At 41.9% G+C, this 288,358-nt stretch overlaps 1 protein-coding gene and 2 long non-coding RNA genes across 3 annotated transcripts; 2 read left to right on the top strand and 1 right to left on the bottom strand.

Moving 5' to 3' along the window:
- Positions 1–62,866: 62,866 nt before the first annotated feature.
- On the top strand, positions 62,867–212,271 carry LOC142829741 (uncharacterized). The gene is made up of 3 exons (XR_012904482.1): positions 62,867–63,037; positions 207,800–207,872; positions 212,115–212,271. It is a non-coding gene; the product is annotated as an uncharacterized LOC142829741 (long non-coding RNA).
- A 19,732-nt stretch (positions 212,272–232,003) lies between these two features.
- Positions 232,004–248,866, top strand: LOC102452840 (uncharacterized). Its single transcript, XM_075932079.1, has 3 exons — positions 232,004–232,453; positions 239,896–240,030; positions 246,375–248,866. The coding sequence occupies exons 1-3, from the start codon at positions 232,185–232,187 to the stop codon at positions 246,376–246,378; spliced, it is 408 nt and encodes a 135-aa protein (XP_075788194.1). The 5' UTR covers positions 232,004–232,184; the 3' UTR covers positions 246,379–248,866.
- A 9,701-nt stretch (positions 248,867–258,567) lies between these two features.
- On the bottom strand, positions 258,568–286,639 carry LOC142829896 (uncharacterized). The gene is made up of 4 exons (XR_012904801.1): positions 286,531–286,639; positions 286,088–286,217; positions 271,645–271,678; positions 258,568–259,804 (listed from the first exon to the last, which is right to left on the bottom strand). It is a non-coding gene; the product is annotated as an uncharacterized LOC142829896 (long non-coding RNA).
- Between the last annotated feature and the right edge of the window lie 1,719 nt (positions 286,640–288,358).

Raw genomic sequence — 288,358 nt, 5'->3', positions numbered from 1 at the left:
CAGCTGGAGCCACCTGTCCAAGGGTGGCACGGCACGTGCCCGCACATTCACAGGTGGCTGCGGGAGCTGTGGGAGGCATGGCCCACATGCACGGTCCCTGGTCTCCCTCCCCGCCTCCCCCTCCCCCCAGGTAGGGGACAGTGCTGGCACTTACCTGGTATTGCCTCCCCGGATGACCCTGTCGACTCTGGTGCCGGGACACCTGGTGGTGACCCCTCTGCTGTGCCCGGATCAGGGTCCTTAGCTCCCGGCTCGCTGCCCCCTGGGCTGGCGTGGCCTGTCCCACCCTCCAGAATTCAGTCGAGGGCGGGGAAGTAGGGGAAGGTGTTAGGAGTGCAGCATTAACGCCTTCGATTAACACATTAAAAAATGTAACACATTAATCCTGGACTAAGTTAATTGCAGGCATTAACGCATGTCAATTGACAGCCCTAGTTTAAAGAGATTCAGATATTGGGAACTGCATGCTGCTTATTGAGAACTTTTTTGGGAAGAAAGACCCAGAATGCAGATAAGTTTGTGGAGCTGCAGACAGGGAAGGAAGCATTGGGGAGGTACATTTAGTGGCTGCAGCCAAGCTAACTTGCCTGCGCCCAGAGGTCCCACAGGAGGTGAGGGACTGAAGCACCTGCATCACCACCAAATGCAGGAATCCCTGCCAGAGTCCCAGCACTGCAAGTTGGGAAAAGAGGCTGTGGATAGAGCAGCAGCAGGAAACCCAGATGCAGCCTAAAATGCCAGAGCTTTCCACCTGGAGTAGGGGGTCTGGGAACACACATTGGTGCATGATATCTCTTCCATTCCTGCTACTTCCTTACTGTCCTCTCCCAGTTTATAGGGAGGAGTACTGGGCAGCTTCGAGTGTCCTCACTCCCTGCCTGTCTTCCCCTGCTTCTTAAGGAAGGCATGTCCCAGTATTTTCTCCACTAGCCCTAAAAACCTGCCTTCGTCATTAGCCCTAAAAACCTGCCTTGCGCTCACTGGCAACTGTTGGATGATGACAACTTTTTTGTTGGCTGTGTATGTAGAATCTGTTGTGGCATTAGAATTCTGGGCATAAGTACCTAAGTAACATTTGCAAATTAGATTTAAGCTCCTAAATCATGTAGGAAAATGTTACCATTAAGGACCAGCAGCTAAGTTTCTGAGTAATGCATAACTGTCTTAAGTCCGCTATTTCCATGAACAGCAATGGGAGTTGTTGAAATTTCTTTTCAACTCTTTGGAAGTGTAGATCTTTGTCACAGGTTAGTTTGCCTGGAGCACTCCCTTTCAGAGTCAATCCAGATAGTATTTCTTAGTGCCAATAGCCTTTCTGGGGTAAAATTATCACAATAGAAAGCCTGCCTCCCAGACTCAATGGTCCCCAAATTATAACCTGGAAAAAACATCAAATACAGACTTGTCATCCTTTGCCAAGGCTTAGCTCACCAGTGCAGCCCCACTGTTTCTCACTGCTACCAGGTCCCCAGGGCAGACATCTCCTGCCCCTCCACTAGGACAGCCAAGGCGTGGCCTTCTAACTGGAGTATAATCCAGCTTTTCCCTCCACAGCCTCTCTGCTGGCAGCATCCTAGCCACAAGAGCATCCCTCACTTACCCTAGTCCTTTGTGGTTCCAGCCCTGTCAGTGGGTAATTTCCTCTGTTCTGCCTTCAGCCCCCTGCATCTCTTAGCTATGTTCTCAGGTTTAAAGTCAGCAGACAATGGCCGGGTTGATTTAGTTGGGATTGGTCCTGCCTGGAGCAGGGGGCTGGACTTGATGACCTTCTGAGGTCTCTTCCAGCTCTATGGTTCTATGATTCTATGATTCCCTACTGCTGCTGGTGCTTCTGCTCCTTGTTTCAGCCCTCTCTAGCCCTAGCTCTCTAACTTGGATATACCAGCTTGCAAATACCTCTTGCTGCTCCCTTTGCCTTCAGACTTCCCCCAGAACCTCCTTCTCACCTGCTTCCTTCTGGGACCTCCTCCAGTCTCCCTACCTCTGGCAGCTGTCACATGACCTGCATGGACCAGTCTGCTCTGACTCGGTGAGAGTCTTTTTCCTAGCTTTCTTCGGGGACTTCTTTGGTCTCTACCTGATCATGAGCCTTTAAAACCCCAGGTGCTTTCCTGTCTTCTTAACTGACCAAATTGAGGGCATCTGTCCTGGCACAGAGGAGTTGGCTATACTTCATTTACAAGGGCCAGCCATTTTGTGACAGTGTCAATCTGGATTTTCATACTTAAAATGCAATTCTAAAGCCCTGTCTTGCTGTCCCTTTCAGGGACTACAGCACAGAAAGGTGAGTATAGTAGGGGGTATGTGCAGCTGTGTGTCCGAGTGCAAAAGTTACTTTGCCTCCTTGCGCATCACTGGTATTCCAGACTGATCCCAGAGTTGCAGTATGCTGTAGAAGTTTCAGGAAAGCAAAAGAAGTAGATGAGTTACTATCATCCTACAAAGTACCTTTTGTGAAGTACTGTTGTGGAGGTTACATATGAAGGATGGCATCTGTTCAATCCGAGTGCCTCCTCTTGAACACAAATGATATTAGTGACCTTAAGTGCCATCCCCATGGAGCTGATTTGTTCCTCATCCTTAGAATTGTCTTCTTGTGAATATTACATTCTCTTGTGCTTTAGATTTTCAGTGGAATGCCCTGCATAGTGCCTAGTGGGTTGTACTATATTAAGTATCAAACTATATGTAAATATCATACTATGTGATCAACATTTTCAGTGACAGATCAGTATTTCTGGAATAAAACTCCAAAGCACTCCTCTCTCGGTTGCCATGCACTTTAATTCCAACAAAATGTACTGTTTGAGTTAAGTATTGTGAAATACTGGACTGGACTTGATAACCTTGCGAGGTCTCTTCCAGCTCTATGGTTCTATGATTCTATGAATGCTCTCTCATGGGGGAAAATCCTGCTTTCTGATCTAGTCTGCATGGCTCGACATGGCACAAGAATAGTGTCCTCCTCTGCCAGCCTCTGTTTAGCATGGAAGATGCTCCATGGCTGCTTGCATTGCAGGGCGGCAGTTGTCTTTCAGGCCCAGTCCCACTACACCCTCGCGTGATAGTGAAAGGGATGGAGACTCTATATGATGCAATGATGTGCACCCCATCTTCCACTCTCCAATGAATGGGATGAAAAAAGTCATGCAGCAATCAGTTACAAGGTACACAGCCTCCTTGTTGACTGTCCATAAGTCCTGCAGTCCCAGTATTGCTGAAGGGTTTCTCTGAAACAATAGAGCTGGAGAAAGGATTTGACAGGGCAATTTTTTTTTCTCACACAGCAGGTATTTCCCACAGAGGCTCAAAGCACCAAAATCTGACTTGCAGCCTATTGAGCCTCATGGAAAGCTTGGGATAATCTGTTCCATATGCTTGTAATGGGGCTAGGCCCTAAGGTCAAATGGGCCATAGAGAACTCCTTCAGGCAGCTAGAGTGGCTATGAGGAAACCAGCCTATCAGGGGCCACGAGGGACTATATAAGAAGCTACAGGATTAGAGGCAGTTTAGTTGCAGCTCAGACCTGGAAGGGAGAATGTCAGGGGAGGCAGAATCTGGATCAGCTCAGAGTGGAGAGCTGTTGAAAAACGGATGAACTGCAATAGAGCCCTAAGGTAAGGGTGAGGACTTGTCTCTAGGAGAGGAAGACCTGGAGGCACCACTCTCATTCAGAGTGACGCAACAAACTGAGGGAATGGCATTGAACTGAGACACATTCTACAAGGGGCACCAGGATGGGTCCCTTTTAAAGCATATACCAGAGAACTGAGTAGCTTCAAGGCTTTTAAGACTGAAGTAGTGCAGGAACCTAAACTTGGCCATATGGGGCTGCTTGAGTGAGGTGAGTGTCAACCCTGTTCCAATGCTATATTAGAGGTTTTTCAGATGACTAATTTAATGGGCAAAAGGCCTATGAAATCCTGGACAAAAGTGCCATTATGAGAAAATGGTTAACATATTTGGAGCTAAGGATAATTCTGTGATTGAGTTTAACAATAATCTAACCCTATCCAACTCTGAACATTCTTCTGAGAACAAATCAAATTCTTGAAGAATGGGTTGTGAGTATTATATCTGCAGGCTGCATATAATTCACAGGAGGTGATGGGGTGAGGGAATCTATAATTTGCAGTTTTACATGCCATGTGCTAGCATCTACAGTTAAAATAGTCTTTTTTAGACCAAGCCACATGAAACACCAAACAGACCCTGAGGGAGACAAATATTATACATAGCCCAAATCTGTCACAAAAATTAAGCAGAGGAAAGCTTTGCCTGAGCTCATACACTATATATTTTGCTGGATCTAGATGGCAAGATGACAAGCCCAATCACTTTCACTGATGAAGTGTCTCTCAAGACAGATGATAAACACATCAATTTCAGTACAACCTGAAATAATAAAGGAAATATGCTGAAACATCATTTAAAGCATGCAATTAGCCGGTATAGGGTAGTGATATGTCTAAATTTCTAAAATATGGTATAATTCCAACAAAGATGATAGACTTGTGCAGAACTTACTACTGTAGTGAGGTTTTTTTGGCTGCTGTTATCAGAATAGATAACTGTAAAATGAAAAATTGTAATATGCAATCTTAATGGGGACCATGAAAACAAAGGCAACTCTGCAATGAACAATACATAGATGACATGAGTTCATAAATGATTTTCTGTGGGTTTCTTTCTTTAGATAAGATGTCATCCTTCTTAATATTTATGACTTGAAGATTTATCTGACATTGTTTGGGTCCTTAAACGAAATATTTTTTTCTTCATTAAATCATTGTGCTGGGGTGGAACTGGGAATGAGGGTTCAGTATGCAGGCTGCTCTAGGGAGAGCGAACAAACTCAGCTCTATGTCACCGCAGCAGCTAGGGGCCAGGTGAGAAGCACCTGTCCATGGCTGCTGCAGTGGACACAGTTGGGGGACAGACACACAGAGGAAAAAACAGAAAAACTCTCTCAAATATATAGTAGATAGCTGTCCCTTTCTCCACTCCTGCTCCTTGCTGCCCCAATGGGGTTTTAACTGTCACAGTCCCCATCTCTGGGCCCTGGCTGCCTCCCTCTTGTCATTCTACACTATAACTGTTTCTTATAAAATGGAAAGGGAAGAGTCTGCTAACAGGGACAATCACATTCCAGGTACATCCCATTGTCTTGGCACAGCCAAACCCCTCCCTTGCTTTTAAATTATAAGAGGAAGCTACAAACCAAATTTGGCAGTCCTAGCTCTTACAGTTTAGGAAGAGTTCTTGAACAGACTCTCAGATAGATGGACAGACTTTCTCAATTATATAGTGGATTGTGAAGAAATGCATCTTCTGGAATATCACATTTATTTTAGGCTCTCTTATTTCAGAACAAATGTATTTCCATGAGATATTAACAGATTTATTAAAATTAGCACAGAATAATAATTTTATACTCTGGTTCTCTTTTTCCTCCTCTAAATCAAGTAGAAACTTCTTGCTGACACTCGTTTAGGGGATTTCACATCAGATTTCTGCTGGTGATGAGACAAATACCTGATATTTGTGTGTATCCTTGACATTCCATGTGACAAATACTATGCGTGAATCTCTGTCTAGTCCATCCTGCCTCAGAATAGTTACTTTCAAAAAAGTGTCACAGACACTTAAAGCATTAATTTCTTACTTTGAAATGCTGTCATCAAGACAAAAAATTGTAAACCGATTCAGTGGCTCAAGGAATTACTATAATCAGCACAACAGTTGCCCACTGATCTTACAGGTAGCACATCCAATCTATATAAATGCATATCACAAAGAGAGGGCAATTATGAAAATAGGAGGGACCAAAACATGACAGAAGGGGAGATATAGCTGACATATAACAAGGAAAATAGCAGCAGCTCAAGCTACTACATAATAGTTACTGCAAATCATGTAGCCCAACAACAGAAATCAGAGAGAATGAAGGAAGGCTTCACTTCAGCCTTCTGAGGGAACCATTGAGAGCGCTTCGATTTCAATGACAAGAATGCTTAGCTGTACTGAGAATTCACACAGTTTTATGGAAAATGGAACACAATAGAAAGGGACTTATGTGAAAAAAGTAATAGTGTGCCATGGCACTAAAATGACATGACTATTTCAATTACATCTAATATAGCCAATCGGGTTCTGTAACCTTTCATCATACAAGTTGAACTTACTCATGCCTCTAGTCCCATTCATGTCAGTGGGACTTCTTGGATGAGAAATGGTTGCAGGATCAGGACCAAGAAATGAAATAAATCGATGGCCTGCCTATATTGCAGTTGGACATATGATTGGATATGTTTTGACATGTATTAGCTAGTGTGGGTAAGCATCAATAGCAGTGAAGCCATGATAGCACAGACCTCAGCGTAGACAAGTAATTGAAGAAACTACACAAGACCTAGGTGAGCCTATACAGATGTAATGATTTGACAGATGTTGATACTCCCAGTAGCTGGATCAAAGCTATCTCAGATCCATCCATGCATGTTGCAATCACATGACTGATTGTAGTGTAGCCATATCAATAGTTATGACATTTTACAGTAGCTGAATTTAATAAATATGAAAAGGAAGGGCTTGGCATTGCCTATAAATAGGTGCAAAAGGGGCTGAGCTTCTTACATGCACCTTTCTCCCCAATCTGCAGCTCCAAAATCTATCAAATTCTGGACTTATGTACAGAGACTGTATACTGTATTGTTATTTACTATTCCCTACTGTGTACTGACTTTGTGACATATAAAATCTCCTTAGTTCATTTGTCCTTTAAATTATTTGACTGGGTTTTATAAACCAATATAAATCATGGCTTTCCATTGTGTTTAGATATAGATACATAGATAGGGTTTTTAATACATAATGTGATGTTTTTACACACACACACACACACACACACACACACTTACTTATTGGCTACGTCTAGACTGGCATGATTTTCCGCAAATGCTTTTAACAGAAAAGTTTTCTGTTAAAAGCATTTGCGGAAAAGAGCATCTAGATTGGCACGGACGCTTTTCCGCAAAAGCACTTTTTGCGGAAAAGCGTCCGTGCCAATCTAGATGCGCAAAAAAGCCCTAATCGCCATTTTAGCCATCGGGGCTTTTTTGCGCAAAACAGTACTGTGCTGTCTACACTGGCCCTCTTGCGCAAATGATTTGCGCAAGAGGGCTTTTGCCCGAACGGGAGCAGCATAGTATTTCCGCAAGAAGCACTGATTTCTTACAGTAGGAAGTCAGTGTTCTTGCGGAAATTCAAGCGGCCAGTGTAGACAGCTGGCAAGTTTTTCTGCAAAAGCAGCTGATTTTGCGGAAAAGCTTGCCAGTCTAGACACAGCCATCTAGTATTGCCCAGGCCTTTCAGGGTAGGGGGCTGGGAATATGAGGAGTACAACAGTCGGAGCAGAGCCTTGCCCTATGTGGAGGGAAAGGGCAGGAGGCTGGAACATGGGGGGGGGGGGGAGAAAATAAGGGTTGGGGGGTGAGGCGGTGCTCAGGGTGAGGGGGGGTGTCCCATCTGGCAGAGCTTTTTCTCCCTCCACTCCTCTGTTGGCAGGGTCTTTTCTTCCTTCCACCTCCCACCAGTCACCAGGGGCCTTCTGTCATCCCTAGCCCTTCTGGCTGCCAGGGGCCTTCTGTCTCCCCTCCTTCCCCACTAGCACCTTAGCGTTGCAATCAAGGGCCAGGGTGAGGTGTTTGGGGCAGAATGCTACCTACCCAACCTGGTGGCGAGCAAGACAGCAGAGCCCCAGCCCTGCTGGCCACTATCTTTGTGGTGTGACTATCCCCAGTAGCCACTCTCAGCATTGTGTTCCTCTTCTCTGTCCCTCTTTTTCTATGTCATTCTCAGGTCATTTTGGATCAACTAAAATTTTTATTTTTTTTTAGTGGATAAACTACTTATCCAAAAAAAAAAATCACTGAGTTGTACCCGGGGAAAAAACCTACATAATGTATCAAGCGTTGACAAACTAAATCTGGAAGAATTGCATGATAAGAAATAGCAAAACATAATTAAGCATTAGAAGTATTTTAGAAAACAGGAGGAATATGTATATCAGAAGAAGTAACTGATACAATATACCTTTAGAATCTCCAGTTCTTTTTTTTTTTTTTTTTTTTTTCTGCAGCCTAGACTTTTTCTATTGTTGCCCTCAGGATAATATCCATGCATTGTGTTCATAGCTACCACTGGAGACTCATTTATGAGTGTCAGTGGAATGATTTACAACCTAGTTTATATGATTTGCACCTTTTTATTACAAATAAATGATTGTAATCTTCCTCCTGCTCTTAAAGCTTGTTTTTTGTTGTTGTTGTTGCTGTTACACCCAATAAAAGTCTTATCAACAACACTTTCCCAAAACTAAAGTCCAAAAGGCTATAGAGAGACTACTGAAGTGAATTGTTGTGAAGTGCCTCTGTTTTCTTTTAATTTTAATGTTGAATTATAACAACTGTTTGTGTTTTTTCTAAGGTCTTCTGTGTCAGTTACTTATATAACATTCCTCTTGCTCTTTTTTGTTCTTGTTAATTTTTACAAAATGTTCTATTGACTAGACTTTAAAAGCTTGCATTTAAGTGCCTAAATAAATGGTCAGTTTTCCAAAAATAGTCAGCATCTTGCCACTCCCACTGAAACCAATGCCAGCTGCTGCATGTTCCTGAACTTTTGAAAATCTGGATAACTCATTTAGGTGCCTAATTGAGAGAGGTGATCTTCAGGGCTGGCCTTACCATGAGGTGAACTGAGGCAGCAGCCTCAGGTGCCAGCATGGGGAGGGAGGGTGCGCCACTAGGACACAAAATGTAGAAAATTGTGTCTGCTGTTGGTGCATATGTATTCTCTCTGCTCTAGATGCACAGAGATGGAGTGCCCTGAGAGAAGTAGAACAGGAAGAAGGCAGAATTGAGACCTTCCAAAGTTTTGGCCGAAGCAAGGGGAATGGGGGAGTCATTTGAGCTCCCCGCCTTCAGTGCCAAAATGTTGTGAGCTGGCCCTGGTGCTCTTTTTGGGGTGAATGTTTTCAATTTTCTCAATGTTTGATCCTGGCCCAAGCAAGGGGAATGGGGGAGTCATTTGAGCTCCCCGCCTTCGGTGCCAAAATGTTGTGAGCTGGCCCTGGTGCTCTTTTTGGGGTGAATGTTTTCAATTTTCTCAGTGTTTGATCCTATCAGTTTTTGTCTTTCCTCACAATGTCTCATCTAATCCTGTGTGATAGAATTCCCTGGTATTTTCAAGGAAGGAAAAGTATGCATGGATCCAACTTTCACTTTTTTATGACGGTTTAGCGTTCTGACTGTTTGGTATAAAAGCCACTCAGAACATACTTTCAGTATAGAATCTAGATAATTGCAACTAGCAAAATCCAGAGCTTGTGTTACATACAGAACAGGGATTTTATTATGTATACTGCCAGGGATCAGATCGCTTCCAAACATTATAATCTTCACCTATTGAAAATGTAAAGAAATGTCATGTCTATATAATAGCTATATTTTCTATCAAACATTTATAGTATACTCTAAATGAATATGTGGAATAAAAGCACTTTGTCAAACAATACATCTATTCACCATGGAGGAAAAATGGGCTTACAGAAGATCACAAAACATATGATTTTGTTTAGAATCCAATATCATTAAAACAAACTTAAATAGATTTTTAAAAATCACTTCTATTCTCAGTTATTCCGGATTTGCACGAGAGTAATTCTTGTGAATCACTGGGGGTATGTCTACACTACAGCGCTAATTCAAACTAACTTATTTCGAATTAGTTAATTCAAAATAAGCTAATTCGAAATAATGCATCTAGACCCAAAAACTAATTCGAATTAGCATTTTGCTTATTTGAAATAGCGTGTTCACGCTGATTAGATGCTGGGTCGCATTTAAGGGCAGCTGAAACCAGTTCCAGCAGGGCATCAGGTCAGTAGTTGCTTTGTGTGGCTGCTGTCTGAGGCTATCTGAGGCTTGTCCTTAAAGGGACCCCCCCTGAACAGCTGGTTCTCAGCTTTTTCGCTTGCTTGCCTACCTCGCTGAGGGACAGCAAAGCATTTTCCTCTGTCTGCCTGTCTCGATGGTTCTCATTGGGGACACCGCCGCAGTTGGCACCATGGAGCCAGAGCTCACTCTGAGTGTTCTGGTCCAGTTTTTGGACTTGCTGCTGCAAGCCTGCCAGCAATGGCTGGAGGCTGCCTGGCACCATCTGGTGCACATCAGCCCCCTGCCCTACCCCCTGGCCTCCCTGGGGGCCGTGGAGGAGCCGCAGCAGCACCCGGATGCCAGCGTGCCCCGCCGCATCTGGCATCTGGACACCAGCAGCGACTGGTGGGACCGTATCGTCCTGGAGCGCTGGGGAGACCAACAGTGGACCCAGAATTTCAGGACGAAGGAGGACACCTTCCTGGAGCTCTGCGAGTGGCTCACCCCTGCTCTGCAGAGGGGACACTCAAATGAGGCCCGCCATCCCGCTCCGGAAGCATGTGGCCTTTGCCCTGTGGAAGCTCTCCATGCCGGACAGCTACCAATCTGTCGGGAACCAGTTCGGTGTGGGGAAATCCACTGTCGGAGCAGTGCTCGTGCAGGTACGGCACTCACCAGCCACTGGGCCAGGGGATAAGGGGGCTGCAAGGAGGGGATGGGCTGCCCCAGGGAAAATGGGGGCGGGGGGAGGGAGAAGGCAAAAGTGCCCCACATGGGAGGGTTTGGTTTGTCCTTGCCGTACTACATGCCACCCACGGCAGCCAGGATCGGGGGGTTGCTTCCAGGAGTGGGGCGTGGGGCAGTGCCAGGGAACGAACACTCCCAATCACCCGGGCACCCCACGGATTCACGGTTTGGTGTCTCTCTGCAGGTGGTCAAGGTCATCAATAGGGTGCTGCTCTGTAGGGTGGTCTGCCCTACCGACCCAGAGGCAGTCATCCAGGGGTTCAGCGCCCTCAGCTTCCCCAACTGCAGGGAGGAGGGGGCCATCAACGGGACACACATCCCCATCCATGCCCTGGAATGCCAGGCCTCCCTCTACATTAACTGCAAGGGTTACTTCTCTGTGCTCCTGCAGGCCGTGTCTGACCACTGGGGCCAGTTCACGGACATTAATGTGGGCTAGTCCAGCAAGGCACACGACACCAGGGTGTTCCGGAATTCCTCCGTGTGCCAGAGGCTACACTCTGGGACCTTCTTCCCCAACCACCACAACAGGGTCGGGGACATGGACATGCCCGTCTGCCTGGTGGGGGGCATGGCCTACCCTCTACAGCTCTGGCTAACGAAGCCCTACACGGGACACCTCAACCCCTCCCAGCAGGCCTTCAATGCCAGGCTCACCAGGGCTCGTTTCAGGGTCGAGGGGGCCTTTGGATGCCTAAAAGCCCAATTCTGATGCCTCCTCACCCACCTCGACCTCACAGAGCACAATATCAGAGGCAGCAATGTGGGTGGCAGGCAGGAGCTGTCTGAGGGGATCCAGTTTATAAACCAGCTCTCTGCACAGACAGGCTCTGCCTACCACCCTCATCTGTACCACCCTCTTGGACCCCGCCCCCTCCAATGGACAGGGACTGCTGCCATGGAGCAGCCTCTATCTATGATGGGCTCATGCTTGCTGCCCTCTTGGATGCCCCCATGGACAAGAACTGCTGCCATGGATCAGCCTCTCTGTGGCAGGCCCATGCTTGCTGCAGACAGAGGCTGTTTCATGGGATGCTGCAGCAGCCTCTGTCTGCATGGAACTCAGGCCCCCTGGACCGGGGCTGTTGCTGCTGAGCAACCTCTGTCTGTGGTGAGTCTTGGTCACTGCAGACAAAGGCTGCTTTGTGGCAGCCTCTCCTGTGATCCCCCTTCCCCACCCCATATTGTTGCCTCTGAGGGGGCAGGTAGCACAAGAGGGTGCAGGTAGCAAAGCGGAGCCAATGCTGGGGGAAACCAGCTTTTAAAACAGCTCCCCCAGCACTGGCTCCTGCCTGCTCACCCCTTGCTGCCTCTTACAGAGGCAGCAGGGGGGAAGAGGCAAGCAAGTCCATGGAGCTGGCACACATGGGGATCTGGCTTGAAAGCCAGCCTCACCTGCCCCTCCTCACCATCCATGCTGCTGCTTCTCTGTCAGAGGCAGCAGCGCAGGCATAGAGGGGGCAGGTGGATACAGTGCTTATGGGAGCCAGTTACTCATGGGCATCACCTCCCACTCCCCACCCCTTGCTGTCTCTGTATCAGATTAACTGATAATCTCAGGCTTATTGGTTAATAATGTAGTTGTTGGTGTTAACAGCCACTGAAAGCTAGGATGTTTCAAAGGGTGTTGACCTAGTTCTGTATAGTATTCAGAAATGCAGACAGGTGTCATGGGGTTCACTACATAGAGCTAAGACAGCTCTTTGCAGCCCCTTTTTGCACTAGCTCAGAACCAGACTTCTGCTCCCTCCTTCAGTTTCTCACCACATACTCCCTCAGGTTACTCCGTTGTCATCAGTCAGGGTACTACTCCCTCTTCATAGGTTGACCATCTGGCCAGATCCATCCCCCAATAGTTTTCCTCTTCCAGAGCATCAAAGTGAACTGGGCAATCTGTCTCATGCAGTCTCCAATTGTACAGACCAATCTGTGCTACTTGTCCTGTAGTTCCTAGAGGAACCCAAGCATGTCCACTACTTTGGGCTCCAGCCCTGGGAAAACTACAGCCATTGACCCAGCTTTTCTGTTTCTCTGAGTTGCTTCCTACTTCACCTCTATCAGGCTCCCTCTCCATCCTTCTCTAGGCATGCACCTCCCTCAAGATCAGGATCCTACAGCTTATACTTTCCACGTGGTGTTCTTCTTTCCCTCTCTAAGATCAGAGAATGACTGCAGGCCTTCACTTTACAGCCTACTCTTATGCTCTATTTCCTTATTTTATACTCCTTTCCCCAGATGGGCTTCATCATCAAGTCAACATTTATCAGTCCAGACTCTCCTATATGTGTGGCTTGCAACTGGTATAAGTTCTCTTTATTCAGGCCTGGTCTGGGATAGGTACACCATCAGAGCAGATATTTGTTTTTTTCCATTTTAAATTCAAATAGCTATGCCCAATTTCAACTGATATCAGTGTACATTGTCCTCCAGCAGCTGAGAACTGAATTTGTCCCTTTAATTTTTCCATTCTGTAAATAAAATAGTGTAAGTTCTGCCTGACAGAGCATGCTGCACAGCCTGAATAGTTTTTGCTTGAGGTGCTTAATCAAGCAAAACATTCAGAATAAACTTAGAAAAGGTGGTGTCCGCATATCTCATTTGAATATAATCATACTTGGAGTCAGAACATTCTGAATGATTGTGTTGTAAATATCAAACTCAAGAATATATCATTTTAATAGGAAGTATATCATTCTGTTTTAGTCCAGGGCACTTTTGTAAATGAGATGCTTGCCTAAATGAGTTTATCCCCCCTGGTAAAATGAAAATAAATAAATAAACCATATGTGTAATGGAAATTGCCTATCTCCTAAAACTGGAAGGGACCTTGAAAGGTCATTGAGTCCAGTCCCCTGCCTTCACAGCAGGACCAAGTGCCATCCCTGATGAATTTTTGCCCCAAATCCCTAAATGGCCTCCAAGGATTGAACTCACAACCCTGGGTTTAGCAGGCCAATGCTCAATCAGCTCAAAGTGCTGAATTAATCAGCTCAATCAGCTCAACTTCAGCAGGTGTCAAGCGAGGAGGGAAGTGCTAAAATGCTTGAATGTGGCTCAGTTGGGGAGCTGGTTAGAGCAGGAGGGAGATGGAAGATTTTCTGACTCCAAATGGAGTCACTCTGGAAACTGAAGAAGAGTCTACTAGAAAGGATATAAATAGGGGTAGGGATGGGGTGAACTAAGGAGCAGTAGAAGGAGAATCAGAGGGTGATATGGAGGGGGACAGGTGGGAAGCAAAGCTGAGGAAGAAAATCAAAATATTGCCATTGTAAAATGTCAAAGAAATAAGAGTAGGTCATGTTAAGCCTGTGAAAGTAGCTGACCGGATTAAACAGGATTTTGTAAGATGGGGATTTTTTAGTTGAATGTACAAATAAAAAGTAAGCTGATTTAAAAAAAACTAAAATACTAGGGAAATATTTGAAACAAAAGGAGTCAGCTATGGAGTGCCATTGGTCAGTTCTAATCACGAGATAAAGATTTAGGCTATGTCGACACTACCACTTACGTGTGTTTAATTTGTCACTCAGAAATGTGACTAGGCCACCTCCCTGATTGATAAGTATCAGAGGGGTAGCCGTGTTAGTCTGAATCTGCAAAAGCGACGAGGAGTCCTGTGGCACCTTATAGACTAACTGAAGTGCAGGAGCATAAGCTTTCGTGGGCAAAGACCCACTTCGTCAGATGCATGTCATCTGACGAAGTGGGTCTTTGCCCACGAAAGCTTATGCTCCTACACTTCAGTTAGTCTATAAGGTGCCACAGGACTCCTCGTCGCTTTTCCCTGATTGATATAAATTATACCGACCTAAGCACCTTTGTGCACAGTGCTCTGTGGGAAAGGTTCTCTTGAAAGCATAGCTACTGTAGCTCACTAGCAGATTAATGAAATCCAGAAAGCTCTTGCCTGTTATCTTAAAGCAGCTACACCAGTGGTGGGCAACCTGCAAGCCAAATGTGGTCCACAAGGGCTTCACCTGCAACCCACAGATCCCCTGTCTGCCCTACTTCCCCATGTGGCTCTCACATATTGGGGCACTGGAGCTGTGCACTTCCTAGTCCTCTCCCTCCTGCTTCCTACCAGAACTTTTGGAGCATACAAAATGCCTGATTCATACCTTGTCCCCACTCCTCTCCCTTCCTCCCAGACCTGAAATGCAATGGCTTAGCTGTTTGTGGCTGCTCAAACTCTGGGAAGGAGGAGGAGGAACAGGAATGGAGTGTGAATCAGTGAATGCACTCTCCAAAAGTGCTGTAACGAGGGAGAGGAGTGTGAAGTGAGAGCTTTGGTGCCCCAGGGCATGAGAGGCCTGGAGGTGAGGATGGTGAAAAGGAGCCCACTTAGGGTGGCCAGGTGTCCAGTACTGACCGGAACAGTCTGGTATTTTCGGCTCCTGTCCGGTTAAAAAAAATTCAGAAAATAACGGACACTTAAAATGTCTGGTATTTTCTGATTTTTTTTTCTTTTTTCCCCCAGCAAGGGGATGAAAATACCAGACTGTCCAAGTCAATACTGGAGACCTGGCAACCCTACACACAGTCAGCAATCGGACCCAGCCCCACCTCTTACCAGGTTCTGCAGGGGAGCTGTCTGGCCCAGAGAAGGGAGGGAGGCAAGATGGCCATCGGCTGCTGGCAGCCTGTTAGGAGAGGCAGAGCCCATAAAAACGGCCGTACTGGGTCAGACCAAAGGTCCATCTAGCCCCGTAACCTGTCTGCTGACAGTGGCCAGCACCAGGTGCTCCAGAGAGGGTGGACCGAAGACAAGGATCAAGCGATTTCTCTCCTGCCATCCTTCTCCAGCCTCTGACAAACAGAGGCCAGGGACACCATTTCTATCCCCTGGCTAATAGCCTTTTATGGACCTAACCTCCATGAAATTATCTAGCTTCTCTTTAAACTCTGTTATAGTCCTAGCCTTCACAACCTCCTCTGGCAAGGAGTTCCACAGGTTGACTACACGCTGTGTAAAGAACTTTCTTTTATTAGTTTTAAACCTGGTACCCATTAATTTCATTTGATGTCCACTAGTTCTTCTATTACAGGAACTAATAAATAACTTTTCTTTATTCACCCTCTCCACACCACTCATGATTTTATATACCTCTATCATGTCCCCCCTTAGTCTCCTCTTTTCTAAACTGAAAACACCAGTCCCAGTCCCAGTCGTTTTAATCGCTCTTCATATGGGACCCATTCCAAACCCCTAATCACTTTAGTTGCCCTTTTCTGAACCCTTTCCAAGGCCAAAATATCTTTTTTGAGGTGAGGAGACCACATCTGTACACAGTATTCAAGATGTGGGCGTACCATAGTTTTATACAGGGGCAGTAAGATATTCTGGGTCTTATTTTCTATCCCTTTCTTAATAATTCCTAGCATCCTATTTGCCTTTTTGACTACCACTGCACACTGTGTGGAAGTTTTCAGAGAACTATCCACGATAACGCCAAGATCTCTTTCCTGATTTGTCGTAGCCAAATTAGCCCCCATCATACTGTACATATAGTTGGGGTTATTCTTCCCGATGTGCATTACTTTACACTTATCCACATTAAATTTCATTTGCCATTTTGTTGCCCAATCAGTCAGTTTGGTGAGATCTTCTTGGAGTCCCTCACAGTCTGCTTCTGTCTTGACTATCCTAAACCGTTTGGTAGCATCCGCAAACTTTACCACATCACTACTTACCCCTTTCTCCAGATCATTTATGAATAAGTTGAACAGGGTTGGTCCCAGGACTGACCCTTAGGGGACACCACTAGTTACCCCTCTCCATTCTGAAAATTTACCATTTATTCCTACCCTTTGTTTTCTGTCCTTTAACCAGTTCTCAATCCATAAAAGGACATTCCCTCTTATCCCATGGCAATGTAATTTACACAAGAGCCTTTGGTGAGGGACCTCATCAAAGGCTTTCTGAAAATCGAAGTATACTGTATCTACTGGATCCCCCTTGTCCGCATGTTTGTTAACCCCTTCAAAGAACTCTAATAGATTAGTAAGACATGATTTCCTTTTACAGAAACCATGTTGACTTTTGTCCAACAAATTATGTTCTTCTATGTGCCTCACAATTTTATTCTTTACTATTGTTTCGACTAATTTGCCCACTACTGAAGTTAGACTTACCGGTCTGTAATTGTCAGGATCACCTCTAGAGCCCTTTTTAAATATTGGTGTCACGTTAGCTACCTTCCAGTCATTAGGTACGGAAGCCGATTTAAAGGATAGGTTACAAACCACAGATAATAGTTCAGCAATTTCCTATTTTAGTTCTTTTAGAACCCTTGGATGAATGCCATCCGGTCCCGGAGATTTGTTAACATTAAGTTTTTCTATTTGTTCCAAAACCTCCTCTAATGACACTTCAATCCCGGACAGTTCCTCAGATTCATCACCCACAAAGGACATTGCAGATTTGGGAATCTCCCTAACATCCTCAGCTGTGAAGACTGAAGCAAAGAAATCATTTAGTTTCTCCACAATAGCTTTATTGTCCTTGATTGCTCCTTTTATTATCTTGATCGTCTACGAGACACACACGTTTTTAGCAGGCCTCCTGCTTCTAATATACTTAAACAATTTGTTATTTCTTTGAGAGTTTTTGGCTAGCTGTTCAAGATCTTTTTTTGCTTTTCTTATTACATTTTTACACTTGATTTGACGGTGTTTATGTTCCTTTCTATTTATCTCACTAGGATTGGACTTCCACTTCTTAAGATGCTTTTTTGTCCCCCACTGCTTCTTTTAAATGGTGGTTAAGCCACAGTGACTCTTTTTAAGGTCTCTTGCTATGTTTTTTTTAAATTTGGGGTATACATTTAAGTTGGGCCTCTATTATGGTGTCTTTAAAAAGTTTCCATGCAGCTTTCAGGGATTTGGCTCTAGTCACTGTGCCTTTTAATTTCTGTTTAACCTCCTCATTTTTGTGTAATTCCCCTTTTTGACATTAAATGCCAGAGTGCTGGACTGCTGAGCAGTTCTTCCCACCACAGGATTGTTGAATGTTATTATATTAGGGTCACTATTCCCAAGCTGTCCTGTAACGGTTATATCCTGGACCTGATCCTGCACTCCACTCAAAACTAAATCTAGAATTGCCTCTCCCCTTGTGGGTTCCTGCACCAGCTGCTCCAAGAATCAGTCTTTTAAGCCATTTCTTTTTTTCTCAACAACTTTGGTCCTCCCCCCCCCCTTTTTTTTTTTTCAACAATTTTTCCCCCATTTTTTTTTGAGGGGTGGAAAGTGGGGTGTTTGGTATTTTTGGTTAAACCATCTGGCAACCCTAGGCCCACTGAGGTGAAGGAGGGCCACTCTTGCAGCCCACACTCTATACTTGGTTACCCATCACTGGGCAACCCTAATAAGCTTAATGTGGTGCAGCTGAACCACTGCAACTAGGCCACCTCTAGCATAGCCATAGCCTTGTACATTTAAAAGAATAGCTGATTACATGCCTGTCATGTCAGCTGAACTAGCAGCAATGAGAGCATTGAACAGGAATGTATGCTCAGCAGCAATCTTTTTTTATATTATTCAGTCTTGGCCATTATGACTATTTTAAAAGGGCATTTCAATACATAGAAGTTATTTAATCCATGACATTATATTTCTAATAACAGCGATACATATAACAGCATCAGTACATGTAATGCAGGTTGGATCCCAGCACATATTGAGGATAATAGGCAACAAATGGTGGCCAAAGCAGCTGAAAACGCTGTAAGAAACAGAAAGATTGACATGGAAATGGCTGTACATAAACAGGAATTCAAAGGCACAGTATAGAAACATTTAAGAGGCATGGCAAATAAAATTGATTGCGGGGGCAGGGCATAGCTCAGGACTTGGATCAGAGTAATGAAGTATTTTAGGTTAGAGTATCAAATGGTCATTAGTCCAAAGATAGATTATGTATACTTTGCAAGGTGAAAAAAGAGCATGGGGTATGTAAAGGCTTTAATAAAGAAAGGAAAAAAGCTTTCTGAGGATTTCTAATGTCTTCAGGTAACATTGTGGAAATAGGTATTTTTAAAAAGGCATCATTACATTACCTGAAAGATACAAGAAATGGACCCTGTAGTCCAGTACCAGTCACACCCGTGCCACATAGTTTAACTGTCCATTCCCACGCCAATGCACATAGAATCCTACTTGATATTCCCCTAGGGTACGTCTACACTACAGCATTATTTCGTAATAGCTTATTTTGAAATAACGCGTCTACACATAAAATGCAATTTGAAACAGCGTTTTTCTATTTCAAAATAGTGCATCCACGTTGAGTGGACTCTCAATTGAAATGAAGGCTGGTTGGAACCAGCTCAGATGGGTCTTCAGTTCAGGAATGACTTTGTGCGGCTGCTGCCTGAGGCTACCTGAGGCTTATGCTTAAAGGGACCCTCTCTTTCCCCCCGGACAGCCAGTTCTCAGCTTTCCCTACTTGCTTGTCTACCTCAATGAGGGACAGCAAAGCATTTTGTCTCTGCATGCTCTGGTTGCCCTCACTCGGGACACCACAGCACTCTGTAACATGAAGCCGGAGCTACCCCTGGGCACTCTGGTGCTTCTCTTGGACACGTTGCTGTGAGCCTGGCTGCACTTTCTGCAGGCTGCCATCCAGGAGGTCCATCGGGGGATGTCAGTATCCAGGATGCCCTGCGGGAGAGCTTCCACCCTAAGGAGCACTAAGAGCCTCCCTGATCTGCCCCACTGGGGGATTGTGCCTCATTACTCCCTCACGTCTTTCCACTCACCCCTCCTTAACAGCCCTTCCTGATGTCGAATAAAATACATGTATTTTCTCATGAATACAAACTCTCTTTATTTAACAAAACTGAGGGGGGAATGAGACTGGGGAAAGGAGGCTGGAGGAGGGTGAGAGAGGGGAGGGGGAAACTTGGGAGGAGGGAGCTGGAAGGGGGAAGCAAGGGGAAGAAGGGGGAGGGGAAGCTCAGAGCTCAGGGTTGGAGGTCTCGCCAGACAAACTTGATTGTCATGCAAACATGCTCCTGGGTCCTCATGTGGCATTTGGTGGCCAGGCTGGCAGCTATCCTGCCATAGACAGCCACGTTCCTCCATCTAGTGCGGAGATCATGGATGTTGGGGGCATCCTCGCCAAACCTGTATAAGGTCCATGATCTCCGCCCTGGACCAGGAAGGTGACCAGGCAGGCTCCTGGCAGCTAGCAGACTGGCCCTGGGGAGCAGTGGAGGGCTGGCTGCCAGTGGCTTGCTGGCTCATATTTTGGGGCCACTGGGTCGGGGCAGTGGCTGCTTGCTCTGGGCTGGCAGGCTTGGAGCTGGCCCAGGCACTGTGTCCAGAGTCAACCCCTTTAAGGGCTTCAGGGCTGAGAGAGAGTAGAGGAAGTTTTCCTGGTTGTGCTCAGAGTGGCCACCAGGACACACTGGGAAGGCTGGAGACCCCTTATTTCGAAATAAGTATCTAGACAGCGGTTATTTCTAATTAGCCATTTGGAATTTGGCATTATTCCTCATAAAATGAGGTTTACCAAATTTGAAATAAGTGCTCCGCTAGTTTGAATTTATTTCGAAATAGCGGTTTGCCTGTCTAGACGCTATTAAAGTTAATTCAAAATAACGGCTGTTATTTCGAATTAACTTTGATGTGTAGACATACCCCAATTTACTCAACCATTTTGTTAATGCTGGAAGCTTGTGTCCAGCTGATTATCAACTATAGCCCACATGACAATTTTTCAGAGTTATTTTTACCAGAATAAATGTCCTCATCATATACATATGGACTGCATTCTTTGTTTTTACCTGCGTGATCTTATAAGTAGTCTTATTGAAACACATCAAGTTAACTTTGCAAACTGTATCCAAGCTAACTGTATCCAAGCTATCTAAATTGCTTTGTAGGCAGTGACCTAGAAAAATAGGTCTCCTCAAAACACAGTAATAAATCAAATCCAAAGAAACTTCGCAGAAGCTTAGACTTTGTATCCAAATGGAATAGTCAATAGAAATGACAAGGGAAATTAATGACATCTTCATTTACAGAAACGTTAAGGAAGCAGAATTATCACAGTACTTAACTCATTTAATGTTCTCTAACTTAGTGGGTTGCTGAGTCTCTTCTAACAAGAATGCATAATATTATTATTAAGATAAAGCATATCAAAATGAAACAAAATAAACCTGGTATAATTATGTCTATAATGCTGAGCTTAGTTCCTAATAATTTGATGATATAATAGTGTCTGTAGCAGTGATGAAGGTTTGGAGTAAAATTATAGCCTCAGTAAGTCAATGTAAGTGACTTGAATGGGATCAGGATTTCTCCACTGGAGTCTGGGTTAGGCATAGATACTTACCTAAATTTCTTAATTCTCCAAAATTGTGCTACATATGTCACAAAAAATCACTTCCATTTCCAATAATAGTGCTTCCAGTTGGGCTAGACATGCTATCTGCTTCCTAATTCCAAACAAAATATTTTAAAGATGAAACATAGCCTTCTTAAAACATCAAAAAAGGTTCACTGTCTGCTCTGGATTCACATTGGTGTAATTTCAAGCATTCGGTGGCTTTCAGTTTGAGTTGTTTCCAGACTGGAAAAAAAGGCCCAAGTTGTTTTCCCTGATTAGATCAGCCCATTTGTAATTCATGTACATGGTCGTAAAGATATTTCTGGTGAAGTGCAATAACACATTAGAAACCCCAGGGCAGGCTGAAATACAAGAAAACATTCTTTAAATCTGTCCAATTTCTGATTTTTTTTTCTACCAGTGCTGTTAAATAGTTGGTTAAGCTATTGATGGCACCCACATCACCATCTGGGCCCCTCAACACCAGGCATCTGTATACATCAACCAGAAGGGGTACTTTTCGATATTCCTTCTGGCTGTCATGGACCATCCTGGCCGGTTGATTGGGTTGGGGAAGGCACACAAAGCTGGAGTTGCAGAAGACACAGGCATCTTCCAGAAGCTTCACAACAACACTTTTTCCCCCGACCGCACCATCAGGGTCGGGGATGTGGACATGCTGATGTGCATTGTAGGGGATGCGGCCTACCCTCTGTTGCCCTGGCTAATGAAGCCCTACACCAGACACTTTGATCACACCAAGAAACACTTCAATGCCAGGCTAAGCTGAGCACCGGCTGGATATCAGGGAGCAGCACATCTCCCAAGTGGTGGCTGCGTGCTGTATCCTTTACAATGTATGTGCAAGGAAGGGAAAGATATCCATACCAGGGTGGGAGGCGGAGGCTGACTGGATCAGCAGAGCCTTCATGAAGCTGTGCACAGCTAGAATCCAGCAGGCCCATCGAGGGCTGTATGTTTCTGGGAGGCCCTAAGGAAGAGTTTCTCACAAGGACTCCAGTGACACTCTCCCTTGGGCCTCCCCAGTAGGGTCAGTGCATTGGCCCTCTGTGTGCCTTTTCTTCCATATCTCTTCCTTTTCCCTCTCCCCTATGGAGACAAACTACACTTTTTTTTGTTTTGGAAAAATTAAACAATTTTTTTTTAATTTGGGGTAGAAGTAAATGGAGAGGTAGTGGGGAAAGAACCAGAGAGAGGAGGGGGTGGAAGGAGAGGCTTGGGGCTGAGGCTGGGAGTATCGCCTGGCTCTGGTGGTCCCACCGTCTCAGATGCGGGAACCTTGGTGGCCATGGGAGGGGGCACATTGGGGAAGAAGCAAGAGGAGCAGGATCAGGCACAATGCCAGTGATGAGTGCTTGTACAGCTGCACAGATGGTGAAACTCTGCTCCAGCATCTTCCGCCAGGTCTCTCACCACAGCTGGATGTCCTTCTCTAGTCCAGGGTGGACTGGATGTGCTCCTGCTGGAATTCCTTCTGGGTTCTCTTGCAACGGTGGGTCACTGGGGGTTGGGAGGCTGCCACAGATGGTGTCAACCACCCTCCCCCACTCGCAGCTGATCTGGATGTGGAGAACAGAGAGTCTGTCAATCATCCCTGGAGACATTGTGCCTGAAACCTTGCCCTCCTCTGTGAGCTGAGACCTATAGCTCTCAGCTCAGATGAAGGTGATGTGCTTGGAGCAAGGCCTTTCCTTCAGAAACATAAATATCCCGGGGGGAGCCCCCACTACTCCCATGTCCTAGGAACAAGCAAGCAAGCATGGGAAGACTAGAAGCCTGCAGGTGGGAGGGGGTCCATGTGGAGGCTGAGCTTTCCTTGGTGCCATGCACACACCAGATCCAGCAGTGGCAGGGTCCCACCAGGAGAGGACCTGTATCCCTGCCCACTGGAGGAGAAGGGGGCAATGTGTTGGGGGGAGCTGAATGAATGGAGATGCCTATCTCCTAGAACTGGAAGGGACCTTGAAAGGTCATCGAGTTGTGTGTGAGTGGCAAATCCTCGGGCACCTCATCACACTGTCCCCACAAGCAGGTGCTGCCCCAAGCGTGCATGCATGACCATGTGCCATGTGTGGCACTCCTATGATGCCAGACTAGAGAGGTTCATCTTGTAGTCTGTTACCCATGCAAAGAAAAAGGGATATTTATATTGCAGAGTAAGGATGCTAAAGTGTGTGTGTGTGTGCGTGTGGGGGAGGGTGGTGTTAATTCAAAGAAGAGTAAATAACATAAAGTTAAAATGTAGATAGAAATTATTTCATGTGATACTTATGGAAAATTATTTGGGGGGGGGAGAAAGTTATTTTCATTTTAAATAAAAAGAAATTATTTTGTAAGGAGATGTATTCTACAAATTGGCCTGGCAAACAGTTTATGAAAGTTAATTTGCAATGAGAGGTTTTTGAGGAATAGTTATTATAAAAAGCAGATTATATAATTGGAGAAAATACAATAGAAGTCAGGCAAAATAAGAGAGGCACGAAAGGTCTCATTTGCTCTAAAAGGTTAGAGAACATAGGCTTGTGTTTTTAGCAGTAAAAAAAGGAACAAAAAGACAAAGGGAATCTTATAAAATTTTAAAGAGAACAGAGCTGAGAGATGCATTAAGAGTATTTGATTTTCTATTGACAATAGAAACCAAAGAGAAACATTTTTAAACCCCTGGAAAAACAGAATTAAATATTAATAGACTATTGTGTACATACATATGCTTCAAAGGAAAATGTCCATTTTATTTCCATTTGGCAAACATTATTATCTGCCTTTCTTAATTTTAATGAAGCTTTGAACTGGTCCCTCTATCTGTTTAGTTCCATATTTTCCATCAATACCATCAATGAGTACAGTGCAGCACCAAGAGCAGAATTTTGTTACGAACTTCACTTAGCGAATTATGAGTAAAAAGTATCTGAATCTGTTTCTGATGGATGTGATGCTGTTAGTATATTGTCATTAACTGCGGATTTCTGATTATGCTCAGCATTATGTGGGAAAACATCATAAAGTTCTCTTTAGATCAGAACAAAGGTCTAAGAGAAAATTCAGTTTCTTAAGTTTATCTAAAAACATCTTATCAGTAACTTTAGATACTATTATCTTCTTTGGAGTTAATTTAGTAAATAAATGAAGCATTCTGAGAGAGAAATTTTAAAATGACTCATTAACTGTTATATTTTTGTTTACCATGATGAAACACCCATGTTTGTCATAGGATATGAGAGACAATGGTAGGTTTAGTAATATTTTTTCATTGGACCAACTTCTGTTGGTACAAATTTTTGAAACTACACAGAGCTTTTCCCTTTCAGATGCAGGGAAAGAAATCATAGTGTCAGAACGGAATCTCTAAGGGTATGTCTACACTGCATTCCTCTTTCAAGAGAGGAATGCAAATGTATCTGAGTGAATTTGCAAATGAAGCACGGATTTGAATTTCCTGCATTTCATTTGCATAATTGCATCTGGGCGCTATTTCGAAATACCGTATTTCAAAAAAAGAAATGCTGTCTAGATGCAGTTATTTTGAAAGAAAACCCTTCTTTCAAAATTACCCTTACTCCTTATAAAATGAGGTTTAAGAGTAATTTCAAAAGAAGAGTTTTCTTTCAAAATAACCACGTCTAGACAGCGTTTCTTTTTTCAAAATAGGGTATTTTGAAATAGCGCCTGGATGCGATTATGCAAATGAAGCATAAAAAGGAATGCAGTGTAGACATACCCTATCCATTATGGTTAATAATCTGTCCTTGTATTTAGCTCAGTCACTCTGGTTTCTTTCTCTAGACCTGAAGAATTCTGTGTAGTTTGAAAGCTGGTTCCTTTTACCAGCAGAAGTTGGTCCAATAAAAGATATTATGTTCCTATTTTGTCTCTTTGACTAGTTACAAACATCCACTGACAATGAACACAACAATGTAAAGGAATATATAACATGAAAATCAGTTATTCCACTCAGCGTCTCTTTCACTGGCAGAGATCAATTGTTGGTATTGACTCAACAATAAAAAAAAATTTAGGTTAAACTGCAGTACTATCATATTCATAATCTGAGTTGAATGACATTTAAGTCCTGATTCACTAAAACAACTGGCTACTATGCGGAAGAATGTTCACGAAATGATTGCATGGTATAAACTAATCTGAACTATAACTGTTGACATTTTTACCTAAAACTTACAACATTCAGCCAACTCTTATCTCTGTCCCATTGATACTATTGGTACTACAGGTACAAGCTTTTAGGATTAGATGTATTTTTTTAAAAACTGTATGACTTTTATAATTTGATTGACTAGGGTCAAATTTCCATGGGGAGTAAAGCTGGTGTAAGCTTAGAAATGTATTAGATAACTCATGTATTTTTCTACCCACTTATACCTTGTAATAATTAATCCTTCAGTTGTGTGCTAGAGCCAAATCACTTAGCTTATAAATAAAATTATTTTGTTAATATTAATCAACACTACATGTATAACTGTCCATATACATTTCTATAATCAGTACATTTGCTTGTTTCACTTTTTTTTTCACTTGTCAAGCATGAAAGACATGATTCTATGGAGTATTATCTTCATTTGCAAGAAGTCCCACTGAAACCAGTGGACTTACAAAAGATAGAGTAGGTTACTACTCTACAGCTATGTCTACACTACAGAGGGTTGGTTTTTTTTGTTTTTTATTTTTTGTTTTGTTTTTAAAAACAGCCATTTTTCTGAAAAAAAAAACTCCACTTACATACACACTGAAATCATGTTCTTTCAAAAAATCTCGAAAGAACAAACAGGTTTTTCCTAACATTGGTAAACCTCTTTCTATGAGGAAGAAGCCTTTTTCCAAAAGAGCTCTTTCAGAAAAAGGTGTGTGTGGACAGGGAAGAAGGCGTTCTTTTGAAACAAGAGGAAAAAGCACCGGTGCCATGGTGATCGCTCTATCCATAATAATCAAAATAGTGTCCATTCAATATGGACACTATCTTTTGAAAAAACAGATTGCTTTTTTGATGTGCTTTGGCAGTGTGGACACTCTCTTTCAGAAGGGTTTTTTTTTTTTTTTTGGAAGATCTTTTCTGGACAAGCTTCTTCTGAAAGAAGCCTTCAGTCTAAACATAGCCTACATGAGAAAAGGCAACTGAATCAAACCCCCCAAAAAAGATTTATTCCACAGTTTTAAAAGAATAGATAATTTGTTACCTGAGAAACCATTACTATCATTGTGTCCTCTCCAAAGGATCTTTTCGTAAACTATAAATGCTTGAAATTGGGTCTTACAATAAAAATCCTGACACATCCTTAAATATAGTGTTGCTACTTTGATACTATAATGTATGCAAAGAACTACCAAGGGCAATAAAAGGAGACACTAGTATAAATTGTTTCAAAACAGACGACAGACAGTTATTTGGAGAAAAGAAATATTTTAGGGGTAGAGCAGCTACAAAAGCAGGAACATGCAGTAAATGTCAAGTTACTAAGCTTTCATGAGATTTACTGAAAAAGCTCAAGGTAGCTTAATTTTTTTTATTTCGAGGAAAATGAAGTTATTACAAGCTATCATACCAAATCTCATGAAATGCGATGATCAAGAGGTAATAAATCAGTATTTTTTGTGTGTGAAGCTATTGACATGGGACTCTTTTTTTTCCCTTAGGGCTAAAGTGTATAGTTTATATAGAAACTATCCTCATTTTAATAAATATAACTCCCAAATATTGTCACTCTGCCCAATCTACAATACCAGATTTTTTTAAGTGTGAGTTTTGACTTGACATGCAGAAAATGTGTAGGCATTTACGCAACTTCACTAGGTTGTTCTAATTTTTAATCTGTAAATGTCTAAAATAACTTGTTCTTGTATGTGAAAATCATCCTCTATTTCTTGAAAAAAAAATCTCATAAGTGAGTTACTTTATCTATATTAACTCATTTTGGTAGATGGGAGGAGCTCCTTTTTAATGGAGGCTGGTGACCTCTATTATTGGTAGAGAAAAACAAACATCAAAAGATGCATTCAGACTATCATTGGTATAGTATTATTAAAGATCTTAACTTATTTATTTTTCCTAACTAAGTAGGAGGCTGACACTTTTGTGTCTGTTGTATTTTTTGTCCAATGTGACATAACCAATGACTTTTTAAAATCAAATTATTTTGGGAGGTAACATTGACAATACGATGCCACCACCAATTTTTAGCGAATCTGTTACATTTTCAAAAAATAAGGTGGGTAATATTGAAAATTTGCTTCCTCTGTCATTATCCAATAAAAGACATTAAATCATCTACCTAACCTCTCTGATATCCTGTGACCAGCATGGCTATAATGCTCCAGATACTGAAACTCAATTTTTTTAAGGCCAATTTTACAAGCCCCAAATGTGCAGTCCACAGGCTGAGTACAACATGATAATCATTGTTTATACCATCATTAGATAAATCTAGATCATCACCAGTGACCTTTAACCCTCAATCATGTGCTATATTGCACATCTATCAATATGTGCCAGAGTGCTGTTCAAGAAGAATGAACACTGGAAAATAAAGATTAACAGGAGTTTGGAAAGCAAAGCAGTTTCATTGGGAGTATGAGTGTTTAAATAATGCAGGATTAAGTCTTAGTTTTATAGATAGCTAATACCTGACAAAGGCAGTCTCCCAACTCTGATAACACAATATACAAAACACAATTAAAGCCCAAATCCTGTTGACTCGAGCTGCTCCAAAAAATTGATAAATGGAAAGAAAATATTTAGCAGATGTTCATGAAATTTAATTCCATTTTCAGACCATCTTAATAGCCACATAATTTTCGGAATCCTCCTACATGCTATTTTGTCAATTACAATATAGTAGCAAGAACTCAAAAATGCCTGGGAAGTAGTTCACAAAGAAACCCAATAATAAAAAAACCTAATAATGTTGCAGAGAGAATGGTAATATCAGAATGAACGTAGTGTTTTCCTGTTTAGTTTAATAAGCTCATGTCCTGTAAGAATGTCCTGATGCTAGGAAGTAGCTTTTCTGACATTTAGGAAATCTTCATTTTAACAAATTTGATAATTGGCTTAACAGTATTCAACCAGCTGAAGATTCTAGATTACTCTTGAAATGAGTTTCACCTATTTCTGTAACAATTGTCTTTGAAAACTAAGAGCAGGATGGTGTATGATCCTGCCCCCCTTTTTTCAGCCTGTCTAGAACCATATTTCTGGTACAGAGTTTATGAGAAATCAAGATTTTCCCTAGAATGTAAATAACTTTTATTATCTTTACTCTGTGCTGAATTAAAATGTCAAGGAAGTAAAAATTATCTTATGCATCAGTTCCCACATTCACTTTTCAAACATTGTTCCAGACACACCTAATTCGATGAAGTCCTACTAAATGAAAGCTTATTTCAGATTTTTAGTCTCAGCCATCTTCCACTGCAGCAATTCACTGTCCTTATAGTACTTTGTAGTATTTGTAGTATTTTGGTAAATCTGTTTGATCCTGATGTAAACATGAAAGATGGATAGGGCCCCTGGCCTGGGCTAATAACTGCACATTGTGGCATCCCAGGCAACCTCATGACATTGGCAGTTTAAAAAATGTATTGAAGGGCATATCCTACCCTGAGAACTCTCACTGATCTAACTGGAATTTGCATATGGTTGGAAGACTGTAATATGCATCAAATACAAAAATTACTTTCTCTGGAGCCATTTTGCTAGGTGTGTGTGAAGCATGTGCAAAAGGCCATGGTACACAGATGACTTGTGAGTGAAACACAATGCTTTTATTTTAAATATATTTGAAAATTGATATTTATGGGTTCTGTATACTGTCTAGCTTATTTTAAAACATGGTTGTTTTTTCACGGTCTGTTCCACTTCCAGCTCTGATGCTCACCAGTCCTAAAGTACTTTCATACTGTAATGCAATTATAAACAAGGCTTCAATGAAAGTTAGTGTACAGACAGAAAACACTTTGCAAGCAGACATGAAAATGTATTAAACAATAATAGCCAGAATGAAAACTGGAAAAAAGCCATCAGCTATTTTCCCATTAACATCTATTATTGGTAGCACTTTACAGCATATGGGAGAAAAAAGCTGTTTGATATTTCCAACAGCAAAAATGAGACTATTGTGTTATCACTAAGATGGGGTGGAGGCAAACTTGTGTCATGTACTTCTGTGCAAAACTTTAAAATCCTTAGAAGAGAACTGAGTTTGCTTCATTAAATGACCATGTATTAACATACTAGTTGATATTTTCATATAACGGCACCAGTGGTATAAGGATTTATACTGTGTATATAAGCATATCTGCAGTGGGATATCATAGGTATACTGCAGGCAGGGTGAAATGAATCAGTTGGTGTGGCTATACAACTCTGAATAGCTAGCTATGCTCTTAGTCTGTATATGATGATACTGTAGGTAATTCAGAAAGATGTGGATGACTACATTGTGAACAGGGAGCCATCCATTAAATTGGCATACAGCTGTGCAAAATGTTCACCTTGAACCACAAAAACCCACACAACCTTAGTGACCCTCATTCGGGTTTTTTTGTTTGTTTTGCTTTTTGTTTGCTTTTTGGCTAGCAAATGAGTAGCTGTTTATCAGAAGATTTGTATATAATATTGAGCAGGTTTTTTTCCCCCCCAGTTTTAATACCATGACTATTTTCTATACATTTTAGCAATGGCATCTTCACATTCATGTACAAAAATACAATTGTGATCATGTAAGCAAGCAACTGTATCTTCTTTATGCACAGAGAAGAAAATTAAGACATATCTAATAACACAACTGCATAGATATTCATACTCTACTAAAAATAGTGATGGATTCACCTCACAGGTTAAGAAGTGGCAATCCTAATCCTCAAATAGTTAAGGTATTTATTAAAAATGTATCTGAAAATATTAGAAAATTTAATTCTTCTTTTTCCCCCTTCCATCCCTCCCTTGTGCTCCATCTTTGTCCTTTCCACCTTAGAAACCAAACAGATCCTCCCCTTCCTCCCAGCTCCCTCTCCTGACTCAAGTATTGTCAATTGACAAATGACTCCTCACACATCTCCAAAGCCCAATCTTTTCTACTTCCCTTCATGCAGATGCAACATACTCTTTGTAAACCCCAGTAGCAACCCTTCTTTCATTTGCTTTTGCTGTTACTTTGTTAAATCAGTTCCTGGTCTCACTGTGGGTTGTCCTAGAAGAACCCTGGAATGCATCATGCAGGTTCACTGTAAGAGGGCAGAAAAAACTTCAAAACAAATTTGAGGATTTGAGAAAGGAGTGCAGTTTGTCAGTTTCTGACATCAAAATGTTTCCCAGGAGGATGGTCAGAAATGAATTTGTGCACATGATATTTTAGTCTAGCCACCTGTTAAAAATTAACTTTAGACATGGTTATATCTTTGTATTATGGAATACAAAGCTTTGTATTATGGAAAGCTTAGTGCATATTGAAACATAATTAATCTGGAAGGCCATTTTATCATCCTATGATAATCGTAGTCCAAGATAATTGGCAAACCTCTTTGTCAACTGTCCTTAAAAAGACTAATTTGTCATTAGTCAAATTTTTGTTGCACAATACACAATACATCTGACCTTATTGATATTCCTATTAACATTCTGACATTTAGACTGATAAATACTGTTCATGTCTCTACTCACAAATTCAAAACATCTTTCAATGGAGGAGTTAATCCTACATGTTATGGATTTCCACCTATGTTTTGACTGTTTTAGAAGATGCAGTTTGCCTGCTAATCTCTTTCCTTTTGACAGACTTCCTGTAATATTTGTCTATTTTACATTTGGTTCAGAAAGAAATCAGCACACCGAAGAGACTTGAAATGTATAAATTATTGTCATCTTTAAAGTATTTTTGTCTTGCTATCTTCTTCCCTCCACTCTCAATCTTACGTCCGTCATCTAATTTTTAGTTTACCTCATATTTCCTCTATCATTGAAGTGACAGATATTGATGATTCAGAAACGTCTGGTTGTAGTATTAAATGGCTACTGTCAGTGATAGGGTTCCTTTAATAACAGCTAGAGCTCATGCTTGCCTAACAATGCTTTCAATTATTTTTCAGAGTTTTTTTTTATCTTTGTAAATCTTTTCTGAAGATTTAAATTTTGGAATGTCCTTTTTGTTTGTTTGCTTACTGCTTCATATACTTGGCTCAACTCTTTAATTCATTTTGTGCTTTATGAACAGGGTTAGCAATCAACAAAGTAAAGTATTCTCAATGATAAGCAAAACTGTATCTCAGGGAATAACAATTCAAAAGAAAGCACCATTTCTTACACAAATTTGTAGTATTCATATTGAACTTTTGTTATGGACAGATTCTTAAACCTCTTCAGGAATCTTTAAATTTTAAACAATGACTGAGCTGTGCCAAAAAAACATGACTTTTTGTGTGTTTCAAACATACGACAGAACTGCTGATAGATCATAAGAATGAAAAATTATCAAATTCATTGTGGGTATGTCTCGACTACAGGCTTTTGTCGACAGAAGTTTTGTTGACGGATACTGTTGACAAAGCTTCTGTCAACAAAGAGCATCTAGACTACATCCAGTTCTGTCAACAAAGCAAGCCACTTTGTCACCGTCACAGTGTAGATGCAAAGGACAATGTAGATGCAATAAAGCCTTCTGTCAACAGAACTCTGTCAGCAAAAGGCATTATTCCTCGTAGAATGAGATTTACAGCCGTCGACAAAACTGCTGAGTTCTGTCGACGTTATGTCGACAAAACTCAGCAGCAGTGTAGACACAGGTATAGTTTTGTCAACAAAAGACAACTTTTATCGACAAAACCCTGTAGTCTAGACACACCCTGTATGACATTCTGGGCCCGCTGAAGTCAATGAGAGTTTTACTACTAAGTTTAATAAAGCCAGGTTTTCCTTCATTATGATCAAAATTCATGTTTGAATTTACAGATTAAATTCACTACTGATATAATCAGACAACATTTCTTTGATTCAAGATCATTAGATCTATTCTCTAAAACCTATGGTGTCTAACCACTTCTGAAGCACTAGCTGCTATAATAGTTACTGCTATAGCGAACTAGCCACACTCAACCAGTCAATTAGCCACATTGTTCAAGCAAAATAGCCTCATGTGGTAAGTGGCTTGCATGTTGGACAACATGGCTCTAACACTTGCCAGTTTTCTTAAACAATTGTTACTCTCTTTTGTCTTGAGTAGTTAGCCAATATTTGAGGCTGTTTCTGTTCAGAGAAGAAATCAAGCAGGAAGCAGTATCTTTGCTCATTCAGAAAGCTTGTCTTTCCCACAAGTACTCTGTCCAAAAAGATTTCTATCTTGACATACTCTTACAGACACCCTACATTTGATTCTCTTGCTGTCTCTTGGTTTTCTGCTTCCTTTCTGGATATTCCTGGCAGCTGCAACAAATCAAATTCCAGACCCTACATTTGGATCAAGCTAACTTTTGGGATGTGATTTTGTTTCAGATATTATCCAATAGAGGTTCATTTAACTGTATCTCATTTAGCCTGCATGAAAGGTTGCTTCCCAATCAATCAATTTCAATGAGGTCTGTGACAACCCAAAGACCAAAGAGTTGATGGGGGAGGGGCAGACACCCACTTTCAGCATAATACTATGGGGGGAGGAGGGAAGAGAGCCAAGGAGTACTGAAATAGACTCAGTCAGCCATAGAAATCCAAGACATACTTCCCAAAAGATTTAACCTAGAATACAAACTATTCAAACAGTAGAAAAAAGACAAGTTTATCATTCATTTTTGGATATCGTCACTTGTATTCTATTCTTGAAATCAAACTATGATATTTCAATATATCAGCTATAAATTATACCTTTTAATTGTATTGTATTGAATTTTTATAATAAAATAGCATTTCCTACTGAGATTACTCTTACAGCCTTAACTCTATGGATTCAAAAAGACCATCTCTGTCCTTGTTTCTGATGAATCAAAGAAGACACTAAGGGTATGTCTACATTGCAACACTATTTCGAAATAACTAGCGCTATTCCGAAATAACTTAGTTCGTGTCTACACAGCAAGTAGTTATTTCAAAATAGTATCAAAATACTAGCAAGCTGGAGGACTTCTCACTCAGACTCCTGTAACCCTCATTGTACAAGGAATAAGGGAAGTTGGAGGAAAACTGCTGTATTTCTAAATAAGTGCTGTGTATATGCTCCCTTTTTCGAAATAAGCTATTTCAATATAAGATAGGCAATTGATATAGATTAATTTTCCTACCTGATTTTGATTTAAGCCCTGCTGTATAGATGTACCCTAACATTTAAGTCAACTTGAGAGATAATAAAGATCATGACTTTGGAAGAAACCAATCACACTAAAATCACTGACCTATAGATTTGCTTGAGTCCACTAACTTTGATATCCTACTAGTTCCTCTGTCTATTAATTTCTGGCTTCAGTGACATATGCATCATATAGAGTTAGAGAAGAAATTATCTCTAACTCCATTTATCTTAGTCTCAGAGGGATAGCCATGTTAGTCTGTGACTGAAAAAAAACTTAAAAAACAACAAATGGTCCTTAGCACCTTAGAAGCTGACAAAAAATGTAGATGGTATCATGAGCTTTCATGGGCACAGCCCATTTCTTCAGATGAATGGAGCAGGCTTTTATAATAATCCTTATATAAGTCCAGCAGTGAACAGGCTACCACAGCCACAGTAGCAGCAGTAAGCAGAAGCCCCAGGCCCATTTGAATTGCCAGGTCCCAGGGCAATTGCCCCCTTTATCTCCTGCCCCTGTCAGCAGGCCTGCAGCCCTGGTAAAATGGCATTAATAGAAGAGTCAGAAGTCAAAATGTTCACATTGTACTTTAACTAATTTTGCAGCCAGTATGTAATTTGTGATCACACTGATACAGATTTATGACTACTTATTTTGTGTTTCCTGACATGCACTTTGAATTAACAGATTAATTCAGTTTATAAATTAATGTCCATGATACACTCAGAAAAGAAAGCGGCGAGGAGTCCTGTGGCACCTTATAGATCTGGCACTGGACAGTCCCTACGTAAAAGAATCACTGGACATAAATCTGATATTAGGAATGGCAACATACAAAAACCTGTAGGGGAACACTTCAATCTTCCTGGACACACAATTGCAGATCTAAAGGTAGCCATCCTGCAGCAAAAAAACTTCAGGACCAGACTTCAAAGAGAAACTGCTGAGCTACAGTTCATCTTCAAGTTTGACACAATCAACTCTGGATTAAACAAAGACTGTGAATGGCTTGCTAACTACAAAAGCAGCTTCTGCTCTCTTGGAATTCACACCTCCAGATCAGCTGCTAGAAGTGGGCCTCATCCTCCTTGATTGGATCCACCTCGTCATCTCCAGCCTGATCCTGGCCTGCATATTTATACCTGCCTCAGGAAATTTCCACTACATGCATCTGACGAAGTGGGTCTTTGCCCATGAAAGCTTATGCTCCTACACTTCAGTTAGTCTATAAGGTGCCACAGGACTCCTCGCCACTTTTGCAGATTCAGACTAACAGAGCTACCCCTCTGATACTCAGAAAAGAAAGTTGTCCTAAATCTCTTTTTTTAATATTAAACATGTGATTTACTTGTCCTCTATGTATTTCTTAGACCTTCTGGGTGAGCTTATTTTGCCAGAGGACAAGGGGAAAATGGTTCATTTGGTTCAATTAAACTTCATGGTGTATATGTATAGTATGAGGTAAGATTGCCTACATGTATAAAACACATTTCACTAGCTAGTATTTTCCACAACTAAAAAAAAAAAATCAATACATAGCCATCTGGAGGTCTGAGTCTTACTTTTTTCTCTTCCTGGAATTCCTGTCTGAGCAAGCAGAATGCAATACATGGGCCTCACAATCTGTTCCAGAGAGAAATCTTCCACTAATTTGGGAGAGGGCTGGAACAAATCTTACTGAAGGCAGTAACCAAAGCACTATATGAAAGTAAAAGAAAAAAATTATTACAACATGAGGACAAAGACAAACCTGTCTTATGTCAAATGAGTATTTATCCTTTGGAAATTGAGCCAATTTCATTACTTGTGCAAATGGCCACAAACTTCTTTGATATCCTTGGAGTTCTACCTACTTATGCTATTGATGAATTTGCCTTAGAGTATATATTCATTTTTTAAAGTATTCATTCTGCTGTCACATCAGAAAATGCTAGTGCTTTCTTATGGTTAAAGCTTTTAGAACACATTAACCTAGATTATTATTGTTACAAAATAAATCTGGATTTCTCTACATCAAAACCTTCTAGCAATCTCTAGTTTTCCTTTTGACCTCATAAAAAGAACTAGAACTGGCAGAAATCTAACTATGCTTTATGGATTAATGTAAGGCTCCATATCTAAAACAAGTCTCATTCATTCTTTTGCAAAATTCCTTTCTACTAGATGAAGCTAAAAATTGGGGGAAAGATCACCAGAAAAAGAAACGTAATTAAAGTTTACTTAAAATATCTATTGCTAATATTCTGCAAATACTATTTCATTCCTCTAATTCATTTAACATTTTATGTGTGTGTATTTGCATGTGTGTGTGACATAATAGAGACATCACTGAACTTGGTGAAATATAGAAAGTAACTCATGGCTGCCCCAGCAGTCTCTCTCTAGTCTGCTTAATACTTCCGTTACCTGCAGAACTGAACCCATAATGCACTGAATAGGGTTTAAATACAGAATGATCTATATCACTTAGTAACATAGAAAATAATCTCATAAACAGAAATGTTTAGAGTGAACTCATATTAGATGGACACTTTCAGTAGACTATTTTAGCAACACAAGAAAGGGGAGTTTGTTGCATAAATACATATAGGGCGCGTCTAGACTGGTAAGATTTTGTGCAAAAGCATTTGCTTTTGCACAAAAACTTGCCAACTGTCTACACTGGCCTCTTGAATTTGTGCAAGAGCACTGATGTTCTAATATAAGAATTCAGTGCTTTTGGCACAAATACTTTGACGATCCCACTCAGGGATAAGCCCTCTTGTGCAAGAATACCTGCGAAAGAGGGCCAGTGTAGACAGGCACCTTAATTTTTTGTGCAAGAAAGCCTGATGGCTAAAATGGCCATCGGAGCTTTCTTGCGCAAAAGCGCGTCTATACTGGGCACGGATGCTTTTGCTCAAAGCACTTTTTGCGCAAAAGCATCCGTGCCAATCTAGACACTCTTTTGCGGAAATACTTTTAACGGAAACATTTTTCCGTTAAAAGTATTTCCGCAAAATCATGCCAGTCTAGACACAGCCATAATGTTCTAAAGTCAAACAAGATATTGCATTGTATTACAAAATACTATAGAAAATGCAATAATTAGGAGGAAGTTACTGTTTCATACAGCACACATAGGAGGTGCTAAGCTATAAATTATTTCCGAACAGTGTGCACTATAAAGCCCTGCTTTCTCATGCGTATAATTGTTGTGCAAGTACAAGCAAAATCCCTTTGGTTTGTTCTAGTTCACTGAGAGTGGGAAAAAATACCTTTCCCTCCCTCAGTAAATTTAATTTTGTATAGAAAAATTAGGTAGACTGTAGGGGGGAAAGTTGGCTGAGACGTGACATGTTCAAAATTAGCATTGAGTAGTCCGCACATTTGAAAACAACAAGGTTTTAAAATGATAATTTCTTGCAAGCATTGGTTTGAGTATGTAAAATAGGATAATTCTGTTCCTAGCACAAGTCCCTGTTTATCAATTATGCTTCATAGGAAACACAGTCCAGTCTTCAAGAGGCCTGTCATGGGGGCGCACGCCCCCAGTAGCCTCAGTGCCCCCTGACTGTCTTCACATAGCCCATCTCAGGGCGAGTTACAGTCTGTATTGGTTGCTCATCATCGGCTTTAAGCAGTTTATACTGGCCCTTTAAACAGGCCGAGTCTACAACAGATTCTCGTCGTAGCTGGGCACCCCCCAGTAGGGGGATCCGGGCCCACCCTACTCCACCGGGTCCCGGCCCAGGGCCCTGCGAGCAACCAGGTATAGGGTCACTCCCTCGGTGGGGGCTAGCTAGCCAAACCCACCAAGTCTCTCGGGCCAAGAGGGACGCCTCCCGCTCCTGCCCTGGGCCACTTCCTACCTGGCCTTGCCCAGCTGGCTGCGATCTCCAGGCCGACGTCCCCTCGGCGGGTAGTCTCCAGGTGACACCCACTCGCCTCCGCTTTCCTCCAGGCCTCTCCTGGAGTCCCCGGCAACTGCTGAGGGAGAGCTTCCCTCTCCAGTTCCTTTCCTGTAGCTGTAGCTGTAGCTGTAGCTGTATCCCTCTCAGGAGCTCTTGCTGCCTCTGCAGTCAGCCCTGCCTCCCCTCCAGCAACCAGGCCTCTCCTTTTATAGCTGGCAGCTGGGCTCATTAGCCTAACCATCTCAGCTGGTCTTCCAGCTTCCCTCAGGCTCGGGCCTGAGCCTTGGGCTTAAAGGCCCAGTGCAGGGCAGGCGCCCTGTCACAAGGCCATATACAAAATTGTCTGCTGACACAATTCCACTGACTTTTGAGAAGTTACATCAGTGGAAAGTTTAATCTTACCTCTTGATGGAAACAATTTGCCAGTCATTGGCCTATTTGAACCTCATTGTTTGAGGAAAGAAAGGAAGGTGTAATAAACAACTTACATTTTCTGGAGCACTCAGATTTCATTTACTTCAATTAGTGTTTTGAGGTCTGCATGTGTCTCTGAAACTGTACCAGTTGTTGCTCAAGAATTTCGTCCTGATAATGGATGAAGATCAGGAGTGAAACATTAGCATTATTAAAGTCAATTGGGAATGTTATCATTGACTTCAATGAGGCGAGGCTAGACTAGGACTTCATTCCAAGTGTTGTGTTTTTGCTGTTTTTTGATAATTGTCACCTGCCTTCAGTACCATTGATTATGAGGTTTTGCTGCCATATTTTTGTTGATGGAGTAGCTCTTCATAGGCTCCACTCCTTTATTTCCATTATTTCTGAAAGGCCTATAATACAGAGTTTGGTAACCATACATCTAGCTCAGTGATTCCCTTGTGTGCAATTCCATAGGATTCCATCTTGTTGCCCTCTTTACTGGATGTGCATCATGCTCGCAAGATCTTTTGAAGGATAAGGAATCAGGCCTAGTTAATGGTGCTTGCAGTAGAAGGCTGACAATTCTGTTTCTCTACTCCTTTTTTTTCTTTGTCCACTCTTGACACTTTGTGAAAGAAGGGACAATCTCTCAATCTTGAAAAACTGACACTGATGCATTGACCATTTTCCCTGTCCCCTTATTATTCACTCTTAAATCCACATTGGATTAAATCTCTTGGTTAGTTGTGCCTTATGTTGTAGAAATTATTACAGCTATTTCAAAATATGACTGTTGTGTATGATGGAAATAGGATAAATAGAAATGAGTGGAACAAAAAACCTGTTGGCCCATCAGAAAAAACAGAAGTGCTTTCTTCTCTTCATTTATACTTTTGAGACTATAAACATATATGCCACAAGCAAGATAGAGACGTTATCAGGGGTCAGGGCTATATGGAGCTCACTTTCAGGAAAGCAAAATATGTTTGTTTATAGTGAGATTTTTTATCTCAGTTGTAGCCAAAAGTTGAGGATATAGTCTGAGATATCTCATAAGAGATGCATCGGTGGGATTCAAGGACTTTTACAATCTCTTCCACAGTCTGGAACCTGAGGTAAGCATGTAAGAGGGTCAGTACAGACTGATGGAAGCAGTGATGGCACTCTTCCTGTAGCTGTTTCCTATAAAGTGACTATGATGCTGTTGGATCATCTGAAAGAAGGAAGCTGGCTACTATAGTGACTAAAAATACTTAAGATGCTGGAAGAATTCTGACTTGTTGGTACATCATAGATTATCTAATTGTGAGTTAACATTCAATAATCACATACTGTAGCTCAGCTGAAATAATTGTGCAGTTTTCTAAATTGCCTTTCTCCTTTCTTCCCCTCAACAATATTTACTTCTGACAATAGACGTTTCTTTTATTAGAAATAAGATAATGCCAGGGGGTAAGATACTATGTGATACATATTAAACCCCTCTTAGCACCCTAAGGATCAGACACACTTCATTACATTTTAGGCTTAATAAATTACCTCGGGGTATAACTATATCATTTTCCCATTGTGTGCTGTGTTCCATGGCTTAATTATTTGTTTTTGAAAGAGACTAACACATCATATTAAAAATCAAAGGGTGACTAGTCAGCATCACTTTCCTACTTTGCATTTAACTCCATCGATACTAGAAGCTCCTGAAGTATTACCGCAAGAAAAGTTTTTGCCTTCTGGTCTTCCTAAATTCATTTGTTAGTACAGTGTACATTGTCCAGCAGCATTTTTGGTTATCTGTTTACATGTCTTTTAGTCATGCAGCTCATTGAGCTATTTTTGTCTGTGAATACCAGCCCTGCGTTCTATTTTTGATTTTTTGATTTCTTCAAATGTATCACAGTTATTAGTCAGATCTTTAGAGAAATAATTATCAGACCTGGGGCTGTTCATGAATTATTTCTTGTGCATTGGAAATTCCCTTAGAAGCACCCCTATTTGACTTCTCTTTCCTTTTAGCAGTAATTGTTGTGGCAAGCTGTGGCTATGGTTGGAGGTGATTGGTTAGATGGGGAGTTGATCACCTGCTGCATGGCTAGGGATGTTAGATGGCAAATAGGTCCCTTTCATTTTTAAGAAGGTCAGGTTCCTCCACAGAAGGGACTTGTGTATATTTGGAAGCAGTTGACTGGAGGAGCAATCTTACCCCAGCCAAAGAGGGCAACTGAATGGGGGTTCCTAGCAGGTGGCATGCTATGATAAAGGAGGAGTCGGTGTTGCCTGGTTGATACTGAAAATCAGGAGATGGGAGCTTAACATCAGAATCCCTTCCAGTTTTGGCTCTTGAAAGTCTAAGCTGGGCAGGTAGACCTTGACAAAGTGAGAAGAGGGTTCCAGCTACTGTGAAACTCTCCCACTGCAACAACTTCAGCTTCTATACCACCTCCTCCTGGGCTGAGGAAAGCCATAAAAGGGAGGTGGAGGGATGCAGAGGTTGTGATCAAGCCCACTGATGTGGGGAGGAAACGGGAGGGATGACAAAGATGGCAGTTGCCCTGAGGCCCAGTGATGCAAAAAGACTTGGGGTTTCAGAGCCCCAAGTCCATTAAATTGTCATTAGAGCACTGTGCTCCAGGTAGCTCTGAAAGTTGCTTGGGTGGGCACAGCGCAGCACGTTTTCAGTGGATTCTGAGGGCTCCTACTCCAACCCTGCCCCTTCCACCTGAGTCCCTGCTCCTTCAAGGAATGTGGGGCTGCCCCTGCATCTTGGCCAGGGGCCCAGTTAGGTGCATTGGCCCCCCTGGTTGTGAGGAAGACATAATGATCCCTTCATGACCTCTGGGGGAAGCAGGAAGTAGCTACTATGGTCATTAGAGTAGCAGGTGAACCCTTTGCATGACAGTCACCTTATCACTCATCCCTAGATAGTATGAAAATTGTATCAAGCCAAGCTGGCATTAGCATTTCTGAAAAAACAATTATTTTACAACTCTGTCCCCAAATATAACTGGTTCCTCTCCTCATTCATCACGCTAATAGCCGCAGGCCTGGCCTAAAGGCACAGGGGAGGATTAGTAAGATGATTCTTTGAGATACATCTGTTGATTTGACTTAACACATACTTATGCAAAATAAGTCACTTATCAATAGGTTCTGGCACCATACACCCCTTGCTTTAATGGAGAAGATCAGCTACCTGCCCTTTTAACTCAAACGATTGATTTGTATTTGATTTAGAGCAATTGTAGTATTTTAAGGCTATTCTTATTTAGCTAAGCCTCACAGTTTCATTTTTCTGATTTCATGCAATCAATAAACATGATGTCTTTTTTGTATGAAAAACTGCCTGTACTCCTAAAAGTTTATTTATTAGGATAATGGAAACAAGATAAAAAACAAATGAGATGCTGCAAGTGCACTCAACATTTTCTCCTGAATACCTAAAAACAACGAAAATGAAGTAAACATTTAATCTTTTCTTCCTACTTCTCCAATATGCATGTTCATTGCTCTTAATTTACAATAATGAGTCCAATGCTCCTAGCTTAGAAACCATGTTGTCCATAGTAGATTCTAAGTCTTATATGAAGAGAGATGATTAGAATGTATACATTGAAAAAAAGTTCTTTCATTTTGTTGTCTGGTGTTTGTTTGCTTTTTGGTTTTTTTAAGTTGGGAAAACTAATTCCATTTAACTTTGTCTGACTGTTTCTATCTTTGGGTCTGGTCCCAAATGCTATTGCTTTGCTTATGTGATCTTTTGTCAGGACACATCACTTAGCTTCACTGTCTTTTTTTACCAGATCTGTAAAGTGTTTGAGGCACATTGTGAGGCTTAACCCCATGATAACTATTGTAGCCCCAGGCTGAATGGACTGCAAAGAATTTTGTACATTAGAGGAAGAGTCTTGCTTGCACTGGAGGAAGTTAAATGGTAGTACCGGAGTGAATTTGTTCATCTAAAGAATCTTGAATAAATGAAAGCAAAATTTTAATCAGTTATATAAATATATATAAATAGAACTGCCATTCTAAAGGATTCCATGAGTTACCCACAAGTACTCTTTCTTCTAAGGTCATGTTTACACTTATAACCAGGCCACAGCATCAAATGGGAAGGAGGACTTCTGGCCCTCAAGCAGGACAGAGCAGCCAACAGCCTTGGGGTTCTGGCCCTCAGACAAGGTGGATCAGCTAATAGACCATTCAGCCAAAGGTCAGGAGGATGCCATTCCAGAGGGAAGGTTGGCAACAGGGGATAGAAGGACCTGAGCCCATCCTCCTCCATCAAGTCCCAACACTCGGGGAGGGATCCACCATTGGGTTAGTAGGAAGCCCACTGAAACACACCGACTTGAGCACTGACAGCAAAACTGGACTAAACTCGTTATTCTCTGGTCTACTTTAGAATTTCTGTCCAGTAGGTAATTCTGACATTTCAACCTTTTTTTTGTCCCAAACAAACAAACAAACCCACCTTTGTTTCAGTAAAGACATCCTAAGAATGCTCTCTTCCAAGAACCCAATAGTCTTGTCTAAGACGTATGTTAGTGTTCACATAGGAAAAAGGAATATCATACAGCAAAAGCATATATTGGACCTTCTCCAGAAACTTAATAAATGAAAGAGGAGATAATATATCAATACAAAGGGTTGACAGTTGTTAATGTAACTGCATTTTTCAGGCAACCCAGTGACTGATCCATACATTAATGATAGTATATTTCTGCAATATGTAATTACAGCTAAAAATAAATCTTTTCTTAAATGTGGATACATTTTATGGAGGGAAAGAGCTTTCCTGCATACTGATGACTTCTCTACACCAGTGGAAATAACATATAATCATTTTCTCCCTCACCCTCTTTGTTTCCTACCTTTTTCTTTCAGAGGCAACATTGCATTTATAGCTAGCTAGATTAAAACCACATCTTCACACTCTGATGGTATCATTTAGACACAGTTAGTTTTAGACACCTGTATCATTTAGACACCTGTATCATTTAGACACCTGTGCTTTTTCCAGTAGGGGTTTCTTGCACAAGAAACCTCTGTTGTCTGTCCACACATGCCTTTTTGCACAAGAGCTTTTGCGCAAAAAAGCTTATTCCTTGTAGAAAGAGGAATAACTCTTGCACAAAAAGCCCTGTCTTCCGACAATCTGTTGTACTTTTTCTAGCACAAAAACATGCTTGTAGTGGGGATGCACTGTGAGATTTTGCGCAAAAACTCTTCAGTGTAGATGTAGCCTTAGAGCACAGCATGGTAGTGTAGACTAAAACTCACACCTCTGTAATCCAAATCATAGGGCTATGTAGACAAGCTCTGTGATTCAGCTGGACTCTCTCCTCTTAAAGTCTGGTAAGGCATTGTGTAGATCTATTTCTTCTCTATTTCTTCTCCACCTTTTAAAAAATAATTAAATATAATGCTCATGAATGTTGCTTTATGGACAGTGGTAGGCACTGATGTCCCCTTTTTATCATTAACAACAGTGCCTGATTAGTAACCTACCTGTACTTGTAAGAATTTGTGTCCAGATCCTCACCCACCATCCTTTTTGCCTCTGGCATAGTTTGGGAAAGGGATTGATAGAATCCCACCATGGCAGTCCTTGAATCTTTAGACTGCTAAACCCCAATCTAATCTTAAAGAGCACCTTGGGACTGCTCTATCCAGGAAGAACCCCTACAAGCCAGTCTAGCTGTTAGACCTCTCCAGAGTACAACATTTCTCCAATTACACCCCCTTTTCACAGCCATGTCCTTTGTTTTGGGGGCAAAGGGAGGCATAGAATTTTGTATGTTAGCTCTGGGCACTTATACTTCCATGTTCCAGGAGAATCCCTGTGTAGCTGGTTCGATAAGCTTTAAGGTCATAGTGGAAAAAAATAGCCTTATCTTTACAGGCAGGATATGCAAGTAGAATATGCCTCAACTCAACAAATATTGGTGACTATACTGAAGAATAAATAAAGCGTAACAGAGAGTTTTATTGAACAAAGGAACCATTCTTGTGTAAAGGTGAGTGGGCTTCATTTTCCATTGTCCTCTTCCTTTGAAGAGAAGCATATTAGCATGTATCTTGTACATTGCTCTGTTCATTTTAAATAGGTGGCATGGGCAGCTGGTAATGCACAGAAAGCTGGGTTTATGAGTTACTTGAGAAAGTACATACCCATGAACAAGGGTAGTCAAACAGGGAACAAATTAGTATATGAAGTGGATGGAACCACCTAAATTCATGATGTGTTTATTATTCAGTTGTTCCTTTTTCTCCCTGACCTCTATTCATATCTCTTTTTCTCCTTCCTAATTTTTGTATTAGTCATGAAAATATTAGAGGATATTCTGTGTAGTTTCCACAAGAGTATATGAATCAAGCTGAGGGTACTAGAAGTATTCTAAAATAGTTATCCCACATCTACACAAGCTGCCCATTATTTTGGAATATTTTTCAAAATATTGGGCACGCTATTTCTCCATTCTGGTAAACCTCGTTGCATGATGGTAAAGGGAGGGCTCAAAATAGCATGTTATTTCAAAATCTGACACTGTGTAGATGCACCAAATTTCAAAATAAGCTATTTTGAGTTTAAGGTGCTATGTAGATGCACCCTTAGAGATCATCTAATAGAACATGTTTCAGATCATGGTTGGGTATTCTTCAAAAGGCAGAAAGTATAGGCCACAATACAGCAAAGTACTGAAGTGTGTGCCTAATACTATGCACATGAGTAAAATTTCTTGCAGAATTAGAGTTAAAATGCTGATGATTCTTCTCTTATATACTTTAGGGAGACATCCAAGAGTACTGATCAGAGATGACATACAGGGAGTGTAGCACTGGCTCTTAAAAAAGTTGTGATCTTTAGTCCTTTCAACCCCATAATGTTTAAATTAGGAAGAATATGGAAATATGTCCATATGTTTAATGTTCAAGCAGTTATTAAGAATAAAATGTATCTTTTAAAAATAGCTATTAAAATACCATTAATGATACCTCTGTAAAACAATCTCTATTTACAAGGTCTCTCTTACTTATTTCCCTGTTTGCTACAATACTCTAGATAAGGGAAAAGAAGACATATTTGACCTCTCTGATTCTTTTCAACTGCGAAGTTAAATTCAAAACATTTAGGAGTGTGAATTTTCTTCTTTTTACATTCAATGTGAATTTAAGCAGCTGCTAGTGCTAGTAAATGCAATATTTAACATTATACTCCATGATAGAGTATAAACAAGGAGTTATGATCAGGCAGCTAATTTGCAGCTGAAAATCCTGGAGTTTTGTACACATGTATAACTACAGGCAACAATAAATATGTCTGGCAGGCATATATCGATTCTGCCAATCCAGATTTTTTCGGTTGTGATTTTATCCATCATCTTTGGAAGAGATCTTGGTATAAAAATATTAACTTTTCAGAACACTTGTGAAAGTCAAAGGTATCTACAGTTAAAAACTGTGTAAAGACTTGTGAATTAAATTAACTACCTTTTATATTAAGATCAAACTGGAAAAGTACTATTAGTACATTTTGCTTAACTCATTTAAACATATATTATGGAAGCAATTGCTTAAATAGTTAGCTTTAATTTGAAGAAATATAAAATGATTCTTAAGACAGCTATTGCACAAGTGAATAGAACAAGTTAATATCACAATTCTTAGATGCAAAAGAGAGACAAGTCATGTGACAACTGGGCAAATTAGGGTAATTTTCCCATGGGAACAAGATGGACACCACAATATAGGTGAAAGGAGACTAACTAAAGTGAATGCTGCCATGAGGAAATTGGGAAGAGAACAGAAGACAGGGTTGGTGTGGATGATCTCCAAGCTCACTTAAGAGTCAAATGTAAGGGTTGGGACACAGAGAAGTGAAAAAAGCTAACTGACCAATTGGTGTTTGGGAAGGGAACTTTTGGAGTTACAGAGCCTGCGAATGGCAGCACAACGAACTGTTTGAAATAGATTGCGCTACACATTCTTTCTGCAGATGTAAGCAAAATCAGGAGAATGGTTTCCAGAGTTGTCAAGACTGATGGATGCAATCCACAGAATTAAGATTAGGATGAAAAAGGAAAGCAGTGGAACTGAACAACGGTATTTGCAAAACTTGTGTGATACTATTTGTAGTATAAAACAATGATAAGCTAAGAACTATACGTGAAAACTTGAGTAATTATTAGGTCATCTGATAGATACCTGGATGAATATATTTAAAGTTTAAAAAGGAAAAGTGCTCTTTGGTGGTCTTCTTTCAGATAGTTTTGGAGAGAATTTTTTCATTTAAAAAACATATCTAGTCCTCCAGCTATCTGTAGAAGACAGCCATAAACTATAAATGGTGTGTTCTTTTTTCTTTTTTTGAAGTGGAGAAATTGCTTTCTTCCATTAGTTCTCAAGTCACCTAGACCTGAGGATCACTCTTAAGATATCTGACAGATAAGAGTTTGAGTGGGAATGCATAAAAATCTTACTACTGCATAGTAATTGAAGACAAGCTTTCTGGGGCTGGAAAGAAGGTTTTTCTTTAACATTCTAATCTTTTTCCAAACACATTGGCTGTGATCTAGGAGTTCTGCGGGGAGCAGGAACAAAAAAAATCTTTCCTCAAAGGCTATAAAGAAACACAGAACCTGTTAACAACAGTTACTGTCTCCTGTTTGATGGAATGAAACATTCTCATCTAGAAAAAGAGATTAAATATTTTAATCAGTACTAAGGCTGAGTGAATAATAAAATTTTTGGTTAAGGGGAAAGGAGGGTCTGAAGCAAAGTGATTTGAACGGCCTTTTTTGCCCCACAAAGGCATTCATTGAATCAAACATCTTAAAAATATTGTCAAGTTGGCGTTTTTTGAGTTTTCGTTTAGAATCAACCATTTTGAGCATTTTTCACTTTTTAGCCAATGCTAAATTGAAATGCTATTTATAAATCAAATGTCTTGAAATGAAAAAGTTGAAATAACAAATAATTTTTTTAGAAAAAACACATTTTGTTAAAAATAGCCTATGACACATAACATGACTTTTCGTTTAGTAAAAAATGTCACCCACTAATAAAGAACAGTTTTCCTTATTTATATAAATATATAAAAAATAGAATGTCATATTATGACACGTCCATAGTAATAATGCAAATTATATCCTGCTTACCACTGATGATATGAAATACAAAATTTGTAGGAAATCTTAAAATTTATTTGGGGTTTTTTTGGGGAGGGAGGTTGGTTCACATTCAGGCAGAATAAGATTGTTGGAATACTAAAATTTCCCATGAACTGTAAATTCTAATGTCTAATCTGCAACCCTATCCTTGAGTCTCATGGAAGAATGAAAGCAGCTCTTTGATGCTTAGGCACATGTGCTACATGCAGAAGCTCCCTGAATTTTATGTCTCCTATGCCTGTCCTGATGAATCTGGAAGGAAACTGGGGGTGACAGCAAGGGTTTTCCTCTTTAATATCATTTTATTTTTTTGTCAACGTGTCCAGCCAATATTGTAGGACCGCCTACTCTCTCTACAAGGCCCCCTCCTAAATTCAGCTTTTCCTTTTAACTCACCAACCCAATGAGTTGTTAGGCCCTGCTTTGAGCTATATTTTGTCCCAATCTTATGCCTTAGGTGACCATTTTCAGGCTTGGAAACTAGCATAAGACATTATGAAGAATTCATAGATTGGTAACTATTTACTCACATTTGTTGAACTTTTACCAATCTATCTAGATATTTCAGTATCCCCTATAAAGCATCTCATGCATATTAATACATTTATTCTTACAACTAAGATGAAGTGGTATATTATTAATAATAATTTTAAATCTACATACATTCACTACTAATGAGACTGATGGTATGTGACAGCATAAAGAAATAATTGATGAATTGCTGATCTGAAAAGTACTATTTGATCTAGTCCACTATTTGTGGTTTCCATATATCTTCTTCTCAAACCCATATTCTTTCTGAATGTTTCACCTTAAACACATAAACACAGAGGCTACGTCTACACTGGCCCCTTTTCCGGAAGGGGCATGTAAATTTCACTAGTCGTCGTAGGGAAATCCGCGGGGGATTTAAATATCCCCCGCGGCATTTAAATAAAAATGTCCGCCGCTTTTTTCCGGCTTTTAAAAAAGCCGGAAAAGAGCGTCTACACTGGCCCCGATCCTCCGGAAAAAATGCCCTTACTTTGAAGTAAGAATAAGAGCCTCCGGAAAAGGGCACTTTTTCCGGAGGATCGGGGCCAGTGTAGACGCTCTTTTCCGGCTTTTTTAAAAGCCGGAAAAAAGCGGCGGACATTTTTATTTAAATGCCGCGGGGGATATTTAAATCCCCCGCGGATTTCCCTACGACGACTAGTGAAATTTACATGCCCCTTCCGGAAAAGGGGCCAGTGTAGACGTAGCCAGACAGAGCACACTCACTCACACACATGCACTCAGCATGCACATACAATGAACATACAATATACACACAGAAAACATACAACTGGAGAATTATTATTTTCTCTGGAAAGAAATGGCAGGCTAACTGAATAAAAAATAATCTAACAGCTTTACCTGTACACATATTTCACAACAATCTGTAGGCTGTACTCCTAGAACCTGGATAACTTCCATGCTTCTGCATTTCAGTATTTTAAAATTCCAGAAGTTGTTGCATAATTCATATGTTAGAAAAGGAACTGCAGAGCCAATTTACAAGAGGGATAGAAGATTTTTTTTTTATGAAAATTGGTGCAATTTGATGTACAGATGAGGAGGCAAACAATTTTGCTTTTTAATAATGCCACTGGCTGTAAAGCAGGTGAAAAGATTCTGCACATTCCAGAAATTTGCATTTCTGTCCACTAAGTCCTTCATATACTTTAGACCTGATTGACTTTATTTTAATGTACTTTTCTGTTTATGATCTGTAGCATTGATATAATCACCTGTTCCTTTTCTGATAGTTTTGTGATGCTTTGTACTTCATGTTCTATTACCTGCTTCTCTTTTATTAAAATTTGCACTTGCTTTTACATTTTCTGGTAAGGAAAAGCAGCTCTTGCCTCTTTGCAACTGCATATAACTGAACAAGATATTCCTTATTGAATTTTCAGGCTTTTTTTATCTTATCCCATTGCAACAGCCTTTACTCAAAGAAGAGGGATTACTTATTTTCCTACCTGACTCAGTTCCTCCTCCCACAGTTACCAGCCTGTTGACTTTGGATTCACACTCTGGATCCCATGTGTTTCTAAGCTAACTGGATTTTAGCAGAGTCTAGTTACTGGTTTCTAGTACTGGATCTGAGAGGGTATGTCTACACTACAAAGTTAATTCGAACTAACAGATATTAGTTCGAATTAACTTTGATAGGTGCTACACATACAAACCACTAATTCGAATTTAATTCGAAGTAGCGGAGCGCTTAATTCGAACTAGGTAAACCTCATTCTACGAGGACTAACGCCTAGTTCGAATTAAGTAGTTCGAATTAAGGGCCTTGTAGCCACTTAATTCGAACTAGTGGGAGGCTAGCCCTCCCCAGATTTCCCTGGTGGCTACTCTGGGCACCACCAGGGAAACTCGTATGCCCCCTCCCGGCCCCGGAGCCCTTAAAGGGGCACAGACTGGCTACGGTACCCGTGCCAGGTGCAAGCCTGCCAGCACCCAGCCAGCAGACCCTGCACCTGGCACGGCACGAACCAGCCACCCACTGCCACCCAGCCATCCGCCTCTTCCCGGGATCAGGCTGGCGGCTCCCAGGAGCCTGCCCGGGGCCGCAAGAGGCAGGTGCCCGCCTGGTCTAGTGCCGAGATCATGGACCTCATCCACGACCTCCGCACTAGACACAGGAAAGTGGCCGTCTAGGGCAGAATAGCTGCCAACCTGGCCACCCAGGAGCAGGTTTGCATGAAAATCAATGTGGTCCAGTGAGACACCCGACCCTGAGCCCTGAGCTTAGAACGGCCGTACTGGGTCAGACCAAAGGTCCATCTAGCCCAGTAGCCTGTCTGTCCTTCTATTATGGGGACTAATGAAGAACTTTTCTTTATGCACCCTCTCCACACCACTCATGATTTTATATACCTCTATCATATCCCCCCTCAGTCTCCTCTTTTCTAAGCTGAAAAGTCCCAGTCTCTTTAGCCTCTCTTCATATGGGACCTGTTCCAAACCCCTGATCATTTTAGTTGCCCTTTTCTGAACCTTTTCAAGGCCAAAACATCTTTTCTGGGGTGTGGAGATCACATCTGTACACAGTACTGAAGATATGGCGTACCATAGTTTGATACTTCCCCTCCTCCTTCTTCCCCTGACTTCCCCCTTCCAGCTCCCTCCTCCCAGGTTTCCTCCTCCCCTCTCCCACTCTCTCTTTTCCCCTCTCCCATGTACTTTTCCCAGTCTCCCCGAGTTTTGTTCAATAAAGAGAGTTTCTATTTTTGAACACATGTGTCCTTTATTTTGTACATCAGGAAGGGGGGCTCGGGAGGGGTAAGTGGAAGGAGGTAAGGGAGGAATGGGGTACAAGCCCCCGATGGGGAGGACTGGGGTGGCTCTGCGGGCTCCTCGGGGTGGAAGCTCTCCTGAAGCCTCCCGATTGACACCCCCCCCCCCCAGATGGCAGCCTTCGGCATGTGTAGCCGGGCTGATGGCCGAGTGCTGTGATGTGCCAAGTGTGGGCATTCAGGGCACTCCAAGCCAGGACTGCTTTGCTGTCCCTCATCGAGTTAGACAAGCAAGTGGGGCACCCCTGAGAACTGTCTGTCCGGGGTGGGGGTCGGGTCCCTTTAAGCACAGCCCTCGGCTAGCCTGAGACAGCAGCTCCACGCTCTAAGTCCTAATCTGATGCCCTGCCAGCACTGCTTTTGGCCATCCTTAACCTTGGTTCAGGGTCCACTCAATGTGGACATGCTAGTTCGAATTAGCAAAATGCTAATTCGAACTAGTTTTTAGGTCTAAATGCACTAGTTCGAATTAGCTTATTTCGAATTAACTAATTTGAATTAAGTTAGTTCGAATTAGTGCTGTAGTGTAGACATACCCAGAGGCATGCTTGAGGCTCAGAACTCCTCTACTGTGAGCCCCTTCTTAGACTGTGACATCTCACAATGCAACTGCCCTAGACTTGAAATCTTCTGAGCCATCTGAGTTGCCAGATCCCCATCTCTGGTGCAGACAAGCTGGGCTTCTAGTTAAACCCATTCATGAACAAAATGGGAGGAAATCAAGGAACAAAGGCTCACTCATGGAATTTAAATATAGAACCTTTACTGTTAAATGTATCAGAGTCACAGATGTTTGAGAAGTATCAAAAATGCTCAGACTTCCTCTGTCCTGAACTCAGCCCTTGGTGGGGCTGGGTTAGCATTTGAGACACAATCTAATCTGTTGGTTCTATACTTTGATTCTTGTGTCTTCTCAATGACAGTCTTTCAGCAAGGTCTCAAACCCCTTTTCTGAGGTAGGCTCCTATCTGGAATGCATAGCCCACCCTCAGTCAAATACAGACCTGTATTCAGCATATAATACAAAATTGAGTCCCTAATATCAAATGGAGTTCTCAATTTGATACACACCATCCCGCAGCATCTCATCCTCCTCACATTACAGATAGATGGTTGATTACCTATTGAATAACTGGGACATCCACATTCAGTCCATCTTTTGGAGTTTATCTTCAAGCTTAATAAACATTCTGAAACATTTCTGAATTATTTTAAAAAGACACAAAAGCCTAGTTTACTTGGTACAATCCCAGGTTTGTCATAGTTTTCACTAGAGTTAGGCATTCAATAATTTGTTTGCATATTTTAGGGTACATTGAGACTGCACAGTGTCGCACTACATGCCAAAGTTCAAGTTACATGCCCAAGATTAACTTTATTCTATTGTCTGTTTGAGTAACTAATATCTCAGGGTATGTCTACACTACCCTCCTAGTTCGAACTAGGAGGGTAATGTATGCATACCGCACTTGCTAATGAAGCCCGGGATTTGAATTTCCCGGGCTTCATTAGCATAAGCGGGGAGCCGCCATTTTTAAATCCCCGCTGCTTCGAACCCCGTGTAGCGCGGCTACACGGGGCTCGAACTAGGTAGTTCGGAATAGGACCCTATTCCGAACTACCTAGTTCGAGCCCCGTGTAGCCGCGCTACACGGGGTTCGAAGCAGCGGGGATTTAAAAATGGCGGCTCCCCGCTTATGCTAATGAAGCCCGGGAAATTCAAATCCCGGGCTTCATTAGCAAGTGCGGTATGCATACATTACCCCGCTAGTTCGAACTAGCGGGGTAGTGTAGACATACCCAAAGAGATTTTGAGCAGGGTTAGTTATACACTTTGTCGACATTGCATGACTATTTCAAAATATGCTATTCCTGAATACTTTTTGGCTGTGTCTAGACTGGCAAGTTTTTCCGCAAAAGCAAACGCTTTTGCGGAAAAACTTGCCAGCTGTCTACACTGTCCGCTTGAATTTCCACAAGAATACTGACGATCTCATGTAAGAAATCAGTGCTTCTTGCGGAAATACTATGCTGCTCCCATTCAGGCAAAAGTCCTTTTGCGCAAAAGCTTTTGCGCAAAAAAGCCTCGATCATGAAAATGGCAATTATTATTTCAAAATAACACGTCTACACACAAAAGCTTGAAGTAGGTGAGAGCAATAGGCCAGAGGGGCTAAAAGTAGAATTGAAATAGGATGGGGGTATGGAAGTAGAGGAACAGGTCAAGTATTTCTTGGGTGGGTAAACTTGCTTGGGGGAGGAAACTGGGATACTTACTAGTCTCCCTACCCCTACCTCTACTGGACTCAGCAAATGTCAAAGCAGCCTATTTTGGCCATGAGACATCCGTTCCTGCATCTCAGCTGGATACATTACATTCAGTCTTGTCTGAGGAAATGCATAATTGTGTCTGCATTCCTGAATGCCTCTGGGTGGTTGACACATGATGCTGGGCAGGTCTGGACAGCATTATATTCAAGAGATGAAGAACAGCATTTCAATCTTACCTACAATTTCTTTGACTTTTGTCTTAGTGGCCAGATTGTTCCAGTAGCAGCGGGGTGGACTGCTTAGTCTCTGCCCATTCCCACCCACAGAAATAAAGTGAGAGCAACCCTGGTGCTGTTGTCTATACTGGGAACTGCAATGCTGCTCTGCTTTTTTCCAAGCTATCCAAAGGGATGGAAGGAGACTCACAGAATATATTCCTGTAGGCATTTTATGCTACAACCTATATCTTTTGATTCATCCTATGTTCTGCATGAAATGATACCATAACTTTTAATATAGCAATTTCCCTCCAGTCTGTGCAGGCAGTTACAGAGAGAAGCAGAACACTTATCTAAATTCCTTGGGACACATCTTCTTAATCAAATGAGAGGCATGATTGTCAGAAATACACCAGGTGAAGCAGAAGCCACTGATTACTGGGTTTGCATCTGAGCTATGAAATGGGCTTTTATAAGTGAGAAGGTTTAGATGTAATTTAATTCTATTTGGACTACTAAAAGATTAAAATAGATGTTCTATCTGAATATTAAAATCATGGAATAGATAATACAATTCAAACTTTAAAATGTATCTATTCACAATTTCTTTCTAAGTTTGCAACATTATACTTGTTTAAATGGCTTAAAGTCATTATTCATATAAGTCCACTGCAGTCAAAAAACTTAGGTCTAGGATGGATTTTTCCAGTATTTGTACTTACTAGATGTTGTAATCTAGAGTTTCAGAAGCAAATTCTTTGTGGATTTTATCCACCTACAGTGGATGCACATGAAAAGCTGTTCTGATTTTAGAGATACTGGATTACTAGTTCCTGTGATATTCCTTATACTTAAAATGAAGCCTGCATCTAGAACCTGAAATGCCTGTAAAATCATAATGAAATCCTTGTAAGTGGAACCACTGTATGGTTGGTGCAGAGGGCCATCTACCTTAACTTGACCTAACTGGCATGTAGGCCATGTGTTGGTCACCAGCTGTCAGCTGACAGTCAGGGCAGTGTATTGTGTGTGTGTTTCCGAGAAAAGGTTTAACGTCCGTGTTTTTACTGCTAGGACTGGGGTCCCATCGCAGAGGGTGGCCAGCAGGCCAACAGATGCCCCTTTATATAGGAAGAGCTTATTACACCTTAGATTTTAGCTGCTAGAACACAGGGTTCCTTCGCAGCGGGTAGCCTGGGAAAGGCTGAAAGGTGCCCCAACGGATCTGTCACCTGGGAGTGACACAGATCCAAACGCCCAAGCTCTTCCTATGCCTGTCCCTTTATGACTGGCTGAAGTTCTTTTAAATTGTGCTTGGTTCTGTTACAGCAACTGAAGGAGTCAGGTTAAAACTTAAACAGTTACAGGTTTATTAAAAAGACTTATAAAAGCATATGGTTACAATGGCTATTGCTCTCTTTCTTAACTGCTAGCAAATACAGATTTTAAAAATGGTTACAAAGAAAATAAATATAGAAAATAGAAATAATGGTACCAAGTGACAGCTTAATCTTTAAAGAGCTCTAAGTCTATGTGTACACTTAAGACAAAGGACCACATCCAGGTACAATTTTTACCCCTTTCTGTGCCTCTCGACTCCAGCGTGTCAGGCCAGGGCCAGTCTCTCAATTCCTAGGAAAGACGAATACGAGGTAGGCGTCCCCTCTGGAACCTCGGGAGATCAAACACCTAACCCGACCAGCAGATAGATGGTAGATTGACACTCAGAGTAAATCTGCTGCTGGACCCATCTTTATACCCCTGGGGACCCGTATCTTCTTTCTTATCTTAAGATACCGAATTGTACTGGTTCGTTTTGTGGCACCAGTTCTTACAAGCAAGTTTCAAGTTAATTTACACTTGCAAGAGAGATAACTAAATTGTGAGTACTAGACATTTTTTTTTTTACTGGGCAAGAGATTCCTCCCCCCGTGGACGACTGTGTGTTCGTATCAATATGGGTTAAGTCAAGGACACTCCTTGGCAGCCTCTTTGTCAGCAATTGGCATATCTCTGTTTACAGCCATTCACGGTCACACAGCCTGGGCCTTCTGCTCTGTGTGCCCTGTATGCTCTAGGCAAGCAAAAATGGATGTTACAGGGGGGTTCCTGTCTGGCTACACCAGCACAGGAATGAATGTTGCTTAGCTTCTCTCACTTATTCTCCTTCATACTTATCGTAGATAGAAGTTAAGATTTCAAGCTGCAATGAAAGTAAAGGAATTTGCCATTCAAGGTAGGAGATTAATCTTTAAAAAAAAAGGAAATAATCCTCTCTCTAGTCTGTAAAGTAACATGACAAGGGAATAAAAATGAGATTCTGTTCAGAATATCACATAATGCACTGTTAAATAGCAAGCATAAAAAGTAAGACACTAATAATTCAAATGACAAAATTCTATCATCATCTCATTGTGGCCCTAAATCACAATTCCTCCTAGGTTTTCTTTTTTGGTTCTGAGGAGGTCAGTAATTTGCTTATGACCTACAACAACATTCCCTATCGCCAGCTCAGATGCTTTGCTGATGAAACCAAAGCTCTGCCAAACTGCTTAAGGAGAGAATAGGTAGGCATGCAGGACCATTTACTGCTGCCTTCCAGTACATGGACCTGAATACCTGTACAGTGTATTCTTGGTCTGTGAGATATATAGAACCATGGAATTGAATCAGTGATACTAAAGGAATCTCTGAGCAATGTTTAGTACAGGTTGAGCCTCTCTAGTCCAGCACCCTCAGGATCTGACTGGTGCCAAACCAGAGAATTTGCTGAACCACGGGAGGTCAATATTGTCTATAGCATTACCAACACTTCCATTGCTTATTGGGCTCTTGGAAGATATTTAGGAGGTAGATTAGAGCTAAATAACAGCACAGAACACTGAGAGCCAGGACTAGTGGCTGTTCACTTCCATCAAAGTCAATGTTACACCAGATGTGGATCTGATCCTTTTTGCCCAGTTATGTTTTCCATTTGTTGCTTTGTTTCATGTAGGCAAGAAATATTACTATTACTTTCCCTTTTAATGCAGCTTTTACAGCATCCTATGAGAGAAGGAGATTCAAATCAAGAAAGTAATTATAAGAAAGACAGTCTTTAATAGTGAAACTAATAGCAATTCATTTCCCTTTAGGTGAAAACATAAATTAAAAGGAATTTGTTTGAATTTCTAAATGGCTTGGTCCTGTTTATGTGGCTTTAGTGTTTGCTTTTCATAAATGTTTGAGCCATTGAGATTCACTGGCACAAATGTTCACATAAAGCATATTAAAGCTCTGTATGTATGTAAATATCCATAGAAATAAACATTTGAAATTTTACAAAAACAAATGCTTGTGTAAACATCAGATCAAGAGTCAACAGTACTGTACAACATACCTGAACAGATAAAACAGGCAGCTCAAATTTCTTACATTTGTAATTAGAAAAAATGTGAAGAAGTATATTGACTACATTCAAATAGACTCATAGACTTTAAGGTTAGAAGGGACCATTATGATCATCCAGTCTGACCCCCTGCACAGTACAGGCCACAGAATCTCACCCACCCCTCCTAGAATAATCCTCTCACCTATATCTCAGATATTGAAGCCTTCAAATACTTTGAAGACCCCAAGATGCATAGAATCCTCCAGCTGTGATCTGTACCCCATGCTACAGAGGAAGGCGAAAAACCTCCTGGGCCTCTGCCAATCTACCCTGGAGGAAAATTCCTTCCCGACCCCAAATATGGCGATCAGCTAAACCCTGAGCATGTGGGCAAGACTCATCAGCCAGACACCCAGAAAGTTCTCTATAGTAACTCCTATCATCCCTCCATTGACCTATTTCCCACTAATAATGAATGGTCAATTAGTTACCAAATAATGAATATATAGAAAGGAATAGCAATGTGGTTGCAACAGCAAGTGGTCTGGTAGCACTTTATAGACGAACAAAACATGTAGATGGTATCATGAGCTTTCGTGGGCACAGCCCACTTCTTCAGTGGACCGGAGTTTAGCTGACCGGAGGTTAGTTGCAGCTAGACTGTGACAAGAAACAGTACATTTTATTCCTAGATGTGAACCCTGCACATTTGCTCTGTTTTTAAGCTAAGTGGAGCTGATAAATTTAATTGCTTGTAAAATTCATGCAAATATCTGTGACATTAAACTAATAACAATAGTAAAAATGGTAATGATTATTTGCATTGTTCTAGTGTTAAGAACTCCAAGTCAGGATTTAGGCCTAATTTTGCTAGGCATTGTAATTTCACATAGGGGAACATCCCTTCCTTGATAAGCCTATAGTCCAGTTAAATCTCATAATGGAGGCTGAACTACCACCTTACTCTTCAGAATAATCATTCCAGATAAGAGCTGAGGCATATCAGTGTGGCAGAGTGAGAAGCAATAGGAAAGGTAGGATTGTTCAGTATTTAGGGTACTAGTCTGGGACTTGGGAAAATATGTGTTTCATTCCCTGCTCCACCACAAACCTCTTGTGTGCCATTGGGCAAGTCACTTAGCACCTTTAATCTCAGTTCCCCAACTATAAAGGATAATAACATTTCCCAGCTTCGCAAGGGTGTTGTAAGGATAAAAAAACATTAAAGATTGTGTCGCATTTAGATAACGTGGGGGCAAGTACATAGGAGAATTTAAGATAAAGCAGGGGTGCTTGTTGTTTACTGCCACAACTGTACTACTTTTGTCTTCAGCATTTGTGAGAAATTAATGTGTTTTTAAAATAACAATAGAAAAAGTTGGTGCGGGGGTTGTGTTTTACAGTGAATTTTCTAAGTGACTGTGGAGCACAAGCCCCATTGAAAGTCGATAGGATTTGCATCCCGCAGTCACTTAGATGTCTTTGAAAAACACACCCTGGGTTAAAAGCATCCAATATCAAATTGATCCAAGTTGAAGCCTTCCCCCTTAAGTTTTTGTTCTCACATATATCCCTTATACCTGGAGACTCTATGGTAACAGGGGAGTGTGGTTTAAATGTGCAGCTTTGGTCTTGCAAAAATTGATCTCCATCAAACACTGACACCTGGCTCAGGAGTATGGCTGACCTATCAGCTCCCAAAGGACCAACATACCATAGAAAGGCAGTGTCCAAAAAGTTGGGGTTTCTGGTATGTGTTCAATTGTCCTGCATTATTAATACATAGGGCATGATTCTCTCCCGCTTTCCACCTTGTGTAGTCACTGAGCTTGTAAAAAGGGAGTGTAAAGCACTGTCATATAAGAATGGTAGTGTTTTACATTCTCTTCCTACAGGTATAAATGACTACAACAGGTGCCAGATGGAGAATGTCCTAGGATTAAATATTCTGTAAAATATCTGCATATTTTACTATTACTAGGGGAGAGTGTTACAGTAGGCACAGACAATAGCTACTTCAGTCAGGCAATTTTCATTTTTTTCTTAATAGCTAGAGTAGCTAAAATGTAAATTCACTTGTCCTAGTTGCAAATAGACAAGCGAGAAACATTTTAGTGCTTGATATGACAGTTAAACCCTGTCAGTTAAGCTATCATTTTAAACATTTAAAAAAAATGTAATGTGCTCTGTTAGAAACAGGGTATCATGATGCACTGAAGTGGAAAACATTCAGGTTGTATCTTGACAACATGTTATTAAGATTATGTTCTCTGTGGTCTAAATGTTCAAAAGTGCACATCCAAGTCATATATAAATCTCTAGTGAGAGTATGCACCCTTGAAAATATGGACCTATACATGCCTTTGAAGGATTGATGATTTGCAGCAAGCTATCTAGATAGCTAGTAAAGATTCACTTCTTAATTTAAATAGTCTGGAATTGGTCTCTTGGGGATTAGGCTCCTAAAATAGAAATATACGATGATTTTTGTCTTGAGGAAAAAATACTATCAATGCCTCAATGAAGAATTTAAACTAGCTAAGAAATATTATAAAATCAAGTTTGATAATTGATATGAAATTATTGGACAAATCAGGATTATCAAAAAAACATAATTCAATATTTATAAGAAGAAGTTGATGAGGCATTTTATGGAAAGGAGGTGAATAAGCACCATCAGTTTTCAAGAGATGCAGAAATTCAGCAATACTAACATTTCCAAACAAAATTAAATGATTGTATGAAATCTGTCAAACTGCTATATAAAAATAGAACCATTCATAAATACTCATGCACGTTTGATTAAATTTTTGGAGTAAATTTTCACGTTAGCCAAAATGTTTGTCTTTTGACAAATTTTAAACCAGAAAACTTTTTGATGGTGGGCTATAGTAGAAAGGTCCTCCTTTTCTATTGTGGGTTTGTGATAGAATGAAAATTGAACAACTTAATTTATATTAAAAAACGTAAAAGTGCCATGGAAAAGCTTCATATGTAAACAAACACTTTCAAAACTTTTCCTAATTAAAATACTAACTAGTAATAGGTAACTAGCCCTAATTAAAAGGTTGGTAAATATATTTGGTTACTGTCAATTAAAATCACTTCTGGGATAAAAAGGCATGTTGTATTGCTCTTGTTCCGTTTTTGTAAGGAGATGAGATGAATAGTATTCTTCCTCAGTGGTGTGAAAGTGTACATAAGGAAGATATGATAGCTGAATTGTCATTAACAAATTGCAGTGGCTTGTTTCTGGCTCTCCATAATTCTGTTCCATCTTCTACATTCTTCTAGGGTACATCTACACAGCAAAATCATTTATAAATAACTAGCATTATTTCAAAATAACTTAGTCCGCATCTACACAGCAGGCAGTTATTTCGAAATAATGTTGAAATTCTATCAAACTGGAGGACTTCTTACTCTGACTCCTGTAGCCCTCATTGTACGAGGAGTAAGGGTAGTGAGAGGAAGAGTGCTCTATTTCAAAATAAGTGATGTGTAGACACTCCCAATTTCAAAATAAGCTATTTCGAAACAAGCTACACAATTGACGTAGCTCAATTTGTGTAGCTTATTTCAAGTTAAGCCCTGCTGTGTAGATGCACCCCTACAGAACTTCCTTTCAAGTTATTGGAAGAGTAGGATTTACCATGCATACTGTATCTAGTAAATTTTAGCATGATAGAGCCTGTTTCTGTTTTTAAGAGTGATCTGTTGACTGTTTTGGGAGCCCTGTTTGGGTATGTCTACACTACAGCATTATTTTGAAATATCTTATTTATTTCAAAATAGCTAATTTCGAAATAACGCATCTAGATACAAAATGCATTTCAAAATACTTTTTTGCTATTTCAAAATAGCACATTCACACTGATAGGATGCTGAATCGCATTTAAAGCCAGTCAAAACCAGTTCTGGCAGAGCATCAGGTCAGGAGTTAGCCTCAGGGAGCAGCCACATAAGGTATCTGAAACCTGTGCTTAAAGGGAACCCCCCCCCCCCCCGCCTCCCCTGGACAGCCAGTTCTAAAGTTTCCCTGCTTGCTTGCTTACCTTGCTGAGGGACAGCAAGGAATTTTTTTCTCTGCGTGCTCTGATTGCCCTCACTCAGGACACCACAACACTCTGCAACATGGGCACTCTGGTGCTTCTCCTGGACGTGTTGCTGTGAGCCTGGCAACACATTCTGCAGGTAGTAACAGTCTCCTTGGTGTGCCCCACTGGGGGCTTGAGCCTCATTCCTCGCTCACATCCTTCTACTTACCCTTCCTTACCCCCCTTCCTGCTGTACAGTAAAAGACCCATGTGTTCATTACAACCAAGCCTCATTATTGAACAAAACTGGAGTGAGGGGGGAATGAAACTGTGGTGAGACTGAGGAAAGAAGGTGGGAGAGGCGAAGAGGGAGGGTGGAAGAGGGAAGGGGGAAACTTGGGAGGAGGGAGTTGGCAGTGGGAGGCAAGGGGAGAAAGGGGGAGGAGAAGCTCAGGGCTCAGGTTTGTGGGTGTGAGGAGGGTGGGGAGGAAGAAGCAGGAGGAGGAGAAGGAGTGGGAGGAGGAGTGATAGCTGGGGAGGTAGCAGGGGCTGGAGCAGCAGGAGGCAGCAATCTCTGCCCCAGGGTCGATGACCACCTTGGGGACATGGACCGTCCTGCCCCCCAGAATGTGGTCCATGGCATCAAAATAGGGGCAGGGGTCTGGGTCTGCCCCTGGTTGGGAGCTTCCCCCTGTGGTCCTAGCATACACCTGCCGCAGCTCCTTTATTTTCATGTGAACTTGCTCCTGGGTTCGCATGTGGCCTTTGAAGGCCAGACTGGCAGCCATCCGCATGTAGATGGTTGCATTCCTCTGTTTAGTGCAGAGATCATGGATGTTGGAGGCATCCCCCCAAACCTGAATTAGGTCCCCGATCTCAGCACAGGACCAGGCAGGCGCCCGCCTTTTCCGGTCTCTGACAGGCTCCTGGGAGCTGGCATATAGGGGGGTAATTTGTTTTTGGATACTTCTTGGTAAGACAGAATGATGTTAACATACATCTGCATGATTTGTTCAGATCAAATTGATATTTAAAGAAACTGGCTAAAGATTCTGGCTTGCTGCCTGGAGGTTTCCTCTCCCTTCTAAATATTCTAGAAAGATTGAGCAAATTTCTAAAAAACCCACCAATTCTCTTTTTGACACGTCTCTTATGTATATGTTTGGAGTGAAAACTTTTCCATGACAAGAAAATTCCATATTTTATTATACAGCAATTCCCTGGGAGAAGAGTTATATTTCCAATATGCAACACAATGTTTAACTGCTGTTGACTTTGACCCGTAGTCTATGTTGGGAGATCCATACTTAGGATCAAACTGTAATCCATATGTTAAAAAAATATTTCCTTATGTTTTTTTTAATTAAAACTATAATTCACATAGTAGAAAATAAGATGTGAAAGTAGTTTAAATAGGCTTTGCAATACAGGCAGCCCCCGGGTTACATACAAGATAGGGACTATAGGTTTGTTCTTAAGTTGAATTTGTACGTAAGTCGGAACTGGCTCCAGATTCAGCCGCTGCTGCTGAAACTGACCAGGGGCTGACTACAGGAAGCCCGAGGCAGAGTTGCTCTGTCCCCAGCTTCCTGGAATCAGCCACTGATCAGTTTCAACAGCAGCTGAATCTGGAGCCTGGGACAGAACAGCTGGGGCGCTGCCAGGTAGGTCCCCCCAGGACCAACCCGGCAGCACCCCAGCTGCTCTACCCCAGGCATCCACAACAAAATCCTGGTCTTCTGGGGGGGCACACTAGCTGTGCTCCTCCCCCCCCCCCCCAGCAGACTAGGGAGACCCGGAGCAAAGCCTCAGAGGTACGGGACCCCGCCGCCTCCAAGGCTTTGCTCGGGGTGTCCCTGGTCTGCTGGGGACCTCCCCCCCAGCAGACCAGGGACACCCGGAGCAGCTTTTCTCACCCCGGAGGACGTGGTGGTGGGACCACTGCGCGTCTGGGTGGTCCCGCCGCCCGTGAGTTCCGGGGCGAGAAAAGCCCCGTTCGTAAGTGCAGATCCGACATAAGTCGGATCCGCGTAACTCGGGGACTGCCTGTACTCTTGCAGCCTAACAGGACCTACCAGTTAGCATAAGTTTTGAATAGTTAAGTGTTTGACCTACGGTGGACTTATCAATATGTATCCTGGGACTGACAGGTAAACAAGAAAATAACAGACTGAATTTAAAATAGCAGATTTTTAGGGCTTTTGGAGAACTCTAACCTTGAAGCAACCACATTTACATATCAAAACCACTGTGAAAGATATCAGTGTAAATAGCTTATACTGGCTGGTGAAACACTAAATATAATTCTCCAGAATAACAAGCATGGTCAGAAGGCCAAGATTTAATCAAATATTGTGCCAGATGTGGGGATGTCAGGAAAAAAGTGTTATGAATGATTGTCAGACCTACTGTTACTTGGAACATCAGGATGACAGGCTGAAGAACCCTTATCATTCCCATATATGGAGCTTCTCCACTTCCTGTGCTTTCCCTCTTTTCCTCTGATGAGCTCCATAAAGTTGTGAGTGTGCTCAATGCTGGTGTGACGGGACGCGCCGCTCCCATGCTCCTGATGGCGGCGCGCCCCGCACTAAGCCCGCGGTCGCCCTGACCCTCCTGGCACCACCCGGAGAGCGGGGCTGAACTGCAGGGCCTGCTCCGCCGCCGTGGCCCAGCTGACGGGCGGCATGGCGAGGGCGGGGCCAACGGCGGAGCAAGGACGTACGGCAGGGGAGGAGCCTACGGACGCGGCGCCTGACGTCATCAGGGCCGGACGTCGGCGCGGTTTTTAAAAACAGGCCCGGGGGGAGCAAAAGGGGGAAGGAAGGAAGGAGGAACGGAGAGAGAACAGAGCGGGAGAAGGCGAGACGGAGGGAAAGCACGAAGGAGGACGAGGAGAGGCACACAACACGGAAGGGGGGAAGCAGGGTAGCACAAGTTGGTGAGAAGACTCACCGGGGGGACCCGAGTCAACGGGGAGCAGGACAGGGCTCCCACATTACAGCTGGTAATCATTTTGCAATACTTATCTTACTTTTCTATAGTTTCTATTTGTATTTATTTGGGTGGTAAATGAAGTCTTATGTCTCTGTGACTCACCAATGTCATTTCCTGTAGCCAATCTCAAGTAGCCATCTAAGTAAAAGAACCTTTTAGGGATTTGTGCCTTTTTGCTTCTGAAAGTATTCAATGGATACACTTCTAAGAATAAAAAAAATAATTTGTCATTGTGTTTAAAATTCACATGCTTTATAGAAGCATTAATAAGCTGGTCAGGGGATTTTTTTTAAACCATAAAATGGTACATTCAAATGAAAAGGGCAGCATCTACTTTGTTTCTTTCATATGATTAAACACAAATATTTTCTAAAATTGCCAAGAATCTTTTTTTTTGGGGGGGGGGGGAGGGGGGGACTTGGAGTTTCAGTCTAATAAAAGGAATTAGTTTTACCAAAAATCCCTATACCAACAGTCCAAGGTGTTTTTAATATTATCTCGCATAATGGATCTAAACTGCTATTGTATATTTCTACTTGTAAACCATCTGCAAAAATAAAACTAAATATTGTATTGTTTCTCCTGATAATGTGTGAGAAGCAGCTGGAGAACAGTGTGTGAATTACATTTTAAAGTGAGCTAAGTAGTGATTATGCAATTTATTCACTAAGCTTGGGAAATTAACAAGAAAGTCCCTGAAGTATTCATTAATAGAAGCCATATTTTAACACACATATTAATATTCATGTTAACTGTGATGTATCTTAAATACCAAAAAGAGACTGGATTGTCAGTGATAAGCAGACACCATGTACTGATTTTGTTGAGGTATAATAAATGTATTTCTGCTTGCTCAGAGAACAGCTCCCTTCGTTGGGGTGTGGGGGCGGTTTCACTCATGCATTGCTGCATGTTTCTACTTTCTCAGAAAAGCTCTCTGCATGCTTCTAAATGTTTATAGGATTGGAACTATAGTTTGGGAAGGAACAAGCTGGACTGGACTTATAAAGACAGGAAATAGGCAGTTGAAGGCACTGCTGAGGAAGTTTACAGTAACTCCCTGAGAAGGGAGGAAATTTTGGAGTTTGCAGATACAGGTAGCCCCCAGTTTTTCCCTCAGGATGGAGGAGTTATTATAGGAGGCAGGCAAACCTAGAGAAAAGAGTGTACCAGATGGTGAGAGGGTTCAGGGAAAGTCAAAGTTCAGGAGGGAAAGACCTTCACTATTGGTTAAATTAGGATTGTTGAGCTGGAACTTAAAGTTGAGAATGGTCCCAAATTCCCTTGCCAGCTACTGAGGAAGTGTCACTCTGAGTCAGTGAATGGGAAGACTGCCCAGGATGGTTGGAGAAGTCCTTTCATACCCCAGAAGAAAATAAGTTTACACTACCTCACCAGAAGGCTGAATGACAAAAAGCTGGCTACAGCTTGTGGAATGAGAGAGGTGGACTACTGTGGAAAGGGATGTCAATGAGGAGCCACACCCCCTTGAATGGCTAGGAACAGGTGCTATTCTCACACTCCATCACAGTAAAGACTACTGAAAACCCCTGAGACCAGGAATAGGACTAGTGAGTCTGGATTCAGACTAAAGGTGCAACATGAGGTTAAAGGACCACTAGTTGTTGGACTAGTGACTTATGCAGGAATGGGTGGGCCTGTGTGTCAAGTTGCAGACAATCTGAGGACCAGAATATATATCAACAGGGAGCATTAACAGAGGAGAAATTCTGCAGCTGATGCTAGTAGCTAGATGAGGTGTAAAGTGGCAGGTTTAAAGTACACCTGTACAGTTCTAATAACACACATATATATTCCTGAATAAATTTAGTTATTGGATAAATTTGTCCTGAGGACAGTAAAAATGCTGTATTCAATTTGCTAGCAAGATCAGAGTGGCTCTGTAGGAATGGTTCTTTGTTAATGTGAAAATTAGTAAGGAAGGACATGTTAAGAATGGTGGAGAAGAAACTACTCTGTTTTAAAGGATTTTGTTCTGAAATGGGGGGGGAGGGAATATTAAGAACAATTTGGCCAGGAGACTCTTTTGGTGTAGATTAAAATGTTTTGTTTTGTTCTAACAACTAATTTTTACTTTTTTAGTTTGCATTATAATATTACATATAATAAAAACATTGAAACAAAAAACAAAACATTTTTTAAAAATGGGAAGTTTTGACAGAACTTTTTTGCCTATTTTCTTCCAAAACATAGTTCCAGCATTGCTGACATGATATTGATGAAATTGCATGTTCCACTGGAGTTATTCTGACCAGCTCTGTGCCATGGTATTTGCTGTAGGAAATCCAAAGCTACTCTGAATATGATTAACTATTCTCCTCTTTTGTGAAGGAATTCCTGTCGGTTTTGAATGTATTTTAAGGCTTTACAAAAAAATTGGATTCACAAAACTCCATGGCTATGTCTTCACTGCTCATTGTTGCGCAATAAGATATGCAAATGAGGCACAGGGATGAATGTAGCTGTGCCTCATTTGCATACTTAATGAGCCGCCATTAATGGGCCTACTTGTATGAATGGAGTTTAGTGTGCCAGTTTGTGGGGTTGAGGACCCTAGATATAGTCCCAGCTGTTGCCTACCTTGATGTGTGAGGAAGACAGAAAAGTGAGTCCTTGTATTATATTAAAGAGATTTCCTTAACATAAAGGCTATATCTACACTGCCTCTTTTGCGGAAGAGGCAATGCAAATGAAGTGCTCCTTAGCAACTTCTCACACTTCATTTGCATATTGTCTTCTGACGCTTTTTGTGCAAGAGGTTTTTGCACAAAAACAAGCAGTGTAGACAGGTCTGCTTTGTACCAAAAAAAAACCCTTTTTTTGCAAGATCCCATGCAATGCTGAATGATACTGGCTTGGTGGCAGCATAGGGGATCCTCTGCAGCCCTTTCTTCACAGGAGTGAGGGAGTGGACACAACAGAGCTGCGGAGTGCTGCTTGTGCAGCCACTAGGCCAGTGACACCTGATCCATGCAGGCAAAAGGTGTGCAGGGGATAGGGAGGAGAAGGAGGCTGCAGTTGTGAGCAAGTGGAGAGGAGCCCCTTGGCCAAGACTGCAAGGATGGGAATGAGCCCCTGTTCCTGGGCAGGAACCATTCAGCAGTGGGGTATGTTTCCCCTGTGGCCCAGAACTCCTTGTCCTCCTTGTGGTCTGCTCTGCCAGAAATGCAGCCTCTCACACACTCATTTGCAGAGATTAGGAATCAGTGTTCCTGCAGACATTCAAGAAGTTTTCTGCAACTCTGTCACTTCTCCATACTTGTTCACCAGCCAGGAACATGGGAGCTGTCCCTGGGCAGGGACCACTCAGCATTACCCCGTGGCCAGGCTTATCTGCTTCAGTCTGCTCCACTGGGCTAGGCTGACCACCAAAACACTGTTTGCAACCCCACTCTCATTACTGCACTAAGTCCATTCCCCATTTCTTCTTGATTTCCAGCAACTCTTAAAAAAAATCTTATAACTTGAAGAAAATCAAATTATGTTTTATTACACAGCAAACAAAATGGCTAGAGGGTAAAAACGCTACTGTCTTTCAGTAATAGAAACCCTGAGGCTATATCTACACTCGCGGCTTTTTGCGCAAGAACATCTTGCGAAAGGGTTCTTGTGTAAGAAGTCTTGCACAAGAAAATGTCCACACTGCCATGTGCACGCTGTGCTTTTGCACAAGAGCTCCCATGGCAGTGTGGATGCTCTCTTGTGCAAGAAAGCTCCGATGGCCATTTTAGCCATAGGGCTTTCTTGCGCAAGAAATCCCTGCTGAGTGTCCACACTGCCCTCCTGTTCAAGAGTTCCTGTGCAAGAGGGCTTACACCTGTTAAAAAAGAGCATAGCTCTTGCACAGGAAGCCCTCTTTTACCACGCCATACTGTAAATTTCCTTGTGCAAGAGCGGGCGGGCAGTATAGACACTTTGCGGATTCTTGCGCAAGAATGGCCATTCTTGCGCAAGAGGCCGCGAGTGTAGACATAGCCTAAGTGTTTGTTTAACAACAGAAATTAACATATTTTTGAAAGAATTTGAATTTGTTTTTAAGCTGACAGTTCCTTTACAATACCAGCAAAGTTCCCAGCATGCTTTTATCTGACCTGCTATTTAAAACCTTGCCATCCTTTTTTTGCCAAGCCACTTTACAATCCCTGATGTAAATGCATTGTTTCTGGTTTGGTTTGTAAGGTTTTTTTTTTTTCAAATTGAATATATACTCTCCACAATAACAGTTCCTTAAAGGCTTTGTGCTTTTTATTTTCATTCAATTTTGTTATCTGGATGCATATACAGTACACCAGATTTTTATATTTTTTAGAGGAAAGTTTTTTTGTGTCTCAATGCTACCGTGACTCAGTGGCTGAAAGGATTTTGATGCCACAACTCAAAGTAAAATTAATTCTTGTTTCAGAGACTAAACACAAAAAATGCATATTTAGAAAACATGTCTTGAAAAGCTATAAGACCTTTCATAAGCTTCTGTGGGAACCAATTTTTCAACCTTTAACTAGCTATAATGACCAGCAACTGCTATAATACTCTTGGAGACATTTACAATTAGGTTGGGATATTTAGTTCTTCTGGACTTGCAGCTTTTAAGGCTAATTACATTCTTAACTTACAACTCAAAGAGTGGCTAATTATGTTTGCCTGGATAGTTTTAAAATAAAAACCTTCAAGAAAACACACTTCCAATTTTAGAGTATTTATATGAAATGCCAGGAAAAACGATAAGTAGCAGGCAGTTGCATGACAATGTGCATAATACATGATAACAGGAACTCTGTCAGAATATGTCTCATTCTTTTCTTGGTGGTGGTTTCACAACATAAGCAAAATATGATACATTTATTTGGGATATGTATCATAATAAAAAAAATGCTTTACAAACTAAAATTGGATTGAAGATGCCCTGAATATTTTGTTTTGATTTACTGAAAAAGGATCTTCTAAGGTTAACTAGCTGTTCACACAAGGATAAAACTCTGATTGCTCATAATTTCAAAATACAAATAAAGGTTTAATTTGATCAGATTTGACTGTGCAATTAAACTGAGATAATAAGGAAATTAATAGAGAGCACTTTAGGAACTTAGAAGCCAGTGTTAACACTTAATTATATTTGTAGTTAAAAGTTTATTTAAATAAATATGAAAAGCAAGACCTACCCTTGGTTTTCATTTGCCATTATCCAATCACTGTGTAAATGTACACGCTTTCACTTTTGGGGAATGTACCTATCTATGAAAGTTCAGCCTAACATAGAAACAGCCCCTGGTCTTCATTTAAAGGGTGGAAGGGAGGAGAGGAAGAGATCAATCCTGACTTTGGAGCTGGGATGGCAGACACAAGTCAAATCAAAATAACATCAAGTTGTATTTGGGTTGGTTAGGGAGGAAGTGAGGTAACTTCTGAAGATTTCAGTGTAACTGGAACACCTGTCTCAGTTAATATTTTATTAGAACAACTTTTTTTATTTCATGCACCTTGAATTTCTAAATTATTTAGTAAACACTGTTACCCTTCAAATCAGCTTTCAAAAAGAGGGTTCGATCATCATGTAGTATATTGCCACTCATAGTTACTCTGCCCTATGAAATCCAAAGCTCTTTTCAGACTTTATCTATTGACTGTCATGAGTAAAGGGGAGAAACCATATTTTTAGGCAATTGTCTGTAGATGTGATGTTCTTGAAGTTATTTTTAAAAACCTCTATCTGCACTATGTATTCAATAGTGCTATAATAATAAAGGGCAGAACAGATGTAGTCTATAAGATAAAGTCAGCATTAAAGAATAAAGCCTCCTCTGAGTAAACTGAGAACATAATCTGTTTTATGAAGTGAAAGGTATGGGGAATTGAATGGTTTCTGACATTAGTAATGGGATACAAAGGCTTTCACTTTAGACTTAGTGGCTCTAACCTGTCTGAAGCTGATAGTGATCAGTGAGTAAAACATGAAACCATCTGAGTATTGTTCAGTGGTCAGCCTGAAATGACTTGATAGTATCAGTACAGTTACTACTGTAGTGGAGTGTAAATTGGCAACCTACTAGTAACAATGGCCATGAACTGAATAAGGATCGAGGTCTCCTCACATTGAGGGAAATAAAGTAAGAACACATAAAAATTCTACCTTCCTGCATTTCTAAACCACAGCTAGAAGAAAAATCAACATATCAGCAGTTACATTAGGAATAATCCAGAAGCGATAAAGGTAGTAACATTACCACTCATAAAGTAAGACCCATTGTCTTAACGTATTAAATACCTGCTAGTATATTTCCCCTCCATTCAGAATAATTTCTATTGAAAAGCCAATGAGATCTCAAGTGTAACTTTAACTGGAGGACAGAATAGATCATCTCAATTCACAAGACTTCTGAAAGGATTCAACTGGTGCTTAAAATACTTTGTTTCTCATTAGGTTTGGGCTTTCCCTTCATGTTAGAATTGGCCATTATCTTCTTGTTCAGTTTGATGCTCAACTGCATTTTTTTTCCCTCCTTGGACTTTAGGCTCATCCATCCTTTTTTCTCATTGACTCTGGATTGAACCTTTTCTTTTTCTTGGGCTTTATTTTTCTCTTTTGACTTGCTTTCTACAGTTCCATCCCGTCACCTCCCACAGTAACTGATTGAATTTTTTTTCCCAAAGTGACCATTCAGAAGTGTGGCACAAAAGATGGCCTATCACAAAAGCCATGGGCTGATTTACAGCCTTGAATTTGGACCATGTGAAGCCTGGCTCTGAGGAAAAGAAGCCCATTCCTCCTAACTTAATTAGTCACAGTCTGCAAGCCAGTCAGTGAGCCAACTCTTTTTAGACTCCAAGTGGAAGCAGAACTTTGCTACCAGACTACAATTTGCTAATGAGCTGGCTTTGCTTTCATCTGCCAGAAGTTCTATTTTTCCAAGGCTTTCAGATCTCTTAACTTTGTGGAAGATTCAGCAGGAAATTTATGCTTATAATACTCAGTGATCTACTCCACTCTAAAAAATTGTCTCCTGCCCATGTACCTGATATGTTTTAGGAACAAGCAGTACAGATTTAAAGAGACAGACCATTTATAAAACTTGGTGAAATGTCAGTGGCATTCCAAACATCTTCAATTAGTTGCCTTCTGTGAAAAGAGATGAGTAGCTTGGACTGAGACAATACAGAAGAAAATGGGATTTAGTGCTTAATCAGTTAGATGGTTGGGATTTATTGAGGACTAGCTACTAAACTAGGCCTTAGGAGGTCCAGTATTTGAAAAAAAACCCCACTTATGTACATGGATTCAATCAATAATTTGCTTGCACATCACTGTACCTGTTCCTGTGATTATACAGCAACAAGGAATGAAGTCATTCAGAATAAGTTATCATAAGAAAACTCACATATCCTTTCTGGCAGTGGTAATCCAGAAAAAGAGTTAAGAAGCAAATAACTAATATAATTAAAAACAAGGTAACTGAGCCTTAGGGCGTGCCCCAAAAAGGAGTTTCTGTTGCTGGCCCCAAAAATCTAAAAGCCAGCAACAGGAAGATCAAGTGCCACAAAGAAGTAAAAGATCAATGTGTCTCACCTTAAGAAGTCCAGACTAGCTGGGACTTTGATGCTGAGACCTGTACCCAGCAGCAAACAACAAACTGTAGAAACCTCAGAAGAGATGTTTCATGCTAATAACAACTGGCCCTTCTTAAGAGGTGACCAGTTATATTTTGAGCCTATTAGATATACCATTAAAGACTTCTCCCTATAATTTCAAAGCATTGCTCTGTGTTCTCCATTGAATTTAATAGATCAATGTAATGTATTCCACTCATTTGCTAGAGCACATCCTCCCTGTTGCTCTGAAGATTAGCTCCTGACAGGGCCATCACACTTTCTGTTGCTTGTTCATATATTCTGCCCATTCTCTGGAACTTGAGGTGCTCCCTCTTCTCGGTGACTTGAGGTGCTCCCTCTGGCCAACTCACTATAATCTTCCTCTTCTGGGGTATTGAAGTCTCTCCATACATGCTGTTTTTCCATTCACTTCCCAGATTGAGTCAGGTTCCCCAGTGATTGCTATGGGAACCTGGGCCCACCTTCTACTCGAGGTTGTAGAGTTGGAATCTATAATCATCAGCAAATATCTGCACTACCCCCCCCCCCCCCACACACACACCCTTACCTGTGTTTCCCTGAGCTTTTTTCCTACTCATCCTTTCTCAAGTTTTATTGCCTCCACCCTTCTAATTAAACCTTTCCTTCAGGGCCTAGATCCCATAGGGTTTCTACTCTTCCCCTGGGCTTGCTTGCTTTCCATCTATGCATGTGTATATAGATACCATACAGTGTCCCTCCTTGTAGCCCTTCCTTGATTTACATTAGCCCCATCTGCTCGGCCTGGAGTTCCTTAAGCCACCTGATTAATTGGCTCTCTCAGCCTCTCTAAGGGTGTGTCTAGACTACTGTGTTTTTTCAAAAAAAGTGGCCTTTTTTTTCGAAAAAAAACTTCACCTGCATCTAGACTGCTGTCGCCTTCTTTCAAAATTAAATTGAAAGAACATGGTGGTTTTTTTGAAATCGGTAAACCTACTTTTACCAGAAAGAATGCCTTTTTTCGAAAAAGCTCTTTCAAAAAAAGGCATTCTTGACCTCAAACAGGGCTTTTCCGAAAGACAGAGTCTGGATTGCCTGGATGCTCTCTTTTGAAAAAGCGGCTCATTTTATCGAAACCCTTGTGGCAGTCTAGATGATCTCTTTCGAAAGAGGCTTGTAGTCCAGACGTACCCTAAGTGTTCTTGGGCTAGTTTGGGGGGTGAGCACCCCATCACTGCCTACATAGGTAATATTTCAAGCATCCACTTGAAAATTGAAGAGTGAGGCTTTTTCATTTGTTTTTCTCTAATCAGTCTATTCAGAACTGTTTTCAGAAAGCTTATTATCCAAGGCAAGAATAAGCTTTTAAAAAAGAAGTTTCAGTAACAAAAAAGAGCCAAATAGTGTCTTTTGTCATTGTGACAGAGCATCTGGGGAATCTGCCCAGAATTCATATTTCTTGGCAAAAGAAATAATTGCTTGGAGGAGTTGAACAAAAGGCCTGACAGAATCTTGGAACAATGAGCCAAGATGGTTTTGGCAAGGCAGTATTTGAGCCAGGTTGTTTAGACTTTGAAAGGTCGCTATTAATCATTGTTCAGTAGATGTTCCTATTGTTCCAGCAGTATTGCTCTTACTTATTTAAAGCACAGGATTGGGAGTCAAGTGATCAGAGACCTGATTTTTCACTTTCAGCTAGGTACATACAGATGAACAGACAGTTTGATAAATTAACATCTGCCCATGCATTCAAACGATTATGACACCTGACTAAACAAGTGATGGGTTTTCTCAGGAAAATTCTATAAACTGCTTATGCAAAGGTTAGTGCATCAAAGTTTGTGCAGTAGGCATATGTGCTCACAGAGTAGCAGAAACAGAAGTATGTGAACCTGTGGATTATCACCAGTCCCAGGGAGTTCAACAAAAGATTATTAAAGTCATTCGGCTTTCTGGCTGAATGCCAAATTCCATAGCTTCAAATCTCATCCAAGCTATTTGTCCCAAATCGTGACAAAAAGTAAAAATCTCAAGTTTTTCTTGAACTGAAAATCCAAACTGTCAGGTAAAACATTTTTATTTCCATTTGAACATTTTTAATTTTACTCTTTAGTAACAGTTAATTACAATTTCTGAAGTAAAACTAATTTTGACTTGAAAAAATGGAACTTTTTCATTTTCTAAATCAGGGGGCTTCAATAATTTTGAAACGTTTTGATTTTTTTAAACGGGAAATTTGTCAATCAACCCTTTCCCATGAACAGTTTCAGTTTTGTCTAATTTGAATTTTCTGATTTGAAAAAAAGATTAGAATAGTGTTAGATTTACTTTCACTTTTTTCGTAATGTAAAAATTTACCACTTTGTCTTTCGGATACAGTGCCTCTTTTCATATGAGATCTTGTTTAGTATATACTTTATAGTGAAGTGGAGTTTTTACAGTACAAATAATATCTAGTGAGTCCTATTCAGTGGCTAAAACCTAAATATGTTCTGTTAGCTCATTACTCAGTGTTACAATCAGAAGAATATGACAAGTGAAAGTCAAAATATAGGGTTCAACAAAACTTCCTGCTGGGACTTACTTTAAGATTGTCATGTAGCTGAGTGATTGTAACATTTCTTCAAGCATAATCAAAACCATTAACATTATCTTTAAAAGTGGGTCACCACTTAACTTTAACAGTGGGTTTTGATTACAGATGAGAAAACATGATTGCTTCCATCAACTGTCACTAAATTATCCAATACAGTAATCTCCATTATTAACATAAAAAGACACAAAAAGAATTAGCCTTCAAAGGGGTGCATAAAGACACATTTCAGGGTCTTGATTCAACCTATCTCCCATAATGCCTTTCTCTCAAGAATAATACCTATTAATTTTTCCTGGATCCCCTTTGCATTATGAAGAATTAGCACATTTAACAGGTGGCCCTCCTCCATTGCCCTCTTCCCTCCAGACCTCCACTGGAACAAATCTTACACTTCAAGGACCTTTTGCATATGATCATATATCAGAAGAGCAGGTTGGGGAATTTTTCCATTGCATGATTTTTTTTCAGAAAATGCCAGTTCACTTAAACCAAAACCTCTTGTGTAAATATCACTTTTGATACAGTTTTGTCAGCAAGTTTTCACAGGCTTAGAAAGGAATATCAAATCAGGCAGAGCAGATACTTGGACCTGTTTCTCCCACAAGTTGGTGAGTTTCCCAGCCATTGTGTATTGGGAGTAGTGACTCTCATGGTCTTACTTTATAAAAAACAATTTTTATTCAGCTGTGGCATGAAAGCAAATATGGAATCCCAAAATATTTTTATCTTGTGAAATTCTTGTTTTCTTTACATAGAAAGGCAGAGACAAGATAAAATAATGTATAGAACATAGTTCTCCAAAAGTTGTCTAAAAACATTATATCGATTTGTTGAATTCATTCACCCCTACTAGTACTTTCTTTCTGAACTTTGAAAGTTATGGAAAACTATAGATTAAAATTACCACTACTAATTTATTCTTCTGTTTTATGATCTGTTCTATGAAAATAACATCAGAAGCTATTTGCCCAGGCACTCATTAATGGATCTCAAAGTCACTGTATTATTTCAAACCATTTTCAAAAGACAACTGAACAGGGACTTAATTTCATTTACAAGTTTTATACCTACAACAGATGTTTCAACAAAGATGTTGGCTGCATGGCCACTACTTTCCACATCCTAATGACACAAAAAAAATCAAACAAAGGGTACTTAGAGTGGGTACTAAGCGTTATTATCAGCTTCATTTAACGTGGACACTCTAACTGACAATTTCTCCTCCTGCCGCCTCCCCCCCGTCCCATTTGTGCTATTTATTTCAAAACTGAACCCCTTAAATCCCATTAATCTGAAGTGGCTTGTGCCCATGAAAGTTCATGATACCATCTAAATTGTTTTTTAGTCTCTAAGGTGCTGCAACACTACTCCTTGTTTTTTAAGTTTTATCAAAATTATAAAGTAAGTGTGGCAACCCATTTCCATTTTTGTCCTGCTTAGGCAACTCAAATAACTTTAATAACATTTATATTTAATAAACATTAGACATCTAGTAGCAAAATAGAAACCTTCATTTTAAATTAACTTCATATTCTTCTGCTAATAAAATTTAATTAGTCTAAAACATTATTAGCCCTTAAAGTACATTGCAAATTAAAATTTCATCAAGATCCTGCTTACATGCTGGAAGCTGCTAGAAATAAAAATTTTAGTAATTAAATTAAATGTTAGATCCATATGTCAAATATTGATATTAATGTTTCAGTAGCTGCACATTTGCCTAAGGTTATTTTTCTACATATAACTTCTCTGAAAGCTCATAATGTGTCCAGAACACAAATTGAAAAGTGACTTTGTAAACATTGCACCTTTTCCTGAGAAGTACTGCCAGTGTATCTTTGTGTGTGTGTGTGTGTGTGTGTATACTTTTTACAGGGACTAAAGCTGAGGTTTAAACAAAAGAAAGGTGAACAGGTATCTAATGCTAGTGAATCGTGTCTTTATTTAGGTAGCCATATGTGTCCTGATTTTTCAAGATTACTGAACACCCATTGAACTGGACCAAATAAGTTTTACTGTACTACTGCTTACTTTGTTAGAACTTCAGAGCCTCCCCAAGGCACAAGATGAATCCTTTTTCTTTAGTATCAACAGATTTGTTTGTCATATTCCATTTTACTCAGTCATTTACAATTGTGCAAGGTCAGAGAGAGCAATAGGGTTGCACAGGTGTCAATGAGAACATAGTGTGAAGATACTTGGATTGCATCCAAGTGTGCATGCCACTGAGGGCATCATTTGGGCTACATAACTTTTATGACTGGTGGCAATGTTTACCACAAATATCCCAGATTGACCCCAATATTCTAGGCTGAGTTTCCATGACAGGCAATTAAAAATAAAGTACATGTTTTTTAAGCATCTTTATGAGCAAATCACTGAGAAATAAACATGACAACACAAAGCTGATTTATAGTTATTCTTTTAGAATCAAATCACTTTTTTGAGTAAGCATGACTTACTCACCTGGGACCAATTGCATTCCACATTATTCATATCACACTTCAGGAAGAATTTCAAAATACATTCTCTAAGATAGTATGTCAGCATGACAATTTGGGGAATCTGTTTAATAATTCTGTTTGATGTGGGGGCTCTTCGTGTGTATCTGCATCAGACTGCAGACAACTCCATTTTGAATGTAAAGCTTCATTTGCTTTCACTGTTGTTCCTTTACATCCATATAGGACAGAAATTTCAAGTGATAGTGGCTCAGGACTAATCATAGAAAGTGGTTAAAATGTGAAGTTCTTCTATTTAAGTATAAGCACCCTAGACAAAAGGTTGGCTCCTACCCAGGAAAACTGTATAATGGGGAAAGATAATTTGTAAATGAAGTCAGCTGGTATGGATCTGTTCTCACCTGTTGAGGCTGATTAGGAGGCAACAGACAGAGAAGAATGGAAGGTCATAAAAAGTTAGAAGCTGCTCTACTCTGGGTCTTTGACCGGTTTCACTAGCTTATAAAGAGGAGAGTTGCTTCAGGACTTTGACACCATGAGAAACCATACTTATCTGAAATAAACAGACTCCCAAAGAAAGGGTAAGTTAGAGCAAGAGATACTGCTTTCATGGGCTTTGCTTTCTAAATGAATAGTATACTCTTTTACTTTGTATCTTAATCAAAGAGTAATTGAGTTAGAAATCCCTGGCTTGGCCTGTGTCTATTTGTGTCCTCTACTCTGAATCCCTGGAGAGAGCATCGATAAATCAGAAGGCTCCCCTATTTGTTAAGATTCTGTGGATCATGTAGAGCTGTTGTGGAGTCCTGGGGTACATGACACAAGTTTCAGGGCCTACACAAGGTGTGGCCAACCTGTGGCTCTAGAGCCACATGTGGCTCTTCTGAAGTTAATATGTGGCTCCTTGCTCAGGCACGGACTCCGGGGCTGTAGCTACATGTGCCAAATTTCCAGTGGTTAACTCCTGGCTCCACTTCCTCCTCCAAGTGCATTGTGCCCTTGCTCCTTCCCTCCCCCTACAGAGTCTCCTGAGTGCCATGAAATAGCTGACTGCAGTGAGCAAGAGGAGTGGGAAAGGAAGAGGAGGCACTGATAGGTGGGGCTGCTGGTGGGCAAAAGATGCTGGAGATGGGAGAGGAGGCACCTGATGAGTGCTGACAAATTACTGTAGCTCTTTGGCAATGGACCTTGGTAAACTGTGGCTCCTTCTCAGGCTCAGGTTGGCCACACCTGGCCTACACTGTTTGACTATTTGGTAAACACTGCTAAGCAAGGTGCCAGAGTTGAAGTATACATGGACAAGGACATTGCCTAACTTCTATTCAGCCCGCAGCAAGTTCAGGGCATGAGGAGTTTGGTGTTTCAGATTGCTGTGGGGACGTGTGTCCAGTAGGGGAATGCAAACATATCTGTGATAGTGAGGTTTGCTTAAACTCTACCAGAGATGATTTGGAGCTTTGTTTCAGTACCTCACCTATGATTGCGACACCTTCTTTCTCTCAGATACTCTCCTACTTCCAAACTTGTTGTTTTGAGTGCGCTGGGTAGTCAAGCACTTACTCCTCTTAGTAACTTCTCCTACTATTAAGGCCTCTTGGCCATCGATTTACATAAGGGATTTCTGGGGGATTAGAATAATCTGTTCCTTCCCTAAGCACGGTGCAAGAACAGAAAAACATTCCTGCATCCCCTGTCAACAACTATTCTCATAAAATGACTGCAACCTGTCAGAAGCCAACCAAAAAAAAAAAGTCTTGTAGTAAAAGCAATGGATCAGAATTAGGGAAAACAAACATAAATTCAATTCTGAGCTCTAATATGGACTTGTTTTGTGACCTTGGGCAATTTACTTAATCTACTTGCACTGGAGTTCCTCACCTAAAACAAGATATCATGGGGATGCTGTGAGGATAAAGTTTATTGATGTTCATTATTAATGTGGGGGTTTTAGATAGTACATACATAGTATTTAAAGAACAGATTAGCATAAAGCCTGATTTCACTGCTTTGTGGCTTTGTCTCCTACCTCACAGACCCCTCTAAAAAGAGGTTATCATGTGGTCTATGTGCACATGTAACAACCATTTGGGAAAAATGCTTTAGCATAATCTGTGCCATAGATATCAAATGCTGGATAAATTTTGCATCTGGGAAACTGATACCTGCTTCTTGGCTATCATTCGGAATATACGTATTTTACTGGCAAAAGTGCCAAATTTGCTGGCCAAAAAGTAACTGGTAGCACCAAATATAGAAGGAAAATAGAGAATATAAATAGCTGAAAGCAAAGATATGTGATGGTTGGTATGTTGGTGTGGTCATGATATGGCTAGGGGTGAAAATCTGGCCAAGGCTTGTATCTAAGCCCTGATCTACACTAGAATTTTATTTCAAAATAACCCTCCCAAGGTCAAATTTGTAGTGCAGAGCGTCTACACTACTAAGCCAATTATTTTGAAATTTATACTCCTGCTTTTTATCAGGAATAACACTACATAAGAACAGACGTACTGGGTCAGACCAAAGGTCCTTCTATCCCAGTATCCTCTCTACCGACAGTGACCAGCACCAGGTGCCCCAGAGAGGGTGGACCGAAGACAATGATCAAGCGATTTGTCTCCTGCCATCTCTCTCCAGCCTCTGAAAAACAGAGGCCAAGGACACCATTTTATCCCCTGGCTAATAGCCTTTTATGGACCTAACCTCCATGAAATTATCTAGCTTCACTTTAAACTCTATTATAGTCCTAGCCTTCACAGCCTCCTCTGGCAAGGAGTTCCACAGGTTGACTACACGTTGTGTGAAGAAGAACTTTCTTTTATTAGTTTTAAACCTGCTACCCATTAATGTCATTTGGTGTCCTCTAGTTCTTCTATTTAGGGAACTAATAAATAACTTTTCTTTATCGGCCGTCTCCACACCACTCGTGATTTTATATACATCTATCATATCCCCCCTGTCTCCTCTTTTCTAAACTGAAAAGTCCCAGTCGCTTTAACCTCTCCTCATATGGGACCTGTTCCAAACCCCTAATCATTTTAGTTGCCCTTTTCTGAACCCTTTCCAAGGCCAAAATATCTTTTTTGAGGTGAGGAGACCACATCTGTACACAGTTTTCAAGATGTGGGTGTACCATAGTTTTATACAGGGGCAGTAAGATACTCTGTCTTATTTTCTATCCCTTTCCTAATAATTCCTAGCAATCTATTTGCCTTTTTGACCGCCGCTGCACACTGTGTGGAAGTTTTCAGAGAACTGTCCACGATAACTCCAGGATCCCTTTCCTGATTTGTCGTAGCCAAATTAGCCCCCATCATACTGTACGTATAGTTGGGGTTATTTTTCCCAATGTGCATTACTTGACACTTATCCACATTAAATTTCATTTGCCATTTTGCTGCCCGATCACTGAGTTTGGTGAGATCTTCTTGGAGTCCCTCACAGTCTGCTTCTGTCTTGACTATCCTAAACAGTTTGGTAGCATCTGCAAACTTTACTACCTCACTGCTTACCCCTTTCTCCAGATCATTTATGAATAAGTTGAAAAGGATTGGTCCCAGGACTGACCCTTGGGGTACACCACTAGTTACCCCTCTCCAATCTGAAAAGTTACCATTTATTCCTACCCTTTGCTTCCTGTCTTTTAACCAGTTCGTAATCCAAGAAAGGACCTTCCCTCTTATCCCATGGCCATGTAATGTACACAAGAGCCTTTGGTGAGGGACCTTGTCAAAGGCTTTCTGAAAATCCAAGTATACTATATCTACTGGATCCCCCTTATCTGCATGCTTGTTACCCTTAGAGTTCTTTGAAGGGGTTATGTCTACACTACCCCGCTAGTTCGAACTAGCGGGGTAATGTATGCATACCGAACTTGCTAATGAAGCCCGGGATTTGAATTTCCCGGGCTTCATTAGCATAAAGCCGGCGCCGCCATTTTTAAAAGCCGGCTAGTGGAACGAGGTGTACAGATAGTTCGGAATGGCTACGTAGCTTTTAAAAATGGTGGCGCCGGCTTTATGCTAATGAAGCCCGGGAAATTCAAATCCCGGGCTTCATTAGCAAGTTCGGTATGCCTACATTACCCTGCTAGTTCGAACTACTGGGGTAGTGTAGACATACCCTAATAGATTAGTAAGACAGGATTTCCCTTTACAGAAACCATGTTGACTTTTGTCAACAGTTATTTCAAAATAACAGTCATGTGGATGTGCCGGTTCCTATATTTCAAAATAACTACTCCCCAGAGTAATTCAAAATAATTATTCCCCAGAGGGGTAGCTGTGTTAGTCTGTAATTGGAAAAAACTTAAAAAAAAAAAAATGAATGGTCCCACAACACCTCACAGACTAACAAAAAATGTAGATAATATCATGAGCTTTCAAGAAATAGGTTGTGCCCACGAGCCATTCATTATTTTTTAATTTTTTTTTAAATTACTCCCCAGTGGTTCCTGGGTTCTAAGTCCGAGGTAGTGTGTCTACATTAACGCGGCCTATTGCTGACTAATTTTGAGTCTTCCCCATAGTGTACATACACTAGTTAGATTTTGTTAAATCGGGAATTAAGTTGAATTTACTACTATAGACATGGTAGAGTACAAGGAGTTGGCTTCAAACTTCCTTTGATTGCCCAGTCATAGGCTCCTCAAGAGGATGGAGTGATCAACAATGTAATCAAGATTACCTGGAAAATATGTTTTAAATTAAAGCAGGCTAAGTTTATGGTGTTCAGCACTGTCTGGCTTCTCCCATGATACTGTACCCTTTCCACAGCATATTTCTACTACCAAGGCTTATAAATGATGCATTAGAAAGGATCCTTACATCTTTTTTTTTCTCAATGCCTACACCAGAAGAATTTTATCCTGGATGGTTATAGGATTTTCAGGAAACTTTATGCTACCTAGACCTATTTAATTGGTATGAAGGGGTTGGGGGAGATGTATGGTTTTCACTTTAGGGGTAGATCTCTTTCTTCCAAATGAGAAACTATGAAAAGATCCAAACCATATTAAAGTTTATTATTAAACCCTAATAGTCTAATAATAACTATCCCCACAAATCTTATGTGTAGTAAAAAAGATCATTACTGAAGGATTCTGTATTTCCAGCATTTAATATCAGTTGTATTGGAGGAGCATGTTTTGACTGTTTGATATCTGACAACGTTAGGGTAATCGAGATGTAGAGGTATTCAAAAATTATATAAAAGACATGTCAAAAGAAAGGACCTTTCCATTCTTTATCTTTGAATATGATAAATGAAATGTCACCAGATAAACTTAATCCACCTCATGGACTAGGGGAAGATAAACAGTAAAAAGTAGCACTGAAAATAATTGACTGTATTTGATAGTGTCCCATAAGCATGCTGTTTAGAATTCAAGATAAGAGATTAGCCAAATACAAACTGATTAGGGGCTCTGCTCATAATTTGTTTGCCTGAAACATACTTTTATGTGGGTAAGATAATGTTCAAAGGTGCTGATTTTAAATTGTTTGCTTTCATTTCATTAACAGCAGCTGAAAATTACTATATAACTGTCATCATTACAGTTGCAAACAATTACTAATGTTGACCTGACCTTTTAGTGTAAGATCAGTCGGATTTATGCTATTATCTTATTGGAACAAAGTAGTCTGAAATAGATATACTTTTAATTTCCCATTTCAGATCATAATTATGCATGGGGAAATATTTACAATTGGCACAAGGAACCAGATATTGGGGGATTCAGAAGTTCTTTGTCTAGCACATCAAGTAATTTGGGTCACAATTCAGGACATCCTCCATGAAAATGCTTTAAATTCAGCCTAGAATTAAGTATGTTGTTTAGTAGAGGTCTTTCCCTGAATTAAGGCCATTTTGTGTGATGCAGGAAAAAAAAGTTTATTCTCTGAACCTTTATTAGCCCATATATAATATTTTCATAGATATAAGAAAAATTAAAACACATTGCAAAACAAAGCCTTAGCATTTCATTTCAAATTTTCAAAAATGTTCTAATGTTGGTGTCATAACCAGGAGGGCTGGCCAGCAGCCTGGTGACTAAAGGGTTAACTATGTCTCCTGTCCCTAGCCAGGTGACAATGCAGGTAGGGATTTCAAACTGGGACAAAGGAATTCTTAACTTTTTCCCTGCTTTGTCTGAGTTAGAGTGGTTTCTTCCAAGTAACAGGTAGATGGGAGGCCCATCTCTCTCCAAGGACGGACTCAAGTTGTAAGTAGGGAAAAGTTTAGCTAGTCCGTCAGGTTTTGTTTTCTGGTTTGGGACTCTGGAATTGAAGTCTGTGCTGTAAAAAGTGTTTTTCCTCTCTTTTGTAATGAAGCTTTCTAGCCCAGGGAATTTTCTCTGTATATATTAATTAGTGGCTCTTACCATCTAGCCACCTCAACTATACTTGCAACGATAGTTTTGTTTTGATAAAGTTTTTATTTCTCTTATTAACCGGTATTGGTTCATTTTTGTGTCCTGGGAGGTCTGTCTGACTAGGAGTCAGTTACCATAGACGACACCTTATTTTCTCTTTTCTTTTTCAAGCTCTTGGGGAAAAGAGCTTGGGATGCCCCTGGGGTTGGTTTCAAGTGTCCACCCCGTTTGTGAGTTCAAAAGCACTCAATGGTGGCAGTGGATATTCCCCAAAGTTCGGGCATTAGGATTTTTGGGGGAAGTTTTTGTACCAAAGCCTGTTGACAAGGTTTTTGGGTGCTCTTGCGGGCCCCCACTTTTGCATTTGTCATGACACATTGGGGAACAGCCTTGACAGTTGGAGAAAAGAACTTTGACATTTTTTACTTGAAAATATGACTGGCAACTCTTATAATAAAGTGATTATTAAATTGCTTTGGGAGCGTTTCATTTTTTATTGCACCAAAATCCCTCAAATATGTAATTTTCCTCAGTTTTATTCTATTTCATGTGGGTTTTTATCTATGCCTTTTGCTATGCTGTCTGAATACATAGAAAGATGAGTTTCCTGTCATTCCAGTGTTTCTTGCTAATACTGAGATTGATTTTTGTCTTCTCAGTAATCAAACTCTGAATTATTTGCCGTGTATTAAGTATAATTAAAGTTCATATAAAGCCTTTACACAAATGTAGTTAGAATTTAGTTGATACTTTATTGATAATGCACAAATTAGATGAGATTTCAGCTCTCATTCCCATGTTCCCACAAGCATAATGGCTTTATAAGGTTAGCAGGAGGGAAAATAGATTTTGCCAGCAACATAGGAACATAGCATTTGGAATACACCAACATCAAACTATATTCCCTAAACATCCTAAGAACTTGTAGTTCTTAGCAAATTCATTGAGTAAGAAGGTACCATTTTTACATATAGTGATTTATTTTAAAATATTATGGTGTCTAGAATTATCAGTTTTTTCCCCACTGACTTTATGATATCATAATTATCTATTTGTTTTGCAGCATTGCCTATTATGTTACTCTTTGTCTAAATACGAAGTAAGATCCAGTCCATTCCTTGAATAGTTCATACTACAAAAATAAAAAAATAAATCACAAACCCACAAAGGGATTGTTTGCCTACAGAAACTTAATGGAACGGGTTGAACCTCTCTGGTCTGGCACCCCCAGAATTTCTCCACTCCCAAACTAGGCAATTTGCTGGACCAGGGGAGGTCAGTGCTTGCTCCTATACTCCCAGACATCCCCCAGGGGCTCCGGGGCTCTTGGCACTGGGGCTCCTGATCCAGCATTCAGTGCACCAGCCTTCTACCCCAGAGCTCTGCCGCTCCAGCACCGGGGCCACGCACACTCAGTTCTTTCACAATCCAGCAACACTCCTGATCACATTTCACTGGCTTTACCCTTTGATTTCTCAATCCTTGGAGCACCCGCTGAGTCGCTGACGATGCCAGACAAGGTGTGTTGTCTTACAAGAAAAGTCTGGATTAGAGTTTCAACGGGTGTATGTAGAATGGCAAGATTTTGCGCAAAAGCAGCCGCTTTTGTGCAAAAACTTGCCAGCTGTCTATACTTGCCGCTTGAATTTGCACAAGAGCACTGACATTCTAATGTAAGAATTCAGTGCTTCTTGCACAAATACTTTGACGCTCCTGCTCAGGGATAAGCCCTCTTGCGCAAGAATACTTGCACAAGAGGGCCAGTGTAGACAGGCACCTTAATTTTTTGTGCAAGAAAGCCCGATGGCTAAAATGGCCATTGGAGCTTTCTTGCGCAAAAGCGCGTCTATACTGGGTACAGATGCTTTTGTGCAAAAGCACTTTTTGTGCAAAAGCATCCATGCCAATCTAGACGCTCTTTTGCGGAAATACTTTTAATGGAAAAAACTTTTCCGTTAAAAGTATTTCTGCAAAATCATGCCAATCTAGACACAGCCAACCTGTATAACCATACCTGGGTAATTATTCTTATCTTGTAATAAGAATCTCTACCTAGTCTAATACCAACTTAGTTATAGCAGTAAGTTTCCATTTTGACAAGTCCTGAAGTTGAGGGAGAGGGTTATAGTAAATAAACGGAATATTCAGGAGGATGACATGTACACATTGTTAATTCCATGTGTTTTTTCTGTATATTGGCATGTTACATTAATTGCTTTTGCCTATTCCACTGTTCTTCCAACTACAGTATTGCCTAAATTCTAATATTGGAAGCAAAGATAAGTATGTGCAAACAGCTAACATTTTGCTTTTAATAACTTTTCAGTGTAACCACTTTGTACCATAACATTTTATGATTCATTAAAGAAAAGTGTAACATAGATTTTAGAACAATTTATTCTAAATCTGTGATCAACTCTTGTCATAAAAAGGGCTATACATTTTTCTGATGTGACAGCTGTAACAAACAGATTTTATAGTTGATTACAAAATTAATTGACTGAAATAAATAATTAAATGTTACCATAGATCTTGATTTTGCATTCCATGCTTTCAGCCAGTGTTCAGGTATTCAAGGAATAAGTATCTGCCCCTTAACATTTACCAAATTACTCATCTAGAGGGGAAAAAGCAGAAAAGTTTCTATGATCAAAAGATACATGCCCTGTTTTATTAAATAATCTTGAGATTTAGTGCCTAAAACAAGGTAAAAATGCACAAAGCTTTTGAAGAATACATTTAACAAGTATCTATCCAAGAGCTACTGAAAACCAGTGAAGATATTATTAAATGTAGGCTTACTCAAGTCAAATTCTTTCTTTTCATATCTGATACATAATCTAGCAAAAACATGCTGATATTTAACAAGGACCTTTCCAATGTTTGGAAAATACAAAGTAGAATGAGTTAATTCTATCTGGAAAATGGCAATCCACAAACTTAATTCTGACTTAAAGTGGTATCAGGATGCATAAACAGAAACACTGCTGAAAACCACTGTAGTCAAGGAAACCAAACTTTAATAATAGTCTTTTGTTATTACAGCCCCTCAAAATAATATTAAAAACAGTAATTTGGAGAGGTAGTTGCACCTCTATAATTCAGATGCAGACTAACTTACTGTTTAACTGATTATTCTTCTAAATATGTCAAACTTCACAGTATTGTTCTGAAAACCACCCTGCCACAAGCTAGCGCAAGACATCGTAATGGTCAACATTTCAAGTTGTTTGAGTGTGGTTAGACTATTCTAAAATTAAATCACATGGACACACAACGTTTGTTTCACATAGTTGGGATTCAAACTTTAGTGCTTATCCTTCAAAAGCTTACATCATACTCTTGGGCTGTGTCCAGACTACATGCCTCTGTCGTCAGAGGCATGTAGATTAAACACATAGGCAAAATCAAATGAAGCCGCGATTTAAATGGTCGCGGCTTCATTTAAATTTACATGGCTGCCGGGCTGAGCCAACAAACAGCTAACCAGCTGTTTGTCCGCTCAGCGCGCTAGTCTGGACGCTCCCCTGCCAACATCAAAGCCCTTTGTCGGCAGCCCCGTTATTCCTCGTGGAATGAGGTTTACTGGGGCTGCCAACAAAGGGCTTTGATGTCGGCAGGGGAGCGTCCAGGCTAGCGCACTGAGCGGACAAACAGCTGGTCAGCTGTTTGTCGGCTCAGCCCGGCAGCCAAGTAAATTTAAATGAAGCCGCGACCATTTAAATCGCGGCTTCATTTGACTTTGCCAAAACAACAAATCTACATGGCTCCGTCGACGGAGCCATGTAGTTTAGACATACCCTTGGGGTTGTTCCAGCAGTGTCAGTACACATAGCCCCATTGAGGGATATGGTAAAAGTTGGATCTTCTGTGTCACTTGAGCCAAGTTGAGCTAGAAAATAATTTGTGAATGTAGAGCAAAAATACAATTTAGTGTTATACCATTTTTTAAACATGGCCTATGAATTCAAATGCTTTCTATCTGATATGAGAAGAAAACACTCATATTTCCACTGTAGAGGGCTTTTTAAGAGCCTGGCTTCTAAAAGGGAGGAATGCTTGCTCACTAGTGGGAAGAGCTTCAAGCAAATCTGAAGAATACATACACTCTTCTTAAATTGCAGATTGCCATTAACTTTGACAGGATGTAAATTGGTAATAAAATACAATTTGGAAAAATAACATGAAATGTAGTGTAGCTCAATGTGACTTCACAGCTCTCATATCAAAAGAATAAAAATGTTTTTCTTTCATATGTCTGAGAACTAGTAGACGCTCAAGTTCATTATTATGAATTTTACCTATATGGAGCTAATTCAATATATTTGAATTGTTCAACCTACCCTGGCAATTATTGATTGGTTATAATTTATAGTCACTCAGAACCAAAAGGACCCCTCTTGATTCATCATCTGAGTAGTTTTACTCAGATGGTGCCACAAGGAAAGAAAAACAATGTTTGCTTGAATTATTACTGTTGGGTTTCCCCTAATGTTTAAAATTAAATGTCTTATTTCTGATTAAATTGAACATTTCATTATATTTGTAGCAGAGATCAGCAAATACCAGCTCATGGGTCAGATCCAGTACAGCAGGGTTAGCTCCTGGCGGGTTCCCACCACTGTATTTACCAGGAGAACCAATCGAGATAGTGTTGAAGTTTGAATTAAATATAGGTTTCCTGCCTGCTTTCTTTGTGTGGGAGTGCTAAACCAGGAGCTGAGACACAGAATGATTTTAAACCCAGGCAGGACTGCCATGTCTCCAAGGAATTCAGGGCATGGGAGAGGTCTGAACAAAGAGAAAATTAGAAGTAAAAAAAGGGAAAAGTGAATCTAGTTGTGTTCAGGATAAGTTTCTTTTTTTTGTGGTTTGGTTTGAATTGCTCTGTGTAAATCTATGCTTCCCCTCTCCATTTACTATCATCTAAGCATTGTGCCGAGACTTTGCTGTGTTTTAATTTGTTTTCCTTAGTTGCTCTGTAACATCTAGCAACCAAGTATGCTTTCTCAAGTTTATCTTTTGTTTGGTAATAAAAATCACTTTTTTTTAAGGTGATTTGATTCTTATGTCCTGGAAGAGTTAGGGTTAGGGTCAGGGTCCTGGAAGGTCTAAGTGTATCTGCATGCCTTTGACCGTGGGGTCAGCTACCAGAGACTGTAGCGTCTTTTTATTTTTTCAAGCTCATTTGGGACAAAAGAGTTTGGGGTACCCCATGGAGTGATTTCAAGTGTTCACCTCCAGTTTTTAGAGATCAAAAAACACTTGATGGTGGCAGCGATTCCCCCAAAATCTGTGTTAACTTCCTCCCAGAATCATTTTGGTAATCTGTGCTTGTAGAAGCAAGGTTTTGAAGCACTCTTTTGAACCCTCACCGCCTTCACTTGGCATGCCAGAGTGGGGAACAGCCCTGACACTTGTGCTCCGTCTACACTGTTTGTTTTTTGCAGACAGGAAATGCAAATGAAGCGCTCATTTGCAAATCTTGCACTCTCATTTGCACATTCTCTTCCGATCCTTTTTGCAGAAGAGGTTTTTGTGGAAAAAAAACCTGAAGTGTAGATGGGATCATTTTTTGGGAAAAAAACCTTTTGCACAAGATCCTTTATTCCTCAAAAAATGAGGTTTACAGGATCTTGTGCAAAAGGCGTTTTTTCCAAAAAAAAAATGGCTCCGTCTACACTTTTTTTTCAGAAAAATCTCTTCTGCAAAAAGGATCAAAAGAGAATATGCAAATGAGAGCATGAGTTTTCATTTTCATTTCCTCTTCCACAAAAAACAAACAGTGTAAATGGAGCCTTGGTTTCTAAAGTTGTTAGGCAAGAATAACAGAATCATAAAATACTGGAACTGGAAGGGACCTTGAGAGATCATCAAGTCCAGTCCCCTGTCCACATCACAGGATCAAGCACCATCTAGATCATCCCTGATAGATGTCTCTCCAACCTGCTCTTAAATATCTCTAGTGATGGAGATTCCACAACCTCCCTAGGCAATTTATTCCAGTGCTTGACTACCCTGACAGTTAGGAAGTTTTCCCTAATGTCCAACCTAAACCTCCCTTGCTGCAGTTTAAGCCCATTGCTTCTTGTCCTATCATCAGAGGCCAAGGATAACAATTTTTCTCCCTCCTCCTTGTAACACCCTTATAGATACTTGAAAACTAGAATGTCCCCTGTCAGAAGTGTTCTGAAGATGAATGTCCGAGGGATCTCCTCTGATATCTGAGAGCAAAGGATGTGAACTTCTGGCAAGGTTAATGGTTTACTGAAAAGACTCTTGGTTTTGTGGAAATTAGTTTGTGGTCTGTGTGGGAAAGGAGGCTGTGTAATTTGGATGGCCTTCACTTCAATAGAAAGAAAACCAAGATCTTCTATATAGGCTACCTAGGTTATGTCTACACTGGCAGATGTAAAGCACTGGTAGTTAAAGCTCTGTTCACTGAGCACTGCAGGGAAACCTCTGTTTTGTGTCCATACTGCTCCTTGTGTTGGTAGAGCATGTCAGCATTAACAGCTATTGCAAAGCCATGGAGAGCTCTACATTGTGGTCACCACCCCACTGTGCAATTGGCCGTGGGTACTTTGGGAAGGGTTTGCAATGCTGCATGGGGCAGTCTGTAACATTATGTAGATTTTCCAACCCCATTGCTCCATGGTTATCCTGCTGTATTGACTGCTGCTTTTCAACAGAAGTCTGGGAAAGGGGGGAAAGTGTAACAGGGTGTGTGCATATGTGGGTGAGAGGACAGTGTGTTTTGGGGGATGTCAGCATGTTGTCTTGTAATTCAGGGTATGTCTACACTAGCCCCCGAGTTCGAACGAGGGAGGCTAATGTACACATTCGAAGTTGCAAATGAAGCCAGGGATTTAAATATCCCGGGCTTCATTTGCATCTTCCCGGGCGCCGCCATTTTTAAATGTCCCTTAGTCCGAACTCCGTGCCTGCGGCTACACACGGCACGGAGTAGGTAGTTCAAATTAGGATCTCTAATTCGAACTATCGGTACACCTCATTCCATGAGGAGTGACGGTAGTTCAAATTAGAGATCCTAATTCAAACTACCTACTCTGTGCCATGTGTAGCCACGGGCACAGAATTCGGACTAAGCGACATTTAAAAATGGCGGCGCCCAGCAAGATGCAAATGAGGCCTGGGATATTTAAATCGCGGGCTTCATTTGCAACTTCGAATGCGTACATTAGCCTCCCTCGTTCGAACTCGGGGGCTAGTGTAGACATACCCTCAGATAATGGCAGGAAGCAACCCCTCCTGAGGCACAGAGAGGGGAAACCCTGATACCTCTGTGCTTCCTACCCCATCTCTCTCTCCAGATCTCTTCATGGCTCTTTCTTCTCTCACAGCTGCCTCTGGGTTCAACAGCACAAGCATTCCATCTGAATGATTTGCTCTATGTCCGGGAGCAAATCAGTACAGTGTGCAGGCATCCAAAACAGAATTTTTAAAGGTGTTATGCTCATGCCTGCAGGGCAGATAGCTGAGTCCCAAACCAAGAGCAGAGAGGACTTGAGGGATTTTGGGCAATTTCTGGAGGCCAGTCAGAGCACAACATGCAATTTAAGTGTTCATACTGGTCCCCAAGCACTGTATCCAGAGCACAGCAAGTTCTATGCTTCTTCTGAAGGTGGTTTATCTAAAGCACAGCAACTTCAGTCAGTGCACACTAAGGGTGTGTCTAAACTACATGCCTCCGTCGACAGAGGCATGTAGATTAGCCAGATCGGCAGAGGGAAATGAAGCCGCGATTATTTTAATCGCGGCTTCATTTAAATTTAAATGGCTGCCCCGCTCTGCCGATCAGCTGTTTGCCGGCAGATCGGGGCAGTCTGGACGCGACGCGCCGACAAAGAAGCCTTTCTTGATCGGCACAGGTATGCCTCGTGAAACCAGGTTTACCTGTGCCGATCAAGAAAGGCTTCTTTGTTGGCACATCGCATCCAGACTGCCCCGATCTGCCGACAAACAGCTGATCGGCAGAGCGGGGCAGCCATTTAAATTTAAATGAAGCCGCGATTATTTTAATCGCGGCTTCATTTCCCTCTGCCGATCTGGCTAATCTACATGCCTCCGTCGACGGAGGCATGTAGTTTAGACGTACCTTAAGTGTCTTGCCCATGTGGACACCTCTGGAGTTACAACACTAGAAGCTGACTTCCTGCATCATAACTTACCAGTGAAGACCTAGCCTTAAAGTTGTCAGGAGGGCATTAAAGCAATAACAAAATGAGTAGATGAATATAGGGAAGATATGAGCATTTTGCATAAAATCAACGTTGAGAATAAAATTAACTAAGGATCCAAAGGACATTACAAAAATTTCTTCAATTATCTGTACACCAATGGTAGCAACCTGGGTAACAAACAAGATAAATTGTTCATTCGTGCACATAAATCCAGTCTAGTTGTTATTACCTCAACCTGGTGAAATGATTAACATGTCTGGAATGTTAAAATAAATGGTTATAACCTAAGTAGGATTGAGAGGAGACGAAAGGGGAGGGTGAGTGACATTTTATGTCAGAATAGCTATTGCCAAGTCACTGATAATGCAGAAATTAATGTTCTGACAAATAAAGCAAAAAATGAAGTATTAGTACTAGGGAGAACATGTTGAACACCTCTTCTTGTGTCTCCAACATGTGGGGCAGAAAAGGTGTCAGACCATTGGGGGTTTCAACTGAGTGACGTATAAGGGGAATCTCACTCTGCCAGTTCTAATACATCCTTGGAATTTCTAAATATTATAAATGACAATTTCATGATTTACAAAGTTTTTCAGCCAAGATGAGGAAAGTCTATTAGACATTATCTTAATTAAGAGAGATTTAATTTTTATAATCCTGACTTCTGATTTATATTTAGCATTTTCTCTTTCTTAATTGGGATAGTAATTAATATAAATCAGAAGCAGAAGAAGAAATAAATAAGGAAGGCAAAAGGGACACAAGAAGATGACTATGGACAGAGTTAAGGATAAGAGGGTTTTTTAAAAACATATTAGGACCAAAAAAATCCTGACAATTATTTTGATCCATTACTAAATGGAATTGGTAAAATTATCAATAATTAATACAGAATAGGCAGAGTTCAATAAATATCTCTATTCTATACTTGGGGATAAGAGGATGATATAGTCTCATCAGATGGTGATAAAGTTCTCCATTCCACTAGTGTCTCTGAAAGATGCTACTAAACAAAAGCTATTAGTAGATCAACATTTTAAAAGCACATGTCCAAATAATTTTCATTTAAGACTTCTTTTAAAAGAGCTGTCTAAGTAGCTCATTGGACTATTAAGGTTAATTTTAAGAAGTTTTAAAACACTGGGGAAGTTTCAGAAGATTGAAAGAAAGCTAATGTTGTGCCAGTTTTTTAAAAGGGTAAACAGGATGACCTGGGTAATTAAAAACATTCAACCTGATATCAATCCTGGTCAAGATAATGGAACAGCTAATCTGAAATTTGATTAATGAAGAATTAGAGGGTAATGTAATTAATGCAAATTAACACAAGTTTATGTGATATAGATCCTGACTAACTTCATATATTTGTGATATTACTGGTGATAGTGTTGATATAATAATACATTTAGACATCTGTAAGGCATTTGACTTGGTGTCAACCTTTTTGATTGGGTGAAAAAAACTAGAAAGACATCAAATTACCCTGATATAAAATTTAATCCATCACTTTAAATGGATTAAAACCTGGCTAATGTGAATGTCTCAAGTAATTACGTATGGGGAATTGTCAGCAAGCAGCTTTTTTTTTTTTTTTTTTTCCTGAAAGATCTGCTGTAGAAATTACTCAGTTTGTTATACAGGAGATCTGTCTAGATTATCACAGTGGTTCCTTCTGGCCATGGAATCTAAGAATTTCAATATTTATTTGATGAATTTCAACTGTTCATAAATTGTCCATGAGCAGCTTTCTGATCTTTTTAACACATTTATTTTAATTATTCAGCTTATTTCTACATTGAGCATAATAGGTCCTGCATATATTAAGACCAGAAAAGTAATCAGAGCATCTGCAATACAAACACCTTACATGAGAAGATTTCTAATGTGTACAAGAAAACAATGTTTCAGCTGCAATGCATATTGTAACTATATATTATAACATTACTTAATGTCAAACAGGCACAATGCCCCATGACTACCAAGACTCTACTGAAATGTATAGTATATTACGCACCAAAGATAGCAGTTCTGACATTCTTTTCACAGAACACAGAGGGAGGTCGATAAACGTGCTGCAAACAAGCAGTGTTTCATTCCTTAATTAGGAGTATGCTTTTAAATGGATGTTAAATTAGAGTTGTTCAAACTGTGCCTACCGAATAGACAACAAATTGAAGCTACTACAACATGCCAAGATGTAAGTTGTAATGTGTCTATCTAAAGATAGTCCTTGTTCTGGGCTATTGCTGTGGCCATCATTCAGTTTAGCTACTAATATTTCTAATGCACAAGTTTTGGCTACTAAAATGACTGCTTCCTCTTGTGCTATTCTCAGAATTAGACTTATACAATATCAGCATTTTTCAAAACCATAATGGAAGGACATAAATATCAGACCATGAAAACCAATAAAATTGGGTTGAGGTTTTTCCAAGTGTTTTGAACTTTTTGATAAAAGCGCTAGATACTTTGTTTTTATGCCTTTTGGATATAAAATCTTTTAAACAGAAATTTACTCTGAACAAAGTAAGAGCTTGGGTTTGTTTTAAATCAGATTAATACGGATGATATCTCTTGTTATGAGGAAATTTAAAGATCTTGTTCTGAAACTCCTACAGGCATTTTAAGGGTGGGTTTCTTAATAATGGTCTTTGAACTTCCTTTTCTCTGCATGCCTTTTGTCTATCTGGATTTCTCTTAGGGCTTGTCTCCACTTACCTGGAAATGAATGCTGTGGAAATCGATCTCCTAGGGTTCAATTCAGAAGGTCTAGTAAGGACGCACTAAAGCAACTGCTTATGCTACACTCTTTGACTCCAGCACTCCATTGGGTCATGAAGAGTAAAGGAAGTTGATGGGAAAGTTTCTCCCATCGATTTCCCACAGTGGGAACACTGCGTAAACTTGTTGTTCACATATTCACGTAGGTAGCGTTGTGTGTCTTAGGTTGACTTTCTCCCAATTAGTGTAGAACTGGCCTCATTCAAACTTTCTTTATCTAAAGACTTGTCTACATGAAGTTTTTCTAGTTACACCAATGTAGTTTTAAATACCTGACAGACCTTCTACCCATCCTCTTTTTCTAGTTCTATGCCTTTCCATTTCTTATACAAGTTAATTTCCCTTTCCCTCTTTTCCATGCCAGCTTTTTCCATGTCCTTCAGTCCCACTTTCAATCCAGACATTCTTTCTATTATCACCATAGTGGACTGATAATTTAGGGGAACATGTGGTCCTAAAGAGCCAAAGGCGTTAGTCAACATGTCCCAGTCCTTGTCCAACATAATACCCTATTAAAGGGGCTTGAAAAACAGAGTCCTCCATCTGCTTAGTAGCATGGCAAACACCCCATTCAAAATCCTTTTAAATCATTTATTACAGAAAAGAAGTAAAAACATATAAGGCATTTGAAATGTAAGGTATTAACTAAGGTTTTTGTGTTAACAACATTGCTTGTTTTCATCATATGATAGGGCTATGAGGGACCAAACTAATGTAGCCCCATCAAGATGCAAGATTTGTTATCTAAATCAATGGTCTCTCTCATTTTTTCCCAGCTATGTGAGGAATGAATTTTTGTGAAACAACATCTACTTAATGTGTAGACGTGAGCCATGAGAAGAAACAACAAATCTAGCTAGAATGTATATTTTAAACAAGTTGACTAGGGATAATTATTGCAGGCATTTTAGAATTCACTATTCAAAAAGGAAGTTAGTTAAGATGGGCTGGAACAGTTCTTGCTTTTGTTATTTAAAATCTGGTCTTGTTTCTTAGAAGACAAAACAAGACACACACCCAAAAGGAGGGAGAAGAACAGCAAAGAAAAGAAAATGCGGCATCTATTTCTAATGTTGACTCTCACTTGCATCCTCACTGCTGGAGGAACAAAGGCATAGCATATGTTATTAGTCACTCCGAGACTTGGCCAAGTTACGCTAGCATTGAGCTGGTTAGGGCATTGAGTTTAACTGCCTCTTCCAGGCATGACAAAACTCCCAAGAGGAATTTCTGTTCTGCAGGCTATAACCACTGTGTGCTACAGGGAACAGCTCTTTGCACTTTTGGAAGCTTTTATTTGTAATTCTAAAGATTGGAATGGCAGAACTGTGTGGGAATTTGCAGTGACAGTTTTCTTGCAATGACTAAAAAAGGGGAGGGGGTTAGTCACCCAAGTGCAGACTGTTACATCGCAAGTAGTTTGGACTGTATTATACATAGGCAAACCTTAGTTTCAAAAAAGAAAAAAGGCACCCATTCTAAAACAAGCTCTCAGTGAAGATGTTCACATAATCAAGAGTAGTAGAACACAAGTGTCCACCTCTTTGGAGTCTGGAACGATGGGATGGGAGCTAAGCTCCCTCAGTTACTTTACCACACAGATGCTCAGACTGTCTCAGAAGAAGATTCTTGGTTGTTTGAGCTTGGAGAGGAAGTGAGAGGTTGTTTTTTTTCATACAACCCCACTCACCCTTCCCACTAGCCAAAAAGTTTGCAAATACTAACTGGCTTACTTTGCGAGATTACCTGGCAGACATTTTTTGCATGCATAAATGTATTGACTACCCTATTTCAAGTACAAAATACTTCTGTCTTTCCTTTTGTCTTTTGATCTAAAGTAGGATCAAGAAACTTTCTTTGTGCTATGTTTACATGGACAGTGATTTAAGCATTTTGTTTACTGGATGACTTTTTGGATGAAAATGCCTTGCTTAAACATGACCCACAACCCATTGCCATCAACCAGTTGATAACTGCACTTTTGGGATTACTTCTCTGAAAAGGATATGAAAACAGAAGTGTGGATTAGAATGCAGAAGTAGCTGCAAGAGGTGTTATGTCACTTAGGGTACGTCTAAACTACATGCCTCTGTCGACGGAGGCATATAGATTTGTGTACAGGCAGTCCCCGGGTTACGTACAAGATAGGGACTGTAGGTTTGTTCTTAAGTTGAATCTGTATGTAAGTCGGAACTGGCGTCCAGATTCAGCCGCTGCTGAAACTGATCAGTTCCAACAGCGGCTGAATCTGGACGCCAGTTCTGACTTACATACAGATTCAACTTAAGAACCCCAGGCGTCCCCAAGTCAGCTGCTGCTGAAACTGATCAGCGGCTGATTCCAGGAAGCCCGGGGCAGGGGCTTCCTGTAGTCAGCGACTGGTCAGTTTCAGCAGCGGCTGACTTGGGGACGCCTGGGGCAGAGCAGCTGGGGTGCTGCTGGGTTGGTCCAATAGCGCCGCCACTCCTCGGCGCTACTGGACCAACCCAGCAGCACCCAAGCTGCTCTGCCCCAGGCGTCCTGATTCAGCCGCTGCTGAAACTGACCAGCAGTGGCTGAATCAGGACGCCTGGGGCAGAGCAGCTGGGGTGCTGCCCGGTTGGTCCCGTAGCGCCCAGAGCGGCGCTATGGGACCAACTGGCAGCGCCCCAGCTGCTGTACCACAGGTGTCCGGAGCAAAGACATGGAGCACGGGGGCAGTGGGACAGCCCAGACGTGCCGTGGCTGTCCTGCTGCCCTTGGGCTCCGTGGCTTTACTCTGCTTTGCTCCCCGTCCCTCTGGTCTGCAGACCAGGGGGACAGGGAGCAAAGCGGCGGAACACGCGGGCAGCGGACAGCCCAGACACGTCTGGGCTGTCCGCTGGCCGCGCGCTCCGCGGCTTGGCTCTGCTTTGCTCTGCTTTGCCCCCCCCCCCCCGGTCTGGAGACCAGGGGGACGGGGGGGGGCAAAGCAGAGTCAAGCTGCGGAGCGCGCGGCCAGCTGACAGCCCAGAAGCGTCTGGGCTGTCAGCTGGCCGCGTGCTCCGTGGCTTGGCTCTGCTTTGCCCCCCCCGTCCCCCTGGTCTGCAGACCAGGGGGGCGGGGGGGGGCAAAGCAGAGCCAAGCCGCGGAGCGCGTGGGCAGCGGACAGCCCTGTCCGCTGCCCGCGTGTTCCGCCGCTTTGCTTCCTCTCCCTGGTCTGCTGGAGACCAGGGAGAGGAAGGGCCCCGTTCGTAACTGCGGATCCGACATAAGTCGGATCCGCGTAACTCGGGGACTGCCTGTGTTCGAAAAAGGGAAATGAAGCCGCGATTAAAATAATCGCCACTTCATTTAAATTTACATGGCTGCCGCGCTGAGCTGACAAACAGCTGATCAGCTGTTTGTCGGCTCAGCGCTCTAGTCTGGACGCTCCCCTGCCGACATCAAAGCCCTTTGTTGGCAGCCCCGGTAAACCTCATTCCACGAGGAATAACGGGGCTGCCGACAAAGGGCTTTGATGTCGGCAGGGGAGCGTCCAGACTAGCGCGCTGAGCCGACAAACAGCTGATCAGCTGTTTGTCAGCTCAGCGCGGCAGCCATGTAAATTTAAATGAAGTGGCGATTATTTAAATCGCTGCTTCATTTCCCTTTGCCTATCTGTCTAATCTACATGCCTCCGTCAACGGAGGCATGTAGTCTAGACACAGCCTTACTGTGGAAGAAACATAAATGGATTTTTCTTGTGATGAGACATTGATGCTGAGATTTTTCTCATCTTCTTGCTAACTACTGGATTTTTGTGTGAGAAGAATATCCAGTGCTGTCATCTGAAGCTTTGAAAACTCTTATCCACCTAACTGTGTCAAACTAATTTCATCCATTTACCTGTGTGAAGCTAGCTTTACAGCACTGACTTTACTGAAAAAGAAACTAGTATCATCTCACTGGTGAACATGACTTCCATCTTTATCTCAGCCACACGGAGCCCCACTTCAAGGATTTGGGTGCAGATTGTACATATAGATAAAATACTGCACACATCCAATGAATATGCTTTTAAATGTTTGAGAGGTTTTGTTCCCAGTTCCAGAAAATTACCTTCCTCTGACAACTGTGAACATTTCCAAAATAATAAATACATACGAGAACTTGCTCTGTTGCTCTCTAGCCAGAACAGCTGGAGCTCCTTCTATTATCCTTGACTTTAAATCTATCCTGCTTTTTATTTAGATGCACATTTGTATTTATACTGGCCTTCTTTTTATATCAGCTTTAAACCAGTATCACCTTTCCCTATGATTGCTCTCTGCGTGCAGATCCTACCACTCCTCCTTGATTTACATGTTTAGGGAACCTTCCAGAGAAGCCACATTCTTAGCAGTGTTTGCCAATTATATCAGACTGAAATAAAAAGAAAAGAAAAGCTGGAAAAAACAAATTACAAAACCAAATATCAACATTAATTTAAGCTGATGGCTGAAGGGTAATTTACCTGTGCTGGATTCTAATTTGCAAATGAGTAACACATCAGTCCAGTTGATGAGCTAGGAGTGTTGTGAAATCCTGTTTAAAGCATTTCTCTTGAGAAAACAGGCTTTTCCTTTGTTCATTAAATACATTCTCCTTCTTTTTGGCCACGGGAGAAAATCTTTCTTTTTGCTCATTAATAAAGCCCACCTCCTGAATCTATGCAATTTCTGTTTTTTTTTTACCTTTGATGTTCTTGTGGCTTTCCCCATACACATTATTATGAATTCACTTTGTTTTGCAAGTAGGAATGAATCAAACTGATTAAAGACCCAAATCATGAATGTGTTTTTATGTAGGAGACTGTAATGGAAGAAGACTGATTTCATTATCAGCAAAACATTATCTAATTACAATAATCATAAATACCATGAATTAATTGCTTAATGCATTTTCTATACTAATTTTTTTAAAAAAAACCTTATCCCTCTACAGATAAAATAATTTAAACATGCCTGACAGTTATTTTTCATAATTTTGGAGGCTTTGTTGCTATTTTCATTAGTTTCTGGAAAAGCTCCTATTAACTTTAATGGTACAGAATCAAGATATTTAGGGTGTTCATTTGAATAACATCCTATTGCAGCCACTACAAAAGATGGACATGCAAATTAAATTTGCCCATGGCTTCCTTTTACCTCCTGGTGCTCTTAAACTCCTATCACGCCATCATCATAGCTGGCATAAGGCATGTGCAGTCAGTTCTCTAGCACATGACCCCACACTTTATTATTGGCTCTGCCTGCCCGAACAGCACGTTGTACCTGAAGCACATCCCAAAGCTGTGGTCTTCACATGGTGGCAGTAACCCTCCCTCCCAACGGGACCCACAGCCTGTCGGAGAAGAGGATGAAGCTGCTGCATGTGGCGGTGATGAGGGTGTCCCAGATGGTCCAGACCGCTGTGCTGCTGTCCCAGGAGCTCTTTGCACCATTGCAGGAGCAGCTGCCTCAACTCTGCATGGGCAAAGCTTTAACTCTGGGAGCCCAATATGTGGCTGCCAGTGGTCTAGGCCACAGTGCCTCATTCGAACCTGCGAATAATCACATTGGCCCTGGCCATCATCTCTTTTAAACAAAGCTTAAATATCCACACAACCAGTTTGTAGGAGAAAGTTTTGATTTTAGTTGAAGGATATTGCATACCATCTTATACATTCTCTCATTCTAATTTATTTGAATCTGAGGCTATGTCTACACTACGCGGCTTTATAGGAAATGTCAGTCCCTGTAATACACGAGGTATTACCTGTAATACACAGGTACCAACCCATTCGAGCCCCCCACCGGCTGTTTGATACGCAGTTTGGTACGCAGTTGAAGGCTATTATCGGCCGGGGTGGCCCTGAAGGTGGGATGGCAAGTTAGCAAGCAGCCCACATCGCTCAACCCCAAAGGAATGGTGTAGGTCCTACAATCATGGCCGTGTCCTATGACACAGACCCAGTCAAAAGTGTTAGGGGCCCCTTCGCGCTGTCGAGTACAGAGGAGGTGGTATTGCAAATGATTAAACTGATCCTCCTCAGAACCTGGGGTCTCAGTTTTAGCCCAGGGGCAACTATCAGAGTTGTCATGGTCTCCGGGGTTCCGGCATCCTGTTCATGACGCCATGTCAGTCCCTGTAATACACGAGGTTCGAAGGGATGCCGGAAAGGATGAGACCGCAACTGGGGGTTTCAAAAAGCACAAACTGATTTTATTTTGATGGCGCCAGACAATCATCAGAACAAAAATTAAACAGATTGCCAGACAACACAAAACAATTCCCTGAGGCTTTTCTAAATCACAATAATTCCTAATAACTGCCTAGGGGTTAGGAACAGTTGAATTAACACTGGTATTATCCATAGGGCTGATTATTTACACAACTTTATACAAGGAAACAGTAAAAAACCTAAACCACAACTATTTATAAACTAACTTAGTAACTTTTTAGCCACTGTCACTTGGCAAGCAATAAGGACAACTAAAAAATCAATTAGGATAGGGATGATGGCGGCGGGGTGGTGGGGGGGGTTATACCAGTTCTGGAGACAGCAGGAACACAAGTACCGGTCACACGCTCATAAACTGTCTCCACTCGGGTCGACCAACTCGGAGTACGCTCAGTAAGACTCAAGAGCGGGGGGTGCAAGGCGTCTGGGTGATCAGGCCAGGCGTTCACTCAATGCGAATCCCCAGTGAGAGAGGGGCTGCCTGCCTGTTTTATTGCCTGTGAACTTATCACCCCATAGGTTGGTTTTTGCTGCAGTGGGTGGAGTAGCAGGCCTGAGCACCAGTCAGCCCACTGGCTGATCTGTTACTGCAATGGGTGGAGCGAGCAGGGGAAGATTATTAATTTACATGCCCTTATATGGAAAACACTCCACCTCACAGACAGAGCCCCCTATACCAGCCTCAGAGGTATTACAGGCTATGGTTCCCTGCGACGGGCAGCCATTTCTGATGTTCTGTCTCGGACAGGAAAAAGGTATGCAAATTGCGCTCCACAATTTGCATACCTTATTCCCATAGTTTTTTCAGAAGAGGTTTTTCTGAAGTTTGGCCTGTCTATACTGAGCCAAATTTTGGGGGGAAAAAACCCTCTTTCGAAAGAGCCCTTCTTCCTTGTGGGAGGAGGAAGACCAGGCTTCTGAAAGTGTCTGCTCTTCACCCAAAAAAGTGGAAAAGCAGACACATTCCCTGTACATGGTGAACTTTTTCCAGGATACCAGTATCCCCAAAAACCCCTGTAGTCTAGACATAGCCTGAGAGTTGAGGTCTAAATCTCATTTTAACAACAAGATTACTTTTAGGAAATGATGTACAGGCAGTCCCTGAGTTACGCGGATCCGCACTTACGAATGGGGCTTTCTCGCCTCCCCGGCTTTACTCCTCCGCCTCCCCGGCTTTGCTCCCGATGCCCCTGGTCTGCTGGAGACAGTCCCCAGCAGACCAGGGGCACCGGGAGCAAAGCCACAGCAGCGGCGGGGTGCCACGCCTCTGAGGCTTTGCCAGAGCAAAGCCTCAGAGGCGCGGAACCCCGCTGCCGCTGCGGCTTTGCTCCCCGTTTCCCTGGTCTGCTGGGGGGGGGGCGTAGCTAGTGCGCCCCCCCCCCCAGCAGACTAGGCTTTTGTTGTGGACCCTGGGGCAGAGCAGCTGGGGCGCTGCCGGTTGGTCCCGCAGCGCCGCTCTGGGCACTACTGGACCAACCCGGCAGCACCCCAGCTACTCTGCCCCAGGCATCCTGATTCAGCCGCTGCTGGTCAGTTTCTGCAGTGGCTTAATCAGGACGCCTGGGGCAGAGCAGCTGGGGTGCTGCTGGGTTGGTCCAGTAGCGCCGAGGAGTGGCGCTACTGGAGCAACCCAGCTGCTCTGCCCCAGGCGTCCCCAAGTCAGCCGCTGCTGAAACTGACCAGCGCTGACTACAGTAAGCCTGAGGCAGAGTTGCTCTTCCCTGGGCTTCCTGGAATCAGCCGCTGATCAGTTTCAGCAGCAGCTGACTTGGGGACGCTTGGGGTTCTTAAGTTGAATCTGTATGTAAGTCAGAACTGGCGGTCAGTTTCAGCAGCGGCTGAATCTGGATGCCAGTTCCGACTTACATACAGATTCAACTTAAGAACAAACCTACAGTCCCTATCTTGTACATAACCCGGGGACTGCCTGTATTTAATTTTTTCTTTGCTGTGGTGATGTCTCTAAACATGCTTAAATACCCTCATGGTTCTGAATGAGCCTGAATAATCTCTGATATAATTCTTTTTTCCATTTCTAACTGCTTCATTCTGGAAATCTCTTCATGGGCTTTCTCATGAGCAGTTTTCTGATTGTCACATATTAATTTCAGTGCAAGACATGAGTGCAGAGGGATTCTCATGAGAAGGCTAACTGTGTATCCAACAACAAAAATAGAAAAAGTGAAGTCTTCACAGCTACCAAAAAATTACATATCACTTTTCTTTTCAACCAAATATTTTCTTTAATTCTTTCTTTGGCAATAAAATTATTTTGCAAAACAGATCACATTCCCATGTTCCATATTTTTGACACACATAGATCCCAAAATTTATGTGTCTAAATAAATATTTTTTGAAAAGCCTAACAGAAGAATCTGACTCAGAAGCAGGCCCAGTTCCAGTTTTGTGCATTCCTGAGATTGTGTCTTTGTTTGTACTAAATTTTATCTGCAATTATGCACTGCTGAAAATCTGGAGTACCTGCAGTGAAGCCATTGGATATATTTACATTGGAGTGACAGAAGGTACATATGACTCCTAACTATTATAGTAGCTTCTCTGGACAATATTTCTAACACAAAAATAGGTCTATTCCTAGAAAAATGAATGCATAATTGCTCATGGAAAAAGTCATGTTCTTTTATAGTAATTGTATATTGAAATTATGTATTTTGTCACGAGTAATCACTGTAATTAGATGTGCAATTAAACATACACTTATACAAACACAATTACACATGTAATGTATTTAGGACCTCATCTAAAGCACACTGAGCTGAAGGAAAAACTCCCACGGACACTAATGGGCTTTGAATAAGGCCTTTCGTCAATCATTTCTAACTGCTGAGAAAGAAGTGACTAACTCAGCAATTATTTTTATTGTAATAGTTTTGAAGCTTCAAAGTGAGCATTTAAAGTAATGGAGCCTTTATCGAGAGAGTTTCTCTATATACATTTTCGGATGTTTCATAGAAGAAACAAATGGAAATAACTAAGATCTTGGCAGAAGACATTTCAGTGTAGGCAAAATCATCATATACAGTAGTTTCCTTCAAAGAACACTTTAAAAAGTACAATTATTTCTGTGTAATCAAACATGACAGCATCAAAGTACTGTTATAACCTTAAATATGTGCAATGAAAATACCTTTCTGAACTAAGACAGGAAATCTTAAGGGAGTTAGCAATTCACAAAGTAGGCAAAGTAGATGAAGACAAATTTTGAAGTATGAAATAGCAATAAACATGTGGGAGGAGGAGTACAAGAAAATAGTAAAATCGGAATGATTCTTACAGTATTGTTACAAAAAGAGAATTAGTGCTATGTGGCTTAAAGAGTTCTCCAAAAGCCAAATGGGAAAACCACTAAATTAAAACCAGTGAATTAAAACAATTCATGATTTGTCCTATCAGTTCAGACTCCTGCTCATTGGTATCCCTTGGCATTTCTTGACTCATTCTAGCTATGAAATTGGTATGTTAATAGAGAAGTCTGGCTATATTGCGGCCTTAGCCACAATAATATCCTGAATGAGTTGGCATTCTCTAGTCTCTGAAATTTACTACAAGGTGAGAGGTGCTCAAAAATCATGTCTGAGATTTTATTTCTGACTTTCATGGAAGAAGACAGCTGGTTAATCTGGTCCACATCAGTACTGGACATATAGAAATATCTCATCTGAAAGTAAGCCTACAATAAATGAAAGAATTCTATATTTGCTTCTTAACTGCTTTCTTCTGTTAAAACTGATTCTGGACATATTCCAAAGATAATTGGCATAATTTTTAACTATGGCTGGTTGAAACATATGGCATTTTTGCAAAAATCATGCTACTTTTTTTTACCAGCTCTTATGTAGCTATTACTATAGCATTCAAACACTTTACATAAATATTTGGGAAATGGAAAATATCCATATCTGCGCACACAAACATGCAAACAAGAGTATTCACTGTTGTTTGTTATGCTAAATAGCAAATAATATTACTTGTTTGTTAATCTTCCACTTAAAATACCAGTCATCCAATCAGAAAGCAGAAGCAGAGCCATGTGACTTAGGTGATTAATCACCAACCCAAATTGAATACATGGGGAGAGATAATGGAAATATTTTGCATTCATAAATTGTGATGGATGTGATTAATGACTACAATAAGAAGTGATCTATAAACAGGAAAAAATTTTACATTTGTCAGATCATTTTCTTCAAAATGAATAATTTAACCAGCTTTGTGATATTATGTTCTAATGAGAAAAGAGGGGAGGATTTCTTTTGTCTTGACTGATGATGGAAAGCATATGAGGATTCAGAACTAGGACACAATTCGTATCTAGAATGTAGATTAGAGGAAGTAGTCCCTAAAGCGCGCACACAAATGAGGTAGGGTATGATTGTTGATTTTTTGGCTTCTTTCTTGTCATCTTTTGGCATAATGCCTCACACAATGATATTCTCTGTCTTGGTTTGACCCTAAAATCAACTGTGATAGAAAATGCTCCATGTAGCATGGAAGTTTGTCAGGCAAGTTTTTAAAAAATGGGACTAACTGTAAATTCTCAACAAAATGAGTGAGTATTCACATTAGAATTTTATGACTATTTAACAATTTTCAATTAGCCAACTTTGGAAATCTACAAACTTCCTGATTCAGTCTCAGTATATTGGATTATAGAACTTTGGGTCCAGTGTTTTCAGTTCATATTTAGTAGAATAAGGTATGACTATATTTGAAATACTACAGCAATATAGCTGCTCCACTGTAACTTTTCAGTGCAGACCCTATCTTTGTCAATGGGAAAAGTTCTCTTATTAGTGTAGTTACTCCTCCTTCCCAAAAGGCAGTAGCTAGGTTGATTGAAGAATTCTTTCACTGACTTTCTGCTATTTACATAGATATTTAAGTTTTCTTAATAATGCCACTCTAGGTATGTATTTTTCATATCTGAGACAAACCTATGGTGACCTAATTTTCTAGCATGGATCCAGGGCTTAGTTAATTTTAAGGTTCCTTTAAGAATCTCTTTTTAGGTCCTTCACAGGAAATGACCATTGTTATATCATCCATACCCAAATGAATTATAGTTTGACTGCCAAGTTTCGTTTATTTAGTGTTGTCATTGTAAAGCGAGTGTCTACACAGCAAAGAAAAACATGCTGCAGGCCCAGGCCATCCGGCTCATGCAGGAGGGCTATTTCATTGTTCTGTGGACTTCTTGGCTTCTGCTGGGTTGCTGCAGTATCCAGCCAGAGGCACCAAGTCAATCAGCAATGAAACAATCCCGTGAGCTCAAATTGGCTGCCATGAACCAACTGTGTGTGTTTCTTTACTTTGTAGTCATATCCTATGTAGCCAAAATAGAAATACCAATGCGATTGAACTTCTTGAGAGAGACAAGGTAGGTGACACAATATCTTTTATTGGATCAGCTTCTGTTGATGAGGACCCTAGATTTTGAAAGATTGTGGGGAATATGAATCTTCATAGTAGCAGAGATACATCTAGGCTACATCTAGACTGGCCCCTTCTCCAGAAGAAGCATGCAAAGCAGGCAAGTCAGAATAGGGAAATCCGCGGGGGATTTAAATATCCCCCGCGGGATTTAAATAAACATGGCCGCTGCTTTTTTCCGGCTTGGGAAAAAGCCGGAAAAGAGCATTTAGACTGACACGATCCTCCGGAATAAAGCCCTTTTCCAGAGGATCTCTTATTCCTTCCTTGCAAGTAGGAATAAGAGATCCTCCGGAAAAGGGCTTTATTCCGGAGGATCTCGCCAGTCTAGACGCTCTTTTCCGGCTTTTTCCCAAGCCGGAAAAAAGCAGTGGCCATGTTTATTTAAATCCCCCGTGGATTTCCCTATTCTGACTTGCCTGCTTTGCATGCCTCTTCCGGAGAAGAGGCCAGTCTAGACATAGCCCTAAGGTTTTTCTTTTGTTATAGCAGGGGCTGGTACTGCTTTGAGTTGGTATGTCCTAGTCTGTGGGGAACTTGCTTCTGATGATGAGCTTGGTGAGACTGAAGGGTTGTTGGAAGGCCAGAAGAGGAAGTTATGGGAAGGTTTCTTTCAGGACATTGTTCCCATCAAGTATATGGTTTTCAAATATTTGATACCATGTGTGCTTTTCAGCTTGGGGATGGAAAGAGACAAGTAGGGAAGAGGTTTTTCAACCTGTTTTGAATCAGGTTCTCTCTGGGTATTTTTGTAGCCCAGTCCATGATGCCTTTTTTGGTGAAGGTAATCGTAAGTGTGTGTTAATGTGTGTATCCTAGATTATCTTCTTAGAGCATATTCTGTGGTATTTGAGTTCCTCTGTCTGCGAACATAAATATGGTAGCCAATTAATATAGTTGTCTGTATTGCTTCACTGTTTAAATTGATAATGGTGTCAAAGTTAATGTTGATGTGGGACTGTTGGAGATATGGATGAGTAGTAGTTGTTGAAGTTGTAATGGAAATCTCAGATGAAATCTGTCATTTGCCCAATGAATGAAAATATCATTCATGTATATCAGGGATCTATTGGTTTAATGGCAGATTTTTTCAATGCATTCTTTTTCAGAGTGACCCACAAAGAGATTGGCATAATTGGGTGCCATCCTGGTACCCATGGCTAGTTGCATGGCTTGGACAAAATGTGTGTGGTTGAAAATAGTCATTGTGGGTGAGGATGAAATGGATGAGTTTGGGAATGAGACTGACATGGTAACTGACTGTTATCCATTCTTCTGGATATTTGAGTCTGGCAGCATCTTCATTAATAGGGATTTTGGTGTATAGGAAGGTAACATCCATGATGTCAAGGATCGTTTTCTATGGGCGACTGTTAATATTGGAATTTCTGGAGGAAGCTAGTTGTATTCTGAAGTAAACTGGACCTTTCAGTAGTTTAAAGATGGTTTCTAATGTTCCTCAGATTACTTCAGTAAGAGTGTAATACAGAGAAAAGATGGATCTACATGGGATCCTTTATGTATATTGGGAAGTATGTAGCTGGTCCCTGGGGTAAGTTCATGGAGTTAAAATGTTGTGGAGTTTCACTTGGAGTTGTTTGGGAAATGATTTGATTATATCCCAAAATTACTGTGTAGTGTGGGGTCTCCTGTAAGCTATTTATGGTAGGCGATTTTAAAGAATTGTTGGTTTGCCTTGTTGACATAGGTGAGGACTAAGGTCATGCCCGTTTTGTTTTCTGATCTGGTCATTAGCTGGTGGTTGGATTTCAGGGGCAGTATGTATATCCTCTAGGCAGTGGAGAGAGTGTGGTGGAATTGATGCTTGTTAAGGATATCACTATCCAATTTTCCATAATGGAATTTATGTAGTGTCATTACATGCATCGGGGGTGTCAAGTCATGATTTCTGTTTCTTCTGACTGGTGGTAGTGACATGTGGATAGTATCAGCTTTGTTATGAAAGAATTATTTGAGGCAGAGTCAATGTAAGAATTCTTCTAGTTCTCTGCATGTTAATATGGCATCTGGTTCCGCGATGGTGCATAAGTGTAGTCCCTGGGAAAGTCAGACAGTGATGTCATAGGTCTATGTAGTTGGTCATGCTCTCATGGTTTCTTCTAGAAGATGATGTTCTGAAGCATTGTCGTAGTTGGATGCACTTTTTTATTTTGATGTTGAAACAATGTCATTGGTGTTTGATAACTGTTTAGGATTTCTTTAATTATCTCCAGGTAAGTATCCTGATTTTTCTTACCAGTGTGTGTGGTAGCATGCGACAATTACTTTAAGTGATCCTTTCTGGAGTATGAGGCAGTAGAAATGGTTCTATTTTTTTCTGTCTCTTTTTTTCAGAGCTTTTCAGAATATTTAAAGTTGTATGCAGTAATCAGAGGGTTAGAATTATTGTTGGTGAGTCTATTAAGGGTAATATTTTTGTTCTTGAATTAGGGCAGGAAGTAAATGTCCCTTTAAGTTTGACCTCATTCTACATATTGTGGCAATGCAAAATTTGCATCTTCCATTGTTTGCTGTGTTGCACACATGCTGGTCCCAAGATATGTGCAAAACAAAATGGGTGAGATAATATTTATTATTAGATCAACTTCTGTTGGAGACAAGCTTTCAAGCTTCTTCTTACAAAAGACATTTTGCTAACAAAATCACAATATGTGGAATGGTCTCTTGGAGCTTACTAAAAACCTTACACTTCTATCTGAAATTAGATTGTTCTTCTCAAGGTGTTTCATGGGGTTAATGTGCTCATTTTTACAGTATAATGTTGAAGTCCTTTTGCTTGCATTTAACTACCTGCAAGTTTTGATGTACATACTTTTACAGCCTGGTTATTGTAAGTTAATACAAGCTGAGTTTTCTGCTACTAGTATGCTGGACCTTATCTTTAGCTTACACTTAATTGATAGGTTTAAATATTCACATTTTTACCAATAATTAGACTACCTGCCTATTTCTAAATCTTTTTCCTCTCTCTTCTCTTGTTAATTTTTTCACTGTTCCCAGCCATACTATGCATTCATAGATATGTTGGGAATATTTTGGGGGATAACTAGATTTGCTTCCAGAACCAAAATCTGAAAAAATGTTTGAGGTTACCAGGGTAAGGGACTTCTGTATTGATAGATGGTAACTGTATGATGTTGAAAATCAGAGACACTATCCATGAAAAAAAGAATTAATTATGCTGATTACAGAAACTGCTTCTTGCTGAAGGAAAAAGGTTTTAAAATAATGAGGCCAGTTTTATGAACACCAAAGCTACTTTTCTAACAACAATTACTGTTTAGGCCTCTAGTGTGTCAGTGCTTTCAGGGCTTCCTGTTTTTTTTCCTGTACATAACTTATAATATTCTTTGATTCTAAGCTTCATTGAATGATCAGCTTTTAGACAGTTTCTTTAGCAATTACTGAAAAAGCAGAGATGTTTCTTGGCCAAGAATGTTCAGTATCTCTTATAAAAAAAAATTAAAAAAAAGATCAATAGTGATCAAATGTCTAACATGAACTGAAGCTAAAGTAGGGAAAGAAATTAAAAATTATTTAGGCAAATTAGATGTTTTCAAGTCACCAGGATCTGCTTAATTAGATCCTAGAATACTCAAGTCACTGACTGAGGAAATATCTGAGGGTATGTCTACACTACAGCGCTAATTGGCACTAACTTAATTCGAATTAGTTAATTCGAACTAAGCTAATTTGAACTAGTGCATCTAGACTAAAAAAATAGTTTAAATTAGCATTTTGCTAATTTGAACTAGCATGTCCACATTGAGTAGACCCTGAACTGAGATTAAGGATGGCCGGAAGCAGTGCCGGCAGGGCATCAGATTAGGATTTAGAGCATGGAGCTACTGCCTCAGGCTAGCCGAGGGCTGTGCTTAAAGTGACCCGACCCCCACCCCGGACAGACAGTTCTCAGGGGTTCCCCGCTTGCAAAGCAGTCCTGGCTTGGAGTGCCCTGAGTGCTCACACTGGGCACATCACAGCACTCGGCCATCAGCCCGGCTGCACTTGCCGCAGGCTGCCATCCGGGGTGGGGGGTCAATCAAGGGGCTTCAGAAGAGCTTCCACCCCGAGAAGCCCACAGAGCCACCCCAGTCCTCCCCATCGGGGGCTCGTACCCCATTCCTCCCTCAACTCCTTCCACTTACCCCTCCCTAGCCCCCCTTTCTGATGTACAAAATAAAGGACACGTGTGTTCTAAAATAGAAACGCTCTTTATTGAACAAAACTCGGGGAGACTGGGAAAAGGAGGTGGGAGAAGGGAGGGCAACTAAGATGATCAGGGGTTTGGAACAGGTCCCATATGAAGAGAGGCTAAAGAGACTGGGACTTTTCAGCTTAGAAAAGAGGAGACTGAGGGGGGATATGATAGAGGTCTATAAAAGCATGAGTGGTGTGGAGAGGGTGCATAAAGAAAAGTTCTTCATTAGTTCCCATAATAGAAGGACTAGAGGACACCAAATTAAATGAATGGGTAGCAGGCTTCAAACTATTTGCTTTGTGAAAAAGAACTTTCTGTTATTAGTCAACCTTTGGGACTCCTTACTGCAGGAGGCTGTGAATGCTAGAACTATAACAGAATTTAAAGAGAAGTTAGATAAAGTCATGGGGTATGTCTACACTACCCCGCTAGTTCGAACTAGCGGGGTAATGTATGCATACCGCACTTGCTAATGAAGCCTGGGATTTGAATTTCCCGGGCTTCATTAGCATAAGCGGGGAGCCGCCATTTTTAAATCCCCGCTGCTTTGAACCCCGTGCAGCGCGGCTACACAGGGCTCGAACTAGGTAGTTCGGACTAGGTTCCTATTCCGAACTACCGTTACTCCTCATGAAACGAGGTGTACCGGTAGTTCGGATTAGGCACCCTAGTCCGAACTACCTAGTTCGAGCCCCGTGTAGCCGCGCTGCACGGGGTTCGAAGCAGCGGGGATTTAAAAATGGCGGCTCCCCGCTTATGCTAATGAAGCCCGGGAAATTCAAATCCTGGGCTTCATTAGCAAGTGCGGTATGCATACATTACCCCGCTAGTTCAAACTAGCGGGGTAGTGTAGACATACCCATGGAGGTTGGGTCCATGGAGTGCTATTAGCCAAGGGGTAGAAATGGTGTCCCAGCCTCTGTTTGTGGAACGCTGGAGATGGATGGCACGAGACAAATGGCTTGGTCATTGTCTTTGGTCCATCCCCTCCAGGGTACCTAGTGTTGGCCGCTGTTGACAGACAGGCTACTGGGCTAGATGGACCTTTGGTCTGACCCAGTACGGCCATTCTAAGCTCAGGGCTCAGGATCGGGGGTCTCAGTGGACCCCCTTTATTCTCTTGCACACCTGCTCCTGGGTGGCCAGGCTGGCAACTCTCCTGCCCTAGACAGCCACTTTCCTGTGCCTAGTGCGGAGGTCGTGGGTGAGGTCCACGATCTCCGCACTAGACCAGGCGGGCGCCCGCCTCTTGCGGACCTGGGCAGGCTCCTGGGAGCTGCCAGCCTGGTCCTGGGAAGAGGCGGAGGGCTGGGTGGCAGCGGGTGGCTGGCTCGAGCCATGCCAGGTGCAGGGTCTGCTGGCTGGGTGCTGGCAGGCTTGCACCTGGCACGGGCACCGTAGCCAGCCCGTGCCCCTTTAAGGGGTCTGGGGCCAGGAGGGGGGCAGACGAGTTTCCCTGGTGGTGCCCAGAGTGGCCACCAGGGAAAGCTGGGGAGGGTTAGCCTCCCACTAGTTCAAATTAAGTGGCTACACAGCCCTTAATTCGAACTAGCTAATTCGAACTAGGCATTAGTCCTCGTAAAATGAGGTTTACCTAGTTTGAATTAAGTGCTCCGCTAGTTCGAATTAAGTTCGAACTAGCGCCTATCAAAGTTAATTCGAACTAACATCTGTTAGTTCGAATTAACTTTGTAGTGTACACCTACCCTGAGCTATTAGCAATCCTCTTTGAAAACTCAGGGAACATGGGAGAGGTTCTAAAGGACTGAAAGAGAGAAAACAGTGTCAATCTATAAAAAGGAAAATAAGGGCAACTTGAGGAATTACAGACCAGTTGTCTTAACTGCAGTACCTAGATAGATAATGGAGCAAATCAAGCAATTTGCAAACACCTCCACCATAATAAGGTGATGTAAAATTCGTCATGGATTTGATTTGCTTTTCACATGTCACACCAACTGTGATGGGTGCAGCAGCGGTTAAGCTGTCTCTCTTGGCTGAGTAAACTATGCCATCTTGGCTCTGCTGAGCATGCTTCAGGAGAAGGATATAAAGACTGCAGAGCAGGTCAGTCTGGGCTGACTTAACTCAAGGACAGAAGTGCAGTTCTGACTCCTGGAGAATAAATGCCTGTACTTCAGGACACAGGCCAGCCAGATGGAGAGGACAGGCCTAGGTCTCCCTATCCTGGCCACTGCCCCCATCATGGCGGTGGCCCAGCTTACTTATGCTATTAATTCTGACTGCTAGACTGCTCTCAGAGCAAGGGTTCTATTGCTGACTCTAGCTGCTAGACACCACTACCCAGAGAGTAAGGGCCCTATTACTCATCTTTACTACTAGGCTGTACCACCCTGGTTGCTAGAGCTGTATTACTGACTCTGGCTGAAGGGCTGCACTGCCCTAATAGCCAGGACTGGACTATTGAATCTGGCCACAAGGCCACACTACCCTAAGCAAAAAGGATGGCCATAGGGCAACACATCCCTGAAACTAGGGCCAGTCCTACAGACTCAACTGTGGGATTGTAACACACTGCTCCCCTGTCCCCAAAGAGTGACAAGGTGTATTATCCCAGTGACACCAACCTAACAGGTTTCTTCAACAGGGTAACAAGTCTTGTGGATAGGAGTAAGTAGCAGATGTAATATCTTGACTTTGCTAAGGCTTTTGATTAAAAAAAACAAGTCTAGATGAGCATTTTTCAAACTTGGGTCATAGGGCTGCCAGGGTAAGCCACTGGCAGTCCCTTGCTGCTTTGCTTGCTTAATGTGTCCATAGCCACAGAGCTCACAGTTCCCCTTACCTAGAAATGGTGAACTGCAGCCAATGGGAGCTTAGTATAATACTGTTGTAAAAAAGTGACCATCATTCTGGGATATATCAGCAGGGCAAGACACAAAGTAATTCCCCTATTGCTTTATGCTGATAAGTCCTCAGCTGGAGTACTGTGTCTATTTCTGGGTGCCACATTTCAGGGAAGGTGTGGACAATTAGGAGAATACCCAGGGAAGAGTAATATAAATGAATAAAGATGTAAACATGACCTGTGAGGAAAGATTTTTTTTAAAGGTTTGTTGTAATCTGGAGCAGAGAAAAATGAGGGGGACACAAAAGGTTGTTGTAAGGAGGAGATTGCCTCTTTTCCTATTCTCAGAGGTTAAGGAAAACAATTTTTCAATCCGCTTAAATTGAAACGAGGAAAATTTTAAGAGAACTTCCTGTCAGGGCAGTTAAATATTGGAACATATTGCTAGGGAGGTTGTGGCATCTTGGTCACTGGAGGTTTTTAAGAACAGGTTAGACTAATACTTTTCAGGATTTGTCTGGTTATTTTCTGTTTTGATTGCAAGAGGACTGGAGAAGTGATCTATTGAGATCCCTACCAATCCTGTACTTCTGTGATTTGATTAATATATTATCAAATATAAACCTTGAAATATGATACATGTGATTGAATTAATTGTTTCAAAAAATTAATGTAAGTTGTGTATATACAATTAAAGCTGATTAAAATCAGTGGAATCTGTTCTAAGAGTGTTATGATTCGGTCCCATATGTTTAGCAGCTGACACACATTTAATATAAGGATATGTCTACACTACAGAGTTAATTCGAAGTAACAGACATTATTTTGAATTAACTTTAATAACTGTCTACACATACAAACCACTATTTCAAATTTAATTTGAAATAGTGGAGCCCTTATTTCAGATTTGGTAAACCTCATTCTACAAGGAATAACGCCAAATTCAAAGTAGCTAATTCGAAATAAGTGCTGTGTAGACACTTACTTCAAATTAGCTGGCCTCCAGCCCTTCCCAGGGAGCCGTAGTGGCCACTCTGGGCACAACTAGGAGAACTCATCTGCGCGCCCCCCAACCCTGGAGCCCTTAAAGGGGCAGACTCTGGCCACAGTGCAGAGCCAGTGCCAGTTGCCAGCCTGCCAGCACACAGCCAGCAGACCATGCACCTAGCACAAAATGAGACAGCCACCTGCTGCCACCCAGCCCTCTACCTCTTCCCAGGACCAGGCTGACAGCTCCCAGGAGCCTGCCAGGGGCCAAAAAAGGCAGGCACCTTCCTGGTCAAGTGCGGAGATCGTGGGCCTCATTGAGATTTGGGACACTAGGCACAGGAATGTGGCTGTCTACAGCTGCATGGCTGCCCAAGAGCAGGTGCACTGCAAAATTAAAGAGCTGCAGCAGGCCTACGCCAGGGCCTCCCAAACAGGGGCTGACCCGGAGGCCTGCCCTTTGAGGCCCTGGACTGCATCCTGGGGGGTCAGATGGCTCGTGCCCCCCGGTCGTCATTGACCCCAGGGCAGAAGGCCCTGCCCCTGACGTAGGGGAAGAGGAGGAAGAGGACAACGGCAGCCAGGAGCCTGCAGAGAGCCTGCCCTGCACCCAGGACCCCCAAGCCATCCCAGAGAGCCAGTCAGCAGCCTCATCTGAGGCCAGGGAGGCTTCCACATGTGAGTGACATCACGGTCCCCTTATGCAGGGTTGGGGGGAGGGAGAGCCCAGGGACCTTACCCCAGGGAGAGACACTGCCCTCCCTCCAGATGTGCCCTGCCTCTGTGTAGAGGGGACATCTCCCCTCCCCCCACCACACTGTAGGCAGCAAAGGGGCTGGGGTGCAGTCCTGGGCCAGCTCACATTCCCAGGGATAGCAGGAAGTGATGGTGTGGATACCTGCCATCCTCGCCTTGCAGAGCGGGCTGGGTTTCACCCACTATGTTCCCAAGGAGAACTGACCGATTCTCTTGTTTCACCACAGCTGCAGCTCCTGCAAGTGCAGGATGCAACACCCCGCCTGGACCCTCCACCCGAACCCAGACTAGCAGACGCACCCGCAACCTGGAGGACTTCCAGAGGCAGCAGCTGCAGTTGCAGGGATGGCAGGTCCACTGCCAGGAGCAGTGGGTGCAAGAGGACCTTCAGCTGTAGCGGGAGAGCTTGAGGGAGCTCCAGGAGCAGGGCCGTGACCTCCGCGAGCACCTGCAGGCCCTGGCAGACCGATTACTACCTCCTGCTGCTCCAGCCCGAGACCATCCCACCTATCACTCCTCTTCTCACCCCTCCTCCCCCTCCCACTTCTTCCACACACCCTGTCCCTCCTGCCCCAGCCTCCACACCCACTCCTCCCCGACGCCCCCGCACCAGCAGTGCTGTGAGATGGGAGAGCCAGCAAGACCCTCAACCCTGAGCTTCCCCTCCCCCTTCCTCCCCTTTCCTCCCCCTTCCAGCTGCCTCTTCCCAGGTTTTCCCCCCTCACCTTTCCCACTCACTGCCCTCTTCCCCCCCCCCCCCCCCCCAGTTATGTGAAATAAAGACACTTTTTGTGGCCACACAGGTGTTTTTATTGTAGATCAGGAAAGGGGGTTAGGGAGGGGAAAGGGGAAGGAGGTGGGGGAGGAATGTAAGGCCCCAAGCCCCAGTGGGGCATGCCGGGGGACTTCCCGGATGCGGACAGCCCCCGGAAGGGCCTCCCGGCTGGCAGCTATGCAGGGCTGTGCATACTGGCCAGTCAGGCAGGCATCCTCTGCCATCCAGGCTGGCAGGAAAGCTTCCCCCTTCCTCTCGCACAAATTGTGGAGCGCACAGCACGCTGCCACCAAGAGCAGAATATTGTGCTGGGAGAGGTTGAGGCGGGTGAGGAGGCATCTAAACCATGCTTTCAGTCAGCAGAAGGCCCCTCAACCATGATGCAGGCCCTGCTGAGACTGGCATTGAAGGCCTGCCAGGAGAGGCTGAGGTGTCCCATGTAGGGCTTCATGAGCCAGGGCTGTAGGGGATAGGCCACATCCCCCACCAGGCTCACTGGCATGTCCACGTCCCTGACCCTGATGTGGCGGTTGGGGAAGAAAGTCCCGGCATGCAGCCTCTGGCACACGGAGGAGTTGCAATACACCGGCACGTCCTGCATCTTGCCAGACCAGCCAACACTGATGTCCATGAACTGGCCCCGGTGGTCAGACACAGCTTGCAGGATCATGGAGAAGTACCCCTTGCCGTTAATGTAGAGGGAGGCCTGATGGTCCGGGGCATGGATGGGGATGTGAATCCCATCAATTGCCTCCCCCACAGTTGGGGAAGCTGAGGGCCCCAAAGCCCTGGATTACCGTGTCCAGGTAGGTGAGGTGGACTACTCTGTGGAGCAGCACCCTGTTTGTGTCCCTCATCACGTGCAGAGAGACACAAAACCGAGGGTCACTGGGGCGCCTGGATGGCTGGGAGTGTTCTTTCTCCACCACGGCCCCGTGCCACACTCCCAGGAGCAACCCCCACTGCAATCTTGGCCACCGCGTGCAGTCTGTAGCACGTCCAGGATGGACCGACCCCTCCTGGGGAGGGCACTTACACCACTTCCCCCCTTTTTCCCTGGGGCAGCCCACGTCCTCCTTGCAACCCCCCGTCCTGGCCCAGTGGCCAGAGAGTGCCATACCTGCATGAGCACTGCTCCGATGGTGGATCTCCCCACACCAAACTGGTTCCAGGCGGATTGGTAACTATCCGATGTGGAGAGCTTCCAGAGGGTGATGGCCAACCGCTTGTGGAGGGGAATGGCGGGCCTCATGCATGTGTCCCGTCACTGCAGAGCACGGGCGAGCCACTTGCAGAGCTCCAGGAAGGTGTCCTCCTTCATCCTGAAGTTCTGGGTCCACTGTTGGTCTCCCCAGTGCTCCAGAACGATGTGGTCCCACCAGTCGCTGCTGGTGTCCAGATGCGGCGGGGCATGCTGGCGTCTGGGCGCCGCTCCTCCAGGGTCCCTGGGGGGGTGTAAGGGGAGTGCCAGGGGGCTGGGCTGCAGCAGAAGGTGCCAGGCAGCCTCCAGCAATTGCTGCCAGGCTTCCAGCAAGTTGTTCAACATGAGCACCAGAGCACCCAGGGGCAGCTCTGGCTCCATGGTGCCGAGTGCTGGGGTGTCCCAAAGGAGAGTGACTGAAACAGACGAAAAGGAAAATTCTTTGCTGTCCCTCGGCGAGGTAGACAAGCAAGCGGGAAAGCTGGGAACCGGCTGTCTAGGGGGGGTCCCTTTAAGCATGAGCCTCAGACAGCAGCCACACAAAATAACTACTGACCTGATGCCCTGCTGGAACCAGTTTCAACTGCCCTTAAATGAGATCCAATGTCCAATCAGTGTGGACATGCTATTTCGAAACAGCAAAACGCTATTTCGAATTAGTTTTTGGGTCTAGATGTGTTATTTCAAATTAGCTTATTTCGAATTAACTAATTCAAAATAAGTTAATTCTAAATAGCGCTGTAGTGTAGACATAACCTAACTGTTGCAACTAAAGAGATTATTACTAACCACAAACTCTTGAAACTGTTTTCTTAGACAATGAAATAATATTCTAGTTTATAGCCTAACCTGTAAGTAATCACACTTCAAGCAAACATAAAATTGGAATTTATACTGGGAGAAATTCCCAACCCTTAACTGCATCTGCAAAAGGTTCTGAGTACAGCAGAAGCTGTGCAGTTCTGTATCCAAGCTTACAGAAAAGGAGAATCCTGATCAGAGAATCTGAATACCATGGCTAGCCTGAAGGAAGGTAGGGGCAGGGCCAGAAAATCTATATTAAATGGAGCTACCAGCCATATTCTGTTCCCACTACACTTCTCTGCAGAACAGAAGCTGAGGCATATACATACCTCCTGTCCTCAGGCTACAATAGCAACCATGAAGTGGTTCAACTTTCCTCAACAGAGTTCCTTTTTCTTGCCAACCTCTTTAGAACACAATCTGGTTCCTCTAATGGGATGAAATTCACTCATGCACAGAGGCCAAGCACAAGACTCATGCACAACTATGGTGCATAACTTGTAGATCCAATTGAGGGGGTAGGTATTGTGCAAGCTCTCTGCTAGAGCTGGGTGAAAATTTTCACTGAAAAATGCTGACTCAGATCATATTAAACATTTCATAAATATTTCATAAATGTGTATCAATTTCACCAAATTATTCCAATGTTAAACTCAAAATTATTTTGTTTTGAAATTTCCAGATGTTCATATCTTTTATTCAATATGACTTTTCATTTCACAATATACTTCCATTTTATTTTTAAGAGAACTCAAATTTTAAAATTTTTATTTTGGTTTTTATTTTGGTTTGAATTAAATTTATAATTTGACCCAAATTTTTTTTATAATTTAGTGGCCATTAAGCTGAAAAATCAAAGGTTCTCTAAATATGGGTGAAAATCATCCATTTATATTAACATTAGAATTAGGCCTCTCTAGTTTATTTATTTATTTTTATATATATATATATGCATGCTGTTGTTTCGCCATAAAATCCTGGCATCTCTGCCAAATCCCAGCAAACCTCCCTTTGCCTTAATGGGACTAAAATTTAACCCTCAATTTATACTTAGTCTTCATTATTTAAGAGACATTTTGCAAGATTGAAACACAGCTAACAGATCTCTCTCGTGTTCATTTTTCAACATTCTAATTAAACTTGCCCTTTGTATTCAAATTTGTATCTCTCCCTCACCATCCTGAGCCCTGGTAATCTCACAGGAACTACAGATGGTTCAGAATATTCATTCATATTTTATTTTCATTCCATTAATTAGGCTTTTCTCACCTCTGTGCCAGGAAATATATTTATATGCTGCAAAGTTCAGCATAGAACAGATATATTATTATGTTTAAAAAATATAGAAAGTTTTCTTCTGACTTTCAAGGTTTGGTGACTCAAGTTAGAATTTCATGAAAAGACGCATCTCAAAATATTTTTTTTCTAGTGATTTTTCAAGGAGCTGTAAGTTCTCTTGTCACATCCTCTTGATTTGCCTTCCAGTCACTTCTCCTTGTTTTTAATTAAGAAGATATTTAAATGCATGTCCCCTTACTGTGCCACTTAGTGACATATTATTCTAAGAAAATGTATTTAACTTAATCTATTACCTTAATTCGGTAGATCTGCATAAATTCAGCACATAAATATACATTTAAAGTGCATTATTGTAGTTGAATTTAATATATTCAATTAGCACATTAATTAAGTTTTCATGGTGAATATTTTAAGGTTAAATCATTTATCTATTGCTAAAAGTTGCAAATTGATTTCACTAATAAAGACAATTAAACCTACTTAATGGGAGCTGATATTAAAAGCAAATTATTTAAATTCAATAATAGACAATATCACATGGTCTGTTTATGATACTGAACAATAAGTGTAATAGTATTTAGTTAGGGTATAATACGTTCTATTTATTAGATAAACTGATGTGAATAAAACAACAGAGGAAAATGATTTGGCTAGATACTAAGGGGGCACTGTGCTCAACTGTCATTAAAACATCCATGAAACTTGTGCACAGTATCTGGGCATCATCTCAGGTTTTTTTTCCCCCCCTTGTCACTGAGTATAGTTCACCCTTCTGTTTTTTGAGAGATTTTGTAGGACTTAAATGTCACTTAGACTTTCTGCTGGCTCTTCACAGAAAGGTGAATGTATTTTGTAGAGCCAGCTGAAGCATTTCAACTAAAAATATTAACATTAGAAAAGACTTTTTCAACAAAACTTTTGCAAAGAAAATTGCTTAATTTATTCATTGTCAATTATCAGAAGAAATTATGGGCAAGTAGAGGATATAATCATAGTGCTAGAAGAGCCCTCAGGAAGCCATCAAGTCCAGCCCCCTGCTCAAAGTAAGACCAATCCCAACTAAATCAACCCAGCCAGGAGTTTGTCAAGCCAAGACTTAAAAATCTTTAAGGATGGAGATTCCACCACCTCCATAGGTAACCCATTCCAGTACTTCACCACCCTCCTAGTGAAACTTGAGACCATTGCTCCTTGTTCTGCCATCCGTCACTATGAGAACAGCTTCTCTCCATCCTCTTTGGAACCTCCCTTCAGGAAGTTGAAAGTTGCTATCAAATCCCCCCTCACTCTTCTCTTCTGCAGACTAAATAAGCCCAAATCCCTCAGTTTCTCCTCATAAGTCATGTGCTATAGCCCCTTAATCATTTTGGTTGCCCTCTGGTGGACCCTCTTCAATGCATCCACATCCTTTCTATAGTGGGGGGCCCAGAACAGGACCCAGTACTCCAGATGTGGCCTTACCAGATCTGAATAAAGGGGAATAATCACTTCTCTAGATCGGCTGGCAATGCTCCTCCTAATTCTACCTAATATTCCATTCGCCTTCTATAATATATTTTTTTAAAGAATTAAGCAGTCCATTTCAACCACTTGTTAATAAAAATGCTGGTGGATTTTTTCAGGAATGTGTACTTTTATATTACAACTACTGATTTGGGAAGAAAAATTACATTGTTGGCACCAAATGCCATCCCTAAGCTCATTCTAACTTTGCAATAAAAGAAGGTGGAGCATGCACAGATGTTGGACAGAGCTCCTTGTATTTTGTAGCTGAAATATTGCAAAGTCAGAGCTTGGCTACTGTATTTGCAGTATAAGGGAAGCTCTAGATATTGTATATAATAACCCACAAGCTCTTTGTAAAATCCCCCTTCATAATACCTCTAACTGCCAGATGCTTAGTTTTCTGCATAGTATGAGGATCAAATTTGCTACAAAAAAAAATTAAAAAATCTTTAAGCTAGGAACCACACTTAATCCTGGATGACTAACAGAAAACTGGAGCACACAGGCAATTTTGAAAATGTTGACACCATATCTTTGTATGGCTGGAAACAAAAATATTAAATACAGTAGACTTCCGATAATCCAGCACCTTTGGGACCTAGGTGGTGGCGGATTATTGGATATGCCAGACTATCAGGAGGTATTATAAAATGGTTTATAAATATACACACACACACACACACACACACAGAGAGAGTATATACTGTATATAAAGTGTTTTTAACAATTTTTATTGTAGCACAGGCACTGTCCAGTGTCACACACTGCCAGTGGCAGACTGACTCGGTCCCCTCTGGTTTCACTCGGTTCAGATGCTGCTGCTGCTGCCTTGTGACTCATTTTTTTGCCGAAGCTCACTCACTAGGCTCTTGCCATTTTGCTGCCGGTCTACCAGGAGTGCCGTACAATTGGATGCCGGACTATTGGAGTTTTACTGTGTATTGCTTACTGTACTGCATAAGAACATAAGAACGGCCATACTGGGTCACACCAAAAGTCCATCTAGCCCAGTAGCCTGTCTGCTGACAGTGGCCAGTGCCAGGTGCCCCAGAGAGGGTGGACCGAAGACAAGGATCAAGCGATTTGTCTCCTGCCACCCCTCTCTTGCCTCTGACAAACAGAGGCCAGCGACACCAATTCTATCCCCTGGCTAATAGCCTTTTTTGGACCTAACCTCCAGGAAATTATCTAGCTTCTCTTTAAACTCTATTATAGTCCTAGCCTTCACAGCCTCTTCTGGCGAGGAGTTCCACAGGTTGACTACACAACCTGTGTGTAGAAGAACTTTCTTTTATTAGTTTTAAACCAGCTACCCATTAATTTCATTTGGTGTCCTCTAGTTCTTCTATTTAGGGAACTAATAACCTTTTTTTTATCCGCCCTCTCAACACCACTCATGATTTTATAGACCTCTATCATATCTCCCCTCAGTCTCCTCCTTTCTAAACTGAAAAGTCCTAGTCGCTTTAACCTCTCTTCATATGGGACCCGTTCCAAACCCCTAATCATTTTAGTTGCCCTTTTCTGAACCCTTTCCAAGGCCAAAATATCTTTTTTGAGGTGAGGAGACCACATCTGTACACAGCATTCAAGATGTGGGCGTACCATAGTTTTACACAGGGGCGGTAAGATATTCTGTCTTATTTTCTATCCCTTTCTTAATAATTCCTATAATTTCTTAATAATGCTTAATAATTTCTATCCCTTTCTTAATTCCTTAAATAACTGCATGTTTTCTCTGAAGAGGAAAGGCAGTCTTATTGAGGCAAAGATCCTGAGGTAAGAAGGAAAATGTCTGGTAGCATTTGTGACCTGTATTGAGCATGATTTTATGTACTGTAGAAATACAAATCTTTATTCCATAGAGATTTTTGTCATAACTTATTTTTATCTCTAAATGTGTTCACAGTCCAGGTGCTTGTTCTTTTTTTCTCATTGTCAATGCTACAAATTTTAGTAATGAGTATTATATTATTTCAATGTACTCTAATGCTTAGTTGTGTACCTCTTATCCGAGAGTATGTCTACACTACAGACTTTTTTCAGAAAAACGGTGGGGGGGGGGGAGGGAGGAAGAGAGAGAGGGAGAGGGGGGGAGAGACAGACAGACGGCTCAGGAGAGAAGACCGACATGGAGGAGAGACCTGAAAATCCGGTCTTATGACAGGCTAATTGGCTAGTTACATAAGAACGGCCATACTGGGCTAGACCAAAGGTTCATCCAGCCCAGTATCCTGTCTGCCTACAGTAGCCAATGCCAGGTGTCCCATAGGGAGTGAACTGAACAGATAATGATCAAGCAATCTCTCTCCTGCCATCCATCTCCACCCTCTGACAAACAAAAGCTAGGGACACCATTCATTACCCATACTGGCTAATAGCCATTAATGGTCTTAACCTCCATGAATTTATCAAGTTCTCTTTGAAACCCTGTTATAGTCCTAGCTTTCACAATTTCCTCAAGCAAGGAGTTCCACAGATTGACTATGTGCTGTGTGAAGAACTTCCTTTTATTTGTTTTAAATCTGCTGGCCACTAATTTCATTTGGTGGCCCCTAGTTCTTCTATTATGGGAACAAGTAAATAACTTTTCCTTATTCACTTTCTCCACATCAGTCATGATTTTATATATCTCTATCCTATTCTCCCTTAGTCTCCTCTTTTCCAAGCTGAAAAGTCCCATTCTCTTTCATCTCTCCTCATATGGGATCCATTCCAAACCCCTAATCATTTTAGTTGCCCTTCTCTGAATCTTTTCTAATGCCAGTATATCTTTTTTGAGATGAGCAGGCCACATCTGTACACAGTATTCAGGATGTGGGTGTACCATGGATTTATATAAGGGCAATAAGATGTTCTCCATCTTATTCTCTATCCCTTTTTTAATGATTCCTAGCTTCCTGTTTGTTTTTTTGACTGCCGCTGCATGCTGCATGCATGTCTTCAGAAAACTATCCACGATGACTCCAAGATCTCTTTCCTGATTTGTTGTAGATAAATTAGCCCCCATCATATTGTATGTATAGTTGGAGTTATTTTTTCCAATGTCGATTACTTTACATTTATCCATATTACATTTCATTTGCCATTTTGTTGCCCAATCACTTAGTTTTGTGAGATCTTTTTGAAGTCTGCTTTGGTCTTAACTACCTTGAGCAGTTTAGTATTGTCTGCAAACTTTGCCATCTCACTGTTAACCCCTTTCTCCAGATTATTAGTTGAATAGGATTGGTCCTAGGACTGACTCTTGGGGAACACTGGTAGTTACGCTTCATTCTGAAAATTTACCATTTATTCCTATCCTTTGTTTCCTGTCTTTTAACCAGTTCTCAGTCCATGAAAGGATCTTCTCTCTTATCCCATGTAAGAGCCTTTGGTGAGGGACCTTGTCAAAGGCTTTCTGGAAATCTAAGTACGCTATATCTACTGGATCCCCCTTGTCCACATGTTTGTTGACCCTTTCAAAGAACTCTAATAGATGAGTAAGACATGATTTCCCTTTACAGAAACCATGTTGACTTTTGCCCAACAAATTATGTTCTTCTGTGTGTCTGACAATTTTATTCTTTACTATTGTTTCAACTAATTTGCCTGGTACTGATATTTGATTTACCAGTCAGTAATTGTTGGGATTGCCTCTATCTTCGGGTATGTCTACACTACAACGTTAATTCGAACGAACTTAGTTCGAATTAGTTAATTCGAACTAAGATAATTCGAACTAACGGATCCAGACTAAAAAACTAGTTTGAATTAGCATTTTGCTAATTTGAACTAGCATATCCACATTAAGTGGACCCTGAACCAGGCTTAAGGATGGCCGGAAGCAGTGCCGGCAGGGCATCAGAGGAGGACTTAGAGCGTGGAGATGCTGTCTCAGGCTAGCCGAGGGCTGTGCTTAAAGGGTCCCAAACCCCACCCCGGACAGACAGTTCTCAGGGGTGCTCCGCTTGCAAAGCAGTCCTGGCTTGGATTGCCCGAAGTACCCACACTGGGCACATCACAGCACTCGGCCATCAGCCTGGCTGCACTTGCCGCAGGATGCCATCTGGGGAGAGGGGGCAATTGGCGGGCTGCAGGAGAGCTTCCATCCCCAGAAGCCCACAGAGCCAGCCCAGTCCTCCCCATCGGGGGCGTGTACCCCATTCCTCCCTCACCTCCTTCCACTTACCCTTCCCTAGCCCCTCTTCTTGATGTACAAGATAAAGTAAAATTGTGTTAAAAAATGGAATCTGTCTTTATTGAACAAAACTGGGGGAGACTGGGAAAAGGAGGTGGGAGAGGGGAAGAGAGAGGGTGGGAGAGGGCAGGGCAACTACAATATCAGGGGTTGGGAACAGGTCCCATATGAAGAGAGGCTAAAGAGACTGGGACTTTTCAGCTTAGAAAAGAGGAGATGGAGGGGGGATATGATAGAGGTCTATAAAAGCATGAGTGGTGTGGAGAGGGTGCATACAGAGAAGTTCTTCATTAGTTCCCATAATAGAAGGACTAGAGGACACCAAATGAAATGAATAGGTAGCAGGCTTCAAACTAGTAACAGAAAGTTGTTCTTCACAAAGCAAAGAGTCAACCTGTGGAACTCCTTGCTGCAGAAAGTTGTGAAGGCTAGAACTAGAACAGAGTTTAAAGAGAAGTTAGATAAAGTCATGGAGGTTGGGTCCATGGAGTGGTATTAGTCAGGGGATAGAAATGGTGTTCCTGGCCTCTGTTCGTGGAAGGCTGGAGATGGATGGCACGAGACAAATGGCTTGGTCATTGTCTTCAGTCCATCCCCTCCAGGGTACCTAGTGTTGGCTGCTGTCGGCAGACAGGCTACTGGGCTAGATGGACCTTTGGTCTGACCCAGTATGGCCATTCTTATGTTCTAAGCTCAGGGGTCGGGGTCTCACTCAACCACCTTGATTTTCATGCAAACGTGCTCCTGGGTGGCCAGGCTGGCAGCTCTCCTGCCCTAGACGGCCACTTTCCTGTGCCTAGTGCGGAGGTTGTGGACGTTGGAGGCTTCCCCCAAACCTCAATGAGGTCCATGATGTCCGCACTAGGCCAGGCGGGCACCCGCCTCTTTCAGCCCCGGGCAGGCTCCTGGGAGCCACCAGCCTGGTCCTGGGAAGAGGCCAGGTTCAGGGTCTGCTGGCTGGGTGCTGACAGGCTTGCACCTGGCATGGGCACCATAGCCAGACTATGCCCCTTTAAGGGCTCCGGGGCCGGGAGGGGGGCAGAAGAGTTTCCCTGGTGGTGCCCAGAGTGGCCACCAGGGCAAGCTGGGGAGGGCTAGCCTCCCACTAGTTCGAATTAAGTGGCTACACAGCCCTTAATTCGAACTAGGCGTTAGTCCTCGTAGAATGAGGTTTACCAGGTGGTTGGTATTATATCCCTACTGCTATATTCTTCTTCTTAGAGCATGGTTCATTTAAGATTTTTACTTCATTTGATTATATATTTTCTTTCACAAAGTAATACTCCCAACCAGCATGACCTGTTCTTTCCTTCTGATACATTTTGTACCCTGGTATGACTGTGTCCCATTGATAGTCCTCATTCTGTCAAGTTTCTGTGATGCCTATTATATCAGTATCCTCCTTAAACATAAGGCACTCTAGTTCACCCATTTTATTTTTTAAATTTCTAGCATTCTTGTATAAGCACTCTAAAAATTTGTCACTGTTTAACTGTCTGACATTTCCTGATATTTGAACTGCACGCTTTTTCATTTGACTGTTTCTCATCTGATCTTACCTATATTTTATCATCTTCCATCCTCTCCTCCTTATTAGGACATAGAGAATCTCTATTAATAGACTTTCCCCTGAGAGATGTCTGTCCGATCCATGTACTCCTCCGCACTAATAAGCTTTCCCCCAGACCTTAGTTTAAAAATCTTTTTAATCTACAACCATTTTAATGTTAAATGCCAGCAATCTGGTTCCATTTTGGTTTAGATGGAGCCCATCCTTCCTTTATAGATTTCCCCCTATCCCAAAAGTTTTCCCAGTTCCTAATAAATCTAAACCCCTTCTCCCTATATCATCCACACATTGAGACCCTGGTAGTTCTGCCTGCCTACCTAGCCCAGCACGTGGAACTGGAAGCATTTCAGAGAATGCTACCATAGAGGTCCTGGATTTCAATCTGTTTCCTAGTAGCCTAACTTTGGCCTCCAAGGCCTCTCTCCTATTATTCCCTATATCATTGGTACTTATGTATACCATGAGATGATGACTTTCATTTTCTGTCCCAATAGGACCTAATAAATTGTATTTTGTGTCAAGTCATGGAAACGAAGCTGAAGTTAAAAAACAGGAGATGATAGTTTTGTGCACATCTTTGGACCAGAATTATACCAGCTCAGGATTTAGCCCAATTTTTTATAAAAAAAAAAATGTGGAGATGAGTGCTTTATATTTTAAAATAATGTGAAAGATTATTAGAAACAAGTTTGAGTTGTAAATGTTTCATGCTATACAATTTTCACTGAGCTTATATTACAAGGGCTTTATGAACAAAAAATGTAGACCTTGAGAACTTAAAGGACTACCAGTTACACAGCTTGAGGTATCTACCAGCCTGAAGAAGAGATCTGTGTAAGTGGTAAAGCTTGTCTTTTGCTCCAGTAAAAGACATTACCTCACCAATCTTGTCTCTGTCTTCCAACCTTATATTTATATGGTAAACTTTAGCCCCATCACAAAGGACTTTTTCAGTATTTTTAATACATTAAGGATAAAAGATTTTCTTTAGCTTCTACCAATATTTTCTATTAAAAATTATTGTTCTCAAATAGCTGGAGGAAATTGTTTATTATATCTGAGTTCCCTATATTCCTTTCATAGTATCTAGAGACCCACTGAGCACTACATCATTTTCAATCTTTGTTTTTATCAATAAGAACTTACTCTTAATATTTCAGTTCTATAGAGTAATAGCTAATATTTAGTGACTTTATGCACCAGCATGTTCCACCTTTTGGGTATTGAAATACATTTTCCCTTCCCATGTTAGCATGTGAAAATTTTGTGTGCACATCCTGTCTTTGTTACTAATTTGTGTAAACAGCTGAGGGAGCAAATCTGTCCATATCAAAAGTAGCAGAATGTGAAGTATTAGCATGAGCAGATGATGATGAACCAATTGCTTCATTGCTACCATAGAGAGGAAAGTACATGAAGTGCAGTAGAGTACCACTTAACCCCAGGTTTATTCCAGAGTCTATGCCGTTAATGGAGTCTGACTAAATTGATGGTACAGAGGTTAAGTTCTTGTTTGTGGATGAAAGGAGAAACAAAACTCGAAAAGTGAGCAGCACTGGACAAAGAAATATCCTGGTCAAGACAGGTTGCTGACATGTTATTTCAGTGTGTCCCATAGGCAATTTCTCCTAGGCTCCTATGGAGTCAAAAGCTACTCTCTGGGGGTATGTCTACACTAGAAAGTTAGTTCGAACTAACGGACGTTAGTTCGAACTAACTTTCCTATGCGCTACACTAGCGCTCCGTTAGTTCGAACTTAATTCGAACTAACGGAGCGCTTAGTTCGAACTAGGTAAACCTCATTTTACGAGGACTAACGCCTAGTTCGAACTAGCTAGTTCGAACTAAGGGCTGTGTAGCCCTTTAGTTCGAACTAGTGGGAGGCTAAGGCTTCCCAGGTTTCCCTGGTGGCCACTCTGGCCAACACCAGGGAAACTCTATTGCCCCCCTCCCGGCCCCGGAGCCCTTAAAGGGCCACGGGATGGCTACTCACTTTGTGCCAGTTGCAAGGCTGCCAGCACCCGTGCCTGCACAGCCTGCACCTGCCACAGGATGAGCCAGCCATCCGAGGGCTCCCAGCCCTCCACTGCTCCCCACGACCAGCCTGGCGGCTCCCGGGAGCCTGCCCGGGGGCGCAAAAGGCGGGCGCCCGCCTGGTCAAGTGCGGAGATCGTGGACCTCATCGAGGTTTGGGGGGAAGCCTCAAATGTCCACGATCTCCGCACTAGCCACCGGAACGCGGCCGTCTACGGACGCATGGCTGCCAGCCTGGCCGCCAGGGGCCACCAGCGCAGCCGGGAGCAGGTGCGCTGCAAGATTAAAGACTTGCGGCAGTCCTACTCCCGGGCCTGCCTGCCAGAGGCTGACCCGGAGGCCTGCCCCCACTTCCATGCCCTGGACCGCATCCTGGGGCCTCATGCCGTCCCTGCCCCCCGGGACGTGATTGACCCCGGGGCAGAGGGACCGCTCCTGGACACCGAGGAGGAGGAAGAGGGCTCTGAGAGCCAGGAGCCTGCCGCCAGCCTTCCCAGGACCCGGGACCCCCGAGGCACCCCACAGAGCCGCTCGCCTGCATCATCAGAGGCCGGGGAGGCGTCCACCTGTGAGTACCCTCGTGTTCCCCTTATGTGTACGGGGGGCTGGGGCGAGAGGGAGCCCCGGGACCGTGCGCCTGGGCCTTGCCCACTACGGAGCAGCAGCTGGGGATCCTGCAGGGGCCCTGGCCTTGCAGAGGGGAGCTGGGTTTCACACACCTGGGCCCCTGGGGTAATTGACCGCTGGTCTTCTTGCACCACAGCTGCAGCACCGGGGACTGCAGGGCGCACCACACCGCCTGCAGCAGCCGCCCGTGCCCGGGCAAGCAGGACAGCCAGGAACCAGGAGGACTACCAGAGGCGGCATCTCCGGTTCCTGGACCGACAGCTCCGTCTCCAGGACCACTGGGTCCAGGAGGACCTCAGGCTGCGCCAGAGGAGTCTGGAGGCCCTGGAGGAGCAGGGCCGTGCCCTGCGAGGCCACCTCCAGAGCCTGCTAGACCGCTTTCCATTTCCTCCTCCCCCTGCTCCCCCTCTTGCTCCCCCTCTTGCTCCCCCTGCTCCCCCTCTTGATCCCCCTCTTGCTCCCCCTGCTCCCCCTGCTCCTCCTGTTCCTCCTGCTTCCGCTCCTGCTTCCTCCACACCCCCTGTCCTCTCTGCCCCCCCCTCCACAACCATTCCCCACCGACGCCCCCGGACCCGCAGTGTGGCGAGACGGGAGAGGCACCCAGACTCCCACCCCTGAGCTTTCCTTTCCCTTCCTCCCTTCCCTCCCCTCCCCTTCCAGCTCCCTCGTCCCAGGTTTCCCCCTCCCTTCTCCCACCTTCATTCCTCCCTCCCCCACCCCAGTTCTCTGAAATAAACAGACGTTTTTGTTTGAAAAACAGGTGTCTTTATTGTACAGTAGAGGGGAAGGGGGGGGGGGGGTAGGGTGGAAGAAGGCCCCGGTGGGGCATGCAGGGAGAGGTCAGTCCTCCTCCTCCTCCACCTGGAAGCTCTCCCGCAGGGCTTCCCGGATCCGGATGGCCCCCCGCTGGGCTTCCCGGACGGCGGTGGTGCGGGGCTGACCGTAGTGTCCAGCCATGCGGTCAGCCTCAGCCATCCAGGCTGGCAAGAAAGCCTCCCCCTTCCGCTCACACAAATTGTGGAGCACACAACATGCCGCCACCACGGGAGGGATGTTGTGCTCGGCCAGGTCCAGACGGGTGAGGAGGCATCGAAAGCGGGCTTTCAGTCGCCCGAAGGCCCCCTCCACCACGATGCGGGCCCTGCTCAGCCTGTTATTGAAGGCCTGGCGGGAGGGATTGAGGTGCCCCGTGTAGGGCTTCATGAGCCAGGGCTGCAGTGGGTAGGCGGCATCCCCCACCAGGCAGACGGGCATGTCCACGTCCCCGACCCTGATGTGGCGGTCGGGGAAGAAGGTCCCGTCCTGCAGCCGCTGGCACACGGAGGAGTTCCGGTACACCCGGGCGTCGTGTGCTTTGCCGGACCAGCCCACATTTATGTCCGTGAACTGTCCCCGGTGGTCACACACGGCCTGCAGGATGACGGAGAAGTACCCCTTGCGGTTCACGTACCGGGACGCCTGGTGTTCCGGGGCACGGATGGGGATGTGCGTCCCGTCGATGGCCCCCCCGCAGTTGGGGAAGCCGAGGGCGCCGAATCCCCGGATGACGGCATCCGGGTCGGCGAGGCGGACCACCCTGCGGAGCAGCACCCGGTTGATGGCCTTGACCACCTGCGGAGAGAGACACAGCAAAGCGTCAATCAGTGGGGCGCCCGGGTGGCTGGGAGCATTCGTGCCCTGGCAGTGCCCCGCGCCCCACTCCCGGAAGCAACCCCCCTGGCGGCGTGTAGTACGGCCGGGACAGCCCGACCCCTCCGGTGCGGGGCGCCTTCGCCTCCTCCCGCCCCCCCCTTTGTCCCTGGGGCGGCCCATCCCCTCCTCGCAGCCCCCCTCCCCCCCGGCTCGGTGGCCGACGAGCGCCGTACCTGCATGAGCACTGCTCCGACAGTGGATCTCCCCACGCCGAACTGGTTCCCGACGGATCGGTAGCTGTCCGGCGTGGAGAGCTTCCAGAGGGCGATGGCCACCCGCTTCTGGAGGGGGATGGCGGGCCTCATGCGAGTGTCCCTTCTTTGCAGGGCAGGGGCGAGCCACTCGCAGAGCTCCAGGAAGGTGTCCCTCCTCATCCTAAAGTTCTGGGTCCACTGTCGGTCGTCCCAGCGCTCCAGGACGATGCGGTCCCACCAGTCGCTGCTGGTGTCCAGACGCCAGATGCGGCGGGGCACGCCGGTGCCGGGGCGCCGCCGCGGCTCCTCCATGGCCCCCAGGGCGGCCAGGCGGAGAGGCAGGGGGCTGACGTTCCCCAGGTGGTGCCAGGCAGCCTCGAGCCATTGCTGGCAGGCTTGCAGTAGCAAGTCCAGAACGTGCACCAGAAGGTGCAGGGCGAGCCGTGGCTCCATGTTGCCACCTGCGGCAGTCCCCCCCGAAGGGAAGCACCGACACAGACGGGCACAGAGACCGACGCTTTGCTGTCCCTCGGCGAGGTTGGCAAGCAAGCAGGAAAAGCTGAGAACCGGCTGTCCAGGGGGGGTCCCTTTAAGCACGAGCCTCAGATAGCCTCAGACAGCAGCCACACAAAGCAACTGCTGACCTGATGCCCTGCCAGAACCGGTTTCAGCTGCCCTTAAATGCCCCCCTGCGTCCAATCAGTGTGGACGCGCTAGTTCGAACTAGCAAAACGCTAGTTCGAACTAGTTTTTAGTTCTAGATGCGCTAGTTCGAACTAGCTTAGTTCGAATTAACTAATTCGAACTAAGTTAGTTCGAACTAGCGCTGTAGTGTAGACGTACCCTGGGGGTACATCTACACTACAACGTTAATTCGAACTAACTTAGTTCGAATTAGTTAATTCGGACTAAGATAATTCGAACTAACGGATCCAGACTAAAAAACTAGCTCAAATTAGCGTTTTACTAATTCGAACTAGCATGTCCATATTAAGTGGACCCTGAACCAGGCTTAAGGATGGCCGGAAGCAGTGCCGGCAGGGCATCAGAGGAGGACTTAGAGCGTGGAGATGCTGTCTCAGGCTAGCCGAGGGCTGTGCTTAAAGGGTCCCAAACCCCACCCCGGACAGACAGTTCTCAGGGGTGCCCTGCTTGCAAAGCAGTCCTGGCTTGGAGTGCCCGAAGTACCCACACTGGGCACATCACAGCACTCGGCCATCAGCCCGGCTGCACTTGCCACAGGCTGCCATCTGGGGAGAGGGGGCAATTGGGGGGCTGCAGGAGAGCTTCCACCCCCAGAAGCCCACAGAGCCAGCCCAGTCCTCCCCATCGGGGGCTCGTGTCCCATTCCTCCCTCACCTCCTTCCACTTACCCTTCCCTAGCCCCTCTTCTTGATGTACAAAATAAAGGACAATTATGTTCAAAAATGGAATCTGTCTTTATTGAACAAAACTGGGGGAGACTGGGAAAAGGAGGTGGGAGAGGGGAAGAGAGAGGCTGGGAGAGGGGAGGGCAACTAAAATGATCAGGGGTTGGGAACAGGTCCCATATGAAGAGAGGCTAAAGAGACTGGGACTTTTCAGCTTAGAAAAGAGGAGACGGAGGGGGGACAGGATAGAGGTCTCTAAAAGCAGGAGTTGGGTGGAGAGGGTGCATACAGAGAAGTTCTTCATTAGTTCCCATAAAGAAGGGCTAGAGGACACCAAAGGAAAGGAATGGGTAGCAGGCTTCAAACTAGTAACAGAAAGTTGTTCTTCATAAAGCAAAGAGTCAACATGTGGAACTCCTTGCTGCAGGAGGCTGTGAAGGCTAGAACTAGAACAGAGTTTAAAGGGAAGTGAGATCAAGTCATGGAGGTTGTGTCCATGGAGTGCTATTAGCCAGGGGGTAGGAGTGGTGTCCCTGCCCAAGGTTTGTGGAAGGCTGGAGATGAATGGCACGAGACAAATGGCTTGGTCACTGTCTTCGGTCCATCCCCTCCAGGGTCCCTAGGGTTGGGCACTGTCAACAGACAGGCTACTGGGCTAGATGGACCTTTGGTCTAACTCAGTACGGCCACTCAGGGCTCAGGGTCGGGGGTCTCAGAGGACCCCCTTGATTTTCATGCACACCTGCTCCTGGGTGGCCAGGCTGGTAGCTCTCCTGCCCAAGCCAGCCACTTTCCTGTGCCTAGTGCGGAGATCGTGGACGAGGTCCACGATGTCCGCACTAGCCCAGGCGGGTGCCCGCCTCTTGCGGTCCCGGGCTAGCTTCCGGGAGCCGCCAGCCTTGTCCCAGGAAGAGGGGAAGGGCTGGGGGGCATCAGGTGGGTGGCTCGATCCGTGCCAGGTGCAGGGTCTGCTGGCTGGGTGCTGGCAGGCTTGCACCTGGCACGGGCACCGTAGCCAGCCCGTGCCCCTTTAAGGGGTCCGGGTCCGGGAGGGGGGCATAGAGTTTCCCTGGTGTTGGCCAGAGTGGCCACCAGGGAAACCTGGGGAGGGCTAGCCTCCCACTAGTTCGAATTAAGGGTCTACACAGCCCTTAATTCGAACTAGTAAGTTCGAACTAGGCTTAATCCTCATGGAATGAGGATTACCTAGTTCGAATTAAGCGCTCCATTAGTTCGAATTAAATTCGAACTAACGGAGCGCTAGTGTAGCGCCTATGAAAGTTAGTTCGAACTAACGTCTGTTAGTTCGAACTAACTTTGTAGTGTAGACATACCCTGGCAGAGTCCCAAATGAGAATAGCAGTGGTATAATCCCTGCCTTCCTGAGTGGAATCCTCACTCTTGGGCATAAAACATAGGCTGTCTCAAAGTTTAGTTTGCCCCACCGGGGCAAGCTGGTTCATCATGTGGTGGCTAAACCAACACTGACTTACCTTTTATTTACTATGGAAAATGTTTTCCTTGCGATTATACACCTACTGCCTGATCTTGCTGCTGTTAGGAAGGAAGAAATGCTGTTGAAGTCACTGGGAGTTTTGACTGGATAAAAAATAATGAAAGGGACCTGTTATCAGGGATAGTCAGAAATAACACAGTGAAAAATATGATCCAAACATCCTGGGAGTTTGAATTACAATTGTTTTAGCAAGTATGAGTCTGAAGCAGCTTTTAATAGTGTATGAAGGCACTGGTGCTGTGTTTTTGAGCCTCAGAACACATCCTAATACAATTATCTATTTGATTATCTAAAGTACATGCATATGCTAAAAAGTTATAAGTATGACTTATGGGCAGAGGATAATGTTTCAGTGATATATTTAAGGGAAGTTTTTATATATAAATATAATCATTAAATGAACAAATGGACTACCAGTGTGATAGAGTATTTTTGAAATATTCTTATAGAAAGCCAGATGATTTAGTATCAGGAGTTCCACTGAAGAGACTCTGGAGGCTGAGAGAACTATTACTGATACATTTTTGAAACTACTAACAGTGATCTAAAATAGCTTTTCTGTACCTAATAGTGTTGCATTTGTAAGGTCCATTAGATCACAACCTGTCAGGACTAGAAACGTATAATGTCTGCCTCTTAACTGGAAAGAGGGGATTTGAATTTGTCCATTGACACACAATATAAATAATCAAATATGAAAATTGAATGTTGGATCTCAACCTCGCCGCTGATCCACTGCTGAATATTGCCTGTTACTGACCTCAAAGTAGTGTTTGAGGTTTTGGGAGGGATGGGTAGCCACATTTGCTAAGGAAAAATTAAACTTTTTTGTGCAGTTAGCTTTTTCAATATCTCAATTACATATGGGCTACGTCTACACTGGCATGATTTTCTGAAAATGCTTTTAACGGAAAAGTTTTCTGTTAAAAGCATTTTCGGAAAAGTGCATCTAGATTGGCAGGATGCTTTTCCGCAAAATCACTTTTTGCAGAAAAGTGTCCGTGGCCAATCTAGACACGGTTTTCCGCAAAAAAGCCCCGATCGCCATTTTCGCGATCGGGGCTTTTTTGTGAAAAACACTACTGTGCTGTCTACACTGGCCCTTTTGCGCAAAAGTCTTTTGGAAAAAGACTTTTGCCCGAATGGGAGCAGCATAGTATTTCCGGAAAAGCACTGACGATCTTACATGAGATCATCAGTGCTTTTCAGGAAATTCAAGCAGCCAGTGTAGACAGCTGGCAAGTTTTTCCGGAAAAGCTGCTGATTTTCAGGAAAAACTTGCCAGTCTAGACACAGCCATGTTGTATAAATACAGATTATATAATGTTGCAATGTGATATAGGAGATATATTTGAGTGTCTCATATCACACTGTCATTTATCTCATCTTTCTGTTGATCCTATTGGGGTTTGGGAGGTGGGCAGGCATTAGCCCGCCCACTTCTAAAGAACCCTCCCCCATCATCCTTCTGTTGGTACCGGGCCTGTGTTTTGCTTGTTTTGATTTGTTTTTTAATTAATGTTCCTACATTTGTATTCATGGTTTAGAGGAGCGGTCTTTAAATATTTGTGCAGTACAGGCAGTCCCCGAGTTACGCGTATCCAACTTACGTCGGATCCGCAGTTACGAATGGGGTTTTTCTCGCCCCGGAGGACAGGAGTGGCGAGACACCCAGATGCGCCGCGGTCCCGCCACCCGCGTCCTCTGGGGTGAGAAAAGCTGCTCTGCGTCTCCCTGGCCTGCTGGGGGGGAGGCCCCATGCTAGAAATAGGTTTAAAGGGAGGTAAAGGGATTTTAAACCAAGTTTGTGCCTCCTGAAGTAGAAACTTTACTGTAAGCCTCCCCCCAGCAGGCCAGGGAGATGGGGAGCAAAGCCTCGGAGGACACTGGCAGTGGGACAGCCGCAGCGCGTCTGGGCTGTCCCACTGCCCGCGTCTTCCGCGGCTTTGCTCCACGTCTCCCTGGTCTGCTGGGGGGAGGGTCCCCCCAGCAGACCAGGGAGACATGGAGTAAAGCCGCGGAGGATGCAGGCGGGACCACGGCATGTCTCGGCGGTCCCGCCACCCACATCTCCCTGGTCTGCTGGGGGGGCACAGCTAGTGTGCCCCCCCCCCAGCAGACCAGGCTTTTCTCACCAACGATGCCTGGGGTAGAGCAGCTGGGGCGCTGCCGGGTTGGTCCCGCAGCACCGCTCCTCGGCGCTACCGGACCAACCCGGCAGCTCCCCAGCTGCTCTGTCCCAGGTGTCCCCAAGTCAGCTGCTGCTGAAACTGACCAGCGGCTGACTACAGGAAGCCCGAGGCAGAGTTGCTCTGCCCTGGCTTCCTGGAATCAGCCATTGATCAGTTTCAGCAGCGACTGACTTGGGGACACCTGGAGTAGAGCAGCTGGGGTGCTGCCAGGTTGGTCCCCACAGCACTGAGGTGCAGCACTGTGGGGACCTACCCAGCAGCGCCCCAGCTGCTCTGTCCCAGGCGTCCAAATTCAGCCGCTGTTGAAACTGATCAACTGTTGAAACTCTGCCTCGGGCTTCCTGTAGTCAGCCGCTGGTCAGTTTCAGCAGGGGCTGAATCTGGACGCCAGTTCCGACTTACATACAATTCAACTTAAGAACAAACCTACAGTCCCTATTTTGTACGTAACCCGGGGATTGCCTGTATTTCTTGCTCAAATTATTTTTAAAATATCTGCATAATTTATGTGGAGTTTTTATTTTTATTTTTGATTGTTATGCCAAAAATAACAGTAATAGGTGTGCGGAGAATTGTGGAATAGGGAAGCTGGCCACATTTTATTTTTTTAACATTTTGGATAATATCAATATATATTTTTAAGCATTTTACATATGTATGTTCTATATTTGAGAGAGTTGGTCTGTGCAGGGGTCTGTATGTCTTTCTGCTCAAGAACTTTACCTAAATGGTAAGCAGTGGGATCACCAAATTCGGTGTACAGTTTCCTCTTATCATAACTTAAACCTAGCTGCAGGTTTGGTTGTCCCAGGAAAATGGGATGTGCCTGGAATGGGACTGCTTCTCATAAAACCATACAGAAAAGAGACAGAATCACCAGGCAAATAAAAGCGGCTGGCTGCAGGTGTGCCCCCTCATACGAGACTGCTCAAGTCCTGAGCCTCCCATCCTTCAGGTGCTTTTTAAGGAGTGTGTGGCAAGGGCTGAATCTCATCCACTCCCAATTCATATGGGAACATTGCTGCTGCTCATCTGGCTGGGGAGTGCAGGAGGCAGAACCTGGACCTTCTCCATCCAGGGAACCACGCACCCCTCCCCCAGCTGTGCCTACTGGAATAGTTCTCTTCCCTGAGGCAGCCTGAATACCAAACAACTCATCTCCACAGAACAATGACTCAAACATGTACATTTTCGTTTTATTTTCCAAAAAATAAAAATTGAGTTCAGGAGCTAAGCAATGCCAGGTAAATTAATTTTTTTTAATATATATATAAAATCTCTTAAAACTCTGATGTTCTCAAGCAGCTTTTTTCTTTGTGAATTTCAGTTACCATTAATAGAAATATTTTTTCATCCATTTGTGTCTGTACTAAGAAACTGAAGCTTGTCAACATTTATTGATGAAAATCTAACCCATCCAAGCCTAAGTATAGGCTGATAGGTCATGTCTAAGAACTGGCAAAAGCTACCTTTTTGTATTTACTTAATATCACCTCTTTGGAGTTAATGGGATTCCTTATGGAGTAAAACCTTCACTCACACTGAGTAGTACATGGCAGACAAACATGTATTTGAATCTTCTTGTGTACCCATACCTTTTTTCCTCAAACTCTTCTGATTTTGTTCTGTTTTTGCAGGATATCCACCAAAAAACCTCACTAATATATGCAACAAATAGCAGATATCCAAATATCCTCAAACTACTAACTATAATTACTAGCACACATGTCTGCTCAGGAATCACAGCTGTGGACCTTCTAGAGTTAAGCTGAGCTGGCTTAGAAGTCTTTATCACAAGAAAAAAAATGAATGTGGTGCTGTTGCTTCCCCCTCCTCAGCCCTGAAAACCAAATAGCACAATACTTACTCACCCACAGAGCCAGCCTTACCCATATGCAGAATACACATTTGTGCAGGGCAACTGAAAATTTGGGGCACCACTAAGTCCTAATGTCCACCCACCTGCCTCTAACTATCCCTGTTATATGCCTTTGCTTCCTCTAGTTAACTTAAGTGACATAGCCTACCAGATCTACTAGCAGAACTTTGGACCTGTGAAAAAGCCAGTCAAGTGGTAATGAATAGTGATAGAAATGTAGCCGTGTTAGTCTGGTGTAGCTGAAGCAAAATACAGAACTATGTAGCACTTTAAAGACTAACAAGATGGTTTATTATCATCTAATAAACCATCTTGTTAAAGTGCTACATAGTCCTGTATTTTGCTTCAAGTGGTAATGAAGGCATTTAATAGGCATTTGCCAACCCTAGGTCTACACAGTCAGTTTTTCAAAGTATTGTGCTAGTGTACAGGATCTTAGTTTTCCATTTGTTTTACAAATATTTCATTAGTGTGTTGCTGAAGATTATAAAATCATATCTCTAAAAAATTGTCTTCCCCTGCCCCAGGTACCATTGGGCATAGAGGCACAGGTTTAATAGTACTGTGTAGGGCCTCATACATTCTAAAATGGCCCTGCTCACCCACAGGGGTGGATGAGAGTTTTGCAGGGCCCAGGGTGAGGGGCCTATTGAAGTGCAGAGCCCAGTGCAGCACAATTTCACGCATGCGCCACAGCCACAGCTGGCAGGTAGTAGCGCATGCACGGGGCCTATTGAAGCATGGGGCCTGGGCAACTGCCCTGCTTGTCCTGCCCTATATCCGCCGCTGCTCACCCAGATTGCAAGCTTCTGGTTCATATCCATTCTGGCTGATTTAAGTACTCATTGGACTAGAGACTATAACCTGGGTTTTCTGACTGAGTGCCCTAACTACTGGCCTATAAAGTTATTCTTACTATCTCTGGTTTAAAGACTAGCAAAAGTGCTTAGGATACTTTTCTGAGTAATGGGAAATCTGGGTTCAAGTTACTACTTGAAACTGAACAGAGTAGGAAATTGAACCTATACCTTCCACATATCTCAGCTGAGAGCTCCAACCAACTGGAAATTGGTAGGTCTACCATACCCTGCAAGCAAGCCAGTAGAGCATCGCACCGGCATTTAGGTGCTAAACTGCTCTATGGCTTCAGGGGATTTAGGCAGCTTTTTGCCCACCCATGGTAAAAAATATCAGAACCTGGTGATTTTATCAGTAGAATTTAGATGCCACCAGGAGTTCATCCAGCCTGTGGTTGCCCTGCTGCTCCCCCGCCTTCAGGCCAATCTAGACCTGGGGATACGGGAGCACACAGTCTCCTCCCACTGTCAGGGGCAAGTGGTGTTCAAAACAGCTGGCAGTTTTCTCTAGGTACCACATGCCCCTGACAGGGTGGGTGTGGGTGTCAAAGACTTCATGCGCTCCCTCACCCCCAGGCCAATCAGGGTCTGTGGGCAGGAGAACAAGCAAAGGCCCCTAGCCCTGCCTCTTCTGCCTGAAGCCCCATCCTTTCCATGGCAATCTGCAACTTCCAAAATTCATGAAGTGGCTCTCTTCAAAATTACTGCCCACCCGATATAGTGGCATTATATTTTCTGTTTTATTATCTATCCCTTTTCCTAATGGTTCCTAACATTGTATTTTGGGGTTGTTTTTGTTTTGTTTTCACTGCCAGTGCACATTGAGTAGGTATTTTCAGTAAACTATACACTATGGCTGTGTCTACACTGGGCCACTTATTCCGGAAAATCAGCCGCTTTTCTGGAATAAGCTGCGAGCTGTCTACACTGGCCCTTGAATTTCTGGAACAGCAACGATGCTCTACTGTACAAAATCAGCCGCTATTCCGGAAAAACTATTCTGCTCCCGCTCGGGCATAAGTCCTTATTCCGGAACACTGTTCCGGAAAAGGGCCAGTGTAGACAGCCCAGTAGTCTTTTCCGGAAAAAAGGCCCGATTGCGAAAATGGCGATCGGGGCTCTTTTCCGGAAAAGCGCGTCTACATTGGCCACAGACGCTTTTCCGGAAAAAGGGCTTTTCCAGAAAAGCAGCCTGCCAATGTAGATGCTTCTTTTCCGGAAAAACTGAAAACGGAATAGCATTCCGTTTTAAGCAGTTCCGGAAATTCATGCCAGTGTAGACACAGCCTATGACTCCAAGATGTTTCTTGAGTGGTAACAGCTAATTTAGACTCCACAATTTCACACATCTTTGGGATTATGTATCAGAGGAGTAGCCGTGTTAATCTGAATCTGCAAAAGCGACAAGGAGTCCTGTTGCACCTTATAGACTAACAGATTTATTGGAGCATAAGCTTTCGTGGTTAAAGAGCCACTGCGTCAGATGCTCACGAAAGCTTATGCTCCAATACTTGTTAGTCTATAAAGTGCCTCAGTACTCCTTGTTGCTTTGGGATTATGTTTTCCAATACGCATTTCTCCATATTTATCAACACTGAATTTTGGTGCCATTTTGTTGTGCGGTCAATTAGTCTGTTACAGAAAAAAACAGCAAGCAAATGGTCTGGTAGTACTTTATAGACTAACAAAACATGTAAATGGTATCATGAGCTTTCGTGGGCACAGCCCACTTCTTCAGATGACCAGAGTTATGATTAGAGGATAAAGAAACTCAAAATAAATAGGAAAAGGGAAGGGGGGGAGAAAGATGTTCCATTGCCCACCCCCTTACCTATATGGGGGGGTGGGCGACATGTATGCATAAAGTATCAGGAGAAAGGGTGCTAAACCTGAGTAGATAAAGATCAAAGTCAGTGGATGGCTAAGGCAGGAAGGATACCATTCAGAAAGTAGTTAGCATCTTCACTGATAAAGGTTCCACCACCCTATATCTTGATTAAGTCTATAATTAATTGAATTGAATTTGCATATGTATTGTAATTCCAAGCTTTCCCTATGGATTTGGTTTGAGGAACTGGCCTGTGACAAGACCTCAACCTTCAGATCTGTGAGAATATGGTTAGGTAAACAGAAATGTCATGCCACTGGCTTCTGAGTATTTTCTTTACATATATCCAATTTGTGTCCATTGATTCTTTCACATAGAGAATGTCCAGTTTGACCAATATATATGAGAGAGGGGCGCTGTTGGCATTTGATGGCGTAAATCAAATTACTAGATGAGCAATCAAATGACCCTTTGATTTTTCTGGCTAGTGTAGTTTGCTCCAGTGATGAATTCGTCAATGTAGATATGTGGGCAGACTTGGCATCTTTTGGTTCCTGAAGGCTTATGATGTGGTTGTGTGGCATGGTTACCAGAAAGAATATGTTTCGGGTTAGGGGGTTGTCTGTAAGCAAGAATAGGTTTTTCTCCCAAGGCGTCAGAGTAAGGGTTTTGTGAGATCCTTCTAGTTCTTTGTAGTCAACTTTGGACTTAAGTATCCTGAGTAATTTTGTATCCTCTGCAAATTTTGCCACCTCGCTGTTTACCCTTTTTTCCAGATCACTTATGAATATGTTGAACAGCACTGCTTCCAATACAGATTTCTGGGGAACGCCATTATTTACCTTTCTACATTCTGAAAACTGACTGTTCATTCCTGCCCTTTGTTTTCTGTCTTTTATTCAGTTATTGTTCAATGTCATGGACCTCTTATTCTATGAGTTTACTTTAAGAGACTTTGGTAAGGGACCTTATCAAAGGGTTTCTGAAAGTCCAAAGAGACTACATTCACTTCATCAGTGTTGTCCACCTGTTTGCTAACCCTTTCAAAGAATACCAATAGAACCACAGGGTATGGCTTCTCTTTGCAAAAGTTCTGTTGACTCTTCCCATTTGTGTTCATCCATCTGTCTGATAATTGTTTGCTATATTAATTTGCCTGGTACTGAAATTTAGGTTTATTGATCTGTAACTGCCAGGATTGCCTCTGGAGCCTTTTTTAAAAAATAGTGTCAGTTATTTTCCAGTCATCTGGTACAGAAGCTGATTTAAATTATAGGTTACAAACTACACTTAGTAGTTGTGTAATTTCATAACTGAGTTCCTTCAGCACTCTTGGGTGAATACTTGGGTGAATTTATTCCAAACCCTCCTCTACAGACACTTTTTATTCTGGGACAGTCCTTCAGGTTTGTCGTGGAAAAAAATATTCTCCTTCATATCCTCTGCAGTGAAGACTGATGCAAAGAATTAATTTAGCTATATCTACAATTGCTACATCTTCCATAAATGCTCGTTTAGCACTTTGGCTCCATTTATTGTTTGGCAGACTTCCTGCTTCTGATGTATTTAAATATTTTCTTCTTGTTTGAGTCTTCAGCTAGTTGTTCTTCAAATTCTTTTTTGACCTGCCTAATTACATTTTTTCACGTGACTTGACAGCATTTATGCTCCCATTTCCCTCAGTGGGATTAACTTCCAATTTTTAGAATATGCTTTGTTGTCTCTAATGGTTTCTTTTGTTTTTGTTTTGTTTTGTATGAGAGTATACATTTCATTTGAGTCTCTATTATGATGTTTTTTAAAAGTTTCCATGCAGCTTGCAGGCATTTCACTTTTTGTGACTCTAATAAGAACATGGCAGGTGCATAAATCTCTGTGGATCTAATTTTTTGTTTCTTTTAACTTTGTATTTTTTTCATTTTACCATCTTAATTTTGAACTTTATATTTAAATTATTTAATTGGGAATTCTTAAACAAAATGTCTGAAGATGAAAGTCCTCAAGGAGTGTGAAACATGACATCATAAGTGCATTTTTAAACCATTCCAAGAAATTTCTAAGAAGCATTGTGGTCCAGTGGATAGCATATTAACTGGGACTAAAGAGACCTGTGATTATATCTTAATTCCAGTGAAATCAATAGAAGCTTTGTAGACATACCCCAAGAATTTCCATGCCACCAAACTTCCAGATTAGAAAGTGCGTAAACCTGAAAGTAAAACTGCAGGCAAATAATTTCACCAGATAGACATCTAGTCTCAATTTAACATTCATAATTGGTTTCACATTCTTTTTGAAAAACATGTTGTACCTAAGAATGATGTTATGAACTTGATGCAGGAATTAGTGAGATTCTATGACCTGTTATACAGGCAGTCGGACAAAGTGATCACAATGCTCTCATCTCACCTTAAAATTTATGAAACACCAATGGCTGCCAAGCAGAGTATGGTGTTTGACAGAGATAATAGCCTTCCTCCCCAAAGGTGTCATAGGTGTGAAATTAGTTTAAAGAGCTTGATATATGACAAGGCATATTTGCATGTACAGTTACGACTGCAGTGCAATCTTGCATAAAGAGAGGTGCCTTGTGAGGTTTTTGTTTTTTCTAAGTTACTGCACAACTAAGACAGCATATTAGTATCTCAGGTCTTATTAGCCACATCCTCTTAAAAAGGCAAAGTTGTTCATCTGGATACCCTCCTTCCATATGGTTTCACAGTGCATGCTTATTGTATTACATTATTTTGTAAATAAAGCCCTTCAGTTTAAATGCAAAATAATATGACATTTAAAAAGACAGGAATCTGAAATATAATATTGTAATATTTGTGTATACTCTTGCCATTAGCTTTTCTGCCTTCCAATAGCTTCCAAACAATAGAGCTTAGTTTGGATGATGGATTATAGGAAGCCTGTTCATTCATCTAAAGAATGGCATATTAAATTGTACTGGGCCACATTCTGCTCTTACTAACATAAGTGTCACTTCAAATATAGTAAATGGAGTGGCACTGCTGTAAACAAAATGTGGCGCTCATTTGATATTGTGCTTAGTTTTCTAAAAATAACGTATGCATCCTCATACAGGCAAAACTCCCATTAGTCACTGGAAGTTTTATCTGCAGAGGGACTGCAGGAATGAGGTTTATATGACTAGAACTGCTGACATTAACCCTCCTGAAGTAATATTGTGCTCAAGATATCTTTTGCCAAAAAAGTTACTGGTATTTTTCTGATAGGAAAAGTCTCATTCCTGTCTGACATTCGTTAAAGTGACTTTGTGTTATATCTGTATCTAAAATGTGCTACTAAATGAAGTCTAGAAAGGAACAACCGTATTCCTGTATCTTCATTTGTTTTGAAAGGATAGTTGACTCCTTTTTTGCAGCTTCTTTTTCATATCTGAATCCCTAGAGTTATTTTAAAAGGTAAGAGGAATAACTTGTCCTGTCATTTATAAGCCTTTATAAAATATGATTTTTAGTCAAAGCTTTTTTTTAGATCTGATGTTTCCTGGGTGGAATGGAAATTGATCATGCAATTTTTTAATTAAAACTGCATTTGACAATATTTGTAATTCCACCAAATCTCTACCTGTGTTTGAGTGGTGCTGAGTATGTGTATATATCTGCACTTGATTTGAAATCTCCTGGACATCTTATTAAATAAATGAATACATATAATATATGTACAGATTCCAATGTTTAAATGTGTGAGGAGAAGCTGTTTTCAAAAGTTAATGCAAAGTGTTGAACCATACATTAACAGACTACTATAGACACTAATTATGCAATAATAATAAGCATTATTAACAAGGTTTTTCTTTTGTTTGTTTGAATTGAAATTAAGAAACAGTGCGAGCACTGATATATCAGAATAAACATTGCAAACTCCATCAAAACTGTATTCATCTGTCTGTGGTTGCCCTTTGACACACCTAGAAGAAGATTCCAACATGTAGGGGGAGCTCTATAGGGAAATTAAATACATGCCCAGTGTATTGTTCTTTCTGAGTGTGCTCCACAGCTGATATACTTTATCACCTTCGGAAGATGGGCACCTCCCACCAAGCAGCCACCTCCACGTGAACCAAACATAGTGGAAATGGTGTAGCAGAGATGGCAGAAACCCTTTGGAACAAGCAGATTAGAAGTGAGACAGAGAAGTATGTTACGATCTGGCCCATAATATCTAACTGTAATGCTATATCTTTCATCAGCATTGTGAAAATAATCCTAGCTGATTTAGCTGGGATTGTGGTATCATGTAACGAATTTGTATCCATACTTCACATTGCTTATACTGCAGATGAGGGGAAATGGCTTTGCTTTTTTAGACATTCATTGAGTAATGAAAATATTTAACCTGTTTCCAATAAACAAAGCACAAGCTGTTTTCTATTGTTTGTTTTTATTTCCATTATGATTCTTCTCCCAAATTTTGCATAAACGAATCATTCTTGCAAAGTGAAACTTAAAGGAACAGAATTTTATTAATGGGAAGAAATGGCTTCAAGTTTTTTTTATTATATCAGATACTGAAAGCTAGAGCCACGTGCTAATGGCTTGTTTATGAGAGTTGCAGATTTTCAATATCTCTCCAGAACTGGAAAAATTGCAGGTCTTCTAAATAGTGTTGCATGCTTCTAAATAGTGTTGCATGCAGGTCTTCTAAATAGTGTCCTCTTTTGTAGTGTGTATTACATACAAGGACAGCCTGCTAATATCTAAATGTACATGGGATCTCAGTAGGTGATCACCTGGTACAAAGCAGAACTTTTTTTTTTCTCATTGAGGAGCCTACTCATGAAACAAGCTAAGAGTATGCAAGAGATCCATAATGAGAAAGTAAGATCCTTTGTTGGGGCTCTGATTAGTCTGGTTTTAAATTAGACTAAGCCACAGCTAGTGTGCTCTGGTGAACGTGCTGAGGGTCAACACCAAAAAAAGAAGTTAGTGACCAGAGCTGTAACTAAGCATTTCAATGTCTTGGGAGTGCTGTCATATTTGTATGCCCCTAAAGATGACAGGGGGAGCACTGAGGGTCACATACTCCTCGTCTCCATTTCTGCCTCCCATTTAGCATAGACAAGAGGCTACACGCCTTAAAGGGAGGCACCCCCACACTTTGAAAACTGTCACCTCCTGCCAGGAGATCAAAATCTGATGGGAGCCACCAGGTCTATCCAGGTCCCTGGCTCTCCATCCTGTGGGACCAGAGCATTGGTTGACTATATGGCACTCCTCCCTGCCCTTCTCTCTGAGCTGGCTGACTCTGCAGAATTGGGCATTCCCTCAACAGGGTAGGCAACACAGTTCTAAGTGATGCCCCAACACACTCTTGTCTCCACCCCAAAGGAGCCTGGCACTGGTCAGTGGCACCCCCAGGTGCAGGCATGCTACCTGAGGTGCTCCCTGAAGTACTCATCCCCCTTAATACCTGTCTCTCAGCAGCTCGGTGCCACCCAAGGACCTACCAATGAAACCCCCAGATGTAACTGTGTGTTCCTTGGCTCCAAGGACATGCTGACCCTGCCCTCAAGTGCCAGCTCTGCAGCTCCCTTTGGCTGTGCCCCTCCTACACCCAAAATCCTCCTGAAGCCTGCATCCCCTCCTACATTCCATCTCCCTGCCCCAACCCAGAATCCCCTCCTGCACCTCAAATCCCTCATCCCATCCCCACCCCAGAGCCTGCACTCCCAACCAGAACTCCCTTCCACACACAACTCTCTGCCCTAACCTGGAGACTGCCTTACCCCAGTGCTTACACCCCAGCACACAGATGATATCCCCTCCCACATCTCACCCTCCCCCCCCAGTTCAGCCCAGTGAAAATGAGTGAGGGAGGAGAATGGAGTGAGCTGGGTGGGACCTCAGGGAAGGGGTGGCACAAGATGAAGCCTTAGGGAAGGGCAAAAGAGTTCAGCTGGGCTTCATCCTGCGCTGCCCCATTTTTGTACCCCTGCCGGTTCTGCACGCTGGGTAGCTGCCTCTCACCTCACCCTCTTTACACCCCTGTTAGTGACTAAAGTCAAGCACCGAAACAGGAGCTTTTAACCTACAGTACCAAATATAGCAGCAATCCCAAATTAAAAAAGGAGTAGCAAATATGGAGCTCGACCAGGAACAGCTAACAGGAGAGTTTGGAGAGGGAGTTCTCCAGGTAAAAGAGGACTAAAAACGGGACCCTTTTGGTAAGTGGCTGTCTGGAGTGTGTGTTTGTGTGTGAGGAGTTATTTGCAGTGTGCTGAGCTTGTGTTTGTCCGGATTGTATGTTTGTTTGGTTTGTCTGTTTGAAGGAGCTTCTAAAAGGTTTGAAATCTAGAAGCCTCTGTTAATTGGCTGAGCCTCAGTCAGGGGGAGGGGCTACCAGAGCTATATAAGCCTGTGACTCAGCGACCAGGAACAGCTAACAGGAGAGTTTGGAGAGGGAGTTCTCCAGGTAAAAGAGGACTAAAAACGGGACCCTTGTGGTAAGTGGCTGTCTGGAGTGTGTGTTTGTGTGTGGGGAGTTATTTGCAGTGTGCTGAGCTTGTGTTTGTCTGGATTGTTTGTTTGTTTGGTTGGTTTGTCTGTTTGAAGGAGCTTCTAAAAGGTTTGAAATCTAGAAGCCTCTGTTAATTGGCTGAGACTCAGTCAGGGGGAGGGGCTACCAGAGCTATATAAGCCTGTGACTCAGCGACCAGGGAGAGCGTGACCAGGAACAGCTAACAGGAGAGTTTGGAGAGGGAGTTTAGAGGGCACTTGTGACCTTCTTTAAAACATAACTCTTAGAATAATCTATATTCCAGAGGTTTAAACAGAATCCCTGTTTACACTTTAACTTATTCATTAAAAAAATGGAGACAGAAGCCCAGCAGCAGAGTGGGGGCTATCCTGTTTATTGCATTGAGTGTAACATGTATGATTACCTGCCCTGTGGGCGGGTGGCGTATGTGTGCACCCGTTGCAAGGAGCTCCTGATCCTCAGAGACCGAGTTCGGGCTTTGTAGGACAGGGTGGCTGAACTGGAGGAGCTAAGGGAGGTAGAGAGATATGTTGATGAGACTTTCCGGGACACTGTAGTACTGTCGCACCGCCAGTCTGAGAGCCCCAGTGCTCTTAAGGAGGATGAAAGTCTCAAGGGAACAGAGCATTCAATGGGAGCAGCGGGAAACCATCCCGTAGTTGGGACCCTCCTCCCAGAGGATGTTGCGGTATTCTCTCGCACTGACGATACCTCTGAAAGGGAGGGAATACCAGTTAGGAAGAGGCAGGTGTTAGTAGTGGGTGATTCGATCGTTAGAAACATAGATAGCTGGGTTTGTGATGACCGGGAGAACCGTATGGTCACTTGCCTGCCTGGTGCGAAGGTTGCGGATCGCTCGAGGCATCTAGATAGACTTATGTGGAGTGCTGGGGAGGAGCCGGTGGTCGTGGTACATGTAGGTACCAATGACATAGGGAAGGGTAGGAGAGACGTCCTGGAGGCCAAATTTAGGCTGATAGGAAAGAGACTGAAATCCAGGACCTCTATGGTGACATTCTCGGAAATGCTTCCAGTTCCACGCACAAGGCCAGGTAGGCAGGCAGAGCTTCAGAGTCTCAATGCGTGGATGAGACGATGGTGTAGGGAAGAGGGGTTTGGCTTTATTAGGAAATGGGGACACTTTTGGGAGAGGGGGAGCCTATACAGGAAGGATGGGCTCCACCTAAACCAGGGTGGAACGAGACTGCTGGCACTAAACATTAATAAGGCCGTAGAGCAGTTTTTAAACTAAGAGATGGGGGAAAGCCGATTGGTGCGGAGATGCACGTAAATCGGAGGGAGACTTCTCTTAGAGGACAATCCATTGATAGAGAATCTCTAAGCTGTAGTCAGAAAGAGAGGAGGGGAGAGGGCAAACCATGGGCCCGAGCAGACAAACAACCGCATACAAAGGAATCCAATGCATCAGGGAAGGGCAGACAAATAACCAGTGGCAAATCTTTAAAGTACTTGTACACAAATGCTAGGAGTCTGACTAATAAGATGGGTGAACTAGAGTACCTCGTATTAAAGGAGGAGATTGACATAATAGGCATCACTGAAACCTGGTGGAATGAGGAAAATCTGTGGGACACAATCATACCGGGATATAAAATATATAGAAAGGATAGAGCCGGCCGGGTGGGTGGCGGAGTGGCACTGTATGTGAAAGATAATGTAGAATCAAATGAAATAAAAATATTAAGTGAATCAACATGTTCCATAGAATCGCTATGGATAGTAATTCCATGCTCCAATAATAAGAAATTAGCAGTAGGGATATATTACCGACCACCTGACCAGGACAGCGATACTGACACTGAAATGCTGAGGGAGATTAGAGAGGCTACCAAAATAAAGAACTCTATAATAATGGGGGATTTTAATTACCCCCATATTGACTGGATACATGTCACCTCAGGAAGAGAAGCGGAGATAAAATTTCTCAATGGCTTAAATGACTGCTTCTTGGAGCAGCTAGTGCAGGAACCCCCAAGGGGAGAGGCAATTCTCGATTTAGTCCTGAGTGGAGTGCAGGATAAGGTCCAGGATATAACTGTTACAGGACCGCTTGTGAATAGTGACCATAATATAATAACATTCAACATTCCTGTGGTGGGAAGAACACCTCAGCAGTCCAGCACCCGGGCATTTAATTTCAAAAAGGGGAATTACACAAAAATGAGGAGGTTAGTTAAACATAAATTAAAAGGCACAGTGACGAGAGCAAAGTTCCTGAAAGCTGCATGGAAACTTTTTAAAGACACCATAATAGAGGCCCAACTCAAATATATACCCCAAATTAAAAAACATAGCAAGAGACCTAAAAAAGAGTCACCGTGGCTTAACCACCATGTAAAAGAAGCAGTGAGGGACAAAAAGGTATCTTTTAAGAAGTGGAAGTCCAATCCTAGTGAGATAAATAGAAAGGAACATAACCACTGTCAAATCAAGTGTAAAAAATGTAATAAGAAAAGCAAAAAGATTTTGAGGAACAGCTAGTCAAAAACTCAAAAAGAAATAACAAAATGTTTTTTAAGTACATTAGAAGCAGGAAACCTGCTAAAAAACCTGTGGGTCCCCTAGATGATCAAGCTATAAAAGGAGCAATCAAGGACGATAAAGCCATTGCGGAGAAACTAAATGATTTCTTTGCTTCAGTCTTCACGACTGAGGACGTTGGGGAGATTCCTCAATCTGCACCGTCCTTTGTGGGTGATGAATCGGAGGAACTGTCCCGGATTGAGGTGTCATTAGAGGAGGTTTTGGAACAAATAGAAGAACTTAATGTTAACAAATCTCCGGGACCGGATGGTATTCATCCAAGGGTTCTAAAAGAACTCAAATGGGAAATTGCTGAACTATTATCTGTGGTTTGTAACCTATCCTTTAAATCGGCTTCCGTACCTAATGACTGGAAGGTAGCCAACATGACAGCAAAATATAAAAAGGGCTCTAGAGGCGATCCTGGCAATTACAGACCAGTAAGTCTAACTTCAGTAGTGGGCAAATTAGTCGAAACAATAGTAAAGAATAAAATTGTGAGGCACATAGAAGAACATAATTTGTTGGACAAAAGTCAACCTGGTTTCTGTAAAGGGAAATCCTGTTTTACTAATCTATTAGGGTATGTATACACTACCCCGCTAGTTCGAACTAGCGGGGTAATGTATGCATACCGCACTTGCTAATGAAGCCCGGGATTTGAATTTCCCGGGCTTCATTAGCATAAGCGGGGAGCCGCCATTTTTAAATCCCCGCTGCTTCGAACCCCGTGCAGCGCAGCTACACAGGGCTCGAACTAGGTAGTTCGGACTAGGTTCCTAATCCGAACTACCGTTACTCCTCGTGAAATGAGGTGTACCGGTAGTTCGGAATAGGCACCCTAGTCCGAACTACCTAGTTCGAGCCCCGTGTAGCCGCGCTGCACGGGGCTCGAAGCAGCGGGGATTTAAAAATGGCGGCTCCCCGCTTATGCTAATGAAGCCCGGGAAATTCAAATCCCGGGCTTCATTATCAAGTGCGGTATGCATACATTACCCCGCTAGTTCGAACTAGCGGGGTAGTGTAGACATACCCTTAGAGTTCTTTGAAGGGATTAACAAACATGCAGACAAGGGGGATCCAGTAGACATAGTATACTTGGATTTTCAGAAAGCCTTTGACAAGGTCTCTCACCAAAGGCTCTTGTGTAAATTACATGGCCATGGGATAAGAGGGAAGGTCCTTTCTTGGATTGCGAACTGGTTAAAAGACAGGAAACAACGGGTAGGATTAAATGGTAAATTTTCAGAATGGAGAGGGATAACGAGTGGTGTACCTCAAGGGTCAGTCCTGGGACCAATTCTTTTCAACTTATTCATAAATGATCTGGAGAAAGGGGTAAGCAGTGAGGTGGTAAAGTTTGCAGAGGATACAAAACTGTTTAGGATAGTCAAGACAGAAGCAGACTGTGAGGGACTCCAAGAAGATCTCACCAAACTGAGTGACTGGGTAACAAAATGGCAAATGAAATTTAATGTGGATAAATGTAAAGTAATGCACATCGGGAAAAATAACCCCAACTATACGTACAGTATGATGGGGGCTAATTTGGCTACGACAAATCAGGAAAGAGATCTTGGAGTTATCGTGGATAGTTCTCTGAAAACTTCCACACAGTGTGCAGCGGTAGTCAAAAAGGCAAATAGGATGCTGGGAATTATTAAGAAAGGGATAGAAAATAAGACCCAGAATATCTTACTGCCCCTGTATAAAACTATGGTACGCCCACATCTTGAATACTGTGTACAGATGTGGTCTCCTCACCTCAAAAAAGATATTTTGGCCTTGGAAAGGGTTCAGAAAAGAGCAACTAAAATGATGAGGGGTTTGGAACGGGTCCCATAGGAAGAGAGGTTAAAGCGACTGGGACTTTTCAGTTTAGAAAAGAGAAGACTGAGGGGGGATATGATAGAGGGATATAAAATCATGAGGGACTGGAGAGGGAGGATAAAGAAAAGTTATTTATTAGTTCCCATAATAGAAGAACTAGAGGACACCAAATGAAATTAATGGGGAGCAAGTTTAAAACTAATAAAAGAAAGTTCTTCTTCACACAGCGTGTAGTCAACCTGTGGAACTCCTTGCCAGAGGAGGCTGTGAAGGCTAGGACTATAATAAAGTTTAAAGAGAAGCTGGATAAATTCATGGAGGTTAGGTCCATAAAAGGCTATTAGCCAGGGGATAAAATGGTGTCCTTGGCCTCTGTTTGTCAGAGGCTGGAGAGGGATGGCAGGAGACAAATCGCTTGATCATTGTCTTCGGTCCACCCTCTCTGGGGCACCTGGTGCTGGCCACTGTCGGTAGACAGGATACTGGGCTAGATGGACCTTTGGTCTGACCCAGTACGGCCGTTCTTATGTTCTTATGTGCATTTCTGAAAGTCCACTCTGAATCTCATTTTCTGTTCTACAGTGAATTAACTTTTCACAGTCAATTAGAAATTCCTCTCTTTGGTCAATATCTAATTTTCTCTGTTATATTATCGAAAGCATTATTTGTTTTTCATTATGTTGACTGGTATGTGTTTCTAGTAGAGCTGTATTTATTCAAGCTGACGTGGCTTTTATTAAGAATGAGATTACATCAAGCACATGTAATTCTATTTATCTGAGGGGAAGAAAGGCTCAGTGTGAGAGCTATGTCTACACTACGGGGCTTTATTGGAAAAAGTTATGCAAATTGTGCTCTGCAATTTGCATAGCTTTTTCCAACAGTTTTTTTAGGAGAGGCTTTCCTGAAATTTGGCCCATCTACACTGGGCCAAATTTCAGGAGAAAACCTGTTTTGGAAGATGGAGGAAGACAGGGCTTCCGAAAGAGCGCATCTGCTCTTCCATTTAAAAAAGAAAGCAGAAGAGCAGACTTATATCTCGGAAAAACCCTGTAGTCTAGACATAGCCTGGGTGAAATTCTGTGCTGCAGCTGTATGTGGTTCAGCACAGAACTCACAGTCCAGCAGAAGCAGAGGATATGGTGACTTTAAGACATCTTTGCTCTCTCCTGATCCTAGGTTGCTTGAAGGGCGCAGAAGGTCCTGTATAACTTAAGACAGGTTCTCAGACCTGTCTTTTAGGGTGCAGCACAGTAGAAGAACCTCTCCAACATCATGTATTGTAGTCTGGCCTGCCACAGCTTGAAAGTTAATCTTTAAAACACAGTATTATTGCTATCTTCTAGAGTGGAGAACTTCCCCCTGGCTGGAACTGGGGCTTAGAAACACATTATCAATTCACACAGAAAGGCATTTAAACTTACCCAGCTTGAGTCTGTGCATGTCAGGAAATAAGCAGTCTGATCTTTTGACACAGGCTAGGTCTACACTGCAAAGATAAATTGGAAAAAGAAACACAATTTGCAGTATGTACATTGCATATCTTCTCCCGCTTTCCTGTCAAGAGGCTTTTCCAAAATCTGGTGCATCTACACAGTGCCAAATTTCAGAAAAAAAGTGTTCCCTTATTTCTTGTAAAATGAGGCTTACAGAGATGGAAAAAGAGCTCATCTGTTCTATCAAATTGCTTTTCCGGGTACCTGCTCCCTCTGGAGGGTGGGAGAAAGACCCCAAGTCTTTATATACAGTCATGTGTCGGCCCTTTAAGGCAGGCCCCTCTGGCCCACTGGCCGGAGTCTTCAGGCAAAGCTGGTGACTGTCCCTTTAACACAGACCCAACTGGCCCGAGTCTCTATAGTCACTTCTCGGCCCTTTAAGGCAGGGCTGAAGGGCCTGTGATAGCAAGTCGCTGGGGGGGTGGGGTATGGCACCCCTGGTGTGGCCCACCCTACTCCACCAGGTCCTGACCCAGGGCCCTGTGAGTGGCAGGACAGCCCTTCACTCCCTCGGTGGAGAATCCATCCGAAATGCACTGAGGTTCCTGGGGTGGGAGAGGCTGCTCCTTCACCCTCCCTAGGCCATTTCCTACCTGGTCCAATGGGATATCTTCCCACATTCTCGCAAGGTCCTCTAATTCCCCAGGGGCTGTTCCTTCCACGTAGGCAGCAGTAGAGATCTCTCAACTCACACGAGTGGCTCTGCTGTCTCCCCTCTGGTTGGCTGGCTGGTGCTGGTCAGGAGCTCCCCTCTGAGGTCCCTCTCCTCCAGCAGTCAGCCCAGACTCCCATAGGCTTTTATAGATGGGCTACAAGCTGAGCATGCCCAGCAGGGTCATGGAGGCAGGGCTCCTTTAGACAAGGTAACCTGGCTAAACCCTGTAAATTCAGTGAGGGCCTGGCTCGCCCCGTCACACTCTGGAAAAGCACTACAGTCTAGACTTAGCCTCAGTGGTCAGAGAAGGGGTGGTTAGAATCATAGTCTAGGCCAGGGTTTAGGAACCATAATCAGAAACCAGAGATCAGGAAAAGCCAGCTTCAGTGCAGCACCAACAAAGCAATCTCTTCTTCTTTAAACAGCCTGATTGGCCAGTCGCGGGGACTGTTGTCATCTCCCAATCAATATCTTCCTGGGCTGTACCTCCAAGAAGGTTCAGAATGCCACTAGCCTTTTACTTCTAGGAGTGATAGTCAGGGTGTGTCAGCTATCTGGGAACTGAGGGTTCTGGGTTTGAAGACCATGTGGGCTCTGAGGCTAGGTCTACACTTAGGCTGTGTCTACATTGGCACCCCTTTCCGGAAAAGGGATGCTAATGAGACACTTCGGAATTGCAAATTCTGCGGGGGATTTAAATATCCCCCGCGGCATTTGCATGAACATGGCTGCCGCTTTTTTCCGGCTCGGGGTTTTGCTGGAGAAAAGCGCCAGTCTGGACGGGATCTTGCAGAAAATAAGCCCTTTTCCAGAAGATTCCTTATTCCTACTTGAAAGTAAATCGGAGGGAGACTTCTCTTAGAGGAGAATCCATTGATAGAGAATAAGTAGGAATAAGGGATCTTCCGGAAAAGGGCTTATTTTCCACAAGATCCTGTCTAGACTGGTGCTTTTCTCCGGCAAAACCCCGAGCCGGAAAAAAGCGGAAGCCATGTTCATGCAAATGCCGCGGGGGATATTTAAATTCCCCGCGGAATTTGCAATTCCGAAGTGTCTCATTAGCATCCCTTTTCTGGAAAGGGGTGCCAATGTAGACACAGCCTCAGGGTTTTTTTCTGGGATTCCTAGGCATCCTGAAAAAACTTTGCCGTGTCCAAGGAATGCATTTGCTCTTCCACAAAAAAAGTGGAAGAGCAAATGTGCACGCTCTTTTGGGGAGCCCTGTATTCCTCGTTCCATGAGGGATAAGGGCTCTGCTGAAAGAGGAGGCTTTTCCAACATTTGGTCCTGTCTAAACTGGGCCAAATGGCATAAAAGCCTCTTCCGGAAAAGTGATCGGAAAAAGCTATACAAATTGCAGAGCACAATTTGCATAGCTTTTTCCAACAAAGGACTGTAGTGTGACCTTGCCTTACACTGACACAGGTAACAACAGCAGTAAAGACAAGGCAGCATTGTCAGCCATCCACGTGCATATCCAGATACTCCCGAGGGCTTAGGCTGAGTTGGAAAACTTGCACTGAAGTCACCATGTTCTTGTTATTACTGATATGCAAGTAGCTATGTTAAAGCACTGCACTTACTTCTGCCTTAATAGTATAGATGTACTTGCTCAGACCCTTTTGCACCACTTCTGTGTGATAAACTCTAGCTGTAATTTTTCTGTCAGCAGAGAAACTGTGCAGTAAAGCAAGGATCTATAATCCAATTCCAACCACGTAGTAAGGAACATTCTGGGAAAGAGAGTTGACTCTAGGAGGCTTAGTCTAGATCCACTCTGTCAATCCTCCAGTTGCATAAGGTCTCCTTGGGACCTTACATTAGTGGCACATGTTAGACTAGTGCCATGGTTAATCTAAATCTTTCCAAGGTTGGCCTGATACATAACAGGTACCCTCCCCTGATGATTTCTCTCTCATGCATCCTGAGTCAGAGCTCTGAAACTCAGAATAATGAAACCTACCACGTACATGAAGGACAATTTATGTTGTTTCACTTTAAAGTATAAAAGAAGAGTAGTTACAATATATCTGTAGCAGTTTTGTTCTGAGTAAACTTAAGTACTCAGAAAAAAACAATTTATGCACAACGTAACTCCCCTGAGCACAAAAGCTAGACAAAGCAGTGAAAGAAACTCCAGTATGTAAAAGACTGAAACTAGTGACTTGGTTTTTTTTTTTCAGCTCTAAGCATCATATAATATCAAAAACAAATTTAACTTAATTTCAAAAATAAGAATTTCTCCTATTACTCAGTGGGAAGAGCCCAATCTTCTCTGAGTGATTAATAGCTCCAAAAGTGAGCTGTTCACTCAAGAGAAGCCATCAGCTTGAAGGTTCACTTTAAATGACTAGTGGGAGTGTTAGGACATCTACATAAGAATGGCCGTACTGGGTCAGACCAAAGGTCCATCTAGCCCAGTAGCCTGTCTGCCAACAGTGGCCAGCACCAGGTGCCCCAGAGAGACAATGATCAAGCGATTTGTCTCCTGCCATCCTTCTCCAGACTCTGACAAACAGAGGCCAGGGACACCATTTCTATCCCCTGGCTAATAGCCTTTTATGGACCTAACCTCCAGTAAATTATCTAGCTTCTCTTTAAACTCTATTATAGTCCTAGCCTTCACAGCCTCCTCTGGCAAGGAGTTCCACAGGTTGACTACACGCTGTGTGAAGAAGAACTTTCTTTTATTAGTTTTAAACTTGCTCCCCATTAATTTCATTTGGTGTCCTCTAGTTCTTCTATTATGGGAACTAATAAATAACTTTTCTTTATCCTCCCTCTCCAGTCCCTCATGATTTTATAGACCTCTATCATATCCCCCCTCAGTCTTCTCTTTTCTAAACTGAAAAGTCCCAGTCGCTTTAACCTCTCTTCCTATGGGACCCGTTCCAAACCCCTCATCATTTTAGTTGCTCTTTTCTGAACCCTTTCCAAGGCCAAAATATCTTTTTTGAGGTGAGGAGACCACATCTGTACACAGTATTCAAGATGTGGGCATACCATAGTTTTATACAGGGGCAGTAAGATATTCTGGGTCTTATTTTCTATCCCTTTCCTAATAATTCCCAGCATCCTATTTGCCTTTTTGACCACCGCTGCACACTGTGTGGAAGTTTTCAGAGAACTATCCACGATAACTCCAAGATCTCTTTCCTGATTTGTCATAGCCAAATTAGCCCCCACCATACTGTACGTATAGTTGGGGTTATTTTTCCCGATGTGCATTACTTTACACTTATCCACATTAAATTTCATTTGCCATTTTGTTTCCCACTCACTCAGTTTGGTGAGATCTTTTTGGAGTCCCTCACAGTCTGCTTCTGTCTTGACTATCCTAAACAGTCTGGTATCATCCGCAAACTTTACTACCTCACTGCTTACCCCTTTCTCCAGATCATTTATGAATATATTGAACAGGATTGGTCCCAGGACTGACCCTTAGGGAACACCACTCGTTATCCCTCTCCATTCTGAAAATTTACCATTTAATCCTACCCGTTGTTTCCTGTCTTTTAACCAGTTCTCAATCCAAGAAAGGACCTTCCCTCTTATCCCATGGCCATGTAATTTACACAAGAGCCTTTGGTGAGAGACTTTGTCAAAGGCTTTCTGAAAATCCAAGTATACTATGTCTACTGGATCCCCCTTGTCTGCATGTTTGTTAATCCCTTCAAAGAACTCTAAGGGTATGTCTACACTACCCCGCTAGTTCGAACTAGCGGGGTAATGTATGCATACCGCACTTGCTAATGAAGCCCGGGATTTGAATTTCCCGGGCTTCATTAGCATAAGCGGGGAGCCGCCATTTTTAAATCCCCGCTGCTTCGAGCCCCGTGCAGCGCGGCTACACGGGGCTCGAACTAGGTAGTTCGGACTAGGGTGCCTATTCCGAACTACCGGTACACCTCATTTCACGAGGAGTAACGGTAGTTCGGATTAGGAACCTAGTCCGAACTACCTAGTTCGAGCCCTGTGTAGCTGCGCTGCACGGGGTTCGAAGCAGCGGGGATTTAAAAATGGCGGCTCCCCGCTTATGCTAATGAAGCCCGGGAAATTCAAATCCCGGGCTTCATTAGCAAGTGCGGTATGCATACATTACCCCGCTAGTTCGAACTAGCGGGGTAGTGTATACATACCCTAATAGATTAGTAAAACAGGATTTCCCTTTACAGAAACCAGGTTGACTTTTGTCCAACAAATTATGTTCTTCTACGTGCCTCACAATTTTATTCTTTACTATTGTTTCGACTAATTTGCCCACTACTGAAGTTAGACTTACTGGTCTGTAATTGCCAGGATCGGCTCTAGAGCCCTTTTTATATTTTGCTGTCATGTTGGCTACCTTCCAGTCATTAGGTACGGAAGCTGATTTAAAGGATAGGTTACAAACCACAGATAATAGTTCAGCAATTTCCCATTTGAGTTCTTTTAGAACCCTTGGATGAATACCATCCGGTCCCGGAGATTTGTTAACATTAAGTTCTTCTATTTGTTCCAAAACCTCCTCTAATGACACCTCAATCCGGGACAGTTCTTCAGATTCATCACCCACAAAGGATGGTGAAGATTTGGGAATCTCCCTAACATCCTCAGCCATGAATACTGAAGTAAAGAAATCATTTAGTTTATCCGCAGTGGCTTTATCGTCCTTGATTGCTCCTTTTATATCTCGATTGTCTAGGGGACCCACAGGTTTTTTAGCAGACTTCCTGCTTCTAATGTACTTAAAAACCTTTTGTTATTTCTTTTTGAGTTTTTGTTTAGCTGTTCCTCAAAATCATTTTTTGCTTTTCTGATTAGATTTTTACACTTGATTTGACAGTGTTTATGCTCCTTTCTATTTATCTCACTAGGATTGGACTTCCACTTCTTAAAAGATACCTTTTTGTCCCTCACTGCTTCTTTTACATGGTGGTTAATCCACGGTGACTCTTTTTGCTATGTTTTTTAATTTGGGATATACATTTAAGTTGGGCCTCAATTATGGTGTCTTTAAAAAGTTTCCATGCAGCTTGCAGGGATTTGGCTCTACTCATTGTGCCTTTTAATTTGTGTTTAACTAACCTCCTCATTTTTGTGTAATTCCCCTTTTTGAAGTTAAATGCCAGAGTGCTGGACTGCTGAGGTGTTCTTCCCACAACAGGAATGTTAAATGTTATTATATAATGGTCACTATTCCCAAGCGGTCCGGTAATTGTTATCTTCTGGACCTGATCCTGCACTCCACTCAGGACTAAATTGAGAATTGCCTCTCCCCTTATGGGTTCCTGTACCAGCTGCTCCAAGAAGCAGTCATTTAAGCCATTGAGAAACTTTCTCTCTGCCTCTCTTCCAGAGGTGACATGTATCCAGTCAATAATGAGGTAATTAAAATCCCCCATTATTATAGAGTTCTCTATTTTGGTAGCCTCTCTAATCTCCCTCAGCATTTCAATGTCAGTATTGCTGTCCTGGTCAGGTGGTCGGTAATATATTTCTATTGCTAATTTCTTATTATTGGAGCATGGAATTACTATCCATAGTGATTCTATTGAACATGTTGATTCACTTTATATTTTTATTTCATTTGATTCTACATTATCTTTCACATACAGTGCCACTCCGCCACCCACCCGGCCTGCTCTATCCTTTCAATATATTTTATATCCCGGTATGATTGTGTCCCACAGATTTTCCTCATTCCACCAGGTTTCAGTGATGCCTATTATGTCAATCTCCTCCTTTAATACGAGGTACTCTAGTTCACCCATCTTATTAGTCAGACTCCTAGCATTTGTGTAGAAGCACTTTAAAAATTTGCCACTGCTTATTTGTCTGCCCTTCCCTGATGCATTGGATTCCTTTATATGCAGTTGTTTGTCTGCTCTGGCCCATGGTTTATCCTCTCCCCTCCTCTCTTTCTGACTACAGCTTAGATAATCTCTATCAATGGATTTTCCTCTAAGAAGTCTCCCTCCGATTTACATGCATCTCTGCACCAATCGGCTTTCCCCCATCTCTTAATTTAAAAACTGCTCTACGGCCTTTAGTTCCAGCAGTCTTGTTCCACCCTGGTTTAGGTGGAGCCCATCCTTCCTGTATAGGCTCCCCATCTCCCAAAAGTGTCCCCAGTTCCTAATAAAGCCAAACCCCTCTTCCCTACACATTGAGACTCTGAAGCTCTGCCTGCCTACCTGGCCCTGCGCGTGGAACTGGAAGCATTTCTGAAAATGCCACCATAGAGGTCCTGGACTTCAGTCTCTTTCCTAGCAACCTATATTTGGCCTTCAGGACGTCTCTCCTACCCTTCCCTACATCATTGGTACCTATGTGTACCACGACCACCGGCTCCTCCTCAGCACTCCACATAAGTCTATCTAGATGCCTTGAGAGAGCTGCAACCTTTGCACCAGGCAGGCAAGTGACCATACGGTTCTCCTAGTCATCACAAACCCAACTATCTATGTTTCTAACAATTGAATCACCCACTACTAACACCTGCGTCTTCCTAACAGCTGGTATTCCCTCCCCCTCAGAGGTGTCCTCAGTGCAAGAGGATACTGCAACATCCTCTGGAAAGAGAGTCCCAACAACGGGATGGTTTCCCTCTGTTCCCATTGAATGCTCTGTTCCCTTGAGACTTTCATCCTCTTTAAGAACACTGGGGCTCTCAGACTAGAGGTAGGACAGTACTACAGTGTCCCAGAAAGTCTCATCAGCATATCTCTCTATTTCCCTTAGCTCCTCCAGTTCAGCCACCCTGGCCTCCAAAGCCTAAACTAGATCTCTCTGAGGGTCAGGAGCTCCTTGCAACGGGTGCACACATACGCCACCCGCCCACAGGGCAGGTAATCATACATGTTACACTCGACGCAATAAACAGGATAGCCCCCACTCTGCTGCCGGGCTTCTGTCTCCATTTTTCTTATGAACAAGTTTAAGTATAAACTGGGCTTCTTAAATGTCTGGAATATAGATTATTATAACAGTTATGTTTAAAGAAGGACAGAAGTCACTAGTGCCCTCTAACTTCCCTCTCCAAACTCCCTGTTAGCTGTTCCTGGTTGCAGACTCCCTGGTCTGACTCTCACAGGCTTATAAAGCCCTCGTAGCCCCTCCCCCTGACTGAGGCTCAGCCAATTAACAGAGGCTTCTAGATTTCAAACCTTTTAGAAGTTCCTTCAAACAAACCAACCAACCAGACAAACACAAGCTCAGCACACAGCAAAGAACCCCCCCCCCCCCCCCACACACACACACAAACACATACTACAGATGGGCCCTTGTGGTAAGTGACTCATATTTACTCCTCTTTTACCTGTAGAACTCCCTCTCCAAACTCCCTGTTAGCTCCTCCTGGTTGCTTACCCTTCATCTTTATCTAAAAAGTCACTTCTATTTGTTTAGTCAATGCAGGATTCCCATTTCCCCTTTCTGCCCTATATGAGTTTATTCCTTCCCCAGAGCTATAGAACCCCTAACAATTATTCTTTGAGGAAAGAGAATTGCTAAGAATTATGCTTGTGGAAAAGACACACCTCAAATGACAGATGTCATGATAGCCAGCATTGAAAGACAATAAAGCGGTCAGGTAGCCAGATATCACTGCAACAGTAATCCAAGCCAAACCCTGGATTCTAAACTTTTAGTTGCCAACTATTCTAAGTCCATGATACTGGCTATGTTAGTAGTACTGAGGGAGGTATTGAACAATGATGGGAACATGGTTATCTAGGCCATGGTATCTAACAGGGTGTCCTAAGGAGGAGGGAGAAAACTTGTTCATCTTGGCCTCTGGGGATAGAACAAGAAGCAATGGGCTTAAACTGCAGCAAAGGAGGTTTAGATTGGACATTAGGAAAAAGTTCCTAACTGTCAGGGTAGTCAAACACTAGAATAAATTGCCCAGGGAGGTTGTGGAATCTCCATCTCTGGAGATAATCTGATAGACATTTATCTAAATATCTAGACAGTATTTGGTCCTGCCATGAGGGCAGGGGACTGGACTCAATGACCTCTCAAGGTCCCTTCCAGTCCTAGTATTCTATGATTCTATGTAAATGCTAGTCTGCTTTAAAGAATAAAACCATCTCCAAGAAAGGCTTAATTAGTGTTTGGAATACTGAGGTGCTGGGACTGCCCTCAATGAGATCAAGTACTATGCACAGCTGACATTTTTTGAGTAAAGGACCATTTCTTAGTGACTGTGCTATAGAGTGTGACTGTGGAGAGGGCATCTACCCAACAGCTTTCTTAAAACTTGGTCTTGTTCTACCAATGGAACTAAATAATGATTCTGCCATTGGGATAGTTCACCTGGGAACTCTGCCCAATCAACTAAAAATGAGAGAATAAAATCAGAGAAAAAAATAAATTAAACATAATTCCAAGTTTATGCATAAAATGAATTATTAACTATTAATTATTATTTAACAATTAAATCAAAATAGCAGTCCAGGTTAATTGGCAGCAGACCCAATCATTTAGACCATCTAGGACCCAGAGGCTGAGATTTTGGTCCTAAACAGACACAACTTTGAGACACTCATGTAATTTTGAGTATTGCAGTTGATGCCACTGCAGTTAGTGACACTTGAGAGCATTCTGCAGTTTTCAGGAGATGCCCAGAGCTGCCAATACTGAGCGCTTAAACCAATGGGAAGCAGTGCATACTGGGCAAGTCCATTCCTGTGAATTTATAACATTCATGCAACTTGGATGCATGATGCTCCTAAAAATCTCATGGAAGAGATTGTTTCTGACATTTCCATGCTGCTTTCCAATCTAGATAAGCTTTCAAGCACCCACCAGACCAAACTCTTAGCTTATCCAAATGTTCTGTTTCATACATATCTGTTTGGGTATGTCTACACTATCCCGCTAGTTCGAACTAGCGGGGTAATGTAGGCATACCGCACTTGCAAATGAAGCCCGGGATTTGAATTTCCCGGGCTTCATTTGCATAAGCGGGGAGCCGCCATTTTTAAAACCCCGCTGGTTGAAAGACCCCTACTTGAAACCCCTACTTGAAAGACCTTGAAAGTAGAAATAAGGGATCCTCCAGAAAAAGGCTTATTTTCCGGAGAATCGCGTCTAGACTGGCGCTTTTCTCTGGCAAAAACCCCGAGCCGGAAAAAAGCGGCAGCCATGTAAATGCAAATGCCGTGGGAGATATTTAAATCCCCCGCGGATTTGCAATTCCGAAGTGTCTCATTAGCATCCCTTTTCCGGAAAGGGATGCCAATGTAGACACAGCTTTGGAGCTTTGGGCAAAAAAGGTCTTTATTCAGAAGACACAGAAACCTACTTCTTCTTTCTTCCATGTTTGGATTGTTGAGGGAAAATATTCTATTCTGAATTTATCACCTCTTCATATTCACAGTACTGCATTATCCTTATGTTGACCTTCTGTGCAATGTTTTGTCAGTAACAGCTGAATTTAGTATCATCTTCATATTAAATCCTCTGGAACATATTCAAATCCTATATAGGCCACACACTTTTGCCATTCTCACTATTAGGAAAGTGTTTTCTATCTCGAATACATAGTATAGGATTTTTCTTTACTTGGAAAAACAGGTGTTTTAAACTCAATCTCCATTAGAAGAGAGGTAAAAAAATCACAAAGCCAAAAAAAATCTGATATAAATTAGTAATCTAGACCAAGCCTGAAAGAATGACAAAATCCTTATACTTCAGGAAGGTCACCTGTTCCAAACTCTAAACTTTATGATCTCTACTGAACTTTTTGGCATGTTTACTGAGTGGTGAGGAAAGAGTCAGGCTGTTATTGTTGATTTCTAGTGTTTATTAAAGCTTTCAAGAAATATTGACAAGTGCTCTTTTATTGGTCAAAACTTCCGTGCAATGTTTAGAGCAACAAATACTGGAAGGATAAGAATGGTGTTTTTCTTTTTAACTTTGGTTAATGAACCAGAACAGTTAGGAAGTCACATGATACTGGGGCCCATATTTGTGTCAATTAATTGGATGTTTGATTTCCCTACTGCATGAGCTGAGCTCACTCTCAACAGGTCAGTTATGAGAAAAAGTTACTATCTTATGGTTCATCAAGAGCCTTCATGAACAATGTTATAGTTTCAGAGAATAATAAAAACCTACATCAAAATTGGCAATGCACTTGGTAGTCTTAGTAAAGAGACTAAGGATCCATCAGGCTTTAGAAAATAATTTTTTGTTGTTATAAGATGGCTCCCCTAGCTCAGGTTTGAAGCACATTTAACAAAAGCAGCGTGGGAGAAGCTGGTATTTATGCTGTCCATTTTGTACCCGTTTTATGTGTAAAGGATTTAAGTTTCTACAGCTGTCAATCCTGAATCTTTCATGTGCAAAAATCCACTATGATGCTTAAAGGAAAGGGAGCACCTATAAGAGGCCAAGAGCTGTTTCCAGTTCAGACAAGATTATAGGCCACTGTTCCTAACATATTCTGTTTATTTAATCCCTACCTCTAGGGACTTATAGCATTAACATTTTTATTTGGTTCTCTTTTATGAAATGGGCTCTTTCTTTAAGGCAAATGGAAGGAGTGCTCGCAGACCTCTGTTTGCAAGCAAAAGGTGTAGCTGTTAAGAGAGGCTGAATGCCAGCCTGAGAATATGAAGCCTTTTTACATTGAAATGATTTCAAATGTAGTTGAACTATCAAAATGGACAGCAATAGGAAAAAAGCCTGTTCTTACTGACTGTGTATCTGCCCAACCTGAAGACAATTTCAATGATCCTGCCATTGGCATTCCTTGAAATCTGTCATGAAAGTGGCTATTCACCACTATTAGTAGAAGTGCCAGACAATTCAGCTACTCCTGTCAATATGAAGCCTGATTGCTCTTAGTAATTTGCTGCATATATGATGCACAGAATTATACTTCTCCCCTCTTATTTATTTTTAATCTTTCCTCTTGTGCTTTTAGACTTTCAGACACAGACCTACACAATCCTTGCTTCAAACTAGGCTTCTGAGAGAGTCTATCTAAATGTATCATGAAAAATAGGGAGGGAGGGAGAGGAAGAGATTGAGGGAGAGAGAGATTGAGAGAGTGATTGTGATTATTTTAATTTCAGAAGCTCTTTCCACAGGAAAAGATTCCAGAAATGGGGAAGATCCTGGTAGGGAGGAAGCACTAGGGAAAGGCTCTGTTAGCACTGTCTACTAGAACCTTTTTCCGTGGCAGGCAAAAAGCAAACTTTAAAATAAAGGAATGAGTTAGTGAAGTAGACTGTCCTGCAGAACTGAAGGATTTGAATGTGGAGGAGGCTTGGAATTACTTTAAGGTCTTGCCTACACTTACAAGGATTGGCACTACGGGGATCGATCCCCCAGGTGTTAATTTAGCAGGTCTAGTAAAGACCCCATAAATTGACTGCTGAGAGTGGTCTTGTTGATTCTGGTACTCACCAGATCAAGAAGTGTTAAGGGGAGTCAATAGGAGAGTTTCTCCGATTGATCCACCGCAGTGAAGATGCCACAATAACTCGATCTTAGGTATATTGGCTCCAACTACACCATTCATGTAGCTGGAGTTGCATACCTTAGTTTGACATTGCCCCCTAGTGTAGGCCTGCCCTCAGTCAGAGTTGCAGAAACTCTCTGAAGCCAGCTTCCCAAGCCAAGGGAATTAATTGTTAGAATAGGGTTCCAGATGAAGCTCCACGATCAAGTGTATCGAACAGGTACTTAAGGAAAAGAAGAATCACTGCAAGGAAAGGAAGATGGGTTGACCAGCAAGAAAAACTACTTTTTGAAGGTCAGAAAAGTAAAGCACTGCCAAACTTCAAGCAGAGTTGGACCTTTCAAAGGAAATTAAAACCCGTAGTAAAAGGTTCTATAGCTGAATATGTAAAAAGAAAATAAAGAAAGAAATGAGACAGGTAAGAGGAATGATATTAAAGATAATCTAGGTGTGGCAGTGGCCATAGCCCTAAGCCCTTTAAATCACCGCTGGAATGCTTTGTGGCATGCTCTGAGTTGCTCTGAGGGCTGCCCGAGGGGGGGAGGGACTGGGTTTGCTCCAGGCAGTGCTGAGGGCTGGCTTCCCCCACACCTTGCCCAAAGGCACGGCAAGTCTGTCAGCCCGCCTGAGTACAAGTGTGGACACAAGAACAAATGAATATAAACTGGGCTATCAACAAGTTTAGGCTTGAAATTAGATGAAGGTTTCAAACAATCACAGGAATGAAGTTCTGGAACAATGGAAGCAGTGTGAGGGTGTAAAAAAACCCTAATTGGCTAAAAACTGAGGTTGATAAATGTGTAGAGGGGTTAGTATGATGAAACTGTCCATAGTGGTCTGTGTCTGCTAGCAGCAAATATCTCCAATGGTCAGCAATAGGACACTGGATGGGGAGGGCTCTGAGTAACTATAGAGAATTCTTTCCCAAGTAGCTGGCTGATCGTTCTTGTTAATATACTCAGAATCTAACTGATCTCCATATTTGGAGTCAGGAAGGAATTTTCCACCAGGTCAGATTGACACAGAGGGACTACTCACATGTTTAAAGTTAGGCAGATGTTTTAATACCTTGCTGAAATAAGGCCTTTGAGACAGAAACAGTAGAACAAGTAGAAAAAAAAGATTACAAGGAGTAGCAACTAAATTCCAGAAGTCTTCTGGCATCCCACCCATAGCTTCATGAAAGATAAGAAATATTGCTGTTAAAATAATATTGGACTTTCTGCATTCCTTTGGTGGAGAGGAAGATAAATAAAAAGTAGGGAAAAGAGCAATACATAGTTACTGCTTGATCCCCAGGGAGTGTGAATCTTCAATGCACACATTGTTTTGAGAAGGGGGAAAAAACATTTATTTTGAGTTGTGATGGTTGTTACTGTTTGTAAAGGTGGTATTTATAGTACTTTAAAACTTTCTTGATTTTTCATACGATCCAGTTCTCTTCATCAGAAAAAGAATAACCGGCTATCTGTCTCCATGGTACCTGAAGCAGGGATTCTGTAAAAAAGAGAAAGTGAAACATTAAATAGTGTTTGAGAAAGATCAAAAAGACAGCTTTGTGTAGTTTTCTAGACAAACTAGGCTATCAAAATTATCACTGCAGAGAACTGTCAGGATTAAATTTAAATAAAGACAAATACTACAATTTTAAAAATAATTTATTTTCATTATTCATTTGTCAAATAGAAATGTTTCACTTTGCACATTCAAACAGGTTATGCCAGTTATAACACAAACATAACTTTAAAATATTTGTATTTGCAATCAGCTCTTTGGAGTTATTCTGAGAATTTTTAAAAAATCTAAAAATATAGCAAAAGTTAAAAAAAAATCAGAGAACAATCCTTAAATGAAGGATTTAAAATGACATTAAAAACAGCCTTGTATTTGTAGTTGTATGTACATCAAGGGGTTTGGTGTTCTGAAAGAGTTTGAATGGTTATCTGAAAATGGGGGCCTAATGATTGTCAGGAAGGTGTGAGCTCCTTCTGCAAAGTGCTAAGGCCCCAGCTCAGTTGTGAACTTAAGTATATACTTAATTTTGAGCACATTAGTAATATCATACTGACCCAGCAATGCAGTTAAGCAGATGCATATGCTTAACTCATGAATAATTCCTACCATATTCAGAAAAGCACTTAAGACAAAGTTCCAGAACTCTGCTGAATGAGAATGAAATGACTTAGGTGCTTGAAATTAAGCATGCACTTACATGCTCTCTGAATCAAGACCTTAGATTTTGCATTTCAAGTTTCAGCTCAAATAGAATTTTTTTCCCTGCATTATAAACTCCTAAAATAGAGGGCTTACATGCTGAAGAAAAAACCTGAACAGACCATTCATTCTAACAGAACTGCAGAGTACCACTATAATAAATTTTTCTGTTACACTATAACTTTGCATAGCCAAATGTTGGTAGAAATCCATCAAATATTTATTTGCTTATATTAGTTTTAGTATTATCCATTTGTCTTTAGTTAAAAATAAATTCTAAAATCGATGTATGATTAATTATGTACCTCCCCCTCGGTTTCTACAGAAAGACATAAAACAGGAGTTATTTCTTTTTTGTAATGATCCCGTTTTTTCAAATAAATTGGGGAGGCTTAGAAAGTGGATACAGAATTATTATATGAATGGATAAATAAATTACCAAAATTGCAGTATTGTGGATTCTACTGGGATTTTATTATTTGTTTCTGAGCAGTCTGTCAAAGTTTTGTGCAGGTTTTAGAATAAGTTAAAGATTGGAAAGACTGTTTAGGTCATCCAGTCCACCTTCCAGATTTTTTCTTTATTTTATATTCTTCAGTGTATTGTCCAACCTAATTTTAAATGACTTAAGCAGTAGAACTTCCAGGCTTTCCCTGGTAAATTATTTATAGACTCAAGGTCCAACTCACAGCTCATTTAAATCAATAGAAATGCTCCCATTAACTTCAATAGCAATTGGATTGGATCCATATCCCACAGTAGGAGACTATTTCCTGACAATCATCACAAATTTTGCTTTTTAAAAAACTATTACCGGTATTCTATTCCTTGTAGTTGATTCCCATTGATCACCGCCAAACAACTACGAATCTGATTCTCTCCTACAGATTCTCCTCCTCCTGATTCTCCTCCAAAGCGAGCTCTGATCCAAAACCCATTTTTATTTTTCTCCTTCTGCCCTCTTTGCTGCCTTTTTTTCATGCAGCTATAATTGAATCTATACTTATTTGTTTCTGTCTTTTAAAATATGCTTTAAAGCTGAGGTTCTTTTTTGTCACTGGATTCTTGAGCAGTTCCTGGTGAATCAAACCTGGATCTTTTGTTACAGAAGTAGAGTCATCTTGGTCTAACCAGTAGTTCTTCTGTGTTAGTGTCCTGCTTCCTATTTGTTATCAATACCACAACCGTTGGAGAGAGGCTCAAAAAAGCCTGTAAAAAACAAATATGCAAAACAGTTTAATTCCTTAAGGAAGTTTCTTCCTAACTTCAGGCTGTTAGTAGATAATTTATGCACTCAAGCGTGAGAATTTTTATCCATCACATAATTTATCTTGCTTTAGCTGTAATTGTGGATATTTTTCTTATCCGTGTAAATGGTTAATTCTTTTTTGGATCCCACTAGGCACTTGGCTTCAGTATTATTTGCATTGTACCTTATTAATGGAATGGTATTTTTTTTCCTTATTTTATTTTTTTGAAATGCCAACCTTTATTTTCCTCACAAATGAGTCCAAATTCATCTTTGCTATAACTTTACTGGCTTAATATGATACATACCAGCAATGAATTTCTCCCATAGATTATAATATTTTCTTTATTCTATTATGCTAATACTCTGATTCCTTATTTTCTCTTTCTTGAGTGCTATTTAGAAGTGTTACATTCTGAGAACTCATTTCTTTACACTTTATGTTGAAATTAAACATAGTCATTGCAACAAAGATTCTTGTTTCAAATATATTTTCAATCTCAAGTTTCTCATTATAAGAAGGGCTGGTATCAGCACCTAGTATTAAGATTGCCTATTGCTTCCCATTAGAAACCCCTGTTCTCATTGCTTATAATTTGGCTAAATTTTAACTGTTTGGGCTTTTCCCATACTGGGTGTCTGTATCAGGCTGAAGTTGATAGGTAAGTTTCAGCCAAAACAGTTCAGTTGCTTCTGAGAGTGAGGATAGGAGAAAATATGTTGTTTTCCCATGTGAAAAAATTAAGACCGTTTCTTTGAAATACCAAATCTATCTGTGGCTCATAAACTTGAAATGTGGCAGGTGGTGGCTTTTGGGTCAGGAATGTGTGTTCGCTGTCCCCATGAAAATCTGCCCAAATTTCTCCAATAACGTAGGAGAGCCTGGATAGCCCTGCCTTGACAATAAATGGTGATGTCTGCCTTGAACACAGTGTGAGTCTCTAAAAAGCAAAACCCAGACCTGTCTCAAGTCTGGTGCATGTAGCACATACACAAGGTCGAGGGAGAAGCTTAAGAGGCAGGAATGTTTTAAATAACAATGCAGATTAAGCATGGTACGTGAGACCACGTCAAGAGCACACAACAAGCAACCTTGTACTGGTACTTCAGTTTCTGATAAGCAAACATCCCAAGTATCAGGGTGTACCCCCAAATGGGGTATTGGGCATTGGGCATTTTACATATCTTACACAATACGTAATCAATTGGTAAATATTATTAGAATGACCAAGTCTTGCTTTGCTATAAAATGGGCTTAGTAAGAACAATTGATGGGAGGGAATGAGCAGGATTGACCCACATGTCCTGCTCAATGTAACTAGAAGTAAATAGGCCCTTCACACCAGCGACTCCAGTGCATGGCATTCTGATGCATGAGAATCAAAGGGACCATGAACTCCTACCCGGTACCATAGGTAGCATTCGGGTGAAGTATAAGTGAACTAGGCTTTATTATTATATTATAGTAGGTCTTCTATTATTGCTTTTGCATTGCTTTGTGCTGTATTAATTGCTTTAGAATCTATAGTATTTAAGATTTAAATTGTATAGTAATTGTTTTTAAGGCTTGTCAAACTTAAACAACTATGTTAACTGCTTAAAGCTTATAATAAATAAGAAACTGGTTAAGTCTCTCTGGAGTGTCCTGGTTTCCCTTGGATCTAAAATAAATTGAACCACATGACACAAACTTTTGAAAATTCATAGTTCACACCTGTGTGGTAGAGAATTCTTCAATTTTAGCAGTTAAATCTTTAAAGAGTCTATCTTCAAGCATATGCTTGAGTCTCTCTCAGCTCCTAATACTCCCTACAGAGCAACTGCACATGCTCCATCCTCATATGATTCCTAAGTGTGACTGGACTGAGTGAAGGCATCATTATAACAGAGTTTGCTATATTCTCTGGGCCTGGGGTAGCTGAGCAAGGAGACTGAGAACTGTAGAAGGCAGGCTGGGATTGACTGGGCAAGAAGCCTCGAACTGAGAACTGGAGATAAATGGTGACTGAGAATAATTATTGAAGGAGGCTGGGACATGCTGCCAATGAAGGAAGAAGGGAGGAGGACTGAGGAGAATACTGAAATTGGATGGGAAGTTGTGGGACAGGGAGGCTGAAACTGTGAAGCAGTCATAGCATTGGAAGAGAGGTACAAGAGACAGATTTGTTAAGGAGCTGGGGTATGTGTGAGAAGTGAAACTGACTGTATTAAGAGACTGGGACTGAGTGTAGGAGGCAACAGATACTGGCAGTTGGGCAGTAGATTTTTCTAGTCAACATTAGTGGCAAGTATCAATCAAATGCAATGAAAAGACTAAGGACTGGAGATGGAAACTTGGTAGGCAATGATAACAAGACCCAGAAGCAGGAGTGGGAAGAAGACAGGACAGGGACAAGTTGGAGGGGACTGGGAAGAAGAAATCAAGCTCGGGGGTAGGGGGGAAGCAGAAGAGTCTATGTTCCCTAGAGCACACTCCTCACCTGAACCAGGAATGGGAACCCAAGATTCTTAAGTCTTGCCATTTATCTGCTGTCAGCAAATATCTTTGCAGCCCACTCATAAACTATGTGCCTCTCACCTCATTTAGGCCAGGACAGGATGACAGCCTACTATTTTATCCATTACTTGTGTGGGAAGGCACCTCCTTAGCTTCCCCTAAATCAGTTCCACTCCAAAAGTTTTTATTCCACACTTGTTTTTCTTTCCCACTATTTACACGGTGAGCCTCAAGGCAGGCCCAAAGAGTATTCTTCAACCAAACCAAACCAAAATTTATAAAAAGGAATGCCTTTCCCTAATCCTTTTCTGGGCTGTTGCCTTGTTATGGAGGACCTGAGGTGCCAATCCTCTCCCAAACAGGACAGTAGCTTGGTTGCTTCCCCTACAGGGAGGGAAGCAGGCTTCTCCACAGTGAAGTCTATCCTCCCTTTTAGCACTAGCACTAGCCCTGCGGCATCTTCTCACCCCTTCTCTTATTAAATTATGTTTTTAAAGGCCGAGTAACCTCTTTTCAGCTAATGGAGGAAAGGGCCTTTATCATTCTAGGACTGACACACCTGCCTTCCATCACTTTCTTAGATCAAGAGCAGTGTGCATTGACCAAACAGGTGCCTGCTGTCCCTTTAGGTTCCTATTTTTGACTCTTCAACCTTCACATCTGTCCAGGGCTTTTTTTCATTTGTTGTCCTCTGCAGTCATTTCAGTCTTGAGCTCTGGGGCTATTTTCCATATGCTACGGGAGGGGCCTTTAGTTATGGGTAGGCTTGTGCCTACTCACTACCTGGAACCCAATAGGATCACTCTCTTAGACTGAAGAGTGGTGGGCACTGTCCAGGCTTCTCTGCTCAGTGTCCCTTCAGGTTCCCTACTTCTGACCGTTTGACCCTCACAACTGTCCCTGGTTTTTTTCATCCGTTGTACCCTGTATTTATTTTAGTCCAAGGCTCAGTGGCTCCTCCACTTAGGCTGGGGGAGAGGCCCCATCCACTTCCCAGGACCCAAGAGGATCACGCTCATAGAGCTATCTGGTCTGACATTGTTATACTCCATTAGCTCAAGTAACAGAAGTCTGTGTGGTATACCTAAAAGTTCCAACATTGATAATGACACATAGGGGTGTCAATATGATGCCACAGGATAGAATTTGTTTTGTAGTTTCCTCTTTTTAAAAATTGAGGAAGTAGCAAGCAAAAATCCTCTTTATTTAAAAGAATATTGGCATTTGGCATGCTTATCTCCCCCTGCTTCTTTACCCCAAGCTGAGATGGTTTTGGGGAACCCTCAAGAAAGATGAATGTTGTATTTTCTAGCTGCACCCTTGGCTGAGTTAAAAATATCAGAATGATGTTACTGCTTGACTCTAAATTGTTAGAGATTACACTGGAAATCTGTGAGTAAACCTCTGAAATGATGACAGTGTTGTGACATGTGCAGATGAGGCCTTAATGTGGCTGTCAGGTAAGCAGCAGTTGGTTTTCATTTTGAAAAATGTATTTTGAAAAGCAGATTTGATAGTATGCAAAGTCAGTGACCTTGCCATAAAATATTATGAACAATCAAAATAACAGTAATACCATTTGAGTTCCATTAAATTCAAAACAGATTCAGCCTTGCAAATAGTTTGACATATGTAATAACAGTGCAGTAGGCAATTAACAAAGAGGTTACAGACATTATAGTGAGATTAAATAGAAGTGTAGTTAAGTATCAGAAATAATTGTATAGTTGAATGACAGTATATTTAGCTGTGGGGAAAAAAAGTCCAGCCAAATCAAATTTCAAAGCTGGTCATCTAGTATAGCGTTTCTCAATCAGTGGTACAAGTACCCTTGGGGTACTCAAGAGAAGTCTAGGGGTACGTCAACACAACTGAAATTTGGAGAAAACTGTATTTTTGTTAAGTTTTACAGCACTTTATTATTTTTATACTTTTTATACCCAAAAATTTAATTACTCACCCGACTACAATTACGTTGTTTAAACAAATGTGTTGCAATGATAGAAAAAAATTGTGTCTGAAAATGGTAGGTACTGGGGGTACTTTTTTTTTTAAAGGGGTACTTTATAAAAAAAAAAGGTTGAGAAACACTGATCTAGTACAAATACCTGGCAGTTCTATATTATTGTCTTTCACTTAAATATATTAGCTAAAAAATTTAAAAAGTGAAAACCTTGTCTGTTAGAGATGGAAAAATCATCTTATCCATCCCCTCTATTTTAATATTTTGAAGTGCTTTCTTCAGTCCAGGTTTATTACAAGAGACGGAGGCTTTCACCATTTTCCTTGAATGTTCTGTATTTATTTCCCCAGGCATAGTATCTTGAACTTTTTAAGATGAATCTCATTGTAATATTGCTGAGTAAATATTACAAAAAGTAATCTCAAGAACATTTGTCTGAATTTTTAAACAAATTGGGTTTGATTCCAATCACTTCCCATTTGAAACAAAAGACAGAACTATGTAGCACTTTAAAGACTAACAAGATGGTTTATTAGGTGATGAGCTTTCGTGGGCCAGACCCACTTCCTCAGATCAATATGTGGAAGAAAATCGGCACAACCATATATATATCAAAGTGATAAAATAAAAAAAAAGTGAACGCATGTGAAATTGACCAATCAAATTTTAGAACAGAGTGGGGGCGAGAGGGAAAGGTAAGTTTCTGTGAGGTAGTGACATAGGGATAATAATGGGGGAAATTTCTGTGAGGTAATGGCATTAGGGGTGATAATTGGGGAAGCTATCTTTGTTTACCATTTGAGTTTGCTTTATACAAATGATCTCGTGACAGAGTTCACTAGCAAAAATGTTCAGAAGATCAAATTTCAAGAAAATATTAGAGAATATTTGCAGAAAGCAAATCTGATATTGTGAGTATTCACACTGATAACCTGATCCTAAAAATTAACCATCCAAAAAAAATAGAAATTTATCAAGCCTGGTGTTTTGAATTAAAATTAATGTAGAAAGTTTAGATTTTGAATACCAAGTACCTCCAATCTATTACTTTTCCAATTTATCACCTACAATAATTCTCAGAAATTATTCAATGAATATATTAATCAAGTAAGCATTAAATTCAATTTGATAAAATTAGAAGCTGCTGTGGGACCATTTGTAAATAGAAACAGAGGCTGTCAATTACATAAATTATTCTTTATGAATTATTAGGTCAGATTTAATTTCTACCACCTATGAGACTTGGACTAACCTACATGATGGTTTCCTGGGAGACTGCAGGATTTGAAGGCATCTCTCTCCTCTATAGTCTTACATGCAGTAGGAAATTAAACACAGATCCTATTGATCTATGGTTTTGAGACCTGGCTGCTGGGATCCCAGAACCTAACAGAGCTTCGGTTCATAGAATACTGGAAATGGCAAGACCAAGCACCATCTAAATCATCCCTGATAGATGCCTATTTAGCCAGCTCTTTAATATTTCCAGTGATGGAGATTCCATGACCTCCCTAGGCAGTTTCTTCCGGAGTTTTATCACTCTGAAAGTTAGGAAGTTTTTCCGAATGTTCAACCCAAACCTCCCTTGCTGCAATTTAGCCTATTGCTTCTTGTTCTATCATCAGAGTCCAAGGAGAACAATTTTTCTCCCTCTTCCCCCTTTTAGGTACTTCAAAACTGCTATCATGTCCCCTCTCAGTCATCTTTTTTCCAAACTAAACAAATCCAGTTCTGTCAGTCTTTTCTCACAAGTCATGTCTTCTAGACCTTTAGTCATTTTTGTTGCTCTTCTGTGCACCCTCTCCAATTTCTCTATCTTTCTTGAAATGTGGTGTTACACCTTGTTAGCATGTTTTGCATTATATGCTAAAGTTATACCTAAGACATAAGTGGCAGATGGGCATTTCATGTAGCAAGCTAAATATTGAGGCACTGCTTGGGACAATCAAAGGGAAGAAGCTATTCCTATTATTCTGGGGACTAGTGGTGACATGGGATAAACACAGCATGGGCCACAAGAAATTGATGAGGTTCAACAAGGACAAGTGTAGAGTCCAGTACTTGGGACGGAAGAATCCCAAGCATAGTTACAAGCTGGGGACCAACCAGTTAAGTAGTAGTTCTGCAGAAAAGGACCTGGGGGTTACAGTGGATGAGAAGCTAGATATGAGTCAACAGTGAGCCCTTGTAGCCAAGAAGGCTAATGGCATATTAGGTTGCATTAAGAGGAGCATTGCCAGCAGATCCAGAGATGTCATCATTCCCCTTTATTTGGCTTTGGTGAGGCTGCATCTGGAGTATTGTGTCCAGTTCTGGGCCCCCCACTACAAAAAGGATGTGGACGCATTGGAGAGGGTCCAGTGGAGGGCAACCAAAATGATTAGGGGGTTGGAGCATATGACTTATGAGGAGAGGCTGAGGAACTTGGGTCTCTTTAGTCTGCAGAAGCGAAGAGTGAGGTGGGATTTGATAGCAGCCTTCAACTTCCTGAAGGGAGGTTCCAAAGAGGATGGAGAGAGGCTGTTCTCAGTAGTGACAGATGGCAGAACAAGGAGTAATGGTCTCAAGTTGTGGCGGGAGAGGTCCAGGTTGGATATTAGGAAAAACTATTTCACTAGGAGGGTGGTGAAGCACTGGAATGGGTTACCTAGGGAAGTAGTGGAGTCTCCATCCCTAGAGGTGTTTAAGTCTCAGCTTGACAAAGCCCTGGCTGGGTTGATTTAGTTGTAATTGGTCCTGCCTAGAGCAGGGGGCTGGACTTGATGACCTTCTGAGGTCTCTTCCAGTTCTATGATTCTATGCCCATATCACACCCTTGGAGGCGCCTTATGTCTTTTTTCATCATCCCACCTGCCTGATGTTGACTTTTTGAAATTCCTTTGTGTTTTTTCTCTTGCCTCATTAGCTTTTGTGATATCTCCCAATTTATATCACTAGCAAATTTGTTTAATACACTGCCTATCCATTCTATCAGATCATTAATAAAAATATTAAGCAAAACTAGATCTGCAAGTGATCCCTCCTGCAATCCACTGTCAATTTCCCTACATTCATGTACACACTTCTCTAGCTTGCTCACTCACTCAGTGTGTGTATGAATGAGAAAGAGAGAGAAAAAAAATTCCAGATACAGCATAACCCATTCCTCAACATTTAATTCTTGACCTATTTAATTCTCGTTTATAAACACCTGCATGCATTGGGAACTGTGCAATAAACTTGACACTCCCTCTCCCCCCCAAACTGAAGCTTTTAGATATTGTTTTGCACTTTTCTGGGTACTAGAGATATATGTGAGGGAAAATGGCATAAATGGTACTACAAATTAAAACTTTCTAGCCCAGCACTCTCTGGTCTAGCAACATCCGTGGTCCACAATGACTTTAGTTAGTCAGATGTCCACTTTTCATGGGTGTGGACAAGTTTCCCATGGTCCTGTAAAGTTTATTTACAGCCAGCAGTCCTGGCTCTTTGTATTCTGTGCTGTTATTTAGCTCTAATTTAGCCCTAAGTGTCTTCTAAAAGCCTTCTAACAGTCTTCTAAACAATATTGACTTCCCTAGCTCTGGCAAATTCTTTAGTTTGGCACTAGTCAGGTTCTGAGAATCCTGGACTGCAGAGATTCAACCTGTAATTAATAGGGAAAAAAGGTGGTAGAATCTGACCTGTAGTAGGCAACAATATGCTATACAATTTATTTTCAGCCAATATCACTACCTTATTTAGGTGGAATTCAGAAGATGAATAAGTTAAGTATGAAACTTTCTAACATTTATATACCAATCTCTAGGTCAGCAAATTGTCAATATTGCTCTTTGTTATACTTAATCTGTACTTTGTGGAGTAAAACTGATTTATGGACAACTTACCTTACAAATTACTGAACTAATTCTTTTTCTGTGTTATACATGGAATAGCATAGAATATTATACAGTGCTACTCCAGGGTATCTGAAGCTATAGGAGAAATTAATTATTTTACTCTGAATTTAAGAAATAGAATGCAATCAAAGGGTTTGTTTGCTCCGCAAATTACTTTGCAACATGAGAATGAATGACTGAAGCAGAATCTGAATATGTACATCTTGCACACCAAAACCTAAAGGCCAGATTTTTAAAGCTAAATGACTCCTAACAAGGAAGAGAGATTCCTGATCAAAAGCACTTAAGCAGGTTAGGCACCCAACTTGAATTAATTTCAGTGGATTATATGCCTTAACCTACTCAGGCGCTCTCAAAAGTCATAGTAGCACATATCTGCATACTTAGGAGTCTATATGCCTTTGAAAATCTTGCATTAACTAAAGATACACTGGATCATTATGACAATCTAGCATATAAGAATGAAATAATTACAAGACGCTATCTGTGTCATTAAAATAATAACCAAAAGGGTTGATGTCATATTGTAGCATTTGACATAGGGAGAGGTCAGACTAAATATAAATGATAGGTCAACTCCTGACCAACACTACTTCCCCTATTTACAGTGAATTGTAAAGCTGGCTTAACTAGCCAACTGAGAATTCCCCTGACATGAGCAAAACCCCAAAGTCGCATAGCCACAGTATGAACACATTGAGACATAGCTGGAGCATTTCTGTGTTCCACAACCCACAACTGATGGAACAATACACTGGAGACCATTGCCTCCTGGCACAAATGGGAAGAGTCATCAGGCTTGCACCAAAGGCAAGTTCAAGTTTGCACCAAAGTCTGACTGTGGTCCTCAGATTATCCTAAAAGGATGTAAATGTAGTATAAACCTACTTTTCTTTTGGCATTCTCTTTTGCTCTTGCTCAGGCATAGCTCATCCAAACCCAAGGATCAAGTTTTTGAGCATGTGCTTATCTCTTTAAGCTCTGAATAGTCCACTGCTTTCAGTGATTTCAGAGGGACTGCTCAGATGCTTAAAGATATGCCTGCTTCAAAATGCATATACACAAGGAGGATTCATCAAGATTGTCTATATGCTGAGTTTGGCTTTTCATGACCTTTGATTACTTATCTATTGAATAAATATTTGGTTGTTTTGTTCATTAATATTTGAAAAAAAAATAAGAAACAAATTCCACAGTGTGGATTTATTGGCTGGATACAAGTAGAATGTCCAATCTTATGTACAGTACCTTAAAGACCTTCAGGAAGAAACCCCTCTTCTGCATACTTCAGAAAGTGTGCAGGGACTTTAGCAGCTGGGCAGCTTTTAACTTACAAGATTCCCTGTTCCTTCATAATGCAGCTGAGTTAGCCAGACACAAAGCTCATAAGGGTCTTTTTAAGCTGCACTCTTGAAAAGCCTGCCAAGGAAACTACACACAATGTGCTGTGCACTTGCAGAGTGTAATTTTCAGTGAGTCATACCTCAGACAAACCAAGAACAATTTTCAGTAATACATTGAAAGTCTCTGATCTCCAACAAAGGCTACTACCATACTACATTTCAATTTTCCAGTTCCCTCTATTTTGGTACTAGAACCATTAAAATAAAATTGCAAGATTTTCCTATACACTTATATGCATATGAACACATGTACACACACATTTTTTTTAAATCTTTCTATTTCAAAAACAATTGTATCTCTCTCTTCTACCATTGTGCAAAAACTAAACATTGCAAATGTAAACCAGAAAGGTAAGTTTCAAAAAGTGCTACTAAAATGAGGGTAAAATAGAAATGATTTTACAAAATGATTTCTAGATTTTTTTAAAGGGTTTTGGGTGCATTGCAGATAAGCACCTTATGGGATATATAAAAGCATATAGGCATCTAACTAGACAGGTATCTAAATACCTTTAGAAATCTGTTTCTAAATACAGTATGATCTTTTTACATGAGTCACCATCTTTTTCATCATTACTGTGTTGCCAAAGATGTGATAGACAAATGGATCTTGGTTGGACTCCTAGGCTGTGTCCAGACTCAGGGGTTTTTTCGGGAAAAGTAGCCTTTTCCCGAAAAAACATCCCCTGCGTCCAGACTCAAGCCGCGTTCTTTCGAAATAATTTCGAAAGAACGCGGCTTTTCTTTCGATGGCGGTAAACCTCGTTTCACAAGGAAGAACGCCTTCTTTCAAAAGTTCCTCTTTCGAAAGAAGGCGTTCTTCAATGTAAATAGGGCTTCCTTGAAAGAGAGCATCCAGACTCGCTGGGTGCTCTCTTTCGAAAAAGCGGATTGCTCTTTCGAAAGATCCGCCTGCAGTCTAGACGCGATCTTTCGAAAGAGGCTCTTTTGAAAGATGCTTTCGAAAGAGCCTCTTTCGAAAGAGGCTTGCAGTCTAGATATAGCCCTAATGATTTAAATAGGAGGAGACTGTAGGCAGGACTTTTTTTTTTCTTCTACATGAAAGGACCTCAACTTTGGAACCCTTTTGTGAGCCAGACCTCAGCTATGTTAATTTCCCAGGCATGCTATAAAACTTTCCCTGCATCCAGGTGTTTTGAAAATTGACAGGCTAATGAGCTAAAATACAGGATGATGTTATACTATTATCATTTCATAGTCACATGCTAATATTGGAATAAACAGCTCAATTCATAGTTTTTATTGCATATTGTTCTTTTAATATATATAAATTGCATATGCTTTCAGTGTAACAATAGTTTATTTAGCCTTTTATTTTTAACCTGAACTACAGTGACAGATGCTGTGACTGCTATAATAGTACAGTGATTGCATTGTGTGAAGTTGCTTGAATAAAAAAATGTAACTGGATTCATTTTAGTCTACATACGAGGAGTGGATGATATTATGTAGTTGGTGTATGCTCTGTGCCTGAAAGATCACCTGAAAAGTGAATTATCTGCAGAGCTGAGAACAGATAGAGCAGGAAAGTATGAGGCTGTCTCATTTGGATTTTTCTCATGACTAGCAAAACAAATCAAATTTATATTAAAATAGATTTTCTGTAAATACTATTTGATTTACTGGGTCAGCAAACTTGGTCATCATCAATAACATTCTACCAAGTGGAGTGGTTCTATAGTGATAAAATTTCTCTCAGTAATAGTATTGCATACTACAGTAGTTTATAATCCCTTTTTTCAGAAGGGCTTCATAATGAATGTAAACCCATTCATAGATCATTTTATCATGCAAGATCTGCTGCAAAATGCACACAGATTAGTGTAGATGGTTGCTAAACGTGCTTTTGAAAACACAGTGTTAATAGCATTACAAGTACCTGAATGCCTGCCAAAGGGGTGGGGGAGGAGGCAATTGCCCTAGGGCCCAGTGTTTCAAAGAGGCCTGGTGCATCCAGCCACTGCCACTGCTACTGTGGCAGCAAGAGCAGCCAGAGCCCTGGGCCCATTTGAATTGTTGCTGGAGTGCTTGAGCACCATGCTGGGCTCTCCATGTGGCTTTGAGAGATGGAGCCCAGCACCAGTCTCCAGGTGGCGCTAAGGGCTGTCTACCCTCAGCCCCTCCCCTTCCACCTGAGGCCATGCCCATTCTGGGGGTACAGAGCCATGCCCCTCCACACCTTACCCCTGGGCCCACGGTGGTTGTCATACACACTGAGTACCTGTTTAGTCTTCACAGAATCAGTTTTTAGTTGTTGTTTTTTAAAGGGGAAGCTAAGAGAGCATTCCTTGTTGATCCTTCATTCATTGCATCATCCATTATTCTGATGTTCCCCCATAAAGAGTGAGCTGAGAATCCAAGTCCTGAAGAACTCATGTCCTAAGAATATCCAAATTTCTGCAGTTAAAATACACTTGAGACAGCAACGAACATAGCATTAAAAATACAATATCAAGACTGAAAGCTGGAAATTAACTCATTAACCTTTCCATTTAACTAAAAAAAAAACAAAAAAAACTTTATTGAGGATAAAACACAGGGGCAAAATCCTTAGTCTTCTCAGATGAGGGTTATGATTTGTAACAAGCCCAACTTCTTCAAATCATCAATAACCAAAGGACAGCAGAAAATCTTACTGTTTTTACCCATTTTTAAACCTCTCCTATTTTCCCCTCTAAGGCTATGTGTACTCTGGCAGCTGAATGTCAAAACTTGTATTTCAGAGGTGTTAAAATGACAAACACTCATACATACCTCCAAAAGGCCAAAGACAATAAGCACTGGTGTGAACAATGCGTTGACAGCAGTAACACACTCCTGCTGACACAGCTAGTGCCTCATACAGGTGGGGGAAGTTATTTGTCAGCAAAAGAGTTAACAAACAGCAGCTACATATCATGATTTTTAGTGACACAGCTGTGTTGCTAAAAAACAGCACAGTGTAGACAAAGTTTTTTTTTCCTCTTTCTCAATATCTGATCACTCTAGTTTCCCTCCCTTCACCCAATCCTGATTCCCTTAAAAACTGTAAGTCATATTGGATATCTTTGTATACTTTCATTCAACTCTCACTACTGGGCTGGATTCAGTAATTACTGGATGAAATTCTGTAGCTTATGTTTTGCAGCGATCAAAGTGACCTTGATAGGCTTTCCTGGTTTTTAGAATCTTTGAATCTATGTATCCACCCTTGTTCCAGAGTGTGGTTTTTAAGCTACAGACCACTTTGGAGAGCTCACATCTAGAACATGCCTGCTGGAGTGACAGCTCTGGCAATCCTTTGCAAGGACACAGTGGGTGTGTCTAGACTACAGAGTTTTGTCAACAAAAGTGGACTTTTGTCGACAAAACTATACCTGCGTCTACACTACCGCTGAGTTCTGTCGACATAACGTCGACAGAACTCAGCAGTTTTGTCGACGCTGGTAAACCTCATTTTATGAGGCATAACGCTTTCTGTTGACAGAGTTCTGTCGCCAGAAGGTGTTATTGCATGTAGGGTTGTGTCTAGACTACAGGGTTTTGTCGACAAAGCAGCTTGCTTTGTCGACAGAATTGAATGTAGTCTAGACACTCTTTGTCGACAGAAGCTTTGTCGACAATATCTGTCGACAAAACTTCTGTCGACAAAACCCTGTAGTCTAGACATACCCAGTGTGTGCTTTCCTTCAATGCTGGTGCTGCTCTGAGAACAAAACCATGGCTGGGATTTTCCCTGACCCTTTGGGTGCTAGTGCTGTAAGCAGACCTATATCAATCATCAGATGGCACAAAATTGTTGTGTCCTTTCTCCCTGAATCCTACTCAGATGCTGGGCAAGGCACAATCTAACCTTCTATCTCTCTCCTTCTCCTCTCCCTAAATGCTTAACAGTAGTTCTGATTTCCTTTTCTATCTGTTCCCACTGCCTCTAATTCTCTGTCTCCTCCCCCTCTTAAATTTATCCCTTTCCCTATTTCTCCCACAATTGCACAGAAACTTAATATTCATTCAAAGATATTACTCATCAAAGTGAATGCCTACTCCTTTTTAATATTGGAAGTAGCCTTGTCATCTCTTTAGCTAATTGTTCTAATCAGTGTCTGGTGCCCCTAGTATGTGCAGTGGACAGAACAGAACACTGATTATAACTAGTGTTTTAGGAGCAAAATCACTGATGGAACATGGAAAGTTCAAATAAAAAGTAGCAAATGCAGGACAGGAGAGAAGGTATTTACTATTGGCACATAACACTTCTGGAAGAATAAATGGTAAAATACAAAACCTTACCCCTCTGTACCTCTATACTGCATCTCATCTGTGTATTCTTTCTCACATGACACCAGCATATATCTGTGTAATGGAGTTGGATCCCCTCCCAGTTCACATCTACTAGGAATCCAATCTCTGCTTAGACATTCATAGCACAAATCCTTGAACGTGGTGGTGTGCTTATAACATGGTTCCTTTCATTGTAAAATAAAAGTTCAAAATGTTTTAGGACATGGATGTATTATTGTTTCCCTTTGGGGGAAAATAATCCTTTTCCCACTTGCATATATAATTTAATTGTAACATAATATTTATAATGTTACATAGACATATCAGTTCTCTTCCCTACATATCTGAATTTCTGTGCTGTTGCCACTTAGAGAATATGTCTACACTACAGAGTTTTGTCAGAAAAACAACCGTTTTTCTGACAGAACCTGAGTTACATCCACATTGCAATTGCGTTCTTCCTAAAGTAAATCGAAAGAACAGAGGTGTTTTTCCGGCATTGGTAATCCTCTTTCTACAAAGAAGAAGCCTTTTTCTGAAAGAACTCTTTCGGAAAAAGGCATGTGTGGATTAAGAAGAGAGAGTTCCTTCGAAAGAAGAGGAAAGAGGAAAAAGCACAGGTGCACTCTCTCCATAGTAATCACAACTTAAATGTGAGATAGTGTCCATACTGAATGGATGCTATCTTTCGAAAAAGCAGATTGCTTTTTCGATGTGCTTTTGTTTGAGGATGCTCTCTTTTGGAAGAAGTTTTTTCAGAAGATCTCTTCTGAGAAAAGGTTCTTCCAAAAGAAGCCTGCAGTCTAGACACAGCTTGAGAAGGGGAGATTGGTCTATGCAGTAGCTTGTTCTGTTAACTAAGCCAAGAGGCAATTTTTAGCTAATGAGTCTGCTTGCAATATTCTCAGTTTTCCACATTTCCTTTTCTGTTTGCAAATTGCTCTCACAAAGGTTTGAACGTTTTCAGACATGTTGCTATTCTAAATTATGTACACATTTCTTCAAAGAATAATTCTTGATCTGCAGACCATTCACTGCAATTTGCAATTCATACTGTGGTCAGTGAGTTATGAGCATGCCACATGGTATTTTTTCTGTTTTCTGATTGGATAATGTCCATATGGCTCATCAATAAAAGATCAGTTTCAAAACTTCCAATTTTATAATCAAATATACAATTTGAAAATCATTTTAGTTGGGGTTGGTCCTGCTTTGGGACTCAATGACCTCCTGAGGTCTCTTCCAGTCCTATGATTCTATGAATATTCAAGCTCAACATTCTCTTTTTGTGTGTATTCATGCTATTAAAGTTCAAGCACTCAAACATTCATGGCTAGTGACCACAAAAGGGTTGTGAATACAGTCAAATTGAAATTTGCTTTTACATTACAATGAATATTTATGGACAGTGTGCTGAGCTTACCCCACCATGATATTACATTGCTAGGTGAAGAAAATAACTTAGCCTATCATGAAAATGTCAGCAGGTTTAGTATTTAGTGTCAGCCACACTGTATTCTTCTGAGAAAGGTGAAGGGAAAGAGAAATGAAGGTACAGGGATGGAGATATATCTGCTGCTTTTCCAAAGGAACACAGCTGGTAGGAATGGAAGAATAAATAATAATAAAATAGATTTTTTTATATGAGCTGAATATTTGTAGGGTTAGCTCAGCACACAGTGAACATTTATCACAACACAAAAGCAAAGGGCATAGCCAAGATTTCTTTTGGGATCATATCAGTCCATGGGGTCTAGTATTAAGGATGAAATGCTGTTAGATCTGGTACCTGTTACAGCCTATGAGGACTACATCCTAATGGCTCTGCCTCCTGTATCAGTATATTTCAATGCAGAAGAGTGGCAAATGGACATCTCTTGAGTATACTATTTGTGTGGTGTCTCACATTTCAAACACCATTAGAACGGACAGCAGCCCAACATCTTTGAAACACTTACTTGTATAGATTTTTCCCTAATTTTGTAAATAAATTCTAAACATTGAAATTTGAATATAGAGTGTTAGATAACACAGTTGGTATTTTAAATGCTTTTTAAAATGCTGAATATTCAGCTGCCTGAAACTCAAAAAGAAAAAGCAGGAAGAATCATATCTTGCATATGAATTAAAAAGTACAGAATTTACCACCAACATGTATTTAAAATGAAATGGATAAATTGAAAATTATGTGCGTCACATAGTTGAATCCCCATGCAATCATTGACAAGGTATCCTCTGGTGTCAAATTAAATGTTCATAGATATAGAACATCTGTATGCAAAGTACCAAAAGACATGATCCTTCATGTGCCCATTACCAGTGACATTGGCATTACAAGGCTGATCTACAAACACAGATTCCTTACATGTTAGCACTTTTTGGAAGCAATAGTCTAATGGAAGCAATAGACTTACCCTATGTACCTTCATACCAACAACTGTGTCTGTAGGTGTGTATGCACACACAAGTGTGCACACTTTACAGATATGATACTCTCTGCATTCAAATCCAGCCTTTGAAAGTACATTTACAATTGTGGCACTCAGAAGGATTTGTGTACATTGCTTTCAAACCATCTTCTCAGAAAATTCTTGAAAAATTGATTCAAATGTGCAAGTTTATTTATTCCCCTTGGTTTTTTAGGATGCCATATGTCTCTGTTTTAAAGTAAACTTGAGGGGATTTTTTTATGCAAAGAAAATGCTTTAGCAGCTTGAGGAATAATTGGGGATAAGTGTACGTTAATATGCCAAAATTAATCTTCTGTGCAGAAGTCCTGTTACCCCTCATGTTTTTTTCTGTTGTAACAAGTGTATTCAGTATATTGAACTAATACAATTAGGGTTTGTCTAGACTACCGGGTATTTTCGAAAAAAGTGGCCTTTTTCGAAAAAACTTCCCCTGCATCTAGACTGCTGCTGAGTTCTTTCAAAAGTAAATTGAAAGAACGCACAGGTTTTTTTGAACCGCAGAAAACCTCCTTTTATGAGGAATAACGCCTTTTTTTGAAAGTGGTCTTTCAAAAAAAAGATGCTGTGTAATGCAAACTATGCTTTTTCGAAAGAGAGCATCCAGACTGCCTGGGTGCTCTCTTTCGAAAAGCAGCTTGCTTTTTCCAAAGTACTGCTTATAGTCTAGATGCTCTTTTTCAAAAGAGGCTTGCATTCTCGACGTAGCCTTATTGACTGAAAAGGGATCAGCAATAGTCAACTGCTTCTACAGCACCTGTAAATCATTAGCAGGTACTTTAAAAGAGTACCTGAACATCTCTTAGGGTACGTCTACACTAGCCCCCTAGTTCGAATAGGGAGGCTAATGAGGGCAACCGCAATTGCAAATGAAGCGTGGGATTTAAATATCCCATGCTTCATTAGCATGTTCCCGGGCGGTCGCTATTTTGGAAACTGACTAGCCCGGAATAACTGCACACGTCTACACGCAGCAGAGAAGCATGATTCCGAGATAAACCCCTTAGTTCGAATTAATGGAATGAGGTTTAACTCTTAATTCGAACTAAGGGGTTTATCTCAGAATTGCGCTTCTCTGCCGCGTGTACACGCGGGCAGTTATTCCAGGCTAGTTAGTTTCCAAAATGGCGACCACCAAGGGACATGCTAATGAAGCATGGGATATTTAAATCCCGCACTTCATTTGCAATTTTGGTTGCCCTCATTAGCCTCCCTAGTTTGAACTAGGGGGCTAGTGTAGACATACCATTAGTAGTTATTGTCAGGGCTCTTTTTGATCTGCAAGAAACAAGATGTAATATACTTTGTCAAGACAGCGTATTGGGCCATTTCACTTCAATTAAACTATGGAGTTAAGTTAAAAATGTAAAGCTTGTGGTGATCCAGCTTCTAAAAAGAGAAATGATGTGTTGTATAGAGCACTACAGTTTATCTAAACATTTGGGCTGTGTCTAGACTGGCAAGTTTTTTCACAAAATCATCTGCTTTTGCGGAAAAACTTGCCAGCTGTCTACACTGGCTGCTTGAATTTCCACAAAAGCACTGACGCTCTCATGTAAGATTGTCAGTGCTTTTGTGGAAATACTATGCTGCTCCCGTTCAGGCAAAAGTATTTTTCCGAAAAACTTTTGCGCAAAAGGGCCAGTGTAGACAGCAGAGAGTTGTTTTCCGCAAAAAAGCCCCGATCACGAAAATGGCGATCAGGGCTTTTTTGCAGAAAAGCATGTCTAGATTGGCCATGGACACTTTTCCGCAAAAAGTGCTTTTGCGGAAAAGCGTCCTGCCAATCTAGACCCACTTTTCCGAAAATGCTTTTAACGGAAAACTTTTCCGTTAAAAGCATTTCTGGAAACTCATGCAGTGTAGATGTAGCCCCGTAGTATAGGTACTTTGTTTCTGCCAACACCATAAGACTAGAAGAACTATTATCTCTTACCTCATGAGAATTTGGTTCATGCACTCCAGACTCCCTTCTACACCAGTCTCCAAAAGAAGCTGAACTTGTGAAACAATGAGATATGAGATCATCTGCCTCATCCTTGTCACTATAGGTGTAGGGTCCCTATTTCTTTTTACAGTGTATTTATGCAGCAAACACATCTGGCTGTCTTTCCTGAATAAAGCATACAACAGAACTTAAAGTAGTTCACAGTGAAGCTGGCTTAGTTAAATCATAATATTGCAAAACTGGTAGACTGAGGTTTGTTTTATCAGCTTACTCAGTTAATCCACATTTTCTTGACATAGCAATGAGTACCTGCTTTCTGCGAGTTACTACAAGTTTCTATATTTAAGTGGCTAACTGATTATTTATGACTGACAGATGAAATATGTCTTCCTGTTGTTTTCCTTGTGAAGGAAAGTCACTTGCTAAGTATATATCAATGAGTCAATATCTTACTGGTGCCCAGTTTGATCAATCAGATTTCTATTAGGACCACTTTGATAGTCTCAGATGCCTTTGTACTTTCCTAGCCAAATTTTTCAGGCCACCCTAAAGTGTCTTCTGGTGTTAATGTAAAGGGCTTGCTCTGGCCACTTACACTGCGATAAACCAGGCATCACTCTCTTAAAAGTTTTTGAAGCCACCAGGTCAGTGTCTCAACTGGTGTACATCAGCATGACTATTGAAATCAATGGAGTGACGCTGGTTCTACCAACTGAGGATCCAGACCACCCAGTATAAATCCAGCAAAGTTGAAACTAGAATCGTGTCCAAAACATGTTGTCTTGGCAAAGTGAGTTTTGCAGCATTATGTATGCTGACAACACATACCTTGGCATGCCTCTCAGAACAAGAACTTTGACATGCCAAATGAATTTGACATATGAAACCTGCTTCTCTATACCTTGTGAAGCCATTTATATTTATGTAAAATATGCATACAATATTTCCATTTTAAAATATGCCTACAATATTTCCATTCTGGAGGTTTTTTTGAACATTCAGTAAATGGTCCACTATGCACTGTACTGGGGCATATTCAGTCTAGAATCCTGTTACTGCCTCAGTTTCCCCTCATGGAGGTTCTCATAACTCCATCTAGACTCTCTTAGGTCAAACAATACAGCTTATTGATTCTGGCTGAAAAGAAAGCAGTCCTGAGGAGGACCTGAAGTCTTTTAAAACCAACCAGAGGTGCCATCCAGTGCATGGGTGACTTTCTCATATGCTTGTCATACATATAAGCTATTGTTTTTAAGATATGGTTTCTATTAAATGTTTTTGTTCTGAATGAATAGCTTTATGACAGCTGGCTGCTCACTAAATGACTGCCATTGCAACTGAAAGAATAGAACGGCAAGTACATAAATAAGTCAGATCTACTGAGGTGATCAAAGTGAATTGCTGGAGTCTACAGCTTAAGCACCAGTCTGGAGGGAGAAGATCCAGGGATCCTGCCATAATAAAATAGATTGCTAGATCTCTGAGGCTTTCATGTGGTGCTCTCATGGAGAGTGAAAGGGGGGAGGGGGAGTCAGAGGGAGAGTTAACTCAGAAATCCAGTCACGAGCTTGTTCAGAAACTTCAGCAACTATTTTGCAAATATCAGAGCATTTCATCTTCTATTGTTTCCTTTCCTGTCCAGAAATGTTTTGATATATATAATTTTGGTCAGATGAATTCTCTTGGGGTACATCTACACAGCAGCGTTATTTTGAAATAACTGACGTTCTTCTGAAATAACATAGAGTGCATACACAGCAAGCCATTATTTCAAATTAATTTAAAGATGGAGAACTCCTTACTCCAACTCCTATAACCCTCATTTCATGAGAAATAAGGGAAGTCAAAGTAAGAGTGTGTAGACAGTACCAAAATTAAGCTATTTCGACTTCAGCTACACAGTTGATGTATACAATCAACTTCAGCTACACAATTCGACTTCAGCTACACAATTCTCATTGTTTTATTCTTGAAACATAAATATGGGTAGGATCAGCAAGCTTGAAATCCAGTTCTAAGATTTCTGCCATTTTTATTTCTTGTAGGCAAACTACAAACTGAATTCAATGTGTTCTACAAATGCTTTTCTCATGTCAATATCATGCATAGCTGCTAAGACTGAGGTAATATGTAACCCTATAGAACAAGTTGAAAGTCAAATTCTTGGTCATTTGATGTATATTGTAAGTTTTTGATCTGATGTACTTGGAAACTCCTTGTTTACTCGCACTTTCACAGTCCCCTTCATTATCTTGACACATTCTCTTCTCAGCACTTTGCAGCTTAATATTATTATATTTGCTTGCATGTTTTATGCCAACAAACCTTATGTGCAAGCACTGCAACCTCATTTCCCTGACCTTCACTGATTCTACTCTGTAGCATTCTTCTTGGAGGTTTTCCCAATTTGCTAGTTTAGACCAGATTAGCCAGAGACTCTGACACTCTTCTCCTTCCTAGCTGTCTCTATTATCCTGGACATTGCAGATGTTCAGCTATTTGTCTTGATAGAGAACACACAGCTCCCAATTCCTTTGGTTTATTGATTTTTCTTTAGAGGGTAATAAAATGACCTTGAGCCACTGGGACATGATGAAATGATTAATATTCCACTGTAACTCCACCAAGAGATGCATAGTGACTGTTATAGTGGCAGAAACATTTTTAGGATGTTGAATCTAAAGTATAAGTAGGTATTTATAACCCCTATTCTGCATCTATGAGCACAAAAAAGGCAAGATAGTCATGTGGGCATAGGTATAAAATGATCTCAATGTCATCAAAGACAGTAGGATACACACCAGACAAAAGTTAAACACATAAACAACATGTAACAGTCATCATTATGTAGTTAACTCTTTTAAGATAAAATGGCTGATTTGAAACTTCATTTTCAGAGAGAGAAGAATAAAGGCAAAAATGATGCTATACAGCAACAAAATGATAAAGACATAAGAAGGGCTAATACAGACCAAACAGAATCTGTTCAGGTTAAAATCAGCATGCACAAGGATTGTAAGGGAGGTCCATGAGGATAGTTTTATTAGGATAGTGTTAGGGTTCTGCTATGGATCTTCAGGTTTGGATTCAGATATGGTTAGAAATATCTTTGGCTACGTCTAGACTGGCATGATTTTCCGCAAATGCTTTTACAGAAAAGTTTTCCGTTAAAAGCATTTGCAGAAAAGAGCGTCTAGATTGGCACGGACGCTTTTCCACAAAAGCACTTTTTGCGGAAAAGCGTCCATGCCGATCTAGACGTGCTTTTGCGCAAAAAAAGCCCCGATCGCCATTTTAGCCATTGGGGCTTTTTTGCGCAAAATGGTACTGTGCTGTCTACACTGGCCCTCTTAAGCAAATGATTTGCTCAAGAGGGCTTTTGCCCGAACGGGAGCAGCATAGTATTTCCGCAAGAAGCACTGATTTCTTACAGTAGGAAGTCAGTGTTCTTGCGGAAATTCAAGCAGCCAGTGTAGACAGCTGGCAAGTTTTTCCACAAAAGCAGATGATTTTGCAGAAAAACTTGCCAGTCTAGACACAGCCTTTGTGTTACAATGAGAGACTTTAACTTCCATGATGTAGATTGGAGAATAAATACTTGCTACTAAAACTGATTGAGCCTCATTATTGTTGGTTGCAATAGACAGTAGGTTTTCTTTTTGTCCAAATGTCACTAAATCAACAAGACATGATGCAATTTAGGGTTTAGACTAGCTTTTGGTAAGCAGGATATCTTAGAAGAGCTGGTTGTAGGAATTAATCTTGGATACAGTGAACACAAGTTTTTTCTGTTTAAATTTTAAACTTTAAAATAAATGGAAGGACATTCAAAACTAGATCATTAATGACTTTTTTTAAATTCAGAAGAGCAATATTTTGGAAATTAAGGGAATTAACTTAAGAAGCCAACTGGCTTAAGCAGTTCAGGAACTTAAATGTGGCAGGGACTTAGAATTTCTCCAGATTACCTATATAATAACGGACTAAAATTTGCTCCCAAGAAAGGAGGGAAAGTTGTAGGCAAAAACTTCTGACCCAGGACAAGAATGACCTAGAGTGGGTTACTGTGGATTATGTAACGCTGGGAAGAAGGATCCAAGAATTCGAAGCACAAGTGATGTTCTCGTCCATCCTCTCTGTTGAAGGGAAAGGACTTGGCAGGGATTGTCGAATTGAGGAAGTAAATGCGTGGTTGCACAGGTGGTGTCACAGAGAGGGCTTAGGTTTCTTTGACCATGGGACTCTGTTCCGGACACAAGGATTGTTAGGAAGAGATGGGATCCACCTAACCAAGAGAGGAAGGAGCATCTTCGTGGGCAGGCTTGCAAACCTAGTGAGGAGGGCTTTAAACTAGGTTCGTTGGGGGATGGTGACTAAAACCCCGAAGAGTGGGAAAGTTGGATACCGGGAAGAAATGCAAAGAGGAATGAGCAAGAAAGGAGGACACGATTCGAATGGAGAAGATAGGATAATGAACTGATTATCTGAGGTGTTTGTACACTAACGCGAGAACCCTGGGCCACAAACAGGGAGAACTGGAGGGCCTGACCCAGTCCAAAAAATATGATTTCATTGGGATAACAGAGACTTGGTGGGATGACTCGCATGACTGGAGCACTGTCATGGAAGGGTATAGACTGTTCAGGAAGAACAGGCAGGGGAGAAAAGGAGGAGGAGTTGCACTATACGTAAGAGAGCACTATGATTGCTCTGAACTCCAGTATATAGAGGGAGAAAAACCTGTTGAGAGTCTATTGGTTAGGTGTAGAGGTGCAAATAACAGCAGTGATGTTGTGGTTGGCGTCTACTAAAGGCCACCAAATCATGTGGATGAGGTAGATGAGGCTTTCTTCGGACAACTGAGAGAAGCTTCCAGATTGCAGGCCCTGGTTCTCATGGGGAACTTTAATCACCCTGACATCTGTTGGGAAGCCAATACAGCAGTACACAGGCAATCTAGGAAGTTTTTTGGAGAATGTTGGGGATGATAACTTGGTACAAGTGCTGAAGGATCCGACCAGGGTTGTGCACAGCTTGACCTTCTTCTCACAAACAGGGAAGAACTAATAGGGAAAGCAGAGGTGGATGACAACCTGGGAAGCAGTGATCATGAGCTGGTAGATTTCAGGATCCTGGCCAAAGGAAGAAAAGAGAGTAGTAAAATACACACCTTGGACCTCAGAGAAGCAGATTTTGACTCCCTCAGACACAAGATGGGCAGAATCCCCTGGGATGCTAACATGAAGGGGAAAGGAGTCCAGGACAGCTGGCAGTATTTTAAAGAAGCCTTATTGAAGGCACAAAAAGAAACCATCCCAATGCGTAGCAAGAGAGGCAAACATGGTAGGAGACCAGATTGGCTTACGGGGGAAATCCTTGATGAACTTAAGCACAAAAAGGAAGCTTACAAAAAGTGGAAACTGGACAAATGACCAGGGAAGGGTTTAAATGTATAGCTCAAGAATGCCGGGGGGTTATCAGGAAGGAGAAAGCACAACTGGAATTGCGACTGGCAAAGGATGTGAAGGATAACAAGAAAGGTTTCTACAGGCAAGTTAACAAGAAGAAGGTGATCAGAGAGGGTGTGGGGCCCCCTACTGGATGAAGGAGGTAAGCTAGTGACAGATGATGTGGGGAAAGCTGAAGTACTCAATGCTTTCTTTGCCTCTGTATTCACAGACAAGGTCGGCTCCCAGACTAATGTGCTAAGTGACGCAAGATGGGGTGAAAATGGACAGCCCTTGGTGGGTAAAGAACAGGTTAGGAACTATTTAGAAAAGCTAAATGTACACAGATCCATGGGTCCGGAATTAATGCATCTCAGGGTACTGAGGGAGTTGGCAAATGTCATTAAGGAGCCTTTGGCCATTATCTTTGAAAAATCGTGGAGATCGGGAGAGATCCCAGATGATTGGAAAAAGGCAAATGTAGTGCCCATCTTCAAAAAAGGGAAGAAGGACAATCCAGGAAACTATAGGCTGATCAGTCTGACCTCGGTTCCTGGAAAAATCATGGAAGGATTCCTTAAGGAATCCATTTTGAGGCACTTGGAAGAGAGGAAAGTGATCAGAAATAGTCAGCATGGATTCACAAAGGGCAAATCATGCCTGATCAATCTGATTGGCTTCTATGATGAGGTAACTGGCTCTGTGGACATGGATAAGTCAGTGGATGTGATATACCTTGACTTTAGCAAGGCTTTTGATACGGTCTCCCACAATATTCTTACCAGCAAGTTAAGAGAATGTGGATTGGATAAATGGACAGTAAGATGGATAGAAAGCTAGTTAGAAGGCCGGGCCCTGCGGGTAGTGATCAATGGCTCGATGTCAGGATGGTAGTCAGTTTCCAGCGGAGTGCCTCAAGGTTCGATTCTAGGACCGGTTTTGTTCAATATCTTTATTAATGATCTGGATGAGGGGATGGATTGCACCCTCAGCAAGTTTGCAGATGACACTAAGCTAGGGGGAGAGGTAGATACGATTGAGGGCAGAGATAGGGCCCAGAATGACTTGGACAAATTGGAGGATTGGGCCACAAGAAATCTGATGAGGTTCAACAAGGACAAGTGCAGAGTCCTGCACTTGGGACGGAAGAATCTCAAGGATTGTTACAGGCTGGGGACCAACCAGCTAAGTAGTAATTCTGCAGAAAAGGACCTCGGGGTTACAGTGGATGAGAAGCTGGATATGAGTCAGCCGTGTGCCCTTGTAGCCAAGAAGGCTAATGGCATATTAGGTCGCATTAAGAGGAGCATTGCCAGAAGATCCAGAGATGTCATTATTCCCCTTTATTCGGGTCTGGTGAGGCCACATCAGGAGTATTGTGTCCAGTTCTTCCCCCCCCCCCCCCCCCCCCAACTACAAAAAGGATGTGGACGCACTGGTGAGGGTCCAGCGGAGGGCAACCAAAATGATTAGGGGCAGGAGTATATGACCTATGAGGAGAGGCTGAGGGAGCTGGGTCTCTTTAGTCTGCAGAAGCGAAGAGTGAGAGGGGATTTGATAGCAGCCTTCAACTTTCTGAAGGGAGGGTCCAAAGAGGATGGAGAGAGGCTGTTCTCAGTAGTGACAGATGGCAGAACAAGAAGCAATGGTCTCAAGTTGTTGTAGGAGAGGTCCCGGTTGGATATTAGGAAAAACTATTTCACTAGGAGACTGGTGAAGCACTGGAATGGGTTACCTAGGGAAGTGGTGGAGTCTCCATCCCTAGCGGTGTTTAAGTCTCGGCTTGACAAAGCCCTGGCTGAGTTGATTTCATTGGGATTGGTCCTGCCTAGAGCGGGGGGCTGGACTTGATGACCTTCTGAGGTCTTTTCCAGTTCTATGGTTCTATGATTCTATGATTCTAGGTGAATGAATTACAAGTTAAAATAACTTCAGAAGTGTAGCTAAGTTCGTCTGTAAGTTTTTCCAAGCTACAGAAAGTTATTAGGGGCAAGCAAATAGTCTGAAAGGAAAAAGCACTTGAACTACAATGTGGAAGTTAGAGAATTAGAAATAGTAAGAATTGCTAAAAGTCAAGATGCGAAGAAATTAAAAGTAATAAGTGTTTAGTTATATAAAGAGAATAAGGAAGGTTGAGGCTGGGCCTGTGTGGGAAGGAGATTAAAAATAAACTAAGTATGGCCCCAAAATTAAATGACTACTTTCCCTCAGTTTTCAATAAAGATAATAATATGAAACAGGAACATGCTTTCAGTACTAATGTAGTGCTGTAGTGTAAACTAGCCCTAAGCATGGATCTGTTGAAATCATTGTCCATCTGCAACAGCAAAGGATGGAGTCTATAATCTCTTTAGAGGCACTGCTGTCTGGCAGTTTTGCTCAGCCTGACACATTGACATGGCACTTTAGGACCTCCAGATACTATTAAAAGCAGAAATTAAAAAATAAAATTTTAATTTATATTTCTGACAATATCAAGGTATTTCTGCCTGTCTGTATCTTCCCCTTACACCATAATGGTTTGCCAGCTGTGCTCCAGTTATCACGATGTACCAGCTTAGCAACTACCTTTGCAAACCTTTTCTCATATAAAAGTAATCTTTATGCCCAAGAGTAGTCCAACTGAAGTCAGATACTTATTACATATTTTTAAAGATTAAAATATTTGAAGAGAGAGAGAGAAATTGCTGCTGCAGACTGATTTCAGTGAACAAATCTATAATCAAATCAGTTGTTCTGGGGGAATAAAATTATAGTACTGAAACTGTTGTTTTTTAAGGACAGTTACAGTTGCATATATAGTGGGGTTGAAAAACAAAAACTTAGCAATATTCTTGCTGGTGAGGCAGTTGGGCATTTTTTCAAGTGTGTTTGAAAGAAAAAAGGTTCTGGACTTACATTGATAAAAGGAAAGGTTAGCATTTTTCTTTGTGCTTTGTTACATTATCTCCTTCCATCAGCATCCAGTAGTAAAGATGCCTATGCAGCATTCTTTGAAAATGGATTTTCAAACAGGAAGAAAGCTTTAGAAAGGTTTGCATAAAATGAAAGCGCTGTGGAGTTAGACTGGCCTAATCAACAATGCCACAGTATGAGGTAAAATACTTCTTTCACACCTCCAGCTGTATATGACATTTGAGATGCTAAGCTTTTTAGAATCTTACCTCATTTAAAGGCAATTCAAATGTTCAGTTTTTGTTGTCTTTCTACTTTCTATCACCCCACATGTAAGACAGTCATGTTGGACTCACAGCAATTTAAAGATTCATTCCAAATGCTTAATTAAAACTTGACATGATCTGAATTCTCCCATCTCCCAATATCTTGTTCTCAGGTTCTTATTCATTTTCCTTTCACCCCTAAATAAAGACTTTGCTTCTTGATTCTTCCCAAATCAATCCTTAATTATCTATGGGTTTGTTTACATGAGGACAATCATGTAAGATTAAGGTGAATCAACTAATAGACATTACCTCAAAGAACATTTAAGCCTCTTCCCCCATGTGGATGCTCTCATTCGTCTGTAAAGTGTCCTTAGATCCTGTAATGGTGAGCTAAGACCACATTTCTCCTTAATCAAATTATTCACATAAGGAAAGGGGAGGGAGGGTTAATGTATTTTGACTTCACAGATTTAATTGATTCACATTCGTTTTCTTGAGGCCTGGTTTACATAAAATTTAGGTTGAAAAAGCCACATACCTGAGCATTATAGTTATGCTGAGCTAACCCAGGCATGGACACAGTTAGAGACCACTCAAGGAGGTGATGTTCTTACAGTGATTGAAAAACTTTCATTACTTTTGTAGCCTATGTCAACCCTGTGGGGTTATACTGATTATACGCTGTAGCTATGCTTCTATAATCATGTGTAGACATGGCTGGAAAGTTCATGTGTAGATAATCCCTCACTGTCTGTACAGTAAAAAAAACCATAAAATCTGGGGACCTCCAAAACATTTAAAATTATAGCAATAATAATATATCACTCTCTTCTTCCTTCCTAGTCTGTTTTATTCTTTATCAGAATAAAAACCAATTATCTTAGATAGCTAGGAATGTCAAATATGTTACTGGAAGATTTGAGCCCATCTGTCTTTTTAATTTAAAACACTTCTGTTTCATTTTGTATATTCTGGCACACAAATGGCCTTCCCCAAGGATTTTCCAGTGAAAAGCTGCTAAGCAACATTAGATAACATACCCTTTGAAGGACATAGATACAGACCTCCAATCAAGAATAGACAACAAAAAGTAAATTCATCAAAAAAAATTACAAATGAAAGGCTACAATAAAAGATGAGAAATAGAGGAAAACAGCACAGTAAAAGGAAGCAGCACAGTAAGTGAAGAAACAACACTGAAATAAGAATTCCACTTACATGTATGGGATACATCAGTTTAACAATGTAATCATCCACTTAATACTCCATAACAATGTAACAGTCAGGCATACAACATAATATCTATCACATTTACCAATATAGCAGTTAGAAATGTAACATTATATCCATTAACATTCAATATTGGTTACTTAAAACTAGACATTTAGTACATGCTGGCCCAATAGATACCAAATGGATCTGGAGAACTCACTCAATCCATATACATCTAATTTTATTTACATTTGAAGGTCATATGCCTTAGGACAGGGGTAGGCAAAATATGGCCCATGGGCTGGATTTGACCTGCCAAACATTTCAGATCCTGCCTACCATGATCCTCTAGGCCACCAACATCCTGCAGCCCAGTGGGACCCTCAAGCAAGTTCCCTACCTGCTGTATCCCCACATGCTGCTCAAAGAGCCCAGCTGCTGGGGCCATGTGTATCTTTGCACTATGTACCCCATGGTGAGAGAAAGTGCCGCATGCTGCCCCTGCCCACAATACAGTCTCACAGCTTTCAATAGCTGGAAACCAGAGGCGAGTTTTGCACTTAATGCACTGGCATTCTTATCTCTTTCTGGAATGAGTTGAAAAGACTAGGACCTGCTTCTCTTAGTCCATCTCTTGTACTTCTGAATTTCCCTTTACTGGCTGACAGCTTTATAGTTCGAGTACAACATAACTGTTGTGGGGAGCCATGGCTTCAGAGAGAAGGGCAGTCCCTCGGGTAGCTAGATATAATCCCATAGGGGGCTTTGAATATCAAGATCTTGAATTAGAACAGAGTACTGAGGTGATGTGATCAGAGAGCTGTGCTGTCAAGCAGTTGGCCCCTCTGTTCTTTCTACTGGTTGGAGCTTTTTCAGAAAGGGTAGCTTTGTTCACAGATCTGACTTTTGACAGCAGGTAAAGGAGTTTGCAAAAGAAGTGGGAGTTTTCATCTCACCACCAAAGGAAGAGAAGCTTTAGCAGAGAAGGGAGAATTTGTGCCTTCCCTAGTCCATCCTAATTTTAAACCCTTAATTATAATAATTAAGCTGAATGTCACTGACGTATGGATCTCTGTGACAAGACCTCAGTCACAGATGGATTTTTTTTCCTGACAAGATCTCTAAAGTTATTCAATAAACAGAAGGACTCCAAAAAAGACCCCAAAACCTGAAAGCTGATGTAACAATCTGCAAGTGGATGCTCTAAATAGTGGGTGATGCTTTATGGAAAAATCAGTTTTTTGAGGTGCTTCCCTCTTTCTACCAGTATCACTTGAGTCTGGTCTTGATTCAGCTTCAATCAGCTGCTCTTCTTACTGGCACTGCCACTGACTGACTTCAGCTAGACATTTATAGAAAGCTAAAAAGCTGAGAGACCATTATATTTATATTTATATTCAATATAAAGCAGATGAAGAGAGGAGTGTTGTACTCAGACAGCAAGTGTTTCAGCCCATATTGCTCTATTAGGTGTGTCTAGACTAGCGTTTACAATCATGTTAACTCAAGTGAACTGGCAATGAAATTCACTTAAACTAGTTTAGACAGATTTTGAGTGGCTTTATACAAAGATGTTGAGTAATTCAGAGATCCTGATACCCAGAATTTGAGTTTATGATATGGTCTGAGAATCAAACAAGCTCTCATGTTATTTTCCAAAACTGGTTCAGCTGAGCCAGTGAGCACTGACCAGTACAAACTTCCAGGTCTATCACCAAAAAGATTATCCCATAGGTTAGTATTACAGCACTCCATAAATATTCCTGAAGTGTGCCGTACGGTACCACTGCACCTTCCCGGGCAGCCCTAAGAGCCACCCGGAGTGTTCCTCATGGTGCTTCAGTGACAATTTAAAGAGCCTGGGCTCCAGGTGCCACCACTTCTGCATCTGCATAGTGACAGTGGCAACCTTTTTGCATTGTTGGGCCCCAAGGCAACTGCCCTCTTTGCCCTTGCTACTCCATCAGCGGGATGCAGGTAAACAGTCCTTGTAGGCATTCTTCTTGCAGAGTGGACAGGCAGTCTGAATGCCTTTGGATATGATCAGCTATATGTTCACCAGCAGCTCCTGTTTACCTCAGGTTATGCTACAGGAATGAGACCCAATACAACATTCTAGGGAGACAGAACAATGGCACTTGGGTTTTTTTCTTCCAGTTCTAGAACCTCTACTGTGCCTTAATGTACGTCCTTTCAGTCTTGTTTAATGAGTGGGCCTTTGGAATGAAAATTTCTAAAATATTTCTGCACTTTTGGAGGTCAAAAATAAATTGCTTTTAGTGAAGTTCTACATTTTCAAAGACTGTTACAATCAGGGATATAAAATGAAAGCTGCATATGGATTGAATAATGACTCTGATCTTCGAAAGATTATAAATGGCCCAAACTATTTACCAAATCTAATTTAATCCCTGATGTAAAGGAACTGACTTCAGGGCAGTTTACATGAGGGATGAATCAGCTGACTATGTGGAAGTACTTGAAAATGGCCAATTGAAAGTAGTTCACATTTCCAGATAACCTGGCCTGGAGAAAAGTATGCAGTGGATGCTACTGTACATATTACATGTTAAAGATTGTTCTAAGTAATCAGATACCATCTCCTACTTCTATGGATTTTGTGGAAGAAACAAAGATGCTTTGGTTATACAGGACTATATGCACTTAAAAACTCAATGGCTTAAGAAACAGATCCTATACTTCAATAAAACATCTCACAAGCGTTTATATATGATAAGCTGAGACCTGTGTGTGATCACTTATTAAAATAAAGTATTGGTTACCCAGTAGAGAGGAGGGATAGCTTCGGATTCAGAGGACATTCAATTCCCTGCTCTGCTACAGGCTGGCTGTATAATTTTAGGCAAATCATTTAGTCTCTCTGAGTCTCAGTTCCCCATCTGTAAAATGAGGATAATATTTCCCTACTTCAGATAGGTGTTGTAAGGATAAATATATCAAAAAAGATTGTGATGTGCTCAGTTGCTGTGGTAATGAGTGCCATATAAGTACTTAAAATAGTATGCCAAAGGGAATTGAAATGTTTTTATATTCCCGGTTTTAAAACTATCACATGCTATATGAAGAAGGCAGGCAGGTAATAAAATAGACACCAATTTGTGCCATTTAGGTTCTAATCTGTATGGGAGGGTGGGGGCTGCAGCACTGTGCTGTCCTAGGAAGAATTCTGAGAGGTATTATCACTTTTGAGGTGACAGGGCTATCCTTAAGGAATGTGGGTCCCATGACATAGGCATCAAGTTTCTTTTTTGCCTGGAGGGATGTTCCTTCATCTCTGCTCAGGCACCCTCTTCCTCCTGCCCCTGCTCCTCCGCTACCCTGCCTCTTCCCTGCCACTTCTTGTCCCTGTCCCGCTTCTTCCCCACCCAGTTCTACCTCTTCCCCCAAGTGCACTGTGGCTTCACTCTTCTACTTTCCCTCACAGTGACTCCTAATGACACAGAACATCTGACATGAGGCAGGCAGGGCTGAGAGGGAGCTCTGATCAGCAGGGCCTGCTGGGGGTAAGGAGAGGTTTTGGTAGGAGTGCTGCCAGTGGCTGCTCCAGCCCCAGCATGTGGTGCCACCAAAGCTCGGGGTCTGGGGCAGCCACCCCACTTCACCATACCTTGGGGACAGCTCCATGAGGTGACTCCTTCCACTTTTTGATATCGAAGGGGCTCATGCACACTTTCTGGCAACCTTCTCTAAACAAGTTTCCTCTCACAACCAAATCACATATAATGTATTAAGGCCATGGTGGATGGATCAGTCCTCCAGAAAGGGAGAAGTGAGGGAGGATTTAAGGAGATAATGAGCAGGTGCTGTTGCTGCATGGGGCAGTAAATGGGATTTGTTTTGTAGCTAGGAGTTGAGGTAGATTTCCTGTAACCTCAATCTAGCACCACTTACTCTGTTCTTTTTTTCATAGTGCAAAACTGTGTGAGGCAACGGACAGGCCTCAGAAAAGGAATCCCCTGGGAAGGGGTTGTGCACATGTATGCATGCATGTATAATAGTGACTTCACTTCTCTCCTGTGCATTTTTTCTGATTCCATCGGAAAGTACAAAATGGTTTAGTTTTCTATTTTATCTTTGTGTATGATTCAGTTGCTTCTCTGGGGAATTGGGCACTCCTTTAAACTTCTCTTAGGGCTGCTTTGAATAATGGAGGCCATAGTGCCAAGACAGGCAGAGTACTGTCTTGGCTGCTGCCAAAACGCTATGCAAGCTGGCATCCATTAGAGTACCATCTCTCTGAGTTATGCATTGAAGAATGGGCAAGGACCAAGTGCAATCACTGATCCTGTGGATCCATGACAGGCACTTTCTTTCTAAGGCTGCAGGGGCACGCAGGCCAAATGTGAATGATGCTGTGACCCAATGCTACTGACTCAGATTTGGTCCAGCATCCCCCCTACCCTCCATCATTATGGAAGGGCAGCCATGCCAATCCTAATCTAATTTGGAGCTTGCCTCTACTCCCCATCTACAATAATCATCAGTCTGGGAGAAGGTGGGGGACCAGCACAGGACAGGTTCCTTCTCCAACTCAGAATCTCAGTTCTAGGTTGTCAGAGGGAGAAAGTACACTAAATTTTTGCTTAAGGTTGCAGATTGTTTTTAGCAGCCTCTGTTTTCCATTGCTTTATCAAATTTCTAATGACCTGAACAACTGGTCTAATTCATTAATGAAACGAATGCAGAGGTGTGCCCAAACTCGGGACACCACAGCACTTGGCCACATGGAGCCAGATCTTCCCCTGGGCACGCCGCTGTGTCTCGTGCAGTCATTGCCATCAGCCCGGCTGCACTTACTGCAGGCTGCCATTCGGGGGCCCATCAGGGGGGCTGTCAGGATCCAGGAGGCCCTGAGGGAGAGCATCCACCCAGAGGAGCACTTGGAGCCTCCCCGGTCCTCCCCACTGGGGGCTCGTGCCCCATTCTTCCCTCACGTCCTTCCACTTACCTCTCCCTAACCCCCCTTCCTGATGTCAAATAAAAGACACGTATGTTTAACAATAGAATCTGGGTTTATTGAACAAAACTAGGGGGGGGGTGAACCTCTGGGGATACTGGGAAAAGGGGTTGGGAGAGGGGAAGAGAGAGGGTGGGAGAGGGAAACCTGGGAGGAGGGAGCTGGAAGGGGGAAGCAAGGGGAAGAAGGGGGAGGGGAAGCTCAGGGTTGTGGGTCTGGCCGGACCAACTTGACTTTCATGCTAACCCACTCCTGGGTTCGCATGTGGCCTTTGGTGGCCAGGCTGGCAGCTATCCCGCTATAGACGGCCGCATTCCTCCATCTAGTGCGGAGATCATGGACATTGGGGACAATCCCCCCCAAACCTGAATAAGGTCCATGATCTCCACCCTGGACCAGGAAGGCGCCCGCCTTCTCCAGCCCCTGTCAGGCTCCTGGGAGCTGGCACACTGCTCCTGGGAAGCGGTGGAGGGCTGGATGCCAGTGGCTTGTTGGCTCATGTTTTGGGGCCACTGGGTCAGGGGCCCCGGTGGCCACTGCTGGCTCTGGGCTGGCAGGCTTGGAGCTGGCACAGGCACTGTGGCCAGGGTCTACCCCTTTAATTGCTCCGGGGCTGGGGGAGGGGAGAGTAAGCTTTCCTGGTTGTGCCCAGAGTGGCCACCAGGGCTCTCTGGGAAGGGCTGGAGGCCCCCTATTTCAAATTAAGTGCCTATGCAGCACTTAATTCAAAATAGCTATTTCAAATTTGGTGTTACTCCTCATAGAATGAGATTTACTAAATTTGAAATAAGGGCTCTGCTATTTCAAAATAAATTCGAAATAGCGGTTTGCGTGTGTAGAAGCTATTAAAGTTAATTAGAAATAACTGCTGTTATTTCTAATTAACTTTGTAGTGTAGACATACCCTGACTTCTTTGGATTTAGATGGACTAAACTCCATTTTAGAAAAACATTTTACAAGAATGAGACACTAGCCATAAAATAGTAGCATGGGAACATTTAACCTTCACTTTTAAAAACAGTTCTACTCTGAAAAAGAACAGATGCTTCAACATTATATTACCTCATTTGAAAAGAACATGACATCTCAGTGTAGCTTAAAAGCTTATTAACAATAAGATTATTCCATTACATACAATAAAAGAAAAAGCTGCTATACTAGCTGATATCTTTCAATAACTTAAACTAAAATGTTATATGAATAAACCTTCATTCTATTAGAACTGGGGGAGATAAAAATAAAAGGCAGTTTTGGAGAACAATCATGAGAGAGATTTAATCTTTGGAATTTATATTGCATTTTCCAAAAATAAATTGAATATATTCAGTTCTAGTAAAGAAAGAGAAAGAGACATTCAAAACTTAATGAAAAAGACTGTAAGACTATATGACTTTATATGACTAAGAGTTCTATTTCTTATCTGGCTCAAGAATCACAAGTAAATTTGTAATGGGGTTATATTATTAAAACAAAAAAGCCATCCTGACAGACTCCATTATACAAATAGTAACACTTCTGATCTTTGGCAGAAAACATGTAATATTCATTCAGCTGTGGGGTTTTATTTGGAAAATAAAGCCCTTGAGCCTGCAAATATTTGCATACTTAACTTTTAGCACCTGAGCAGTCCCTTGTCTTAAGTTTTATAAAAATAGTTACTTTCTTTAATATCACAGAGTGAAATATCCCAACAACAGTATTTTGCCATATGTAAGAAAAAAGCTTTCCCTGCCCACACCCCTTTTGTCTTTGGGCAATTAAACATCGTTGCATCAGATTGCCTGAGCACATAACCATTTTCCACATAAAGGAAAACATAAGTAAAATATGTAGGTACTTCCTTAGTCATTCATTTTAAAGAAACAAAATAATCAAGTAAGTTGTATAAAGTTTCAAGAGGCAGGCATCTCATTTTTGGCATGCAATGATGGATAAATCAAGTACTAATTAATCTGTTTCTGACTACAGCTGAGCTAATATTAGAAAAAATTGTGAATATTTTTCAAAAGTGAATTTCAGTTCAACCGTATTAATGACCTTTCACAGCTTTGAACATTTCAATCCTTGAGATTTATTGATGTGAATACACATTAAATGCTAGTTTTAAGCTTGGATGCTTGCATATTCGTAGAAAGCAAATTCTGAGTGTTATGTTAGATTGTGGAACCCTTGCTTCACAGCCTGTGTGTTAGGGTCCTGTCCAACAAGGTGCTGATTACTAAATTGCTGAGCACCCTCAGCACATATTAAAATCACTGGGAATTAGATGTTCAGCACTTTCCCGAAGACACGATTTGAGGGATTGGATTTTGGGTTAGTTGAATGGGTCATCTAGTCAGGGAGTAGAAACAATAACACGAGTTATTTATATGTAACTAATCCACAAAGCACATATACCCAGTGGTTAAATTTTCAGTTCTTAGTTTGTTCCGTGTTGATTGGATGCTTTATGTTACTAATCAGAGAACAGACATAATACCAAATGATTTATAAAATCAACCAGTACAGTGGAAAATGAAAATCTTTGCAATGGACAGCAAACTGAGAATCATTTGCTTAATAACTTTGTGCTTCATTTTGAATAACAAGTAAATTCAAGGATTTTTCAGATCATCTAACAATTCAGTAAAATGGTGACTGAATACATTATTTTGCAATTTGTTGGTTTAGGATTGAACATGCTTCCTAAGTGAGACAAATTCTCAGCCTGCAGAGAGGTGTCAATTTCATATGTAATGTACATTGATAGTATCAAAAAATAATTAAGAATATTCTACAACAAATTCAGGCAAATTATCATCAGGCGTCAGAGCCAGGGAGAGCTAAACAGAAGGGCAGTGAATGCAAAAGACAGCAGTGCCAGCAGAAGAATTACTGCTGTCTCGGGTAGCCACATGCCATTTATTCAGTGCATTAGGAGCTATAGAGGAAATGTAATTTAATTGTGTGCAGTCATATGTCAAAATTCACAGCAGTTTGGAGAGAGGGAAAATATTTCCCATATGTAAAGGCCCATAAATCTCAAACATCATTCTGAATAAAATAGCTCTGTGAGCATTTCTTTTTCTCTCTTCTCCTTTTATTTCTTCCATGGATCATATTATACAGAAATTGGGGAGAGGAAGGACTTCTTCCTATGTTTTTCTTCTTATGCTTTTATGTTCTTATGACAGATATCCTCTAATCTCACTTTTCTGAATTAGAGAAAATTTATTTGGGATATACTTTACTGAGAAATTCACCATGTCCTCTGAGAATAACTTCATTCAGTGCTTCAGAAAAATGTGAATTGCCCAACATCAATTCCTCTCACTGAGTCAATGTACCATGGGAAGAAATTCCATTCTCCCTTCAAACTAGCTTATCTGTTCAGAACTGTGTATTTGAATAAAAATCACCACATTTAAACCTGAGGTCTATGTCTAACCTGAGTTGTCATTGGCATCTATTTAGTTTGAAGAAAACAAGGAAATTACTTCATCTTGTTAGAACATCATAGATGCTATTCAAGAAAAAAATCATTTTGCAATATAAACTGGTAAGAAGTTTTTCTAGTTGTGGAACAGTATATGGTATAATAGATTGACAAAATTTTTGCACAAATTTACATATACTTGCACATATCCATATACCCTGTATGCATATTTAGGGACATACTCTCAAATCTTGTTATTTGGAAGTGAACTTTAATGCTGGATCTAAACTCTAATACTTATAAAGTGAGCTATGGGCCCTGATGCTCTTCCCATTTAAACTGTCTTATTCTGCTGTAACTCCATTGATTTCAAATAAATAAAAGCCAGTTTTTCCTCTTATAGTTATAAACCAGGAATTATTCCATTTGATTTCAGTAGAGTTACTTTTTTTAAGTGTGTGAGAGCAGAAGCAGGCATAACATGCAGACATCTAAGCAGTGCTATTTAAGAAAAAGTTGACTGTTTTAATTGCATTTGCATTGTAAATGTTCAGTACTTTTCCTGTCTCTTAATTTTTCATTATTAGATCAATAGGCTAGTTGGGATGGTGTCAGAAAGGGTAAGCAAGAGAAAATTACATGAGCAAAACAAATGAAAGAAAACACACTTACTTGGAGAAAGCTTCTAAATTGATTAATTTTTCAAAAAAGCTGAACAAGTAAAGATTAAACAGATTCAGAAATACATCCCTGTGTATTAACTCTCAGGTTGACTTTTCTCTCTTACTGTCTTTCACAAACACACATACTTTTTTCTGTATTTTCCTATTCAAAGTTTGTCTAACTATGCTGTAATCTCTTTGGAGAAGGGACCAAATGTTTAAGATAACAGTCATGGGGCAGAATAAATGTACAAAGAAGTAAATTAATGAAATAGCTGTTAGGAAGGGTTGTTTAGAATCCAACTTTGTTAATACAAATGTACTGAAATGACACAGTTAAGGACTGTTGGGTTTTTTTAACTGCAAATCCAGTTGACCAGAATGACAGCAATTTTTCAACATCAGTGTGTCTCATAGCGGCAAGAACTGCTATTTATCAAAGTACCTCTCATTTTGAAAAATGGTTAAAGGGGAATGTAGATGGAGAGAATGGTTGATTTATGCCCCCATCAAATAGCTTGTTTTTCTACATCTCTTAGCATGTCTCAGAAAAGAACATTTTCTCTGTCAGGCTTTATTGAATGGAAAAATTCCACCAAGCATTTGAATGATCATGAACAATCACTGATTTCACTGATTGGCAACAATTCCCTTGATCTCTAGGTTGAACAGTTTATTCTATTGTACAATATTAAAACAAGGATCAAGAGTCCCTTAAAGCACTGGAATAATGTGTAGGTTAACTGAGGATGAACCATGTAGAGATGCCATTAAAACAAATGTGTTCTTTAGCAAATAGAAACTATAGTGGAATTAGACTTTACTGACTTGGCTATAATGGTTATGAATCATTCAGGTCACATTTTGAAGATGCATAAATACTAAATTCATAGTGATGAGTAGAGTTTGTTTTATATGGATCAGATTAGATCAGATTTATTTGATAGCTTTCAAACTACGTTGATTAGTCTACAATATTTGGCTACAGCAAAGAACTCAGACTTCTGCTGCACCACAAATGAAAGAGCCTCCCATTTGTGGTGTACTGTTGTGATAAATGGCTTACAATTTTACCCTAATTGTGAACCTAATTGTGAAAAGTGAGTGATAGTTCATAAAGAGTCATAATATCTTATGGTAATAAATGTTAATGGGAAAAATGTACAAAATGGAGTGAGAAACTAGATGAACACAAGCAAAAATATGTATTAATAGAACTTAAGCACTATGTTAAGATTATGTCTGGAAAAGAAGAGAAGTGTGCAACCACAAATCAACGATCCAAATGCAGTGTGTCAGAAATTATGCCTAATTGGTGAAAAAAATAGTAAGAGGATTGGCTGTTCCTCCCACAACTCCCTTTTGAGATCCTTAATATAAAAGAGACTTTGGCTGTGTCTACACTACACCATGATGCAAAGCACAAGAAGTATGAATTGCAGCACCCATTAAACTGCCTCGCCATGTGGATGGTCCTGGCATGAGATAAAAGGTACCCAGTTCCTGTTAACAAAGTTTTGTTTGAAAGAGGACTATGCTGACAAGAACTAGTTAGTTTTTAGTTCATGCCAACAGCATCCTTTTCAAGGTAATTACATCACAGTATGCTAGTGCAAATTGCTGCTTATATCCCTCATTGTCCAAATTGCAAGGCTGTGGGGATAATCCCTTTGATAGGAATATTGCTGAAGCAAAGCACAACAACAGTAGGGTGAACATATTTCTTAAAATAACAAGATGACCAAGGGCTCACCCAAGCTGCCAACCCCTTTCTTTTCACCCTGTGCACAGGGATTGCCAAAATTACCCTCTCCATGCTGAGGCTGAACCTCTGAGCCCTCTTTTGCTTGGGACTGTGGATGACCCACTATGCTATATACCACCTGTGGCAAGGCTGAGGCTGACCTTCTGAGCTCCACACCACCATAGGGGGTCAGCTCTGAAGGCAGTCCTGCCTGCCATCAGGAAATGTCTTGGTTCTCCTGCTGGTGGGCTAACATACTAAAAATAGCATGGCTACGTCTACATTGGCCCCTTCTCCGGAAGAGGCATGTTAATTTCCAACTTCAGAATAGGGAAATCTGCGGAGGACTTAAATATCCCCCGCGAAATTTAAATAAACATGGCCGCCGCTTTTTTTCCAGCTTGGGGAAAAGCCGGAAAAAAGCGTCTAGACTGGCGCGATCCTCCGGAATAAAGCCCTTTTCCGGAGGATCTCTTATTCTTTGAAGTAGGAATAAGAGTTCCTCTGGAAAAGGACTTTATTCCAGAGGATCGCGCCAGTCTAGACGCTTTTTTCTTTCTTTTCCCCAAGCCGGAAAAAAAGCGGCGGGCATGTTTATTTAAATCCCGCGGGGGATATTTAAATCCCCCGCGGATTTCCCTATTCTGAAGTTGGAAATTAACATGCCTCTTCCAGAGAAGGGGCCAATGTAGATGTAGCCCATTGGAAACAGCTACCATTCTCCGCTCTGCCTTGCAGCTGGGACAAATGCCCAGTTTTAGAGGAAAAGTAAGGATGGCTGGGACAGAGCTCAAGAAGGGGACTGTCCCAGCCAAAACAGGATGTATGGTCACTCTAAACAATGGCTGACTGAAAGATAGGAAACAGTGAGTTTTACAGTCATGGCTGCTATCCTCATTATCTCTTAGGAAATCCACATCCACCATAATGCCATTAGGTTGTTATCCTGACCTGAAGAGACTGGGCCAGAGAGAAGTCATCAGGTCACACTGCTAACTTCAACAGCTCTGGCTAAACCTCTCTCATCCCAACTTTTTTTCTTTTCTTTTTTTAAGTTTCTCTCTTTTTTTCCCGTCTGTCTGAAAAGACTCTGCCTGAGCTGACTAAGCTCTATCTACATTAGCGAGTTATTTTGAAATAACAAGCAGAATGTCCACACTACAAAGCCTATTGTTTTGAAATAAAGGGCTAGTTATTTCAAAATCATAGCTCCTGCTTTCCATGAGGAATACAAATAGTTATTTTGAAATAGCAGTAGTGTGGACACTCCACTTCTGCTATTTTGAAATAACTCCTCTCAGAGTCATTCAAAATAATTACTCCTCAGTGCTTCCTGGAGCTCTAAGTTAAGGTCATGAATCCACGTTAAGGGAGACTGACTTGGACTAATTTTCAGGCTTTCCTGTAGTGTGGACACGATATTTGAAAATAGTTATTTCAGGAGTTATTTCAGAATAAATTATTTCAAAATAACATCCTAATGTAGACATGCCTTAAGACTGCATATTTTGCAATACTGCTGTAAGCCTGGTGATCAAAAAAGGCAATAAAATGCCGTGCCCTAAAAAGCCTGAATGGTACAAGTTTTCCAGGTCTCAAATGATGAATTAGCTTGTGTGGAATACTTGGTGTTTGTTTGCTTGTTTAACAAGGTTGCAAATGAATGTCAACACCAGAGATAGAAGCTGAAGGGTTTTTTCATGTTGTGTGTATTTGTTGTTTTTTCTTTCAGAAAATGGGGTTGGGCTTTAGCCCAACAAGAGCTCCAGCCTATTTCAAATAATTTCATTGCTTTTTTTTCCAGAAAGGACAGTTATTACATCTGAAAGACTTTTAAACAAGGGGATGGGTGATTTCCTTGTAAAGACTCTCTTAAGGTAAAAAGAAAGTGGTGTTGTTAAAATGAAAGCTGTACTTAATTAACCTGACATTTCAAATTATTTAATTGTTTGGGTTTTGTTTGTTTTGCTTGCTTGCATCTTTAACAAAAGGTTAAAAAAGGTTTGGAGTGTTATGTTTGCCATGGTTCTGGTCTAAGCCCTTTGGACGGTGACACCTTTAATTTTTTGGGCCTCTATATTTCATCTAAATTAATATATCAGTTGACATACTCTAATGTGCTAGTTATAGCTCCCTAATCTTTGGGTCAGAAGCATAGTTTAGAGCAGTCTTAGACTGCTCTAAATTATGTCCTTCTACAACAGCCCTGATGCAGCAATTCAGCAGACAGGTATTGCTAGAGCACCGTGTACAGTGGCCACAGCCCCTCTCAGTCCTTTGATGGTTTGTATGGGAAGGTCTAACATCATGGTTCAGTGATACCAAACCCTACGTCAACTGAAAATTCTTTTGAAGGTCAGGCTCAAACTCATATAATTCCAGTCATCTGGCTAAAGTGAAAAATAGTAACTCCTTTTAAGGACTGTCAATTGATTGATGACACTTAATTTACATAAAAATGATTTATTAAATTGGCCCATAAACTGTTTTTAGGCTCCTCTTTCCTACTGATTTAATAAAAGACTCACATTTGTTAAATGTAAAGAAAAAATTCCCTCAAAAATTAGAGTCTGAAATATGTAAGGGTATGTCTACACTACCACCCTAGTTCGAACTAGGGTGGTTAATGTAGGCAACCAGAGTTGCAAATGAAGCCCGGGATTTGAATTTCCCGGGCTTCATTTGCATATTGCTGGGTGCCGCCATTTTTAAATGTCCGCTAGTTCGGACTCCGTGCCCGCGGCTACACGCGGCACGAACTAGGTAGTTCGGATTAGGCTTCCTATTCCGAACTACCGTTACTCCTTGTGGAACGAGGTGTACCGGTAGTTCGGAATAGGAAGCCTAATCCGAACTACCTAGTTCGTGCCACGTGTAGCCGCAGGCACGGAGTCCGAACTAGCGGACATTTAAAAATGGCGGCACCCAACAATATGCAAATGAAGCCTGGGAAATTCAAATCCCGGGCTTCATTTGCAACTCCGGTTGCCTACACTAACCACCCTAGTTCGAACTAGGGTGGTAGTGTAGACATACCCTAATTTATCTTTAAAACCTCTTGAAATCCCCATATACAGGAGATTAGTGAGAATTATCTAATTTCATAGAGTTTGAAAGAAATCTATGGTATCATACTATTAGGACAAAGCCTTGATTTCCTGTGCTGGGTTTCAAGGCCTGACTAAGATAATAGCACAGCTGCAACAGGACCTTGAGCATTGTTGAAATTTTTGCTGCGTTTGTTAAAATTGTAACCTCCTCCTGAATTCTCACAGGTTTACAAGAAGCTGTTTTGTTAAACCTTGTTATCTCTGCTCTGTCTTTCCTTATCTCCTCCCTTACCCTGGCCCCATATTCTTGTGCAAAGATCTGTTCTTTCTTGAAGAAGAACTGATAAACTAGTTGTCACTGGTATAAGGATATGTATGACGTATGTGACTGATATATAAGACTTGTACAGCTAATAATTATTTGGAAGCTGCTGTTGAGCCCTTCCAATGCATTGCTAATAAACCTGCTTAGTATTATCTGTGTGTCTGAATTCTTGGGAAAATAATTCCTTAACAATACCAAACCATTCAGGCTCTTATTTCAGATATTGGAGATATTAAATATATTTTTAATGAGCATTTGGTAAATAATCACATTCATTATCAAGTCCATCAGCACATATTCATTTGTTTAGGATTACAGGGAACAGCCATGTAGGTTCAGGTGGTGCAATGTTTATTTGTGTAAAACTTTGATATGATTATCTACTGTTGTCAATAAAACAGCTGTACTTATTTTTTTAGTGAATGATTTAATTCTGGTTTTATAAAGATGGTGGTTCATACTTATCAAAACTGCTATACCTTCAGAAATTAAGTACCACAGAAAACCATAGTATTAGTAATTTTTGCTAATGATCTTTATATGATCTGCATAACTATGAAAATCCGTATGTATGCTGAGGACAATTTTTTTTAATGCTACTTCAGCGACACAAAATGCGGCAATTAGTAACTGTAGGCAAGTAGTTTAATTGCATGCAAGCGTACTTGAATAATATACTGTAATATGATCATTTTAAATGCAATTAAAACAAACATTTTTGTGGGGGAGGGGACATGATAAAAGTGAGTGAAGCAATCTGGGGGAGGGTATATTTTCCCTTTGAATGGCAGAAAAACTTATCCAGATCTTAAAATTAATGCCTGTAAGCTTATGACTGAGCAATCTGTTATATTGTCAAATATTTGCTCTACCCTTTGTTTGATTATGGATATATAATGAGATCTGTGCCTCAACATCACAGATATTAAATGTAAATGTCAAGTTTCCTTTATAAGTATTTGATATTATGCACCGTGAAAGATGGTACTATCCCTTCAAGAGACAGACTAGTACTGTCTCTTCAAGGGACATTATCCCTTCAAGGGACAGACTGGAGCTTACAGCTGAAACAGCCTGGGCAAACTGCAGCTCACAGGCTGCATCCAGCCCATCAGACCTTTTAATTCAGCCCTCAAGCTCATGCTGAGGAGCAAGAGATGGGGCTTGCCCTTCTCTGAATGTTGCTATGGCATAGGGGAAATCAGGGTGCTCCACATGCTGTCCCTATCCCAAAATGTTACTTCCACAGCTCCCATTGGCTGTGGTTACCAGCCAATGGGAGCTACAAGGGCAGCAGCTATGGACAAGGCAGAGTGCAGAACCACCTGCAAGCACCTCCAGATAGGAGCCATGGGTCTGTCAGGTCTGTTCCCCACTCTGAGTGCAGAAGGTGGGGGCCCCCAAGAGGCCTTAAATATGTTGTCTCTATAGGCTCTGCTTACAAAAAACTCCCCAGAGTTACAGATGCATCGACTCTGGAAGAAAGGCTGCCATTATCAAGTGATTTTTAAGAACCCTGAAAAACCGGGAAGGAACACTTGAATACCTTTTCCAGAGGTACCCCAAGCTCTTCTGCCACAAGAGATCTTGAAAAAAGAAACAAAAGAAAACACAAAAAATAAACTGTGTCTTTGATACCTGACATTTCAGGCTAGTCAGGCACACACACAGACCCGCTACCTTCTAGGACACAAGAATTAAATCATCACCTTTAAAAAGTTGATTTTATTAACAAAAACCAAAAAGTTATCCTTAATAAAGCATACTTGGTTTCTAGGTGTACAGAGCAACTCAGAAAAAACAAATCAAAACACAGAGAATATAATATCTCTGGGTACAGCTTAAATATAGTGAATGGACAGTGGGGGAGAGCACATGGATTTTACACAGAGAAGCTTAGTCAAACAACCAAAACAAAGAAAAATATCCTGATCAGACTAAACATATATTCCTCTCTCTACTCACGATCCATGCTGGTCCATTCTTCAAGGCCCAGTTTACTCCAATGCCCAACATTCCTTGTCTTGTAGGCATGGTAATTCTGATTGCTACATGTTTCTCCCTCCAGCCCTTAACTTAGAACTCACACAAAGGAAGAAGCAGCTAGGTATCTATATACAATTCAGATTTCAACAGTCTTTCCCATTGGTTTTCCTGGCTTTTTGCCAACACGCCAGCTAGCTATCAGAGTTTAACCCTTTAGTCACTGGGCACTGGCCAGCACTCCTCCTGTCCATCACAGGGACCATGCCATTGCTTCCAAGAGCTGCTTGATGTAAGCATCACATGAAGTCTGAATATGTTGTCTCTATAGGCTCCATCCCTCCAAATCCCTTCATCCTAGCTCAGTCTCCTCCTGAACCTCAAACCCCTCATTCCCAGCCCCATTCCAGAGTCCAAACCCTCAGCAGGAATCCTCAACCCAACCCCATGCATGTCCCTCCATACTCTTATGTGGTAATTGAGCCAAAATTGCTCAGCCCCCTGGCCTGGTAGGTAATCAAGGGACTTCCATGCCACCCACAAAGGTTGATTCCTCTCCAGCTCTTGGAACCTTAGTAAAAAGGAGATATGGTGTTGGTTTAGTATGCATTGGCTTCTCCTTGCTGTGCTCTGTTCAAGTGACTGTATTGTTCCAGACATATTCTTGCCTCCTGATCTCTGACTCCTGAGTCTAGCTTGGTGCTATCTCTGACCCTAGCCTGATTTTGAAACTGACTCTATCCTATTGAACCTGACTCTAGGAACTCCTCCAACCCTTGCTTACTGATTACTGCCCACAACAGATGGACTTCAGCCGAGCACTATCCAGTAGGCCAGACTGCAGTGTGCTGCTACCAGGTATTTTTGTTTTCCATGCCTACTCTCTGTGGTATTTAAGACACTGAGACTTGAACATGATGTTCTCCACCTCTTTCATGTGTATAAGGGAGGAAAACAATATGGAAATAGGAACAAGAAAGCAAACCTGGCTGGCGGATGAAGTTGCAGTCAGACAGCAACATGATCTTTGCTCCAGATGCCGCAGCCTGAATTTTCCAAAGTCAGCTTTGGTTGACAAAACAGTAAAGGTGTACACACTACATTGCTCCTCCCTTTGGCAAAGTTCTCCTTCCTTTCTGATAAAATAAAATCACCCTAAGGAAAGGCATAGGGCTTTTTATGGCAAAGTTAAGGAATGTCTACATGGCAGCATTATTTTGAAATAATTCACATTATTTTGAAATAAGTGTGCGCATCTACGCAGCAAGCCCATTACTTTGAAATAATTTCAAAATAACAAGCTTCTTACTCTGACTTCTGTAACCCTCATTTCCAGAGGAGTAAAGGAAGTCAAAAGAAGAGTGTTCTTCCTTTGACTTCCTACAATGTAGATAGCGCCAAAAGCCAAGTTAATTGCGCAGCTGAAGTCGAAATAGCTTAACATAGCGGAAGTTGCATATCTTAATTTGACTTTAGCCCACAGTGTAGATGTGTCCTTTGACTGAAAAAAGTGTCAGCATAGACACTGTGCTTGGTTATGTCACTGTAAATAGCCTGCAGTAGGTGTCCCACAATGCCCACACTCATCGCTCTCATCTGCAGTTTGAACTCTGCTGCTCTGTACCCAGGTATATAGTCATCCACTCCTCTGCCTTTAAAGGACTGGGGTTTTTTTTTAACTCCACTTCCTGTTTGCTTAGTATGAAGAGCTCATATCACATCTTCTGAGATGACCACAGCAACTGCACACAGCATATACTCTCCCACTTGGAGCACACCAGAGTGGAAAGGTCTGTAGGGAGAGGAGGCTGTGTAGTCCTGCTCTGTTAGAGCCAGAGTAACTTTGATACCTAGTAAAATTTGGCATGGCATATTGGATTAAGGGTAGCAAGGGAGACCTCAAGTGAGAACTCGACAAAACTTTCCTGTGTGTGCTCTCCAATCCACTGCCTAAGATTCCTTGGCAGAGCACCTTTGTACCTTCCCACATCGTAGGAAACTTTCCTGTGCCAATAGGCAATCACGTGGGCAGGGACCAAAGCAGCACACTGGCAAGCAGCATAAGGACATGGTCTGAAGCCACACACATGTTGGAGACACAACTTTGCATACCTCAGGAGTGAGATAATGGCTTCAATGACCCCAGTCTGTGGAAAATGGTGGTAACATTTTCAATATTGTCCTAGTGTTCCCCTTAAAAAGACCCCAAGACACTTTGCTCCATCTTGAACCTTCCTTACCCACACCTACTATCAGGCTGAATTAATCATATTTAGGGCATTCTTTGAGCTGTGGGTGCTTGCCAACAGCCATTGACAAAAAGGTGTATTATACTATTATGATTCAGTGCTTTGACTGCACTAGCAGTCATGCTTCTGTTTACTGTTTCGTATGCTACTGCAGATGTGACTTTCACTAGAGGAGCACCTTCACCTGATAAGGAAGTAACAAAAAGGTACTCCAATTCTCCGATTCCAAAAAACAAGAAAAGGGTGTAGCGAGAGACAGTTCATGAAAATTTAAAACTAGATATGCAGGAGATGGAAGAAGGCCAGAAATGAATGTTAGTGGTCCTGGAGCAGATGATAAAACTGATGGGGAAGTAAACAGAGATGCTGAAGTCCCTAATCAAGCTGCAGGCAGGATACAGGCATGCTTGCCACCTGTTCCCTCATCCCCCATGGCCCATACAAAACTGTTCTCCATGACCTCCCCAAACTCTTCCTCTACATTCCTTGCATCTTCCAAGCTGTTGCCATATGCTGTTCATTCCACCCTCTTGAACAGCTTCCAAAAATAACAGCTGGAATTACACCCAGCTGTGAGCACCTCTATCAGAAGAGTGTCCTCCAGTGTCCTGGCCATTTCAACCAAGTGTATTGTTTATTGTTGTTTAATAAAAATGCTCTCTGAAAGATATTATTTGTGTCCAAAATGTTGTGTTTGCTACTGGAATTAACGCACAGGCTGCTAAATTATAAATCATAATCAAAAAGCAATCATCAAAATTTGCTGCCTTGCATGAAAATTAAGAAAGTAAGGCAGAATGCTTTCTAGGACACATTACTGGTGCTTCTTGTCAAAATGGTGCCTCAAAGCCTCTCTGATCTGAATGCCCTGGCATATGGCTGCTCAAAATCAACTGCCAAGCAATCCTCCTCCGTGCTCCACCCTTAGAGAAACTTCTCACCTTTAGCCTCACAAATATGACAAAGTGCACAGCAGGCTGCTATAACCACAGGAATATTTACCTTATTTAGGTCTCATCTTCCCTAAAGGCAATGCCAGTAAGCTCTTAATCTTCCAAACACACATTCAACGGTCATATAACACCTGTTTAGCCTTTTGTTGAAGTGTTTGTTGCTGCTGTTCAGGTTTCCTGTGAGAATCTTCATGAGCCACAGAAGTAAGGGATATTCGGGGTCTCTCAGGATCATTCTGGGCATTTCAACATTCCTCATTGGAATCTTTTCATGTACCGTTTCCCACCGCTCCAAGTGGCTGCAAATGGTGATCCATGGCCAACGAGAGCCATGATCGCCCAATACATATGGAGGCATAGATAAATATGGAAAGAGAGTCTTTGCTTGCAGCTTTCTGTAGTGTATAGGCTCGTGTTCCTGAAGATCCATGTATCATGTATCTTCTCTGACTATCTCCTGAAGAAAAGTAAGGTAAAATAAGGAGGCGTAGGTAAATATAGCAGCAACAGCCACAAGTGGCTAACCTTGGTGGACCACCATTTCTTCATCTAAGCTGACCTTAAGTTGGCTCCCAATTAAACCATTAATGCACCATTTTTAGCTATGCTAATATTATATATATGGAAAGTCCACAGTTCCTTTAAGGATACTAAGAAACTGTTGAGCTACAGTTCATCTGCAAATGTGAAACCATCATTTTAGGATTAAACAAAGACTGTGAATGGCTATGCTAGTCTGTATTATGAGTATCTCATTTTCATTGTTCAACCAACTGCAAAACCAGTTTCTCCTCTCTTAGGGTATGTCTACACTATCCCCCTAGATCGAACTAGGGGGGTAATGTATGCATACCGAACTTGCTAATGAAGCCTGGGATTTGAATTTCCCGGGCTTCATTAGCATAAAGCCGGCGCCGCCATTTTTAAAAGCCGGCTAGTGCGAACCCCGTGCCACACGGCTACACGCAGCACGGACTAGAGAGTTCGGATTAGGCTTCTAATCCGAACTATCTGTACGCCTCGTTCCACCTCCAGATCAGCTACTAGAAGTGGACCTCACCCTCCCTGACTGAATTAACCTCATTATCTCTAGCCTTAATCTGGCCTGCATATTTATACCTGCCTCTGGAAATTTCCACTACTTACATCTGATGAAGTGGGTCTTTGCCCACGAAAGCTTATGCTCTAATACAAGTGAATACAAGCAGAGAGAGGGTAAGTTTAGAAGATAGGATACACAAAGAACAAGTTAAAAATCACTTAGGAAAGTTAGATGTCAGCAAGTCACCAGGTCCTGATGAAATGCATCCCAGGATACTCAAGGAGCTGATAGAGGAGGTATCTGAGCCTTTAGCTATGATCTTTGAAAAATCATGGCAGACAGGGGAGATTCCAGAAGACTGGAAAAGGGCAAATATTGTACCCATCTATAAAAAGGGGAATAAGAACAACCCAGGAAACTACAGACTGGTCAGTTTAACGTCTGTCCCAGGGAAGATAATGGAGCAGGTAATTAAGGAAATCCTATGCAAACACTTGGAAGGTAATAAAGTGATAGGGAATAGCCATCATGGGTTTATGAAGAACAAGTCATGCCAAACTAATCTGATAGCTTTCTTTGATAAAATAACGAGCCTTGTGGATAAGGGAGAAGCGGTGGATGTCATATACCTAGATTTTAGTAAGGCATTTGATACGGTCTCGCATGATATTCTTATTGATAAACTAGGCAAATATAACTTAGATAGGGCCACGATAAGGTGGGTGCATAATTGGCTGGATAACCGTAGTCAGAGAGTTGTTGTTAACGGTTCTAAATCCTGCTGGAAAGGGATAGCAAGTGGAGTTCCTCAAGGGTCTGTTTTGGGACCCGTACTGTTCAATATCTTCATCAATGATGTAGATATTGGGATAGAGAGTACGCTTATTAAGTTTGCAGATGATACCAAACTGGGTGGGGTTGCATCTTCTTTGGAGGATAGGGACATAATTCAAAATGACCTTAGCAAATTAGAGAAATGGTCAGAGGTAAACAGGATGAGGTTTAATAAAGAGAAATGCAAAGTGCTCCACTTAGGAAGGAACAATCAGTTCCATACATACAAGATGGGAAGCGACTGTCTAGGAAGGAGCATGGCGGAAAGGGATCTAGGGGTCATAGTGGACCACAAGTTGAATATGAGTCAACAGTGTGATGCTGTTGCAAAAAAAGCAAATATGATTTTAGGTTGTATCAACAGGTGTGTTGTAAGCAAAACTCGTGAAGTCATTCTGCCGCTCTACTCTGCACTAGTTAGGCCTCAGCTGGAGTACTGTGTCCAGTTCTGGGCGCCACATTTCAAGAAAGATGTGGAGAAATTGGAAAGGGTACAGAGAAGAGCGACAAGAATGATTAAAGGTTTAGAGAACATGACCTATGAAGCCAGGCTTCATGAACTGGGCTTGTTTAGTTTGGAAAAAAGAAGATTAAGGGGGGACATGATAGCGGTTTTCAAATATCTAAAAGGGTGTCACAAGGAGGAAGGAGAAAATTTGTTCCTCTTGGTTTCTGAGGACAGGACAAGGAGTAATGGCCTTAAAGTGCAGCAGGGGAGGTTTAGATTGGACATTAGGAAAGAATTCCTAACTGTCAGGGTGGTCAAATATTGGAATAAATTGCCAAGGGAGGTGGTGGAATCTCCCTCTCTGGAGATATTTAAGAACAGGTTAGATAGACATCTGTCAAGGATGGTGTAGACGGAGCGTGGTCCTGCCTTGAGGGCGGGGGGCTGGACTCAATGACCTCTTGAGGTCCCTTCCAGTCCTATTATTCTATGATTCTATGATTCTATGATCTGTTAGTCTGTGAAGTGCCACAGGACTCCTTGTCGCTTCTCCTGAAGAAAAGCTCTGTGCAAGCTCAAAAACGTGTGCTTCTCACCAACAGGAGTTGGGTCAATAAAAGATATTATTTAACCCACTTTTTCTCTATCATTGAGTGGGACTGACATGGCTACAGTGACACAGTATGCTGTCCTAGTACATGAGGGACATATCCCACCCAAAAAATCTAATATTTGTCTAAGCAAGGGGTGGGCAAATTCCTGTCTGCAGACTGGATCCAGTCCACAGAGTTAGTCCCTGGTGGGACCACACATATATTTACCTATGGTATCCCAGTCCATGCTGCTTCCCAATGCTCCACCTGGCTGCTAATGGTGATCCACGGCCAACAAGAGCTGCGATCATCTGATACCTGCAGAGGCGTAGGTAAATATACCAGCAACAGCCCACCAGTGGCTAACCTTTGCGGACTACCATTTCTTCATCTAAGCTGACCTTAAGTTGGCTCCCAATTCAACCATTAATGCACCATTTTTAGTTATGCTAATATTGTACATATGGAAAGTCCACAGTTCCTTTAAGGATACTATGTTTACCCTCCAAATGTTGTACAACTCTGAATTGTGGGGATGCTTGGTAATTAAAACTGAGCTCTATCTCAAATGTGTTGTATGGGTTTGCAATGTCAATCAAAAGTCCTGCAATACCAATCCATTAAGGCTGAATGGGTCTAATTACTAAACAATGAAGCAATCATATTATAATTATCTTCTATGGGGTGGCTGGCTGGCTGAGCAAAACAAATCAAAGACACAAGGAAAGCTCTGTAACAAAAAGACATCAAGGAATACATTTATTGGACTCAAGCACAGAGAGAGACTGTGGGACAGAGAGAAAATGGGGATTTTGCAGTGACTAGAGAAAAGGGCTGTGGTCACTAGAGCACACTCTCTCTGGAAAGTAAACTCAGTGTAGCCTGGGTCACAAACAGGGCCCTGGCTTACTAATAGAATTTCAACAACTTGTTAAAATTATCAGAGGAATAGCTATGCTAGTCTGTATTACGAGTATCTCATTTTCATTGTTCAACCAACAAGCTCTTAAATTGTGTGTCTTTAAAGATATTGTTTATTTTGGAATTATATGCATTATAATGATAATTTAATTATGAATGGTGAAATTGTTTTGATTAATTTTAGAGACAGATTTTTCAAAAGTATGTTTAGGTGTATATATAGATTGAGAGGCTGAGCCTAGGTATCTATTTGTATCTTTAGGCATCTAAAATCCCTTGAAAACTGATCCCTACAGACTTTGCTTGTTTTTTCTGAACAGTCCACATTTAAGCATTCACAACTCAGGCATCATAGCATAATAGCAATGTACAGTAACAAAAAGAGAGAAAAAGTGGATTTTTTTGTGGCTGTTTGCATTCTTACTATTGCTACAATGGCCTCTGCCTGCATTAACTCTGATTGCATTAAAGCAGATACCATGGATGTTTTATTTTTGTTTGGCTTGGTATTTTGACAATGCAAAACACTTTTTGAGACTGCAGTAAAGCACTACAGGTTGAACCTCTCTAACCAAGCACCACTGGGACCTGACCAGGGGAGGTCAATATTGTCTAGCATCATTACCAACACTTTCACTGCTGGGCTGTTAGAGGACATGTAGGAGGCATTTATGCAGCAGGGCTTAACATGAAATAAGCTATGCAAATTGAGCTATGTCAATTGTGTAGCTTATTTCAAAATACCTTATTTCAAAACATAGCACTTAGTTTGAAATAGAGTACTCTTTCCCTGACTTCCCTTACTCTTAACAAGGTGAGTGTCTATACATCAAGCTGTTATTTCAAAATAACAGGCTTCTTATTCCAAATTCTGTAACTCTCATTTCATGAGGAATAATGCCTGTTTTGAAAAAGTTATTTTGAAATAGGGTGTGTGTAGAAAGCGTAGCTGTGGTTATTTCAGAATCAGTGGCCTCCAGAGATTCTCACAGGTGCCCTGGTAGCCACTCTGTCCACACTCATCAGAACTCTATAGTTCCCCTTCCCCACAGCTTTTAAAGGTGCAGCTTCAGGGGAAAGGGCTTGTGGCACAAGGAAAGCCCTACTAGTCTTCCCTATCTTCCCTGCCACCATGAGCAACCCCCATGCTCCTACTGAGCCATCCACAGCTGCAAGGGTGCCAACAGGGAGCTTTGAAGACCCTACCCCAGGGGGTGAAAGAGCAAGGCATGATCCTGGTGTTGTAAGGATAGCCTAGAATTCATTGAGGTCTGGGGAGAGGAGGCATACCTCCAGGATCTCCACACCAGGCACAAGAACATGGACATATATGGCCAGATGGCCAACAGCCTGAGCCAGAAGGACCACAGCCACACTCAGGAGCAGGTGTGGATGAGCCAAGCTTATACCAAGGACAGGGAGAGCAGCTCCTACTCAGGGGTAGCACCCCACTTCTGCCAGTATTTCGACCAGCTCGACCACGTTCTGGGAGTGGGGTCAGTCCTTTCCCCACCTTTTTGTGGAATGTGGGTGGGAGATGCCCATCATCAGCCTCCCAGAAGGTATGGCCGAGGTGGAGGTGCAGGAGGAGGAAGACAAGGAGGCCAGCACAGACACCATACCTGCCAGCCAGGAGTTGAGCCTGTCTCTGGAGCTGTGTCCCGTCCCCCAGGATGTGTCCCAGGGGTCAATAAGGCTGGGGAAGGCCTATCACATAAGTTCCATTACTTTCCCTAGGCACACGCTAGGGAGGTGGCAGGCAGCAAGGCATGCACTCGTCGCTCGGCCTTCTTGGCCTGGGGATCACACAGAAGCCTGTGCACATGGAGTATCACTCTGGAACAGACAGCTGCAATTAGACTGCCATGCAGGAACTTTGCACTCCTGTGAACTTTGCACTCCTGCTCACAGGTCTGCCCTAGTCCTGACTCTGTGGTGGGACAGTGTTCCACCACAAGCTATCACTAAGGAGGATGGGATCAGAGACACACACACAGCAGTGCCATGCATGGCACACAGGCATGCCCACAATCTCAGGAGGCAGAGGACACTGTTCCCCTATCAGGGGAGCCTTCCAAGAGGTGAAGAAAGTGGAAGGGACCCCAGCAGCACCCTTGCTGGCAAGCAGCATCTGCTGCTCACACACATCTCCCCTAACATACCTCTGCCATCTGGAGGGGGGAGGGAATAAGTCCTCTCCCTGTGGGATGCCGATACTGCCAGACCCAGAAGGTATGTAGCATAGAGGGAAGTTGAGCTGCCCCATCACCCTCCTCCCACCTGCAAACTCACAGCCTGGCCAGCACCTTCCCATGCCTGCTTGTCAGTGGGGTGAAGGGGTAATGAGGCTTCCCCCAGGATATCTGTGCCCCTGCTGGAAAGGGTCCACTGTCCAGGTCTCAGATGGCCTTGCTCGAAGCACATCACTTTCATCTGAACTAAGACCTTTTGGTGTCATCTCAGAGATGAGGGCTAGCGGGAACACATAGCCTGCCTCCATTCTCTCCAGCAGCCTCTGGACCAGCAGAAGCAGAGGTTGTCAGTGGACCTGGATCACCTGACAGGAGCTGTCCCAGATATGTGCTTGGCATACAGCACTGCTGCCAACCATATGGTCACTGTGATTGAGTGGTCCAGTAGCCACAGCCCTCCCCTGCCCTGCACCTGCTCCTTCCCAAGACCCCACGCTTCCAATCCCACCCCTTCGGATTCTTCCCCTAGTCCCCTCTCCCGCCAGCCATAGAGGGCCCTGCACTCGAAGTGGTGGGACCACATGAGGCAGGTGCCAGTCCCAGCCCCATCCCTCAACCAATCCTCTGCCCTCCTCTCAGGTTGTTTCCCAAGTCCCTCCACAGTTATATTTACCCCAAATTTTAAAAAAATAGTCTCTTGTTCCAAAAAAAGTCCAGTTTATTGGGGGGGGGGGGGGAGAAGGGAGAAGTGTGGGAGGAAAGGCACAGAGGGGTACTGCAGAGTCCCCTTGTGACCCACAGAGTCCTACAGGTGTCCTTATCTGAAACTCTCCCTCGGGGCCTCCCTTGTTCCCACACAGGTTGTGCAGGACACAACAGGCTGATACCACTCAAGGGACGTGCCACTTGCTGAGATCCAGATGGATGAGGAGACAGAAGAACCTCCCTTTGAGATGGCTGAAGGTACTCTCCACAACAATGCAGGCCCTGCTGAACCTGGCATTGAAGCATTCCTTCATGAGGTCCAGGTGTTCTGGGTAATTAGCCAGGGGAGCAAGGGGTAGGCTGTGTTCCCCATGATACACATAGGCATGTCTCCAACTCTGATGGTGCGGTTGAGGAAAAAAGTGCCAGCTTGCATCTTCTGGAAGAGGCTGGATTTCCTGAAGACATTCCTGGTCACCTGACATTCAGTGAACTGGCCCTGGTTATCCAAAAGGGCCTGCATGACCATGAAAAAGTACCCCTTTCTGGCTGATGTAGTCCAAGACCTGGGAGTTGTCTCAGATGGAGATGTGGGTGCCATCAGTGCCCCCTCCCCACAATTGGGAAGCCCATGGCATCAAAGCCAGTGATGATTGGGTCCACAATATCCAGGATGATGACCCTGTGCAGCAGGATGATGTTGGTGGCCCTCACCACCTGTAGAAGGAGTCAAACAGAGAATCATGGGATTGCCAGGGCCTTTGGGAGGTCCCTGGGCCCAAACCCTTACCACACACCAGGACCAACCTCAGCTTGCCCCATCCCTAAGTAGGGCTTTGTGAGGACGGGACTCCCCTCCAGGGTAGGGAGCTTCCACACACCCTGTCCCTTCCTTAGGAAGCCCCATTACAGCAGTTCACTGTCCTCTTGGGACAACAGCACAAGAGCAGCATGCCTGCATGACCACGGCCCTGATGATTGATCTCCCCTTGCTGAACTGATTCCTGACAGAGTAGTAGCTGTCCATTGTGGTGAGCTTCCAGATGGCAATGGCAACCTGCTTCTGGAGGAGGATGGCGGGTCTCCTATGGGTCTCCCATCACCAGAGGGCAGGGACGAGCCACTCATAGAGCTCCAGGAAAGTGTCCTTCTGCATACAGAAATTTTGGAGCCACTTCTAGTCATCCCACTGGTCTAGGATGATTCAATCCCACCTGTTGGAACTGGTGTCCAATCACTAGAGGTTGCTGTGCACAGTGTGCAAGTTAGGGTGAGAGGGGCCATGCTGCATGAGCAGCATGTGGAGAGAGGTGAGGAGGTACTCCACAGGTAGCAGCAGGTCCTGTTCCTCAAGAGCCACTAATTGCACCAGGAGTTACAGCAGCAGGTCCAAGAGTTGGTGACTACAGCAAGTCCGGCTCCATGGCTGGAGTGCTGTGGTGTCTGCTGTGGAGTGCTGTCCTGATGCCCTGCTCAAAGTGCTTCTGAGGGGCTTTAAATGCCATTTTAGGTGCCAATCAGTGTGAGCACTCTATTTTGAATAGCTCAGAGCTATTTCAATGGGCATTTGTAGTGTGGACGTGCTATTTCAGGGGTGGGGGGTCCCAAAAATAGCTTATTTTGAAAAAAGCATGCAGTGTAGACATAGCCTAAGTGAGTGGTCAACATGGTGAAGGATAAATTTAATTCAACAAAGTGCAAGAGATATGTGAATTACATATATATACTTCAGGTGCTAAATGGATGGTAAGAATTGAGAAAAAAGACTTCTGAGGCATTTGCACAGCACAGTGATGTCTCTATCCAGTGCCCATCAACAGTAATATAGATATGGAACTAATGATGTTACACCATTAATACTAATCTCTGGTAAACCCCACGAGCTCTGTCAAGGGAAGACAGCTGTAAAAGATGGTCAGAGTCCCATAAAAGGCCTCTTTAATGGAACATACCCAGAGGATGTACTGAATAAGCACTCTCTTGTTCAGCCATGCCCACCTTTAGAGTTGTGCAGTCTGCTCCAGATCCCTAGAGAAGCAAGAATATGGGTAGCTAATTCCAAGTAACTTAGCCTAGGGCGAGTCCGACTCTAGAATAATTTTGTTCAGAAAGGAGGTAAACAGGAGTGGGGCATAATAGAGATATCCTGTGCCAAACAATGAATGGGACAGAGAGGGTAAATTGGAGCTTCCTGTTTACATTCTCAGAATAAAAGGACAAGGAGCCATTCAAGAAGCTGAAATGTAACATAATAAAACATCATAAAAAGAAATGCTTTTCCACACTGTACAATGTGGTGGAGGTGAATTTCACTGAATATTAAGATTTCTATTGATGCAAAAATGTTCAGTAGGACTCAGGAAAGAATTAAATCACTAAGAAAATTGTTACACTGCTATACTAAGATAAAAATATATAAGGAGTACCAACCTTCATGCTTCAGGAGAAAGCCAGCCACTAAGCGCTATGGTTAGAAAGAAACTTCATCATAGTTATGTGATGTGCATTTTGAGGAGAGGAGGGAGTTATGTATTCTCTTGAAGCACCTGCTGCAGGGTGGGCTGTTCTAACTTGTAGGGTGATCAAAGGGTTGCAAAGATGGCATCCTTGTTTCATCCCTCTTCCTTCAACTCAGTACAATGGTTCACATGAGAAAATTGACAGACTACTGACTGTATAACTAGAAGAAACCGTGTTATCTGAAAATGTTACAAATGTTCAGATCAATTATAAGAATTCATTTCTACAATCCTTAAGCCAATTTATAGTAGTAATGCATGGAATTTTTATAGTTGTATATAAAATGTTTTCTTCTTTGCAACATATACAACTAGCTTACTTACCTTCAATAGTATGCCATTACATTAAAAGTAGACTGCATTCAGCAACCCAATTCTCCAAAACTGCTGTAACAGAGCAGCATTATTGTTAACTCTCTCTATGGATACTTAAGACTAAAAGCAAAACGCAGACAATGCATGTTGCAATTTAATAGGAACAAATCTTCCAAAACCACTCATCTGAAAAACACTTAAAAATATTATGGTGTGCTCTAAAGTACATTACAATTCTTTACAATCAAAGGCACAAGAAGCAGACTTTGTCTACTTGATGTCTATATAGTATCTGGGAACAAGGCCTCCTGGCCCAGGTTGATCTATATGAGGCTTACATTAGTGCTCTAACAGCAGGGCTGTGTCTAGACTGGCCAGTTTTTCTGGAAAAACAGCCGCTTTTCCGGAAAAACTTGCCAGCTGTGTAGGGATAACATATTAATGTATTGAAAATGATTCCCCCAAATGGAAGTGACTCCCCATAATTTGTTCCCCACAACTTAAAGTGTTTAGATTTATTAATTCTTCTTCTTCTTCTTCTTCTTCTTCTTCTTCTTCTTCTTATTATTATTAGTTAAGATTGTTAAATGTTTAGATTTATTATTATTATTGCCCCTTTAGAATATAATGTATTAGGTCATGTAACTTAGAACTGTTAAGAATATAATCCTATGTAGCCAGAAACAGCTCCCCCCCCCCCCCCCCCCCCCCCGCCCCAGGGCATGCTCAAGCTTGTGCAAGGGGCTGCTTGAAATTGACATTGCAGAGATACATTGTAACAATGCATTGTCAAGCCACTAACTCTGCTATGGGAGCCAAGCCCTGTAATTGACTAAGGGCATTGTTACATAATTGATGCCTGTTCTCTTTAAAACATTGTAACTTTATTCAGCACTCAGAGAATGTTTTAAGCAATACCACCCAGAAACTTTTGTAACTACAACTTTTATTTTTATACAAAATACTGTATGAATGTATGAGAGAGTGCTTGGACTATTAATGAATGGTTCTGAGAGGTGCCAGCCTGAGAATACAGCAACAAAGGGCTGAAGAAGGCGTCAGGTGCCAGTGCAACCAAAAGGTGTCAAGTGGAGAAAACCAAGTACTGGAGGACCACCCGATGAGATCACTGACGAGCACCTGACAGCCACCCTGGAGACATCAGCATGATGCAGCAATTTCCATAGACTGGCATAGGAAGAAATTCCTATAAGAACTGGACTAAAAAACTATGGAATCAGAGTCCAAGGTTCTGCTGCCAGCCTACCAGGAGCTTCAGATGCGCATCTGATCAGGACTTCGCTCCCCACTACCATCACTTGTGTACAGAGTACCTGGCCAGTATTCTGTCACAAGCAACTTCCAGTCTGGTAACTATAACAATACACAGAACCTGAATGAATGTTTATATGTATAAGGGTTAAGTAGTTAAACAACGTTGTTTGCTTCTATCTTTTCTTTATTTTTTTATTATTATCTTTACAATAAATGTGGCTTTTTGCCTTATCCCCCTCATAAGATCCTGATTGCTTTTATTTGGTACAACAGCTGTCTACACTGGCAGCTTGAATTTCTGCAAAAGCACTGACTTCCTACTGTAAGAAATCAGTGCTTCTTGCGGAAATACTATTCTGCTCCCGTTCGGGCAAAAGGCCCTTTTGCCCAAAGCTTTTGCGCAAAAGGGCCAGTGTAGACAGCTCAGATTTGTTTTCCGCAAAAAAGTCCCAATCGCGAAAATGGCGATCAGGGCTTTTTTGCAGAAAAGCGCGTCTAGATTTGCCCGGACGTTTTTCCGCAAAAAAGTGCTTTTGTGGAAAAGCATCCGTGCCAATCTAGACTTTCTGTTCCGAAATTGCTTTTAACGGAAAACTTTTCCGTTAAAAGCATTTCCGGAAAATCATGCCAGTCTAGACGTAGCCCAGGAGTATAGCCAGTCTTTTGAAGTTGCAGCTCATTCTGGATGCTTAAAAAGGGAGGTGAGTAGAAGCTTCAACTTAAAGTGCCTATTTTTAGAGTACTAGTGTGAGCCTTGCCAGTCCAGGTCAGGCAACATAGACTGAGAGGCTCACTCCAAAATGCTGAGTAGAAGTACCCTTAGTGATCCAATTTCTCTTTGGAGCAGGACCATATCTTACTTTCTGCTGAGCACAATGGGAAGTTTATTGTGGCCAGAATATTTAGACATTAATTTAATAGAGATAATATACATGATAATGTGATGTTTAAAATGATATAGGAACCAACTGCTTGAAGGCAGCTGATCCAGAACACACAAGGAAAACGATGAACTATTTTAGATATTATTTTGAAAAGCTGAGGCTATGTCTACATTACACTGATCTATCAGAAGAAGATATGTAAATTGTGCTCCATTTTGAAAACTGCCAGTAAGCTCCTATCTGCATCTTTAAGAATCTCCATAACTTTAAAAATCTGAGCCCTAAATATATTTAAAAATCTGTCCAATAGTTCCTTCCGTCAATCAGGATCCTACAGATTTGCTTCAAAGACTTGTCAATTAAATTAAAGAAGGGATCATTCTACCCACTATAGGTTGAGCTTCTCTGGTCCAGCACCCTTGAGACGTGACCGGTCCCGAATGGCGAAATTTGCCAGACCAAAGGAGGCCCCTGCTACCGGCTCTCCAGACCACCTTCCCACCCTGCTGCCAGCCTCAGCCGCACTCCCTTCCAGGCTGTGGGTCTGCTGCATCCCTGGCTCCTTGCTGAAGCTGCCATGTCTCTGGCCCCAACCCCACTACTGCAGCTGCCGCAAGTGCCATGTCCCCAACCCTGCTACTGGGGCTGCCATGGCGTCTGCTGCACTACCAGGGCTCTGGTGCAGGTCTCAGCCCTAGCCACACTGGTTTCCGAGCCAGCAGCCCTCTTGCCACTGGGGCTCCCAGCCAGGACTTCCTGGTCCAGGAATACCTGTGGCCATGCTAGACTCTGGATGAGTGAGTCCTGGTTTTGGGGAGGGTCCAAAATTCAGTCATATCTGAATGAAAGATGGCAGCTTTTAACAGCACACAGCCAAACTACATGATTGTGTCTGAGATACATCCATTTGGATCAACATATCCATTTGGACAATTAGTTAAATGCATTAATATTACACAAGGGAGTGAGCAGAAGGGCTATAGCATAAAGGTAGCCATGCATTAATCCCTTGTGTATGTATATACTGTAGTTCATACATTTAACATTATCTTGTGTTTCAATTTCTGATAGGACATATGTGCTATGATTCACATGTGTGTAGTTGCAATTTGAAATACCATAGATTTCAATTTGAAGGCACTTTGCTACTTTAACTGAATATAGGTATAACATCCAAATGTTTTAATTTTTTAAAATGCAGATTTTTTTTTGGAAGTGGTGATAGAGAGGAACTTTCACTGCCAATCATTTGTTTATGTCTATTCTTTTCTATATAGTCTTGTAAATGCTAAATAGTGTACTGGAATCTGAATAAATAAAGACTGAAGTAAGGTCAAGCGTCAACCACTGCAATAGCAGAACACTTACAAGATGCAATGCTTTGTACAGTATCTAAAGTAGTCTTTAAAAAAACAGATATCATGCAAACAAAATAGATATATTGTTTCTTTCCATCTAAGTAAACTGCCTATTGCTCCTCTCTTTGGCAAAAATATCCTCAAGTATATAATGCAATCAGATGAAAAACATGTACTGAATTTTCATAATACAGCTTATGTTACTGAAGCCGGGTCAACTTAGGCTATGTCTAGACTACAGGGATTTTTCAAAAAAAGTGGCCTTTTTTCAAAAAAATTTCACCTGCATCTAGACTCCCGCCATTTTCTTTCGAAATTAAATCGAAAGAACATAGCGGTTTTTTCAACAGCAGTAAACCTCATTTTACGAGGAAGAATGCCTTTTATCAAAAGAGCTCTTTTGAAGAAAGGCATTCTTGAATGCAAACAGGGCTTTTTCGAAAGACAGCATCCAGATTGCCTGGGTTCTCTCTTTTGTAAAAGCTGGTCGCTTTTTTGAAAAAAGCTGTGCCTGTCTAGACGCTCTCTTTAGAAAGAAGCTTTCAAAAGATTCTTTCGAAAAAGCTTCTTTTAAAAGAAGCATGTAGTCTAGATGTACCCTTTAGAGAGGTATTATAAAATAATAATGGTTAAAGCTTGGATGAGATATCTATAGACTTTGGTACTGTTATTTCACAGCCTAATATTTCTTCCTATGATGGGAGCCTGCATCTGCAAATCCAAACTAAGGGTAGCAGCACAGATTTAGAATAATGCCTTTACTGCAGCATGCTTCTGCATTTTGCATGGTCTCATGTAAGCCATTTTGCAAAGGCTTCACTCTTCTTTTTCATTCATATGGTAACTCGAAAAAGCAAATTTTAAGTTGACACCATGGTGGTTGTCCATTCTATGGCTTCCATAGACATGAAATGAATGTATGTTGTCTCTCCAAAGAAGGCTCTTGAGGGGAATGGTTTGCTAGACAGTTCATAGTTTAAATGTGTTCTTCACATTTGCATACTGAGTTGTCCTTCATTCTTCCATTTTTGTAGGAGGTAATCACAACATCCATATGAGCTTCCAAAGCAGTTTGCTGTGATCCATATTCGACATGGCTTGGTAAAGTCAGCAGTGGGTCTGTAGGATCTGTGATCAGGCCTTGATTTTTACCACCGCTATTTTCCTAGTCTCTATCACATATCTATTAATGACAGTCTGGAGGTTTTGAGAGCTTTGGGTTCTTGGACATAAGGCAACATCTCAGGTGATTCTGGATGTCTTCATAGATGGGCAAGTCAAGATTCATTATTGTACAGTCGTATTCTTGTGTTACTGTTGCTTCTCTTTGGATGGATGGTAGTAAAATATGCTCAAAGCTCGGGAGCCACACTGTCAGTATTGACTTCTTAAGGATCCTGCTCCACAGAGTGACCAGATAGAGGCAAGAAAAAATGTCTTCCTCTTTGTGGCCACTGTATCTGCCAGTATCTAAAAAGCCCACAACAAACTTTTAGTTAAACTAGCATAGATAATTGAAAGTCTGGAACATGCATCATTTTAGAGTTCCTATCTTGCTCTGACTTATCACTTCATTTCCTGATGAAAGGCTGCCTTTCCCAGACATCCTTGACAGACACATAATGATCTGAAATCTAGTTTCTCAGTTCTTACAATTACTCTATAAGACTTATTTTGCAGAATTTAAAAATATCTGTTTTTCTCCAAAGGTAAAAGTCAAGAAAGTTCCATTAACTTTAATGGGCAATTTAGCAGTCTCAAGGTCTTTTATTGGCACTCAAGATCTCTCACTCTTTGGAATTAAGACATATGAAAGTTCTGTTTCTATTTAAGGCAAAATGAGTTCTACAATTTACACAGGGAAGGGAGGAACACAAACCCAGGACATTCCTTTAAAAACTGTATATGTTAGAATAACTGCACAATGTCACCATTTTGTTTATTCTTCATTTTCTTTCTTCAGATCCCAAACAATAAATCAGTATTTCTAACAAACTTAAAACTTGGCTAACTTTATATTTTGCTCTCAGACGTACCTTTAACACTCACACATTTCAGCTTTAAGCCAATATTCTTTCACTTCAGCAGTGAATTTGCAAAGTGTTTCAAATGAGACATTTAAAATTTCACTTTTAAGATTTTCTTAAATCTCATTCAAATATACTGTGACCATTTGTCAATCCTTCACTCTCCAGATAGCTGAATGTTAAAAATGTTAACACTGTTCAGTTCAGGGGGGGGTGTGTGTGTGTGTGTGTGTGTGTGTGTGTGTTGAGTGAGAGTTAGAAATCAAATTGCAAAGATTTCATTATCAATAAATTTAATAGTTTTGCGGTTATTTTTAATTATTAACCTGTACTATAAATTCAAGGACCATTCCAGTTATTTATCACTGGTACTCCTGAAGCTTAAGTTGTATTGTTGCAGTAAGTGAAGTGGGTATGCTAGATATCCTTGTCCTCTGTCTAATCTCTAGTGTTCTTCCTTTAATTAACAATTGCAGTCTAGCTATACTTTAGCTAACCACTTGAAAGGTGGTTATAAATGCCTTAGATTAGACTATGTGGTAATACAGAGGCCCAGTTATGGTTCACTACTAAGTGTCTGAAACTGATATAAACACAAAAGGTGGACTATATTACTGGAAAACTAACAATTTGCTGATCATTAATATTCTTGCATGATGTATGTATGGCGTGTACACAAAGAATTAGTGATATGTGCTAGCATTATGTTCTTGCTATGTGTTTGGCAAGCAATGTATTAGCCCAGCAATGGAATGTGTATTTATTTGTGGAACCAGTTCCAACTTAATAGTCAGGCATAGACAATGAAGATATATTTACATACTAGGCAAAGAAAGCAATCATTGGAGAGAGGGGAGGTGATAGCCTCTTAAATATAAAGACTGAGGGTGAATCTCAAATGAGAAGTAATTGAACCAACTGAGTGTGTACAAAATTACTACAAAATATAAAAGTTTGCAGTCTAAGGGCTTTTACAAAAACTAATGACACAATGATTAATATAATGTGAAAAGTATGTTAACTCTATATAAGAAATTGTGACTAATCACTAATTTTAAGCTTTAAAGTTTGGCACCAAAGGGAGAGAAACAGTTTTCTCTAGTCAGGAGGGAAGGCAGTTCTCTAGCTTTCTACCAATGAAAATAAAGAGAGACCAGAAACAATGGAAGCCCCATTTACATATGAATCAAAAGGCAGATGGGAAGTTCACAGAAGAGAAAGACCAGCATAGCTATGTCTACACTATGGATGCGTCTAGACTGGCAAATGTTGCGCAGAAGCATCCTTGCCAATCTAGATGCGCTTTTGCTGGAAGAGGCAATGCAAATGATTTGCATTTTCTCATGTTTCATTTGCATAATCTCTTCCGATCTGTTTTCGCGAAAAAATAAGCAGTGGGGACGTTTCCTTTTTGTGCAAAAACCACTTTTTGTGAAAGATCGTTATGCCTCCCCCAGGGTTTTTAAATTTCTTTTCATTCCAACCCCTTATATTTTGCTCTTTTCTAAACCTTTTCCAATGCCAATTTATCTTTTTTGAGATGAGGCAACCACATCTGCATGCAATATTCAAGATGGGGGCATATCACGGTTTTATATAGAGGCAGTAAGATATTCTTTGTCTTCTTCTCTTCCTTGCAGCCACCTCCCCCACATGCTGCCCCGCAACCGAGACCAGTGCCCTTGGCCCCAGCCTGGAGCCCCTTTCTGCACCCTAAACACTTCATCCCCAGCCCATCTGAGCCCAGTCAGACCTTCTACCCTCCTGCTTAACCCACAGCCCCCGCCCAAGCACGGAACCTCACTGAGCCTAGGCAGACTCATAGGATTTAATAACCCTGGGCCCCCAGAGCAGCTAATCCAGCTCTGGCCGCGGGGAGACTCGGGGCTTCCATCTGCAGCAGTTGCAGCAAGAAGCGTAGCCCCGGTGTCCCCCTGAGCGAGGATGCGCTGGCTGCGTCTCAGTGCCTGGGGTGCAGCAGGCGCGTCTGGAACTGTGGGCTCGGTCCCTGCCAGGACCAGCCTCGCGGGGTGAGACACGAACCCCGAGCGGACGCAGATCGGAGTCGCGGCGGAGCTCGTGCCCGGGGGGGGGGGGGGGGCTGGTGGCGGCACGAGGCGCGGCGAGGCTCGCTCCCTAGGTGGGGGAGGAGGCAGGAGCCAAGGACGGGCACTTCCGGCTCTTGCCTGCCCCCCAGCGCGGGGTGGGTCACCCTCCTGCCCCCCCCCTTGTCGTTCACACACCGGGCTCGGCGCATCACCCGACACGCGCTTCCGCCCGGCGCCGCACTCGGCAGCCGGGAACCCTCCTCCCCTACGCTGGAGCGTCACTGGCGCATGCGCAACGCGGCTGAGGCATGGCGCGTCGCCCCTCGATCCCCGGATAGCAACAGCGGCGGCCGGGGAGCGTCCGTGGCAGCGGCCGCCCGGCCGGACATGGGAACTTCCGCTTCCTCTGCCGCAGCTGCAGGGCCCGGCCGCGCGTAGGCCGCGGCGGCTTCCCCAGGAGGCGCCGCGATGCGGCCGCCGCTGCGCTGGCTCGTGGGCGGGCTGCTCGTGGGCGCGCTGTGCGGGGCGGCTCGCGCGGCCATCAGCGACCCGCCGGCCCCGCAAGGCGGCAGCAGCAGCAGCCCCGGGGAGGCGACGCGGAGCAGCAATGGCAGCAGCAGCCTGGCCGCCGTGTCCGTCCCGCCCCAGCGGAACCAGCCCATGACCCAGCGCGCCCTGGTCGTGCTCGTGGTGGCCAGCGCCGCCCTCATCGTCTACTTCGTGATCCGGACCGTGCGGTGAGGGGCCGGGCCGAGGCGCGGGGGAGGGGCGCTGCTTGGGTTCGGCGGGGCCACTGCTGCCGCGGGGGGTGCAGGGAGGGGGCGCCCCACTTAGGCATTAAAATGTGGTACTTGCACCTCCCGAGTTCCAGCAGGAGTCACCTGTGGTGGGAGGCTTCTCTCTGCACACATTGGGGGAGGGGGGGTTGCTAATAGTGACGTTAGCTATGACGTAATTGAATAGTCGTGGAACTACATGCAGTCACAGCAGTTGCATGACTATTCCATAGTCCCTGGAGGTAGCAGCAGAGTGAGGTAGCAGGTGGAGGTGATCTGTGAGAAGAGCCAGTTTAAAAACCAGCTCCCTTCATGGATCAGCTGTTTGCCACCTGGCACTGCTGCCTCTGATACAGAGCATAGCAGAGTAAGGTGGCTGCAACCCCTGTCCTGGCAGGGGTCTGATCTTCCCATGGACAGAGGCTACTCCGTGGAAAGCAGAGCAGCCTCTACCTGTGGGGAGCTCCTCTGTGGACAGGAGCTGCGTCTGCAAAGTAGCCTTTGCCCGTGGTGGGCCCAGGCTCCAGGGGAGCTTGGACTCCCCATGGACAGGGGCTGCTCCAGCTTACCGCAGACAGAGGCTACTCCATTGGATGCTCTGGGCAGAGCTTGGGCCTGCTGCAGAGAGAGCCCCCCCAGCTCCTGCTGCATAGGAAGCCGGCTTAAAAGCTGTTTCCCTGTACATATCTGTTCCAGCCTACCCTCCTCACCCTTTGCACTGCTTCCTCTCTATCAGAGGCAGCAGCACAGGTGTGAAGAAGGGGCAGGTGGATCTGGTGCTACTTAAAGCCAGCTCCTTACAGACATCAGCTCCCGCTCTCCCTGACCTCCTTGCTGCCCCTGATACAGAGGCGTGGGGAGGAATGCATGTAGTCGACAAGATTAACTGATATGCCCAGGTTTTTGGTTAATTGTATAGTCAACTACATGCTGCCATCCCTAGTTGTTAATAAGCATTGATGTGAGATGTTATGAAGGACCATATGATGTAGGGCACCCTGTTCTGGAAGTAACCCGGGGTATGTCATAGATATCTCCCACTGTACATCTTCTGCAGGAGTAATTGCTCTAGCATTAGCCTTGCACTCTCATCTCCCATTCCTTAAGCTGTTTTGCCTTCTTATTGATGGCAGTCACTTTGAAGGGATGAGCAGTTCTTTGCCATCTTCCAAGATTGAATGTAACAAGTCAAGTACCATTCTAAAATGTTGACAGCATAGTTAAAAATGCCTAATCATAAATACAGTCTCACATGTTAATTTCCAAGTGCCGATGTCACATTTTAAACCCAATCAGAATCTTGCTGTAAGAATCCCCATTGTTTTGACCACATTACCTCCTTTCCTTGTCCATCTGCACATGTCTACTCAAGCACACATCTACTTGTCTTCTACAAATTAGTGAAGATTAGTCAGTTAGTTGACACTTAACATCCTTAATACAAAGCGCTTTAAATAAAGACAAAAAATATCCACCTACAATCTAGAGCTCAGAAAGTTCAAAATTATGGTAGCACCTAATTAATTCCCCCCAAAACCCTCACAAGGAATATGAACTTTGTCCCTTTCTCCCTGGAACTCTGTTCTCTCTCTCTCTCTCTCTCTCTCTCTCTCTCTCTCTCTCTCTCTCTCTCGTAAGAGATAATTATTACAGCTAGGAACATGTCAAGTGCAAAACCCAGGCTAGTTTAGGCAGAAACTCTGTTGCAAAAGGCTTCAAATCTCACAATGAAAAGTTATCAGAATCATATAGAAAACTAGTAGATATCACTCCCCCAGGGCTCTGCTTGTCTGCTACTTAGTGAAAATGAGTACCTTGATGAAACAAGCTGTTATGTTGACTTTTAATGGTTTTGTGGAGAAACATTGATTTAAAAGTCCTCTGTGGCTTAATGTTTACTTACTTTTTGAGACTTGGGGCTGATATACACTACTGCTTACGTCAGTATAACTTGTGTCGGAGGTGTAAAAAAGAAAAGTTACAGCAACTAAAGTCCGGTGCACACAGGCTCTAGGTCATTGAGAAATGCTCTCCTGGTGACAGCTTCTGCCTCTTGCAGATGAGGAGTATTCATGTGAAGGGGAGGGGAGAGTGCTTTCCCATTGCCGGATCGTGTCTTCATGAGGGATGTTAAATTCCTGATAATCTGCTAAATCGAGTATTAGATGGAATTTCCACCAACTACTCGATTAGTCGATAAGTGGAGGAGCGCTCACTACCCCCTGGTTTGGTGCTGCAGTTTTAATGTAGTAGGAGTCAGGCTGCTCCTCTCCTTATTGACTAATCGAGTAGTCAATGAAAATTCCATCAGTTACTGAATTAGCTGATTATCCACAATTTAACATCCCTAGTTTAAGATCCCCAGGCATCTCTTACAACATTTAAAAGGCAGAGCTGCTGCACTCCTGCCCCCCCCCCCCCCCCCCCCCGCCCAACCTCCTGCAATATGGTGTTGGAAGAAACTGGCTTTTAAGCTTGTTTCCCACAGCACCAACTCCTGCTTCCCACACCCGCTGCCTCTGATATAGAGGCAGCGATGGGGTGGGGGAGGAGGGAAGAATGCGAGTAGTCGACTTGACTATTTGATGAGCCTAGCCTTATCGGCTAGTCAACTACTCTCTTACATCCCTGGTCTTCACCAGACATGCTACAGTGATGCAGCTGAACCAATGTAGCACTGTAGTTTAGACTTGCCATTGTATGTCATCAAGCCAATAATACTGACCCTCATTGCTGGCTTGTCATTATATTTCAGCAAAGAGCTTAGTGCTTTCCCACCCCTGATGTTGTGCCTTAAATGAAGAAAGAGTTCCTTTATAATAATCTGCAAAGACATTAAACTACTCATTTAAAAGTTTCCTTAAAACCTACATTTGATGCGTTGCCTAAAACAAAACACTGGACAATAGTTAGGTAGTTCTAGTTCTGTGACTGCTAATTATTCAGCTAATCATAAGTGTCACTGTTGCTTCTCCCCATACACCTCTCCAGAAGAGAAGCAGTCTCAGGTCTATTGTTGCATGCATATACTGAAGTGTCTCACTCTCTATTTAAAGGTGCCTCCTATTCCTTAGATAAACTTTCCGTATGACACTGAAGGTCAGACTCTGGGTCTTAATGAAGTTCCATCAAATAGCTGAAGTGGAAGTCTTTACAGTATTATACCAGAGTAGCTGCAAGAAAAGTGATCAACATCCTCCAAATGTCCTTCTCTCAAATATCTCTTTAAGCTAGACTTTTCTTAAACAAACAACCCTCTCCCACAAAAATAAGAAAGTCATATCCTTCCTGAATCCGTTACCTGCTGAATGACTTCTTCTCTGATGGGCATGAGGAAAAGCAGAGCCCTGGGGGAGTGATATCTACTAGTTTTCTATATGATTCTGGTAACTTTTCATTGTGAGATTTGAAGCCTTTTGCAACAGAGTTTCTGCCTAAACTAGCCTGGGTTTTGCACTTGACATGTTCCTAGCTGTAATAATTGTCTCTTATTAGAGAGAGAGAGAGCACAGAGTTCCAGGGAGAAAGGGACAAAGTTCATATTCCTTGTGAGGGTTTTGGGGGGAATTAATTAGGTGCTACCATAATTTTGAACTTTCTGAGCTCTAGATTGTAGGTGGATTTTTTTTGGTTTTATTTAAAGCGCTTTGTATTAAGGATGTTAAGTGTCAACTAATTGACTAATCGAATAGTCAATGCAAAATGCATCGACTATTCGATTAGCCAGTGGGGGCCTCCCACCTTTGAAGTGTAGCACGGAGCCTGGGATCAGTGGGGGACCCCCTAGCTGACCCTGGGCTCTATGCAACGCTGCCACTTTGCAACGCCGCACTCAGGCTTCGTGCGGCGTTTCAAAGTGGCAGTGTTGCACAGAGCCCAGCGTCAGCTAGGGGGTCCCCCGCTGATCCTGGGCTCCATGCAGTGCTGCCACTTTGAAATGCCGTGTGCAGCCTGGGGACACCCCAGCTGCCTCCAGGCTGCATGTGGCATTTCAAAATGGCAGTGCCACATGGAGCCCATGGTCTGGCCCCAGGTTGCAAGTGGCGCTGCCGCTTTGAAGTTCCCACTCTTCTCCCTCCTCCCCTCTCACTTGCTGCCTCTACCTGGTAGAGGCAGCAAGGGGAGAGAGCAACTAGTCAGCTATCCGATAAGTATTTGCTTGTTGGATAGTTGACTAATCCTTCACATCCCTACTTGGTATGGGCACTTGAAAAAACAGGCATGTTAACTGTACTCATCTAAGCTATTTAAACCTGTGCTACGAAGGTATCCAGTCCTCGAAAAATTACTAGTTGTTTAGCTTTTTTCAATCACAACAAGGTATCCCTCTCCTTTAACCAAGAAGTTATGTGAAATCTGAGTCTCACACTAATGCATAAAGTGTTTTTACTTTCCTCTTACAACATTTTAGCACACTGGTTTTCAGTGATTTTATTTACTTAAACAAGGGAGCTTATAAATACAATATAGCTCTTCTTAAAAAGAGTCTTCAGTATTAAATTTGTTTATATTTCATTGGATGCTAACTTGTATTTGAAAAAGGTAAATAGAAACTCCCAACTTACCACCTGTATGCCATTCATTGTAATATGCTGTTTGCTCCTCTCTAAACTTAAGTCTCGGTATTTTCCTGTCCTCTATGTCAATTTTGCCATGATTCTAATCATTTCTTACTGATATTGGGTACTCTTCTACTCATATCTGGGAGTGTACAAGTAGCTTGCACATGCTAGCATGGCCAGGGACAGGTGCAAGTGAGCCTAGTGACTGCCCCAGTGGGCAGGGCTGGGAACCGTACAGCCACACCAGAGGAGCTGCCAAAATGGAGTGCTGGCTCCTACAAGCTGCGGTTCGACATTCTGCTGCTTTCACCACTGAGGTTCCTAGTAGAGCCCCGTAGCTCTGCAGACATCTGCTTTGCATCTGCAAATGTAAATTTTATATCCATGCAGGGCTCTATCCATTGATAATCAGTTTCCCTAATAGACTTTTAGGTGGGACTTTGTTAGTCATTTTAAAATTACACATAAATGGGATCAACCCTTTCTCCTTTATCCATTGTTTCTCTGACCTTCTCAAAGAAGTTGAGATTAATTTGTAAGCCCTTCAGAATAAAGATGAGCTTGTATGTGTGCCTGGAGCTTATACAGGTGACACTAAAGTACAGATTCTAATAATGGATTTGAGAGGCACAATTTTCTTTATCTGTATTTGCTACATATTGTTACCTTTCATGTGATCGGCGAAGACTAAACTATCAAACAATAGTGGGAAAAAAACCCAAATAATTATTGGAGTTAAAAATAGAAACTCTTCAAAAAATGCAGTTCTATTGCAGCATTATTTATGAATTTAGCATGTGTATCATGCTCCATGTGTATCAGCTCATTGTTAATTTTCCTGGTCCTGCAAAGACTTGTGCATGGGACTAAATTCATATAACTGGATGAGTCATCTCCTGAAGTAGAATGAGCCTCTTCATGTGTTAAAATTAAACATACATGTAAATCTTTGCAGGACCATAACCTAAATAGGTAGTGCAAAAGGAGGATCAAAACACAAGCTATTTTTAGATAATGACAGGCATAAGTCATGTCCATTTCTTGACTTTATTTCTAAACTAGCATGTGTACGCAGCATTGCTTGGGTCTTCAACTGAAGTATTTTTTCAAAACATAAATGAAAAATGGACATGCTTTATTTAAATGATTGTACTTTTTTTAAATTAAGGAAAATGAAGGCTGGAGTGAGAGTTCGGGGGTAGGGCGGGGTAGGGCTTAGGGCAGAGGATTGGCAGATACGTGCAGGGGGCTCAAGGCAGGGCGTGGGGGCCTCTGGGCATAGGGATGGAGGTGGGGGGGTGCAGAAGTCAAGGCAGACGGGAGGTGCAGGACTCTGGAAGGAGGCTCAGGACAGATGGCTGGGAGGTGTGGCTGTACCAGGCCCCCCTGTAGTAAAGTGGGTAGTGCCGCTCTGGCAGCAGCTCCTCTCAAGGACCCATGGCACTGCTCCTCAGCCAGCAGCTCCTTCCAAGTGTGCTCCTTCCTCTGTGCTTGTCAGTTGGGGGTTGAGGCTCTGCGAGCCAGTCCCAGCCTCCAGCTCCTCCGCACTGCAGCCTGTCAGAGTGGTGGGGCAGCCCCCTGATTGCTGCTGCCCCTCTGTCCTGAAGCTGCTCTGGGGGGAGGTCTTGACTGGGGCAGTGATCCCCTCCCCCCCTCCTGCAGCCTGTTGTGGCATCAGTATTCTGTGGGCTGGCCCCAGACTTCAGCTGTACCCCTGCCTTGCAGCTGATCAGGGGAATGGGGCTGCAGAGGCTACCCCCAGCCTCCAGCAGCTTCTTCCATCCTGCAGCCTGTTTTGGGGGCACCCAGGGGGCTGGCCAAGCTCTATATGCTGCCCCAAGCCTTTAGGACCTACCCATGGCCTGCAGGCTATCTGAGGATGTGGCAAGGCTATGTGGGCTATCCCAAGTCTAGTGACTGTTCCATGACCTGTAGGCTTTCCACAGCAGGAGTGGGGTAAGTTCCAGGGTTTGGGCAGTGAAGCTCCTTACTGATGTGCTGGCAGGCAAGATGGCAGAGCCCCAGCCCTGTGGGTCACGCTCTTGGTGCCGCAGCTGCTCCCCATGGCCACTCTCAGTATCCTGTCCCTCCTCTCCGTGCCCCTCCCTTCATGTTTCTCCACTCTCTGCCCCCTCCCTTTCCAAGTTATGGAAAATAGTTCCATTCCCAGCACTTCCTGTTTTTTAGGCACAGCCAAACTCTGACCTTGGTTTAAGTTATGATAAGAGGAAGCTGCAGACCAGATTTGGTAGGTCTAGCTCTTATGGTTTAGGAGGAGTTCTTGGATAGACTAACAGATGCTCAGACAGATGGACTCAGATGGACACACTCTAGATAGATAGATAGATAACCTCACAATGTGTTCTTCACTAGCCGTTGTGCTTGTTCGTTGTAAATACAGAAAATCCTCCTTTTAAAATGGGTGTAGAGCTGAGTATGACAGACAAACAAAATGAGCAAATAGCAAAGTAGCAGACGTTAATGTTCAGAGGTAGGACCCTGTTTCTGAATATGGAACATTTGGGTAGGTGACTACCTATCTGATCCACTGTTACTGTAATCTACAAAAATTTAGGTGCATAATTTTTTTTATGCATGTTTTTGTACAATTTTAGGTCTCCCTTTGAGAACTTGACTCTCAGGAATGTTGCTCTTTGATATTTTACTTTTATACCATTGAGATAAAGAAAATGTTTAAAATTATTGCCATATATTAAATAGCATGCAAATATGAAGAATATCAATACAAATCCTATAATTTAAGAACTAAGATTAACAGTAATTTCAGTTTTCTGTTCTAGCAATTTAAGGATATAAACTTTTAAAAACTTTGTATTTCAGACTCAGAAAAAGAAACAGGAAGACCCGAAGATACGGAGTTTTGGACACCAATATAGAAAATATGGAGTTGACACCATTAGAACAAGATGATGACGATGATGATACAACATTGTTTGATGCCAGTCATCCTCGAAGGTTAGTGATTAGAAATGTAATGTACTCTTGTAGGAGTGGAGTTATAATGATGGTCAAACAACTTCAATATATACTCAAAAGTACATACTAATTTCAAAGGAAGTACAGGCAGTCCCCGCGTTACGTACAAGATAGGAACTGTAGGTTTGTTCTTAAGTTGAATTTTTATGTAAGTCGGAACTGGCGTCCAGATACAGCCGCTGTTGAAACTGACCAGCGGCTGACTACAGGAAGCCCGAGGCAGAGCTGCTCTGCCCCGGGCTTCCTGGAATCAGCCGCTGATCAGTTTCAACAGTGGCTGAATCTGGACGCCTGGGACAGAGCAGCTGCTCTGTCCCAGACGTCAGCGAGAAAAGCCCGGTCTGCTGGGAGGGGGGAGCGGGTGCGCACTAACTGCGCGCCCCCCCCCCCCCCCCCCCCCCCAGCAGACCAGGGAGACGCGGAGCAGTTTTTCTCGCCACGGAGGATGCGGGCGGCGGGACCGCAGCGTGTCTGGGCGGTCCCGCCACCTGCGTCCTCCGCGGCGAGAAAAGCCCCGTTCGTATGTAGGGATCTGACGTAAGTCGGATCCACGTAACTCGGGGACTGCCTGTAGTTAGTCCAGGGGTATCACACTTTCTTGACAAAAGGACAAATAACAGTGTTACATGTAGTCAGTGGATTTTACCTGTGATTACTTTGTCTGGACTCTCAGCTTACATTTTGAAAGTCTGGTAAGCAATGTAAATGCAACAAATGGGAGCCTAAATCAGGGATGGGCAACCACAAACAGTTGGTGGGCCTCATGAGTGGCCATCCTTTACACTGTGGCGTCCCTTGTTGGGCCCCTTTCTTCTCCCTTCCTCCCCCCTCCCCCGACGTCCCTATCACACACTGGAGTCCCAGAGCCCCACACTTACCTGGTCCTCTGCATTCCTCCCAGCACTTTCAGAGCATGTGATTCACTTGATTTGTGCTCCATCCCACTCCTCCCCTTCCATCCCAGTGCTAGAATACCACGAGTAGCAAATTTGCAGTGTTCCAGCTCTGGGAGGAACCATGATGTTTGAATCGAAGTAAACTAAAGAAAATAGTGGTGGTCATAGGAACTTTCATATCTAGGGTATGAAAGTAACAATTGTGCCTTGATGCACTGGTTTGGTATGAAGAGAGTATCTGCTGCAAAATTCACACTGCTACTTTGAAGTGGCATATTTATAAAAAAAAATTAACAAAATGTGACTTCTTCATGCTAAAACAATCATAGTACCGTACTATCAATGAAGTGCAAAATGATGCACACTTAAGAAATCATTTATATATGTTACAGTTTAAGATAATTTAGGTGCCAAAGAGATGAGAAGAGATTCAAAACTTTGTTAGAAAAGCTTTTATTGTTTAAAAAAAATTGTTTTCATGTGTTACTAATGATGTCCTTGCAAAGTCCAAAGCAATACTTGTTTTCAGTCTTGGCTGTTTTCAGTCTTTTAAATACAGGTTGCATCTCTAAAATCTGGGACTCTCAGGTCTGGCAACAGAAGGACCACAGATATTGTTGGATCAGAGAGCCCTAGCTGGCCCCATCCAGGGGCTGAGCTGGTGATCTGGAGCACAGTCCTACCCTGCAGCATAACCCCTGGGTTTATTGGTTAATCCTGTTGACTACATGCTTTCCCTCTGCTCTTGCTGCCTCTGTATCAGAGGCAGCAGGGAGGGGGGTCAGGCGGGAGACGATACACATGGGGAACTGGCTTTTAAGCTGACTCTCCCTGCATGCTGGCTCTGCAGACTTGCTTGCCCCACGCTTGCTGCCTCCTATGAAGGCAGTGAGGGGGTGGGGCAAGAGTTGGTGCTGGTGGGGGGGGGGAAGCAGGCTTAAAAGCTGGCTACCCCTCAAGCCCCCCCCCCCACTCTGCCATGCTGCTGCTTCTAACAGAGGCATCAGTGGGAGGGGAGGAGCAGGGGAGGCTGCTGCAAAGCAACCTCTGCCGCGAGCCCAGGCTTTCCAAGGACAGAGTCTGCTGCATGGCAGCAGCCCCTGTCCGTGGGCTCCCTGTGGACAGAAGCTGCTTTGGCAACCCCAAGCTCCCGGCGGACAAGGGTTGCTGCCACAAGCAGCCTCTGTCCCCAAGGAACTTGGGACCCCACACCACCACCTGCAGACAGGAGCTATTCCCGCCCCATGATGCTGACCCTGTATTAGAGGCTGCAGCATGGGATGGCAGGGGGCTCCCCAGGAGTGGAGTTAGGGGCGTGTAGTCATGTAGCTGCTAACATTTCATGAGAGAATCTGCATGCATATATACAGGACTTGACAAACCGCTGTTTCTACTCAGCCGTGGCGAGTAGATTTCAGCCGGTCACTCCATGCGCCCCATTCTGGCGCATGCACAGTGCAGGACTGGCGAGTAGCTCTTGCTGCAGTTTGTTGAGCCCTGCATACGTATATATATTGTTCTGAACAAAATGACTGACAAAGTATTTTATCAATTATAATATAGTAAAGCATCCTGATTGGTTAATAACTTTAATTGATTAATAATTAAATCATAGTTTGTTTTAATATCATGTCTCCTGCAGCTCTTTGCAGCACATCAAAGAGCCACTTGTGACTTGCAAGCCTCAGTCTGAGTATCACTGACCTGGAGTTTCAGTTAACTAATTTAGAAAATCATAGTTGTATTATGTACACAACACCGCCAGAACATAAATGATCTCTCCAAAAGAGAGTAGTTAAAGGTTCATATTTAAGGAACATTAAGGTAAAAGTGGCAGAGAACTGAACTTGTTCTTTTATGTTTCTTGCAGAGGAAAGTGATACAAAGTTCAAATTCATTATTCAAGTATCTTGACGATGTCTAGGGCAAATGGCTTTCAAGGGTTTCCAATTTCTTTCAGTCAATAATATATGAAAAGATTAATCTTGTAAATATATGTAACTCATAAGCTTGATACATACTGTCAAATAAATTGTGCAATATAACTTAGTAGAGAACATCATAAGAACGGCCATACTGAGTCAAACCAACGGTCCATTTAGCCCAGTATCCTTCTGCCAACAGTGGCCAATACCAGATGCCCCAGAGGAAGGGAACACAACAGGTAATCCTCATGTGATCCCTTCTTTGTCCCCATTTCCAGACAGAGAGTAGGGACATCCTTCCTACCCATCCTGGCTAATAGCCATTGATGGACCTAACCTGCATGAATCTATTTAACTCTTTTTTTTTTTTTTTTTTTTTTTTTTTTTTGGTTAAACCCTGTTTAACACATTCTCTGGCAAGGTGTTCCAAGGATTGACTGCACAGATTGAAAAAAAAATTCCTTTTGTTTGTTTTAAACCTGCTGCCTATTAATTCCATTTGGTGACCCCTAGTTCTTATATTGTGGGAATAAGTAAAGAACTTTTCCTCATTCACTTTTCCCACACCAGTCATGATTTTATAGACCTCTATTATATCCCCCCTTAGTCTTCTCTTTTCTAAGCTGAAAAGTGAAAGTCTTTTTAATCTCTCGTCATATGGAACCTGTTCCAAACCCCTAATAATTCTTGTTGCCCTTTTCTGAACCTTTTCCATTGCCAGCTTCTCAAGAGAACTTAGAAAACAACAGCTTCAGAGGGATAGCCGAGTTAGTCTGTAATAGGAAAAACTTAAAAAACAACAAATAGCGTAGTGGCACCTTAAAGACTAACAAAACATGTCGATGAGCACAACCCATTTCTTCAAATTACAAATATTAAGCAAAAGGCACAGAGGTATTTTCTTCTTGATCATGGTATATGTAGTACCCTGAGCTTTCTGGGCACAATCCACTTCTTCAGATGACCAGAGTATAGGAAGTCCAGATCCAAGAATAAATAAGGGAAGGAGAAGGAAAACAACAATGGTCCTGTAGCACATTAGAAATTAACCAAATAATTATAGAGATAGTATTATTAATACAGAGGTATTTTCCTCTTTGCTCCATCTTTGTCTTTTGAAGAAGTGGTTTGTGCCCACAAAAGATCATGATATTATATATACCATAAGCAGGAGGAAAATACCTCTGTGCCTTTTGCTTCCTATTTGCCATGTGAAGAAGTGGGTTGTGCCCACGAATGCTCATAATACTATCTTTATATTTTTTTTGGTTAATCTCTAATGTGCTACAGGACCATTGTTGTTTTCTAAGTCTTTTTTTTAGCTACAGACTAACACTACTACCCCTCTGAAACCTTTCAAGAGGTGATTCAGCTGCTTTTTAGGATATCCTCTGCCCCTTCCTTTCCCTCCCTTCTTTTGGTGGATGTGGGGAGAAAGAGCGTGCATGCAATGTTTTCCTCCGTAGTTGTTCATTTACACCATTTGAGTCATTTAAATGGAGTAGAATTTCAAATATTTGCTGATAAATTAACATTGTCATTTACACACAACTTACTGAGTGTTGCTATAGAGTGCATTGTTTGACACGGCTAACTCTCCATTTTGAAACCTAGATGTACTAGTATTATTGATGTGCACTAGTATAATTGCATCTTTTGATACTTCGCACTTTTCAGTGATCTTCAGATAATCTTAATGATTATCAAGATTGTATGATTCTTAAAGGAATCACAGGTAATGATTGAAAGGCTTAGACCAGGGATGGGGAACCTCAGGCCCAGGAGCCACATGAGGCCCCCAGCTTGCCTGGATCTGGCCCTCGAAGCTCGGCGTTGGAGAGTCCATGAAGGCATTCCAGCTCCCCTGTCACTCAAATGCAGGGCTAGAGCACACAAAATCCATTAGCCTGGGCCCTTTCACCCCAGGCTCTGGTGTGCAAGTGGAATGTGGGGCATCTTTCTTCTTCTCAGTCAGGGGTTCTCACTTGTATGTGGACCCTGACTGATTTTTTTTTTCCTGTGGATCAGCAGTGCCTGACCCAAAAAAGGTTCCCTGCCCCTGACTTAGACATTTGATTTAGAGTGGGAAGAGATTCTACCTGATGCATCTAGATATCTGGCTGACTGGTGTAATTTTACTTAGATTTTTATCTTTGATAAATATGCACAATATCATTGTTGATGTGCACAAAGTCTTTTTTATAGAGAGCTGTTATTCCAACCCAAATTGTACAAAAATGTTCTAATCAATACAACTTTTTCTGTTCTATAGATTAATTAATCAATTATTTACTGTTTAGATACAGGGCAAATTACCGTGTTACAGTAATTAAAATTGTTAACACAACCCCCCCAAAATTAGTTGCCTCATTTTAAAATAAGAAATGGAGGTGAGCAAAAGAAGTCAGAGAATAACTTTCTGAAAATAAATGATTGCTGGTACAGATATTTCTACCTGGTAGGAGCTACAAGGGTTCAGATGCTTTCATTATGTCATGTTTGCGTGAAATGGCCATGGGGAGGTTGGTGCTAGATGGAAGGAGAATAAAGAGAAGGTGTATGTGGGAATTTGTCCATTGAGGACTTTATGAACAAGGGCATCAATTTGGAACTGTTCTGAAACAAATGGTTGAGCCAGTAGAATTGGTTGAGGATGATTTAGAACTGCAATTTGTACATTCATGTAAGTAGATAGCTAACAGCACTGAAAACTTGAACCAAGTTCTGGTAACAATCACTTTATTAGCTGTAGACGAATAACAGAGAAAGAGGTGTTTTTATCTTTATTTCATAGAACTGATAAAATACAGAGCTGTAAATTGCTCCTTCAGAAAGACTTGCCACACTGGTTTTCTAAAATAGCAGAACACTGTGTAAAACAAACACCTGACAACTTGTGTTAGAGAATACTGATTGTATTCAAATTATTTTCAAAAGTCCCAGAGGTTAGAATATAGCCCTCTGAATATCCTCATCAACAAGATTTACAAAAGCAAGCATCTGCTTTGTGCAGGTGATACATCCTGGTGTGAGCCAGTCATTAAGTTTACAGCTGAAGTTGAGAGTCAGAAAAAATAAAATAAAATCCTTTGTTACTTAGAAACAGTACATTTAAGTTGTTCATAATAGCAAATGTGTTTGGATTGAAAGAACCTGACTTGGTGTATCTGAATCTTGTGGAAACTCAAATAGTGAGTTTACAATAAATCAAATTGACAAATCTTTGGTTCTTAATTACAATACATGTTTTGCAGTACATACTATATAGTCTTAAGTATTTTAATTTTTTTTGTCAAGATAAGTCATGGAGAAACAATATTTCAAAATATACTATTTCATCATTATACAAGAGATCTAGGGAAGAATATTTTATGTGTGAGGCAAACTCCTTTTATCAGTAAGTTGTTAGGTTTTTGAACAAATTTAACTAGTCAAAACAAAAATTATTTAATTTCTTTTTTTAAAAGATTTTCAATTATCACTTTTTTTTCTTCTGTTGCAGATAAGTATGTGCCTTTCATTGAGAAAAATTAATCTTACATCAACAGAAAAAAGAAGATCATGCCGGAGGAATAAGAAGCCAATATATCTTGGGGGTATTTAAATGGTGTATATTATGGTATACTTTGTTGCAATAAGTACTGTAACAATTTGTTATACCTCTTTGTATATACAAAAAATACTCTAAATTCAGAGCCTATGGGAGGGGTGTGCAGTAAAACTCAAACTCAAAACAATTTGAAAAGTACGATTCCCTTTTAAAACAGTATTTTGCTGCTTGTTTTAATACCCTATTGGTGTATATGGTATTCACTTTTCTATACCAGTCTGGAGTATGTTCACTTATTTTTGCTAATGTAATATTTTATGTCAGCATAAACATTTTATTTGTGTGTGAATTCTGTAGTATGGCTAGATTTTCTGTAGGTTAGTTGAGATTCTTTTCCTGTCTTGAAAGAGCTGTGCCAAACTACTGTCTTTTTTTTTGTTTTGATTTTTTTAACTAGATTAATAAGTTACTGTTTGTAAACATTATTTAAAACTGCCTAAGTGCACCAATAAAAATGTTTACAATATTCCTAACATTGTGTAAGAAACTATTTTTGTAGGTTTTAAAGGTGCCTTTGATAGGATCTTATGAAATATGATTATGTTATGGCCATTCTAGTCAACCAGTTATAACTAGTAGCTCCATCGGTTTCTCTAACACATGCAGTCACACTGATGTAAACAGAGAGGAAAATCTATCTCCCCAGTCCAATTTTTCAGGTAATGTAAATCTGCATCGCTACATTAACATCAGTGAAGCTACTCTTAACTTCTACCAGTTGAAGATCTGGTCCTTAATGTTCAAATCTTCCAAAAAAAAGTCAAGTAGGAAGCCTTCATTTAATCCTTAATCAGTTTCCTTAAGATATTGCAAGATAATGGCTGATGCAGGACTCAATAAGGAAAGAGTTAAAGGAGGGTAATATAACTAATGGCAATCAACATGAGTTTATGAAAAAAGATGCTGTCAGACTAAATTGATAATGTCTATCAGATTACAAGTTTGGTTGACAAAATTAATAGTCAATTGCTGTAATGTACTTAGATTTCTGTAAGGAGTTCTACTTGATACTGTATGATATTTTTATTTTTAAAACCCCCTAGAATAATGTAAATTAACACGTTACATGGATTAAAAATTGGCTATCTTATACACTTTGAAATGAAATTGTAAATGGGGAATCAGCAATGAATGGGCATGTTTCTAGTTAGGTCCATAGGGATTGGTTCTTGGCTTTATACCACTTAACTTTACCAGTGACCTGGAAGAAAGCACAATTATCACTGAAGGGTCACAGATGACACACAAATTAGGGGAGTGGTAAATAATGAAGAAAACAGATCATTGATACAGAGCAATCTGGATCAGTTGGTAACCTGGGCACAAACAAATATGCATTTTAATAGGTATAAATGTTTACATCTAGGAACAAAGAAGGTAAGCCATACTTACAAGATGTGGGACTGAATCCTGGGAAACAATGACTTTGGGGTTGTGATGATGATCAGCTAAATAAGAGCACCACTGTGGCAAAAGGGCAACTATGATCCTTCAGTGCGTAAAAGGGGGAATTTGAAGTAGGAGTAGAGAGTATATTTTATTTCTGTGTTTGTAACTTGTGTGACTGCTGCTGGAACACTGTCCAGTTCTGGTGTCAACAATTCAAGACAGATGTTAAACTGAAGAGTGTTCAGAGAAGAGCCATGAGAGGGAAGGATTAGAACACATGCCTTCTAAAAGATGCATGAAGACATTCAGTCTGTTTAGCTTAACAGAGAGCTGATTTGATTAGTCTGTAAGTCTCTGCATGAGAGCAAATATTTAATAATGGGCTGTGCTGTCTAGCAGAGAAAGGTATAACACAATTCAGTGGCTGTAAGCTGAAACCAGACAAGTAAGATGAGTAAGTGTTAGAATTTACCAAGGGTCATGATGGGAGCCAACTCTAATTATAAGGTAGTTTAAGTTTCACACATGTTCAGTCTCTTGTATTTCTGCCAAGATTACCAAAAAGGGTGCCAATATGGTTTTGATGGGTTTCTCTTGTTTACAAAATGAATATATTGCCTGCAAATATGCTGGGAAGGCTTAGATTTTAATTTGTAAATGACAGTACAGATTTTATTGTGCATACACAAATTAAACATTTCCATTGATAAATGAAATGTATGAATAGACAAAGTAAGAAAAATGCTGCTTGAAAACTTTAAAGTTTGATTTAAGGGTATTTCTTTTATATATGTTGACATGTGATGTTCATACTTAGTGTGTTAATGGTTGTAAAGCATAAACTTTTTGAATCTCAACATCTGTCATCTCTGACAATCCAATAATTTCCCGCAACTGTGAGCAATTATTTTTGCTGACCCATAATGTTGTGCAACTATGAAAATTTAAATATCTGAAAATAAGAAAATATGCTTAAAATAAACATTGATACTGTCTACTGAGCATTTTTAAAATAATCAAAATCAAATTGTGCCAAACCTACTTACAATGAACTAGTCTGGGATAGCCAGGTTCAGTCCAGATAAAACCCCAAACACTCATCAGATAGCACTTTCATTACCAGCTGGTCTTGATTTGAACTGATGACTTAGACATGAAAGGCTTTATATTTCATTATCAAACCCCAATGCCAAATCTGTCCACACATCTATACAGGCAATGGCATGACAGGACCTAACCACAGAAACCACCACATCAGAGGCTCTAATAACTGCATATCCACCAATGTGATCTATGCCATCAAGTGCCAGCAATGCTCCTCTGCCATGTATACTGGCCAAACTGGATAGTCTCTGAGAGAGAATTAATGGATACAAATCAGATATCTGAAAAGTCAACACACAGAAATCTACCTGTTGAACATTTGAACTTGCGTGGGCACTCAGTAATGGATCTCAAAGTCACTATATTATTTCAAAAGCCAGCTCAACAGGGAAACTACAGAACTTCATTTCATTTACAAGTTTGATTCCTACAACAGAAGTCTAAACAAGATATTGGCTGGATGGCCCGCTACATTCCACATCCTAATGACATTAAGAAAAACCAAAGGGTACTTAAAGTGGGTACTAAATATTCTTATCAGCTTCATTTAGCATAGACATTCTAATTGACAATTTCTTTCCCCTTATTTACTACTTTTTCCTCTTCTCTTCCCTCTTCACATCCCTTCTCTTTGCTATTTATTTGAAAACTGGACCCACCCCTTAAACTCCAGTCATCTGAAGAGGGTTGTGCCCACGAAAGCTCATGATACCATCTACATTTTTTGTTAGTGTCTAAGGTGCTGCATTATTCTTCATAGTTACTAATCATGGTGTTCTCTTGTCCTATTTTATGTGGACTTATGTTAGCATTTTTTTCTGCTTCTTTACATTTGATTTGAATAACAATGTTTTGTTCGTTCAAAATAGACTGTTTTTTAGTTTGTACTCATTTCTGATCTGAAATAAAAACTTCTTAAACAGAAGCAGTCCTTCCATCTGGAACTGATTATTGGGCAACTACACCATAGTCTCTTAAGGAAGCAGCACAGAGAAGAAAAGTTCTGACAATCAGTTATGCACTCTCTGCGCTAACAATATAAAGATACACTGAACTCAAACCTGAAAGCATGTCAGTATACACACACAATGTTAAAAAAAGTTAAGATTAAAAAACCAGTCACTCAGTCACTTTGAAAAGTAAGCTCTGTAGTCAGTTTATATCTGATGCAGAAGCTTGACCTGCTGTTATGAGCCCTGCATCCTCCCATGTACCAGACATGACAGTTTGTGCAACCTTACCTTAGCCACCTTGTGCATATGCATGATGATGTAGCATAATAGAACTGTTGGAGTTAGAGATTTGCATGATCTCTTACCCCATGGATCGATGTCTCCGCAGAGAATGTTGGAAGAACCAGGCAAAGCCCTGCCCCTCAATGACCATAAGAACTTGATTTTGCAGAGCCTGGGGCAGCTGATTTTCCCACAGTGCCACCAGGAGCCCACACAGAGGCACAGCCAGCAAGTACTGGGGAGAGGAGACACAGCAGCAAGTACCCAAACCCAGAGTGAAAATACCTGCCACCCTCTAATTGGCGAAGTGCCCTTTCATAACCCTAAGACTTGCCCCAGGAAGTTGTCTGGGCAACCAGGAAGTTGTCTGGGCAACCAGACAGACCTTGGCCTTACCTCATCTCCTGATCTCTGGTTTCTTTCTCTATCCTCTTTGACCCTGATTCTTGTCTCTCAAGTTTAACCCATTACTGCCTCTGATCTTTTGTTTCCAACTTCAATCCCAGCCTGACTGGCCTTGACTCTTGCTTATAGGATCTGGCCTTGTCATTCCTTCAACTCTGGCCTGCTGACTCTACCCCCCAACCAGAACCATCCCAGGCAGGGCCATCTTCAACAGTATTTGTACATGCTCATGCTTCATGCCATCCACTTGTTTGCCCTCCACTTGAACATGCTCATGCTTCATGCCATCCACTTGTATTTCCACAGCTAGTAGTTGGCAGCTGCTCCATGGTTTGTGTCTGGCATGGTTCATGAAGCCCCCTGACTCCTGACCCATTTGGATCAAGAGAGAGGCCCTGTTGCACATCGAAGTAGTGTGCTTCAAAGCCCTTTGTCTCCTTCTAAGCCTATTACGAGATTCTGGCTGCATTTTTTCTCTCTTCTGTTTATCCTAGCACACTCCCATCCATGGTCTCACAACGTCACGACTGTCTCGACCTTTTCCTAGCATGGGCCAAGATGGCTGTTATGGCAATGAGGGGTGGCCAGCAGCCTGGGGACTAAGGAGTTAACAATATCCCTTGTACCTAGCCAGGTATCTGCTCAGCCAATAGTAATGCAGATAGGGATTTCAAACTGGGACAAAGGATTTTTAACCTTTCCCTCCTTTGTCTCTGAGCACTTTTGCTTTCTAGATACTGAGGGAGATAGAAGACATGTCTCTCTCCCAGAAAAAGACTCTTCATAATGTGTAAGTAGGGTAAACCCTAGATAAATCCATCAGGTTTTATTGTTTTCTGGTTTGGGAATTTGGATCTGATGTCTGTGTGGTTAGAAATGGGTTTTCCTTTCTTTCATAACTAAATTTTGGTCCATGGTGGAATCCTCCATGAGTATATTAATTGGTGGCTCTTACCATCTAGCTATTCTAGCTATGATTGTAACTGGGGTTTTGTATTGATGATAAAAGTTCTTTCTTTTTTATTTAACCTGGTATTGGTTCATTTCTGTATCCTGGAAAATCTGCCTGTGCATATCTGCATGCCTCTGACGAGGGGACAGCAATCACAGACTGCAGCTTGCATTTTCTCTTTTCTTTTCAGCTCTTTGGAGAAAAGAGCTTGGAGTGCTTTAGTGTTGGTTTCAAGTGTCTACCCCTGTTTGTGGGTTCAAAAGCACTTGATGGCAGCAGCGGATTCCCCAAAATCCAAGTAGTAGGATTTTGGGGGCAGTTTTTGTACCAAGGCCTGTAGAGATCAAGTTTTGGGTTGCTTTTGCGGGGCCCCCACTTCTGCATTCATTGTGCCAGAGTGGGGAATAGTCTTGACATGGTGGCAGAGCGATGGGATCATTTTGAGAACCCAGGATTTTAAAAGGACACAGGTTTTTCTTTGAGTAGTTGCAAGCTTTGGAGGGGTTTTTTTTCCTCTTTTGTTTGCTGCTGCTGCTGCTTTAGAAAGAGGCACACAGAAGGTTAAGATTAAGCCAGACAGTCTACCCCAAACAGTCTATTTGCATATATTTGCAGGTATATGCAACCACACTAAGTTGCAGCCCTCGGCATGTGCTGTATCATTGTGGTCCCCGGGGCTTCCAAGGTTGAGTAGCCCTGCTCTAGCCGTTGATGTCTTCTCTTAGGGTATATCTATACTACAGCGTTATTTCGAAATAGCTTATTTCAAAATAACACATCTACACACAAAATGCATTTTGAAATAGCATTAGGATATTTCGAAATAGTGCGTCCACACTAAGTGGATGCTGAATCGCATTTAAGGTTGGCAGAACCAGGTCCGGCAGGGTATCAGGTCAGGACTTACTGTGTGGGGCTGCTGCCTGAGGCTAACTGAGGTCTGTACTTAAAGGGCCCCCAAGCCTACCCCCTGGACTGCCAGTTCTCAGGTTTCTCTGCTTGCTTGCCTACCTCGATGAGGGACACACATCATTTTATCTCTGCGTGCTCTGATTACCCTCACTCGGAACACTACAGCACTCTGTAACATGGAGCCAGAGCTGCCCCTGGGCCCTCTGGTGCTTCTCGTGGACGCATTGCTGCGAGACTGGCTGCACTTTCTGCAGGCTGCCATCTGGGAGGTCCATCGGGGGGCTGCCAGTATGCAGGAGGCCCTGTGGGAGAGCTTCCACCCTGAGGAGCACTAAGAGCCTCCCTGGTCTGTCCTCCCGGGGGCTCGAGCCTCATTCCTCCCTCATGTCCTTCCACTTATCCGTCCCTAACCCCGCTTCCTGACATCAAATAAAATACACATATTTTCATGAATACAAACTCTTTTTATTTAACAAAAGTGGTGGGAGGAAATGAAACTCTGGTGAGACTGGGGAATAGAGGCGGAAGAGGGGTAGGGGACACCTGGGAGGAGGGAGCTGGAAGGGGGAAGCAAAGGGAAGAAGGGGAGGGGAAGCTCATGGTTGGTGGTCTCACGGGACTAACTTGATTTTCATGCAAATCTGCTCCTGGGTTTGCATGTGGCCTTTGGTGGCCAGGCTGGCAGCCATCCTACCAAAAACAGATGCGTTCCTCCATCTAGTGCGGGGATCATGGATGTTGGGGGCATTCCCCCCCAAACCCGAATAAAGTCCATGATCTCCGCCCTGGACCAGGAAGGCGCCCGCCTTCTCCGGACCCTGGCAGACTCCTGGGAGCTGACAGACTGCTCCTGGGGAGCAGTGGAGGGCTGGCTGCCAGTTGCTTTCTGGCTCATGTTTTGGGGCCACTGGGTCAGGAGCAGTGACTGCTGACTCTGGGCTGGCAGGCTTCGAGATGGCACAGGCACTGTGGCCAGAGTCAACCCCTTTAAGGGCTCTGGGAGAGGAGTGTTCTTTGCTGAGGCCGGAGTGGCCACCAGCGCACCCTGGGAAGGCTGGAGGCCCCCTATTTCGAAATAAGTCTACAGAGCACTTATTTCAAAATAGCTATTTCGAATTTGGCATTATTCCTCATAGATTGAGGTTTACCAAATTCGAAATAAGCACTCCACTATTTCAAATTTATTTCAAAATAGCGGTTTGGCTGTGTAGAAGCTTTTATTTTGAAATAAGGGCTTTTATTTTGAAATAAGCTTGCTATGTAGACATACCTGTACAAATTACTTGCAATGGAGACCTCACTTTAGCCATTTTTCTTACCTCGTTCGTTTTTTCTTTTCTCAAAACTTACTCCTAATATTCTCCGCAAACACATCTAATTTCGGAGCATCTATTTTCTTAAGATGCCAGGTTTCACTCCTGTCGGTTGCTGTGGTTACAACGATGGCTGAGTAGATGATTAGTTTTGTGTGTATGGATAAGTTTCCAAAATCTTCCTCAGTTTACCAAAAGCTGTGTTTGCTTTGCCAACTCTTATTCTTATTTTCTGAGAACACTTATCATGGCCTATAGTGCTTCAAAGATATTTGAATTGATCTACCCTTTCTAGCTCTTTGTAGTTGATTTTGATGTTTAAATTCATATCTCCAGTTTCTGTGGTTTTACATTTCTTTCTATTAAATCACAGTCCTACCTTCTCTATCATTTCTTTAACTTCATTTGTGCATTCTTGAAGTCCTTCAGCATTTTCTTCTTATCATAAAAAAAAAATTAAGTAAATTGTACAGGAAGTGTTCATTGCTATTCTTTATATGTAATATGCTTGTTCTCAGATCCATACATGACCTCTAAACACTACTAATGTACCTCACTAGAAGCACAAAAAGCCATAACTCCAGTACTATTGAAATTCCCATAAGCATATTCTGTACACTACTGCACCTGAAACACACAGAGAGCCCTTCTCTTAAGTGGATGTTCAAATAGCTATACTGAATTATAAAAGACAATTAACTCAAGAATTCAAGCAATATTCACAGAAGATCAATGGATTTTCTTAGATATGATTGTAAATTGTGGATTAGGAATTTACAAAGCAAACACACTGCCATAAATTATTAAAGTACTATCATCGTGACTTTTACTGCTAAATAAAATTTGCTAGTACTCATGTTCTCCTGAAAGTGAAAGCTGCACATTTTTTATCTTTTCATCCATAAATTTCAGTTTTTTAATTTGGTACATGAATCATCTGATTTGATTTATATTATTTATTCTAAGCAAACTTCATATTTAGCCACAAGAGTCTTCAGTTCTGCCTCATGTGGACCTCACTGAACAGATTATAGAAGTAGTGAGGGTATATGATATGCAGAGATGTGTGTCTCAGAGAAACCTAATTGTGTACATTTTCAATGCATCGTTGATTTAACTGTTTGTATGACATTTTAAAAATGTATAACAATTCCTTTCATATCTTACTCAATGTGTCTGACATTGGAAGGAAGGTGTAATGGAGTACAGACTCACCATGGCAGCACCTCCTGCCAGTTGTTCTGGGAGTTAGCTTGGCATTTGAGTACACTGCCTTTGGGTGGTGTCTAGCCCGATGTCACTGTGCTGTCTTCACCTGTTCAGGCTGTCACATAAAAATCATATGTGGGTCTTGCAGCTTAGCAGGCCTAGGATGGAAGTTTCCATCCCTGCTGTATTTAGCTTAGCATAGCGTAGGATGCTGCAAGCCCAAACAGCAGCTGCGCTTTATCAGCTCTAACCCATGCCTTGAGCTGGGAAACTACTGAGCAGTAAACAAGTTTGACCTCAGTCTCAGCTCAAAAGAGTGATAAGAATGGCATTGAGTCAGGTATGTGTAACTGGGCTATGTCTACACTGGCTCAGTCTTGCGCAAAAGCGCCGCTCTTGCACAAAACCTTGCTGCCTGTCTAAACAGGTCATGTGTTCTTGCGCAAGTAAACTGATGTTCTAATGTATGAAATCAGGGCTTCTTGTGCCAGAATGCTGATGCTCCCACTCAGGAATAAACCCTTTTGCACAACTGTTCTTGCGCAAGAGGCCAGTGTAGACAGGCAACATGAATTTCTTGTGCAAGAAAACCCTATGGTTAAAATGGCCATCAGAGCTTTCTTGTGCAAGAGAGCGTCTACACTGGCATGGATGCTCTTGTGCAAAAGCACATCTCTTGAAGAAAAGCACATGCCAGTGTAGACGCTCTCTTCTGGAAGAGTTTTTGCACAAGAACTCTTCCGCAAAAGAGTTTTTGCGTGAGAACGCACCAGTGTAGACGTTCTGTAGTATAACTAGTATAGGAAGCCCCATGCCCATTGAGTCTCAACAACGACCTAGACCTCGAAGGGGTCTGAATCCCTCTAGCTGGAGCCATGTCCACTGCGGCTGGTGCAAGGTAACTGGAATGGGACTCCTCGCAGACCTGAAAGGGTGTAAGCATTTCCAAGTGCCTCTTACTCTTTTATGCATTGCTTTGCCTATGCTGATTTGTATTACTTTGCAGTAGCTGTGTAACCATCTGGCAGTATTAAGCCTGTAATAGTAGTGATGTAGTGAGTTTAATAAATGCAACTATCTATCCCTAATCAACTCTGTCTTGAAGCGAATCCACAATCCTGTTGGGCTCTGGCCCTGTGAGTTGACAACTCCAGGCCATGGTGTCCTCGTCAGGGCATAGCCTTCTGGCTGTGCCTTACCCTGCTTTCTCCCCTTTTCCTGGAGGATGAGCAGTTCTTTATTCTACCATTTGCTGGCTCTCGTTTAGTCCCTCATCACAGTCTGATTACTGGCCACTCTAATCATCAGCCAGTAGGGTGTAAGCAGTTGCCTGTTTCCCTGGGCCACCTCCCCTGTAGCTTTAGCAACTTCTCTTCCCCTGTATCAGGTCCCAATCTGGAAGTCAGTCTAGAGCTGACCATGCCCATCACGGCTTTGTCCTTGATGCTGTCCTCAAGCAGCTAGTCCTTCTCCCTTGCCTTCCAGGGAGAGTCTGCTCTCTGGTCTGTGGAGCAGCACTGTCATATACAGTAAGTCTTCACCTGACTGGCTCTGTAATAAGCTGCCTTTTCACTGATTGGGGTTTGCACAGACTCTCCAAGGCTGTGTTAACCCCTCTGCTCTCTGTATGTGGGGCAGCCCAACCCACCACAAAAGGACTCTTAATTATAGATAAAATGGACAATAGTTTGTTTCATACAGGATTTGACACACAAATATTTCATAGAGCCTGTGTTTATATACACAACTCTGTGTTGGACTAAATAGACTGCTGATTTGTACTGGTATGAAAATGCATACATTCCTTATGTTATGAGTTTTCAGATATAATCATGTTTTGGTATACAAGTTCTGTTTTGAAAGACAACATTAAACCCAGTTATCTAAAATCCAGGTTTGTACTATGAGAATGGAGAGGCAGGAAAAGCTAAACGGATGTATGTCTAAGTCATCAACTTGCATAAATCAACATAGCTTAATTAACTATAATGTAGCTATGCTGATTTACACCAAATGGCCCATGATAGTTATGTAAATGCTACAGACAAGTCTCAGGAATGACACTTTTTATGGATGTGACTTGTCATTTGTGGTACTCCGTCTCCAGCTGATGGGGGCCCAGGTCACCGACATGTCTTGCCATAATAATAAAGGGGAGACCTGTTTTCTATGAGGTTGTTAAACCTCTATAAAGTTACAGCAGATATCTTTAATCCACTTATCTGTGTGGCATTTTTATTTGCTTGTGAGACTCAACAATGTGTTTTATGTGCTTCTGCAATTGTTAACTTTATAACATACACATGCGAAAGTCAACAAAGCAGTTCTGTCACAAGCAGTGCCATTGAGCTCCAGACCCCTCCCTTCCATCTCCTTCCCACTGTGTTTTGCTGCTTTTATAAAGCATTTCTATTCCTCTGTGTTGTGACTCCTTATCATGTGGTAATATGAAATATTACTGTTCCTCTGTATGTACTGTAGCTTAGTAACCTAAATATCGTTTTATTGTGATGGGTAACTGAATTAACCACAGCCAGCTCAGCCTGTCTGCACTTTGGAGCTTAGATGTATTTCAGTGAGTAGCTAGAGGACTTAGTGCTCTGAAGGAGGTTACTTTTTTGTATCTCAAAAAAAAACACCTTCTTTAACTTGTTCTGGGACAGAGACCTGTGCTTTTAGCATAAGACAATTCTTCTTCCCCTGAAAAGTGGATTTAAGGAATTGATATCAGAGACCATGGAAATCATTTGTGGCGCTCTTGCTGACATCCTAGAGCATGTCAATACTGGGGTGTTATTTCAAAATAACAAGGCAAATGTCCACATTACCAAGCCTGTTATTTTGAAATAGTAACTCCTGCTTGTGAAACAGAATAAGCTTATTTCAAAATAGTTATTTTAAGAGTTATTATTTTGAAATAATCTGGTAGGGTAGACATAGCCCTAGTGATACATCTCCAGAGGCTAGAAGTGTGGGTCACAATGAGAGTGTGTCTTATTGAAAGAAAAAAAAAAAGGTCGGTCTGTCTATCTATCTAGATAAACATATTACAGGAATCGGATTTAGGAAGAAATACTCAGGTAATTTTATACCACGCTGTAAAAAAATTCTTTACTTTTAAACATGGGGGCTACGTCTACACTGGCCCCTCTTCCGTAAGGGGCATGTAAATTTCAAGAGTCGTCGTAGGGAAATCCGCGGGGGATTTAAATATCCCCCGCGGCATTTAAATAAAAATGTCCGCCGCTTTTTTCCGGCTTTTAAAAAAGCCGGAAAAGAGCGTCTAGACTGGCCCCGATCCTCCGGAAAAAGTGCCCTTTTCCGGAGGCTCTTATTCTTACTTTGAAGTAAGAATAAGAGCCTCCGGAAAAGGGCACTTTTTCCGGAGGATCGGGGCCAGTCTAGACGCTCTTTTCCGGCTTTTTTAAAAGCCGGAAAAAAGCGGCGGACATTTTTATTTAAATGCCGCGGGGGATATTTAAATCCCCCGCGGATTTCCCTACGACGACTCTTGAAATTTACATGCCCCTTACGGAAGAGGGGCCAGTGTAGACGTAGCCTACAAGAATAGACATGTTCACAATGTTTTTGTTTTCAATGCCATCTAAATCTAAAATAACATGGCACTATATCCATATCATGATCTCCAATGGATACAGAACTATATGGAAAGGGTCTTATTTATTTTTAAATAATTGACTTTACTTTTTCCTTTCAAACAGCCCTGAGTTGTCCTTGCTTAGAGTTGTTTATTCTGATCAGTTTTACCATTGGATGCCCATCCATCCAGAGCTGCCATGTTCCTTTTGGAGGCTGTAACCATATGCAAAAAAGCATGCTTTGGGAGCTTTCCTTCATTAATTTGAAAAGATCCTTTTTTTATTTCCACAGAGGCCCTTCCTAAGTCACTGGTGGTTAGATTTACTTCAACAGGGTGCTTTGTCTCCTAATCTGAACTTCAAAGGGGAACTATCATACAGAGAACGCTGCAGAGTACGGGGTGCTGGCCCTTTCAAAATTGTTCTTTGTTAGCCAAAGATGAACCCTTTAAGTTAGCTACCTGAAAATCACTAGTTACGCAGAGCTACATCTACACTGCGGCCATTTGTCAGCAGAGACAATGCAAATGAAGCGCTCATTAGCATTTGTCACGCTGTCATTTGCATATTCTCTGTTGATGCTTTTTGCAGAAGAGGTTTTTGCACAAAAACAAGCAGTGTAGATGGGGCCATTTTGGGCAAAAAAACCCGTTTTGTGCAAGATTCTGTATACCTCCTTTTTTGAGGCATATGGGATCTTGAGCAAGATTGGCTCCATCTACACTGCTTGTTTTTGCGCAAAAACCTCCTCTGCAAAAACATCGGCAGAGAATATACAAATGACAGTATGACAAATGCTAATGAGTGCTCATTTGCATTGTCTCTGCTGACAAAAGGCTGCAGTGTAGACGTAGCCTCAGAAAATCCTGGTCATTGTCTCTCTTTCCCCCTTTAACCTGGATAAAGTCTCATCAAAACTGGGATGATTTTCAGGGGCTAAGCAATGCAGGAAGATGGTGGAACCTCATTATTTGTAGCACTGCCCTCGGTAATCAAACACAATGAACTGCTACACTCTTATTTAGTGCAGTACAGGAAACACACACTATTGATACCTGCAAGTATATAGTGAACAATTAGTTCTACATGGTTGGTTTTACTTCAGATGTAATTGCTAAACAGGTAGTTATGATTCACATGGGATGATTTCTTCTTGTGCCTTACATTGAAGTCTCAAAATGACATCGCTGAATTCTGTTCATGCCTAAAAAGACAGTGAAGGGGAAAATTAACAGAAATGTATTTGAAATACTAGGACTGGAAAGAGAAAGGTGACAGAAGAAAAATTGCAAGGCAATAATGAAATGATTGAATGCAGCATAAACAATGCCTGTATTCTACATTTTTAAAGTAGTAAAAAGACTTTTAGCAGTTTGTAGTGTTACTGCTATGAATATTTATATCATTAAAGTTTAGTCTTGTAATATTGTTTCCTAGAGGATTGGTACAGAACACTCATCTTTAATCCTTCCCTACAGCACACATTTTGTTTCCTTCTCCTCTGCTCTATTCCTTCTTCTCCTTTCTAGCCATCCACTAAACCCTTTCTATTTCTGCCTCACAGGCACTGATGCAGCTAGCAGCCACAGGCCTACGGCCTTACACTCCCCACACGCTTCCTCTCAGCTGCTTCCCTCATATGCTCCTATATCCCATGAGATGTATTCACTGCCCCCAAGCTAACCTCCTGATGTGACATGCTTTCTTTTGCTGAAGCCCTAGGAAACTTAGCGGACCCTCCAAGGTATTAAATTGCCATTTGATATTCAGTTTCCTCCCAGTGTAAGTCAATGTGTATTAAATAATTATATCTCTGATGTGCCTTGACTATATACCCTATATTCTAAATCCGAACTGGAACTGTAACATTTCAAAAGAGTATAGCTAGACTTTTGGGAATGGCTTTCCACCTCACCCTAGAATTTCTAGAGATAATTATTGTACTTGGAAGAGCCATATTCCTTCTAGAGTATTTGAACCTGGGTCTTACATTTAATTGTAAAAGTTTTGCATTAGGAAAAAAATAACGGAGATCAGAACTGGTCAAATAGCAGAAGTAAAGTAACATAAATGGCTCAGATCATAAACAGCTGTTCAGTTGATTACGTGTATGCCTTCTTAGTCACTAATAATCAAACATTCACATAAACATGGTTCATTTTACCCAAAAGTTTAGGTCATGACTGTTCTTTGTAAAAGTTCCTGTAGCTAAATGTAACCAGACATAATAGCACATGAGTAGGAGTATGTGCTATTTATAGTTTGTCACTCAATATTGTGTACAGGCAGTCCCCGAGTTACGCGGATCCGACTTATGTCGGATCCGCAGTTACGAACGGGGTTCCTCTCCCTGGTCTCCAGCAGACCAGGGAGAGGAAGCAAAGCGGCGGAACACGTGGGCAGCGGACAGGGCTGTCCGCTGCCCATGCGCTCCGAGGCTTGGCTCTGCTTTGCCCCCCCCCCGTCCCCCTGGTCTGCAGACCAGGGAGGGGGGGGGGCAAAGCAGAGCCAAGCCGCGGAGCACGCGGGCAGCGGACAGCCACGGCGCGTCTGGGCTGTCCCGCTGCCCCCGTGCTCCGTGGCTTTGCTCCAGACACCTGTGGTACAGCAGCTGGGGCGCTGCCAGTTGGTCCCGTAGCGCCGCTCTGGGCGCTACTGGACCAACAGGGCAGCACCCCAGCTGTTCTGCCCCAGGCGTCCTGATTCAGCCACTGCTGGTCAGATTCAGCAGCGGCTGAATCAGGACGCCTGGGGCAGAGCAGCTGGGGTGCTGCTGGGTTGGTCCAGTAGCGCCGAGGAGCAGCGGCGCTACTGGACCAACCCAGCAGCACCCCAGCTGCTCTGCCCCAGGCGTCCCCAAGTCAGCCGCTGCTGAAACTGACCAGTGGCTGACTACAGGAAGCCCCTGCCCCGGGCTTCCTGGAATCAGCCGCTGATCAATTTCAGCAGCAGCTGACTTGGGGATGCCTGGGGTTCTTAAGTTGAATCTGTATGTAAGTCAGAACTGGCGTTCAGATTCAGCCGCTGTTGAAACTGATCAGTTTCAGCAGCGGCTGAATCTGGACGCCAGTTCCGACTTACATACAGATTCAACTTAAGAACAAACCTACAGTCCCTATCTTGTACGTAACCCGGGGACTGCCTGTATTGGGTTTAAAAAACTTCAGTCATTAATCAGGCAGCACAAACAATATCATCCAAACACTCAGATACCATTAATAGTATATAATCAAAATGAAGTTTGGAAAGTATACAGTAAGTCAGGATCAAGTCACAAACCATTTGGTAACAGGACTGAACTAGCAATATGTAGTGGGATGGATAATAAGCTGCAATCAAGGAGCACAAAGGGAGAGAGTCACAAAGATGTCTTTTCTGCTTCCCAGTACTGAGGCAAAGAGGCACCTGGAGGGTGTTCTACTCTCAGCCATAAAAAACTCTTAGCTACATAAAAAGCCACTACAGAAACCGGGGATTGCTAGGGCAAAAAGAGCTCCATCCATACACTGCCAACAACAGGCAGTATGGGGTGGAGGCTGTAGAGAGCATGTAAAAATTCCTCTACAAAAGGAGAGAGCCTCTGGAGAGAGAGCTTAAATTTAGGACTTTGTGCCAACACAATACAGATCAGCATAAAGGCTATTATTGGAAACAAATACTTCTACCAGCTCTAACACATCTAAAGAATGCTGTCATTGAAGATTATGTATTAAGTATTAACTAAATTGTTTACTTCTATTATTTTAAGTCCAGACTATAGGTTGTAAAAAGGGAGAAAACTACAAATTTCAAATGTGGATTTTCAGCTTGCCAAACTTTGAGATGTTTGCAATTTATGTTTCTGTTTTGATCTATTGTAAAGACAAGAAACAATTGAAATAATTGGATCTGGAGTAACATAAGGCTTTCAATTCCTTCAATGTCAGGGGTGTGTTAGCTCTTGTGTTTTGCTTCAGGCCCATCTTTTAAAATGGTATATTTTAATGGATAACATTTAGGGCCAAAATATTGGTTCCTCAGAAACATGCTTTTATTGCTCTATGACTAAATGGGGGAAATATAATTCTATGTGAATCTAAATGGAAGGTTTTGAAATAATTTCTGTAAGAGTAACAATATAGCTAGTCTTTCAAGTCTGGTTTGTGAAGTATGAAAAGGAGTGTCATTTTAATCCCTTCTGCCTCCAGCCAAAATGTAGCAGCAGAGGAACAACAAGAAGAAACAATGAGAACAGGTGAAAAAGTGGAGATATGGATTGAGAGAAAAACTTCCTAAGGTGCATGAATCAAGTTCCTTGAGACAGAGCCCAGAGAGAAGGGGAGCCAATGGAGAGTAAATAGAACTGACTGAGGATATGACACTTCAGGCAAAAAGTCTGGGAATGGAAAGGAAGAAAACCAGTAGGAGATACTGAATGAGAGCATGAAAACTCAAAGCAATGATCAGCACGTATCTTTTCACAGTTTTATTTCTGTTAGGATATACTAACCCTAAAACTCAGCTTATTCAATATCTGAGTAAGTATAAAGCAGGCCAGGATACTTACAGCCACTTCATACTGTGCTTTCAGAGTCCAGGCATAAAGCAGACATTAAAAAGCATACTGAGCCACCTGAATAGTTTTCTCATTTATACTTAACATTAAAAGCATTTCTAGTTGTTGCTCTGCTGATTATAAGGCCTGCTATTAGATCTGGTAAAGACAGACTTCCCTAGGAGGATCTGAATTTGGGGGAAGGGAGGAGGGATTTCTTTTCACTGGGAAGATGAAGAGGTTTGTTGAGGGATTTTTAGAAAAATAAATGCACAGACTGACAATGTATTCATAAAGTTAAAAGAGTAAATACAAGGAAAGGCGATCATATTTCCTTAAACTCAATTTAGTCTTTCTTCCTCTCTCTCCCACCATGCTGCTGTGTTCTAAAACTTCCTTTCATTTTATTTTCTCCTTTTCTTAAAATTGCATTTTCTGTGTGTGAGCTGGGGACCATTTTCAATAGTACTGAATCTTTCTCAAATATTTAGAATGCCATGTAGAACCATGAAAGTGTGGGTATAGTAGGAGAGGTACTGTTCTGCACATGACAAAAGTGGTTTATTTTTCTACTTATCTGTGCCCTGGGTGGGCATTGATAAAAGTGCTGTATACCATAGGGCAAAGAGTTGATCCTTGCAGGAACACTCCCACCAACTGTGTCAATTTACTGTGTACCTTACCAATTAAGTGTCTTATAGACACTTTTAGATCAATATTAGTCATTTTATCAAAGAAATCTGAAATGACATGAAAAACCCATCCAGTTAGCTTGTGGAGATTCATTTTCTATAAATCCATGTTGATTATCATTATTTATATTACCCCCCTTTAATTCCTTATTAATTGACTGCAATAACAACTGTTCCATTATTTTGTCCAGGACTGATGTCCCGCTGACAGGCCTATAATTACCCAGATCACCCTTTTATCATTTTTAAATACTGTCAAAATATTAGCTTTCTTCCAATCCTTTGGCACTTCCCCAGTGTTCAAAAAGTAATTGAAAATTAAAATAAATGGTCCAGATTGCTCATCAGTCTGCTTTAAAAACTCATGGATGCAAGTTATTTAGACCTGCTGATTTAAAAATGGCTAACTGCAGTTGCTGCTGTTTAATATCGTCCTGAATTACTGTGGGCATGGAAATTATTTCATCCTCATCATCTGATATGGTATATCACTAGACTTTTACCCATGTAAAGAATGGACATATTTATTGCATACTTCTGTCTTTTCTGCATTATTATTAAATGATTTCACCATTTCCATGGAATAATGAACTAATACTATTGTTACGATTCTTTTTGTTTCTAATATACCTATGTAGCCCAAGGTCCAGTGTGTTTCAGCAGCAGCCCTGGAAACTACAAGTTGTGGACTACAAACTGTGGCATGTTGGGAGAACTTCCTGGTTCCTGCCAGGATGTTCCCTCTGCGCCCAGCAGAGTCTCAGCAAGGACTGTGCTAGAAGCAGCACACAGGCTGCATGCTGAGAGAAGGGGCTGCGGAACTGTTTTCCTCTTCTATGTTTTTTACAGAATAAAGCCTGTTCCTGGTGATTTGTCGGAGTGGGTCTGGTCTGCGGTGCACTCACACATACACAACGCAGAGCACACCAAGCAGCCTAAGGCTAGCCCTCCGCGTCCCCCCCCCCCCCCCCCCCCCCCCCAGTGCTGTAAGAAGTCACAAGCTTCCCCTATGCTGAATAACCTCACACTGGGCTAGCCAACAGAAGGGGTTACACCTACAAAAATCCTCATTGTCCTTAAGTCTGCTGGTTAGAGATTTCTTCATGTGTCACTTTACTTCCCATATCAGTTTTCTATGGTTAGTAGTTTCTGAGTTATATTCATTGCTATTAACTTCCCCATTTTTTTTCCAGCTGTTATAGATACATGTTATAGCTTCTTTCCATTCTAGTAAGGTTCATTTTTTCAAACCAGGATAGCCTTCTTTCTTGATTATGGCTTTTGGGGTACCTAGATAAATGTTCTTAAACAGCTTCAAACTATTTCTCTGATTTTTCTGTTTAAATTGTTTCTGCTTGGTGTTTCGGTTCATAATTGTAGCAGGTCAAAATCATTGAATTTAATTAAAATATTTATTCCAAAATGCAAGCAGTTTTTAACCAAGCTCTAGTAGAACAGCTAAACATATAACAAATAGGCAAGGATTAAAATATTAAACGAAAAACAGAAAATAAAAGAGCAAGATTGGAAAAGGAAAAAATACTGGGTTGCATTTTTGCCTTCTCTCCAACAATGGCAGTGAGAATAATTTTGGATTATACCACAAGCAATTTTTAAAAAATGGCAAAGGAACAACCAAAAAAGTCAGAAACAATATTAATTTTTAAAATAAAATCAACAGAAATTTCAGAAAAAAACATTATTTCAAATTGAAAATCAAAAAGTTTTGTTTAAAAAAATATTAACATGAAATGTTTTGACTTTTTGGGTAACTTTTCATAATATTGGAACTGATACAAAATTTGCACAATATATTAGTGTAACCAAAACAATTTCAGAGAAAAAATTTGCCCTGTTCCTTTCCTGTCTATGTTACCTACTTAAAATCCAGTTCTTCAGACACTGAGTACTCATTGTCATTGTCCTTTGCAGTAGAGATGGAAGCAGCCAGGAATCCCCTTTTAAATCATTGGGCCCTAGGGCAACTGTCTCTTCCCACCCTTCTTATCTCTCCCTCTCCGCCCCCCCCCCCCCCCCACACACACACACCGCCCGTTGGTGGGCCTGGCATCAAGACAGACAATGCATTACACAGTTGTCATTCTGAGTATAATCTGAAGAGATTTACATTACAACTGTGTAATGTAAAAGAAGACACTCATCTATATGATTGTGTGCAGGCACAAATATCTAGTCTTTTCTGTCTGTTTAAATTACTCGAATATTGGCATATCAAAAATGGGGTCCTAAATATTAGAATTGTCTTTATTCTCCAATCAACACAGTGCTAAAATTTTATATGTTAAATACTCTGGTTATGAATACACTGTGCGTTTCGTTCATCAGCATATAGTGTACACATGTGTGTGGCCACCTAGCATGAGTTCAAATGTCAGCATATCCGGTGAGACGTGGCTCTGTCAAACAGAGTAAAGAAATGCCTGAAGTAAACACCTTACACAGCTGTCTAGTTACCCAAACCATGCCTTCCTATCTATACTACTATTTTAAACAGTGTGGCGTCCTGCTGCCTGCAGATTGCTAGCGTGTTTTCCCTATTCAGGAAAAGACTATGGCAGCATGGGAGCAGTAGGGAAAGGGTCTGTCAGCTCCTCACTGCTGGAGGCTTCCTCTGCTGCAAGGAATGATGGTGGAAGCAGGGGAAGGCTCTGATGGCTAAATCATTTACTACCGCTTCCCCCTGCCAGATTCCTTCACAGTGTTGTGTAGTGCAGAAGTAGGATTTGGCTGTTGGTAGAAGTGGCTGACTTCTGAATATAAATAAGGTTGATTTGCTTGCAAAAATGCTTAGGGGTTTGGAACAGGTCCATATGCAACACATATGAAGAGAGATGAAAAAGACTTGGACTTTTCAGCTTAGAAAAGAGGAGACTAAGGGGGGATATAATAGAGGTCTATAAAATCATGACTGGTGTGGAGAAAGTGAACGAGGAAACATTCTTTACTTATTCCTACAATATAAGAACTAGGGGTCACCAAATGAAATTAATAGGCAGCAGGTTTAAAACAAACAAAAGGAAATTTTTTCTTCAATCGGTGCACAGTCAACCTCTAGTACTTTTTGCCAGAGGATGTGGTGAGGACTAAGACTTTAACAGGGTTCAAAAGAGTTAAATAGATGCACGCAGATTAGGTCCATCAATGACTATTAGCCAGGATTGTTAGGAACGGTGTCCTTAGCCTCTGTTTCTCTGGAAAGGGATGATAGGAGACGCATCACATGATGATTACATGTTGAGTTCCCTCCCTCTGGGGCATCTGGTGTTGCTCACTGTCAGCAGACAGGATACTGGGCTAGATGGACCTTTGGTCTGACCCAGTTTGGCCGTTCTTATGTTCTTTCTTTATAAAATTGTGACGGTATATATTTTTCCATCCTCAGTTTCTCTCTTTTCCTTCTATTTAAACAATAAGCTCTTCAGAGCATGTGTAAGGGGACTGTTAACCCCTTACTTAAACTCTGTGGGAGTTTTTTGGCTTGCCAGCTCCCAGTGTCAACAGGGGAAGGGACCATGAGACTTACAGACCCCAGAGACAATAGAAAGCAGCCACCACTCCAGCTTAGCCTGATTGACAAGTTGGACAGGCCAGTGAGAAAAGCAAGAGGCCAGGACCCGTCCTCCCTGTGAGCTGGGATTGTTCCGACTCTCTCTGCGCAAACAGAGAGCTGAGAGACTGCCCAAGGGGGGGCAAGCAGTGTGCAGAAGAAGTCCTGCAAAAACAGGGAGCTGAGAGACAGCCCAAGCAAAGCAAGCTGTGTGCTGAGGGGCAGTTTTTGCAGCAGCTGAGCCAGACACACACAGCCCAAGGAGTGCAGACCCTGTGTTGAGCAGCAGACTGGCAGTGCTCAGAGAGCCAAAAGGAACAGAGAAGCAACGCTAGAAGCTAGAGACTGGCCACACAGCACAGCCTGCAGCTGGATGTGGTGAGCAGCTGGGAACTGCAAAGTGTGGGGAGAGGCTCTGGACTGGGAGAGGGGTCTGGCCACTTAGAGCTTGAGGCTGTGTGGTCACTGCCAGAGCAAGCGTGTCCAACCTGCAGCCCCCCCCTGCAGCACATCCAAGGCCTCTAAGGGGCCTCTAAGGAAGAGACTGTGGACTGTCCTTACACTCTGCAGGCTGCTGTTTTGATGTCCCCATGCTACAGAGCAGGGCTGTGTGTTCTCATTTAACCATTCTCATTTTTTCTTATTCTTTTCTCTTTAATCAATTGATGTTTAATAAATTGTATTTGCTTTGAACCTTATGAAGTGATCACTGGGCCAAGAAAGCCTGCAGTGTAGAGAGAGCACCTCGGAGTGGGGACACCCTAACTCCTGCCCCTAGTGACTACAAGGTCGGGGATTAAGCCCCAGGAAACCTGGGCCCAGCCTTGTTGGGGTTTCGAGGGCTCTGCTACTCAGGAGAGTGGACGGGGAGCCCTCAGGATCAGGGAGGCCGTTGGGTAAAGGAAGTGGGAGCGGGGACTCAGATCCTTTTGCTGGTCCATTTCACCGGGGTGTATAGAAGCCAGGAAAGTTCCCCACAATAGTGGGACCATTCCCCCGCTTACACATGGGCTTTCTTCTGCTTTGTGTTTGTTCAGCACCTATCACATTGGGGCACTTATCTGGGTTGGAACCTCTAGACTTTACTGTGGTAAAAATGATAATTATAATTAATAATGCATGTGCGTCTTTATTTTTTTAATAGGAGACCCCTATTTACCTGTGGCCCAGGATGATTTTGTTAAAGTTGTTATCTGATGTCTCATGGCGTTTTCTTTGCGATGTTATAGAGAACGGTTCATGGTCACAGTAATTCCGAAGAAATCACAGGTAGGCCTTCTAATATTATAATATAGATTTTTTTCAGATGTTATTATTGCTTTAATATTGGAAATGTCATACTATTTGTAAACACATTTCTCCTTTTATCTTCTAGAAGGGAATTTGGCTTTCCTGAAAGTGTTTTTGCAATTGTACTATAGTACACGAATCTGCTTTGATCAATAATGCATTGTGAGTGTCTGCTCTACAGCATATTGTCTGACTCTTATGTTCTTCCCAAGGTGAACAGTAATTTCATTCTCTGAGCTGGTAACCAAAGCATGGTAAAAATCAACATATTTAGGTAGGTTGGTTTTCCTAAGAGCGGGAGGGCACCACATTATGAAAAACTGAAGTCTGATCCCTAAGAAGAGCCTTCTGGATCTCAGGTGCATGTAGCATGCCACCTGCCTAAGGCCAAAGGCATTTCATGTTTCAGGAGAAAATCACAGTGACCTTGAATCAGGCATTAAGTCAGATGTTTATGAAATACTGCATATTGGTAACAGCAACAACTTATCGGTTTGATAAGTAACATGATTAATTATGTAAGAAATAGGAATTGCAAATTCAACAGATGAATGCTTTGAATCTCCTCTAGAATTATTATGGATGGATGCCAGTTTTCACTTTCATTACCCAGTGTGAAACAAGATCACAAGCTATCTTTATAATACAGTTTATAAAAATTTGAACAGTTTTGGGTATGAACATTTTAAGTTACTTTCACTACATTTTCCCTTGTTTAGTGCCTGTGTGCTGTTATGAATTCAGGGACAAATGGAATGATGAAATTACTGTACATAGACTGTTTCAAAAGCTCTAAGGGTCAAGGAAAAATTGAAGTTCTGCCAGAATTTAAATGCAAAAATGACATTTGGTTGTGAAAGAGAAGTTGGACTAAGATGTGTGATGTTGTATATGGTTAAATAACAACAAACAAAAAGATTTACTAGGAGGAAAAAATATGAAATGAGGGGGAAAGACCAGAAATGGTGATATTTAGCAGAATAAAGAGGAAATACAGAATTATGGGAGTCTCAGATTCAAGCATTGTACTGTAACGAGTTCATGAGTTGCAAATTATTGGGAGCCTGATTGTAACTTCCTTTACTCATATTGATAAGTTACTCACACATAATTTGGGAGGGTGTAGCCAGACACAAAAACCCCATCTTGTTTTTCCACGAGCCCCATCTTGTTTCCCCCCCCCCCCCCCAGAGAGCAAGAGAAAGGCAGTCAGCCTTTGATGTCCTGGGAACACAGGTTTGCTGCCTGTCCCTGACTCTACCATAAACAGAAACCAGACAGTAAATGGGCTAGCTGACAACCCGGGGCCTCCCGTCGCCCTGATGGCTAGTACCAGTAATTGACACGCCTGCACTGTCCCAGGAGAGGAATCTTTGCCCATCACATACCAGAGGTGCCCATTGTCTGCATTTTCCCAGGTGTAAATTATGCTTTGCACCCTTCGTGGGAAACTTGGCATTCAAAGCCATTTTTCCTAATTGGCCACTTGAGCCCAGGAAGAAGCCTACATGACCCAAGGGGTATAAAAGAGGTTCAGCAGCCCACCCCATTTGAGCTCCAATCATCTATACCTGCTGGCAGGTATTGATTGTCTCCCGAGGTCTGTGGGACGCCCAACCTCGCCCTACTTCTTCCCGAGGGATTGAGAGAAAGACGCTGGCCACGCCAAGTCTGGAACGCAGGGGTGAGAATATATACCTGCTATGTGTCTATTTTGCATGCATTTAATAAAAGCTCAGAAAACCAAAAGGGTTTCATGGTACCTGTAAGTAACTTATTAGTGTAATTTCTGTCCTGTCCTTTGTAGTGTCTGTGTTATCTGTAACACAGTAGTAGCATTTAACAGCTAAGTTTACCCTGTAACAATAAAATAGTAACTGTTTAAGCTTTAACCTGACTCCTTCAGTTGCTGTAACAGAACCAAGCACAATTTAAAAGAACTTCAGCCGGTCATAAGGGACTCACTGCCCTGACCGTCGGCTGACAGAGGGATAGTTCAGTCATTGGAGCATTAGCCTGTTAAACCCAGGGTTGTGAGTTCAGTCCTTGAGGGAACATTTAGGGGTCTGGGGAAAATCTGTCAGGTATGATACTTGACCTTGGCCTTGCCCTGAGGGAGGGGGACTGGACTTGATGACCTCGCAAGGTCCCTTCCAGTTCTATGAAAGAGGTATATCTCCATATTTCTTTCTAAGATTGGAACTGCTTAGGAGCACAGCAAAAGGAATGTGACCTGTCCTTCGAAAAATGACACATACCTGAAGCCAAGAGAAAACCTAAAAGATCTCTCCAGTACCTGCTAGTAGTAGTATGTAGTCACTTATCTTCTCTTAGCAACAACCATGCTAGAGGGAGAGTACATCACCCAGTTCATACATACAAAGCCAGAATGCTACATCCCTCAGTCATTTACTATTTAAATGCTATCTACTCTTTCATTTATTTCTGGTGAGAATACCTTTTTTGTTTCTGTGTTTAGTTAAGAGCAGGCCACATACACGTGAAAAAATATTAACTTGTAGATATTCAAATAGTATGTTTAATTAAATCATGGAGAAATTAACAGTAATATAATACTAAGTAATACTTTTTTATTTCTGTAACTAAGATTTACTACTGCACAACAATTTGATTAACAATCAAGAACAATACAAAATCATTCAAACATAGTACAATAGTGCAAGTTGTAGATCTCAGAATGTAATGTAATAAAGAATTATCATTGAGCAGATGTGTTTCTAGTGGAATCTCTTGGGAGACTGGTTCTTCCTCCTGTGCTACTTAATAGCTTTTTTTCCAGTGACTTGGGAAGAAAACATATTATCACTGATAAAGTTTGCAGGTGACACAGAAATTGGAAACATGGTGAATACCTATATGTAAGAAAATAATATGCATTGTATTTTATAGTCAAATGTGAAGTACTATATCCAGGAACAAAGAATACTGGTATTACTTACAGGATAGGGGACTCTATCCCAGGAAGCAGTGACTCTGAAAAAGATTTGGGGCCATGTTAGATAATCAACTGAATATGAGCCCCTAGACAGCTCTGTGATCCAAAAGGGTTAATGCATTCTTGACTATATAAACAGAGGAAACTCAAGTAGGAGTTGAGATATGGGCAGGTAAAGGTAGGGCTGCAGGAGGCAAGTCCCTAGCCCAGCTCTCAGCCCTGCCCCTTCTGCTGGGTACCTGTCCCCCATGGGAGCGAAGCTGCCACTCCACCCATCCCCACCACAGGGAGGCAAGGCAGTGCTGCACGTTCACCCTCCACCACCATTGTGAGAGAAGTGGGATGGGCACATAGGCCCAGCTATCCTGGTCCAGGAGCACAGGGAGAGTGGGCACTAGGGGCAGCAACACTCCACCCCCAGAATGCCTACAGTAGATGTTGTGGGGGCGGAGTGTGGGTGGGGCCAGGCGGGCGGTTTGGGAAGATTGTGCCACCCATGAGTTGAGAACTGATTTTACCTCTGAATTTGGCACTGGTATAGGCATTACTGAAATACTGCATCCATTTCTGGTGCCCATGCTTCAAGAAAAATGTTGAAAAATTGGAGTGTTCAGAGAAGTGCCGCAAGAACGATTAAAGGATTGGAAAACGTTTCTTTTAGTGAAAGACAAGGAGATCAATCTATGTAGCTTAACAAGATCCATCTATGTAGCTCAACAGAGAGAAGGTTAAGGGTCAACTTGATGATAGTCTAAAAGTAGTACATGGGGAACAGAAATAGGATAAGAGAGGGCTCTTTGCATTAGCAGACGAGTGTATATTAATGCATAAATAGCAGCAAGGTGAAATAATATGTACATTTTTAATGTAGGGGTAATTAATTATTGGTAGTTTACAAAAGGCTGTGACATTACCATCACTGGCAATTTTCAAATCAAGATTGGGTGTGTTATGCAGGAAATCAGATAATGTGATCACAATTAACCTTTTTGGTGTTAGAACAGTAGTGGGCAACCTGCAGCCCACAGGTCACATGAGGACCATCAGAGTAATCCAATTTTGGGCCCTGAGAGATTTTGCTGACATTGACCGACCACAGGCAATGTTCTCTGTAGCTTCTAATGCCAGTGGTACTCTGTTCCCAGCCAATGGGAGCTGCGGGAAAGCGTCACCTGCAGGAAACAGGGATGCTGGGACATACTGGCTGCCACTTCCCACAGTCCTGGCAGCTGTGGTCGACATTTTTCAACCAAAACATTTTCCCATCAGAAATTTTTCATGGGACATAGTTGTTTATTTTTCAACAGGAAATTTGAAATAAACATTTTGTTTCTAAGCAGCACTTCAAAGCTAAATCAACCAATGTATCCTAAAAATTCCATCTGAAATTTTTATAAAAGGTTTTGAAGTATAGACTTGGACAAATTAGGTTGCAAATAGACATTTCCATTTAAAATGTATTTTAAATACAAAACATTGAATTGAAATTTAAAATGTTGATTTTGAGTGGACAACACAAAAAATGTTCTAAAAATATTGATTAAAACAGAATATTCAAATCATAAGTTTAGAAGGGACCACAAGGGTCATCTAGTCTAACTCCTTGCCAAGATGAAGAATTTGTTGTGTCTAAACAATCGCAGAAAGACAGCTATCCAGCCTTCTTTTGAAAACCTCCAGTGAAGAAGCTTTCACAACTCTCCTAGGCAGCCAGTTCTATTCTTCTACTGTTGTCACACACATAGGAAGTTTTTCCTGAGATTTAAGCTAAATGTGCTATGATCGAGTTAAAATCCATTGCCTCTTATCCTGCCCTCTGTGGCAAGAGAGATCAACTTTTCTCCCTTGGTTTTATGGCAGCCTTTCAGGTATTTTAAGATTGCTATCATGTCCCCCTCCAGTATTCCTCTTTCCAAACACAGGCTAGGTCTACGCTACCACTTTTTCTGATTTTTTTTTCAGGAGAGGCTTTTCTGAAATTTGGCCCATCTACACTGTGCCAAATTTCAGAAAATCCCCCTCTTTTGGAAGATCCCTTCTTCCTCGTGGAATGAGGAAGACAGGGGTTCCGAAAGAGCGCATTGCACTTACACACACACACACACACACACACACACACACACAAAGCGGAAGAGCAAACGCGTTCCCTGGACAAAGCAGTGTAGATGTACACTCAGTGTACTCAGTTCTTTCAGCCTTCGCTTGTATGGCTTGCACTGCAGCCCTTTGATCATCTTTGTCACTTGCCTCTGGATACTTTCTAGTTTCTCCACATCCTTTCTATACAGAGGTGACCAAAATTGGACCCAGTACCTGGGTAAAATGAAGAGTTTATTTTTTATTATGAAGTATTTAATTTCAAAATTTCTTCTTAAAATGTGCTCAGATCTTTTTGTGCTGTGAAATGTTTTATATTTGGAACAAAAATAACTGTGCAAATTTTTCACAGAACATTCCTGTGCTCATTCTTCCCAATCACAATGCCTCTTCAACCTCGTAGGAAATCATAGAATCATAGAACACTAGAACTGGAAGGGACCTCAAGTGGTCATAGAGTCCAGACCCCTGCCCTCGTGGCAGGACCCAGTACTGCCTAGACCATCCCTGATAGATGTCTATCTAACCTGCTCTTAAATATCTCCAGAGATGGAGGTTCCACAACCTCCTTAGGCAACTTATTCCAGTGTTTAACAACCTTGACAGTTTGGAAGTTTTTCCTAACATCCAACCTAAACCTCCCTTGCTGCAGTTTAAGCCCATTGCTTCTTGTCCTATCCTCAGAAGCCAAGGAAAACAATTTTTCTCCCTCCTCCTTGTGATACCCTTTTAGATACCTGAAAACCACTATTATGTCCCCCCCTTTTCCAAGCTACACAAGCCCAATTCTTTCAGTCTTCCTCATAGGTAATGAATCATAGAATAATTTTTCCATTACACAATATACTTTAATTGCACTTCTTAAAATAATTCTAAGAGTTTGTATATCTCAGTTCCCAAGGGTCTGAGCCTGCAGGCCCTCTAAGCTAGAATTTCAAAAGAGCATAGGACTAATTTTTCAAGTGCTAGGTACACTCAAAACCAGGTTTCTAACCTCCCATTTAGGCAATTTGGTAAAAGCTGGATTTTCAAAGCTATTCAGTCCCCCTTGTGATGCTGATAAGTTTTTAAGAGAAGAGAGTGGTAGAGAGGTTTTTGAAAGCATATCCTCCTATCACAAAGAATTGCCTGTTATATCCCCCAAATAGGTATTTTAATCCAATAATAATAATAATTAATAATAATAATAAAGCTCTATATGGCTTTAGATATATCCTATTTAAGTATCCTTAAATGTTTTAAGATAGAATAACAATAAGTAAGTGAACCATTAAATATGAAATACTGAAACAAATTGAGCTGAGCAAATGAAAATACCCTTGTGGCAACAAACAGATTTTTGTTTTTTTTTTCCTTCTCTGTCTCTCTCGGTCTACTGTCTCAGAGGGGTAGTGATGTTAGTCCGTAACTTTATAAACAATGAATAGTCCTGTGGCATCATAGAGAGTAACCAAAATATATAGGATCACGAGCTTTTGTGGGCAAAGTTTATCTGATGAAGTGGGTTTTACCCACTAACATTCATATTTTTGCTACTCTCTAACGGTACGTCTACACTTGCACCTAAGTTCGGACTAGGGAGGCAAATGAAGCATACTGAAGTTGCTAATGAAGCACGGGATTTAAATATCCCACACTTGCTTAGCATCCGGTTGCCATTTTAAAATGCCGGTTGCCCGATTTAACTTGCCGCGTGTAGACACGGTAGTCCAATCCAAAACTCTTCCCTCGAATTAACTGTTACTCCTTGTGCAATGAGGAGTAACAGTTAATTCAAGGGAAGGGTGTTGGATCGGACTACCGCATCTACGCGCGGCAAGTTAAATCGGGCAACCGGCATTTTAAAATGGCAACCAGCCGCGAATATGCTAATCAAGTGCAGGATATTTAAATCCCATGCTTCATTGGCAACTTCGGTATGCTTCATTTGCCTCCCTAGTCCGAACTAGGGGGCAAGTGTAGACATACCCTAAGGTGCCACAGGACTACTTGTTGTTTTCTCTGCTGTTTGGCTGGATAATCATAGAATCATTGAACACTAGAACTGAAAGGGACCTCGAGAGGTCATTGAGTCCGGTCCCTGCCCTCATGGCAGGACCAGGTACCATCTAGACTATCCCTGATAGATGTCTATCTAACTTGCTCTTAAATATCTCCAGAGATGGAGATTCCACAACCTCCCTAGGCAATTTATTCCAGTGTTTACCACCTTGACAGATAGGAAGCTTTTCCTAATTTTGACTCAGAGCGAATCAGATTCTAGCTGTTATTGTGGTAGTGAGTGCTTGGAAGGAAGGACTGTCACTCCAGAAGAGCAAATATCACTTTTAAAGGGTGGTTCATGGGAAGATTGCTAATATATTTTAAGATGTTTTTAGAGCTTAGATACTTCATAAACTGTGAACTGGAAAATAAACACTTTTTTGCCAATCCACACCAAATTTTAGGTCTATCATTTGAAACAGGGGTTCCCAAACTTTTTGACACGGGGACCAGTAAATCCATTCATGAACTTTTGGAGGACCGGTAATGTTCATTTGCATATTCATTAATCAAATGATGAATATTTAAATAAGTTGTTTCTGGTCCTCCCAAAACCCCCAGTGCCAGCTTTAGCCAAGCTTTTGATATGGTCACCCACAATATTCTTGCCAGCAAGTTAAGGAATATGGATTGGATAAATGGACTGTAAGACAGACAGAAAGGGTTTCCCAAACTTTTTACTTTAGTTGGAACCCTTTTTTTTCCGTACTGCTTTTTGTGGCCCAAAAATATAAACACATAAAAAACAAACTGAGAAAATACCAGACATATAACATTAGGTAAATGTATCAGTTTGTAGTTTCGAACTGCCTGGCTGGTAAATGTGCTCAGGCTGCATGAGTGTGTCTACCAGCCAGACAGTTCGCAACTACTCAAGGGGTGTGTGGTGTGTGTGTGGGAGGACAGTAGAATCCCCGGGTTGGACTAACTCATGCTTTGTGCTTTGCGAGGGGGAGGGGGGAATGGATGCAGCGTCGTTATCTACATATGACCAGGTCAGTCCCACTCCCCGCAGGCCGATTCATTCCTCCCTCCTGCTCCCCTTGCCGCCGCCGTTGCCACTGCCACTGCCACCGCCTCTGCCTCCACCTCTGCCCAAGCCCACTGCCGTCTCCCCTCCCCGCCGCCACCCAAGCCCGTTCCCTACCTTTTGCCTTCCACATTGCGGGGCCGGAGGCTGCGCTCAGGCCCCGGAGGCTGAACCTGGAGCCAGCATGGCCCTGCCACATGCCTCCAAAGAATTTTAAAATCCCGGGCTGTGATGTCACGTCATGCCTGGGCGTCCTCCATGCCCACGTGCAATGCTGCGCGTGGACGGCAGCAGGCGGTGAGGAGGAGCCACGCATGGCAGGGACACTCTGGGGGCGGGGTGGGAGGATGCACGGGGGGGACCGGCACGCGGGGGGGAGAGCCGGGCCCGGGCCTGGGCCCGCTCCCGCTCCAGACAGAGCTGGGGGAGAGATCCAGCTCCACATATTGGTGGAGCAGGGCCCCCGGCTCTGTAACTCGCCGGCACTTCTGGTTTCAGGGGTGCGGGGCCCGAATCGGCCTAAGGCCGGCCCTGCTGGCAGCCACCAGGCATGCAAAGGCCCAGTATTTTTTTCCCGTGGCCCAGTACAGGGCGGTGGCCCATAGTTTGGGTAATGCTGATTTGAAAGATCGGAGGCAAAGAAGAGAGATAAGCATATGGTAGTATATCAGAGAATCCTGAAGAGCTAGTTAAACACTCAGCAGATCTTACAGACAATGCTGTTGCATTTCACTTACAGGCTCCATTGTGCCAGTTGTTCTATGCAGACTGATCCTGCCCCTGTATGTGCCTCATTTAAAATTGTCTGCCGACACAGCACAACTTGTCAGTTTCACATGTGATCTACTTATACTATCTATTATCCATTCATAAACATTCCCATTCTTGAAAAAACAACAAATAGTCCCATCAATGGCTTTTAGCCAGGTTGGGAAGGAATGGTGTCCTTCGCCTCTGTCAGAGACTGGGAATGGGTAACAGGAGATGGATCACTTTATGATTCCCTGTTCTGTTCATTTCCTCCCGGGCACTAACAAAAATATATAGAGTGTATAATGAGCATTCATGGACAAAACACGCTTCCTCAGATGGCCACAAAACTCATATATATTTGTTAGTCTCTAAGGTGCTACAAGGCTACTCGGTTTTGTTTAAGTTACAGAGTAACGCAGCTACCCCTCTGAGATTTTTATTTTTGTTCAGAAATCTTTAAAAAACTGAAGCATGAGCTCAAACCCAAAGAAGAGATTAATTTTTGCTCTTTCATAAATTTCTTTTGAGCATTTCCTTTTAATTTATATTCTTAGTCACCTGTACACCTCTTCTCCCAAAGTCTTCTCATTCTGTGCAATTGATATTGCTTAATCATACAGGAGAGATGCAGATTGTGATCTCTTGGTGCCACAAATTATATTTACACTTTGAGCATTAGGGGTCTCACCTCCATGGACAGTGCTCTGTTTCATTATGTAAAAAAAAATAAAAAATTAGATGGAAAAATCTCCCTGTCCCGTAATGACACAGGCAAATTTGAAGTGCAAAGAGTTGTTGTTTTTTTGTCAGTTGTTGTAACTAATGAACAAGTCACATTTTGCACACTTGCTTTGCAGTGTTTTCCATTTTTGTGAATGTCCCTGAGAAAGAGAAGAATCAGCTGGTCATTTTTGTTGTGGTTTTTAAAGTATTTTTATCATAATTGCTTCTGCCCTGTGTTGATTTTTTAAAGTTGTTCCTTTAAAAAAAATCCATCAGTTGAGGCAATAACTCTTGATATTTCTACAGGGTTTAAAACCTCTTATTATTTCTACTTTTTCCTTGTCATTTGCATTGTATGCCTTAAACACGATGCTTCCGGAAAGAAGGGCTATACGCGCAATCTTTTTCACGATTCCAGGGCTTATTATGTTTCCCCTTTGAGTGTATTTTGATTTCTGTCCTGAAGGAAACATACATAGTTTGCATATTTCCTTTTATAATACTTTCTCTATTTCTTATACACATTTAATGGAGCTGTATTTTGAGCACAGTGGCCATTGCTTCAGTGCACATGTTTAATAGCCTGTTATATATCAGAAGATTAACATCAATCCTAAAGACTTTACTCTTCACCCAGTGTGGTTAGCTACATCCAGAATCATAAAGCAGTTTTTCTATGTCTGTAAACATTGTGATCAAACTTAGTTATAAAATCCTCTGTTTCCTCATACTTATCCTCCATTTTTTTCTCTCCAATTCTTTTAACAATGAAAGACCAAAATCAGTGGAATTGTGTCTGTGTGGAAAGGTAATTTTATGAGCAAAATGAAGCTAGTGAAACTTTGATGTATTTGTCATGAATACACATGCATAAAAGCTGTAATTTAACAAGGAATGAAGCTGCATGACAGGAAGACATTAAGTGGCCTGGAGAAATTTACAGTCCAGTATGTAATTAACAAGGGAATAATAAAGCCCTCTCCTTCATGGCTACCGTCCATTTTCACATTTACACTCACAGGCTCCATTGAATTTTCATAGTTATTAACTAGTATCCTGCTGGGACCCTCAGGTAGCTTGGCAGCACTCGTGAAGGTGGGCATCTTGTAAACCAAATGTCTAGGCTGAGCTGTACTGAGTTAAAAAACTGGAGAAGTCTGCCTGGAAAATGAAAGATTATATGCTGACAAGAGAATCTGAACCAGCACATAGCTTCCTGAGCATAGCGGGCAGTGATCAGGCAGAAGACACAGGTGCAAGGAATTTTGGGAATGTCAGTAGAGGACAGCCTAGAGTTGAGGCCCACACTGTGACCTATATACTGCAAAATGGGTGAGTCAAAAGTCAATACGCATTCTGAACTATGCCCCCTCAGATTCCCTCACAGGCTTGGATTCAATATGCATCTAAATACATCACTAACGGCTTTGAATATGGATGATAGAGAGTACGGGTAAAAATTCATGTCTCCACACATGCAAAACCAACTATGTAGACATCCTGAGTATTAAATCAGTGTTACTTCAGCAGTGATGAAAACTTCTCCTCCAAGCTTATTTATTCCAGGCAGTTGCAACATCTATATTTTAAAGGAATCCACTTGTTTTCCTAGCAAGTAGGCTGAGATTCACATACAGGAGGTCAATAAAGAGCCATCATGCTCAGTGTCTTTGTGGAAGTATTTTGTAGTGCTGTGTGGGAGATATAGGTTTGATTCCTGCTCCTGTCGTATCATACTCTGGAAGGTCGTAAAAATAATACAATAGAAGCTCAAAGTTACAAACACGTTGGGAATGGAGGTGGTTCTTAATTGTAAATGTTCATAATGCTGAACAAAATATTAGAGTTTTCCCTCCACCCCTCTTTTTTTGGTACTTTACTTTCTACACAGTACTCTGCCATGTTTGCTTTATTCTTTTTTTATGGCTCTTTGGAGCCAAAAGAACGCAATGAGGCAGCAGCAAACAAAGTGGGTGGTTGACTGATCAGTTTGTATCTCGGAGGTTCTACTGTAATGAGAAATAGTTGCAATTTGCAGCCATAACAACATAGGTTTTGTTCCTGTAAGAACTCATAAGCAAGTGAGAGTCTGCTTGGTAACTTGCATGAGTACACTTACAAGATAGAAGAGGAGATGTGGGCTCCGTATACTTATGGCTCCACTGCCATCCTTTTCAGTAGCTTCTATAGTTCTCTCCCATTTTATATTCCTTTTAATCTTTTTATATTTTCCTGAGATTTGAATTTTTGATTGTTTGAGATTTGACTTGCACAAAACTGAGACTCAAAACTCTTTTTTTACAGCAACCAACATAACCTGAATGTTGTATTATAAAGCAGGTCTCCCCTCCCTTGAACACTGTATTTTACATCAGAAGTTAAGTATGGGACACTTCCAGCCCACTTAATTAGCCTCATTAGCACCAAGTACTTATAACAGGAAAAAAAGTACCTACAAATGACAGGTACTTTTTTTTTCATGTTAAAAGTACTTGGTTTCTGTTATTTCTATTCCAATTCATCATCTAATGAAGTGAGTTTTGCTCATGATGCTATATATTTTTGTTGTCTCTACATCTACACAGCAACATTATTTTGAAATAACTAGGCTTATTTCAAAATAACTTAATCTGTGTCTACAGAGCAGGCTGTTATTTTGAAATAATGTTGAAATACTGTCAAGCTGGAGGACTTCTTACTTGGACTCCTGTAACCCTCATTGTACAAGGAGTAAGGGAAGTTAGAGGAAGAGCACTTTATTTCAAAATAAGTGCTGTGTAGATGCTCCCAATTTCAAAATAAGCTATGCAATTGACATAGCTCAATTGCATAGCTTATTTTGAGTTAAGCCCTACTGCGGAGATGCACCCTAAGATGCCACAGGACTACTAATTGTTTTTTAAGTTACAGACTAACACAGCTACTTTTTAAAGCTTTTTGCTTGCCATTACAGAAGGATATTTCATTACCAGATTCCATATCTCTGGATAATGTGGGATGCTATTCATGAGAAAATACAACACAAAAATGCAAAGAATGTGAACTTTTCTTTAACACAGTTAGGTGAATACATTACATGTGAAATTTTGTGATATTAAATGGACTTCAGATAATTTTCATATTAAAGCTGATACAAATAAACCGAATTTAATATTAATTTGTGTGTAAATTGTACCTTTTCTAGTTGTCTTTCAGTTTAGCGACAATTATTGTAAAGTTTTACTATTTTTACAATGCAATTATTTTATGCAGAAATCATTTCCAGCAGAATAAAATTTTTTTATATTTTACAATAATAACTTTCTAATTTTTCTCCCATTGTTGAGTACCCTGCATTTAAAAAAATTATTGTAGGAAAGTTTCATTTCTATTTATTTTATGGCAAAATGTGTAAGTGCACAGGCACCTACCTATTCTGGATGCAATTTGGTGTTATCGTGCAGAAGTCAGGTAACATTTTGCCTACATAAAGGTCTAATGAAAACCCCACTGAATTCAACAGACTTTAGATTAGGTCCCAATCACCCAATTTGCACATACAACTGTTGGATTTTGTGGACATAATCTATGTTTAAAAATTGGCTTTTAATATACAATTTCTAGATTGCATTATTCCAACAATTCAATTTATATCTCTAAGTAAGTTTATTTTAAACATTGTGTGCTATGATCATCTGATTAAAGTTGCAGCATATTTCCAATTCCAAACTTTTACCAGAATGTGCCCTTCAATAAACTTGTTTTTTTTCTACAAGTCTAGCTATAAGAGTGCCTTGCTGATCCACGTTTCATGTGGATCATCAGCAAGTTAGTATTCTGCCAGAAAAGAGCCCCTCAACTAGAGCCAGAATTTAAATATTTCTGATAATTCATGATGCTTTTCTCTGGTCTCAAATGTACCAGACTTTCTAAAAATGTTCTTATCACATAGTGTGATGACAGTCTTGTTAACAAGGGATATCCTTATTTAGAGTAAATTTATATATGTGCTAAACATTGTGGTCTCAATATGTAGCCTGTGATATTACACCAAAGTACATTATTTCTGATTGTTTTAGAAACATGTATTTATTTAGAAACACAGAAGTGCTGCTTCTGTGTTTTCAACATCAGATCATTAGAATACATCCAAGCACTGATTCTGGTAGCCTGCCAATTCAATGTCCCTGTCTGCTTTGTTTTCTCCTTGGTCATATTTTAAACTGCAGTAGCAAAGCCTACAGAACATAGGATTCACAATTCCAGTTCAGAACAAATCATAACAGCAGGTGAGGAGAAAACGTAAAGTTCTGAGCACAGTTAGCTAGTTACAGATAACCATTTTTGCCAATGGGATTTCCTGCATAAACTAAGCTGAAAGTATGCAAACTGTATTACTGTACATGTTCTGAAGGTAGTTTTTTTTTTAAAAAAAAAAACCCTACAGTGTGACTTTTAAAGTAACCTCAGTTTTGTGTTGCTCTTGATTTATATATAAAGTGCATAATTTTATCTGACATTAAACTCACATATAGTATGCAGCATTTTGGAGAATACATGTGGTCATGTAGGCTACGTCTACACTGGCCCCTTTTCCGGAAGGGGCATGTAAATTTCACTAGTCGTCGTAGGGAAATCCGCGGGGGATTTAAATATCCCCCGCGGCATTTAAATAAAAATGTCCGCCGCTTTTTTCCGGCTTTTAAAAAAGCCGGAAAAGAGCGTCTAGACTGGCCCCGATCCTCCGGAAAAAGTGCCCTTTTCCAGAGGCTCTTATTCCTACTTCAAAGTAGGAATGAGACCCTCCGGAAAAGGGCACTTTTTCCGGAGGATCGGGGCCAGTCTAGACGCTCTTTTCCGGCTTTTTTAAAAGCCGGAAAAAAGCGGCGGAAATTTTTATTTAAATGCCGCGGGGGATATTTAAATCCCCCGCGGATTTCCCTACGACGACTAGTGAAATTTACATGCCCCTTCCGGAAAAGGGGCCAGTGTAGACGTAGCCGTAATGAAATACCCTGTGCAATACATATGCACAAAGAGACAATGGGCATCCTAACTCAGTGTTTCTCATCTTAAAGTACCCCTTAAAAATTTATAAGTACCCCCAGTACATACAGTTTTCAGACACAATTTTTTTTCTACCATTGCATCACATTTGTTTAAACAACTTAATCGTAGCTGGGGGAGCGATGACATTTTTGGGTATAAAAAGTACAAAAATAATAAAGCACTGTAAAACTTAAAACAAAAATTCAGTTTTCTCCAAATTTCAGTTGTGTTGACGTTACCCTTCCCCCCCCCCCCCCCGACTTCTCTCTAGTACCCTGAAGGGTATTCGTGCCACTAGTTGAGAAACACTGTCCTAACTCTGAAATGCATAGTTTTTATGTCTAATTAAAGTGTCATCCTTAATACTGCATTTACAAAGGAGCTATGCTATGTCCCTGAAAGAATTCTAGACACAGCCTGTACAATGAAGTATGGGACAAGCTTCCTTAACTTCTTTTCACTTGATAGAAATCTGCTTCTCCTTCATTTTTAAATGAATGTCTTCCTCTTTCCAGGAAAGCCAAAGCAAGAAAATAAAGCCATTACTTTAGGTAGGACATAACCTTTCTTTGAGATGCTCCAGCTGAGTGGGAAGTAGAAGAGTGGGGATACTATATTGTCTAAGTGAAAGGAGTAAAAGTTTAGAATGACTTCTGGGTTGGGTTTTCCAGCTTGAAATTTTGACATCAACGTGACAATTTATTGCAGGAAAGATGGCTTATCATTACACACATCCTTCTGTTAGGATGGATTCATCACCTTCCCCCCCACCTCCACCCCGTCAAGACAGAAATCCAGTTTCAGAAGAACATTGCCACTAACTAATTAACATAATTAGGGATCAAATAAAACCACACTCAAATGTTTGCTTATGGGAAGATTTTCAGAATTATGTAACTGACTTAGGATCCTAAATTCTGTTTTCAAAATTGTCTTAGGTGTGAGGAACCTAAGGCTAGGTCTACATATCCCCGCAGCTTAGTCTACTAGGTGTGAGTAACAGTGCCCATCAAAAGGTTGCACGCTAATGCCCATGTGGCAAGTACAGGCACAAACTCAAAGATTCCTAGTTTCACTAATGTCATCCTGTTGGAAGGAGACTTCATTAACATGAATTTGGAACCTTTCAGTTAATACATGCAGCGTTCCCCCAGGGGGCATTACAGCATAGCACGTTGGTGCACACTGCAACTCACACCCCTCACAGTCCAAAAGGTGGGGCACGGCAGACATATTCTAAGTTTCAAGAGAAATCTCAATGCCAGAAGGTTAAAAAAAAAAAAAAGTAGGGGCTTTAATCCAGCATTAGTTTTACATATTTTCCCAAATAATAGCAACTCCAGAAGTACATCACCACCTTTTTGCATCATGCCGGAGCACAGATGTCTGGGAAATTGTCATCATTTGCTACAGAAATGCCATTTTTTTAGTGTCCTATCCAAACACTAACTCTACCAACCTTGCTCTGCTTGTGAGAGCTAATGGACTCACAGCACAAGGTAGCACAAATGCAGATATGTAGGAAAGAAAATTCCAATAGTAAGAATTTAAGTCCAAAATCAAGTTACTTTTCTTCAATGCCTTCTGTTGTGATATGTGATCCCACACTGCTTTGGTTCATTGATTCTGCTTCTTGATACTCTAGATTGTAGTGACATGCATGTGTTTGGTGTATTTATTTGACCTATTTACTTAAAATGTGGTATTTAAAAGAAAAACTGAAGTGAACTTTTAACATAGTTGCTGTTTCCACTGCCACACAGTTGTGAGAAAATAAATATTTTAAAATGGATTTGGTTTCTTAACTTTATCATAACCCCTTAATAATTATTACTATCAGGTTTATAGCTCTATCAATTCACTTTGCCATGGATATATAATAATCAATGATCTTTCACTCTGGGAATGCTAAATATATATCTATTCCATATGACTTTTATTGTGACACTTATTTCTGTTGCCAAATATATCTGAGCTGTTCTGCAACAACATAAGCATATGGGGGGGACTTTCATAGATTTAATTCTCTAATATCTTTGAAGGTGAAAACTCCATTTTTTAAAACCCCGAATTCACTGATGGAGCAACGACAGCACTGTTCAAATACCAGGTTACAATTTCCACCTTCTGTTCATTCATACACTTCAAATTGATTTCAAAGTTGTAAAAAGCATTCAGCTTAATTTTGCTGACTTTTTATCACTCTTGACCGTAATGTGAAGAAGAATTTTGTCTAAAGCATCTGACTCAATTTAAAATAAAAAACCCACACCAAAAATCCAATGTCCAGCTTTGCACTGCAGAAGCTCATTAAAGGTAGATGAAATCCACCTCTAAAATATAATATAGCTTGCATGTTCTAATTGGAGGATATATTGAGATGCTAAAAGAGCAAAAAAATGTAAAACTCCAATTATTGGCAACTACTCAAGTTCTGAAAAAATAGATGCTAAAATCCCCAGTCCCAGAAATACAGATTGCCACAGTATTAAAGAATGCTCTCTGCCATTTTCACTGGACTCTTCATCAAGTAAGAACACAGCCAAGGTGATTGCAACTCCCTCTACCTTACTAATTGCAACTTCCACAAGAAGGCTGAAATTGGTGCAGTATGCAGCAGTGTAAGTGATAGGCAATGAAGACTGACAAAATTTTCCTCTCCCACTCCCTCTTTCACTCTGAAACACAGATTTGTGTTTTGTGAACTCCGTGGGCTCACCCTTCACCACACAGCAGTATTTCAAGACATGATCTTAATTTACAAATCTCTTACCAAATTTCGGATGGATTCCATCAGAGACTACTTTTCTGGCCACCATAGGGATTATGATGTATTTGGAGAGATCCTAACTTAGGCTCTGAGATGAAGGCAGAATTGTGAAATCCTGATTGTGGGAATCTTCCTAGGAACGATTTGAATGACCCAAGATTAGCTGTTTCTTTTATTCCAGTGATTCCTAATGATATATTCTCCCAAATCCACATGTTCTGTGCTATCTTACTCTTAAAATCTTTTGCTAACCCCAACTGTCACCTCAATTACTGCAATCTCCCTCTCTCTAATCTTGTTGACAGTAACTTCCCCCTTCTCTAACTATCCAAATTGCTGTTGCCAAAATTATCTCTCTAGTCTGATGCTTGGTTATGTGACCCGTTCTCCCCGCCTCAGCCTTTGAGTCACTTCATTGCATTGAGTATCAAGTTCAAATTTCTTACTCTTGTTTTGATGGTCTTACATCAGAGATTCCAAGATTTTGCAAGTCAGAGCCCATCTTCTTTCATGTTCCCCCAAGCTCTCTTTACTTTCCCAATGACACTGACTCAGTGCCCACTATGTCTCTATGGCTCCATCTACACTGTTTCCTTTTTGTGGAAGAGGAAATGCAAATGAGGCACTCATTAGCAAATCTCATGCTCTCATTTGCATATTCTCTTCCAATCCTTTTTGCAGAAGAGGTTTCTGCAAAAAAACCCACAGTGTAGAGGGGGCCATTTTTTGGAAAAAAAACCTTTTGCGCAAGATCCCGTATTCCTCAAAAAAATGAGGTTTACAGGATCTTGCACAAAAGGGTTTTTTTTTTTTCAAAAAATGGCCCCGTCTACACTGTGATTTTTTTGTGTGTGTAAAAACCTCTTCTGCAAAACGATTGGAAGAGAATATGCAAATGAGAGAATGAGATTTGCTAATGAGCACTTCATTTGCATTTCCTCTTCCATAAAAAACAAATAGTGTAGACAGAGCCTATCTGTGCCCTTCTGTTATGCTACTCCTTATGCTGAAGACAAACTTCTCAATCCATTGCCATAATCACTTTCGAATACTTCCTAAAAGCCCACTTTTACTACAAAACCTACTGAGGGAGAAGAGGCAGCCAAAAGACCAACTGATAATACCATCCATAAAAAATGAGCCATCAAATGTGCATTTCCCTCAGAATGAGATGATGTGATCATATGATTGCATGCTTGTCCTTCATCTCATTTTCCCCTGCTGTCTGTTTACAAACTTTACTTACATCACTTTAAATAACACAGTACTGCATGCTGCAATTCACATGCTGCAGTTCATAGTGTAGAGCCATGTAGAGAAGCCATTAGTTCATTTGTTCCTTGGGAGTCAAATTGTACTTCTCCCTGTTTGACAATAGTTCTGCATGCTTGAAAAATAATAGTTCTTAATAATATTCTCCTGTGCTCACATAGCAAAGTGATGGGCACTTTATAGAAACCAGAGGCAAGTAGACTTGTCTCCTCCCCAAAGGAGTAGGAGAACAGTGTGCACTGGCGGAACAACTATGGAGCTGAGGACCAAGGACTCTTTAGCTTTAATCCTGGGTCTACCAGTCCATGGTGTAGGGGAAAATGTATTATGTGTGTGTCTGTACAGATTTTATATTTAAGGGGATTTATGATAGGGCTTTTAAACAATTAAAACATTAATCACAATTCATTGTGAAATTAAGAAACACTATTAATCACACTTTTAAACAACAGAATACCAATTACTTAAATATTTTTGATGTTTTATATTTCTCTGTTCAAATATGCTGATTTCAATTACAAGACAGAATACAAAATCTAAAGTTTCTCATTTTATATTAGTTTTATTACAAATAATTGCTCTGTAAAAAGATGAACAAAATAAATAGCATTTTTCGATTTACCTCCTATATGTATTATAGTGCAATTTCTTTATCATGAAAATGCAACTTACAAATATAGATTTTTTTCCACATATTGTACCCAAAGTCTTTTTTGACTAACTCATTAAAATAATCCCATATGTCATTCCTTTACCCACTGTGAAAATCTGATCATCACAGTGGACCTGTGCAAGGGTTACAGATCTTTACAAAACACATGCACTTGGTACAGCAGCCAAAAGGACTGAAGGGATTCTAAAAAGGGAGACAATTTTCTGTGGTGAATTTGCAGCTATATTAGTGTTATAATAATAATAATAATGTGGATAACTTTGATGTTTCCTTTAATTAATCTTAACATAATTTCTTAACTATATTAGTGCACATAATGCAAAAAACCC

Source organism: Pelodiscus sinensis, chromosome 6 (genome assembly GCF_049634645.1).
Source record: "Pelodiscus sinensis isolate JC-2024 chromosome 6, ASM4963464v1, whole genome shotgun sequence".
NCBI lineage: Eukaryota > Metazoa > Chordata > Testudines > Trionychidae > Pelodiscus > Pelodiscus sinensis.
The sequence above is the reverse complement of the archived record's forward strand: the minus strand, read 5'-3'. Positions and strand labels throughout refer to the sequence as shown.

Bases quoted from the DNA above. Each gene is read 5' to 3' on its own strand.
- LOC102452840 (XM_075932079.1), top strand. From the start codon at position 232,185: ATGCGGCCGCCGCTGCGCTGGCTCGTGGGCGGGCTGCTCGTGGGCGCG. The intron at 232,454-239,895 runs GTGAGGGGCCGG...TTTGTATTTCAG, and splicing joins TTCGTGATCCGGACCGTGCG to ACTCAGAAAAAGAAACAGGA.